The following is a 223,155-nucleotide window of genomic DNA, read 5'->3' as shown; positions in this document are numbered from 1 at the left end:
TCAGTGAAGTGAAAGTAAAGTTCCCAGTTCCCTCTTTATGTAACACTCAAAAATTCAAGTTTATCTTAAGAAAAAATTAAACTGATTCAAAACATAAAACTCTAGTGAAGGCAGTTGCCATGACATTGTATGTTTACTTAAGGTTTTTTTTGTTTTTTTGCAGTGACTGGTATTGACACTTGTGATATAAGAAGAAATTAAGAAAATACATTGCTATCAACCAAAAATAAGAGAAAAGTTTAAGCCAACTCTGATTTAAAAAACTGAAAGCCCAATAAACAGCACACTACTGTGTCACATATAGCAAACACAGGAAGACTTTATACGACTACATTTATCATTAAAAAAGTCTAACCTCATGCAATTAAGTTTTTCCCGGCTCTGCTTCAAGTGAAATCATCCACAATGACACAACGTGCCTTGAGGCTTTTGTACATCATTAGTCCTCCATTCATTGTTAATCCTACAGAGGTCTCACAATATATCTGCAAAGAAAATGATTGTATCGCTTAGTTTACTATTTTGTATTAACTCCTTCTTAAATGACAAACAACCTCTTGGTTTGCAGAGTTTGCCTGGCGTTAGCATTACTAGGACCAGCAGCCTGATCTCCTTACAGGTTAACGTCCACATTCCTGTGCTGAACTCATTGCTCAGGTTTAGTGATCGTGCCACAGTTTATTAGCCAAATGTAGCTAATTCTCGACAAACAAATATCTTCAAATAACTTCAAAAATATTTGTCACATGTAGTCCATTCTGATATGTCAGCTGTAGAAGTACATAATAAGCTGGTACATATATTTATCTTAGCACAAGTTACCTCATACTGGTTGCTTCCATTTACTGGTTGTAATTCCCACACTGACCAGTTCTACGAGAAACCAGTGCTTGCAAAAGGTTCCTAGGCACGTATCGAATATGCATGTACTAGCATTGAAGGAATACATACACTATCTTGGCTGCATTCTGAATGGAAGCAGTTTGAGGCAAATTCGTGACAATAGGCATCAAGGGGTTAAAAACATCTGGGCTAATCGGTTGTTGTCAACCATCTGCAGCCCCAGCTAGTGGCGGACAGCCATGTAACATCTTAAAAGCAACAGTGAACTTGCATAGTATATTAATACAAAATTAATAATTTATCAAACTCATTAATTCATTTGCAAGTGTTAATTATTTATCAATGCATGTTTGTATTCATATTTAGTGTTCATTATGTGAGATATAATGCACAATGATCCGGTCATTATTGTGAAATAAACTCCAACAGGGTGCTGCTGGAGCAAATATGGTTATTTCACCATAATGACCCACTCATCATACATTATTGAGCTTATTTCCTGGCTACTCACTAAACAATCCATAATTTGAGACAAAATATGCATTTTAAAAGGATTAACTGGCTCCTCTGGAATCTATTATCACAACTGCGTCCATAGCATGACAGTTATTTCTGATTTTCAGAAATAACAGACCTTAGAATTCCAAAATTGATCAATTCATTACATTTTATTATTCATATCTAGCTGTGTAATTAAATATAATGAATTTTGATATCTCTAGGGGGCTACAAAAGCTAATTTGGACAGGCATCGTCCCCAAAGGTCCTCCCATGACGCCGGCACCATATCAGATCCCTGCCAGATGAATTAAACTCTTTTTCCTTTTGCTCTGCTCCCACCTCCGCCACCTCCAACCTCACAGTCCCCACACCCCGTCCAATCAGTCAACCCAGTTTTCTCGACCACCAGCTTCCTCCAGGACAATCCACTTTGTTGACACTGATGAGCGAACAGGCCATTTGTCCCGTGAAACACGGCTCGTCTGCTGCTCCGAGCCCCCGTCTACAGTATTTATGACTTCTTTTCCCATTTATAAACCCCTCTGTCTGTGCCGCTTTCTCTCTCTCAGTGTGTATTAACAGTCAAAAATCTTTTTTTTTTCTTAAATAAGCAGAGGGAAAACAAAAGCCTGTGGTGTTTGCTCTGTTTGTCTGATCACAGCTGGAAACAGGTCACTCCAACCTGAATCATTAAGTTCACTTCTTTTATTTTAAAACAAAATTCCTTCACTATTTAATTAGCTTTGCTTTTTTTCCCTCATCATTTTGGAAAATAAATGTGTTTGGAGGATTTTGATGAGAAACACAAATCTAATCGTAGAATTAGCATTTTCTAAAAATAGCATTCATTTCACAGTGGATTTGTACAAACTGGCAAACTGCTAGAGTATGTTGGACCCAGTCTTCTTTTGCTTTCATTAACTAGGGATTAGGCAAACCCTGTCTGTGTACTGTGCTGGGTTCTAAGCTTGTTCATTTACTATTGTGCGTGTGCGTGTGTGCATGCGTGCGTGCGAGCGTGTGTGTGCGTGCGCTTTGAAGGCATTTTCTAAACTTACAGAGTCTAGCTGGTCTATGATTTAATGAGGACGTGTGACAGAAATATCTTCCCCATGGAGAGACAGAAAGCGAGGGGGGAAAGGAGCGAGGGAGAGATATCAAGGACAGTTGGAGAAATTACTGTAAAGTCAGCTGGGACGTCTTAGTGGTAAATCCATCAGCGTCCCCACTGTCTTCACAAATGTCTAAAAGCAGCAGCTTTGCCAGCTTTGTAATCTGCCGCCTGACTTGAGTCCATTTTAATTTGCAATCAAGGCCCATTACTGAGCTGTGTGTGTTTTGATGTAGCAAATACTGTCTTTTCTGTGTGGGATTTGCGGATATCTATCCGCACACAAGTGAACCTTGGTAATATCATTGCCTCTTGTAGTTCTCATTGTAATGATGATCACATAGCAAAAGCAAACAACCACAACTAATGCACAGTCACAAATGTTCTCCTAACAGTACAAAAGGATTATTAGAGCAAGACTATGTAACTTTTAAAAGACAGAACAATTTATTTAATTGTTAATTAATTAAAAACACACATCCTGACCTTAGATATTCCTTTCGGGCTGCATACAGCTCCGACAACCTTCACCAGTAAGTAAGGGCGGCCTGTACGTAGCCTTAGTGTCAGCTCGCTGTTGCTCGTTAAGCTTGCTGCTCTAAGTGCACATTAACTAGAGGACAAGTCGGATGAGCGTGTCAACATTTTATCAACTCAGATTTACCCCTCTCAGGATTTTGGCAGGGGGACAGTAAGAGGACGGTGTTCAGAGAAGTTTCACTTTAAAAATAAACCCGAAACTGTTTAAAAAAAAAAAAATGAGGGGGACAAAAATAGGGTTTTGAAAAGTTAGGGCCGTGTCCCAGACATCACCGGTTGAAAATATGCCCATGCAGCTAATCGTGGCAAACTTTTCGATAGATACTCTGATGTAATGGCAATTACTGAGGTGGTTTTCTGACTGAAACTTGTTGTGCTTTCTGCTAAACTTTGTGTTAGCCTTTCCAACTCTCCAACGATTGTCATTTGTGGTTACAGTTTCTCTTCAAAGGTCCAGTGTGTAGGATTTAGGGGGATTAATTGGTATAATTTGGCAGAAATGGAATATATAGTAAAATATTTTTTAGTTAGATAATTACCATAAAATAAGAATTGTTGTGTTTTGTTACATTAGAGTGAGCTCTTTATATCTACAGAAGGTGTGGGTCTTCTTTCATGGAGGCCACAGTGTTGTTTCACCCTGTTCCGTCAGTAGCCAAAATGTACAAACCAAAAGCTGTCTTTAGATAGTGCCTTTCATGTTTTTTGTGATTCTCACAGCCCCCACTGGTTGTCCTACACATTTTGGAAGGGGAGGGTGAGGCGAAGCATATTCAGTTGGTTGCAATCTAATACCTCACAACTAGACACCACTAAATCCTACACACTTAAAAGTCTACTTGAAATTACATTGCATGTTTTCCTTTATTGGGGCTTCTCCTTTTTCTTATTTGCTGCACCAAGTCAAACCCTGCTGTGCTGATTTGCATTTCCGTTACCCCTGATGATGCGCAGAGCAGTGCCAAAGCATGCCCGACCTCCCACCAAATATTTCACAGTGATGTCTCAACCAACTGTGGCCAACCTGTGATGACATCTCTTCTCCACCTCAAACAAGCATGTGTTCTGAGACTTAGCTCATGTCTGTGCAGGAGAGCAAAGAGAAATCATTTTTTTAAAGTCAGTACTTTTGTAGCTTCTAACTGAATCTCTGTGTTGTGAAGTTTAGTTTCTCTCCTACGTCGCTGTTTGCACTTTCAGGTATCTGCTTTATTTTACTGTTTCGTGTCTGCTTCCAGCTGTATAGGAGTCATATTATGTTACTGCTGATGAAAACCCAGCATTTCCTCATTTTGCTACTTCATGACAATCTTTTAAATAACAAAATAATAGAGGACTTTTATTGTGTAGTAATTTTTGTAAATGAAAAGTTTATTTACTGCAGGACAATTGCCCACTTCTATTATATTGAAATAGTATGTTTCACAGCTTTTTACTACACAGATCATGCTTCTGTATTTAAAACCAGGGCACTCTCAGCTGTCCTTGGCTAGCTATGTATTCAGTCAGTCAAGTTACACTCAATTGAGTTACAACAATAAGGACAGCACAAAGAATGAGTGTCCAGATTTGTTATTAGATCAAAATGCATGTCTCTGTCTCTTTGTGGAAGAAGGGTTGAAGTGGTGTCAGACAGTCACATGTGCTGTCTCTTGGTTTCACAGAAGGGTGTGAAGATCTCCAGGCACACCTTAGAATTCTGTAATAAAACTGACCGATATCTTTGCAAGGTGTCTGGTGTCTGTGTGTCCAGCTTGGATGCTAGGATGATGGTCTTTTGACCTGTTGTAAAAGGCGTTTGTTTGTTGTGAGTCCTGCATACCTTCTATATGCCCTGCAGGGAGTCTCAGGTCCCAGTAAAGATTCTTTGACTTGGCAGATGTTCATCACTGAACAATCCGACATCAATGTTTTACATCCGCTGGACTCGAGCTAAGGACACAACTTAAAGCCAGTAGGCCTGCTGTAATAGAGATCCAAATCCCTCCCATGCTGCCCTGACATGTCAAACCATGCCAAGCCAAAGAGGCTTTTACCTTGTCTTATAGTGTTTGCTGAATAAGCTAAAGAAAAAAAATGCCCTGTTAACGTCAGTTTGCAAGCTTGTTTCCACCACCAGATTGTTTTTGCTGCTCTCTCAGCTGTCAATCAAACTCAGACAGCAGCACACCCACTCAGAAGCTTGCAAGCTTTTTGTTAACATCACTATGGCATGCTTTGTGACAGCAAAAAATGTTTGACTAATTGTGATTTTGGATGGACTTTAAAGTTCATAACTACATGACACCCTCACTCCTAGAAGTGACAAATGGCTTGGAAGTGGATTCCACCATGCAATCAGGCAGATAGCTGGTTAACACAGTGCAACTCCAGTTTAGTTTCATTTTCACTTCAAACAAATGATAAAGTCTGCTGTGTGCGATTCCAAAGTGTGCAGATTAAATGAATGCGAGGCAAACAACAGTGATGCCTACATGAGCGGTACACTCTCAGAAACTCATTTGGTTTCTTCCTGTTAAAGGTGAGATAAACATTCATGAATACAGTAAAAACAAACACGAGGGGAATTACATGATTATAGAAGCTAAGTTTGAAGTGTTTACTATCAGCTGCCAGGTGAGGCTTTCTTTACACAAAACCTTAAAACTGAGATCTTAGCTTGAGCAGTGTAACAAGCTAAAGAAATAACCCACTGCTGTAGATAGAGCAGTGTGAAATTTCTTTGCATTATTTTATAGGCTTCACATAAGTGTCTGCTGAGGGAAGCACATCAGAGAATAAGGCTTTGATATTTATATTAACAGCTGGATAGAAATTCATGTGATTATCTATTATTGAACATGACTTGGCAGAGAACCTTGCAAGAGTTTACCCTGCAGAAATAGAAATGTCTCATCACAACAACCAGCGTAATTTATTGATTCCAAGTTGCCATTTAATGTAAAAGCATATGTCTGCATGGTGCTGTCGACCGCTTGGAGATATTTGCATGTAGCATGAAGCAGAGGTTAATTAGCTTTAGCATTCAGTGTTTTTTTTTCTACTCTTGTCACACAGTGTGTACTGCAAGAGGAACTTGACCCACTGTTCAACACATTCCTCACTTTATGCTTTAAACCCGGCAGCGATTAAACAGAAGACCTCACATACACAGCGAAATGCAGACAAATTGGCAACTGGAATTAATTAAACGGTGTTCCACGTTCTGCATGTATATGTCAGAGGCACTGCTTGGCAGAGAGGTTCCTGAGAGAAAAGTGCTTCGGTAAGGTTTGAATCCTGTGGATTGAGTGTGCGTAAACATGGCTGTCAGAGGGTGTTTGAACAAGGTGGTTAACCAGTGGAGCTACTTAGTGCCCTTTAGAGCGGCACAGTGTATACAACAACATGCTAAATGCCCTTTGGTGGTAAAGTGCCCTTCCAGTGGAGAAAACATGGTGAAGTACTGTCTACTGTGGCCCAATGTCCAAGACAACATGGTAAAGTGCCCTCTAGGGTGCTCTTAAAATGTGGCAACATGCCCTTTCAGTGGAGAAAACGTGGTAAAGTGCTCCCTAGGGTGCCCTTCCAGTAGACAAACGTAATGAAGTGTCATCTGGAGTGACCAAGTATCCAAGACAACAATCTGAAAATTACAGTAGCCAATACGGGAAGTGTGTCGTGCAGTGGCCCAGTGTTTAAGAGAACATCCTAAAGTGCTCTCTATAGGGTGCTCTTAAAATTTGGTATGCTCTTCAAGAAGAAAATCGTGATAAAGAGCCCTCTATAGTGGCTTCATGTCCAAGACAGTCTGAAGTGCCCCCCTACGAGAACAAAATGTGATAAAGTGCCCTCTTGGGTGGCATTCTAGTAGACAAAACATGATAATGTGTCTAGTATGGCCCAATGTCCAAGGAAACGTGATAAAGTGCCCTCTAGAGTGGTCTAATGTCCAAGACAACTTGATTAAGCACTCCCTTGGGTGCCTTTCCAGTAGACAAAATGTGATAAAATACCCTCGTGTGGCCCAGTGTCCAAGATAACATGATTATGTTCCATCTATGGTTCCCTGCTAGTAGAGAAAATGTGTTAAAGTGCCCTTACAGTAGGAAAAACATAAAAGTTCCTGTAGAGGCCCAGTTTCCAAGACAACATGATAAAAGGCTCTTTTGGGTGCCCTTTGGCAGTGGACAAAACATGATAAAGTGTCCTCTAAAGTGGCCTGATGTTGAAGACAACATTCTAAAGTGTCTTCTAGGGTCCTGTGAACATGTGGTTAAGTGCCCTATGAGGGGACAAAACATGATAAAGTCCATCATGACTTTCAGCATGCTGGTGCTCCAGAGTCCACCGCTGGTCTTATATAAACTAAATTCAGAAAATACCACTAATACAATTAGAGAAATTCATTCTTGTGAACTATTGCATAAACAGTCTTTTAGGCTGATTCATCAACTGCCGCTCTTTAAATGTATTACAACATCATTTCACAGGCTTTTCAATCCATTTTGCATAATATAATAAGATTTTTGCAGCCCTTTTTCATAATCAGCATACTTGTTGTGTGTCAGAGTTTAAAATATTGCCAAGTAAGGACTCTGAGCACCCCGTGTTCCTGCCATCCAGCACATCTAGTCAGGCCCTGCGCTTAAGCTCCAATCTGTCATCTTATTTCTTTTTTTTTTTTTTAAGCACAGTTGAAAAATGAAGTTCTTCAGTCCCAGCCTTTAGTCAGAGCTACTCTCTGCAGTTGATCATTTTGAGAGGCTTTTTAAGGTCGGCATCAGAGGTAGTGCCAGCATTGGACCTCAAGTCAGATCAAAGCACCGGTCAAGTGTTTGTCAGTTTGAGTGTGTGAAAATGATGACAAAATCAAATATCTGTTTTCTATGCCAATAAGCTTCTTTGAATTGAATTCTTTTCAAGCACAGTTAAGCCTTTCAGATGACAAGAGTAACAAGGAAATTATATAAACAGAGTTTTATTTAAATTCTGCCGGGTTTGCAGGGGTTCATGGGTTCTGAGGGTCATTTTTGTGTGAAAAATACTCTCTGAAAACAGATGGAGACGTGTAGGTATAATAAAGGAAAGCCGTAGTTGGGAGGAGAAAATTTAATTAGTTTGTTTTCAGTTGAAACATAATTGCTGTAGAGGTGGTGTGCCGAACAAGCTGAAAACAAAAGGTGTACATAGTGCTGGCTGTGTGGTCATTAAACCTGAGCATGAACTTAGTTTGTTTACTGAGCCCCTAATGAGCAATCTTTTCATTTGCATTTTTGCATTTCATTTTTAATCACTTTTACATGTAAGCCCAAAGCAGTGAGTTTAAACACTGCTTTCCTCTGTAAATATTTCCAAATGTTCTTTTGCTATTTATTAGCTGTGCTACAGGCATGGCTAGATGGAAGGTAACAGTCTGTGTGTCGGTCCACCAGAGTGAAATACAGCAGTACAACAAATACTGGATGGAAATTTGCTTAATACATTGTTGCAAGGCTGAATTCTAATAATTTATTGCCTGAATTTTGATTGGTTGATTGGGGTTCATGAAAAAATATGGTGACACTTTATTTAAAGGGGTGTGCATAAGACTGACATTACACCATCATAATGCTGACATGGCACCTGTCATAAGGTCAGGAGTCATATGACGATGTCCAAATTGTACCACTTTAGTTGAGATGAAAAGAATGATTCATGATTCCATTAAGAAAAAATCACTACTTGACAGTGTAATAAACACTTAATGACATCTTTATGACACATGCAAAATGTGCCACTGTAGTTTAGAGCAAAAAAAAAATATATATTCATATACAAATATAACACAAAACCAGCCTCATCTGAGAAAAAGCTAAATTGTTTCTTTATAATTAGACATATCATCTTGATGATTGTGAAGTTGTCATAACAAAGACACTGACATGTTATGTTGTCTTGATGAATGTTAAGTTGCCATAACAAAGACATTCTTGTCTTTATTAATGTCAAGTTGTCATAACAAAGACATTGTCTTTATTAATGTCAAGTTGTCATAACAAAGACATTATTGTCCTGATTAATATCAAGTTGTCCTGATAAATAATCTCAAACAGTGTCAAATTATAGAAATTATATATTTGACTTAATGTCTATAACAGCAGTCATAAACCTTTATAAAGACTCCTTTGTCTTCATTACAGGTGCCATGTTATTGTTATAACAGTGTCATGACAGTCTTATGCACATCCCTTCAAATAAGGTGTTACCAAAAATATTTACATCCACATCAACTTATGCTAAATTCTAATTTCCATATCAGCAAATGTTTTCATGTGAACTAAACTAAAATGGTAATCATAGTAAACAAAAGCATGTTAATATTGTTAACTGAGCATCATACAACTGCTTCATCAAAAGCAGGAAAGCTCAAGAACAAACTTTGATCCTCAGATTTTCCTCATTGAACACTTTTTTTTTCTTTCCAAAAACCAGTCAAGCCCAGAGCTGCTAGCAAGGCCGCAAACTCTTGTTTCAGCCACACATTTTGATTTGTGATGTTAGAAAAATGCTTCCACCGAGCTGCTTTGTGACAGAACGTGCCAGTCACATGCTCTCAGTTGCAGAATGTGTAATTACATGTTGCCTTGGTGAACCAGATGTTAATCACAGGTGCACAGATTGACTAAAATACACGTGCGTGTAAATCTGGCCCTGGATCTGCATAATAACAACCTTCACTCATGACAGAAACACATCTGCACTGTGAAGACTAAGAATCAACAGCTTTCTAATTTACACAATCATACACCGTACACTGCACTGACCTCATCTTAAAGAGATTAGTTCAATGCAGAGATCTAATTTACATTCACTTTTCTCATGTTTATGTATTAGTTGTTTACTTTTTTGTTCAAGGAGAATCAGACAGCTGTACATTGTAAACATTAATTTGATCAACTTAAACTAACTCAACTTTATTGTAAATAATTTACACAATACTTTAAATGTGCAAAGTAAATCATTTTGAGCTTAAAATATAAATTAAACTGAATTTAGGTTGAGTAATTAGTTTAAAGTCTTATTTGCGACAAACAGATTTTTATTTCTTTTATGTTGTCTCGGTTTGAAAGTTTAAGTTCTTCATTTCACACAAAGAACTTCGATCCTGTCGGAGCTCCTTTGTTCCTCCAGCAAGACAATGGCAGAATCCCAGTGTCCACCCTCAGAGACTGACAGACTTTGAAGTCCGTTCCCGGTAAGACGGTGAGGGCTCAGGGCTGTCCCACTGTTAAGTCCATCAGGGCTCTCATGTGGACGTTTCTGAGCCCTTCATACACACTTTCTCCAAGTCCTCATTTCTGCAGACTTTTCCTGAGGGAATAACCCACAGTTCATAGTGTTGTGACATTAAACATAGGATTACCGGGGAACCATAGAAGTGTTTAAAAAAAATTAGCATTTTCTTAAATTCACAAATGTACTGTGTACTGTGTATGAAATCACTACCCAGGACCTCACCTTTTCTTCTTGAACTGAATTATTAACCACTCAGTTTATTAAACTGCTACAGAAATACTCGGCTTTTAAAACATTGTAGAACATTTTTCCCAGAAACCTGTGACTGAATTTATTACTGACTGAATATGTATGTATGTATATATGTAGTGACTAGGGCTGAACGATTTTAGGAAAAGATTTAATTGCGATTTTTCTGGCAGATATTGCGATTTCAATTCGATTCACGATTTTTTCTTCAAATCAAGCTTCAGTGCAACATTCACAATGTATAGTTACATTTACAATCATTATTAATTATTCAAACTAGGTATTTGTGAGGGCTTCAAAGAAAAATAACATTAAGAGAAAAACTACTGACTATACTGAAGACAATTCGCACACATCATCACATTAAATCCGTATAAATAAATAAATTAATAAACAAACACACACACACACACACACACACACACACACACACAGGTCTGGTCCATTCATTAAGTTCCATATGACGTTTGCTGCATTGTCGGTTGTGATGCACGTCAGAGGAGTGTAACTACGAAGCGAGATTAATGTGTTAGCGAGCTATGTTGAGTCTAAATCCAGGGTTTTCAGTGTCATGAAGGTGGCTCTCTTTTAACCTGCTAGATCACCGCGGTAATTTATGCTAAACTCATGACCTGGTCGGCAGCAGGTTATGTTAAGAGTTTCAGATTAAATCGTCAGTAAAACGCGCTGTTCTTTAATTATTGTTCTAACAAGGTTGTTTATGAGCGATATAGCTTTTAAACTGAGGGAAGACATTAAAAATGAAAAGCTGCTGAGCTGTATGTTTGTAATATCACAGAACGAATCCATATAATGTAAAAATGAAACAGCGGCACAAACTGTATGCATCACGCTGTCATGGTAACCTCTGTTTGGTGATGCAGAGTCATTTTTCCCGTTTGCTCCAGATCATATTAACACTTTAAATTTACATGGTGTATAATCCACACACTAAAATAATGATGAAGCAACTACAGACACTTTGAATACTTTTTACTGTTATCTGTTTTGTCTCGGTGATTTTGCAGCTCAGATCACTGATTAGAAAATTCATCATTTATTTTACTGATTTTAAATCAGTAACACTCATTTTACGTTGGTTTAGCCAAAAACTTCAGTGATCTCCACGTCTCTGTCATCATAGGACAGTGTCAGACAGACTTCATCATGTTTAAATCTGCTGTGTGGAGTTTTATTGTTTAATGTGCAGTTTTCATGTTAGAATAAACGGCAGCATTTAGACCGCATTTAGTCCATCAGTCATTTTCTGAAAGCATTATTCTTCTCCTGCTTTATTTGCAGCAACAATGTTGTTTTTGCCGTAATTTAGTATACTTTCCACAGCTCATAATTATAACAACTTGATCATTTTGACTTAAGTGGCTCGCGATTGCTTCACTTCATGCGGAAGAAGAGTGAAATGACGCAACAAACACCCCGTTTTATGTGAGCGCGCACAGAGTCTGAAGACGAAAGCCTGGATTAAGAAAGTGAGTTTATAACCACCGTCGTGATACCCGTTATCTCTGATTGCGGTTTTAGGCTTTGTCGATCCAGATCATACAAAGAAAGCCTGGCTGGGTTGAGCTTGCTTCGTAGTACAGCCCTCAGGAGCACTGCAAAAAACCACAGCTTTGGCGATAACGTGATTGCGTTGTCTGAAATCGCAATTTAGATCAGAAAACGAGAAATCGTTCAGGCCTAGTAGTGACACTTTGTTATGCACAAATTTTAGTAGATTAGTAGATTAGTTTTAGTAGTTTAGTAGAAACACAAAGGAAGTTTCCCTGTGTTTTCTTCAAACTATAAAAGAAAAGGCTCACAGGACAGTTGCGACTCTCACACAATGCATGCTGGGTAGTCTGCAAGTATGCTGGGCCTGCACTTTAATATGAAACGTCACTTTGACTGTACCTCTTGTTGTAATAATGTGTTTTTGTTAAGTCAGTGGATTCCAACCTTTTATCCTTGGAGCCCCCCCCCCCCCCCCCTACTTCCATAGTAATATACGTTTTTAAATAGTTTTGCCTACAGAGTTTTGTATAAATGTTCATTGGAAAGGTGCTTTGATTTCGGACAAAGTGCATGAAATTGTAATCACATTACTTTTATAATAATTCGCAGCCTGTTTTAATTAGTTAACTTTTTAGACAAAGAAATAAAATAAGTCAGATATTTGTTGAGACAGATTGTATAAGAAGTTAATGATTAATCAATCATTGATTAACTGTCAAATAAAAGAAGAAATGGCATTAATTGCACCTAATTTGACCTCATTTGTGAAATAATCATTTTGTATATAATAAATACATATATATATATGTCATTTACCAGAGCTGTATGGTGGTGGAAAAGCTTGAAAATGCACCTTTAAAAACTGCTTTAAAAGAGCTCTAATTTAACAGCGGGAAAGGTGTACGAACCCTGATATTGCGATTTTAGTTGACATGTGCAAATCTGATTTAGAGGACTTCAGAACAGTCAAAGTCTTGGGGACCACCTTAGGGGGGCTGGGAACCAATGTGTTAAGTGAACACAAATTATTCACTTTATTGAACAAGAAATTGACTACATGTCATTTGAACATTAAAACATTGAGTAAATATTTTTACAACATTTTTTTTAGATCATTCAACTTTCAAAATATATGCTAAGTGCACAGTGTTTATGTTGTTAATTGCTCTTAAACTAATTAGGTATAGCTACGTGGGCTTCATAATTTTTAGTAAATTTAACTCCAAAATCAAAACTTGTTGATTTAACCTACAAAAATGTCAATCTTATGAGGGGTTAATGTTGTTTTGTGGATACTAAATTTTTGTGTCATGAATGAAAAGAGGTTAGTTGCCACAACATCCGAATTTTAAGGTTTTAGAATGCTACTTTTAAAACAAAAGATATGGATCCATCTTTCAGTATCATGGCAAAAAGAAAAAAATCATAAAAAGTGTATATTTTTATTATTATTTTATTTATTTTTTTATTTATTTATTTATTTATTTATCTACCGTTTTCAATAAACAACAGTGCCGACACAGAAAAAGTCACTCAACACTGTTTGGTTTTGCTGAAAGCCAAGTTTAAGTCTTGAATGAGTACTTACGTGGTACTTTTGATACTATGGAACGTCAGTATTGTGTAGTTTTTAAAGACGTGGTATTGAAAGGCTTTGATACTTTGATAATTTTGCCTACCGTCAGTTGAAGAAATACACTGTTATCCATACATTCACCCAGTTTCACTCATTGCTGCTGCTGGTCAACTTTTTTTCCATTCCGACTGATATTTAAGAGACTCTCGACAGCAGATGAAAAGATTCAAAACTCGTGTTGAACTGTCAAAACTTTTCCTTTTGTTCCAGCAGGCCCGCTAATCAAACTGAGAGCGAGCCCTTTCTGCCCACATATTAAGTAAGTTTGGGAGTGCAGATCGGCTCTTTAAGTATTTTAATTACCGCTCATGTGGCGAAGGCTTCACGCTCCGGTGGCGTTTTTGTTGCTGAAGATTGAGACGGTCACGGAAGAAAAATTGCTGAAGTTATAGAACAGAGTATAATGGATGAGACACATGGAAATACGATGAGATAGTAGATTATGTTGATGTGCAGCTGTGTGTGTGTGTGTGTGTGTGTGTGTGTGTGTGTGTGTGTGTGTGTGTGTTTGCGCGTGCAGTGGTACATTAAGCTGCTTCTGGTGATCCACAGAGTAAATGAAGAGTGATGACAATGCTGCTCGGGAGGTTTAGCAGTGTGTGTGTGTGTGTGTGTATGCATGTGTGGTTGCTTTAGGCCTTTCTCCCTCATTGCTCTTTACTCATAGGTCTCTCCTCTCTCATGAAGGAAAGACGTTGTTGTTGTCTATTTAAAGGGACAGTTCACCCCAAAGTCAAATATACACATTTTCCCCCTGCAGAGTTTTGGAGATATCAGCCGTAGAGATGTCTGCTTTCTCTCCAATATGATGGTGCTAGATGACTTTCGGTGTTCAAATCACCAAAATAATACATATGAAAAATTCTAGACCAGTGTCTCTTTCCAAAAATCATGACTCAAATCAAATAATCAATAATCAAATAATCCACAGACCTTGTTGTGAGCAGTCTCATGTGGGAACTTGAAATTACCTAGCATTTAGAGAGTAACAGAGTAAACATCATTGTCCTCAAAGGGAAATTTGTCTTGACCACTGTGCTACAGTCCATTTCCTCACATAAAATGAGTTAAAACATATCACAGAAACAGAAACATTTGCTTCACATGAAACATCCTACACTGTAAAAGTAAGAAGTAAAAAGTAAAAAGTAAAAATTCAGAAAACTCAAATTTCACAGCAACTGATTACAATAGATTTTTGTTTTGAGCCCAACTCAAATTTTTAAGTTTTGAAAAAGTTTTACCGACTAGTAGTCTTTTGTCAAAATATTTTACTTTTCTTCTTTAAACTTAAAGTTTTGAACTTTAAGAAATTCAAAACGTATTTTGAAAAAATATTGAGTAAATTCATTGGAGTGAAAGTAAATGTTAATATTTTTAATTAAAACGTTTTTAATTTAAAAAAGTGTGACAATTTTGAGATTTTCTTTTTAGTTTCTAAAACTCAAACATTAGAATTTATCTAAAGAAGAAAAGTTAATTATCTCAATTTAAGATTATAGGTCAGCAAAGCATTTTAAAGTGTATTTCAAAACTCAAAAATCTATTGCAATGCATTACCTTGGAAATTTAAGTCATCTCAAACCCTTTTTTATTTTTTTTTTTACAGTGTAAAGCCCCTATGTATTTGCATGTTGCTCTTGCACTAAGTTAATGTTTAGCGTTAGAGTGCTGCAGCTTCAAGCAGTTTAGGCTCCCTTTGGTAACTAATCAGTAGGATTATTTCACAGTGAGCAGTAACTGCATCCTGCCAAATAGTTTAGAATTGTTTATTAATGATTTATGAAGGATTTCAACCTATTTAAAGCTAATTATAAGCCATTATAAATGATCGGAACTGTCGTATTGTGAAGTGGTATCAAACTTTCTTTGAACTTGTCTTGAGTCTAATTGTTCTGTCCCTTTCTGCCACTGCTGCAAGTCAATAGTTTCCTGTTTCAACAAAATCAGGGGCAGAATCTCCCTCCTCCTCCTGCATTATTGAATAAAATGGGGGAATTAGCTTTCTGCCCTGGGGACTGGGTGTGTGCGGTGGTGTGGTGTAAGTGTGTGTGTGTGTGTGTGTGTGTGTGTGTGTGTGTGTGTGTGTGTGTGTGTGTGTGTGCGGCACAGAAAAGAAGCCTCAAAGTGACGAGCTCGCCATACGCCTAAACGCATACGTGTCTGCATGACTGTGACGGCTGTGAGACTTCACATATTTCACAGGACACAAACATGCCCAGTTTTTATCCCATCCCATGCTGGGTTGTAAGATAAGGAGGAGGAGGAGGGTGTCAGGTGTGTGCTTATGTGGCAGATGGAACTGAGGAGGTACCTTTTCATGTTGAACACACACACTCTGCAAATATATTTAAATATATTCATAACGTAAAGCCGTGTTTCACTGCAATTTTATGCGTGTAGGGTAAATCTAAAGTCTATCCATGTGTAAAGCACATAAAGACGTGGAGCATATGGTTGCTTTGTGTTTGCCTTGGCATTTTCACCATCATCCCTGTGGTGGATGAAGGTAAGAATTTTGGGGAGTTTGTCATCATATACTAATAATAGATCTGAGGCTGCGGAGGAAGAACAGCTAAGATGACTCATAACTGTGTCGGCTCCACGTCCTGTGACAGTCAAATCAGATCTGGTTGGATCTTTGCCTGTTTTTTGGGGTTTTTTTTAATATTTTGCCTCACCAGAAATTGGAGACTGGCTGTTTCTGTGAACAGTTTTAATGAGGGAGACACTTAAATTTTGTCTCGATCCATGTGAAGTTTCAGCGAGTTAGCGACAGCTGCATGTTAGTTTGGTTTAATGGAGGAGACAGGTTGGTGATTTTGGATGATGAAAGACATTTTTGTGATCATTCAGAGAAAAATAACACAGATGTGCACGGTTTCTTCACTTTCTTCATCTTTCCTTGAAGCTGATAAATAATGTTATTTTACTTTTCAAGTCCCGGAAGGAAAAAAGTTTTTATATTTATATATATATATATATATATATATATATATATATATATATTATAATTTAAGTAATTAAGATGTAAGAAACATATCACTTCTTCAAAAGAAGCACATTAAAAGACATCAGTTGCTCTGCATCTCTATTCTATTTTCCTCATTTGATGGATATTGGGAATAAATCTAAAACAAATTGCATCATTTGTCATTTTTAACAATAAAGTTTGATCAAAACTCTGCTAAGTGAGTAAATCTCTCAAAACACACATCATAACATGTTTGCATGTCAAGAATGCAACGTTATGAAGCAGTGCTTGATCTCTAAGACACATGTTGCACTTTACTCGCACTGTAAACTAGGGATGTTCATGATGACTAATTTCCCTGTCGATTAAACGCAAAACGCAGCAGCAGCTCCGCTTGCAGGTTTATGTCTGTGTATGTGCTTAATGTGTTCATGTTTCTCTAGTCAAGTGAATATATATCAGCTTATTCTGTCACAGTCTATATTCATCTGTCCGACTTTGCTGATATAAACATCTGGGGTTGCCACGGCGATCGGGGCATATGTGCTGGGCAAGAGGGGCTGCCGTCTGACAGAGTCACAGCCCCAACTAGTGGCAGGCAGCTGCATCAAATCTTAGAGGCAACAGATAACTGGCATTGTGCATGAATGAAATATTGATAAATATTTTAAACAACTAGTATTTCTGGTGCCAACTGGTGTGGGTGTGGACGTTTAATCGTATAATCGACTAATTGCACCCATCCCTCCTGTAAACCTAAATAAGTTAGCAATGCTTAAAAAAAACTGGCAATCAGTTGCCACAATTTTTTTGAGTTGATTAGCTTAAAAGTTGGTGGTTATCAGAGCTTAAATATAGTTAGTGGTACATGTTCTCGACTTACATGTACTTTGATCAAGCCAACTCAAATATTTTCTGTAAATGCAACAAGAATGTTTATAAGTTAACACACTGTAAAAAAAAAAAAAAAAGCTGAGAAAACTTAAGATTTCAATGCAACTTAATTCAATAAATCCAAAAGTTTTGGTAAGAAAATTCTTTAATTTAATATTCAAGCATCCAAATAAGACAAATCAGGTTCATAGTTTGTTGTGAACAGTTTTTAAAATTCTCTCTAAAGAAGAAAAGTAAATTATCTCAAAAAAAAGATTGTAGGTCGGCAAAACCGTTTAACATTTTTCAAGACTTTTGAAGTTTCAGAAGGAGTTTTCACTACTTATTACAATTAATTAATGTACACCTTTGGTTTTACAGTGAACTTCACAAACATTTCCCCACTGCGTCCATGCCTCCTGCATCATGTTTGAATCAAGCGCATACTGCGACCTGTCGTTTGCAGGTCTCCCAGTCCCCTGGTGGTCTGACTTGCGCTGGATCCAGCTGTTCGTGGCAGCCAGATTAAAGAAATGAAGGATGGTGCAGAAGGCCCGTTTATTCCTGTGACCTGACGTTAGATAAAGGCTGACCATGTGGTCACACAGATCAAAAACTCTCTCTGCCTCACTTTGTAGTCTGGATGGCAAATGCTTGAAAATGAGAAGAAGCAAGTCCTGCTGTGCCCTACGAAGGACATGGGTTAAATTGTGTAAGGCTTTGAAAAGCTTAAAATGAACAGAATCTTATAAAGTCTAAAATAAGACTCCAATATATAAAAAAGAACAACCTTATGAGTACAATAAATGTGATCATTTAACTCCCTTACTGCCAAAAACTATAAAGCCCAGGAAGTGCTTTTTAGAGGGCATGAGATGTTTTGGCATAATTTGAATGTGTGGCATATTGTGCAGGCAAACAGAGGGAATGTCATTTATCTCACCAGTGTTGAGAGTCAGGAAGCCCTTCTGTACTTCTTGTTCTTCTGTGGTACTCGTTCATAGTCTAGGAGGCAGATTATCTTTCACTATTTGCAAGATGTAACTTGACAGACCCGATTAGCAGTTTTATTGCTACTAGCAACCATTTCTCACTGGAATAGACTCTTTTCATGGCAGAAATTTTGAGGAAAAGCACATTTTGAAAAGCACAGGTAGAATTATTAACAATAATGACAATGGAAACCCATTTCGGCAAGCCAGTTCCAGGGCTCTGGTACTGTGCTTAAGGGACGGGGGGTCTGAGGAAACGAGTCCCCTCCAGCTTCTGAAGCTTTTTATGTCCCCCAATGTATCCGTCTTAGTGGTTTGATATATACTAAACTAAATCAGGAAATGAAGAATGATTTACTTCATCTTGATACCTTACTATTGGGCTACATTTCCCAGATTGCATCTCTGTACCATGTGAGTTGGATCTTTAGTGAGGGAGTTTTGTGGCTGCTGACTGCAAGGACCATGGGCTTATCCTGTGACAAATACCTTCATTTTGTTCAAAGGTAACAGAATAAAAGCCTCAAATTAATCAGCTTATCCCCTCCATATTTAGAAGTAGCTAGCCAGCTAGCTACGTAAATCAATGATCACGAAAACAAAAAGAATCATCTCTATTTGAAGTTACAATCAGGCATGAGGCATCCTGGGTTTAATGTTGAGGTTAAGGCAAAGATTGGGTTAATGAGCACCTTTTTTTAAGTTGTGTTTTTGCTAGTTTATCAAGAAAGTGATGAGACGACCAGCAAGCTCAGGCACACAACGCTTGTGTGTGACGTAAGACATAAGGCGCTGCCCCCAGGTGAAATACCAAGTTCTTTGTAGGGATTGCCTCTCCTGTGAAGCTAACGCTAGCCAACATGATGCACGTTGCTCTTTCACCAGTCAACTCAGTGCAAGCACCAGTGATGGGTTGGGTGTGAGGCCAGATCCAAAATTTCTTAACTTTTGATGTGAGAACAAGGTTTCTGGTGGGGAACTTTAAATTTTGCCTATGTTATTGTGGTGGTAGACCAGTGGTTTCCAACCTTTTTTCCCTTGGAGCCCCAGAAAAGCATTGTCATCCTTCAGAGAGCTTGAGAGGTCACAGAGGTGTGGCTGCCAAAGTAGCCTACTATTTCTGAGTTTTGACAAAGACTTTTGATTCTAGTTGACATGTGAAAATCACATTTGACAATCTCAGAGCAGACAAAGCTACCGGGTTTTTCTGCAGCCACCTCTGCGGGGAGCCTTCACCCCAGGTTGGGAACCAATGTGTTAAACGAATCATTTAGTAAATATTGCTTCATAGAAAAGCCGAGAGCGATTTTACAGTCTGGGTGTTGTTACAGTTTCATCTCTGTGTTTGTTGTTGTCAAGTCGTGACAAATCACTCATCGCCATGTGAGTGGCGCAGTTTGCCTCTTCATAACTCGTCGAGTGATGGAAGCTGTGAGATTCGTGAAAAGGAGTGGGAAATTACCTGAGTTTGTTGAGTGCTTTACATAATCGCAGGCCAAAGGTAACGATAAGAAAAAAAAAGACTGCTGCTCAAAACAGTAAAAAATCATTTCTCCCTACTCTCACTTATCAGCGCTGTGTGCAGAGAGGGGAGCTAATTCAGCCAGCGTGTGGATCTTGATTAACATATCTTTGCAAACTCCGGGTCCTGCACTGAGGGCTTGTTTTCTAGGTAAAGCGTATACATAATTCTGTCAGTTCATCTTTACCACACATGAGCATGTGAGAAATATAAGCCCCAAAGCTCCCCGGTGGGATACAGCCAGCGTGATGATAAAATCTGTTTGACTACAGTTAGATTTCATCATTGCTTCTTTGTTCCTGCAGCTGCGCCAGCATCGCCATCGAGCCGTTTGCACCCCGGCGTACGACTCCCGCCGCCCATATTTCTTTTTCATCAAAGCAAACGCGTCACTAACCGAGCCCTGAATTCTGTTTCATGGGGGTTAAGTGTGTGTGATTAGGATATCGAGCACTTAGTTTTGCACGGGCCTTTCAATTAAAACACTAAATAAAACCAGCAGCACTAATCCCCACCATGTGGCAGCACTGAAAAGGAGAACACACACACACACACACACACACACACTCACACTCACACACACACACACACGCACGGGGTTAAATTAACTTTCACTTCCACATGTAAATTGAGGCTGCAATTAATTTGTTGATGAAAAACTATTCATCTTTAATTATTTCTTGTTGGTTTGGATGTGTCAACCTCCTCCTGCAGAATGCTGCTCAGTATCTTCTCACAGGAAACCGACCTAAACTGAATTGATTCTGAACAGAGCACAGAAGCTCCCACCCTCTCACACACACACACTCGCACGGCCGTCGCCATAGCACACACACACATTAAAGTATGCCCATTTAGTACAAGTGGTGTCATGCTACTAAATTGCCCCCTACAGGCCAAAAGCGCCACAGCACCTTTGGTAAAAGACACAGTCCCGTGCAGCAGTGTGACTGAACGTACTGTAACAGAGCCTGGGGGGCCGCAGCCAAATCCGTTTCAGAGGAATTATGAATATTAAATACTGTAGCAGCCTGAGACCTCGCCATATACCCTACACCCCCCCCCCACCCCCACCGCCCCCCACACTTCCTCCCTCTTTTTGTTTGCTAACTGAGCTGTATCAGTCCTCCTAGTTTATTCTCGCGTCTAATTATCCCTGCAGAATGCAATAAGAGCGCGAGCCTCTCCATTCTATTCTTTTGTTTAATTATGTCTGAAGACGAGGGAGGAGAGGGGAGGGCACACACTCGTCTAAAGAAGAGGCCATTTGACTTCTAAGGGCTTTCCATTTTGCATGCGGCACACACTCTCAGTCTGAATCAAGCACATGCTGCTTCTTTTTTCCCCCTCTGAGTTCATTTTATTGGATAATGAATATTGTCAGTGTCCTGCAGAAAGCTTGTATGTCTTAAACGGTACTTGTGGCTTTTAAGGATATGAGCTATGAACTAAATGGTCTAACTAAACAGGAATGTATAGGAAATTAAACCCATTCAGAGTGAATTTACACACCTTTTTATTTATAGAATAGGGTGATTTTATCAAGCTGGACAAGCATAAAAATTTAACATTGATTCACATTATATAATATTGTATATATTATCATATGACAATAGGGCATTTTTTCCTTTATTCAAAAAGGACAAATTAGCAAAAAGGGATCACGTACAATAGACATGGGCAGTATCTATTTTCTACCTTTGTGACATTTCATCAGTGTTTACAATATTATGGCGGTATTTGTGTGAAACGGCTCAACTTTGTTCACTTAACAAAGGAGGAGCTGATCATCATAGCAGTGCTTTTCCCACAGCTAGGAGACAACACTCACGCAGGAGCTTTGCTTCAGTCTTGAGAAGCTGCAGCTTTTATTCACTGACAAACTCAAACCTTCAGACCGACAACGTCACTGCTCACTTTTTCCTCCGCCCAGCGCACATTCGCTGTCACTGTCTGCCACTTCAGTCAGTCAGACAGTAATCAGTCTGACACTTGCCTTTTCTCATGCCAGCCAAACTTTCACACTCTGACCAATCAGTTGCCTGCAGTGTTTGGATTTAATCCTGATGATAAAGGTAAACTAACAAAATACTCCCAAACAGAAGTGTTTTGCTTCTTTTTTTTGGCTAGTTAGTTCTGTAACTTTATCCCTCAGACATCATGTTTCTTAGCTCAGCTCATGACTGATCCATGCTAGTGTGTGCTGAGTGGTATTGAAAATCACACATACAGGATGTTTTAATAACTTTGTATACTGTAATACCTTTAAGGTCTTAAGCTAGACTTGAACCATGCCTAAGTTGCAATTGGTCAATTAGGTCTTTTAGTGGAAAAATTATTTTTTTTGATGATTGATTGATGGTGATATTTTTTCAGGCTTTTGTGCCTTTATTAGGATAGGATAGCTGTAGAGAGGATAGGAAAGGGAGGAGAGAGTGAGGGAATGACAGGTGGGAATCGAATGCAATGCCAGCTGTAGAAGACTAACAGTCTCAGTACATGGGGTGCATGCTCTACCACCTAAGCTATAGAGGCACCCCATGGCAACAAACTTTATTGACGATCCATATGTTTTGTATATTTTTGTAATACAGCTCATATTCTACAGGTGTGCAAAAGCATGCATTTCACCCTTTAAATCTGAATAATAAATGCCAAGCACAATTTGTTTCTTCTTTGGCGCACAGACTCCATGCTCCATGCGCACCATCTATTTTGGCTCATGTGCTGCAGTGCAACGTGCCAAAGGGCCAGCTGAAAGTGAATATAGATCAGCTGTTGTGCTGATTACCAAATACTCTCTCAGCCAATCACCTCACTGGTGTCATAGCTCTGAAACAGCTGTACCAATCACAATTAAACACGAAAATTTCTATAACATTATTGTCCCAGTTCGTCGACTACCAGCACTGCTTTGTAGTGCAGGTACCATTTAGTGGCTGTATGGGATGCTGCCAGAAAGCCTTTTTAACATGTGGTTGATGTTCTAGCAAAATGACCACAATGCTTTCCCCTTGTTAACCTGTAACCTCCACTCCCCATCCTAGAAAAAACACAGGGACAGAGGGGTTGTTTAGTTGAGTATGTTAGTTTAATCTGTCTGACTCATCTGACTGACATTTGGGCAAGGCCCCGACCATATTATGAAAATATTATTATCAAATATACAGAACCAAGAGTCATTCATGAGTCCGTTTGCTAGTCGAGGGTGACCAAAACAAACCAATACCGATATATTGGATATTAGTAATTACACAATTTATTCATTTATTTAACTTCTATGCAATGTCTCTATATTTCAGTTTTTCTTAATTTATGTGCTGACATATACTGTATGCTGACAGTGAAGTTTGTGGAAAGATGTAATACTGGCAGATTTACCGGCCTGACCAACTTATCAGGTGGGCTCCACCAGTAATGTCTGGAGTTTAAGGCTCGCTTGATCCAGATGTGCTGAATCTGTATGAAATCACATTACTGGGACAGTACAGCCATCCATATATGTAATAGATGTGTGAGTGTGGTACATGTTTATTTTGTATGTGTCAAATAAACTCAGAAAGAGGTAAAATACATTTGTTTTACTGAAAGGAAATTTCATATTGTGAGGAATGAATGTGCTTGCTTTCTTTTTCCTTATTTATACTCCTACATATAAAACCGAAGTGTCCTTGAATTGGCTCAGAGGCTTCACATTATGTCAGGAGTTTATTGACAGGTGCTGAGCAGCTTAAACTACAGATAATTGTGGAGGGAAGTTAGACAAACAAGTGCCTTTGAGTAGAGAGGTGGTCTAGTGGTTCTGGGTCGTGCCCTGACAGCAAGGCTATGCTTTCAATTCCTTTAACAGGCGGTGTAAATCCATCTCAACATAAAAGACAGTCATCTGTTAGCACATAAATCAATAACGCTGAAATCTGCCCTCTCTGGTATGGAATGGTGTTTTTTTTCACCCGCTGTCTGAAAGAAGTAAGTTCCCCGATACATTTTTGGTATTCAGTGGCCCAAACAATCTCGGGAGATTGTTTCATTCTGCCGCTTTATGAGTGTGCTGCTGACAGATTCAGAATGGATCTCCACCACATGCTGTGCAGCTAAGAGCAGCCGCTTGAAAACAGGATCTGATGCAATGGTTTCCTCACGGAGCAAATACAGATAGGTACTGTATGAAACACTCACTCAAACACAGCTGTTTTTTTTTTAATGAAATCCACTTTGAACATCAGAGCTCATGTCACAGTCCACCAATTACATGTTTTATATTTGTGTTTCAAAAAAAATCCTGCCTCTCGGACATTTAAAATGTAATTTAACTGTGCAAAATGTACAACAATATATGTATGATAATGCCTCTATAGCTGGCAAATACATTCAGTGTTTCTTAATGTATGAATGCATGAGTTAGTTTAATTTTAGGGGTGAATGTTCCCCCTCTTAATGGCTGCTTTTATGTTTGTGTTGGGCCCTTAAGTGCTTCTCTGATGATGACCAATTTTCATACCTTGCATATCTGTAACTGAATAAAAACTTAATTTAAATAAAAAGGAATGCTCCTAAATATCCAAAAACTATTTATTTTTCATAGTTCTTTGATTCAAAATGTTCAAAAACAATTTATTTTGAAAAGTTACTAAAGAGCAGAGGTGGAGGTAACTAATTAGAAATACTTAAATTACTGTAATTACAATAGGTAGTGTTTTTAAGTACTTGTGGTTTTATGAGTACATTCGTTCTCCTGTCTGTACTTTTACTTGTACTTAAGTATGTATTACAATATGTAAGTTACTTTTAAAATTATACTTGAGTACTGAGTACAATTGGAATCAATATCTAAACCTTTCATCTATATTTTTCAACCCATAAGGCGCCTCAATGAGAGCCATGACGTACAGAAGAAGAAAATCCAAACCCTGCAGCACACAGGTTTAGAGAGATATTAACTATTGCAGCATATTAGTTAAGTTAAGAACTTGTCATGTCTTTTTCAAAAGTTATTAAATTATTTTAATATCTAATCATTTTAATTTTAATTTGATTGATTGTTGGCCTTTGCTCCATTAGTTCTTTGATTGTTTCACCTGCTGGACTTTTTTAATGCATTATGTGGCTGTTCAGCAGACGGCAGATCATCTGTGAATATACCTTGTGTTCAGGTCTTCACCATGTCCTTATCTAATGTCCTCAATCTAAACTTTAAAACTAACAATATCATTTAGTTTTCTTCACAGAACTGAATGAATGAAATATAGACGTGTTTTTTGAAAAAGTTTTCCGCTGTGAGGCTTTGGAGACCCCTAGTGGGGTCAAGACCCCCTAATGGAGAACCAGTGATAAAATGTAAAATAGTCATGCATAGTCAGGCCTATCGCCTGTATAGATACTGCACATTCTCTCATTTGACACACATTATAGTATATTGACCAAGATTAATTAATAAACCTGAGTAGTGCAAGAGTTGACAGAAATTTAGACTGAAGATTTAGAGAAACAGAGAGAGTTTTTGTGAAGAATACTTTGTACTGCGATTATTTTGACTGATTGCGATATGATTGGCAAAATTAGAGATAATGATAATTTTTGCAGTCTGCACCAAATGAAGACGTTTGTAGAATCTGATTTGTTGGACAGTAAGGACGTTTTTGACACACACTTTGCCTTTAACAAATATTGCACCTGCGATTTGAAAGCCAGATTCTGATTTTGATAACATCTCGATTAATTGTATAGCCCTAATTTTCAGTACTCTCAACCTTTGGCCATTCTTTAAAGAACTTGCTAAAGATTCTTTGTGAACCTAAAAAGGGTTTTTCTATGGTCTCACTCCAAATAACCAGTTTTGGTTCCAGTTAGCACCTTTATTTGTCTGGATACAGTAAGAAAGCTATAGTGTCAACAGCTGTGTGTAATTGTAATTCTTGCTGCATGGGATAAACCTCAGATAAAATACTTTTCCTAAAGTGTGACAGAGCTGCAGCAACATCTTGAGGCTGTTTGGGTCACATAATCCTGTGAACCAAAATCTTCAAGAATTACATCAACTCATAACCCCTGATGTGTACAAGTATACAATATATATGTGTGCATTCTGTCAGATGTTTTTTAATCTTACTTGATAGAAAATTACATTAAAGTTGGAAATGGTTTGATTTCATCACAGAATTCCTAAAGTCCCTGCATAAAAAGAAATTGTATTTACTTTATTATGCTAGGTAAACATTAAAAAAAATAGTTTCTATGTTCTGTGGCAGCTGGTGTGTAGCTGGCCCCATGACTTATGACAATCTAAAATGTTTTCTACCTTAGCCAAGGTGTCTATCAGCATGCTTTCAATCTCTTTTAGATAAGAGTCCCCCTACCGAATCCCAACAAGCTGTCTGGCCTTGGACAGAATACTCAAACTTTGAGCACAGAGATGGCAGCTGAGATGTTCTCTGCGCGTGTCTGTGTGCGTGTATGGGTGTGTGTTAGTGAGTGTGAGATGTGTTTTGATTAAGTTTGAAGTTTGTCATTGACTCAAGCTTGTGGGGTGGTACTTCCACTCTGCGGCGGTGATCGGCATAATCAAAAGAAAACGAGAGAGAAAGCCTCTGCCGGCAGCTGTTTGAACACAGAGCTGGATCTGGTCAGAACCAAACTCCTGTACAAAAGAACCTTGTTTTCCCAAAGGAGCAGGAGAGGAAAATTGGAGGGAACAAGCCAAAGTCAGAAACAAGAAAGGAGATTTTGTTCTGAATCGCGCTGTGGTGCATCATGTTGTTGTTTTTTTACATGCACACAAACCTTCAGTGTGCAAACTGCTGCCACAGATCGCTCTGCGATTGTACTGTGATTAAAGAAGCGTCCGCATAGACAAAATCAAATTCCTCTTGTCAACATGATTGTGTCTGTCCTTGTTAGAAACTGCACATTCATCAAAGGCTTTTATGCATTGATTTTTGTATTTCTCTCAAACTTCTTTTATCCACATTCTGAGGAGTATTTTTATAAATGAAGCAAAAAAAAAAAAATGTAGTTCTGTCCTTTCATTAAATGTTAGACGCTGCATAGACTACAGACTTAAAATATATTTCTAGTGGGATATGATAAGATTGTTTGGTAACATTTCGTTTGAAGGGGTGTGCATAAGACTGTTATTACACTGTCATAACCATGTCATGACCCCTGTCATGAACATGAATGAGTCTTTAAGAATTAAAATGTAATTTGGTTAATTATGTCACTTTCAGTGGACATTTGACATTGTTTGAGATGTTAATGACAAGATCATTTTAGTTGAAATCCAGGAAATTATTATGTCACCATTATAAAAGCATTTTACAATGTACTAAAACTTGACTATGGCATATTTATGACGAGTCCAAGTCCACTGACTGGTTATGTTGTTTTGGTCAATGTCAAGTTGTCATATCAAAAACATTTTTGTCTTGGTTATTTTTAAGTTGTCATAGCAGGCATCTCAAACAATATCAGCTTTGCATTATAAATGGTATATTAACTGGATAACACATAATGACAACAGCCATAAAAATTCATTAAGACTCCTTCATGTTCATGACATAGTTATGATGACAGCCTTATGCACACCCAACTTCAAATGAAGTGTTACATTTTTCATTTTATTTGACTTAAAATTCAAAAGATATGGTTATACAAATAACAAAACCAACTATTTTCTCAGACATATTTTAAAGGTGTTGTTATAAACAGGTATTAGAGGTTTCATAGACAAGTCAACTAGTCAATGAACAAAACCACTAGTCCACATGTACATCATTGTAGACTAATCGCTCATCTGTGGTTTGGCAATAAAACAGTGGCAATGCATCTACAGCAGACAGGCAGCTCGACATGCTGTAGGCAGTTGTTGAAAAGTAATGTATCATTTTTATATGAAAATTACTGCAAGTATGCAAGTTTTTAAATGCAGCTAAACCTGCTTAATAAAGGCAACTCATTGTTTTCCCACTGTCAGCTGTTTGCCTTTAAGGTTTTTTCTATTAGTCAGTTTATACGTGTGATGGGGGCGAGAGAGAAAGAGGTTTCACAGAGGTCTGTGTGTGATCAACTCTCAGTACTGTCATACTTGTGTAGCTTCTAACTGAATCTCTGTGGTCTGAAGTTTTGTTTGTGTCCTGCATTGCTGTTTGTACTTTCAGGTATCTGCTTTGTTTTACCGCTTCATGTTCACTTTCAGCAGGATAGAATTCATGTCAAGTTAATGCAGATGAAAATGGGACATTTCTTGATTTGGTGCTTCACAATAAACACTTTTAGGTAACAAAATAACAGGGGACTTTAACTGAGATCCCCCTTTCAGCCAGTTGATCACCAGTTAAATATGCACCCAGTTAAGTTCGCTGTGGTGGGCTGATGCACCCAAGTCAAGCCAAGCAGCGCATGTACAAAAGGAAAAGGGGCCAGAGATTCACAGGTGTTACCAGCAAGCCTTCAGTAGCGACCTGGATGTCATGTTTACATCACTGCTGGAGATGGAGCTGATAAATACCTGTGACTTCTGCAGAGTCATTTGACCCAGCATTGAATGCCAGTTGGACCCTTTCCCAGTGAAGACAAAAGCCGATTAGTGGGGGTTTTGTCCACTGGAAAACATCAGTAAACTTTATGTAACCTCTGATCATTTATGTTTATTGGTGAGATCCCTACAGAAGTTTCAGTTAATCAGTTTCACTTGATCTTTTATTTCAAAAAGTTTGACCATGTAATCAGTGCATCACAGTGGCTGGATTTTGCCTGTGGGCCTGAAGTTTGACACCTACACCCTAATAGCTAGTGTGCTGTCTAAAGCTTTTGAAGTCACAGGAACCAGAAAATACCAGCTAAAAGAGGTTATTTTGGAAAATAAGATATTTATATCTATTTAAAACTTTTAAAATCATACACATTACATAAGAATGTAACACAAGGAGCAGAGAGTGAATGATTTAGGTAGTATTATATAGAGATATAATAGTAGTAAAAGTAGTATAAAAGATGCATTGAGTGCAGACAACCGTGCACATGCACACAACTGCACACTGACAGACCCATAATACACTGAATGTTAAACACACAACTGCTACGTCTAACAGCGGGTACTCATGTGACAAGATTCTAGCGTTTGATACAAGCCATCTCAAGATACAGTCACAACCTCAGGTATAAGCAATGCCACAAACCAACCAACTCACCTTTTTTCTCTCATTTTACTCCACTGAGAGATAAAACTCTTGACAAGAACGGTCTTATTTAGTTCAAAGCACATTATCACACTGCTAGATACTGTTTTAACTCGAGTTAGCATGTAGGTATTAGTGTTGTCTTGCTATCAAAATGATACTGATGGTCCACAGGTTACAATATCCAATGACAGTCCATGTTGAAATTAAGTGCCTGCCTCTCTTCTCTCTTGTAAAGACCAAGCCAAGTGGAACAGACATGCACTTTTTGTGTGTAATATGCAGACAGAACAGAGAAATTATGTAAATTTAACCAGTTTTCTGTGATTTCCACTTTATATAAATTGCTCTTCCACCATAGCACTTGTTTGACTCTTTTATATGCACAAAGTTTAGTTTCAAGAAGGGAAAAAGCACTTTAATGTGTTCATGCTTCAGTTACTTTGAATCAAGGTTTTCGGAGGGGTCTCTAAAGGGCCCTTTTTTGGTAAAACATCTAGACATACCCTGACAAAAATGTATAAATATGAATTTTCTGTGGTATTGTTATTGAATTTGGGACTAGGTAAAGGTAAAGGCTGTAGGTCCACTGTGTTTTCTAGCTAATAAGACCGAGCCATAGGTCATCTGCAGACATCTCATTGGTGCAATTAAAAAGCCACTTCAGTGTGTTCAAACTTCTATTACTCTATGCCAGCAGCACTTACTGAATCTGACTGTTTTGGGGAAAAAAAACTTTAGCATTACCTTTCAAAAGAGACCAAAAGCATCCATGTATTCAAAATATTTCAAAAACAACTTTCAGTTTGCTTTAGGTATGCCAGAGATAGGCATTTTAGTCTAATTTTACATGAATTTTAAGGACAGGGAAAAGGTTTTTAACACTCAGCACTCACGGTGGCACATATGCAGCCATGAGTACATCTATCTCCAGAGGCATCACCGTACTGATTTGCTCAACAGTAGGGTTCTGGCTGTTTGATATTTCTGAGGGTTTCTGTGCAACATCAACAACTGCAGCATACATATTTCATGCTTATCCTGCCCACCACCTGAATGGTGATGAGCGCTGGAGGTCCACTGGGTTCAGTTACATTTAAAGATCAAACCTCTGCATGTCTGCGCAGTTTGAGAAGTACTTAAACACGTGGACCACACTCAAAATCGTCATTGCCAGCTTCTCTGCCAGATGCCACATGTGTGTGTGTGTTGGTGAAGTGTGTCAGCGTGATGGGGATGTAAGACTAGTGATGGGACGAGATTAGAATTGATGATTAGTTTGTGTCTTCCTTCATGTGTTCCTTACTTTCCTTTTTGCAATTAACGGTGTCATGATAACTGCAACGCAACAAAGACGTCAGTGCTCAGTACCCATCGACACGAAAAGGGCAGCATCCGCAGGTGGTGTGTGACGCACATGAAAACACCTGCGCCTTTTTGTTTTCTGTGCAAACCCACACACACACGTGGTGGCATCAAAATTCACGACAACATGTTAAGGAACCACACTCTTCTATTTTCAGCACTGACGCATGTTACTGTTCAGTGTGATAAAGTTGCTGAATAGATATGTGGGATTCTGGAAACTTGAGGGATTTTGATGCTCTAAGTTTTAGAACCAAAGCTCAAATAATGCTTTGAAGGATGTATACAGGAAGTATAATGTTGCCATGGATTGAGTGACTCATGCTGTGGGATACAACTTGAGGCCTGACATTTTTCAACCTATATTTGTTTACATTTTGGCGAATTGGCACCATTAAAAGTATGATGAGTTAACTATTAGCAGTTCTTGTTTGCAATGTACCCTTGGATGTACAGACATCCACTGTTGGGACCAAGGCATTGTTTTGCAAGTCACAAGTCTCAAGTTTTTGCACTAAAGTCCCAAGTCAAGTCAAAGCCAAGAGGTCAAGACAAGCAAGTCCCAAGTCTGAGATTTTGAGTCTTGAGTCCAAAAAGTCAAATTACACTCATCACTAAATGTAAAGCCACTTTAACAACAGAGCCTCTACTTGTTGTTCATTGTGCAACTCCAAATGGATTGGTTCAAACAAAGTGGATCTGGCAATTATTGGAAATTAAGTGATGACTTGCTAGGAATGAATAGCATTAACATTAGTTGATTCAGGAAATCAAGGGAAATGAATTGATTCATGGAACACTTTTTAAATCTTTGGGCTTTGCCCCAGGCCCAAAGATCAACTATCATCAGTCAAAAGTTAAAGTCCAAGTGAAGTCAAGAGTCAGTGGCGTTAAAGTCCAGGTTTTTTTATTTTTTATTTTTATTTTGTCAAGTCTAAAGTCATCAAATTTGTGACTTGCGTCTGATTCAAGTCCAAGTCATGTGACACGAATCCACACATCTGAAGACAACTATCACTGGATTACTTTGACGTGAAAGAAAAGTTAAAAATGTGGTGATTCTCACTCTGAAGTCACAAGCAGCATCCTTTTTTCTATGATTTCTTTAACTTTTTGAAAATTATTCGCAATAGAGAATTCATGGACATGAAGTCCATGGAAAGCGTGAGTCCACTGAATATAAAAATGTCACAGCTGTGTGTTCAGAGTTGACTGAGTCATTACTTTGTGAAGGAGTCTGATTAGTGACTCAGATTGCAGTAATCTGGCAGCAAGTGTTTTAAAGCACCTTAATTGCCACCACGCGCCGTGTGTTGCAACCGTTGCTGTGGCGACTCCTGACCGTGTTGTTAAAAGGGCCAAATCAGTGGCCAAACTACAATAACTTCCTGTTGTTTTTAGAATGCTGGCATGCGCCCGTCCCTTTCACCTCACACAGTATCCCTCCCTCCACACGCTACGCCATCCTGTGGAGGCACGCCTCACAGTTTGAAAATCTCTACATTCACTAGTTTTTCTCACCATGTAGCACATCTGGTGTGTACTACAGAATGATGTGGTGGTACTTTGTGCTGTTGGAATGAGTTTTTGACACAAGCCCATTACCGTCTTGTGTGCCACAATACTAGAGGAGTCAGAGATGGGAAGTAACTAAATATGAATACTTTGTTATTGGACTTTGGACTTTTATTTGGTTTTTGAGGTGTTTATACTTTACTTGTGTATTTCTTTTTCTGAGAACTTGCAAGACTTGCAAGACTTACAGGACGAAAATGACTCAGATGGACATAACAGATGAAAAAATGTAACAAGACAAAAACAACGCAAAAAGACAAGTGAAAACAACATAACAAAATGAAAGCAACACAAAAAGACATAACAAGATAAAAAATAACATAACAAGACCAATCAACTAAAAGATGTTACAAGATGAACATGGCGTAACAAGATGAAAACAACTAAAAGATGTAACATGATGAAAACAACACAAAAAGATGTAACAAGACGAAAACAACTAAAGGACAAGAACAACAAGACAAAAATTATGTAAAAGACATACCAATGTGAAAACAGTGTAACAAGATGAAAACAACTGAAAGACGAAACCAGACCAAGATGGCAAGAAAGATATAACATGACAAGAACAATGTAAAAGATATAAAAAGATAATAAAATAAAGCTATAATAAAACGACATAACAATGTGAAAGAAAGAGTGAAGTGTCCTTCAGCAGTCTACTTTTTACTTTTATACCTTGAGTACATTTCAGTGCCTGTACTTTTTCACTTTTACTTTAATAAAGAAGCTGAATTAGTACTTTCTTCTTTTTATAAACAAGTATCTGTACTTCTTCTTGAGTGCAGAATGTGTTTACCTTCACCACCTCTGCAGAGGAGCACCTTCGGAAAGGAAATAAAAATCTTGCATTATTGAATTTCACTGTATGGGGGTGTATTTTTTTCCAATTCTGTGTACATTAACCAAATGAAAGATGAAATTGCCTTAGATCATAGCATCCAGGTGGCATACGTGCTTGTCTGAATGCTTAAAAAGGAGCAGACGGACTAGAACTGCCAGTCACAGTCTTGCATGACAGTGGACTGTGGCAGCCAGCACTGCTGAGTCACACCAGTTGGTCACAACAACACAAAACATGACAACTGTCACTAACAGTTGACCATGCCTCGATCTGAGTCCGAGGGAGTCTGGGTGACCAAGCATGTGGCAAGAGCTAAATATAAACATGGAAGCATTTCCCATCCCACCAAAAATGGACACAAACATCAAAATATTGTGGAAAATATCTGTTTTCCAGCCCTCTGAATAGTTGCCCACGACTGAATTTCCTTCAGTGATTCAAATAGGCCGATGACATGCTCACTGATGAGTTGGAAACAAAACCAAGCCAATCAGAGCTTTGTAGGTGGAATTAAGAATGTCAGTGTCATCTTCTCTTGCCAGAGCCACAAAAATGGTGACAGAACAATTGTGGCAAAAATGACGACAAGCATAGATGAGATTAAGTCGATTTACGGAAATAACTCTTGAATTTGCATATTTCTTCAATGAAATGACAACTGCTTCGAGCATCTGTGTTGACTGAAAATTACATTGACAGAACAGCACAGATACATCAGTCACTACTGATTGGTGACGGAAAAATGAACCCCCACCCAAAACAGAAATTAGCTACTGTGAACACAGTTTCAGGCTGAATAATGAGGTGAAACCAAATGGAAAATTTTGTCTTAATTGTCAAGCTACTGTAAAAAAAAATCTTTCAGAACGTGCTGGAACATAAGTAAATTAGTCCTGGTTGGTATCCATAGAAAAGCTTAGAGAGCTTAGAGCTTTATCAGAGGTGGAGAAGTTAAACAGTTAGTCCTCATCCTACACTCTTAGAGACAAAGGTACTAACTAGAACCATTAAGCATTCTTCAGTTTGTCCTCATTGGAGAACCCTTGTAAGTTCCTGGTACGTCCTTTTATAAAGTTTCCATCTGAAGCCCTACCTGGAACCCAACATAAAGGGTACTTGGAACCATCAGTGAGAGGTTCAAACCCAAAACCGTCGATGAGAGGTGTAATGGTTCCACCTAGAACCTTCTCTTGAGGTTCGATCCAGAACCTTTCCAACAATCCTTGAAGAACTCTTTCTTCCAGAACAAGGTTCTTTGGATGAAGAGTTTTCTTACTGGAACCTTTAGTCGCACAAAGAATCCTCGAGGAATATTTCGTCCAAAAAACTGGTTCTACAGAGGCAAATTATACCAGGTAGAACCTCAGCCCCTCAGGGAAAACCTTTTTGAAACCCTTATTTCTGAGAGTCTTTTTCTCTTGTAAAACCAAAACATACTGTTTGCAAACACTTCTGGTAAAGCATAAATCTGACCTTTAGCTTTGTGCCTCTTCCTCCTGTTCATGATCAGTTACACCTCAGTAGTAGGTACTGCTGAGCTGTTGCTGTACCATGTCAGGTGGTTAGAGACAGTATCCCTGCTCTTTATTTATTATTCATGAAGTTATTTATTTATTTACACCACCAAGTTTGATAGTGCATCTCTGACTTCTTCCCTGTTTTTTCCAACAGGCTGTGGATGTGGTTTACAGTGGTGAGTGGGCTGTTCAGTGTGTGCCTGCTGGTAGCATACATACATGATATGATCATTTTTAATGTCAGGAGACCTTAGGGTACATTCAGACTGCTGGTGCAAGAGGCCCAAATCAGATTTTCTTTTGCTCATATGTGAGATAGAACAGCAGAAATAGTATGAACAGCACAAATCATAATTTGAACTGCTTTCATATGTGATCCTAAATCAGATACAGGTCAGTTTTTTTTGCAATACAATGCAATACAGTCATACTGGAACTCTGTGACTGCTACATCACGTGTGTTTGGCTTTGTGCATCTTGTGGAGAGACGCGGACAGATGCAGTTCCGTTGTGACTTTTGGCCATGTTAGGTCAAACCATTCCACGTTGATTTGCATTTCCAGTAGAAGTGCAACACGTTCAGCTGAGTTGAGTACCACCCAAGATTAGAGATGCACCGATTCCAATTTTGTTGGCCAATTCCGATTTCCAATTTTTTTTTAAAGGGTCTGACCTGCCGATTCAAATTTTGTCCGATTCTGATTTTCAGTCTTTCTAAGACCTTCAGCCAGAACAGGAGGAGAGATTTTATCTGTCAGTCTGTGAACAGCAGTCTGCTGCTGGCTAACATTAGCCTGAAGAGCTAGAAAGTTTACCGCTGTTTGGTGAAACCGTCAGCTGCTCTGTCTCATTGTAGACTGTCTGTCTCTTTATCCTGTTCTGTAGTCTGTCACTAACACTGAGTTCATGTGGGCATGTGTCTGAGTGTGTGTAGCTGTGATCAGCGCTGTGGTGGGTGTGACAGTACGGTCAGTGTCTGCTGCACGCATGACGTGACCATCGTGCAGAGCATGTGTGCAAATATGCGCGGCACAGAATCGGTTATGTGATGCTAACCGGCCGGTTGATGGTCATTTGCTCTATTTTACTGTTTCATATTTGCTTTTAGTTGTATGCGTGTTGTGTTAAGTTACTGCAGATGAAAACCCAACATTTCCTGATTTTACTGCTTCACAATAAAATCTTTTAAATGGCAAAGAATCAGGAGACTTTTAACTGCTCGATTCAAGACAGTCATGTCATCAGTTAAACACAAATGGGTAGCACTGCTGTAATGGAGATTCAAATCCTTGCCATGCTGGACCGACACACTGAGTCAAACCCAGTCAAGCCAAGCCAGCACACGAGTACAGAAAAGGAGCTCTTGACATTCTGAAATTTTGGATGAAATTCGCTTCTCTGAAGCCATTCATGTCATAATCCCACCACTTCTGACTCTCCATCCACACACACTTCTCTTGTTCCACAAAAACCCATCATTAAAAATCTGTCTCCTTCTCCTCATCCTCGGCCTCGTTATCATCTTCTCATGAAGCGGCTTGCTTGGCTGATGTTCTTTGCACATGCGGGTCAGTTCAGGACCAGACAACCAAACAAAACAAAAATCAGATACAAGCAGTAAATCCAAATTAAGGCTTCCAGTCTGAACATAGAAACATATATATACACAGATGTATTTGCACAGCCCTCCAAGCCACAGGTCACCTTATTCTTAAGCTGCAGTGCAAATTGTATTATGTGATTATGATGTACTAATATTTAAAGTGCTTATATATGTCAACAATTTACTGTCTTACTTCTTTTAGTTTATTTAATATTCTTTAATCTAAACCCATTTTCCACTTAGACATGTCAGTTCCAATTTGCAATATACTGTATCTCAGTGTGCTTTAATTACATGTAGGGGATTAAATAAATATACTAATACTGGTTTATCCACACTTGAGTCTCAGAGAATCCTTTTTTGGTGTAAAGGCAATGCAACTTGTTGCTTTATTGTAAGTTTTTTGTACAGATGTATTAATCTTTTTGCTTTTCTTCTGTTATTTAATCATTTTTAATTCAAAATGAATTGAATTAATTAATGGTATGTGAAGTTGATTTCATATATTTTGGGGTATGGTTGGTATATCTTTTCAATTTCAATAGAATATTGTTGTTTATTAGTATTTGTCGGGTTTTCTTAGAATTTTTTCCGTTCTTGGAAGCATGTTTGTTTATGGGACTTAAGGCATCAGTCTAGCACCCTCTATAGGTTATGTACTAGAAGGCCACCCATGGCTGTCATTTAAATTAATTTAATTAATGTTTGTTTGCCTTTGCTTGAAGAATATATTTCTAGGATTATTTCACCAGAAAATGCCTTAGTTTTTTCCATGGTTTACTGCATAACTTTATATCAAGCAAGACCTCCTGGATCGTGCTGTCTTTTTCTCCCGTGGGTCATTCTATATGATTTATTATGCATGTAGAGTGAATACATGGAAGAAAAGGTTATAGAGTACAACTTTCTCTAACTATTGTCATGACAATGCTGAAGGCTGAGGTCAAGCCAGCGAGAATACACAGCTAGAACACACAGAATAATGTATAATCCTAAAAAGAGACAAAATGAGCCCCTGTTAACATGGTTGAATGTAAAATATTCTGATATTTCTGTGGTAATACTGTATAGGACTCTGTTTCATTAAAAGAGGTTGTGTTTGACAAATACCTCATGAATCTGGAGTAGGCGTGTGGTGGACTTTGAAGCTGCGGTTGCTGTCAGCCCCTTCACCCAGAGTCGGCCTCTGAAAAGTACCTCGCTCCTTTTTTTATAGGGAAGCTGTCTGAAAAACTTAGCAGCGTGTTCGATGCTCAGGCGAAGTTGTCACTGTTTATTACAGCAAAAATAAACTTTGCAGAGAACACCTGTTCCTAGGCGAACGGGAGCAGGGATGATTTTTTCAGTCTTCGCTGTGATATTTCCTCTTTTTTTTTTTTAAGTTGAGAGCAAACTCATCATCTTGGAGAAACCGAGGTACAAGTTAATGAAGAATGTCTCCGTTCAGGACTGAGTGTTCTTTGGAGAATAAAGTCAGGAACAAGGCTTCATACATGCAAATCTCTTCCGAGCACACGGCTCTACATCAAACTTTTAAATTATCTAATAGTCTGTCGGTGTAACACGGAGACCCACACCTTGTGTTCATCCGCCGCATCTCGCCTATTAACTAGTGTGATTAATTGCCTTCGCACGCCACTGTGCCAGCTTCTGAATCAGATCACAGCTACAGGGCCACAGATTGGACAAATGCTGGAAGAGGATAGATGGGAATGTTAACGAGCAGAGCGCCAGCCGGCCTCGCTGCCGACCTACAATCCTGATGAGGGGAATGAAAATGAGATGGAGAGGAGTAGAAATAAAGAAAACATCATCTGAGCAGAATCATACAAATTGCTTTTGTAAGTAATATGCCTGAGTGTGGATTGCCTGGTAGTTTGGCGCATGGAGGCGAGATCATGCTTAATTCTTTTTTGTTTAAACTCACAAGCCGAGGATCGTATTTTAAGATTCAGCCCCAGACTTCCATATTAACCTTCGTTTCTGCCTTTGTTCTTGGCCGCCACTGTGTGATATTAAACTATGTGCATTGTGATAGAATTTGCATGAATAAACAGAGCTCGGAGCTGGTGCGTAATGACCTATGAAAAGGCTGTAGGCGACACAGTCGGCGGTGAGATACGCAGGAAGTCAGAGGGCATTCATTGTTGAATAATTGAGCTGCATCGTCAGGTATGTAAATATGCAGGGATTAATATTTAATGTAACTCCATATGATGCATGAAATAAGGCTAATGACTGCAACTATGGACTTGTAAGGATCTTTGCAAGGTCAGTGCTTACAAATAGCCTCCTGATCCACTGTGTACCTTTAAATACTGCAGTAAAAAGTGCCATGAACTGTTAACTTTGATAATAATGTTATTAGCCTATATGTAAAACCACCCTGATAACCCCCCTTGTGTGGCTTTCTGGTTTTGGATTAAGCCTCTGTGAAGCTAAGAAATACTTAAAATAAAATAAAGCAGTCTAGTCTACTGATTTGAATTCATTGTGACATTAAAATAATACTATTATGGTGGTAAAACAATGTGAATACAAAATAAATAAATAAGTTCAGTTGTTTCACCTAAAAGCCCTTGAAAACTTAGATATGAAATATTCATGACTAAGTAAACAACAATCAAAGTTAAAGTTACATAGAGTCCAGTCCATAGTTAATATTTATTAAAAGTTTAACTTTCAAAAACTTTTTTGCTTCATTGTTACTGTGTGGGTGTGGATTCATCCAATTTGATCAACAGGTCATGTAACACTGGCAAACAACAAAACAATTTCTTTCAGATATGTTGCTTAATCCTGATTGGTACATGCAATAGTATGACATCTTTAAATCAGTGTAAAGAGACAGGCAGACAACAAAACAAAAAATTGTTGAGGTTCCAGAGTGAAAATTATTAGCTATAATATCATAACAATCCATGGTAGACTTACCACCAGCTATGAGGTTGTGAAACAATAGTATATGGTGCCATAGAAACCACAAGTCTGTATGATATCAACCTGGTTTTAAGAAAAACACTCATTGTAACAGGAATCTTTCTGATTGGTGGAACGGGTACTTCCACCAACAGGTTGGCTAGCTCGGTAGCTAACATGAGTTGTATTAATAATGTTGTTACGCTGCAGAGAATATAATTCATATATACACAACACAACATATTATAGCACCTAACAATATAAACACACAATGGTGACATAAATTATACTTAATGTACACAGTCTTTGCCTTTTTCCAGTCTTTTTTGCCCTAAAACAAATGTTTTATGGTCATGATTCAGATTGTCATTGGTTCACTTGGTTCCAGACTTTTCCAGACCATAATTTTTGGAAACGTCATTGGTGTCAGTGAATGGGAAATTCACTTCTGGAACTGGAGCCATTGAAAAAGTGGGCAGTCACTGTTGAGCTCTGTTTGTAACCATAGGTTGATCTGGTTTGCAGTACGGGATGGTGAGCGGCTTAGCAAAGCCTTGTCACTGTAATGAGAATCGCGTTCCTTGTCCACACCGTGAATATCAGTTCACTTTAAGTGAGCTTGTGTTGGCAACTTTGGGGCTAAAGGCTTATTTATGTCCCCTTTGCATACAGAAAATAGACACTTCTGTTTCAGATGATGTAACCGTCACTGGCCAAACATTTCCATGCTCCGTTATGTTGCCATGGATGTTAAGCAACACATCCACTAGAGCAGTGGTTCCCAAACTTTCTCTGCTGGGCCCCCCTTTGGTTGATAAGAAAATTTTCGCGCCCCCCTAAACCTGACACACATACACATATTTTGTTTTCAGACTCCATTGCAGTTTATTTCACACATTGTAATTAATACAAACCTAATAAACTCTAATACAACCCTCATAAACTACAGGTTGCAATAAACTACAACCTCTTTTGGAATAAGAAATAAATAACGAAATAACAAACCACCTTAACAGTGTAATTATGTTCAGTGTAACAGGTTTCTTTTTTTTTTTTACTGTGTAACAATACTCAACATTGCTATCAATGCATTTTTCAAAAATTGCATCTATGTGCAAAAATGTTTTTTTAAAACATGACAACACAAATATGAACTCCCTGAAAGGAAAAAAAACAACAACAAAAACCTAAAGGTTTGTTGTGCAAAAATGAAACCTTTAATCCTCACATCTTTTCAGTGACTGTTGTGGGCCTGCTTCATGCTGCAGATCTTCTCAAATCTGGGTTGCAGTTGCGAGACTGCCACTCTGAGTGGCTTGTGTGTCTGACTTCCTGCCCACTCGACTAGCTATGTGTCAATTGACGCGCCATCCGTTGGAAATAGACTCGCTGAGTATTCTCTGCGGAGCAGAGCGCCGAGCCGCTTCTGGTATAAATTACAGCTCCGCGGAGAATACTCAGCGAGTCTATTTCCGACGGATGGTGCGTCAATTGGCACATAGCTAGTTGAGCGGGCAGGAAGTCAGGCACGGAAAACAGGGGAGAATCTGGTTGATTTTCAAAATAAAAGACCCCGTGCAGACTCGCGATCATAAAGACAGACAGAAAATAAACAATTTAACTATGTAGCCTGTTTATCCATGGTAGAAGCGGGCAACACGCTCCGCTGCTGAGACGCTTCTGAAACGCTGCTGATCTTATTTGAAGTCGTCGCGTGCATGACGGAGCAAAACCGCAGCGCAGCCGCGCCTGGTGTCAATACCGGGTAAGCCTTACCGCGCCCCCCCTGCAATGGCGGCGCGCCCCCCACTTTGGGAACCACTGCACTAGAGGGCGCCTCTCAGAATCAAAAGTTACCTAGAAGAAGAAAAAGAATTCAGAAGTTTCTGACAACAACAAATATGGTGACACAGGAGGAAGTAATAATAATGAACCTCTTGAGAAAGAGGATATTAAATCTTCTCAGTAACTAATTGGCACCATTGACATAATTTCCAGTCCTTAAGGATCTGAAGACTTGTTTGCTGTCGTGTCTCGCTTGAACTATTAGCTATACTGCTACACTGTCCCCGGCGACTACTGGAGGTACTGTTCTGTTATGTCCATGTCCAATAACTTTCAGAATCATGCACAAACACAGACTAAATAAATGTGCGGGCAGAGGGCTCCATCCATACCCATATGTGTATCCAGTGTTTACCATAAATTGACTCAACTGTGAAGATCAGTCATCTAGGTCATGTAATTCAGTAAGAGTTATTGTAGACAACTGGACTTTCTTAGGTTCTTGCGTCTCTTAATGGAGTCTTAACTCCCTTGGGTCTCGAAGAGTTGTAATATTTATGTATCACTGAACTTGTCAGGAACTTCAGAGCTACCCTCAGAGCAAGACATGATATCTTGGCTTGGATCCTGAAGAATTATGCCATTTATCCACTGGGAAATAAACTGTACTGCTATATTAACAGCTACATCACCATGCGCTGTCAACTGCACACTTCCTTACAAACAAAGCAATGCACTGAGTTATTACTTTAAAAAGTTTGCTACATGCATAACTGTTTAATTTATAAAAATTCTTGAAAATACATACAAAAAGCAAGAAGTTTTCTAAGTTCGAATGCACCGGTGGATCTTTACATGTGGAGGTTGCACATTCATTCCATTTCTCTCAGGTGCGTCAGTTTTCTACCCTTCTAAGACATGCAGGTTAGGTTATTTGGTGTCTCTAAAATAACCATACAGTAGGTGTTTACTCTCTAGTCAGCACTGTGATTGATTAGAAAAGTAGTAAGTAGAAATCTATCCAGAGTGTACCCCTCTTCCTTCCGAAGGTGAGCATGGATAGGGAGGACCAGGGTAATTACTGTAGGTATACAGTAGATGATCAATGGATGCACTTCCATAGAAAGACTTATGAGTCTTGTATTCAGACTAATGCAGTATAAATCCATGACTTGTGTTGTCTCCAGAGGACATTACAGTCCTCTCCTCTAAATGTGTCCTACTTCTGAACCCTGAAAGAAACCCTTTAACATTTGAACATTCCTCCAAGCAGCCACTTTGGTACCCAGTGAAAACCCAGACAGTAATTCTGACAGTAATGCTAATATAATGGTGCTAACAAGCCTTAATAACTTTCTTTTCACCACTATGATCCAGCTTCTGTACCATCCTTTTCTACTTTTCTCCACTTTTCTCCACCGCTTTTCTTATTGTCCATGTAATTCACATCACTTGCAGCCATTTAAGTTTAAGTCTTCCACAGCGCAACTTAGAATAAGTGAGCTTCCAAGAATTGTATCTTGTCCAAGGGTCTGCTCTGCCAAACAGATGCTCTCTCAGTGCTTTCAGAATCTTAAAGACATAAGCTGACATTCTGAAATTTGTATGTAACTTTCTTATTAGTATTCTGGGCACAATGGTAATACTTGATATGAATGGGGGTGTGCACAAAAATGACCTGACATCTGTCATGAACATGACATCAGTCAATGTCTTTTTTTTTATGATGATTTGACATGAACCAAGACAGCAAAGCCTGTCAATGTCATTGTTATGACAGCGTGACATTAACCAAAATAACAATGTCATTGATATAACCACTTGATATTAACCAAGACAATATAATCTTTCAATGTCTTTGGTATGACAACTTGACATGAACCAAGAAAGCATAACCAATCAATGTCCTTGTTATGACCATTTGACATGAACCAACACAGCATAACTTGTCAATGTCTTTGTTATGACCACTTGACATTAACAAAGACAACATAACCTGCCACTGTCTTTGTTATGACAGCTTGACATGAATCAAGGTAGCATAACCTGTCAGTGTCTTTGTCATGACAACTAAGACAACATAACCTGTCATAAACATGCCACAGCAGGCCTAATTATTATTAATTACTATTATATGAAGTTGGTGTTGACATTTGTTGTCATAAGACCATTATGACTATGTCACAAATGTTTTCCTTGACCTCACCTACAGTGGTACAATTTGGACTTTTCACGGGGATGTCAACTTTGCATTAAAATGACATAATTTACTGAATTGCACAATAGTCAAAACATTCAAAATTTTCATGAAAAGTGCAAGTTATGGTAATGATGGTGACATGTCAATCTTATACGTAACATTTAAAAAAAAGTGTTACCAAAAATACACTACAGTCACCTGAAAAATGGCTGGCAGCCATCATTAAAGAAGCCAGTTGGCACTGCCTCACTGCGAGCTTATTAGGACCCTTCCACAGGTTAGGCCATTGAATTTCCTCATTAATCCCTTCCTGCTCATTTCCTTAAATTCCCTTCCTTCCTTTTTTCCCCTCAACCCATCAGTCCTCCCCTCTAACCATCTTTACCATCTCCATACATTTGCATATCCTTTACTCTCGTTGACCCTCTATAGTGCCGTAAGAATCAGTTTCGACTGTGGGGCTCCCACAGAGCTCTTTTCTCACTACACACAACCCGGTGCCGTTGAATCCCTCCAAGGCTTTAATCTCTTATTCCCCTTCTTTTCTCCAACCTGCATTCTTCTTTCACTCGTTCATCCCCATCCCTCCCTCCCTTCCTCTTTTTTCTGTCCACATTTGCATATCCCAGGTGTCTTAGCTCTGCTCTTTTTTCCTGATTTTATACTGTATGTCCACTTCTTCCCCTGCCATGTTTAATTGTTAATGTTTCACAAAAGCACCCATCCTGCAAACCCCTTCCTTCCTTCCTTCCTTCTGTCCTCTGGAGTTTTTTTTTAACCTCCCTCTCATCCTCTTTTTCTATTTTCCTTGTTCCTGAATTCCTTCCCTTCTCTCCTTCCCTCCTTCCTCTCCTCTTCTACCTTTTCCTCCATATGGTGGCATTTCCCAAGCGACTGTATCTCTGGAGGCTCGTAGAGGTGATGAGACGCTCAGCAGTTCCTATTCACACTGGGAAGGAAAACTATCCCACACCATTGATTCACACCAAAAAGGCATTACTCCTCTATATCCTCTCACCTTCCCTCCTTTCTTCATTCCACCTTAAGCTCCCGTCGAAGTGTTCGGAGTTGCTCTAACCTCTCTACGCACTCGCCGTACTCCCACCTGCTCCTGTCCGCTGAGTGATTACATCTGTATGCCACGGGCATGAGGGAGAGTGTGTGAGAAAGGTAGGGGATTATGTCTTCGCTCGAGTTTGTGTGCATGCAAGTTCACCCTGGTTCACCCAAGACTGTGGGAGAAGAGAGGAGAGGAGAGGAAACGGAAGAAGAGAGGGAGAGGAGAGATGAGGTGAAAATATGGAGGAAAAAACAGGCATGATCAAGGGAAGGAGAGAAAAGAGAAAAGTAAAAAAAAATAAATAAAAGGACAAGGTGAGAATCAACAGAGGAATTGAGGTAACGAGGAACTTAAAAAAGACAGTAGAGAGACACAGCACAGAGAAAGGGGGGAAAGAGGAAAATAGAAGAAAATGGGAAGAGATAAAGAGGATGGAAACAGGATGAAAAGTGAAGAGAAGCAGGGAAAGGAAAGGAGAGAAAAGAATAGGAAATAAAAGGAAAGGAGAGGATAGAAAACATAAGGAAGGGGGGTGGCGTTTGAGAACAGGAAATGAGATGAGAGAAAAGGAAAGTAATCAAAACATAGGAAGGGAAGGAAAGTGGATTAAAGATAGGGAAAGGAAAGCAGAGGAAGGAAAAAGAAACAGGGAAAAGGGGAAATTAAAGGAAATGAGAGAAAAGGAAATTAAATTAAATATACAGAAATTAATGGAAAAAAGTGGAGGGAAAAAGGACATGAAAGGAAAGGAAAGGAAAAGAAAGAGGAAGTAGAGAAGAAATTAAATGACAGAAAAGGAAAGGAAAGAAGAAGAGAAGGAGGCCATTGGATGAGGAAAGGACAGTGGGAGAAAAGATAGGGAAGGATAGGAGAGGAAAGAAAATGAAAGGAAATGAAAGAAAAATGGATGGGGGATAACAAAAGGAAAAGAAAAGAAAGTAAGGAGAAGGTAAGGACAGGGAAAGTAAGAAGAGGAAACAGGAAAGAAGAAAAGAGAAAATGAAGGAGAGGTAATGAAAGCAAAGGAAATATAGAGAAGAAAGATAAGGAAAGGGAAGGAGAGAAAAGGAAAGATGAGGAGAGGAAAGGAAAGGAGTATACAAGGAGGCGAGTGGAGGAGTTTAGAGGAGGGAGCAGTGGCTCTGAAACCATAAGTAGGCCAGTGGAAATTTCAGAGAAATTGATTAGCATTCAAACAGACACAGTGGGCTGCGGGGGGTGGTGGGGGGGGCTGTGGTGGTTGGGGGTGAATGAATATTTATCAGAAAACGTCTTCCAATGGCTGGCACATCGACACACCCAAAGGCTGTGGGAAGGGAGAGGAGAAGAGACGGAGACAGAAACAGCAGGATCAGGCTCCAGAAGCACAAAGAGACGGAGGCCGAGAGAGGAAAAAACAAGTGTTAGAGACAGACGGGGAGGACGGGCGAGAGAGTGACTGACGCGGAGTGAAGGCTATAGAGCTGAGGGCTGGGCTCAGTTAACACGTCCACAGGCTGTGCCTCGCCGCTATCACACTGCTAGGTGAACAGATACAGGCTCTATAACTGGCTTGACTGCACAGAATGTCTCATAGCGCTGCTCATTCGTGTGTGTGTGTGTGTGTGTGTGTTTATTGCTTTCACCTTGCCCAGGGATGTTTTGTTGTATTTTTCCTCAGCGGTATCCCTGGGGTGTGTCCTTGCATTAATTAGCGGGATTCAGCTGCACATGGCTTCATGGCAAGAACCAGATCACAGCAGCGCACAAACCGGTTCCCCCGTCTCTACTGTAGCTCTGACATTCTCTGCTTTATTTATTTATATCTGCTGTATATTTGATCAATGAAACTTATTATATTGTACTTACAATATATGTTTTTTTTCCTGGGCCAGATAAACAACAGAAATGCTGCAGCTGGAGGTCAAAATGAGCCATTTATCTTATGTTAGCCTGCTGTTTGTGTTCAGCGTGACAGGCAGTAGCCAGTGGTGTTTGCCTGTTTTGATATTGTTTCCTCAGTCACAGTAAAATGCTTCATTTTCCTTTTATTAGCTGCGACCAGCAGCTCCAAAGCTTGCTTTTTTGTTTGGTTTAGTCCACAAACAATCCCTCACCCTATGGCGCCACATTTGTTTAGTTTTTTTTGCCCCAGGAGGCTGAAATTTGGCATGGACGTCAGTGTGTGTGAAGGTGTGTGTTTGTGTTCTTGCTAACTGACCCCTCGTAAGTCCCGCCCCTTTTCACAGAACCCTAGTTTTCTCCTTTCGTCTATGTTGAAAAGAAAACTTTTGAATGTTAGCAAAATGCTGGCTAACTAGGTCGCAAATATATATCAGTCATTAGCTAGCTAGTCACATCTAATAGCTAATGTTAGGAAAACTCTAGATAACTCTTCCTAATATACATCAACCATTAGCTTGCTAGTTATCTGTCTAGCTATCTGATTACTAATGTCAACAAAACACTAGCCAACTCTTGCTAATCTACATAAATTTGCATGATGAAAAAGGGGTGGGGTTTAAGACAGGGCCAGTAGGAAATAGGGGTATGGCAGTGGGAGTGACCTATAACAAAAAGGCACATATATAACTTCTAAACAGGTTCATATATGACCAAAGATAGAGATTGATGACATACAAATTCCACACCCGCAGCGTTTTGTCTATGAAAATAAAATGGAGGTGGAGTGTTGCGTACGTGGTTGCAGCTATTGTGAATTTGTGCTACATTTGTGTGATCTTTTGCAATGACGTTGTTTCATTGTGGCTTGTAATCTCCTACAGACTTGTTTGCTCCATCAGTTAAGAAAAAGTTGTAGTTCATAGTTTTCAAACTCTTTGAAAAGCAACTTACAGCTTGTCACCACAGCAAGATCATCCTGGACAACAATTTGTCCTGCATGTTATAAATGTAAAAAATATATATACTGTATATATTTTCACGTCTGAGAGTTAATACAACATAAGCAACGATCTGGTCAGGAAAGAACAACATAAGTAAGTGCCATGAAGCAAAGTTTGAGTCTGATAGGATGTAGATGCATACAGTTAGAGCAAGAGTGCATGCATCAGATTTCTTTTTTTTTTTTTTTTTTACCAAATGATGACGAAAAACTTGTCCAATGCACGTGATTGTAATGACTCATACTTGAGTATCATATTTCTTGGTACAGTAGAATGTGTGTCACTGTAATCCAGTAATTTTCTGACCCTGCATCTCTGTTATGCATATCATGTAAATGTCAGTGTATATAATATTAAAGCTGCAAATTAATGTAAAAATTTAGTTTCATAATGACACTTAAAATAATGGATTAAAAGTGGGCCATTTTCTGTACATTCCTTTGTGTAAATACTAGATTAGGTATGCATGTTTGTAATGCAGTTGCTGGGTTATTCATACCAGTGAACTTTGGTATAAAACGTACAGTACTGTGGTGATTCAGGAGAAGACATTAGATACTAATCTTTGCTACACCAATGTTATGAACGTTATGTGGCAATTGATAATTGTTCAGCAGGCACAGCTGATATGCAGTCGTCCATTTATTCATTCTGATCACCTCACATTTCATCAGTTGAAGGAGACAGTCCAAGACTGTTGATGATACAGTATAGATGTAGGTGAGATCATTCATATCTCTGAAAAGCTCTCTACAGACATTTTTCTGTGCTCTATAATTTAGACATTTTTTCTCTTTTTCTTTCTTTCTCTGCCTTTTAGGCCTGGAATAAAATTCTCATTCAAGCGCTCACAGACGATGTCAAAACTTATGTAACATTCCCCTTTTTTTCTCCTTTGTGGTGATTTGCTGCTGCAGTGTTTTTACTCCCCAAGGGCAATTGTTAGAAAAATGCTATTTGATTTCACATCAGAGGAAATGACCTGCAGACCTGTTGATAGTGATGGTTGGGTTTTGTGAAACATTATGCCAGTTAATTTCCACTTGACCCAAAGTACGCGATTGTAACTGGATGAATGGAGGATGGATGCTGCAGAGATGCAGGATGGCGACCACTGAATCTTAATGCTGAGTGTGCTAAAGTGAACACAAAAGCCTGTCAGAGGTAGGGATAGAGACTTATGAAAACGGATGCTACTTAGCCAGAGCTGGAGTCTGCTGGGACCAGACAGATGTCAAAATTACCATTTCTGAACTCGTTGTCTATACTTACCCCTCTGACTTTGCGAGTTTCTGCTATTGTCCAGCGTGGTGCCATGGTTTGAGGAGCCAGTGTTACCATCTGTCGGAAGCTCCTGTCAGCATATTTAGTTTCGGCCTGGCAGTGGATGTGTGTGTGCTGCCCATGTGGATGACGGCACTGGCCAAAGACCGATCTCTCACTACACCATGTCTCTCCATGTTTCACCATCTTGTATGCCCTCATGTTCCAAGGGCCAGTATCCATGACTCCTGTTCATTTCACCTTTTTGTCTCAAGGCCTTTTGCATACTCTGCTGTACTGGTGGAGCCTGCATGTTCAATTCAGCACCGTATATGTGGGAATAACTATATTAGATGATTGTGCAGTGTCACCGTAATGCAGATCAGCATGTAGCATGCATGACTTCGATGCAGGAGACGCCCTGTATTGCATCCTGGCTCAGACCCAACAGAACAAACAATTGTTTCATGAGAAGCATGATCTGTCCCTAACCTTAGACTCATAAGTCTGTTTTAAAATGCCCTGCTCAAGAGAGACTTAGGACAGTCTTACAGCTTTTGATGCTGAAACTGGGTAGAAATAATTAGAGAGTTAAAAAAAAACACCATTGTTGAACCAATCCAAAGTCTTGAGGGCAGAACCTGCTTCTGTGGTGGTGAGAAAAGCATCATTTCTGATAAGGTGGGTCCTAAAAATGTAAAAGGGGTAGGTTTTTTAGTGGCTGTACTCAAAGCCAATCTAGGGCTGATTTGGACTGAAAGAGGCGTTTGTAACCGACTGGTTTGGAGGATTTCGTGACCAAGCCATATTTCAGGTCCACCCACAAAATCCTGAACACAGAATTCCTGAACAGTTTAACAGTCTAACTCCACAACTCTGTCTTTTTACATGTTTTTCAGCTAACATTTTTTTTAACATGTCTGGTGTGTTTAGTAAAAAAAAAAAAAACACTCCTGTACACAGACTTTAACATCATCAGAATCATGCAGCATTCTGTCAGGCTTTTTAAAGCCAGTTTAAAGCAGTTTTTTACATGACATGACAGCCCTTAGTTTATCCAGGGAACGCTGACTGAGCATACAAGCTATTTCCTACATATGCATTCATCTCTACGCAAGGCATCAAAGACCTTGTGACTTCAGTGCAGGCTACAGTCACTCACTTTTCCCTCCACAGGTTTAGGGGTTCATTCTTCCCATCAAAATCCCCGCTCTCTAATCCCCATGGCTGCGGCTGCGTTGCTTAGCTTGTCGATCCTAAAAGCTATTCAAAAGCTGAAATAAACGATCATGTCCTGGCTTTTACTGCTCGGGGACTCTGTACTTTAGCAGTCGTAACAGTCCATCCTCACATGAAGTGACAATATCATATATTCTATACATTGAAATGGGCTTTTAACATCCTGTATTATCAGACTAGATGGTTTTGTCCTTTCAAATCATTATCATTGAGAGGAGGAAACATTGGTTCCCTCATCATATGGAATTGGCTCTCTGATTAAATGAGCTTTCATCATTTCCCCCACTTCCCTCCCCCTTGTCTTTGTCAGTGTGTGTGTGTGTGTGTGCGTCTGCAGTCAGATCATCTTACTTATGAAGTCATCCGGTAATGAGGCGAATCACATTAGATGAATGGATAGGCTGACTAATCGCATAAAGCCTGTTAATTGGATGCATATTGTCATGGCTAACTGTTATGGCATCATAAAGGCGCAGAGCTGCCGAGGGTGGCGCTGCTCCGAGGTCGCATAAGCAGCACTTACATGGGAGCAAATAGGCATGACAAATAAGTGAGGGAGGAACCTACAGGCCTTGTGTCGCACTCTCTCTCTCTCACTATCTCTGCGTCACCCCTCTCCCCGTCTCTCCTCTCGCTCGTCAGCCCCCAATAATCATTTTTAATTCCAGACTCGAAAGCGCTTCCTGCTCCCTCCCTTCCCCACCTGAGGGAATTTCATCAGCCTTTTCTGCTTAATTACCTCAAAGACGCTGTCAATCTCACCTAATTATAACTCAATTCTCGGCGTTCTGTCTCAGAAGGGCGGGCTCCGAATTGAACCGTTCAAATCCAGTTTACTTCCATGACCTCTGGAACTCCCACGCATAATAAGAACAGATGTTACAGTTGTCCTAAGAGGGAAAGCCTTCCCCAAACGTGCTCTCGCCGCGACCCTGAACGCCTCATTTAGTGTCTATTAACATGGATAAATAGGCCATGCTTAAGGACCCATAACGACTCTAAAACTGCTTCTCTAACACCAAAATTCAAATTATTTTATCCTCAGTAGGACTAGTCATCACACATTTGAAAGACTGTCATTACCTTAGCAAAACTGTTATTCTATTCTACTCAAAAATTTGCATTTTCAGGAAGTAAATATTAGCTTAGGAGCTGGGTTTGTAAAGAATGACGTAAAGATTATGAGGTAAATAATAAAGTTAAGCAACAAGTTTGCACAAGAATTTTATTCCTGTCTGCATACATTTATGTTACAGTGTCTATTTGCACCCGGGTGACAATAATCACAGGTTATTTACACCTGCCTATTTTATCTGTAAAGAGCAACAAAGTCTCTGTAGAGAATGGGTGATGGATGAATAGGTTTGAATCCCTTGCTAAACTAAAAGGCAGGGTTGACTTTTAATTTTTTGACTTGACTAGACGGCAACAAAATTACTTAGCTAAGTTGAAGAAAAGATAATATTTTGTCTCTGCAATGTGGATGTAAATAGCCTCACTGGCATTGTTGGCTATGAACACCTGAGTGCTTCTCTCTGCCACATGCGTAAATAGCTACATGGGCTATTCCACCCAGAATGCAAGTAGTATACCTGGCTGCTGAAATCGGTATGCTAATGGAATCTGCCTTTATGTTACAACTGAATAAACATTTTAAAGATAAAACTTAAACTATTCCTTATTTTTTTCTTCTTGTCAACAACTCCTGTGAAATGACTGACACCAGCAATTTGTTATTTTATTTTTCTTTTCTTCTTTTTTTGATGTAAAATGTTTCAATACCGTCCTGCTAACACAGATATACCACCACAGGCACCAGATTTAAAAACTCAAGTATACTGCGAAGTACTGAGAGATTTCCGTGGCTGTGATAGGCTTAAACAGCCTTGTGTTTGATCAGGGCTTGAATGTAATGAACTTTTAATTTACATGTGGAAGTCCCACAATCCAGCTTTAACCATAATGTTAATCTGACAAGAAAAAACTAATATGTGCCTTTCTAAAGGACGTATTTTGTCATTTAATTAGAAGAACTTGTTAAAAAAGCTGAAAAATATATAACTCTTTTTAACAAAAGTTCAGTAATTTCATAAAGCAGCTGGACACTGTAGTTTTAAACACACACAGATGTCTTTCAAACAGGAGGAAGACTGGTATTATTATACCATTTGTTGGGGCTTAATTTCAGCAGCAGATTAATACACCCTAGTGGGTTTTTTTGTAAAGCAGCGGGGCAGTGTATGTGGTATTGACTAAAAATAAATTGGAGTGCAACAATGTGACTCATCGATGTGTTTTTTATTGGTTTTTGGACAACAATGGAGCTCTATGGCACAGAGGAATAAGATATATCAGGCTTTGGAAACACACACAACGCATTCATTGTTGGTTTTGGTCTTTTCATGGGATTTGTTGCAAAGAGAAAAAAAAATAGAATATCACCAGCTTTTTCTTTTCAGCTCATTTAGAATGAAGAATCGAACTCTGATGCTAATCCTCGCTGCAGAATGACTTTATCAGAAAAACACTGAACTTAAATCCGTCCATCGTTTCACGTTTCGACAAGAAGTTTGGATTTTATAGAATTGTGCAGCCTGTGTCAGCTGGTCTACAGTATAGAGGTTATGACCACAGGCTGCACAGATACATAAGTTCAAAAAGAAAATCCTCCTGGATCATATCCATATCCGCATACCGACAGCTTCTGCCAGTTTTAAGCATAAAATCAGGAAACCTCTGTGACCTCTTCTGTTTCCTTCTGCTAAGGGTAACAAAAAAAACCTCTGGCCTGATCTCATGTTCAATTCATAGTTTTAGTTTCTAATAGAGATAATGTAATGACCAGTATTATTACATGACTTAAACATGCAGTAGTTTGCATAAAAATTGAACACGGGGGTTGGTGTAGGGAATTGATTTGCCTTCAGCTGCCTGCTGTCGGTAAGATGCTCATTTGCAGCAATATTTTTAAATGTATCTTACAAATTTAAAGGGCCAATTTTGATTATTTGATGTGGGGTTATGAGGATGTGGAATCTTGAAACAGTGTCTCCAAGTTCAAAACTGTACGATCGTTCCATCAATGATGAACAAGAAAACACTTAATGTAAGTAAGAAAAAAATATTTTAAAAAATGCAAATATAGTTTGGTGAATCCGAACCATCCTTTTAAAACGCCATAATCACACAATAACACAAGTGAACAAACTGATCGAGGCAGTGGTAGAACAGCAACTCCCATGTTCTGCAAGGTAAAATCACTGATTTCTTAGATGGAGTTTGGTTGGTCTAGACAGAGCGATATTTGTCTTATTTCCCATTTTAACACTGGAAAAGGCTACATGATGCCAAAGTAAAGCAGATAAATATATTTTAAATATAGCATATACTTAAACTGATATTGATTTTTTTAGGTTGATCTTCTGTTGCTGACCCGGTCCACAGCAGTGCTTTGTTTAGATTCGATGCAGGCTGCTGTAGGTAATATCAACACATACTCATACTCACATCAAATAATCCAAACTATCCCTTTAAAGCATACTGCTTTAATTAGATGAGATTAGATTTTATTGTCTCCCTCAGGAGAAATTGTCTTGGACATTTGAGAGAACAGCACAGTATCATTCCCAGATCCACGCACCCAAAAATGCATAAATCCAAGTGTTGCACAGATGCCTCTGCTAAAGTAATTACATAAAAGTCCTATACAAAATTATTGCACAGATGCTCCACACACTGTAAAGCCAAATGCTCAAATTAATTATTTGTATTAAGTAGTGAAAACTTCAACTTTGTTTAGAGGTTCTAGTTGAGTCCAGTAGGATTTTTCTGTCTTTTGTATTCATTAAATAATAATTTTCTGTTAATAAGGGAAATAAGGTCTGTAAAACAAAAATATTTAAGAAATTAGAAAGACAATTACTATATGACTATAAATACTATACTATATATACCATAATGCTATATACCAATATAATATATACTCTACTATACTAATTTATTAAGTTCTGTTAACTTAATGAGAGGGGTGAATAAAAATTCTGAGTTGCATTTGCTGAAAATAATCAAGTTGGCTGTGATCAAAAAGCATGTGACACTAACTCCTAATATTTAAGCTCTGATAACCTCTAACTTTTAAATCTATGAAATCAGGGAAATGTATTTTTTTTAGTTCTGCCGACTTATATGGGTTCACAGAGCACAAGTTTATTGAACAAATTCTCTACACGAGGTACAAATATTTACATTTTTTATCTAATACTCTGAATATATGAGATCTGCTGTTTTTTCTTATTCACATACGTGTGTCTCGGCCACATCAGTGGAAGGATGGTATATATTTTAACCTTGGAGACACTGCTCACTTGAAAAAAAAACCCAACAACATCAGAATGACATCAGAATGAACGTTTTCCAGAAGTGTCACTGAAGAGCTCTGGATGGCTAAGACGTTGACTTTCATCTTTACAGTGGCTTTACAGTACACTTTCATAACTCAAGGTAAAAAATATGTGTACAGTACACATGTATGTATTATTCCTCAGCCTCCTACAGAGTATCTGAAAGCAGCCTGTCATGTATATGTGTTTGACCTGCAATTCAGAGGCTGTGACTTAGACACATATTAAGTGCATGAGCACATGTATACACTGGACAGTAAATCTCTCTGTTATGAGGCATCTGCAGATATACACTGACTAAAGTTCTCATTATGGTAACTAAATTTTACAGACTGTATCTGCAGGAAAGTGCAGAAGAACTGAACTGACATGCTATCATAAAAACTCAGTCCCTCTAATAACTGTTGGAGTTGCCAGAATATGCGCCAGCACCCACAGACTCCAAAAATAAATGAGATCAGATGGTTTTGAGCAGCTGATATTTATTGCTGTATAAGAGGATGCTCATGATAATCTGTGTACCACAAGCAGCATGTTTTGAAGCAGTGTATGGAGGCTCAGTGGGGACTTAATGTCCTCCAGACAATCAAAATCAAGTCAATTGTGTTAGAAAATTATTAAACTTGATTTATTCTCACTTTCTTTAAAGTTCAAGTAAAGCCATTTTCTCAGTTTGTCACACCACGGAAAGGTGTTAATAACCAACAGGTCACATCTGACTGATTAAAAAAATTGCTAAGTACATAAAATTAGGTCTCAAAAAGAGCAGTTTTCTCTGCTCTGAAACACTGGAGATGCTCCACTGTCTCAGTGTCAAACACCACTACAATCTGTAAACGTCCTGAAACATGGATGCTCTGTCTCGCAGCTTTATTGGACACGTCCAGACATGTTTTTAGCCACCCGACCTGTGTCAGGTCGTTTTAACTGAAGTGAACTGCTGGGCTAATTTGGACTGAGAGAGTCGCTGAAGGTACATTCATAACTGATCATTAGGGAGGTTGAGGGGAGTGGTGGGCGGTGTCATTCATATGTCCCTTCGTAGGGCTTACATAGCATTGGGGACTATTGCTCCAGCATGTCACCAAGTCTGAGTCATGTTTCAGGTCCTTCCAAAAAAATCCTGAACACAGAAATCATGAACAACAGTTTGATGGTCTAAGCCCATAATACAATACCACAAACTTTTCAGTGTTTTCACATTTTCAGCAACTATTTTCCAACATGTATAATGTGTAGAAATAAAGTACAGGTTTAAAAATACTGGATTTACCTTTTATTACAATCTAAATCTGCTGTTCCCTTACAATTTGGCCTTTTGGAGAACTCACAAAGCTGTGTTTGTATTCCACTTGTGTGGATGTGGTGATGAGAATGTCCATTAACAGGCAGCTCTGTCACTTCAGCTCTCTGTACATTACTGTGCGATTTGAATCACTTGCATGGTGTAACATTACTCCCCCAGCTGTGTGTTTGCGGGAAATGAAGTTATATAACACAATATTTTTCAGGCCCACCCACACAGATTTTGCACCAATTAAATTGGAGCTCTGACAGAGTCAGTCAGCCCCCCTGTAGAGGTCTAATATGGGGGCACTGCCACTGCAGGCCATACAATGATTTCTTATTTCTTTTTTTTGCTCTGTAATCGAATTTGAGGAAGTGACAAAAAACTATATTGATTTCTTAGCAAAAGTGCTTTTTAATTTCAGTACGGCTTTATAAACTACACACTGACATGGATAAGGGTGAGAGCTGTGTGGCATGTTCTATCATATGTAAACACACAGGTGATATATAAAAGGGACGCTGTAAGGGTCTTGGTTGCAATTAATCTTGCTATGAAAGAATCAAGAATAAAGTGTTTATATTCAGAGCCTGTGGACTGGAAAAAATATCATTAATCAGTGAAAGAAAATAGAATTAAAGCCCCATTCTACCAGTGTTAACTTTTTTTTCTCAAACAGAGTTTTGGTATGTGTTTAATTAATAGTTAGATGTAATCCATTACCATGGCAACCGAATTGGCCAGCATCATTCAGCATGGAGACCAGTAGCATGGATGTTAGCATGGATAGGGACAGCTATGGTGGAGGATTTTTCTCCATGTCCATGTGTTGCCAGTGTGGAAGTCACCGTCCATTTCCACTAACATCACACCGAGGTGGATGCTTAGCTGCTAACAAGCTACATCCCCAGATAACTAGCTGATGCTTCACCTCTTAAAGGATGCTCAGAGATAACTCCGCCCTGGCCAACGGTGGCAAGACACCATTATCACTGAAGCATGGTGCACGTCAGACTTTATTTATGCAACATTATCTTAAATCGCCAGGTGCTTTACTCTCCAGTCTGTGTAATGTCATCACACACAGTGAGTGGCTAAAAGGTCAAGGCAGTGACAGTGCACCTGTGCAAGCCTGGGGGAATGGCATTTGACTTTGAGCTTCCACTATGATTATACATCATAAATAATAACTTTATTTATATCCTGAGTTTACAAAGAGACAATGGCATCACATAAAAGCAAGTCTATAAAAATGGGCTTTAAGAAGTGATTTAAAAGATCTCCTTGGGCAGGTCGTTCCAAAGTCGAGGGGCCCTGATGGAGAAACCACAGTCACCTTTAGATTTAAGCTTTGACTTTGGAACAGCCAGGAGGGCCACGCCTGAGGATCTAGGGCTGCTCATAAGGGGTTAAAATTTCAGCTATGTAACTAGGGGCCAGACCGAGGCGGGCTTAAAAAGTGTTCATAAAATCTTAAAATTGGTTCTAAAATGCACAGGAGCCCAGTGGAGGGAAGTCAGGATTGGGGTGATGTGATGTCGTCTGATAAAACCAGTAAGAAGTAGCCAAAGTTCCACTTTAGCCACAACTTAAATGTTGAGCAAAACATCAACAAAAAACATTTCACAAAAATTTACATTTTTGGTCAAAAGACATCATCAGAACATAACCCAGAAAAATATAAAATAGCATAAAAATAAACTGGAGTGTGACTTATAGATAATTAAAGATCATATTAGATGTTCACAACTATCAGACTGCATTAGAATAAATATCAGGGCCAGCATGTTTTATTTCATGTTTTCCAGGGATGGAAGTACTCAAATAGCTGTAATTAAGTCTTTTTTAATTACTTGTATTCATTGCACTATGCAAACTATAACAAACCTTTCATTTGCATCTTTGTATTCTCAAGTTTATTTATATCAGGGAGCGTGTCGCAGCCAATGAGGCTGTCTGATCACAAATGGGCCAATGAAAACGGTGACATACGGACGAAAAAATTGCTGCATCAAGCACAGATTTGGAGAGGTGGCTGTGACCGCCGAGCGGAACAGAGCAGTAGCTGGGAGTAATTTAGACTGCAGATGTGGAGAGACAGAAACCTCTTTTGATAGAATTCCTGCAACTAATGATGCATGAAACATCAATGGTTAAAATGTAACTGATCGTCTAAAGTCATTTTTGAGAGGAATTCTTTGTGCTTTTACTCAAGAAAAGTTGTTAAACGTGTAAATGAGTGATATTTCAGTAACAGTACTTGTTTTCTGATGCAGGCACAGTTTTTTATCCTCTGCAAACTGTATATGTTACATGCAGGAGCTCTACGGTTAAGCAATATCTCGTATGTCTGTATGTTGGCACCTTTGGTTGCCAGGCAACATTTATGACTTCTTGACATCGCCAGAATACATTCAATATCTAATCAAAACACACACCAGATTACAGCGATGTAGGATTAGCATTTGTTGTTCTGTTGGACAGATAACAGATGCCTCTCATTGAAAAGAGACGCCTCTATCAGTTTCTCTTGTCTGTCGCCGCGTACCACAGAGACCCGGAGAACAACGTGCGAGGGAGACGAAGTTTGAAAGAAATCAAAAGGCGGTGATGAAGAGAGCTGTGTTTGTGTGCCTTTCTATTAGTAATCATTAGCAAAATACTGGCATATTTTCTCATTTCAAAAGCAAGCGGAGAAATCACACAGAGCAACACCTTGCAAAACATCGACCATTTGGTTTATTTCCACACACACACACACACACACACACACACACACACACACCCCGTTGGGGGGATTAATTTGTTAGAAACAGCATGTTTCTCAGAGGGAGACACAAACAAACACAAACAGACCTGATTAGCACATCATGATTAATGATTTTGACAGCTAATTCTGAAACTCACATAGAAACTGTCAGTCTGTGTGTGTGTGTGTGTGTGGCGATGTATGTCCTCATGTATACATTGATCAAAACTTTGTCGTGGCTCACAGCTGTAAGATAACAAGAGTACGTTTTTGCGAGTGATCATCTTAATCAAAGTGTGTCTGGAGAGACGCAGAAGACATGATGTCTGATGAATTATGAGTGTGTGTGTTTGTATACTTTACATAGATGGTGTAATATATTACACTCTTAGAAAAAACAGTTCCAAATGGGTTCTTCCTGAAGGGATGAGGGTCTACTCAAAACCATTTGTTTCTGAAGAACCTTTTTTTTTGAGGAAAAGGTAGGTCAAGGGTTCTTTGTAAAATGAATGTTTCAATTAAGAACCTCTTTCATCCAAAGAACCCAATACTTGAGGAATAAATGGCTCAAAGTTTGTTGAACTCTTTTGTCATGGGTTGTTTGTAAGAATATAAGCCTTGGAATGTTGAAGAGTAGAACAGTAGAACAGCCTCGGTGGATTCTGGGTAAGATCCTTGGAAAACCCTGGGTGGGCTCTAGATAAAACCCTTGAAATATAAATGGGTTCTCAGTAGTACCTCCTGGGTCGGTTCTAGATAAAACTCTCAGAATATAAAAGGGTTCTCCATAGAATCCCCTGGGTGGGTTCTAGCTAAAACCCTCACAATATAAAAGAGTTCTCAATAGAACCCCCAGGGTGGGTTCTAGATAAAAACCTTGGAATATAAAAGGATTGTAAAAACCATGGAGTATAAAACGGGTTCTTGGTACAACCCCTAGGGTGAGTTCTAGATAAAACCCTTGGGATTTTAAAGGGTTCTCAGTAGAACCTCATGGCTGGTTTCTTGTTAGCACCCCTAGAAGGTGGAAGGAGTCTGGATAGAACCCCTAGAGAGGGTTCTGACCCATCAGAACAGTGGAATCAGTAGACAATAGAGGGGTACTCCTTTAGAACCTCTCAGAGGGAGTTGTGTGTGTGAAACCTTTCCCAGATGGTTCTAAGTATAACCCTTTATGCTGGGTTATAATGAGAACTTTCTTGAAGGGTTTGAAGTGGAACCTTTATAACACACACATACAGGAATGTTAGATCAATTTGTCTGCCTGAAATTGAATTTAAAAAAGATTTAGCAACATAAGTAGCATACCAGCAACAACAGCAGTAGTATCAATAGCCACAAAAGCAAACAACTTGTAACTGAACTTCTACCTCGTTCACATTTTCTTTTCTTTGGCCAAATTGCCATTTTTCTGCCTTAAGATAAATGGAGAGCTGCCATGGGGAGCACAGAGTGTGATCACTTTCAAAAAGAGCTGCACCTGGCGATTTTGGGGCAGAGCGGAGCACTTTCAAAAGTTCAGAGAATGGTTTAACTTTTCAGAAAAGTTCAGAGTGACAAGCTCAACTTTTTTTGTCAGCCAGCTGACTGGTCATGATGAAAGAGAAGCTGTGTTTCATGCTCCCTAATAGGCTGACCAGTTATACCACCGGCAGCAGAGAGGACTCGCCAGAGCAGAAATTTGTGGTGCTTATGAGTGAATATCTTGGGCTAGATTTGCTCGCCACGGTCAGTAATTGTTAAATAGTGTGTTTTCTACAAGCTGTAGTGTATTTAAAGGGATCAAACACCGCAGAGCAACAGGAGAACTGAGCGGCCGGTTTTCCTGGAAACAAGAAATGCATCACAGTCCTATTTCACACAAAAATGCTGAGGTATTCCATCAAATTAATTTTGCCATGCTGATGAGGCTCCTGTAGAAGCCACACGTCGTTTATCAACCTTGTTTTAAGAAATAATGTGTTTTATGGAGAAGTACTACACTGGCTAGTTAGGTCACTAATATGAATTATACTTATATTGTCATTATGAATCAGTTAATATAATTTATATACACACAACACAAACTGAGACATATCACAACACTGTTCTTAACAATATAAATACTATAATAATGAAATATTGTTACAATGAATGAATAAAGTTTATTTAGGAAGAAGCAATGTCATTTGCAATGGTTTATGGGATGAGCAGTTCCTACGCTCTTAAAGTAATTATGTACACAGTCCCGTACCTTTGATTTTTTTTAATGTGTTTTCTAATCTTTTTTGCTCTGAATCAAATGTTTTATTGTCACGATTAGTGACTTAGTGGCTTGGCTCCAGGCTTAAAACTCTTTTTCTGGAGTATTTTCTGAAACCTCAGTGGAGAGAATGAATGGGAAATTTACGTGAGGAACCAGGGACGTTTAATTTAAGCTACACAGAAAAAGTAGTTCAAACCACACTGGAAAAAAAAGATCAAATTCACAAAGTACATGTGACAAGAAATTATGGAAAAGCATAGCACAAAAAGTCACATGGCAGCTAAAAATGCCACTAAATTCAGTTCACTGAGAAAAAGTGCACATGTTCATAAACAAAAACAATAAAATAATCCACTGTTAAAGGGGAAAGTGAAAAGAATGTCAGCTTTGGTTTTGTATGTGGCAGTGAATTACGCAGAAATTGCAAAAAAGTTAGTTAGCTACTTGAATCACTATGCAAATTATTATATAGAATTATACTGCAAAATGCAAACTACTATTTTAATTGCATGTAATTCACCACTCCCAAATACTGTGCACATATTGATTATAGCTTTTTTAGTATACACATAGCATTAGTTGTAGACCCCCCTCAAAGGAACATTTTAAAATGGAATATTTGCTTCACTTAGCATGAAAACGGCAGCTGCTGCGTCCCTTTTTGAAATTATTCCTATTCAAGACCAGAATAATTGTTTTGTGTGTCTGTTTCACATTAATCAGTTCAAATTAATGCCAATTTTTTGCTGAATGAATAAGTGTCTGTTCATGATTTGTTAGAAATCATTAATGATCTAATAGAAGGCGTAGATGTTTATAATGGCTAAATTGAGCAAAATGTTAATGGAGTTTGGCAGGCAGTGGGACGGGCAGCCACTTAAATCTCCATCCACGGAGTGTTATTTCAGAGCAGTGGGCTTTTGTTTTCAGGATAACGGGCTTGAATTTACATTTACAGACAATTAACAGTTATAAACAGCTGATCAACTGCTGCGTCTGGAGAGGAGGGGGTGCGGGGAAACAACTCGTCTCAACCATAGATCGTATATTCCAAACTATTTAATACACAGCCTAAGGCTCCGACTCGCTATTTTGGACTGCTGTGCTCATTTTTGCACACAGAATGGCTACATATCACTTTAAAACAAGACAAAAAGATCTGCGAGGGAGAACTTCCTCAGATACAGTGCAGTGCTAGAATATAACAAAGTATATTTACTCAAATTCTGTACTCTACTGTAAATTTGAGGTACTTGTACTATACCTGGGCACTTTCATTTCATTCTGCTGTGTACTTAAACTCAACAGTTCACAAATGAATATTATACTTTTTCCATTTATGTTACAGCTTAAGTCAAGACTACAGATGAGGATTTTATACGCAAAACATAAGATGAGATAATAAAATATGATTAAATTACCCAACAGTGTATAAAATAGTTCATATCGGCTCCAGCCAACCAAATTACCCACTACAATAGTAAAATGCCACATTGTGCATGAATGCATCAGTAAGAATATCTAATATAATATACTATAATATACTAAACGTTAATTTTTCTGAAAGAGAAAAGAAAGAGAGCTTTTACTTTAGATTCTTTTGGTACTTTTTGCTCATTATACATTTTCCATAGCAGGACTTTCACACCTCTACATAACAGTATTGCTAATTTAACATCCACCGCTCAGGCAGTGTGAAAAGACAGTGGTTGTGTAATAGGAGCTGTAGGTGGCATATAGCAATTTTTGTGTTGATAGATTCACAACAATGAGCTTGTAATGAAGCCAATACCAGCTCTTCACACCATTTCAGCACCGAGGGGGGCTTGTTAACATCAAATTCTCCCTAGGTGTTTACCTAAACAAAATAGAATTTAAATGCAAAGTTATTTCAAAGCATGATTATGCCACAGCGTCTTCGCATTGTGTTGAAACAGAGAAGCACAAAGGAACGTTTCTTCATGACAATGGAGTAGATGAACAAACACAATATGGCGGGAGCTGTTATATTAAGGGATAATATACCATCTACTAGCACACTGTGTCAGGATTGTATCATAGCTTGAAAATGATATCTGGAGCTTGTGGCTCAGGAGAATAGGCGTCATTGTGCTGTGGTGAAGCCACAGATATGAACACGGCTCAAAATTAATATTGCATGCAGCTCTATATTTCATTTTTTGGTGTGTCTCTTTCTGTGTACAAACTAATGTGAGCTGATAAAAACAAAATAAAAATTCTAGTCTTATTGGAATAAATAAATAAGAAACTGCACCGAACAGATACTCGCACTGTCTGAAACCCTGCAGAGCCACGATACAGTCTTCCTCACCAGCTGTGCAGGGCTCTCCAGAGGTATTAAATATTGATAATGGTGATGTGTGCATGAATAGAGTATGCGTATCACCACGAGGGATGCTTGGAGATTTTGGGAGCAGGAGATGTGAATCTGGGCTAATAAATGGTGGGATTTAAAAAAAATAAATTATTATTAATTTATTTGCCTTCAAAACATGCCCTCTATAGAGACCAGAGATGGGAAGTAACTAAGTACAGATACATATTTAGTCTTCTTGTCTTGTTTTACTTAAGGATTTACTTTTCTTTTACTCCCTACATTTGAATACAAATATCTGTGCTTTCTGTGCCTTTCATTTGCAAAACAGGCATGTTACTTTAGTTTTAATGCATTTTAGAGGAATTATTTTTCTTATTTTGCTTCTTTGTGTGCCATATTCCCAACATCTAAATCGATTTCAACCTAAATGGATGAAAAAAACTAACATAGAAACCACAGTTCCTTGGTGTATCCTTCAGTGCACAGCACAGATGACTGACGTAACAAGATGAAAATGATATAATATATAACAAGACCGAAACAAAGTTACAAGACAAAACAAGTGTAACAAGACAAAAATGATGTGAAAAATTTGACAACAAAAAAAGGAAAAAGATGCAACAAAACAAAAATCACATAAAAGATGTGACAAGACCAAAATGATGTAACAAGATGAAAATGACTCAACAAGACAAAGCTACATAGAAGACATCACAAGATGAAAACGACGTACCAAGTGTTCATGTCAGATGTGACAAGATCCAAACAACGTAACAAGACGTAACGAGATGAAAACAATGTACAAAGAAAAAATATTAAGTAAAAGACATAATAAAACAAAAATGATGTAAGAAGACAAAACTGTGAAAGATGTGACAAGACGCAAAGATGTAACGAGAAAACACCACGTAAAAGATGTAACAAGATGAAAACAACGTAACAAGACAAACCCATGTAAAAGACGTAACAAGACGAAAACGATGTAATACGAAAAAAATTAGGTGGAAAGGTGACAATGAAAAATGAAAGAAAAATGAAAATGATGTAAAAGGTATGACCAAAACAATGTAACAAGACATAACAAGATGAAAACGACATACCAAGACAAAACTCTGTAAAAGACGTAACAAGACAAAAATTACATGAAACAAAAGTTCATAAAAGACATAACAAGATGTAAAAGATGTAACCAGATTCTTTTTTAAAAAAAATATAAATCTCTACTTCAGCTTTCGTAAACAATGTGTGTACTTTTGCCACATTAGATCGAAACATCCAAGCAATTGTGGACTTATAGTTTTAGTTGAAAATGGTCCTTATATAAAACTTAATGGTCACTGTGTTCAATCAAGTGCTTCACTCAGCACAACCACATGCTCTTTCAAGAGTCTGTCTGAAAGAATCATCTCAAGGTGAAAGCTTTGTTTCCCTCCTCAGCACTTCAGTCTTGAAGGAGAGATATAGTTGAGCAGGAGGGCAAAGGTTAATTAAGACATTATGTTCAGCTATGACACACCAAGACGGATTGTGTGAATACAAAGGAACTCAGTTGGGGAAAGCTTATCTCAACATTTTCCTTTTAGACTCATTGTAGAATGTATGGAACAATTTTTAATAAATCAAATTGTATCGATTTATGTACAAGTCACTTTATGTTATAGGCTTAGTTTCCAGTATATTAGGTCCACTGAGGTAAAACTAATGCAGTCTAATGTAACAGTCCAGCAATAAATCCTGATTTAACTCTGTGGTCATGTTGGAGGCTGCAGTTTGTTGTGCTATTAAATTGTAGTGTACTGCACTGGCAGGTGTTTCTATGATTTAAAATACAGTTCAACAGCACCACAAACTACATCCAACCCAAAATAACCACCAAGATAAATCAACACCTCTCTGAAATAATTAAAAGAAAAAAAATCCTATCACATTTTATTTGGTGACACTTTATTTGAAGTTGTGTGCATAAGACTGTGATTACACTGTCATAACCCTGTCATGACACCGCTCCTGAACGTGGAGGAGCCCTTATGAATGTTTATGACTGTCATTAAATATCATGCAGTCAATTATGTCATTTTTAATTCAAAGTTGACATTGTTTGAAATGTCTTTCATATGACAACTTTACATTACTTAAGGAGACTGTTTAGCTTGATGTTTTAATAATGTATTACACTGTCATGTGTTGTTGGTTTTGACACTGGCAGTCATGAGACCACTGTAAGTGTGACATAAGTATTTTCCTTGTCTTCAAGTAAAGTGGCATTTTTTGGACATTCGTTACTCTGTATTGGTATTGTATTGTTTTTGTAGTAGTCATGAATAATGCCCTGGACTTCAGCTAAGGTGGCACCATCTGAACTTGTCATAAAGATGTCATTAAATGTTATATAGCCAATTAGATGACAGAGTACAGTACCAAGCTTATTTAAGTTAGCTGATGGACAGATAGCGGTCAGCTAGTTTACTCATTGCTAAAGTAGGCTAACCACTGTTGTCAAATGTAGCTTGTGTTAGCTAGTTAGCTCGGTTAGCCATGGAGCGAGCTGCCTAATTAGATCACTCAGCCCCGGGGTACCAGGAGCCAAACCCAGCAAGCAAACCTTCACACATGCTGTAGTTTAAAATGATGACACTTTAATTGGTTTATGGTATATTTTGCATGAACATAACAATATATAGCATGTAAGTAATAGTCAAATATATATATATATATATATATATATATATATATATATATATATATATATATATATATATATATATATATCTCCATACAGACCTTAACATAAATTGTATATATACAGATCTGCACATTAATACACAAACTCTAAATCTTTGTGTTTAAATAAACTACATGCACACACATGCATGTACACTGTGCATGCACACACATAGACACACATCTAAATGTCAACAATTAGTGGTTTTATAGCTGGATTCAACCCCCTCATTTCTCTCCCTAGTGAGTTGGATCTGAGGATTGTCATTCAGCAAGCATAATTAGGGGCGACATGGAATCTGGTTGTCGAGAATTTCTGATATAACCTTCATGAAGGCAGGATTTGCTGTGGGATTGTTGTATTAGACTGCATTAATTTTGGCCTGGTGTACAATAATTTGTAACCGTGCGTGAGTGTATGCTGCCAGCATAGTCGATATGGCATTTAACGAATGCCCTAGCAAGAGATTTTAATGTTGCACAGTCTAAGAGGGATTTCAGTCTTGACATTTTTGTCTGAGTGCTTTAAAGGGTCACTTGACCCTTTTCAGCTTGCAGTGGAAGATGGGGAGTGACTCTGCTGTCCTGCCTTCAGTGGGGAGTTAATTCCTCCACTGTTCGACCGGAGCAGAGAAAAGTTCTCTCAAGCTGAGTAGTACCCTGCATGACAAGTAAAATGATCCTTATGTATATAACTGGTGGAAAACCCCTTTAGGTTACCTATACCCTTGAAAATTTATATGAGGTAAAGTCTTTGTGACCATCTATGCACCATTTCATCTGTTCACAGTCACTGATGAATATTAACTGCCTCACTCTCATGCACAATTTGCACTGTGGAAAAAGAGTTCACTTCAGTTTGCATCCATTTGAAACGGACTGTGGGCTACACATATCTTAAAAGCATGACATTCACAGAGATTAAACAATGAAACCACAATTTATTACATATTTCTATAGTGAAGCTGTGCCGGTTGAGAGGCAGATAAAGAAATATCAAGGCAGTATTTGCTGGGCAACAGAATATTGTTCTGTTGTTCTGTGACCACCTGCAGATTAGAACTGTTGGCCACGTAGACCAAGAACCAATCATCAGCAAGGAGCTGTGCACAATCAGTGCATCAAAGGACCATGATGTTTTCAAGTCCAACTCAAATTAAATTGCTTTTTTTTCTGCTACTGTAAGCATGCCTGCTCTGCAAGTTACTTGTCCTGTTTTCTCCTTTGAGAATATATCAGAAACCAAAATGCAGCCAATCAAATCTTACACAAAGCAGTGATGTCAGCGTTTTATCAAAGAACAGGTTTACCCGGCCCGCCCGATCCATGGATAAACCACAGTGGCTGCGGTTGTAACTGTGGTCCCCACATCAGCATCCTCCACCCTTAGCTTGTTGAACAAGTGAACAAGCAAAAGTGCACCACTAGTATCAGTTTGCAGGTTGGATAGCTGATTAGCTGCTTAACTGCTGCACATTACTAGCGTGTAAACCTACCTGCAAATGTTAAATCGAACCAGTCAGTTATGTTGACAGGTAAGGATGAGGACTCCAGCATCTGTCTGCCCTTGACCTGTAGTCTAGACTCTAGAGCACAAGTTAGATTATTTTGTCTCTTTAGTCCCCTACAGTGTAATGCTGCAATCCTATACAAGCTGTAAGCCAGTCGTTTCCCAGCTTCAAATCTAAACGTGTCCCTGTGTGATTCTTTTATTAGCAGTTTTTGACTTGGAATTCCAACTTAATCTTACCATTCCATTGCTCTTTTCTGTGTTGGAGGTTGTTTTTTTTTCCTGATACAATCGATTGTAGCGTAACATCAAAATTCTGATGCTGTCAATCAAGCACAGACGTACAGTGATGTACCAGATTAAAAAAAAGGTATGGCTTAACACCAAATGGGTTGAGTACATGTGATTTCAGGTGGACTTTATATTTTGGGAGGCACATGCTGACAATGGCTGATAATCACAGGACTAAGCCCAGTGCAAAAGCACGTAGTGTCCCTAAGGAAAGAAATCCATCACATCCTTACACATTTCATGACATGACTGCATTTGTGCAGCGCACTTCTCTTAATGTAGGCCAGTCGAGTACTGTATGTGCAAGCATCAGTAACAGGAAGAATACCTTGCAGGATTGTGCTAGCTCCACCTCACAGGCACCTCGCTTTAAAAGAGAACAAACCACTGTTCAAACTCGACTGTCTCTTTCTGTTTCATCTTACATGTACCTGTAGCAACATGCCCACAGCTTCTTGTCTTTTTAGAGTTTTCTTTTTCTATTGTCCACCTACTGCTGTGTTCAGGCTTAAACTGAAGCTCAGCGGTTACGGCACACTTGTCCTTTCTCTCCTTTTGATATAACAGTCAGTGACCATTATGTAGTGGACATTTTATATCTCTTCTTTGTAAGTACTTCAAACAGGCAGAAATGCGCACGAAGCAGCCCTGTCATGTCTTTTGATTTTGGGGGGTGTTGTATGCTAAGTAAGTATTCTCAGGTTGAGTCAGGTATGATGGGATTCAGCAACTCAGTAGGATACTGAGAGTGTGTATCTTGGTGTGTGTGTGTGTGTGTGTGCTTGTCATTCTCTCTTTCTTTTATGTTTCTTTGATGTTTGAATAAAACCGGGTCCCAGCCTTGAGCTTTCCCGGTCCCAGCGCTGCATTCATGTGCGCTTCCTCAGCATGATGACATTTATTCTAGGAGTGTTTTCTTTTTTCTCTAAGTTTTTGGGGGAAGCAGGTTTGTCTTGTTTGGACTTGTGTTGTTGTGTTTGTTTGAGAGCAGGAAGATAAGCAGCATATGGGCCATTTGGTGGATGCCAGGGCTATAATTGTGATTGTGTCTTTGCTGACTGTCCTCCTCCTCCTCTTACACTCCAGATCCTAATGTTCAATAGGGACTGAGGTAACATTAACTTTAAATTAATGAATTACATCATGAACATGGAGTTGACCCTGTTTTTACAAGAAAATATGCAAGTCCTATGATGTTGGTGTAGTACGACAAAACAGGGAGTAGGTCATGCCAAGATGGATCGTCAGGTGTACCTCTATCTCATATCTGACAAATGTCTCCTATAAATAAGAATGAAAATGAATAATGCTGACTTTAACAAATCATAATCATATCGGTGGATATATTAATTATTTTTGTAACACTTAGGTGGGTAGTTGTGGAAGGCAAACAACCTATTTTGTTGTTAAAGTACAAGGGCTTGTTGGTTTGGTGGTTTAGCCAATGTGTTAATGTTATACACTGTAGTAAAAAAAATGAGAGACTGCAAGTGTGTAGACCATTGGTTCCCAACCTGGGGTCTGGGCCCCTCTCAAGGGTGCGCATCAGAAATCACAGGGGGTCCCCAAGACTCTTGTCTGCTCTGAGGTCCTCAAAATCAGAATTTCAGGGTTCGTACACTTTTTCCAAAATCAAATTTCAAGCTCTTTTCAAGCATTTTCAAGGTGCATTTCCGAGCCTCTGAAAAGCCATGTGAAAAAGACACGCACATCCCTGGAGCCCAGTGGGCTGGGTGCTGGATCACAAAATGTCATTAGCATAGATTAGCATAAATTAGCATTTTCAAGCTTCACCAGCACCTTACGGCAGTGATAAATGACATATTTATATACAAAATGATTATTTCAGATATAAAACATGTTTTTTTCTTATTTCCCTTTTTTTCTTGTTTTAACTGTAATTTTAGTTTCCACCATGTCTAGACTATTGATTAATTATCAATTACTATGTGTTTAATTGGTTTGCTTCTTATTGGCAATTAATGAGTAATCATTAACTTCCTATACAGTCTAGCTCAGCACTTTATCATGCACTTTATCCAAAATCCAAGCATTTTTCGGGCTGGGGGGGCTCAACTTTCCTTAGATACAAGTAGGGGAGGCTCCAAGGAAAAAGGTTGGGAACCACTGGTGTAAATCATTGTAAAACAAAAATGCTAACCAGCAAAGGAGTACTGGTTATCCCATTGACATACTGCATCGTGAATACTATTACCAGACAAAAATCCTGGAACAATTGCTTTTTCAAGGCATGGACTCAACAAGATCTCTGAATGTGTTCTGTGGTATCTGGCACCAAAAACGTTAGCAACACATCCTTTAGGTCTTGTTGCGAAGCGGGGGCTCAGTGGAATGGACTTGTTTCCATCTCATCCTGCAGATGCTCGATCAGATTGAGATCTACACTTGACCACTTTATGCTGTTGCTTCATGGTCCAGTTCTGATGCTCACATGCCCGTTGTAGGTGCTTTCAGAGGTGGACAGGGGTTAGCATCGGCTGCGCCAGCCCACACATAGCAAACTGTGATGTACTGTGTCTGCTGACAGCTTTGTATCGTACCTAGCATTATGTTTTTCAGAGGTTTGTGTGGCAGTACCTCTTCAGAGGGATCAGACCTGGTGGGCGCAACAATGAGCCTTCACCAGTTGTCCTTCCTTGGACCACTTTTGGTATGTACTAATCACTGCATACCAAGGACACCCCACACGAACCGCCATTTTGGAGACACTCTAACCCAATCATCTAGCCATCACAACCTGGAACCTTGTCAAAGTTGATCAGATTCTTATGCTTGCCCATTTTTTCTGCTTCCCACACATCGACTTGAAGAACTGACTCTTTACTTGCTGCATAGTATCTCCCAGCTCTTAACAGGTGCCATTGTGACAAAATGATCAATGTTATTCCCTTTGCAAAATCAAATCGGACATGCTACAAATCATCCACCACTCTAACCTCCACACCCTTACTTTTCCACCTTCCTACACTGATGGCATACCAGTTCTTATGTAAGCACTGAATGTTTGCCACTTGATGTAAATCATAAGTATGTATGTGATTCCTAGGGACACTGGACTATATAATCCTTGGTTTTATATGGTCCCAGGGTGAGGAAACAGCACCAAGGCATAAATATATCAGTTGCCAGAGGGAAAGAATATATTCCCTCTTCATTTTGAGTAGTTAATTGGTGGCACTGTAATTAGTAATGATTATTATTCCTGCTAAAATCATCCAACAAGCACTTCTCCTCCCATATAATCAACACCAAGACGAGACCAGATGTCCTGTACAGTATCTGTCAGCAGGTAGCTAGCAGCCATGTTCACACTCACTCACACACACACAAACACAAACATATAAATTTGCATGGAGCGATAAGCCAGGCAGTAAAAATGGCATTTACTGGAGGCAGATTTTGATTCTGCTCCGTTCCATCCCGAGGAAACAAACCAGCACACACATTAACACATGGAGAGAAACACACGCTGAGTGGTGGCCAACAGGAGGATAGCAACCTGCTGAGAACACACATAATTTATTAGCAGGGATCTAATCACAGCCTCAAATGAGCTCCAATGGAACTCATTAAAATGGCTGATGAAGATCAGCCCAGACAATAAGACAGCATGAGGGGAGGGAGGTCGATTACTAGATAGATAGGTAGGTAGATTGTGAGGTAGGTACAGAGCAGAGATGGGAAGTCACTGTGTGCAAATACATAGTACTTAAGTAGAATTTTAGGTATTTGTACTTGACTATTTTTTGACAGTTTTTTACATTTACTCCCTACATTTGAACACAAATAACTTTACTTTCTACACCGTAAATTTTCAAAACAGGATCGTAACTTTAGTTTTATTGCAATGGAGAAGAGAGGGGTTACTGATTATTTTTCTTTTATATAATTGCATGACATTGATTGACAAGCTTGATTTCAATGTAAATGGATGGAACAATAACACATAGAAAAGAAAATTCCTTGGTGTATCCATCAGTGCACAGCACAGACGACGGACATAACAAGATGAAGATGATGTAAAAGACAAGACAAAAACAACATAAAAGATGTAACAAGATCAAAATAACACGACAAGATGTAACAAGATGAAAAGAAGACCAAAATGACACAAAAACGACATAAAAGACGAACCCAGACCAAAAAGACGTAAAAGATGGAACAAGACAAAAATGATATGAGAGACATACCAAGACAAAAATTATGTCATAAGACAAAACCAAGGTAAAGGAAGCAACAAGATGAAAATAACATAAAAGAAGCAACCAGACAAAATTATGTAAAAGATGTGACACAGAAAACAACTTCAAAGAAATAACATGATGACATTTACATAAAAGATGTGACATGATTAAAACAACGTACCAAGATGTAACAAGACAGAAACAATGTAAAACATGTAACAAGACAGAAATTGCATAATAAGACAAAAACAACGTAAAAGACGTAACAAGATGAAAACTACGTAATAAGACAAAACTGCGCCAAAGACACAACAATGCCAAAATTACGTAAAATTAAACAAAAACAATGTAAAAGATGTAACAGGACAAAAGTGATGGAAAAGACATAACAAGACAAAAAACGTCATATACAATGCAAGAACAAAAAACGACGAGAGGTAGACTCAACCCTTTTTACTTTTATCCTTGCAGAACTTTTCCCACTTTTTCTTGAGCAAAGAAGTTAAATCAGTACTTCTACTTTACACAAGTTTTTGTACTTGTACTTGGGTAAAGATGTTTGTACTTCTGCCACCTCTGGTAGAGAGATGGGTACTTCGATAAAGAGGTGGGTAGGTAGCTAAAGAGATTGAAAGATAGAAAACCTATTTGATTCAAAAGTGAACAACAGCTCTTGGCTTGTCTGTTGTCATTTGTGTAGAACATCACACAGGACTGTGTGCAAGTGAGACAGATATGAAACACTCTCATTTTAATGTCTTTTCTCCCCACTTGTGTTTTTCATGTTTTCACAGAGGCATGTCAGGCGGTGCACAGAACGAGTTGCTTTGTGTTTTGCTTCGTTGAAGTTCTGGCACCCTCCCCGCTCTGTAATCCAACATGAGAACTGTCAGGAAATGGCTCCCTTTTGTCTCTAAAACTTTCCTGCCTTCCTCCTTTTAATGTGGAATCAGAGGAAACATGTTGAATGATCCTCGGCGAAATTCAGTTTGAATTTTTTTTTTCTTCAAATGGCTCTTTTGTGCAGCAGGTAATGGGCCGTGTGTGACCTGGAGCAGCTGCAGGAAGTCTTCTTTTCAGACGTGATAAAACTTTGCTTTTTTATCCTTTCATGTCGTAAAATGAATATCTGTTTTCACTTTTTGATGAGTGCTGAGTTTGGAGGCGTGAATTCATATGTGTTTGTAATTATCAGCCAGCGGGAGACTGACCGACATGCTTTCTCACATCTTAGCACCGCCTCAGCTCGCACAGTGTCAACTCATTTCCGACTGCGAAAACCTCCTGGCTTGGTTATTTTCCAAGTCATCTAAGGATAAAATTATTTTTTCAAAAACATTCATAGCAATAAAGTTGTTTCCTCGCAATCATATACACCTGGAGGCAGTGGAGTCTTATTATGAGCACACAAGTCCAGCAGGGAGTCCAGCTCATCTAGCAGTTCACCCACCCCCTTCCCTCCTTCCTCTCCTCCTCCACATCCACCAACAGCACTGTAAATTGAGGGACGCTGTAATCAGCAGTGTGACTCGGTCTGTAAGTGACGGCATCGATCGTCTGGGATTGAAGAGTCAGTCTTAATACCAGCCGGTTTCACGGAGCGGAGCGGTGCTGAGGCGCAGGACGCCGGGGAGGCGAGAGGGGTTTTTATAACGAGGATGGATGGACAAGGCGGACGGAGGGAAAACTGGTCTCCGCTCTCATTTGAAAACGACCGCTTCAATCAAAAGACGCCATGGTTTAGAGACTTGTGATTTAACTGTTCAGTCCCTAGCCGAGGCTAGAATTAAGGTTTGAAAAGTGCTGTACATTTACAATGGAATTGCGTTCAAAGGTTTCCAGAGTGTTGTGCCCTTGAGGGAGCGCGAGTGGTTTCCCAATTCTGAGGATATAAAATACAAAAAAAATAAATAGAGACAAAGTAAGAGTAGATATTAGGCGGCTGAGATCCATTTTAAAAATTGTGTTAAAAGATAAAGACAAAGAAATGTATGTAGACTACTGACCTTTCTGATGCCACTTAACAGCAGCTGAAGTAGCTGCTGTGACTTTAAAAATGAACCAATAAAGTAAGTCAGAGCAGCTGTTCTTTAATCATTCTAAATACATGCTTTAGTCTGTGGTCGTTCAGTTATGTTTATTGGATTACTTGTTTTTTATTAAGCCAGAATGGCATTAGCAGCAAATGTCGTAAGGTAATATTTCATCCCCTGTGACCATCAGGACCAAACAAGTGATATACACAATAATTGCAAAAGGATATGGATACCTAAATATTGCACAAATGTACTATTGGGATGTAGGATGTATAGGCCTGCTTACGCTCTTCTTGGAATGTCTTCTGCCAGATTTTGGGACCTAGTTGTACAGATTTGTCCCCATTCAGCCACAAGAGCATTAGCAAGGTCTGACACCGAGGCACATCTGACGATTATGGGAGAATCTTCCTTGGATTTCATCCATTTTTTTTTCCTCTTAAAATGTTTTTTTCTCCTCACCCACATTAAGTGTCTAAGGATGGAAGGTATTACACGCTGTACAGATTTTCAAGCCAGGACAAATTGCTGAGATTCTTCAAAATAGTTAATAATTAGGGATCCTACATTTTAAAAGAGAAATTTATCTCACAAAAAATAAAAGCAGCAGAAACAGCTATTTGTATTGTCCAGAAAAAGTCAATTGTCATTTTACTTGCACTAGGGAGGCCAAATCAAACCTCATGGTGGGCCAACTCTGGGGAGCCCTGTGGTGTAAAAAATAAAATTCGACTTGACTTGATGTTGGGTGAAGAGGTCTGGTGTGAAGTCTGTGTTCCACTTCATCCCAAAGGTGTTGGGTCAGGTTGAGGTTGAGGTCAAGGCTCTCTGTAGGCTAATCAGGTTTTCCCCAAACCAAGCTGGTTTCCGCAATTTATTTATTTTTAGATATCATTACACTGCAGCACTAACATTTCTCACAATTAGACCTAAGGGGCCTTATCCCAAACCAGGAAAAACTGCCTCTAACTGGAGCCAGAAAAAAACTTGCAAACTTGCAAACCTTTAGTTGAGATCATTTACTTTTCTTCTTTAGACAAAATTTAATCTTTGAGTTTGCTTACAGAGAACTGTGAACCTGATTTGTCATTATTTTGGTGCCTGATAATTAAATGGTTTTAATAAAAAATATTAGAATTTGAACCATCATTCACTGAGACTTGAATGAATTTACTCAAAATTTTTAAATGCAATATTTTGGGGTTTCTAAAACTAGTTGGTAAAACTTTTTCAAAAGTTCTAAGTTTGAGTTGGGCTCAAACCTCAAATCAAAAGTACAATGGCAATTATGAGTTGTCTCATCTTTTTCGTAGGCGTACAACATTGAAACATGAAATTTTAATTTCATTTTCTATATTTCTTTGTTTTTGCCAAAGTCATATGGAGCCACTGGAGAAAGGGGCTGAGGAGCCTCACGTGGCTCCGGAGCCTCAGTTTGCAGAACCTCTGGTTTAAGGGTGCTGCATTCCCTGTTGAACCAAACTACACTGGTCTCAGAGGTTGTGTCCCACTAGACTACTAACTGAGCTAACTTGCTAATGGCAGCTACAACATAGTTAGCTGCAGTGCACCAAGAAAAAACGTCTGCGTTGCAAGAATTCCCCTGACCTGACAACAAGATGCAAATTATTCTTCCTTCTGCAACCTACGAATAAATGATAACGTAGTGGACTAAGACTCTTTGCACACTGGAGACTGTTTTGATTTAACTGAATTGTATTGTTATACTGAAAGCAGTTTCTAATTTTTAGTCTGCTTTATTTCATATGAATGGGGTAAACACCTTTCTGTTTAAAACTAAGCAAGTCATAAAGGGAGAATTTATTGCAGCTCTGTTGTATTGACTCTTAGTGAGGTGTCCACATACTTTTGGCCACATGGTTGTTCACTAACTCAACATTTGTATCTAAACAAGCAGAAGAACATTTGAGTGTTTGTGTTATTGTGCATGCGTATCTCCATATTCATATCTGTATCAGGGATGGTGTCAGCCAAGCTGCGTTCAGCCATTTCACACTCCAGAAGTCTTCAGGGGGTGAAGGGAGGCGGGGTGACATACGTCCCACACTCAGTCAGCGCACGCACACACACAAATAAAACCCTGAGATTTTATCATAAATGCCATGACAATCTGGGATTTTGTTGTGTGAACGATGTGTCAGTCACACCATAAGATAAGATAGATCATGTTGTACCTTTGTCTTGCTTTGTATTCAACAAAAAGGAAAGTAAATATGTTCCCACCCGATACACACAAATAAAAATCACTAAATGCTGTGATAACCAAAGAAAAATAGAATAAATCAAGCTTTTTACATCTGTTCTATTCTTATTCTGTTCCCACTGGCTGCTCCCTTGTAACTAATATCCCGGACTGAGAATAACTGGTTGTCCTCACCTGCATGTTGATCCGAACGTAAAGATCTTGACTTTACAGACGAGACCCACCCTACTAAAGAAAAGCTGTAAAAATTATTAATACCAACACTTTAATTCCAATTTTGGGGTGAAAATTTACTCTTTAAGAATTGATATATGTGAAATATATGTCATTTATGAAATGTTTTTGTCTGCTTTAATTTATATAATTTCTAAACTTGCTCTGTGCCAGAAAACACCCTTGTCCCAGATGAGAATTCACAACTTCCAACGATTTAAAAATGTGTTAAAAGCCTTCAAAATCTAAAACTAATAATATTGAAATAATATTGCTCTCAGATGTGTCTCAACCATAACATATCAACTTTGTAGTCCTTCTAAATCAAAGCTAAATAAGAATTATGATTAAGAAAACTTTTAGCAACTTTAAAAAATAAAATAGCTCCTCACTACATCTATGCTATGAAATGAAAAATGTAACATTTGGTCAGATTCTGTCATTCTGTCAGATTTCCTATCTGATGGAGCTGATGTCTACATTTAATAAAAAAAAAAAAAAATCTTTAAAGAGTTTGATCTTTTAAAATATATTTTCCAGCATAACTAAGAAGTTAAAATCAAAACCCCATCAAAATACAGTTTTGTCCCAATTCTCAAGAATGACTGACCTATATTTTAAGCTTTGGCTGGCTAAGAAATCCAAAAGTAGTCAATAGCAAATTTAAGACCTTGAAATCTAACTTCTTCAGAGGATTATACGAGTGCACCCAAAACTCCTCCAGTCAAATACAATCTGCACGACTTCTTTGAGAGACGCCATCTCCCCCTTTCAGATCTGAGACAAAAATTCAACCTGAAAATAGCTACCTGTCGTGCACAGCGGGCGTGCTTTAATATAAGTTGGCTAATTTGTTTGTTTCTTCCAGCAAGGTGGGAGAGAGTTCAGGCGCCGCCTCGGAGCCTTTCATGCCTGAGCGCCTAAATTAGAAGAGATCCGTTTTATTTATAGAGCTTCGTTTAGTGTAAATGTTAGATGTGGCGGGTTTGATTGGGTTTAATTAGGATGCAGACGTTTGTTTTAGAGGAGCGCGGGGTAAAGGAGGGAGCCGCTGCCTCAGGTTGTACAGTGAAGTTGTAATCTGGGGCGGCAGCTGTGAGGTATTTGTGTCACTGTGTTGCGCGCCGCTGTATTTCCTCTCCACCGCTACCGTTTGTGAGCCAGATTCAGTTTTAGTAACAAGAAGAGGAGTATTTCGCCGTGTGTGTGCGACTTTATCAAGGTGTGGTAAAAGTCAATTTCCAGATTGTATATAAAATCATTCTCTCTGACAGCAGTCGTTGCCAGAGGCCAAAGATAAATCCAAGTGGAGAAGAAAACGCTGCCGCTCTCAGCTGAGCGCAGGCATCCTTATTAAACCAGCAGAGGCCCACCAAGTCAATTTATCCAAATCAATTCTGCATTCTGTGTAGCTGTAGGTAGCTGATAAAAAAAAGAAGTTGTGCTCGCTTGAAAAATTCACTGTTTTCATTAATCATACTGTTTTAGCTGGGATTGGATTGTCCTGTTTTTTTATGTGTAAATTAGCGTCAGTATTATTGACATTATTTGGTGCCTGTGTAAACAGGTGAGTTTTTGTTTTCAGATTATTTTGCATTCACTGTAAACCCTTCTAGATACAGTGTAACCCCCAGCAACGTCACTGTTATATTAAACAGGGCCTGAAATGATAAAGTAAGTGAACCTGTTGATGGCATTTCCCATGCAGTTGTGTTCAGAGAATATAATAGAAATATAATACTCACAAACTTCACATGAAGCCTAGCTATTATATGTTAGCTTATGTGCTTAGAAATGTAACTGAGTAAATAAACCACATAAGGAGTGTGGAGACTAATGGATGTCAGTAAAGATCTGTTAAATTCTGATGACATGTTCATGATAACTGTAGCTAATTTACTTTTATCCAGCCTCATTTCTTCCGTCGTAACCACCGGCTTTGCACATGTCCTGCCATGTTACCACCTGTACACACTGCTGAGCCGCACCGCCGTGATGCTCCAGACTTTAAGGTTCATCTACAAATGTATAATCTTTACATCAGACTGAAAAAGAAAACTGGAGTGTGTATTTGCACCTGGGTGAGACTAGTCACGCTCCAGCTATTTACACTCAACCTCCTGGACCACCTAATTTTTCAGTCTTTTGCAAGCATCTGTTTGCAAAAAAAAGTTTGTTTTTTATTATTTTGTTATTTTTATCCTTACCGAATGCAGGAAACAGAGTTATGAAGCCCCAGACTTTGGTTTCAAAGTTCTCCCTATTTTTTAAGTTTCAAATATGTATGGACTGAAGGTGCATATTCAGTATTCACAAAGCTATGTTTTCTTGCTGTTTGTACAACTCAAACTGGTCTGATGTGCAGACTTGTTCTATGATTAGCTAATTCAACTAGTTCAGCTATAAACTGCAGCAAAGTGTGTGTAATCATGGTGGATGAATGGGTCAGACACAGGACTTTCACCAAGGAGACTGGAGCTCGTGTTAACTTTATTTTTACTTATCATCTGTTTTATTTTTTGTTTTATTGTTTTGTGTTTTCAGTTGCTGTTTGGTCAGGTTTAGGCACCAACACTACCTGGTTAGTTTAAGGAATACATCAGGATTCGTCTCTGCCCCGGTACATTATATACAGGCCATAAATGGTAACACTGGCCATTCCAAGTGCAAATAGCGTCGTTGGTTATAGTCAGACACAAGGCAATTCAAACTGCTTGACAGGCGCATGCAGATACATTAAAATAAAATGTTAAAAGAACATCATAGCTATAGACTCTGGGGTACTTGACTCCACCATGCTATATACACCTGGGTGTAAATAGTCACATTGGCTATTGTACCCTGGATGCAAATAGTATCTGCCAAGCATCATTTTCTTAGAAGGATATGTATTTTACTATAGTGGTACTGTAGCTTCTCCTGGGTATTAATTCAAATCAAACTGACTTATTATTTTCTGTTTTGTTTTTTTTCCATTATTATTATTTTCAGTTTTCAGTCCGAGTTTAGTTCAGTTTACTACTTGGTTAGGTTTAGGAAAACATGCTAACTTTAACTAAGTTTAAATATCGACAGTGGCTACTCCACCTCGAGTGCAAATAGTGTTGTTGGCTATAGATACATGGGTGCTTGTCTCTGCTGTGCTATATATACTCAGTTGTAAATAGACAAATTGGCTTTTCTACCACAGGTGCAAATACAGTAGTATCTACCAAAAAAAAAAATCTCAGAACAAAATTAAACATACATTTTACTCCAGTGGTGCTGTAGCTTCTCTTGGGTATTAATTTACATTATTCAGATGCTAAAATGTTACTATAATGACAGTTATTAGAGGATTATAAGGTTACAGAATACTACATTAAATGGAAGCACTTTCTGACTCTTAGACTGCAGTTGAGTTGCAGAGGCTAAGTCTGAACTGACTGTAGGCCTATTCTTTAGAGGAGATGACAGCAGACAGTTGATCTGTGCTGCCTAATAGCTAAGATCACATTAAATAAAGTGCTAATTTATTCAGTGCGCATATCATCGCCATAAACACACCGTGGGACTATATGTGCGTTTTCTGTCCTTCTCCTTCTCCATCTCAATCTTTATCTTTATTTCTGTCAGTCTCTGTCTGCCTCACACTGTCTGTCCTTCCACCTCTCTGTCCGTCTCTCTCTCTCTCTCTCTCTCTCTGTACTGTAATGGAAAAAGTGATTAGCACACTTAAACGGCATGAGAGACACCCAGAGCCTTTGGGTGAATTGTTTCGCCATAATTTCTTTGTTAATTGCTTCTCTGGGGAGGCATGAGAGTAAAGGAAGCCCCGGGGTAACTAAGTCTGCCACATTTACACACTGGCCTGCTTTTGGGAGACACTCACTCCCTCTATTCATATCACTCCTCCTCCTCCCCCTTCCTATTAACTTGTGGCTTCCTCCTCATTTTTTGTTCCAGTGTAGAAACCTGCCTGTGTTTCCCCTTTTACCCTTTCCTCCCCTTTTCCATTCTCACCTTTCCTCTCATCTGTGCATCACTTCTGTTTCACACTTTCCATTCTAATCTCCCTTTCTTTCAAATCCTTCCTTCTTTCATTTCTATTCGTACGGCGATTCCTCACTGTCTCCCCTCTTCCTCTCTCTGTGTTCTCATCCACCTTCCTCCCTACTTTGTTATTCCAGCGGTCTTTGCCACTAGTAGTTCTTCATCCCACCTTGACAGCAAAATGTACATTAAAGCACAGCCACATCCTCGCATCGCTGATTTATGGCACTTGACAGATAAAGTATCTTTAGGCACGCAAGACAGCCATCATGAAGGGAATGAAACGCCGCGAGGTGGCAGGCTTCATTTCTGCCTTTTCCCCGTGGTGAATTATGCACGTTGTTGCCCAGACTGAAGGAAAATGGAAGTTTGAAACATAAAGAACGCTTGCTTTATCTGATCCACTTTGATGCGTCTGCTTGAACACTTTAAGGCTCTCTTTTAAGTGCACCGCTCTGACATGTAAATCAATCGCACTAAGCTCCAACACATCTAATAATTTGTCTATCTTGAGTTACAAGCGTTGTCTTTGGACCAACCCTCAACAGTTTAATATGCATGATTGGGATTTTGAGATCTGATTAATTCCCTCTTAAAGCTTCAGCTAAACATAAGAGAAGAGAAGCAGCCAGTGGGGACACATCCCTCAGATTTTATTCTGTTTCTTTTCTTATGTTGCTCTAAAGTCACAAGAGTAAGAACATAAGAATGTTCTAGCCCTGACCTTTGCCCTTGTTAATTTTGTTTGCAGATAATTTACTGTTTTTCAACTGTAACCTTGTTATGCACTCATTATGGGTCTCTCTGGTTAGCGGCATTGGGTAATTGACTTTAATGTGATCCAGTAAAATGAATTTGGTCATTAAAAAAAAAAAGAAAGAAAGGAATGAGACTCATGGCCAGTCACCCGCACATTTCTCATTATTCACACTGTTAGAGCCTTCATTTTGCTTCAGTTATTTTTTTTCCTTGTTACTTACTCTGTTTGTTTCTTTGTTTTATGTGTAATTTTTATAATTTGGAATTTGCTAATATAAAAACAGATATCACAGTGATGAGAGACTGTCCTCACCAAAAAAATCAAATTGACATTAGAAGAATGACTTGTGCATGTTTGCAGTATAGTTTAGTGAACAGCTATCAGTAAACTAAGTGTAAACCCACCACTTTGTGGAATACCATTTTGATGCCTTGAGATTTGCGTTATGGCCATCGCCATCTTGGTTTTTGGAGCCAGAAATGACCACATCTGGACAAGCACAGGCACATCTCTATCATGACTGGAGCATGTGAGAACCCTTATATATGCCTTCGTAAGTGACTTTTCAGTCACAAGGTAGTCAGATTATAAAGCATACTGTGCTTTATTGTCTATTTAACTCTGAATGAGATCAAAATGTACAAAATGAGTATCATGATATATTAAAAAAAAGACTGTCAGAGCAGAAACATCTGATCAGAAATGTGAGTTAAATGTTTGCTACATATCAACTTATTTGGAAAAAGTACAAGAAAAAAAACGCTTCAAGTGAGCATAAAAACATTTTTGTGAAATTGAAGAAGTTTTTCTATCAAACTTTCCTGATGCGATAATTCAGAATACACATAAAAAATATGTAGATGGACACATTAACACTGTTTCAACATCTGGCAAAAGTATGCTTTAAGCACTCAGATGTTTCTAAGATGCATAAAGGGGCTAAATGTAGCTGGCATCTTAGGGAGAGGGATAACACACCATGCTATTTGAAGGGGAAAATCCCACTGACAGTCAACTTTATTTTCTTTTCAGTCTGTGATTAAACTATAGTAAACTTAAAGATCTACAAAGTAGATGAGGTCTGTCTAGTTGTCATGTAAAATAATCCCAAAGTGTTTAGCGTGGACGAGTCAGTAGTGGTGGAAACAGCTCCACAGATAAATCCGTCATTCCATGAAGTCTCTTGACAGGACTGACTGGATGAGCTGAGACCTCCTGGAAGACAGGCAGGTGTCAGAAGACACTTTCCAGCTGCTAATACTGTTTGGACAGATCAGTGGGTGGCAATCGAGATGGGAGGCTGTCAGGATTTTTACCCTGTTTGATGGAAGATATTCCCACCTTTAGAGTCTACCAATTAGTTTTGACTCTGGCTGAACTGAATGGCTTCATTCTGCTTTCAAATGGTTATAAATGTACGGAGGCAAATTTGGACAGCTGTGACTGACCATGAAGAGGAAAGAGTTCTATAAATTCCATTTAGTATTTTTCTAAGGCTTTGTGAAATCTCATATCCCTGAAGTTTCATGAGTCACTTACTTGTAAGGGTACATACTGCACAACGTTTCAAGGGTTGACAAGGCAGGCTGTCGGAGAGCGCTAGAGATGTAACAGCACTTGGTCTTGGCACGGCCTCACCTTGCCTGGGTCTTGGTCTTGACTTGGTTTCAACCCTTCAGAATCTTGGTCATGATTTGCTCTCAGTTTTAAGTGGTCTTTATTCCAACACTGTCTCAAGCATTCAAAAGTTTCTCAAGTGCATAAAGGGACTTCCTGTGAATAGTGTATTAAGGAGAAGGCTGACTTAGTTTTGCTTAGTTCTCATGGGGAACAAAGTCAGAAAGTGTTTAGTTTGGGGGACTTGGCAGTATTGGTGGAAAAGGAGTTAATTTGTGTATAATAGATATAGCAATGGAAAATGAAATGGCTCCAAAGATAAATCAGTGACTTCGTGAACTCTCTTGAAGATCTGACTGGATGATAAACAGGTGTCAGAAGACACTTTGTAGCTGCTGATACTGTTTGGACAGATCAACAGGGTGACGATTAGGATAGGAGGCTGTCAGGATTTCAACCCTATTTGATGGAAGACCTTTCCATCTTTAGAGTCAACCAATCAGTTCTAACTCTGATGTTATTGAACTGCTTTAGTTTTTAAATGATTGTCAAATGGTTACAAATGTATTGAAGCAAATGGCAAATTTGGACAGATGTGACTGACTATGCAGAGAAAAGAGTTATGTAAATTTCATTTCGTCTTTTTCCATTTGAATTCCCAAATCCCTTAAGTTCCATAATTCACTTACCTGTTCATGTACGTATTGCACGTCATTTCAAAGGTTGACGTGGCAGGATGTTGGAGGAAAATTCTAATCAAATAGGCTCCACATGAAATCCACTAAATGTTACAGAAGTTAGAGAATGGCGTATAAATTGGAAATTATAGAACTGCTAAAATGACCTTCCCTTTAGAAATACTGTTGGTGCACCTTTGAGTCAGCCAATTACCCTTCAGTGGCTCTGTCCAGTGGTAAAAGATGGGGGCTGTAATGGTGAGCTCCCACCTGTGAATAAGTGTGAATAGCGGCTCTGTTGAAACACAGCAAGGGGGGCTCAGTCAAACTTCCCCGAGCAGATGAAAGGTTAAATCTGAACATTTTTCCCCGAGTATCCTGTCCTCTAAAAATCTGTTCAGCATTTAATACATGAGTGGGCAGCATGGGGATTCTTTTTGACACCGTTGGGCGTTAGTCAATTTTCACACTTGAAAAGGTCTGGAACAAAAAGCGTGAACCGTGGGGTTGAAGGAGACCGGCATCGCTCCCACTGATGGAAATGCCCAGGAATGAGTTGTCAGAACTGTTAGCTCTGGCATTTACAAAAGAAGCCATGTATGCAAAATGACAGGGTTGCTGTGGTGATAACCTTCCATGGTCGCTTCATTTCCAAAGTAAATTCTAATACGTTCAAATCAAGGACCTTTTAATTATGCAGTTATGTACACATCAAATAGGTGACCTTTGCTGAGCTTAACTGTTGTTTGGTTAGATGACAGTGACCTTTACTGGTTACAGAGGGAGAAAGCTTGTATGTAGCTGAGGGAAAAGAGTGAGCATTCACAGTCACACATGTTTAGTGTTTAATACTGAGATTTTATTAAAAACTGCCTCTGAAATGCTGAGGGAAAAACACTCACATCAAACATCTCACATCTGCCTCCCTGCACGCACACCCAAAGCAACACCATTTGCATATATTGACTCATCTTCTACTCTACTGTAAATACAGTGTCAGGCCAATAGTACACAGCACTAAAATAGTGTTGATCTTTTCCTAAATCTAACCAAGAAGTTTCAGTGCCAAACCTACCAAAACCGCTGCCATTTCACAACATTAACCCCCAACTCATTCACACACAGACTGTCACCACCCCTTAGCGTCTGATCTGACGTGGTCAGAAAGTCCTTTTTCACACGTCATTAGCGTTAAAATAATGGGTTCGATTTCAAGCACTAGAAATACTTGTTTAGGTTTAGCATAAGATGATGTTTGGGGTTGGTGACTTTCATCAAATGCCAAAGTCACATGACCTTCATAAATCATGTGCCACTGAAGGAAATCACAGAAGTCATGTGACTTTCATGTTGTGTCACGTTATGTGCTGCGCGACTTTTAATCGTGTTTTGGCTTCAAACAGGAGACAAACCCCGGTGTCCTGGGTGAAAGCCCTGTGTTTGTTTGAGCTGTCCGTCCACCCTACCTCCTCCTCATGTGTACTTTCTCCCCCTTTAAACTATGTCAACAGCCCCAGATGTCTAACCGCCATGAACTGGTTTACATTAAGTCACATGAAAAGCCTTGTGTGTCAGTTTCAGCTGCAAACGGCTGCTGTCCGCATCTGTATGAGTCCCTGAAGGGTGGTGACATTTCATCAGTATCTGATGTTGGTTAAAGTCTGATCTGATGTTTTGTCAAATAATTGATTAACAGTTTCAGCCTAAACAAATGTGGTTACTGCGGTTGTCCCTGCTCACAATTTTCCTCTGCCTGTGTTTTGGATCATCTGGTTAACCTGTTGATTTTCTAACAGATTCCAGATCTCAGCAATTTGTAGTCATTTTGAAGAATGTAAGAATGCTATCATAACCAAAGTAAGTGATCTAACCAATCAAATAAGACTCAGGTTGGACTGATCTGGAGTCATCCTCAAAGAAGATTCTTTTCTAAAGAGACAGGATGGATACATTTGTCCCTTAAACATCTACTTTGGATTTACAGACTGACTTCCACTCACTTCATTTCTCCTGATAAAACCTTACCAAAGGTAACTGCGAAACGTTTACCCTCCATTTACTTAAGTATAGCCCCAAAACATTCAGTACACCCCGATGCAGGAAAATCAATGTGCTGCTGCTCTCCTGTTTGTTTTTCTGATATAAGCACAAAATATGTTGGCGGTCAGAAAACACTGGGGGGGGGTTGGGTATAACAACCAAGTCCTGGTTGTTGCAAACAGCACATTTAGCAAGCATGCCCCATTTTGATGGAGCAATTATTTCAAACAATAAAATCAATTATTGCAAACAATAAAATCATCCCTCTCCGTTAGCAGTCTGGGACAACAACTGGTATCCATCTGCTGTTTGGACACACCCTGTAATAGCTGGTGCCATCCTCTCACCTACCGCTGCTCTGCTCTCTGTCTGACTGCACTTTGGTGGTTGGTGCCCTCCCTGCATGACCCAAATAACAAAGCTTTTATCACCCTCCTGGTTAACCTTTTGATGATCTCTCATACACCCAGAAGCTTATCTCTGAGCCCCAGAGGTACTGTCTGTCCCAGACTACCACTGAGGTGTCATTACCGTGGGCACAAACTGTAACACATACTGCCCATTTTGCTTAATCACTCAGGGCAGACTTGAATCAACGCCTGCTGTAGGTTTATTTATTAACAGGTTTGCCATTTTGAGATATGACACCGCAGCAAGCATCAAAACAGTCTGCAAAACGCTCTATATTTAGTCTCATATACTGTATCAGATTGTTTTTAAAAACTAATTACATACATGCTCAAAACCTTCTTGAGTTTCTGCAGTTGGCTGTAGCCGAACTACAGAACTGAACACATCTAGTCACCCAAAATGAGCAAATATGTCTGTCATTGGCTTTTGCTTCTAGGAGCAGTAGGGAGGAGGGTTTTATGAGAGGGTCCCTGGTTGTTGGTCTCGTTCACACATGCAAGAGCCAGCCGTACTCAGTCACACATTTAAGCTGAGGTCTGAACTGAAGCATGATGTTGTCTCGCTCACCGCTGTGAGTGAGAGGAATGTTTGATTTCCACATTTAACAGTGCAATTAAAAACGTTTTGCTTTTATCGCGGACAAGCATCACAGGTTCAAAGTGACAAAGCAGTGTTCCGCATTATTAATAGGTATACACTCTCGGCCTCCTGCTCCCTCGACCACTACAACAGGGGCCCAAGGTTGCTGGCTAGACTCTTCCATTTTGTGGCTCCCCGATGGTGGAATGAGCTACCCAACTCTGTTCGATCGGCAGAGTCCCTCTCAGTCTTTAAGAAAAGACTGAACATCCTGCTCTTTCGTGAACACCTTTGCACTCCATTGACTGCACAAGATGTCCTTTAAAAACTTTGCTTCATGGCACTTACTCAAGTTGTTCTCTCCTGACTAGGTCCTTGTTGTATTAGCTCTCAGATGTATGCCACTTTGGACAAACTTATAGAAGAATTTTGTGCAATAGTCCTACAGTGGAGCTGTGAGTTTAAAGTGTAACTTGGCCCCCATGTCTGAGTCTAACTCTACCTAATGCATAATTTTCAAAAAAGCTAAAAAGTGGCAAGGGGCTGAGGAGGAGGTTGGGGCGGGGGTGCACATGACAACCACTGTAAGGGACGTGCTAATCGTAGGTAGTTAGTATGTGAGGCAAGATAGCTGGTAGTCTGAGCTAACTAGCCATGATCAGCTGCCATGTCTGCACTGGAAATACAGTCTGCTGGAGCTTTGACAGTCATTATAAATCACGTTCATGGCACTTTGTAAAAGGATCTGTGTGGTTAATGATCTGGATTGTAGCTTAATCTTAAAACTAACTTCACCATGGTGCCCTAAGGCTCCCATTCAAAACCAGAGGTGTGGGAGGTGGACCATCCAACTACCTAGAGACGTTTGTTAATGGGTTTTTTCTTTTTCTTCCTTTTACATGGATGGGAAGGGGAAGGTATTGGTGACGAAAGCTGCCATTATATACTGTACGTCACCTGATTAACCAATAAGAAAATTCAGTTGCAATAGCTAGGTTTCAAGCAGTAGTAGTCACTATGCAAATGTATAACACAATATGTAGAATTCAAATACTTTGCACTAAAATGTCAAGATTTGGACCTTAATCAATCAACGGCACGTCGTTTTCACACCTGCAGTTCGGTTCATTTGGTTCAGATTAAAAGAAAAGAGTGAAATACTGGTGCATTCTAGTCCTGCTCCCATTCATGTTCACACTGACCTTTTTACAAATGAACCAAGAAGAGAAAACATGAAGTTTTACAGATTGACAGGTAACCCATTGATTGTACAGTTTCTCCCAAACAGTTTTCAGCAAATCAGTGACTTAGCTTTTGAAATAGACTTTCCAAAATCACATCTTCTATCATAAAATCCTGTGTTTGATTCCTGTACTTTCACACCACAAACAAACCGCACAAGAGTCTGTTTGGAATCATACTGAGACCCACATTTTCAGGCGGCCTTGGTCCGGTTGTTTGGTCCGCTCCATGGTTCGATTAACAGTTTTTATACCAGCCCAAACAAACCACACTAAACGGGCAAATGGACTACTGCTGATTTTAACCAGAGTTAGGTGTAAAAACACCATAAAATCTCATACACATTGATTTTCAGCTAAAAAATGGCTTGGGGGTTTAGTTACTTTACAAATTTGGGAGTGAGTTAATGTTATGATGTGACATGTGAATGGACGGTTACATGAGGAGCAAAAGCTAGAGTAGTAATCTAACTAGTTTAAGCTCTTCCAAAGAACATGTGTACCAAAGTCTGTGTGTTTGTGCGTGTGTGGGCGCACTTTTTTGCACGCGTGTTCGCACTCCTCGGTCCATCTCACCAACACACTACACTGTGACTCACTCTGGTCAGAAAGCAACTGCTAAAATCATGAAAATTCATTTCATCACTCCACAACCAACCTGTCTGAAAGTGAGAGAAATGGCGCTACATCTGCCTGTCATTCACAGCCCGTTTCCATGTGACGCTCACCTTTCATATGAGGTCCTTGAAAGACACGCACGCACCAATATGTATGATAAAAAATCACTGGCCTGTAGTATCATACAAAGTGCATACATGCATACAAAAGTATATTTGCACGACACGCTAACTTATTTCCACGTATATAGGATATTCTTTTCAGTCACTCACTCACACACATACGCACGCACACAGAAATCCATTTCTCATCCTCAAATATACTCATAGACACACATATGCTCAGTCCCACGGGGCCCGTGGAGTAAATCAGTGAAGGGAGTTTCGGTGAGTGATGGTGACAGGATAGACAGGATGGATAGATGATCGGATGGAGAAGAAGATGAAAACCGAAAATGGATTTTTGAAGTCCAAGCATGTACACTGCCTTCTGGTTCCTGCAGTGTGTGCGTGGGTGCGCACGCAGGTGTGTGTGTGACTCAGATCTGTATCATCTATCTACTCTGACAATGGGTGGAGAAGTGCTGACATGATAAGACAGTACGGTGCAAGAAACCGTTGTATAATGTGTCAGTCAACATACATACGTATGCATATATACATACATGTGTGTACAAATACACATGAAGGTATGCTGATTGCACATACACACATGAACGCTTTGTCTCTTCCTCTCTTTCTCTTCTCTCTGTCTCTCACTCTCCCTCACACACACACACACACTCAGACACACTCAGGCTGCAGGTGTCAGAGAGCTCAGCCATCTCCAGCAGGGCTCTGAAGAGTGTCTGTCAGCCAGCATAGCTCTTCGGCTTCCATACTGAACCAGAATGACAGCCGCATCATTACTACTATGGGAGGTGTGTGTGTGTGTGTGTGTGTGTGCTGAGGCTTCAAGATTTCTTTATTCATATGTGTGTGTTTGTCCCCCGAATCGTCAGTGTGTGTGACTGTGGACGTGTATAACTCATGTTGTGGGGACCCAAATCTGTTAACACACTCACATTATGGGGACCAGCCTTCCTTATGGGGACCAAATGAAAGTCCCTATGAAGTAAATCATTAAATTTTAGGGTGGAGACTTGTGTTAGGGTTAGGGTTAAGTTTGGTTAAAAACTTTCAAATTTTCCTTGAATTTGGTTAGAGCATTCATGGATAAAATTTAAAGAAAAGGGTAAGAAAATGAACAGGGTTAAAAAAAAAAGAGAGAGAGAGAGACAGACAGGTACCGACAGCTCAGCCAACAAAGGGGAGGGAACAGACATTAAATAAAATGTTGTTCTCCCCGTGGCTCTCCCACAGGTCAGTTCATTACAGATCAAATAGAACTGATCGAAGTTAAAATGGCAACCTGGATAAATAAAGAGAAAGGAGAGATTGTAGAAAGATGAATAACATTTTATCAATAAATAATAAATATCTCTGTTACATAAATATGCATATATATTCTCATCCAGAACAGTTACATGTGAGTGCTAACATATTAAAAATTCATCACAACACACATGGAGTAGTCAAAGTGATTCAATAAATACTGAATTATAAATAACATAAAACACCGCACTACAGATTGTAAAAATATATAAGAGTAAAAAGGGCATATTTACAAAAAAGGAAGGTTTGTCATAAAACATTCACCCAGAATTTTTTTTTTTATTAAATTAGAATTCCTTAGAATGCCCCCCACCCTCAGGAAGACAGGCTCTCTTCTAAAAGAAAAAGAAATAAAGAAAATGAGAATATTAATTATCTCAGTGCAAACTGGGGCTGCACTATATGGTCATATTGTGAATATTTTGACTTAAATTGCAATTGTGATATGCGACACTATTAGTGGGAATGATCATTTTTAGATCACAATTTTCATTTTTACTGAAAATATTGCAGTTTTGATAATACTGTGCTAAATTACGCAGCCCTAGTGCAAATGTGAAAGTGGTTGTGGTTAGGATTAGACAAGTAGTGGTTATGGGTAGGGTCAGGGTGGGAATCCAGGATGTAAGTCAATGTGAAGTGATGGAAACATGAGGGTGCGTGAGTGAGTAGGTGTGTTTAATCATTACTATGCCAGCGTCCATCTGCTCCGTCTTGACAAAGTGGAAAGTTTCTGACCAACTCCTGTAGATGTATTATAGATCTCTGTCTTCAGGGCTGTCATGTCTGCACACAAATGCATGTGTGTGTGTGAGAGAGAGAGAGAGACAATGATTATGGAGGAAGAGAAATGGAGGAGGAAGAGAGACCAGAGAGGGCATGCAATGATGGGCGAGATGGCAAAGACAGATTGGAAAACGTGAGGAAAAGGGAGGGCACGACAGAAAAGTGAAGTCAAGAAAAGAAGAGGAATTGAAAGAGTCAAACTAATGCTAGAGAGACAGCAAAAATACTGCAGTTCTAAAAAAAAATTATATATAAAAAGAAAGCAGTTGCATGACCATAGAAACATTCAGCCAGAAGAGTGGTACTTTCAAGAGGAAGGAGTCAGAATGACACACCACTTGGTGGACTTTTGAAAGGACAGTTTGGGTTTTCGGCTCTCTTGAAAATGGCAAAAAATGGTCCAATTCCATGAACAGCGGAGAGATCAGAGCACTCTGTGTCCAGAGATGCTCAGATTGACTAATACATCTGAACGTCCTCAGTCTGCAGCCATCACCAGGGAGGACGGCCTTTATGTCTGAGGGTTGTGTTGAGAGTTCTCATCATTGGCTGAATTTGGGAAGCATCGCTATATAATCAAGTCAAATCGATTTCATTTATTCAACCCAAAATTGGTTTGTCACAGAGGGCTTTTTAATTTGAGCAGCATACAATATCGGAAGTTTGGATAAATAAAGAAATTGAGAGACAAATGTTGAGAAACCTTGGAAAGAGTGACAAAGAGCAGAGATCCTTTTACCAAGACAGACAGAAGACACCTCATGAATTAGATGTTGTATAGAAGCACAATAATAATATGGAAAAGAATTACAATCACACTGTATGAAAGTCTAAATAATGTGCGTAATTGTAAAGGATGAAGTAGAAATTGTGGTCTGTAACATGGTTAATTAATGGAGAAATCTGCAGTAATGAAGTATATTTACTTGAGTACTGTACTGAAGTACATTTTTTTGAGTATCTGTATTTTACTTGAGTATTTTTTTTTTTTGTTTTGGAAACTTCTGACTTTCTCTCCACTACATTTCAAAGACCAATATTGTACTTTTGACTCCACTACATTTCTCTGAAGGTTGTCGTTAGTCGTTACTTTTATTCTAAGCAGAGTTTTGAAGTCAGCTGCTGCTGTTTTTCTTTTTTTTAAAATGTGACTGGTTGCATGCTGTGTTCCTCACAGAAGGAAACCAATCACAGTACCCGATCTCAACTGGGACTGATGTAAAAGCAGAAATATGTCATCTAGGCGTGCTGTGTAACAAGAACGAGCAAACTCTCCCTCTTTCATTCAAACACAACTCAGTAATGGTGACGGCAGGAGAAAGACAAAATTAAATCTCAAGATGTTATTATAATTATAAAAAGAGAAATAATTCCAGGTAGGCTTTTAATGTTGGACTGTTTTTATCAGGGTTGAAATTCATGTATTTACTGCCTCTGAAGAAAGAAAGAAATCTCAGTTATTTAACAGACTTGGTGAACTCCTTACAGTTGGCTTCAATCTGCTTTTATGCAGTGATTTTAATACAGTTACATCAGAAAATGACAATATCTGTTCTTTTTGTTTTTGATTGTATTTCTATGCTGAAGTTTTTATAGGTGTTTCTATAGGCTTTGTGTAGCAGAGTGGTTCTACAAGCAGGACAGTGCATCATTAGATGGTTTCAGAGAGTTACAAGGTTCTGTAAATGCATCATGAAAACAATACAGGAATGTATTTATATTTGAAAATGAACTTTGGAATACTTAAGTATTTTTAAAAGCATGTACTCTAGTACTTTAACTCAAGTAAAATTTTGACTGAGCAACTCTCACTTGTAGTTGACTAATACTTGACCAGGAGTATCTGTACTTTGATTCAAGTACTGGGGTTGAGGACTTTGTCCACCGCTGGAAACAGGTTATATATTTGCTGTACTAAATCAAAAAATGACCATGATATGTCATCATCAGAGATAAAGAAAAACCTGCTTAGTTAAAATACTACCACAACAGACATAAACACAGTAGATATTATATATGCAAAGTAAATAGAAGTACAGTTATAATATGTAAAAGAGCTGTAAGCATGTACGTTTAGTAAGTGTTAAAATGTGGAGATTGATGCTTTAGGCAACCAAAAAATCAGAACAGATCTGTCTGCAGGGCCGCCACAGAGACAAATCAGTAGTCAGTCTCTGCTTCCTCTTGTGTCGTCTCCTGTCTCACACCTCGTCCACATCAACCGTGTCAGTCTGTTGGCTTAAGCAAGGAGTTCATTCATTTGTGATGAACTGCATGTGTTTCCCATCTGCACTGACAGCTGCAGTGCATTTGAGGGCTGTGTATTAGATTTATGGAAAGCATGTTTCAGATTCTGTGCATACACCTGAGCAGATGTGGTATCTGCTGTTGTGCCGTTCTTTTTTCTTTATTTGTATCCTCATTATGGTTGTATACGTGTATGTATTTCTTTTGTTTTAAATCTTCACCCTATCTCATTCTGAATGTAATTAATTATCTATATGTACAATGGATTTTGTGTGTTGTATAACGATTAAAAATTTCCTTGAAAACTGGCCAATACTCCAACAGCATCAGTCATATCAGAAGGTGATATGCAGAACTAGAGCTGCAACAATTCATCGTCCTAATTTTGTAATTTCAGCTCCTCACTTGTGAATAGTTTCTGGTTTCTTTAGTCCTCTATGACGGTGACTCTACTCTATGACTGAATATCTTTGGGTTGTGGACAAAACAAGACATTTGAGGATGTAACCTTGGGCTTCAGGAAACGGTGATCAACATTTTTCACTGTTTCACATGTTATGGGTCAAACAATTAATAGATTGATCGGGAAAATAATCAAGCAGTTAACTGATTAGAAAACTAATCATGAAATAGCAGGTGTGATCAGTCTGGTCTGCTAGCCTTCCGATGCCTTATTGTTTTTGGTTGTGTAAGCTGTTAAATATTGTGCTTCATCTTTGTAGCTAGCATCACATAAGCTAACTTGTTAGTTAGCTACAAATGACTTGCATGCTAAATATGACAGCAGTTTGTACAGCAGCAATCTGTTTATAGCTGCGTTAATCCAGCAGTGTTTCACTTTTGCAGCCACCTGCTTGCACATCATGTTTTTTGCATGTTCTATATACATCAGCTGTGCTGTCATGCAGTGTAAACGGAGACAGGACTGATGAGATGTTCTTCCAGTTTCTTTTTTTAGTGTTGGCATATGTTGCCACATGCAAGAACACAGTCTGTCAGTCAGGACGACTTCTGTGGTATTCTGCGTTTGAAAAGCGTGAACAAAATGAAACATAATTTAATTCTTCCTGTAATTCTACACATTTTGCAGAATTGGGTAAAAGTATGTTATAATATACACTCTAAACATCTCTATGATTTTGTCTGTGAGTAGAGTTCTGAAAGTTTGATTTTCAGTAAGAGCAGAAAAAATATACCAGGTGCTATATGAATACTTCCAATGCAAATTAATTTGTTTAAAGTATAAGTGTCAGTTTGCCTGAATTTAATGCAGCAATCTGGCATTTTCTTCCTTTTCTCAATATACAAACATTTACTTCTATAAGACTTCTACTGACAAGAAAGTAAAACATTCTGAATGCACTGGCGGGTTTTCTGTTAGATTAGTTTTATAACATAGCGCTGAATCATCTCATGGCACTTTTCAATTCAAGCAGGTCTAGACTGTCTGTCTAGACTGTGGTCTTTATCTTATTATTTACAACCCAAAAATTCCCACCAAGAGCAAGCACTAGGCCGACAGTGGCAAGGAAAAACTTCCTTTTAACAGGCAGAAACCAGGTTGGGCAGCTGTCCACTGCAACCAGATGGCCACCCACTTGTTCCAAGAGAATAAAGATTTTAGAACTAAGTTGTAGAATTTATAAGATATGATAAAGATTTTTGCAGTGTACACAATGCAAAACATGTACAAATACAATATTTTTGAAACCAAAAATAAACCTAATATCTAAAAAAGAGAATCAAGATTGCCCATGACTTCTAAAAGATATATAACCATTGAACAGTACCAGCGACAGGCTTACCTGACCTTAAGTATGCTACTTAAGTCACGTGGCGTCAATCATTTTGTTAACATTGAGAAAGGGTCGCACTTTGGTTAGGTTGAGGCACCAAAAGTTACATACGTATTGAAACTTAAGTAACTTCAAACTTTAAAACTTCAAAACGCACTAAAGGCGTTTGACGCTCAAGCTCTGAAGTACGCCGATTGCTCTAAATGGCAGAACGCGCACTGAAAGCATCTTGACCCACGTCAAACTGCTTTGACGTTCGCACTCCGAACTTGTTTCAATTTTGGAGTGTCAAATGAGGACCAGAGCTTTTTTTCTGCAGCTACAGTTTGTGTTTGAGGAGAGGTAAATTGAGTAAAAAAAAAAAAAAAGGTACGGATGTGAGGAGCGAGTGCTGATGCAGCTCCACCTGAAGGTAAAAGGCAGGTAAAAGACAAAAAAAAAAAAAAAAAAAACACAGCAGAGAGGGAGGGAGCCTGTGAATATGGATAGATGTGACAACTTGATATTAAAGTTTTTTGTGATTATGAATCATAATATTACCGCACACATCTGTGGTGTGTAATTTTTTACTCCAAGTCCGATTTGTGTACTTTTAAATAACTTAATGACTTCATGCCAATTAATCATAATAGCGAGGGAGTAGAGCGAGACAGCAGAGAGGAGGGAGGGAGGGGGAGCGTGTGTGAAGTGTCGACTGAAAAACTAAAACTTTTTTGATGATAAATTCTAATGTTACTGAACAGTCCTGTGACTAAAATATCTGTCCCAGTAACAGACAGACGCTCGTCTCCTCCGTGAAACATCTATCACTCCACTGCATTATTGTAAATCACGATGAAGTGTCCAGACGCTGTCTCTCACTCTTCATTTCTCGGTGTTTGTCAGTGTTCAGTTTGCTGTCTGCTTTGGTCTATAACATCCACTGATGTAAATTGAGTGAAACTGATGTAAACGATCCTGCTTCTTTAATTAGACTGACCTGAAAACACTGTAAGGATTTTTCCCCTCAGAGGACAATATTAATACTAATGGAATAAAAAGATGCATATGAATAGGAACCTTTACCTAAAATACTGCTGGTTCTGTGGTGTTGCAATTTTAAATCTGAAGCCTGCAGTGCACCATAGAAGCTTCAACTGAAGTTTTTAGTGTATTTTGGGATGTTCCTGGCGACTAATTTCCCTGTCGATTAAACGCAAAATTTAATTTAGACTAGTCAACTAGTCTAACACTAAGAAAACACTCAGTTAAAATTTAGCAGAATCTATTAATTTATAATGTTAAACACTGTCCGAAAAAAATACTGTGTGTATCAAGAGCCATTTGAAGACATTAATCACAGTCTACAATCTTAAATCGTGCTTTAAATGCTGTTAAATTGCGGTGTGCAATACAAGCCTTACACATTAATGTACAAAACATGACAACAACTCAATAAACGCTTCACCTTTTCAGACTGAAGAGGGTCACAGTGTCTGCAGGTAAAGGACCCAGAGCTAACGTTAGCTGCCAGCCTGACACACAGTGTGGCTAACGTTAGCAGTGCTAGCAGCAGCTGCAGCAGCAGCTCCGCCTGCAGGTTTATGTCTGTATATGTGCATAATGTGGGCACATTTCTCCAGTTAAGCAAATATATATCAGCTTATTCCGTTACATTCATCTGTCCGACTTTGCTGATATAAACATCTGCGGTTGCCAGGGTGATCAGTTCATACGCACTGGGGGAGAGGGGCTGTCGTCTGACAGAGCCGCAGCCCCGACTAGTGGCAGGCGGCTACATAAAATCTTAGAGGTGACTGGCATCATGCATGAATTAAATATTGCTAAACATTTTACACGACTGGTATTTCTGGTACAGACTAGCGTGGGTGCGGACGTTTAATCGTGTAGTCGACTAAACCTTTACTGGTTGATTCAGCTAAGCATGGCACATCTGCACCATGGTTTTGATCCATCCTGCACATGGCTGCATGTCCCCCAAAAACCAACCAGATTCACTCTGCTTTTTCTTTGTCTGACTTCCTGCCTCCTCGATCTGCTCTGTGCAGATGTACATGGCATCCGTCAAAAACACTCAGTGTGTATTTGAAGCTTCTGGGACGCTGCGGGGTGCTACTGGTGCATCATAAACAGTGCATAGAATGGCCATAATGTGTTGCAGCCATGCATGTTGGAATCTCTATCTATCTAAAGGTCCGACTTAACAATAAAAGTAAATATGGGGTATGATAAGCTACTTGCACAAATGGCCTATATGATCATTTTCTTGGAAAGGACAGGCTGAAAATTCCATTTACAAATATACTTAAAATGATTTACTCAACACTGTGCAATGCCTCTTAAGAAAATGCACTCCTTCTCTCCAGTATTGTTATTTGTCACTGTCAAGTCCCTGTGGCTGTCACCTTTTTGCACAACATCTTTTGTATGTAAAGCTCCACAAATCTCTGCCAGTGGAAATTCTAAGTCTATCTTTTTAAACAACTTTATATGAGCTTGTCTCAGAAATGTACCCGTCTGCTTTACTTCAACATACTGACACCAAACCCCCAGAACAAGTGGGGAAAAATGGCAGTATTTAAGTCAAATGGCTGTTCTGTCACTGGTGTTTAGTAAATCCAGACTTGAGGACTCAGCACTCGACTGAATGACTTGTTAAGGTGGATGCTGTGACAGACAGTTTCATGGCTTGTCAGTGACCGTCGGGTCAGTGGCCAATTTCCTGACATAGAGCAGCTTAATACAGACAGGGCATCATCCCTCCGGTCCCCTCTGCCTGGTCTCTATCTGCTCCTCCATCTCCCATATCAGTCTATTTCCTTTCATTTGTCCCAGCTCTCTCCATCATAGGTCCATCTAAATGGTCCAACTCCCCCTCTCTCTCACCCCTCTCCTTTACAATTTCTCGCCCTCTGCCTTCGTTCCATCCATCTCTCCTTGCCAATGCATCTAAACCTTCTCCCTCTTTCTGTCTCTCTTCCTGCCTCCGTCTACTCTATCCATCTGTCCAGACTAGTGTGTCTAAAAGGCTTGGGGTGGTGTGCTGTGCCAAGCCGAGTGCACAGATTTGGATAACCGCTGTCTGGAGATATGTCTGAGATAACAGCTATAGTCACTCACTCCTGGCCCTGCCTGCCAACTATGTGTGTGTAAATGTGTGTGTGTGCGTGCTCTAGATAACCCCAGAGTCTCTTGCTCTTGTCCCAGCCAAAAGTGGTTTACAGCTGATAACGACAGCAAGGAAATTTCACGCATTACAAAAGTTGACACCTTGAAAATACAGCAGAGGGGAAAACATATGGAATTTGATAAAAGTTTGACAGCTATTGCAGGAAAGTGTTGAAAAGAGATGACAGTATGTGATGAAATATGAAGACATGTAGCGACGACACAAATTATTGAGTTTCATTCTGTTTTGCCAGCAGGGCAGCTTTTGTAAGTTGGGGCACGGACTCGAGCAGGTTTGAGCAGCCTTCAGCAGGGACGTTCGCCCATGTTTATTCAGTTGCTTCCCAGCCAGCCCGGCTTTTAGTGCATCTCCACTTGGAGTACCTCTTTTCTATCTCATCTCACAGATGCTCAGTTGGATTGAATGTCATGTGACTGGAGAGGCCACAAAAATAAGCTGATTTGATTGTCATGTTCATGGAACCATTCATGGGCATCCCCAGCCATGTGGAAAGGAGCACTTAAAACTTTCAAGAGGCGATTCGACTGAGTCACCACAGTGTTTGCTGGAGTTTTCTCGAGAGGCTCTAATTTGTGCCACGAAAACACAACACGCACTTCCACTATTTGGCAATGTTTACAAGTGGCTTGATGGATGCAGGTTCTCAAGTACAGTTGTAAATATCAAGTCAGGCATTGCAGAGAGTGCATGTCCAAGAGACAGTTCTTTGTTTAAAACTATGATGCTGTAGGTACCCCTGGAGGTGCCCCTCTAGTGTAATGGTTTGATTGTGTTGTCAAAGTCAGGTGACATAGTATAAAGAGCAAAAAAGCCCACACATGGAGGAGGTAAGATGGACGTATGGGTCAAACAAAGACAAGACTTTCACCCAGGAGACGAGAGTTTGAGTCCCACATGAAACCAACAGTCAACACTGCCTTTTTTTTTTTTTACTTACATAATACAAGTTATGTCATGTACATAACGTGTGTTAACTTAGTAAGGTACATTATCTATGCTAATTTACTTAAGGCTGTAGGGAGACGCAGTGTTTAGCATTTTTGTCTCGCAACAAGAAGTTCCTGGGTTCACTAACAACCAAGTAGTTCTGTTGCCTAAACCTAACCAAGACATTTTATGCCTTAACCTAACTAGTAACTAGTAGTTTTGTTGCCTGTACCTAACCAAGTGATTATGTTGCCTTCACCTAACCAAATAGTTTAGTTGCCTAAACCTAACATAGTAGTTCAGTTGCCTTAACCTAACCTAGTAGTTCTGCTGTTTTGACCTGACTAAGAAGCTGAGTCACCTAAACCCTACCAAGTAGTTCTGCTGCTTTAACCCGACCAAGTAGTTTAGTTGCCTAAACCTAACCAAGCAGCTCTCCTGCCTTACCCTAACCAAGTAGTTTTGTTGCCTTGTTTCAAAATTATTTCAAGACACTGTATATTTGTTACTGCCAACCTGCAGAGCCTTGCATGTGCAAAACTGATGCTCAAGGGGTACATGCAGCTTCATAGTTACGAGTGCAGGGCCACTGACCAAAGCTGCCATATTTGACGAGTTGGGAGTGATAACCTGTTGTCATAAATCTCTCCCAGATGCCAAGGTCCTCTCATCAAATACACACTTGGCAGTTGCCCATTACAACTACAGTGTTCCACTGATGGCCACTGAGCTGCTCCACTGAGGGCAGTTTGGATAAAAGACCATGGTAAAGAGCAGCAGGGGCCAGGTAATATTCCTGCATAGAAAAACTGTGCACATTGCACAGAAAGTGGAAGGGAGTAAGGCATTTAAGCTATTCACACAATTTCTCAAGTCCATCCTACAACAATTATCAGCTGTCCATAATTAAACTGAGACAGGTTTTGCTTGTTGTAATCATTCCCCCGTCTTACAGGCCATTAAACGATCCCTTCCTTAATGTGCTTCCAGCAGAAGTGATGGGGTACAAAATTTGGAGCTGCTGCTCTGGACAGAACTGTGCATCTGAAGTTTATCTCAAGCTAATTTCTGGCTTCATCAGTCTGAGACAAATTAAGTGGGTATCAACTAAAGTTACAGTCTTTTTGTGAAAAATAAGCCTTTTGTGTTACACTTTCCATCCACTGCTTCAGAAACACTGTCCAGGAAAAAGAAAAAGAGTGAGTGTTTTCTACTAGAAAGACTGCAGCTTTGGATGCAACTCAATTGATTTGTCTAACTCAGCTGCTGAGGTCTCATAGAAACTTCAGCTAGACTTCAGCTTTTTTTGTGCAGAGCTTTTCCCTCATTACTGTCATTGGAATGGCATTCGATCTCTGGCCAGTATATAGGGGATCATTTCAGAAACCAAATCTGTGTCAGCATTCATATGGGCTCCTTATGGACTTCAGGCATATCCTTTAACAGCAGCTCATTTTTCCCAGGGCTTGTTAATCTGGCTGTGATTGTCATCTGGCTTGTTTACCTTTTCTATTTCTGCGATGCAGCAGATAGCTGGAGGTGGAGTTCATCACAGTAGTTTGAGGCATGACTGGTCTGTGTGTGTTCACTGCACAGATGCGTCAGTTGTATGCATCAAAGCACATTGAATGACTTCTGCCAGGATAGATGTGCACTGCCCAAATTTTAAAATCTCATAGACGATTATCTCTCTATATTTGTGGAAAATTTTACACTCAGGAGAAAGCCTATCACACTTCTTCACCATCTTTTCCCGGTAAAGAAGTGCTCATTTATTTAGTTTGGAGAAAACCACGATTCTTACCTCCGCCAAGGAGTTTATGTTTTGCTGTTTTTGTCAGCCAGATTATGGAAGAGCTACCTGCCAAGGAAGAACCCACTGAATCTGAATCGAATCAGAATCCTGGGCCAGATATACAGCTTACTTGTCACTTTCATTTTATAGGGAATTTGTCATTGATGGAATCAATGCCATACATCTTAAAATCCAGTAGATGGTAGTAAATAAAAGTTCAGTAGTGACTAAACAAACGATGACTAGCATACACATCTGTTGCTCAAAATTCATACAGAAAGTAGTTGTTATATAGATTTTGGGGACACTGGTTTTATGAAAGAACTGGCACAACTGTAACACAGACACACTCGTAGCAACACCTTTTTCCCAAACTAAGATGTGGCCATATACACATATCGTGCAAGTAATTCTACTCTTACTCACATCCAAATGTAAATGGTCCTCAACGAACTGTAAGGAAAAAAGTTCTAACTGTACTTTACTAGAACAACCAATAATATTGACTGCAAAGTTTTGCACTTAAAGATTTGCATAAAAGTGGATTTCTTTGGAATTGGTGGAGTTGGTTTTGGATTCAGTTGCATCTTCCTGTTCCTCAGGTACCTACACACCTTTTTTGAGCAGTGCAGCAGGGCCCACAACAAATAAATAATGCTAATAATATACCACATGTACACATAGTTCACTGCCTCTTTATTGCATAAGGCATGCATACATGTATAATATTAACTCTATCCAAAAAAAGATCCAGATGAAATTTTCTTGTGATCGGATTTAGTCATTTCTCATGCAGGACAAAAAAAGAGTTTAAAAGGAAGGTATCTTTTCCACTGTCTCCCTCGGTATAGTTATTTTGGCTCCATACATTTATAACCATTATAAAACAGAACATAATCAACAGATTGTGTGTCTTTGCCCTTGCAACCATTAGTTTTATCTTTCTGCTGGGTTTGCTTATGTTGCCCATGCAGACGCGCTTCTAAAACTGTGACTGGTCTGTCCAATTTGTGCCCGACTCTGACAGACTGGCTCTGTTGTGGCTGGTGTCCTACTGGGCAGAAGGGTTGCAAGACTCATCTGGCTCGTGAGGGCTATTTAAAAACTCTATTCTGGAAACTACAAATTTCCAAGCATCAGCTGAAAGCTGGGCTTTGCATAATTCAACTTATTTGACTACAGTTAGTCAATTATGTTGTTTAAACTGAGAAGTAACTGAAATGGAATCACTGAGCTCAGTTAATCACTTGGCACCACACACACTGAAGTAGTATATTGGTAATAGGAGAGAGCTAACAGTGTTCAATAACAGGACTGATTAAAGCATTTGAACAGGGCTGTTGACCAAATGAGCATTTAGACTGATTGTTGTCCTGTCCTCTGGACTTGTGAAGCATCATCATTAACATGTCAAATAGACCATAAAATAGGACAGAAGTAGGACACGAACATGGTCACGTTTTTTAGTCGACTGGAGTTGTGGCACTAGTTCAGCAATGCAAACAAAGAACCATGGGACTTTGGCTCTTTCTGGTCTCATATCACTGTCCAACTTTCTCACCATGAAATACTGCAGGTTGGAGATAATGCAGCAAGAAAGGTTCATTAAAAAATAAGGAATGCATTGCAATCAGCATCCTAGACAGAACTACTGGCAGCTATGGGCATGGTTTTAGATGTGACGACAGCAAGAAGCGTCCATGGATGCAACTCATCTCAAACAATGGTGGGTCCTGAAGAGGTTAGTGTAGATACTGAGATAGCATCAGTTATATCAGATGTGGAGAGTATTTCTTCACTGACAGAGGAGCAAAGAACGGTACTGAAGGCTTTTGTCCATGGAAAAGATCGCTCTTCATCCAAATTTGATTTGATTGGTTGAAGTTAGCCTGTGTTAGATGTGAGAGACTTATGGTTCATCCAATCACCTGCCAAGTGTTTCTTTTAAGTGCCTGCCCTTTTCCAAGCAGTTTCACAGGATGACGTCCCAGATGGTTCTGTGTAACAAGCCATTTGGAGTGTCAGATTAGTGCTTCACAGCTTTGAGGCATAATTTACAAAGGCTGCATCCCTGATTTTCTTTCGCCTGTTCTTGGTAACTTTGAGAAAACAAGCCGCAGATGGGAGAAGTGTTCTTAAAAGCAAACAGTGAATAATGGAGTTAGCAGTGGTCCTTGGTCTTAGATGAACGTGAGTGGGAAGCCACAGAGGGATTATTGTTGCTGGACTAGTGACCACTACTCCTACTAGTTAGCAGGGACATGACGGGTGGAATCAAGTGGGAATAAGATGAAGCTCCATGTGTATCGAAGCCTACATTGTTAAAAAAAAACAAAACAAAAAAAACTCTCTCTTACTTCTCTTATTTTCTTCAAAACAAGTGAAAAAAAAATCTGACATTACAGCCAAACATTTATATTTATTTTTAACTTTATTTCAGAAAAACTTGAGATGTGCTCATTACCTTAGAAACAACATGACATAATCAAACCGTATTAGAAGTACTAGTGCAGTACCTGTCTGGGGCGTGGAAATTCAGCAGTGTGCTGCTTGTTTGTTCTTGAGAGCTGCTCATGTGATCAGCTACACACTCAACACTGCACTTCCTTGGGTCCTCAGCAATACAGCTGCCAAGTGTGAAGTTGATCGGATGAAGAGTTCTCAAGATATGTGAAGGACAGCCGTACAAACAAACAGGCAGTTAGATAATGTTGCTACAGCGTCACCTATCAGGCACATGGCATGAAATGTGTCGCAGTCATTCAGACATCATATCTGCACACTTGAGGGCAAGCTACACAAAACTGTATGGAATATCAAAAGTCCAAAAGAGTGACTTTTTCCGGCTTGGTCCAGAGCTGCTTTTATCGTGTTTGGTGACAACTGCTCAAAATTTGTAGGAGTATAAAAAGAACAGATTTGGAAGAGTATTGAAATGGTGCAAAATTGGCCGTGGCTTATATGGACAAATTCATCTGGACCCACAGAATCGTGGACAAATGTTGTGTTTGAGACTTACGGATCAAAAGTTACAGTCCAAAACATAAAACTCCCTGTTATAGCACCACCATCTGACCAAATCCACAGGAACACACCCACCGGATGAATGATTAGCGTAACATGCAGACAAATAGACACAGATTCCTTCCTTTATAATTAGATATATGGAAAAGTCTATGCTGGATAGAGTCTGCAAAATCAGATTAGAGGGTTGCTATCTTTATCCAGGTAGATACCTCAGTTCCACTGATGTTGCAGAACAGGGGAACACCACCTTTTAGATCTTTCTGGTGCCATAAAATCAGTTATGTCCACTGTGGGCGCAACATTTTGTTGGATAAAGGCTAATTTAATCGACTTTGAGACCAGCAACTGAATGTAAGACTCATTTTGTCTGCCAAAAGTCTAGTCAAAATGAATCATTTCAGCCTCTGGATAATTATTATTAAATAACACATTTTGACATTTGCATTTAATTACTTTCCTGGCTCTGCAAGATGGATGTATTTTTATTTCCAGTGCCAGACTTGTTGGGCATTAATCTTGGTTGAAAAGGTGTGATTAGGGACTTTTCTGTTATTATTTAAAAGCAGTGATTTGACACCTTAGTAGTTAACACCCTGTCTCTGTGAGAGCTGCTAATGACGTGCCTGCAGAGACAGAGGCTGAATTCACCAGTAAACTGGACACTGCCAAGAAGACCTGCAGAAAGATGAGAAGGAAGTCCATATTTAGACATAAATGTGACTTTTTTTTTTCTGGTAATTTTGGTGATATTTTAAAAGTCTAGGATCTATCCTCTCAATATTCACGTCTCACAATGTTTCCCAAACTGCTGTATGAAAACACAAACACTCCGAGCAGACATTTACTGTTAATTACGGCAACAGTAACAAAATGTCAAATACGTTCCCCAATAAGTGAAGTTTAAAACATTTTTCCATATATAGTATGTTTTCTATTTTAAGCGTGTTTCCCATCACTTTAAGTGCAGCTTTAACAAAAACTATTGTGTGTAATGAATCAACCAATTAAATATAACCTCATTTCCTTCCTTTACCTTGTGCAGCGCACAAGTTTCCAGAAGGCACACAACCCATTATTTTCAAGCAACCTTTGAGGCACATTTCTCCCACACATCATGCATTTTTCCAAAAACTAAACTCATGTTTCTCAACTGTAGTTTTAGAAACATTGGGAATTCTTAAAGTGTGTAGTAGTCCGCTGTGTGAGGTAAGCCAAGGTTGCACTCGACTGTGTCAGTTAAGGCTCTTTGAAAGTTTGTGGAAGACAGAAAATCAAGGTCCAATAACCTGCGGACCTCATTAAAAACCAAAGCAGCCATCATCGCTATTGATATAGCGGTGAGGGTTGAGATTATTATGTTGTTTTTGCACTTGGCAGTGAGAGCGGCTTTTAAAACATTCAGACCAGAAAGAAGAAAAACAACTCATCTGGATATCTGGACTGAAGGACAGACACCAGTCCTGAGTCATACATGTATCCTCAGTATTTGAAGTTTCAGCAACCTGGGGTTAGGACTCTACTTTTAAAAACGTATTTTCTTAAGGTGATCACGATATTTTTAGACTTATTATGTTCGAATCTGAGCCCCTTTAGACCAACTAAAAAATAAATAAATGCAGATTCAAATGCAAATTGAACTTCATCCGTTCATTATCCCATTGCATCAAAGACAGCAGCTTGGTCAGTGCCCCTTGGCTCGTTTGAAGTGTGAATACAGACTGTGAAAGCGGGGCCTCACGATCCTTCTGACTTTTTGGGTTTTAAGCAGGAGGTGTCAGAAAAGTTACCACAGGGATAACTGGCTTGTGGCAGCCAGGCGTTCAAGAGTCCTGCTGTAGCAGCGTTGCCAGGTCAGTTTAACAAAATCAGAACTAAAATCAGAACTAGCTCAAAACCAGTCCAAAGGCTGATAAAACTGCACGTCGTATTGGGTATATGTGGAAGTACGTGTGATGTGTAAGTGCTGATCTGAAGGGCAGTTTGGTAGCATGTAGGTATAAATAAATTATTTCATTTAAAATACGGGTGTATATGTATAGATATTATTAATATAATTTGCTTACAAAGTAGGTGAAGCCATCTAGCAACGCTTCAAAAGTAGTCCACTTCCACAGGAAAAACACAAACCTGGCAGCCCTGCCACATAGCGTCATATCTAGAGGCATCCCTCTGGTTTTATGTTTTAATGTGATGCCAAAGACAGGTGATGCAATGTAAAGGCTGAGAATATTTGTGTTGTGTTGCGTTGTGTTCTTATTTTTACCCAAACCATGATCATTTCCTAAACCTATCTAAGTTCTGGTGCCTTTATTTTGAAAGTCTACTTGGACGTTGCATATATATCATTGCTAACTTGACTGCAAAGCCTTGAATATGCAAAAGCGATGCTATAGGGATGCATACAGTGTCATAGTTTGCAAAGGAGCACAGATAAATCTTTATTTGTATCTGTATCTGTTCAATCAGCAAAATTATCTGTCTCTGTATTCAGATATAAGACCAGAAGAGGGCATGGTTTATACCAGAGGTCACATTAAACCAAGCAAATGTTTTATTTCCTAACCTAATATTAATTGGCAATGCAACTGCTGCGCCTATAAAGCATCAAAATGATTTAATTTTGGCATATAGTTAATTTGGAGATGTTGAAAAAATTAGATATAAAAGTATCCTACAGTTGAATAATCTTGGTGCCTTACATCAGTGACTGATTATAGTAGATGCAACCTGTTTTTAGCTATGCCAGGGTAATCATGGAATGAATTTTTTCCAAATAATAAGCAATATTTGGATAGAAGAACTCTCTTTCCATCGCATTATTTTGCCTTTCCTGAATAACATATTTGGATTCAGAGGTGTAGGGCCACCGACCAGGTTGCTTTATCAGGACTCTGTGGTTGTAGTTCGATCAGATGTGACTGACAGGGGCCTGGCAGAATAAACAAACAACCCAACAACTGCGATCGTATTTTCACTTAAATACAGCTCGATTCTGATTGGTTTGCAGAAACACGTAGCATCATGTTTTTTTTTTTTCCCAACAGAGCAGTGCCCACTTTAAATCAGTAAGAAGAGCAGAGAGCAAAACATGCAGACATCACTCCTGTACAATCACCGAAATAGTTCAACATTTGGCAGAAAATAGCGTGCTCATGTAAGACATCGTGAGTCATTACGAAGCTGTTTGAGAAAATAAAGTTTAAGGGTCTTTAAACTGTGGACCTCATTAAAGCAAAACCATCCTTCAGCCCTTCCAAATCTTGTCACGCTGGAGCCCAGGGAAAGTTTCTAATAATACAATTTCACACAACACATCTTTAAAGACTCTGCTGGTTGGTTTAAACTTCTGCATTACACCACAGCTACACAATGACAGTGTCACCGATGGTTACCCAGCGGCTCACGGATCCATTACAAACAGATGTGGTTGTGTTTGTCCGTGTATATTGATCCACTCCGGCTGGCTGGCAGGCCTCTGCCCTCTGCATATTAACTACCTGTACATTATCACAAACAAATTAGCTGCATAAGAGAGAGCAGGCAAAGAGACAGGCTCAATGTGAAAGTGTGCGCCCGTGTTATTTTCTTTGTGCATTTGTATGCGGAGCACTGCGGGAGTGTTTACTCGCAAAATATTTGAGAGGTGTCATCTGAGATTTGGAAAGTGTGTTTGCTTCTTGTTGCACTCGCTGTACATACTGTTTGACAAAATGCTGGAACACAGAGGAATCAGCAGGCTGTTCACAGTGACCGAGAGTCAAAAACTGCAGCGAGATCCGCTCATCTAAAAATAAAAAATACAACATAGTCTCGCTCCGTAACCATAAATGAAAGACAGAATTTATTAAGTTCAGTCTTTACCAGGAATTCAAGGTTGTTTTTATAAATGTCTCGCCCTGTACGCAGAGGTGGCAAATGTACACACATTCTTTACTCAAGAAGAAGTCTAGATACTTGGTTCAAAAAAAGAAGTACTGATTAAACTTTTTTATTCAAGCAAAAGTGAATAAGTACAGGCTCTGACATGTGCACAAACTATAAAAGTAAAAAGTCGTCATCTGAAGGACATTTCTACTGACTGTTTCTGTGCAAAGCTGAGTGAACCTCAGCTTTTCTCCACGGTCAAGTCTCCATCTCTTGTGATTTTCGTCGTGCTGCATCGTTCCTGACGTTTTTGCCTTTTCACGTCTTTTCCCTCGTTTTCATCTTGTTACATTTTTTATGTCATTCCGGTGCCACTTTTCCATAGTTTTGTCTTGTTACATCATTTTAGTCTTGTTACGTTGTTTTGGTCTTGTTACATCGTTTACGTCATTTTTATCTTGTACCATCTTGTTACGTTGTTATGGTCTTGTTTTGTCTTTTACATAGTTTTGTCTTGTTCCGTTGATTTCGTCTTACGTTGTTTTCGTCTTGTCATATCTTGTACGTCATTTTCATCTTGTACCATCTTGTTGTTATGGTTGTTGTTATGGTCTTGTTTTGTCTTTTACGTCATTTTGGTCTTGTTTCGTCTTGTTACGTTGTTTTGTTTGTCATATCTTGTACATCATTTTCATCTTGTAACAACTTGTTATGTTGTTTTGGTCATGTTTACATCATCATCACTTTCACATCATTTTAGTTATTATGTCTTTTACATAGTTTTGTCATGTTGTTTTTTTTTTTTTTTTACGTTATTTTCATCATTAAGGCTTTAACATCAGTTTTTTCGTGTTACATCTTTTACATCTTGTCAAGTCTGTCATCCTTGATAGACAGTGACGGATACACCAAGGAATCAATATTTCTGTGTGTTATAAATTCCATTCATTCAGGTGAAAATTGGTCTTGATGTTGGGAATATGGCATGCAGTGATGCAAAATGATCAGTAATTCTCCTCAAATGCATTAAAACTAAAGTAACAAGCCTGTTTGAGAATGTAAGGAGTAAAAAGTACAGATATTCGTGTTCAAATGAGCGTAAGCGCTACTGACTACTGTTAATATCAATCAATATCCAGTGGCCTGGTTAAAAAAAAATTATCAATATCTGCGATAAGCCCCTCCCTAGCTGCCTGTTTTTACAGAAAATATGTAAATATGCATTAGCAGGAAGCATCATGCTCGCTCTTTCATGGGAACATTAAGAACTTGAAGTGACAATTTGATGGTAAAGATAGTCAGTTCAAGCAATAAATTAACTCAGCTCACAAGATCAGTTTGAACATTAGTTACTCTGCTGCCCTTATTGTAAGTAATTACAATAACACAGCAATCTGCTTCAGTAAATGCTTTTAAAAAAGCCCTCCATTGCAGGTGTTTGGATTTCAAATTCAAATATTTTTTCAGTTTTATAGACAAGTAGATGTCTTCGAACAGTGTGTGCTTTCTGCTGCAATCAGCGAAGAGGAAGCCAGTCATTTGTCAGAGACTGGAAGATATTGTGCTGTCGTGTGCTGTACAGCCTGAGCTGACAGCTTTTATTTTTCCAAAAGCACATGTTTAATTGTTACAGAAAGAAGAGGAACTCACAATGGAATCCAAAGTAAAACTGTATTCATGTAACTTTTCAGATTATGATTATGATGCATTAGCATAATGCTGCATATATAGTAGTCATACCTGTGCAGGCTCAGAACAATTTTAAAGTTTGCTGCCTAACAAGGCATAAAATTCTTCAACTCAACTCAGTGGGAGGCTTTGTTTGCAGAGAATTAGCACAATACAAGGAAAACAACTTCATTTTTGTTCTTATCTACATGAATATTCTTAGCCATCTTTGATCCTTTGTTATTTTTTTAGCTTAGACTTATTTTTTGTAAACTGTGAAACCATAAAAATTAAGAGGAGCAGAATCAAAGCGGCGTGTCCTGTGACTATTTGCACACTGCTTGACAGAACGAAAACACAAAACAAAATGTCAGCACCTCAATTTTTGTAAACTCTTGCAGGACTTTTATTTCAGGGTCTAAGGGATGATCCTGCGTTCACTCTGTAATTGCATTTGTTTGAAACACTTTCAAAGGCTCAATCAATGAAATGACGGCCATTTAAAAGGGCATTGTTTTTTTCCTTATTCACTACCGGCTTTGTTTTTTACTGGGATTTTTTTTTTCCCTCCTGGAATACACACAGTCCTCTGCTCATGAATCTACCACTCAGCTGCATAGTAGGACTGACAGATACTGTCACTATATGACAGTAACACTTGAGCTGTGCTGCTTCTCAGCCTCTTGGAAAGCGTTGTCAACACCGGAGTAAAAATACTTTTGTGTTTGTTCATATCATATATCGTCTAATTTAATTCCTCAAGAATGTTTGCAGAAATGCAGAGCCTGAAATTAAACTGCTCAAATAAATTCCCCGTACGATAACATTTTTCTTTGGTTCAGTTCTCACAACAAACTCTTAATTGGAGCAACTAAACTGACTGAACTTTAAACACAAAATTCTGCCTTTTGCACTTATGAATGTCCAAAGTCCAACTTCAGATATCTTTATCTATTTCTGCTATGAAACATAATCCAATAACCAAATTAAAAGACTCTTTTGATGGGTTGGTTACTGAGCAGATGTATTTCATAATGCTGCATTCACATGCTCCTCAGATGGTCTCATTTCCTACGTTTGGAAGCAACAACATGGATAGAGTAGGGTAGAGTAGGGTTGTTTTTGTTGTACCTGTTGTACCATCTGGGTGATGGGTTGGTTGAGACTCGCCTCCCAGTGAAAATTCACATTTCTATCCAAGGTTGAAGCTTTATATCACTGGGTGATTTTGTCCCAGACTTGTTGCTGCAGCAGTACATTCCTTAAAGCCACTAAAACATTGCTTTACCCGACTTGTTATCAGGATTAATACTATTCAGTAACTTTCCTAACTAATCTAGGTCACTCTACGTGAACAGTTACAGTTAATTCAATATTACAAATTATATTTGAGCAAAAAAATTATATGAAATACATAAATAAATATAAAGTTATCACTTAAATGCAGGACAAGACTTCTGTGTGACTTCTGTGTAAAATGCTGTTACCAGACGTACTGTACTTGTTTTCCAAACCTGGATTTCCAGTGTGGCAACACAGACAGGTGACCATGGGTGCAATTTACATTGGTTCAGGGGACTCACTGAACCCCTACTGGAATTGGATCATTGATTCTGTTCTAATCATGTGGTATGGTGGCCTGTAGTGGTGCAGGACAACTTACCAGATAATATTACGGTTTACAAAAACAACACTCCTGCAGCTGGCATGGCCATCTACGGAGAAACGCTAAAAACTAGGATCTGTATCTGGATTATTGTAGAGTTTTGTTGTTTGTGTGAGTTCAGATTTTATGGTAATTCTTGCAATATTCCACCGCTCATGGGCATAATATTCGGGGTGTGAAAATGCTCCTGCTGGTATCCTAATTACTAAACAAAACCTCTATTGTCCACACTACTTTTCTGCTAGATTTTTCCTTTCTTTTGTTTTTCTTGTGAAACCCCAACCTTAAAGTTCAAACTTCACCCATGCCAAGTGACCCAGACCCATGTGCCCCAAAAGCTCCAGGTTTACTGTGTCTATTTGGCAATTTGACGACTTGAGACTTGATTTCAATTAAGGCGAGTTCTACATAGGTCTTTTCTGTTCTTTAAACAACTTACTCATTTTTTAAAATATATTGTATATATACAATATACCTTTTTGATTGTCTAATCCAGGGGTGGGCAACTGACAAATGATATAAGGTCCTCATAATGGCCAAATTTCTTATAATGGAATGGTTAGAAATGTTCTATATTAGGCACCTCAACTATTGGTAACCATTTCTGAATTGCCACGTGATGAATTAGGGGCTAATATTTTGTTGGTAATATCTAAAACTTGATCTTTTACAGTGTATCATGCATGTTGCGTACAGGTTGCAATGACAGTAGAAGAAGAAGAAGTTTAAATAACATGGATGTACAGCACCGAGTGAATTATCTTAGTTTAATATAAAACATGCAGTTCATTATCATGACTAATGAACAAAGCACTGATCCCTTTCAAAATAAAGGTCTAATAATGGTTTAATGGTAAGCAAAATGCTACTGACTGTCTTTGCTAGATTTTTAATTTTTTGGTATTTCCATGATGACCTCGCAGGCCACATGAAGCATTTCAGTGAGCCGCATCCGGGCCCCGGGCCACATTTTGCCCAGGGCTGGTCTAATCTGTAGCAGTAAAGTTAAAAACCAGGTAGATTTTCTTGGTTCCTGAAGGGCTTTTATTTTATAGATTCGGCCAACTAACCCTGGCTCTTTTTATATTTTTGTTGTCAAGAGGACACCAAGTGTCTCCATAGTTGATCATTTTTAGGTTTACAGGTAAGAAAATGATTACATACTAAAATCAAAGCTAAAGTATCACAAGAAGATACTAGGATTGACATTTTATCATCAGATAACAAAACAAGAAAGTAGGAAACTACATGTTTGCATGTTGTTTCAGATTTTCTCTTTCATGAAATATGAAGTTTGCACAATTCTTATTTTTAATATAATCTGAAAACAAAATAGTGTAAATCCTGGTGGTTGCTGGAGCTTTGATTTTTCTTGGTTTACTGCAGTTTACCCGACAGAAGCTGGCACCCAGGAGAGAATCACACTGCTGTGGACAGGCTATTTTCAGTTTATTTTGGCTAAAAACAAGCCTGTTTTTCTCTAATGACCAGCTGATATTTTTGGTTGTCACCGGACAATGGTATCCCACCATGCACTGCTACAGATTCCTCTGCATCCATCATCGCATGAACGAATCTTGGCATTTCCTTCCGCTGATTATATTCTCAACAAACCACTGAATTTCCCTCTAACAATTGCATTTATAATTGTTTCTGTATGAAGATTGATTCAATAACAAAGCAGGTGAGAGTAAGAGAATAAGAAGATGGGGGATGATGTGCGACAAAGGTCACCAGCATTGTGGATATAAATCAACTTTATTGCAGTTGCTACCGCTCAGTCCCGTCCTAATGAAGCTACCAGTCCCCGCTAACAAGCTTAACGAATGTCTCGGATATCAGGCAGTAATTGCAGAGAGACTCTCCTCTCTGCCTAATTACTGATATTTCCTGCTGCACCAATTGGACCTGCAGCACGCAGGGAAGGTGGAGGCGGAGGGGGGGAGGGGGGTTATTATATTCCATTTGCTGGGACAGCTCCTGCGGCAAGGCTGCACTCTCTGAAATGTCTTCCATAGGTTATTTATAATCTTTAGGAAGTGGTGGAGAGAGGCTGAGGGAGTGCGGGAGAGAGAGAGAGAGAAAGAGAATTTGTTGAACACAGAGAGAAGAGGAGCAGAAACCGAGAGAGGAGATGATAGAGCCACGGTACAGTGTGAGTGGAGTGCTGGAGGTGTGTGTGTGTGTGTGTGTGTGTGTGTGTGTGTGTGTGTGTGTGTGGGAGAGATCGAGGTCTGGAAACTTAGCCCCTGTTCCTCCTTTCAGCCTCTCAAGTGCTCCAACTTCTAATCAATTTCTCATCAATACCTCTGCACTGTATAATCCCTCCTCCCTTCCTTTTTTCTTTCATCCTTCCCTCTTAGCCTGATCATCAGTCTGATTTGCTGTTTCATTTATTTTTTTAATCTAGTCTTACAACTCAATTTACTTTTGGAGTAGAGGGGTGTTGTTTTGTTCTGTTTTGCCCTAACCAGCCAATAATGAGCGATAGATCCAACTTGCTGACATCATATTCGGTCACCATGGAGGCTATGATACTGGTTACCATTGGAAATGCTCAGTCCCAATCAGCAGCCAATATTCTCCCTTACATGTTTAAATCTGCCTTTTAATGTGCGTTCCATTCATCCCCTTCTCCTTTCACATCTGTTTTCTCCTTTAAGAATGTTGTTATACTGATATTGCTCTCTACTATATCTGCAATTGTACACACTTTCCTTAATCAATCATTGGTAACATTAATAAGCAATTAATTGATAAATTGGATATTCTATGACATCATTACATAGCCTATGAAACATATACATATACATTATATATTACACATATATAATTGAATATAAGATATGTGGGGCATGCTTATGAAATAATCTCTGCTATATTTCATAGTAGGTTGTGATTGATCAAATTTTAACAAACCAAATAACTGATCATCAATTAATCATTGTCAGTCCTACTCTCTACTGTTTTTAGTTGTTTGTTGTTGCTTTTGTGCTAATATTGGCTTTTATTATTTCTATTTTTTGTATTTTTTCTGCCATTTAAAGTGAGTACCTTTAAAAGCCCTATTCAAATCAAATGTATCATTCTTATTGATATTAATGCTTTCTAGTTATCGATAGCAAGTTCTCAGCTGAGCTGGTGTCATTATAGCATGCTAACTAACGTAAAGGAGCATTTCACCCCCAAAATGATTTGTATGTCAATTATTCCCTGTGTGTTGCCTGTGATGCCTGCTGAATTTCTTTCCTTGCATGCCAGTGACCTGTGTCAATCCAAAACACGCTATTCAGACATTGTTGGAGTTGATGGCGCTCCCATTGTGAAATAGCAAAACTGCATCAAAACATCAGTCTAAAAGCTCTCACACCACGTGTGCAGTACAGTCTAAGTCTCATTTAGCTAGTCATACTTCATGAAATCATTCCTAACAGAAAGCCCTGAAGCCAAACGAGCACTGCACTACCCCGTCAGTTTCCCTTTTCAGTTTAAGTCTGACCGGTCGATTCCACCAAGCATGGCTCAGATTTAGTTGATTAGGTCCTCTTTCTTTGCTCTTTGTGCTTCTACCACGGATAATCAGGCTGCGTGGTTAAATAGTTTCTCTTCTGTCTGTCTTTATGATCGTGAGTCTGCATGGGGTCTTTTATTTTGCAAATTAACCAGATTCTCCCCGCCTTTTCTGTGTCTGACTTCCTGCCCGTTCGCTCTGCTCTGTGCTTATTGACGCGGCCACGTCTAGTGGAATTTAGCTGTAATATGACCCTGTCCCTGATAACTGTCATGTCACTAATGCTTTTCACATCTGTTTGCTGTTAGCGTGGTAGATAGCCAGCCAAAGTTTGTCAGTATTTGTGTTTTGGTCTGCTTATGTTTGCCCTCTTGAACTTACTGCATTACGCTTTTAATACAAACTTGATACTGTCTGTATCTACTTGAAAGTAAAAGCTCTCATGTGTTTGTGGACAAATGTTGTGGGAAACTCACTGACTAGAAACTCCAGTCCAATGTATGGGCTCTTATGATAGTAATTATAATAATAATGTCAATTTTAGCCGTACAATTTAATCAGTCTCATCCAGGCTCGTCTTTATTTTGTTGGCTTTGGTACAAGAGGGTGCTGCTGTCCTGGAAATGGACTTCAGCGGTTTTCTTTTACCCTTATTCATATTTTTATTTATTTCTCTCATGCAACCTTTTTATATTTCTTCCTTTGATGACTTTGTCAATACTCATTTTTCCTCTTTCACTTGCTATTTATTTGCTTTTTTCATCCTTTGTAGCCTCCTTGCTTCCTTCCTTCCTTTCGTGCCTCCTTTTGCCTTTTTGGTCTTTCATGTCAACCTTGAAATGTATTGAAAATACAGATGGGTGAAAGGGAAGGGAAGGAAAGGAAAAATCCACATAAAGTGTATTATTAAACTCTCTGGGACTCTGCTGCGGGGATGAACACCGTTCTTCCAAAACATATTCCCTTGTTCAGTGTTTTGGTGACGGTGGAGGAGAGTGCTGTCTGCAGCAAAATCTCCCATTGGTGTTGAGTTGGGTTGGGATCAGTGAGGACTAGAGCATCATTTTCATACCTCTGCAGTGTATTTGTTATTTTTCTCCACCAGGACTTTTGGCTTTCAGGTCAGACACTCAGATATAAACAGTTCTGAATTTTATTTTTCAAATATTCCAAAGCTTCAATTCAGAATCAGCACAAAATATTTATAAATACACATGGTGGACACAAAGTGAAGGTCTTGTTTATAATGCATTATAAGCACATTCATAAGACTACATCATTTATGAGGCTATAAGACTTTAGAAATGCTCATAAACATTCATGACAACTAGAAACAAGATTTAAAAAGTATTTTTAGTGTGAAGAAGTGATGAGCATAATGTATTATAGGTTTAGCGTCCATAATACTTTAGAGTTTCACATCAGTGCTAGTAACATTATACAGTGCTCTCACTTAACTTGAAGCTCACAGAGTCATGCTGCAGTGTATTATTGATGTTTATAAAACATTATTCCATTTCAGAAACTAGTCTGTTATGATGGGTTGCAGAGGTTCTCCATGTGTCTTCAGTACTGTCTAAAGTTGTGGTAGTTTTATTGTGCTGTGTGACCCAGGACTCATTGTCTTTTCTCAAACACTGCTGACAATTTGGCATGGAACTACGAAGCATTATGTATGCTGAATTTGTAATACATTATGTCCACCACTTATAATGCTTTATAAGCCTTGTTATAAGTTGTCATGCATTAGCATAAAAAAATCTATAAGGAGTTTTATAAAGCCTCAAAAATGCATTATGATGTCTTATGAATGTGAACTTTGGCATGGAGTTATAAAGCATTATGAATACTAAATTTATAATACATTATGACCACCCTTAATATACTTAAAAAACCTTGTTATAAGCTGTCATACATGAGTATAAACATTCTTAAAGATTTTTATGCAGCCATATAAATCCATTATGATGTCTTATGAATGTGCACTTTGGCATGGAATTATAAAGCATGAATACTAAAACTTGACCACCATTTATACTACCTCAAATTACCTTGTTATAAGCTGTTATGAATGGGTATAAACATTGTTAAAGAATTTTGGAAAGCCTCAAAAATGCATTATAATGTCTTATGAATGTGCTTATTAGGCATTATAAACGTGACTTTCATACAAACTGTTGCTACAAAAGGTTTTCTCCTAACAAACTTACCATCTAAGCTCATAACACATTATATGTCTTATAAAACTGTATAAAACTTAAGACAATTTTTTTATAATCATCATACACAATGATTATAACACTTATAACAAGGGTTAAAAAGTATTATAGTGGACATAAAATAAATAAAAAATAAATAAAAATAATAAATCCGCATTCAGAATGCGTACCATTATACAGTGCTGTCACTTACCTGAAGCTCAAAAAGTCATGCATCATCAACATTTATTATTTGTTTATAAAATATTATTACATTTCAGAAACTAATCAGTTATGATACATTAGATCAGTTCTCTGTGTTTATATACCCTTTATAATACTTTATAATCCTTATTATAAGTTGTAATATGTTATGAATGTGCTCATAATGCATTGTAGACATGACCTTATGGAAAGTGTTGCCACAAAAGGTTTACTCCCATCAAATTTATAGCCAGTCTTCCAGAGAATTGGCGCTGTGCTGTAATGAGTCTGATCAATAGCTAAACCAGTATAAAAGTGACTTTTTGAGTGTACTCACACACTTGGAAAACCATTGAAAAATAACTGGATGAGCAAGTAAAATCAAACTAGAGATCATCACTACATGCAATGAAACTGTGCAAACTGAGATCAAGTTGCATACATTACAGGCGCACACACTCAAACCTACAAATTGCGTCTGACATTTAACTATAACAATTGATTTGACTCGCTGTACAGCAGCTTTGCACAAATTAACAGTGACAGACAGTGAATGCATTATTCTAAATTTATACGATATGCGAGGTGACGTGAGCTGTTGGAGGATAATTGCTGGAGAAGCGAGTTCCCCGGGGAGGCGTGTTTTCTCGTTGCTTTGATTCTACCTACACAGCGAGAGATTTTCTGTTCAACCCTATAGCTTGTCAACAGCCTTCAGCAAGCCTCTGCTTCTGAGCCTCTGTGATGAAAAGTGATTGAAACACACCCTGGATAAAAGTGATTCTCCTCTCTCACACAGGCTGCCGTGAACTTTACACAGATTTCCTCTATGTAAGCCAGGAGATGACGCACTCAATAATTCAATAATTCCAACCTCTGCACCCCCTCTTTTTTTTTTTTTTGTCTTGACTCTTTGCACACACTGCCAACTCATCTAATGCCATGCATTTTACATTTTAGGTACGAAAAGGCTTAAGCAATTCTATCTACCAGTGCAGTGAGTTATTTTCACTTGGTTTCTTAAAATACTCAACATGTCCAGTTACCAAAAGTCACAAAGGCTAATTTCAAGGAATTCTTGTTTAATGAGGTTAATTAAGTAAATTAATTACAAGTCAAATTAATAGTCACTACGAGGAGTTTAAATTACTAAAAATAAGGTTCCGCTATTAAAGCCTCCCTGAGGAGATTTGACCTTTTGTAGCACCACGGAGCTTTTTTATGAGTCTATTTTGTTTATGATCACTGGCATGATAATTAAAGGGAAATATTGCATTTTTTATGTGTGTGTCTAGTCAGTGTTGATGGTAAATGTACTGAATTGAAGCAATAAAAGTGCGCATTGACTAAGAAAGCTGAGGTCTCCTGCTCCTGGAGCCATGCAGGCAGTGCCTACATGTAGCGGGACGCATGGTGTGCAAGCTTCTGACGCCTGCACAAATTTTGCCATGTATCACCCTGTCCCTCCAAAATTTCGCAGGCTTATTTTGGAATTGTTGCAGCCTAGAATGCCTGCTTCTCCAAAAAAAAAAAAAAAAAAAAAAAAAAACTGTGATGCATGTTGCGATGTGTATAGTTTTTTGTTTGTTTGTTTTTTGCATGTAATTGCGCGAACGAGAAAATTGCAAAAAAAAAAAACAGTTGTTTTTTTATAGTGTATTTTTTCAGGATTTGAGGTACCATTGTAACGTGTGACCAAGGTAAATAACAAACAATGGAATTAACAAAATGAATAAAGAAAACACAAATAAAGGGGAAAAACACTCATAAACATACCCTCAACAAGGTTTGCTTAACTCAACGATTCACAAAAATCCAAATTTTTTAAAGAAAGTATGGGAACTTTCAAAGTTCCATTGGTTCCTCTTGACTGTATTTGAAATGTTGTCTTCTTATAGAAATGTAGTGTAAATGGTGAAATCAGTTGAAACAGTGTTCAAACAGCTGCTAAATGTTGGTAGGTAAGACGCACTTGAGTAGAACAATGCTGTGAATGACTGTCTTTGCAAGGAAAGAAACAACTTAATGTATTTTTATTTAATGCCGAATTTACAAGAAGGAACAAAGGACTGAGAATTTGTTTTAGACGTTCCATAAAGTTTATTAAGATTTTACTCGTGCAACAACTCTCAAAAATGCATGATTTTTTTAAAGGGAGTCTGGGAATATTGTGGATGCTGCTTACTGTATCTTGTTAGGCAAAAGAATGTGACATATGACTATGTTCTTTCAGCACTGCGAAAGCAATTCATGGCCTGGGCCACACTGAAAGAGTCCATCAGTTGTTTCAATGTAATGGAAATCACACATGGACTCTCTTACTTGCAGCAGATGTTTGTGAAGACGCTAGTAATCCCAGACTCCATTAAAAAATCACACTATTGAGAGTTGTTGAGTGAGGAAAAACTTGATAAATTTTGAGAAAAGCTGTCTGTGACAAATTCTTAATTATCTGGTCTTTCTTGTGAATTCGGCAAGTGTTACATTAATTTAATGTCTTTCTTTGTGGAAAAAACTATCCATTTGTTCCAGCAAGTCCAAAGCAGTCAAAAGCAACAGCACATTCATGTGTATTCGCATACAGAGTGTGGAAGTAAAACAACTATGGCGAATTCTTCATCATTTGTGCCTTCTTGTAAATTCAGCATTAAATGGATTATATTGTGTCTTTCTTTGTAAAAACACATCATGTTGCTGAGGAGAGCAGACAGGTGAGAGGGTCTGTGGTGCACTGGGACACTTTCTCTGACTCAGTCATTAAATTGATGCCTTTCTTTGTCATTTGTTAAAATAACAGATTTCCAGAAAGAGTAAAAGTGTGCATCGTCATGGTCATAGTTAAGTTATGAAATCCCTGCGTGAAGCATGAAGCGGAACTAAAAAGAAAGAACAGACAGAGTGTTTATTTGCATTTAGAGCAGGGAAATTAGATCCAATCACAAGTGGTTACTCAGGCGCATTGTAACGCTAGATGAGAACACACATACTCAGAGCTGTCCACTTGTGAGCGGATCACTGAAGACATATGTTAATACAAGGTTTGAACAGGGCCTCAGACTAACTCTGAATGTAATCTGAGCGACTGGATCTCAAATCTTGGGCGCATTCACATCTGCACTTCACATGTTAATACCAGGTGTAACCAGCCTCTCTGTGACATCACCGGATGCAGGAAGAAGAGCAGATTTTGCAGCAGAACAAATCAACTTTCTTAGTCAACGTAGCAGACACAGAGGAATTAATTGCTTCAACTGACTACATTTACCATCAACAATGTGGATTAGAAATCCACATGAAAAGTGCCAAATTCCCCTTTTAAGTCAAACAGCTGAAAAGACAAAGACTAGGTTTTAGATTTAAGAATGTCTCACTTCCTCTGAAATAAAGTTTTCCTAGTCTACCAGTTGTTTGACATTTGTGCAGACTCTGTCTGAGGTTAACAGGGGTTGATATGCGGATGATTCTGTAAAGGATGGCACCACGGTGCAGAAGTTTCAGATGCCTTTCACACGACTTTTATCCTCCGTTTTCAATTTCTCCCTCAGCTTGTTTGGATGAGTCGAGAGTTTAGTGGTTGGAGCAGTGTTAGACCCAGCTGTGAAGGTCAGCACCGTGTCCGATAAAGGTAGTGCGAAGAAAAACTTTTCCCTCCCTCGCCCTCTCTGTAATCTCTGAGTGAAGAAAATGCCAGCTGCCAGTCTCATTTGAAGAGATAAGGGCCGAGCCCCAAATGCACCTGCGTGGCCACCCACAGCAGAATAACAGCGAGAGAATAAATATGTAGATGATAAAAAAAAAAAAAGACACGGAGGGAAAGTTTCAAATAAAAATATCCCAACACACAGCTCCACAGCAGCAGATCTCAGAGAAACTAGAACCAGGTGTAAACCATTTTATTATATGGTGTGTGCGCGCGTGCGTGCTGGCTGTCGAGTCCTCACTGTAACTCCCAGTCGGCAGGGTAAAATGAATGGCCCCTGCTATAGATTTTTGGCAGACAAGTCCCCCTACAACCATCTTATATCTTATTACCAACAGCCTCAGACGCTCAAATTGATCTTTATCGGTGTGAAAAAAAGAAATCCCCCGTGGCATCGTCGACCTTTATGGTCCTCACCTTTCATTGGTGATTTTTTTTTCTTCTGCAAGTGTTGTGTGTGTGTGTGTGTGTGTGTGTGTGTGTGTGTGTGTGTGTGTGTGTGTGTCATGCAAGTGGAAACTCCAGGAGGCACACCAACAAGCCTGATGGAGAGTAATTTCTGGAGCAGTCACTGTAGTAAGCATGTCCAAGGTGATGGCCCTCGAGTTAGAGAGGGAATGTGATTTTTCTCTTTTTTAATCAAAAACTGAACCAGAACCTTTTGCTGAATTGCATCAGACTCTCCTGCCTCCTAAAAACTGCAGTTAACATAAATAAGTCATCCCCGTCGACGGCTTTTTGTCACGTAAGAGAAGAAGCCTCAGTCCTGTTGACAGTCAGATTATTTCCGTGGATTGCTGATGGGTGGTAGAGAGGTTTCTTTCACCAGCTGCAGCGCACAGTTATTCAGTGTTGACAGATCACCTCTACAAGCACTTCTAGCATTGTCTGTCACTTTCATAAAAAAGTGGAAAGATGCTCAAGTGGTGAGCACTGGACTCAAACTGCCAAGGATAAAACACTTGGGCGACATTTTTGCAAAGATTCTCATCACCTCTTGATTCAAGGTTTTCTTGTGGTAAATTTGTTAGGGAAAAATAATGACCGAACACTACCTGAAATCACCAGTTAGAGCTGTAAAAGAAAGTGTGGCCCTCCTCTGTTTAACTTAAACACTGTAGCTTCACTTTAGTTGCACAACTTATTATGATAGTGATGGTGCTGGGCAAGGTCACTGCAGAGAAAGTGTAAAGGAGAACCCAAAGCATAGAAGTAAAATGAATTGTGTTGTTAACAGCAGTCAGAGAGCTCTCCATCCAGAGAAAACTGGACTCAGAGATAATGATGCATCCTCCTGTCCACTTCAGCTACCACCACTCATGGCCCTTTGCCTCTAAATAAGCTTGGAACCTTTGTGCTATTGATCAAACCGGCTTTTTCCACCAGTTTGGAAGGAGTGGAACCGCCGTAATCAAGGAGGCATCATCAATAGAGGCCATTGCAGGATGCACTATGACCTGTATGACACCCTCACTTTGGTTCTCACAGACGGCATGCTAGTTTTTATCCCAACTTTTTGGGGTCATGAACCAATTTTCTGCTGAAATCGGGTGCACACCAAACGAGAGGTGGTTTCATGTCGGTGGCCTTCTATTAACAAAAAATATTAAAGCTGCATTAAATATTTTTGGCCACTTGGGGGCAGCAGGATAAGCTAAAACTACCACAGTCACATATTTTCACCTTATGAAGTTAATATGGCAAAAGCAAATAGTGCCTTTTTATACATTCAACATACCCAAAAAACATGTTTCCAGTTACCTACTGAGTGCTATTCTAATATTCATTTTCCTTTTTGTTCTGTTTTGATTTTCAACTCGAAAGGCAAAATATTTAACTCTAGCTGCTAGATATTCAACTCTCTTCACTAGCTTCAAAGTATTGTAGTTTTCAGGAGCTTTTTAGCCGACAACAGCTGCAGAGCAAGGTTGATGGGAGCTGAGTTTGTGGGCCATAAAACCAAAACAATTGGATAAAAGTGGCTAAAAGAATTGGGTTATTTTTTGTAGGTTGAGCAGTATGAAGGCAACAGTTCACATCATTGCTTAGTGCAGCTTTAAGTAGAGACATTTTTCCTTAATGATTCCGATACCTGAACTTTGTGCATCAGCCGAGTATCGATCAGCTGTATACAGCTAACCCTGTATGGATGGGATGTAATTGCTGTCATTGTTGCATGGCCTGGCTGAGGTCCAGCATTTTAGGCCGTATCGGAGGCATTTCTAATACTGGTATTGAAATTAGTTCAACCCGAGCTTCTGAAAGATGACACACGATCACCGTCCACTTTATTGGGAACACCTGTTCAACTGCTCATTAATGGAAATATCTAGTCAGCCAATCACATGGCAGCAACGCAATGCATTTAGGCACATAGACATGGTCAAGACGACCTGCTGAAGCATCAGAATGAAGAAGAAAGGGGAAAAATAACATTCTGCCTTGTATCAACAGTTCAGGCTGCTGGTGGTGGTGTAATAGTGTGGGGGATATTTTCTTGGCACACTTTGGGCCCCTTACTACCAACTGAGCATAGTTTAAATGCCACAGCCTACCTGAGTATTGTTGCTGACCATGACTATCCCTTTATGACCACAGTGTACCCATCCTCTGATGGCTACTTCCAGCTGTATAACGTGACATATCACAAAGCTCAAATCATCTCACACTGGTTTCTTGAACATGACAGTGAGTTCACTGTACTCCGGTGGCCTCCACAGTCACCAGATCTCAATCCAATGGAGCACCTTTGAGATGAGGTGGAACGGGAGAGTTGCATCATGGATGTGCTGAGGTGGACTGAGTGATGCTGTCATGTCAATATGGACCAAAATCTCTGAGGAATGTTTCCAGCACCTTGTTTAATCTATGCAATGAAGAATTAATGCAGTTCTGAAGGCCAGTACTACCAAGGTGTACTTAATGAACTGGCCAGTGAGTGCATGTGGGTAAGAAGGTCCTCAGACCTCCTAACTTGAAAACTCTACCATCACCCAGTGGTGGGGTACTCGAAGATCAACACTGTATCTACACCTTCTTGAATTTGCCTTCATTTTTTTTTAAATATGTTACTTCTCTTCTTCCTTGGGATTTAATCCTTTTTATGTCGCCATATCTTCCCTTCATTTATCGTATTTCTCTTATCTGTCTCTTTTCACTTGATGAGTCTTAAGACTGTACCACCCTATAACTGTTAAAGGGAAATTATCCCATCAAGAGAGTCTGCGAAGATCAGCCGCCTGTGTTAAGTGACCATCATAAATGTAGATGTTATAGAAATGACACTTTTTAAACGGCTGCACTTCTATATGTTCTGCTCCACCATTCCTGGTCGCATTTCCTCCAATTTGCTCTGTCCCCGTTTAAACTCCGAGCAGTCTGGCAGCGTGTTTGTGGAAGCGAGATGCAACATTCTGGTTGTGTTTGATGGGACAGTGTTCACAGTGATTCTGTTGGTAGACTGGAGACTTCTGAAGGTGGAGCCTTGGAAATGGGGCTCCATGAATGCAGATGACTTTTCTTTTCCTCGCGTCCTGCTGCGAAACGCTACAATGATATAATATCTAAGAAATAGATGCTTGTGTCTGAATTGTCATTGAGAAAAGGCTTTATATTTGTGATCATCAAAAGATGTCAGTGTCAACAAGCGTAGGCATCTGTGTTACAACAGAGATTTTTATTTTACCTGTCAGCTCTTCTTCTTTCTACTTTTGGCTGCTGCATTAAATCAGTCCTTCATGAGTCTGTGACATAATAGCAGTGGCTGTTTTTCTTTCATCTGAATGTTGTTACATTTATTTAGAAGCTATTTAAGTTTTCAAATGTACTCTGGCAATTTTCACACCGCCTCAAAGACTATTGGCAGCAATTTCTGCAACAATAGCTCGATGACCTTTCATGTGTTCTCAGATTGTTAATGGTAAGTGGGAGGTAATGAAAATCTATGCTCATTATTTGTTCATAATAATGTCTTTTAATGCCACATTACTTTCTTGAGGCATGGATGTGTTTTACTTTATAATTATTCCTACTCAGTATAAAGTAGGGCTTTTGGGATCAGTAAAGTAACATTGTGTAGTTTTTGTCTTCAATGACAACACAAAAATGAAATGTTATGTATGTATGTTTGAATCATTGTGTAGTTGTTATTTGTGTTTTTTTTTTTTTTTTGGTCAGCCATCTTTTCGCAGTGATACAAAACATTGCAGTCCAACATTTTCCTGGTGAAACCTGAAAGAACCTTCATCAAAACTGTGCTGTACTAAAACTGTACTAAAACTGAAGGTCAGGGACATTCACTGAACAAAGATTATGACATTGAAAGGCACATTTCTCACAAGAAATGTCATCAAAATGCATCTTAAAATATTGCATTTTCCATTGTGAATTACAAGGATGTCTCCCACTGTGTTTGCAACCACAATAGTAATGATAGAAAACGTTGCATTGCAACGTTTTCCTGGCGAAATATGAAACTAAGCATCATATACATTCTCTAAATGAGGATTCTGAACATAAAAGGCACATTTCTTGCTAGAAATCTTATCCAAATGCAATCTTAAATATTGCATTTAACATTTAGAATGTAAGGAAATGTTTGTTTGTTTTTGTTTTCATGGAAAGAAACTTGATAGTCATGTGACATTGATGCAGACCTATGGGAAAGAAGAGGGCAAAAACCTTAGTCATCTCACAATTTTAGAGCCCTCACTGTAAAACTAATACGGCTATTACACATTTTGGTGTGAGACTGACCTATATGTCTTAAATGTATATCTCTATATACATTAAAATTCAGGCCTATTTTTTCTGAAATTTCTGACATTTTATAACCATCTCCATCTACAATTAAATGTAGAAATACTTATTTGCAAGTGCAAAAAAATCCGTTGTTCATACTATACATGAAAAACAACATTTGTGATTTTACTCTGGAAACCTTTTATGAAGGAGAACTGTAATAGCTAGCTTCAACATCATTACCAATTAAAAGCCCAGAATAAATTGAGAACACAAGCACACAGTGAGATAAAGTAATGTTCTTTCTATCTAGGATATATATGAATACAGTAAAACACGATGTCAACATGCTTTACTTATTCTGTGTACTGAGATTTTTGTATTTTTAGTATTTTTAGTCTTCCATGGCCTATATGTCAGGGTAACATGGATGTTTTGCAATCCTCTCTGACCTATGTCTTAAATGTATATAGCTATATAAATTCAAATCCATATTTTTTCTGACATTTCTGGCATTCAGACTTTTTTTTTTTACCATTTCCACCTTCCACCTATGTAGAAATACTTATTTTCAAGGGCAAATGACGTGTGAAATGATCTTTTTCATGTAACACTGTTCATACTGTACATGAAAACCAATATATGCTTTAACTTCACATTGTGTTTTTACCCCTGACCTCATGACCAGTTCTAATATTATTTTAAATTAAAAGCATGGAATAAAGAACATGATCACACAGTGAGATACAGTCATGTTCTCTCTGAATGTAAACATTGCTTCCTTGATGCATGTATATGTTTTAGTTTATAATTAATTAATTATTCTTTTTCAGTATAGTAAAGTTTTTGTAGTTTTAGTCTTCCATGACCTTTATTTTAGGGTGGACATAGATGTTTTATGTGTTTTTCAGTCTTCCACAAACTATAAGTCTTTAATGTATACAGCTATATATTCATATTTTTTTCTGACATTTTATGTAATCATTTCCACCTACCATTAAATGTAGAAATGCTTTTTTGCAAGTGCAACTGACAAGGGAAATGTCTTTTTTCATATAAAGCAAAATGTACTGTTCATACAATACACAAAAACCAATACATGTTTAAATTTCACATTGTGTTTTTACTTCTGACCTCTTTGTGAGGGAGTAATGTAAATTTAATGGCCAGCTCTAATGACATTTCAAATTAAAATCCCGGAATAAAAGACGAACATGATCACACAGCCAGATAAAATCATGTTCCCTCTGTATGGAATGTAAAATATATATGAATGCAGTAAAACAGAATGTAAAATAATAGTTCTTGAATTAAACATCCAGACATAAAGTCTGAAGTTGCTGATGCTGTGTAATAAAAGCAGGCACAGAGAAAAGGTCATCAGTCAAAGAGGAGTTCTTTTGTAGTCAGTGACAGATATTCAGGCTTGTAAGGTCTCAGGCAGCGCTGTTTCACTGATGCAAACCTGGCCTTTTCTAGTCATGCTTCATGTTATTTCTCAACCACCAGCAGTTTCTAACTCCATTACACCTTATTCAGTCGTCTCTCTCCTGGATCTCGGGTTCATTAAAGCCTCCTAGCCCTCCTCCTCTCGTACAGGGATGCAACAGAAACAGACTGGAGACCAACATCAGATGAGAAACATTTTGCTACACTACATTACTCTGGTCTTTAGTACCAGTAGAGCTCACACCGCTCAGCGTTATAGCCTGCAACAATTCACAGATCTGTGAGAGAAAAGAACCGGTGGTGTAGCGTTTGACTGTGAGGCATATGGGAGAAAAAATTGATAAATCGTTTTTGGCTTAAAACTCTCAACAAACCCAACGTATTGCAGGTTGAACAGGAGATGAGCTGCATAGAAAAAGAGGCTCTAAAGACAAAGATCGAGATCACGTCAACGTTTAAATGCTTCTTTTGGCAATATGTAGAGTGTTACATCATTACAATAAAGCCATTTTAATGTTAAAAAAAGAATTGACACTGGAAGAAATAAGAGCCAGAAATTAAACATCCGTGACAGTGGTTACATTTACATCCCTGCAGTGTGGTGGATACTAGCATACATTCCAGTTAACACTGCAGGAAGCAGTATTATCTAATTATAATTTTGGCCATTGCATGTCACTGACAATATTTAACTCTTTCTCTGCCAAAGATGAGATATCTCATCAATTGCTGTGTTCACTGCGAGGCAGTAGGGGACGCTGTGATGCATCATCTGACAAAAAATACGTCACTCTAAGAGGAAGGGAACCACTGGAAATGAGAAGCAGAAGAAGAAGATGGTGTTATCGAGCATGAAAACATGGTTTTCATGCTGCAGACCCCGTACCTCCATAGCAGCAGGGATACAGCGAGGCTGCTCGCACCGCAGCCCCTGGGACTCACGTCACAGCTGGGGCAGACAGCACTCCAGCTCCGGGCTTCTTGGACAGTGTTTTAGGTGGGGGACGCACACACCTAATTGTTAACCATACTGGTGACACATCTGGTGATGTCACACATGTCACAAACATTCAAGTGCATATATAAGAAAAGAATGAATGAAGCTAGAGTAAAACATTTTTTAGCTCCGAAACTAGAAGATCTGTTCTTTCTTTTGATACATTCCATGTCAACATATTCATAGATCTGAAAATGCTGGCGCTGGCTGGCAACTTTACTTTTAAAAAATGCTGGCGGGGAAACAGTTAATTGAAGGGTATACTCAAAAAAAAAAAAACAGTCTTGTCTATGATTTTAAATAACAGCATGCAGTCTGGCTCAAACAACCAATCACGGTTAGCTTGAACATAACCAGCCACTAACAGCGACTCTGCAGAAAGAAATATCATCCAGATTCTACATCTTGGCATTTTTCTCACCTGTGAGCCAGACATTAATGTTTCATAGCATGGTTAAACCAGGTTGTCTCTGTGCATAAACACATAAAACACAGTTGGTTATTAATGTACAGTCCACCTTGCTAAGGAAAACTGCGAACACTCTAGAGACAATCATGCATGAGGAAGTCTGAGGAGTGAAAGGTTAATAAAGTGAAGCTGATGAACATGTAGAGGAACGCGCCGACAGACGGACGGCGTAACCGGACCCTTCAGTGTCCATAATGGAGATGTCGCTAATGGGCCTGTCAGGCGGCGGTCAGCGGCCCTAATCAGCACAGAGACAAACAGCGTCTGCTCACAGCCCGCCATGCACCGAGTACTGCTTTAAACACAAGGCTTTCATCAAGGCTTAGTGAGCCTTGTCTGCTGATGCCGCTGCAGATAACTTTCCTCTGTGTGTTTGCATGTCTGGTTATGTAGGTGGGCTGGATGACGCAGGATAGGGCAGATCGAAGGCTCAACTGTGAAAACCAGCAAAGGTAGAAAGGGCAGAGGGGAGGCAGGGTGATGCAGCAGATGTATCGATGCATTGAAGTGATGCTGAAGTTCAGCAGATCTTTAGGTTTTTGTAGTTTCCTGGCTATGATGTAAGAACAGATATTTTTCCATCATCTTGATCCGTTGATCCGTGGCTGAGTAAGCGGAATAGATTTTTTTCGGCGACCCGTTCACTCATGCATGCCAAAATGGGTCTGAAAATCTCACTGTTAACACATTTATTTGAAAATACCTTTCCATCAGCTTTTAACGCACCTTCTTTTTATCGATATGGCAACTTTTTCTTGAACTTTTGGCATTTCTTTTCAGCTTTTTGTACATAGTATTTCAATAGTCATAAAAGCAGGCGGATGAAAACATGTCATGGCCAGAGCGTGATCTAATATGCAATCTAATATTCAACTAAAAGTCAGCATCACTCAAGAGATAGGACACAACTTTTCCTTTAATGGCAGAATTGCACTGTATTTTAGCTACTGTGTATGAACAAAGCTACAGTCTGAGAGGGATTTTGAATACATGTCTAGCTCAACTTAGATGACCTTGGGCTCGAAAGTAGAAAACTGGAGTGAAAGCAACTATATTCTTACACATGAAGGTGAATTGAGGACACTTTTTTGTAATTGCCATCTCACTTGACCAGAATCATCTGGATCCCCTTTACAACATGAGGAGCCAGATAGTTCCACTCTGAAATACTGTGGCTGATGAGTTGAAAACACAAATGTATCTGTAAATCATCCTTTCTGTTCTGGTATAGATTTAAAACCCTTGAAATGGTCTCCTATCTCACTGAAAAACTTTTTCAGCTGTGTGGGTGTGGTTTGATCAGATATGTTTTATGTTCTTAGCATTTTACCTTCATTAGACAGTGACTGTGTCGATACAGACAGGAAATAAGGGGAGTGACAGGAGGGTAAGACATTTTGCAAAGGGCCACTGGTGGAGTCATACTGAGGGCACCGTATTTAGATGGCATGCCTCTCACCACTAGTCCACCGGTGCAATTTTCTCATAACTCTGGAAAATGTCCAGACCTCATTCTCTCTTTCACAAATGTAGCACACAACAGGCAATTGTCCATGTCAGGATGTTCTCTCCTACTAGAAATACTTACTTACCTTCTGAGGCAGCTGAATTCGTGAGATTGGGTCTACAAGTTCCCAGGCTTCAAGTTATCTGTTTGTGTCCGCACCAAAAGTGGTGCAGCCAATCAGCATCATCATCAGAGAATTTCTTCATCGAAAGAAGAGACACAGAAGGCTTTCCTTGATGGAAATGATCGTTTCAGTCTTCTCACGACTGGCATTGGCAAGAGTTTGATCTGATTGATTGAAGTTAGCCCGTGTTAGACGTGATAGGCCGATGGTTCATCCAGTCACCTGCCAAGTGTTTTTTGAAAGTGCTTGCCCTTTTCCGAGCAGGACATTTTCCCAGATGCTTCCGCATAACAAACCACCTGGCATGTCAGGTTATGGTGGTGCCTGGGTAGATTATGCAGGAGGAAGGACATGATGCAAAAAGGTTTCTGCTGAAATCACGAAAATCTTGCCATTCCTTGGATTTGTCAGACCATTCTGTTGTTAGCCCTTGCCAAATGCAGTTGCAGAATCTCGTTGTTGTCTTTCCAGTTAGCAGACATTTTTGTCGGCACCTTTGTGAAAATGACCCTTTTTGTTTTCTCTTGCCAGTTGCATGATAGAAACATCATCAAAACGACCACCCGCTCACTGTAAATTTTCCGGACAGTGACCAGTTTGATTAACACATGGGCTCAGTTGGATATTACACACAGACTTTGTACAAGGAAACAATCAGGGTAAAGTATGTTGAAAGGACCAGTGGGTAGGATTAAGTGGCATCTAGCAGTGAAATTTCATATTCCAACTAACGCAAAAGATCTCCTCTATATGGTTTGACCATTCTGGTCTACTGTAGAAACATGGCTGTGCAATGTAGTGGTCTCCACTGAAGGAGTACCTGGACCTTCTGTAGAGCAATAAAGGGCTCATTCTGGGAAAGAAAACACAACAATACCTTTTTTATTTATCATTATGCACCTTATTAATATTCCATTCTCCCATATTCCCACATGCAGCTACTCCAGGTAAAGTGTTGATAATTTCAGGGTTGCAGTGCAAGTGTGAAAGGGACTTAGGATGTCCTACTGTTTGATAAGATTTGATTGAAAGCAGCCTGCCAACATAGACAAACTGTTACTTCATTTTACATGATATCGCCTTTATCAAACTGAGATACGTTCACTTCAAATCAACGACAAGGACTCAGGCAGAACCACAAAGAAAGCAGGGATCAGTCTTATGTGAAATAATTAAAAATTGTTCTAATTTTGGCAGACAAGTGTACGCTCGTGTAGAATCCCATTATGCATTCTCAGAAGTCGATTGAGAAAACATGTTTTCAGGGGGCTTTAAAAATCTCAGCCAGATTTTTTTTTATTTGTGTGTGCAACATAATAAACCAGCGCCAATCGAATCAGTTCTTACTTTGAACATTGTACGGCTAGTTCAGGAGGCACAACACTGAGTTCAGGAGATCGTTTAGCATACGTAGCCCGCAGCAAACACAGTGGACCTCCTGATAGTGTGAGACGCATCAGTCAGCACCGTTCACACATAAAACTTCTACCGACTGCAGTGCATCCTTATGAGCAACACTGATGGAAACTATTGAAAACACCCGGCAGCTAAACAAGGAACATTGGACTGCATCCTGTAGCTGAATAATTCCTTTAGTTGTCTGAACGCTGAAATATGCCTGCATCTTTTTTCTCTTTTCTGATGGATTTTATTCATTCTAAAAGGGAAGTAATTGGTAATACATCCATTTACAGCCCATGATTTAAATGATCACTGTTATATGTCCTCTGAATGTATGGATTTTGAATAATAAAAGTAAAAATTGAGTGATCATAACTGCTATTTGATGCAAAGAATCAATTCTTCACCAGTAAACAGATAAGTAAGTACGAGCAAAGGATCAAGCAAATTACTGTAATCTGTTTCCTCAGCTTCATTTTTTCCCCATTACTGACTCCTTAATGTGAGGTTGGTGATAAATTCCAGGTTAATGAGCTGTTACAACAGTAAATTAAGAATTTGTAAATTGATACGACGGGGAAATGTGTTTTACCCTCAGGTTGAGGCGCAGGTCAGCCAGTTGGCAGCGGGGGTTTACTGTCTCGCTCAAGGATACCTCAACAGTTGTGGCCACATGGGGAGCAAACTCCTGATGACCCGTCTAATCACCAAATCATGCAGTTATTTTTACAACAGGGCCACAGCTAGCATCTCTTTAAAGGGATAGTTTGGATTTTTTGTTGTGTGCTTGGAGAAGCAGCAGCTAAGCGATGTGCTGCTGTGGACTGGGTCAGTAGCAAAATGTGTTTTCACCACCTGAAAAAAAATCAATATCAGTGTAAGTGTACACTATATTGGGAATATTTTCACCATTTTACCTTGCTTGTCAGTCAGCTTTTTTTTCCAACGGGAGCTGAGGCTGTTATGTTCATCCATGCTGTCTTTAAAGCAGCCAGACGTGTTTGACAAAATCAGTAAATTTGCTCCACCGATCATGGGAGTTGCAGGTCTATTGCTGCCCTGCTTAGTTATTGAGTTTGTGTTATTGTGTGACCTTGGTGTTTCACAACACTACAGCAAGACTACACATATTTTAAGCAGTGATAAATAGAGGTTTTTACTATTAGGTGGTGACTATAGTTAGAACTACATAGTAATTAGTTACTAGTTGTTTTGTATGATTGATGTAACACTCAAAACTTTTTAATTGACTTGCTCTGCATAAACTCAATGTGACTTTATTTTTCAACTAAATAGAGAGCTCAAGCAGATCAACCCTTAGAGAAAAAAAACACATGAGTTCATATGCACAAAATCACGTGAAATTCATGTGTTTCACATGTTTTTCACATTAAACATGTTTTTTGTACACAGGATCATCACAGGATTACTTGTGATCACATGTGGAAAACATGGGAAATTTATGTTTGTTTGTTTTTTTGTTTGTTTTATTTTTCTGTAAGGGAATACTGGGACAACGGTTCCGTAACCGCAATCAAATCTACCATGGTCAGCGTTAGCTAAAGTCAGTGGTTAACGTTAGCCTGTGTTCATTCAGTTATTAACTTATTTGGAGAGTGAAAGTAACGCCAGACTGAGGCGTCTGCCCAGTGAGGCAAATGCAGCACTGGCCTCTCTCACAAAAATTGTTTTCGTCAGTTTAATAAAAATTGTTGCATCAACTCATTCTTCTTTGATAAGAATAATTTATATGCACTGTAATATAGCATGATACTGAAATGGGAAATAGTAGTAAATGTGTCCTTTTTCAGTTGTAATTCAAAAGTGTTTGTGTAGAAATGAAAAGAAATTCAATGGTGATCAGAAGTGACGCACACAGGAGGAAGTATTAATTCAACAGGGATTATGACAGCATACTGCAGTAAATGTACAGGTCCTGTGTAGTAAAACCATAATAAATGTGAAAGAATGATTAGTTTTTATGGAGTAATTTACCAAAAGCTAATAGTGAGACAGAAGTAATTAAGTAATAAACATGCAGTGATTTAAATAGTCATTATTCAACAAAAACTTTCCTCACTGTTCCTGAAATTACTACACAAATCACTACTAGTTTGCAACACATCCCATAATCAAAACCCAGCTTTTGTGTGGATATTGTACAGCAGTGATGAGTAGTGATTAAATAGTTCTTTTCATGAGGGATAAACCAAATTATCCCTTTAAAGAGAGAGCTGCGGTACTGTGAGTTTGATCTCCATGTGGCAACAACATGTATTGCAGCGACTATGGATAAGTGCCTCATTAAGTCCCACTTCATAGAGTCTGATCCGTCTCTTTAAGAGGTGAATTTAAAGGGTCAGTTCTGGACGGCTGCGTGCATCTGTTCGTACATATCTATAATATATGCAGCTTGCCGGCAGTTTGGGAGTTGGAGCTGATTGTCTTGTTGAAGTGGTTGATTGTGCAGGCTGACATGGATTCACAGGGGAGTTCAAGTGTTATTACACTGCGGAGCATAAACATGCTAATGCACATCCTCCCACACTACACGCGCGTTTCTCTCACTGTCAGTCATCTCAACTTATCAGCTCCTCGCTCGCACAAAAAATACATACAAATTCACGCTGCTCCTGCGCCTTCCTCCCTCCCTCGCTTTCACACACACACACACGCACACACACACAAACAAATGTCTTCCCTCTATCTTTTTTTTTTTTTTTTGCTCACATCCTCCACGCAGGAGCAATCACGCCGAATCTCCGAATCTCAGCGTGGCTTTGCAGCCGAGGCAAAGATGCACACTTTTTTTTTTTTTTTTTCTTCTATTCACAATTTGCTTCTGCTGGATACGGGGCAGAGCGTCGGCCCCGCCGCCGTGAAATATCAGGTACAAGCTGCGTGTGGCTGCCTGGGAAGGTGTCACTTCAAACGCGCGCACGCAAAGAGGGGAAAAAAACTGCACAACACATCTAAGAAGATTTGCCTGTCACACAGATTTGTTTAAGCGCTCTGATGTATTCCATTTTGCAGGTTTTTTTTTTTTTCAGGATGCACCGCACAGACAGACACACAGCACACCCGGAGTATTGTTTATCTGCGTCTCATTCAGTTTCCTCTTTGCTGCCTCTAATTCTGTTTATCATTTCTCTCCTCTTCATACAATAGACGTGATCGCTCCCAAACTCCCCCTTTTTTTTAATGCAGTTTTCCGTCTCACTGCCTTCCCATTTGCTAAGCTACTGCCTGCTTTGATTCCCAGCATTCTCACATCAGCAGGAGCTCATGATTACGTTCCATAACCATATAATGTTCATCTCGGCCAAGCACATTTAAAAGGTTAGGTGTGATTTGCCCTGCTTTTGTCTGCTGAACAGTGGAGCATGTACAGTCATATCTCCTGCCTCCAGCGCCGCGTGGGTGATCCGCTAGCATCATCTAGTGGCCGGAAGCGGGTACTGATCGTCTCAGTTGTCAGTGGAGTCACAGTAAATGGTATTATTCCACACAGGATGGAGGAGGAATGGGTTCACGCGGGGGGGAAAAAACCCAGGGAGCACAGAGGTGTCGAGTTAGGCGTTTAGTTTAAAAGCCTGCGTTAAAAAAAAAAAAACTGAGGCTGATGGTGTCAGAGGCTAAAATCACTGCGCTTTGATCACAAAGATGAATGACGATTTAATGAGTCATCGTTTCACAAAGGGGTCTGATGAAAGGCGATATAATGGAGAGGATCCGCGGGCTGGAGGAAAAAAGACAGGAAATGAATGCTTTCACTCCAAAATGCTGTAATATATTAACACAAATAACATCTGAAGATCACATGCTCAAATAGATCCTTTCTCTCCCCGTGTCTCTCTTTCGCCTCTCCTCTCTCAGGCCCATAAACATTTATAGACTCGAGAGTGTATTTTTGTAAACAGGAGGACTGACTTGAGTCAGTCAGCGGCGGATGAGCAGGAGTTTTGTCTCGTTGGTGAGAGTGGGAGGAAGGGGTGGATGGAGGGGTATTATATGAATCTGAATAGCTCTGAGCTCCATCTGTTGTGTACTATAAAGATGATGAGTCATTCCACTTGGTACAGCATGGGTCAAAGCCGCCCCAAATCCCCAGCCTCATACCAACACACACAAACACACCAGCCCATGGATAAACACATAGACTAATACGCGCTCATGCTGCGAGTTTCCCATCATGCATCTGTTCTGTGTCTACAGTTTAGTGAAGCCTGTTAGGTCTCAGCTGGTTGCAAAGATTGGTTTTCAGGCCGTGTCCAAGCCGTCTGCTGTGACAAATAGGGCTGCAACTGATGATTATTTTCATTGACGATTAATCTGTCGATTATCTCCCCAATTTATCAGTTAGCAGTTAGGTGTAAAAAATGGTGAAAATTGTTGATTGGTGTTTCCCGAAGCTTGAAATGACATCCTCAAATGTCTTGTTTTGCCCACAACCCAAAAATATTCAGTTTTCTGTCATAAAAGGGTAAAGAAACCAGAAAACTGAAACTGAAATGTAAAAGATTTTAACTGTCTTTTCTGTAAAATTACTCAAATCGATTAACTGATTATCAAGCATTTGGCACGTAATGTAAAAATCGATTTATAATGAAATAATCAAGTGAAAAACAACCTAAAGATATTCAGTTTCTGTCATAAAGAAGTAAAGAAATCAGAATATATCCTCATTTAAAAAACTGAAATCGGTGGAATTTTTCTTGTTTTTTCTTAAAGAAACACTCAAACCAATTAACTGATTCTAATACTAGGCACTTAATTTAAGAATTGATTTATAAATAAATAATATAAAGACAAATACCCTATAATGTTCACTTTCAATACTGTTATTGTACTATGTTAAAGTGAATTAAATGTTAAATTGATGGACTTCACTTTATGAAGTCCATCAATTTAGCATTTAATTCCGATAATATAAAGGTTCAAACTCGATGCAATAGAACCAAAGCTATCTTTCTTTTTGTTTCACATTCATTGTTTTCTTTGTCAAAAATTTACGCCTGCGTTACCCACACTGCAACTTGTTGTGAGCAGCTTTATGTGGGACCAACTTTCTTTCTAGTTGTTTCTAGAAGAAAGTAGGTCTAGTAGATTCTGACTAGATTCCACTGCAGAAAGAAAGTAGTTCCTACACATACCCAGGTCATGATTTTTGGAAGGAGATGCTGCTTTTGAGTTTTTCAGATGTACTTTTTGGTGCCATTAAGTCCCATTATATTGGAGAAAAGAAAGACATCTCAACGGTCGATATCTCTGCAACTCACACCAAAAATATTTTGATGATAAATAGCACTACAGACCAGAGGGGAAAAAATGTATTTTTGATTTTGGTTTGAACTATGCCTTTAAGCAATTATTTTAAAAAGTACTGATTAGCTGAGCTTTAATCTTCACCCACATGTAAACCTTAATCTAGCTCCAATGCTAACCCCAACATCTAAGCACCAATTTATCCCTTGAAGAAGTAAGGTCTGACCTAAATCACTTTCAGCACTTCTAAAACTGAAATATGTTAACGCAAGCATAAACGTTCTCACTCACATATAGGCTCACAAAGGTACCCTGCGCTCAACCCCTTATGGTCAGAAATAAATCTAATTAGGGAGTGTCCACGAAAACATTGGCTCAAAAACTGTTTTCCTGGAAGTACGGAGCAGAGGTGGAGGATACGGAGGTTCTATTACTGTATTTTGTCTTTCCTCTGTGAGACGTCTGACTCTGTCAAACACAGATTACATTTAATGAGCTTGTGCTCGCATACTGTGTGTGCATTTTCCTTGAGATTTATTCCCTTCAAAGCAATATACTGCTAGTCATTAGGCTTCCCTGAAAGCAGGTGTGGGTTTGTGCGCGTGGGTTGAATTTGACAGCAGTTTACATGCTCGGATAAGTGCGCGAAAGCACCTTTTGGACTATAAGAGAGCTAAAGACTGTCAGAGGAAAAAAGGCGGAAATGAGAACGTGAGCAAAAGAGAGTTCTAGTAAGAATGCAGAAGCGGAGAAAATGTCAGAAAATGCGAGAGGAGAGAGATTGGTTTTCTTGTTTCGGTGGGGAGATGCAGAAAAGGAATATTATATTACAGCTTTCCTCCCTCACACCTACCACATGTATTTGCATTGTGAAAAAAGAGTGGGATCGTGCTTTTCACAGTAAGAGAGAGAGCGAAAAGAGGAATCGGAAAGAGGAGACGTGCTGGTAAAAACAGACAAAAGAAAGAAAGGCTGAGAATAACAAAAGGAGAAAGACGTTTAACAAAGTTCAAAGAGGAGCTCTTATTTTCTTTTGTGCGACAGAAAGATACAGGATGAATATTTGATACTTTTCTGACACACAACTCATTGTTCACACGGGTAAGACGAGTAACTGAAACGGAGACATCCAGACACGTGTGCACTTTGATGTACAACTAGATTTGTGCACAAACTTTTCTTAAACGTGTGCATTTAAAGTCGTCTAAATTGTAGACTGCCATCACCAAAAACCGACATCTGTGCCAGCAGCTTGGTGCAGCCCATATCTGCATTTAGAGCTCGGCCTGACCTCTAGTGGCTGCAGTGATTATGACAGGATTGAAATCTGCGTAGGGAGGAGGTTGGGTAGGATGAATGAGTCAAACACACCCAGGAGGCTGCTGTTTATGTCTTCATGTGAAACCAAATGTCAATGTTGACTCATTTTAAAGGTCCAGTCTGTAAGATTTGCATGTAAAATCAGGATTGTTGTGTTTTCATTACTATAGAATGAGGTGTTTGTTGTATATCTTGTTGTAAATTAACTTATGTAATGTAACTTAAGTTACATACATAACAAGGGCTGCACCTAACCATTATTTTGGTGATTAGGCAACTAATCTAACAAATAATTTTCCAATCATTCAAATTATTTTTTTTAATTATTCAATTAACATAATGACCAAAATAAAGTGCAAAAACTCTCGTTTATATTTCAATACTTATTGAATAATAATCCTGAAAAAAAGCAAATTAGAAGAATGATAATGGTGGAATATTTTAAAAATTATTCTAATTTCCACCCCATTTAAGAGACTCTATTTATCAAACTCCTGATATGAGAAATACTGGACCTGAAATTCAAAAGGACTGCTATGACACATATTAATTTAATTAGTGTTCCAACCCTTTCCATAAACAGAACAATTAGTATTTTTATTTAAGTACTTGACTTAACACTTAAAATGGTTATGACATGGATTTATTTCTTCACTGCAGTAATATGCAAGATGATCACTGGCAATGTATTTTTGCATTAGTGCAGGGCAAGGGACTGGTTTCCCTGAGAAAGAAAATGGTTCCTACGTGAAACCTTAAGGTGATGCCGACACCAATAGAGTGCTTCATTTGGTACCTTTTCTCGAAGGGTCAAGCGAAGACAAATTGTCAGTTTTTTTCTAGATCTGAGTGCCAAAAGGACTGAATGCAGGTACTGCATGCAAGGCAGGAATGGAGAACTTCTGATGCTACTTATTTCCAATCAAAACCTTAAGGGTATTGAGTCCCGATGCCCAGTCCTAATGGTCGGTATCTCCAAAACTCAGAAACACAGCTTTCAATGGATAAATAAAACTACAGGTAGAAAAATATGGATTTTTGATTTTGTGGTTGAACTGTTGCTTTAAAAGGCCACTTGCCACTTGATGGACATATGCTATGCTTCACTGCAGACAAGCTTTATAACTTAAATTGATATTCATAAAACAGTAGAGCGGCCTGTCAAGACATAAGTGAACACTCATTAAGCAGCTGTCCAGCCCAAGAGTTTGATTCTCCACCAGCTCTCCAACCAGAGGAGCTGGTTGGCTGAGTGTAAAGTGACTCTTGATGTGTGTCCATGACTCTCTAAGTGGTCAAGAGAGGCTTTTCACAGAATGTTCTGGAGGGCCATTTCCCCTCCATGCTGAAGGGAACAACACTTCTGTGCAAAACAACAGCAACTGTGCCCATTTATGAGAAATACAGAAACAAATGTAGTAACAGAGCAGTGTGTTATTAGTGGATAGTACTGACGAGTCACAATGGAATCATAATATCCTGTTTTTGCTCAGGTTTTCCTGCTTTCTTGAAATAAAGTAAAATAGAAAGTGGCTGTTTTCTTTTAAAGTTTCATGGTGTCCATGTTTGGATTGTTAGAAAGCCTACATAGAACCCAGTAAAAACTAGGACCACGATCCAAGACAGAAAATATTACAAACCAAGACTGACAGTACAAAAGCATGTAAAGTCACACCAAGGACCTCAGAGCGACAATGTTGCAAACCTAACGCCCCTGTATCCCTGTCTGAGATCCTCAGCTCAGAATATGAACAAAAAAAACCCCCATCAGAATAAAGAACATAGAAACAGAGTAAGTGTATAAAGCAAGCCTTGCTGAACAACACATACCGTGGCCACAACTACAGAAGAATAGTCTCTAAATGCATCCTCAGATTTATGAATGTGTACACTAATCTCTAGATGCGCCTTGGATTTGTACACCTGTAAAAGGATCTACTCAAAATGTATGTACTCCAAACACTTGAATGAGGGAACAGTATTAAGCTACAAGAGCTGGAAAAATAGACAATTTCTCTGTTTAATCTCAAGTATGCTTGACAGCCAATTAAGAGGTGGAAGATAAGGATTGTCTGTTTTTCCAGCTCTTGTAGTTAAAGATTTTTACTCATTAAAGGGATACTTTGGATTATTTGAAGTAGTGCTGTATGAGGTAATTATCCATAGTCAGTGTATTACCTCCAGTAGATGGTGGCCTCCAGTTGTTTGTAGAAACAAAGAGCAGTAACAGCATGGAAGCTAAGCACTGCAGTGTGGGCAGGATAAGCAGAAAAATGTATTTTAACCACCTAATAAAAAGGCCCAATATCAGTGTAAGTGAATGCTTTACTTATAATATTTTCACTGCTTTACCTTGCCATTAGCAATCTTTTTCTACTGGGAAACTGCAGTTATATGAGCCAAATATTACTCTCTCTCATTCAACCAGACTCCTTTGGCAAAAACAGGAATTTTTATCTTGCAGAACGCAGTAGCTGTTGGTCTACTTCTGACTTGGTGTGTTAGTCTGTTTGTGTTATTGTGCGACTTTGGTGAATACAAACTAACCTTTAAGGCTCAGAAGTCACACAATAAAACAAACAAACTGAGCAATCAAGGCAGCAGTGGACCAACAGCTGCAATGATCTGCCAGGTAAAATTACTGCTTTTGCAAATGGAGTTTGGTTAGTTTGGAGAGGGTGACATTTGGCTTATATAACAGCGTTTTCCTATTGGAAAAGGCTGTCTGATGGCAAAGTAAAGTGTTGAAAATATTTAGATATAGATTACTCTTGAACTGATATTGATTTTTTTCAGGTGGTTAGAATACTGCTGACCTTGTCTAGAGCAGCACATTGCTTAGCTTTGTCCACCGGTATTCCTGCTGTTGCTGGGGGAGTGTTGACTGCCATCTACTGTAGGTAATACACCATCAACACATGCCTCATGCAGCCTCACCTGAAATAATCCAAACTATCCCTTTAACAAAAGAGCATTTACTGTACGTAAAGATTTTTTTTAATACATAAATAAAAATGCACATTTAGATATTACTGTAATACAGTTTCACAGCTTTCTGCACACGTTTGAAAATCACTAAACTTTTTCACAGAAGCCGTTATGACATGAAATAGCAGAGTAAACACAGTTAATGCCAGTGATGCTAATTAAGGTTTCGTGTCATTCAGGTGAAACAGAGTCAGGGTGCTGCTGCTGTTCATGTTGGCTCTGCTACACTAAATGTAACAGCAGCTTAATTAGTATCATTGGTGACACCTGTGTTTATTCTACTCTTTTATATCAATATGACAAAAGGTCTGCGTTGATACAATAATACCACCATACTGTCTGTCCAAGAGTTTGATACTGATTCATGAACTTATATGCAAACAAAACACTTGCTTCACAGGTGTCCAATTATGACTATTATTACTTGAAAAAAAAAAATCAAGAATCGTTGGAGCTGTGGCATAAACGCCAATATATCTAACTTAATGCTATAATATATTACATTTCCACTTATACATTTTTATGTCATATAGTTGTTGTCTTACATTATCCTAAATATTTCCAACAATCCTGAAACAAAGAGAACTCTGCAATTCATTCAAGGTAACTGTGTGCTTCTGCCTGGCCATTGCTAGCTAGTTGCTAGTAGCTATAACTTATGGGAAAATATGGAATACGCAGGATATGTCAGAGATGGCAGAGAGCGAACGTGACAAAACTTCGCACGGATAAAACTTTAACATTACTTTCTCCATGAATTATGTCTTTTTTATTTTTTTTTAACTATATTTTACTCAATCCGTTTCAAAAAGGCAGCCATTTTAAGAGAAATTCATCATTTATTTAAAGTAACAGTGGGTTTACTAGTAGCCGTTGCTAGCCAGTTTCTAGTTGCAGGAAAACACAGGATTCTTCAGAGTGGGTGAAGGCAGTGGACAAATGTGACTAAACTTAATGACTTAATGTGAATAATGAGTTAACATGTGAATTCACATTGTCATCAAACTACGTCTTTTGTTATTGTTTTAATAACTAGCTAAGAAACTAGCTAAAAAGTTACATTGTTTGGTAGTACCTAAAAAGCTAGGTAGCCTAGTTAGCCTACTATTGACATCTCGTCAATGTGAATGTTTTAAAGTGAAAGAGAGGCCTAGTGGTAAATTTGTATACTGTGAGTTAAATTTTGCTAATATTAGTTGATTTTAGCCACTTTAAGCTAACAAGAGTGTGACTTCAGCTTTTGGTTTGTAAGTGAATTAATGTGTTCCTTTAAGGAGTGTCACAGTCATGCCAAGTGTGCATACATAATATTATCTATGCTTTATACTTTGACCTTAAATTGTGGATTTGAAGAGCACTGGAGAGTGTGATAATAAGCCGCGTATGTTTGGCCATCAGGTGTCTTCAGGCCGGGCTGCTCGTCCATTTTAATCTCCCCCCGTGGTCCCAGCTGACACTGAACGCTGCCGAACTAAACCAAGACTAAAGTGAACTAATCATTGCCAATCTTCTTTGCCCTAAAAGGCACCCGGCTGTCCTAATATAACTGCCACATTTAATTTCCATCTGCCAGGAGGTGGCAAGTGAAGATCGAATGATGAGAGCTGATTAGTGGGAAGTGAGCCAGTTTGACAAGGATGGATTAAAGTTTGGCTGGTCAGGAGTGCAAGGACGCTGACATTCTTAGCAGATGAATAAGTCTATGAATGCAGATATTTTGTGCCTATACACAATGAAAAAAATGGGTTCTAGATAGTTGTCTTTAAACTTTGAGGTTCTTTCTATTTCATGTTGCTTTACTTCCACCCATCCTCACACACACACTAGCAACAAAAGCATTATCCTCTTCGTTATTGCCTTTGATTAGTCAGGATGAATCACGGCCCGCAGAATGCCCCTACTTGGATATTTTATGCACACACACACACACACACACACACACACACACACACACACACACACACACACACACACACACACACACTAATGATGCTCAGGGGTCAAGAAGTGTGTGTGTCCACAGTGTGATTTCGTTCTCCCCTGATGTGACTCGCCCTTCGATCAGACCTCATTTACCTGCACATTCCTCCGATTGTTAAAGGGCTTATGTGTCGATTTGACTCAGTGACCCGATCACAAGGCCCCGGAGCTGCGTGCTAACATTGTCAAGGACATGAACAACATGAACACAAGTGCAATGAGACCCACAACTAGCACAGGGAGTACAAATGAAGGATATCAATAGCCCTGGAATGTTCTGATTTTGTGGGATGTAGGCTTATATACACATGTGCACAGACTTAAACACTTAGAATGAGTTGCACCAGCAAAGATTGATTTAATATAAGATTAGTTTAGCAAAACTGGGTTTAAAATGAGTAAATCCAGATTTTAAATTCTGACAACAATCAAAATCTAATATCTGCTTAGTTAGTCAAAGTTTACTGATGTTAACTGGAATTTAATAATTCAATCAAAATGGAGATGCTTGCTTATTGAAATTAACATAAATATGAATACATCTGAGTGCTGTACTTAGTCTAAAGGGTTACAATGAGTGCCACCTTGCTTAAAAGTTAACAAAACATTACATTGGTTGCTAGCTGGCTAAAATGTTACTGAAATGTTACACTGTTTGTTAGCTAGCTAAAAAGTTAAAATGTTATATTCAATGGTAGCTAGGAATAATGTTAGCAAAATGTTACCTTGTTTCCTAGCTTGCTAAAAAGTTAACAAAATGTTACAATGTTTGCTGGTTAGATAGAAATTTAACAAAATTGTACATTGTTTTCTAGCCAGCTATAGAGTTAACAAAACATGTCATTGTTTGCTAGCTTACTGTTAAGCTAACCAAACACTATTCCATACTCAGTATCGAGGGATTTCTATATAAAGCACTATTTAGTGACCTGACTATACAATATTATAAAGGGGAAAAAGCAATTAACCCTTTACATTCTTTGAGTTACTTCATATTTATGCTCAATCCATTTCAAAAAAGTAGACATTTTAAAATGTAAACCTTTTCCTCAAAGGTAACAGAATTACATTAAATACAGGTTTAGAATAAAAACTAAACTGACTAAAACTAATCAGAGAGAGGTTTAAATTGAATCATTATTCATTTTAAACTAATTTAACTGTTTGGTGCAACAAAATTTAAAGTTATCTATGATTTGATCAGGTGTAGAAACCCTGGCCTTATACAGATACATACAGTTATTTATTTGGTTTACAATCCAGTGCTGTATCTGGAGCTAGTTGTGTTATCACAGGACACCTGACTGTTGGGTGTCTTTGTTTTGCATGTTAGGTATTTGTGGTTGTGCTCCCCCAGCTCCTATCTAACATTGATTTGAATGTTGTCGTCCTTTCTTTCCCACTTGGTCTGTTGTGATTGTCAGTTTGTATAAAGGGTCCAGGTGCACCATGGTCCCTCCATCTCTGCAGCATTCTGTGTGTTTGGAGAACATGGCACTGCTAGTCGTGTTTACTTGGCTCCATTTCTGCTCTGGTTATTTCCTTTGGTTCTCTTGGTGCTTTATGGGGAGCGTTCCAGTGTGCCAGTGTGTGCTTGGCTCAGGGTCTCCTTTTCTTTTTGTTCGTTTTGGCGAGTCCATTTTTCCAATTAATATTCAGACCCTGGAGCTTTTAAGACGAATGACTAAAAGCTTGCTTTTTCTCCCTTTTCTACAAAAACAAACATTTATGCCATTGCAACTCATTACAAGATATAATTACATAAGTATTCTGCACATAGTGTCTTTAAATGCTTTTACTTCATATTTAGATGATTTAGGTTAACACAGACAAAGACAGACAGAAAAAATACATTTTCTTACTGCCTCCTGACATCATAAGGGGATTTTCAGGTAATTAGAGCCCCAAACAGCCTGTAAACACAAAAAACAATGTCTGAAGAATTAAATATACACTTAGAAATAAAGGTGCTAACTAAAACCATAAAAGGTTCTCCGGCTTGTCCCCACAGAAGAATCATTTTTGGTTCCTGTTAGATTATTTTATATGGGTTCCTTTACTGAGGACCGACTGTAAAAGGTTTTACTCAAAACCCCCTATTAAAGGGTCTACAGAGAACCCTTCTATGGTGTAATGCTTTCACCAAGAACCCTATCTGGGGGTTCTATCCAGAACTTTTCCATCCTCTAAGGCAGCCAACAAGAACCCACTCAGGGGGTTCTACTAAGAGCCTTTTATCCAGAATCCATTCCTGGGGTTCTACCAGCAAACTTTTTTATATACCAAAGGTTTTATCTAGAACCCACCCACAGGATTCTACCAAGAACCTTTAAATATTCCAAGGATTTTATCTGGGACCCACCCATGGGGTTCTATGTAGAACCTTTGTACATTCCAAGGGTTTTATCTGGAACACATTCAGGGGGTTCTACAGAGAATCTTTTTTCCATTACAAGGGTTTTTATCTTGAACCCACTCAGAGGATTCTACCAAGAACCATTTTACAGTCCAGGGGTTTTATCAAGAGCACATTCTGGTGGTTCTACCTAAAAACATTTTACATTCCAAGTGTTTTATGTAGAACCTACCCAGGGGGTTCCACTGAGAACCCTTTTATATTAATGTACAAAAAACCCTTGACAAAAAGGTCTTCAAGGAATCCAACAATGCTTCAAGAATTCTTTCTTCTAAAAAGGGTTCTTTGGATGAGAAGGGTTTTTAATGGAACCCCTTACTCTTAAAAAGAACCACTGACAAGCCCTGTCTTCAAAAAGGGGTTCTTCAGAAGCAAATGCCTCTTGGTAGAACCTCAGCCCTTCAGGAAGAACCCTTATGGAACCCTTATTTCTATGAGTGTACTCTATACATAGAAATGTATTTCCTTAAGTGTTTTTCTTTCTCGACTCTGCAGAAACTTTATTACACATCATTCATTAAACTTGTCAATCATGACATGATACTTGGGAAACCAGTGAAGCGTAATGATTCAGTGGGTGTCAGACAAAATGAAGTGTGTGTGGGAGAAGAGTTTTAATCAATATGGTGTTAATTACTTACACACCAGTGCAAAAGCAAACACAGAGTGTTGTTATTGTAGCACTTAGATTCTTAATCTCTTTTTAATGACAGTCACCCACATTCAGGTTCACACATACACACAAATGTGTACATGGAGACAATGCAATCTGGCATTTGTATTTGACTGCTTTGCTGTATTGTTATCAGCCAAGTGTGGGTGTGAATATGGCTGTATGAGAATTGAGGATTTTATTGTTGAACTACAATAATTAGAATGACCTTTATCTATGTGATATATATATATGATAAGACTCCTCTCAAAGTAAATTGAAGAAAGAGCTGGATCAACTTAAAATATATATATATATATATCTTCAGTTGATAACAGAAATTAATTTGTTTTCTTTTTCCAAATCAAGTTAATAAGTTATATGGTTTAATTCAGAGAGTTTACAAAAACTTAAAAGACACTATTTAACAAAAATAAAATTGATCGACCAACTTTAAAAAATTACTTCAAGTGGTAACATGCAAATGAATAAAGTTTTTTTTTTTTTCAAATCAGGTTTACAAGTTATGTGAACACAATTGCTTTAAAGCAGATGAACTTAAAAGTCGGACTGCTTTCAAATCAAAGGTTTGCATTAATGTAACCTAAATTTAAGAATAGGCATCTTAAAAGTTTTCAGTATCCCAACTCATTTATTGTCTCTACCCAAAAGTAAAATACTACTCTTTAAGAACCTAATTGTATGGCTCTGACAAAAGTGTATTTTATAATCACACTAATGTATTATTTCAGTTTGTTAAATATAATGAATAGAATTGCTGTTATTAGCATGACACAACGTTAGCCTGACTTAACGATAGCTAATTTAATTCAGAGAGTTTATGAAAACTAGAGGACAATTTACCAAAAACAGAACTTTTGGACCAACTTAAAACAATTATTTCAATTTGTAACACACAAATTAATTAAGTTTGTTTTGTTTTGTTTTTTAATTCTGCTCTTGAAGAAAATAAAAGTGTGGTTCCAGGAAAGGAATATTTTTTATAGTAATTTAGTGTTGCTGTTTGGTAAATATGGTGAACAGAGTTGCTGTTGTTAGCATGGTACACTGTTAGCCTGAACTGATGATAGCTGTCTTTGTTCAGAGAGTTTATAAAAACTTAAATACAATTTCACAAAAAGAGAACAGCTTGACCAACTTTGAAAAATGATTCCAGTAACACACAAATGAATTAAGCTTTGCCGAATCAAGTTAACAAGTTACATGAACACAATTGTGTGAAGTCAGATGTACTTAATAATCTGACTATGAAAACAACACAACAACACAATGTAACCATTTCAGGTGGACTGTTTAATATCTTACATAACACAATAATTGATCACAAAATACAGTTTTGTTTTGCATTTAGACATAACCTTCTGTTTGAATCACTGAGACAAAAAGGAGGCTCAGCTGCAGGGGACAAAATCTGGAAAAGACGCTGATGTTATGATGTCAATACAAAGCTGCATGGGACTCATTCAAAACATTACATTACTTCAACTGCTACTGACATACACTTTTTTACAGTGTAAAGTAAAAAGAAATCCAGAGAGATACTTCAAATACACACATACATCTGTTAAATTCAATAAAAATAAAGAGCCAAAGATTATTTTATCATGAAAAAAACAAACATCAATGCACAGGAATTATTCCTGCTCTACATTCAGAACAATGGCCTTCCCTTACCTTCATTGTGTTGCACATATGTTGCTCCCTGAGCTTTGTGTTTCTGTTTTCCCATCAGCCCATGGCTCATAAACCTGAGTTGTGTTCCATCAAAGGCAGCTCGCACAAGTCTATTCCCTAATTGGTGCTTTAGCTTTTAAATTGCTTGTGTTTGCTCACAGCATATAGAAGTCTCCCAAAATGGTAATCAGAAAAATACCCTCCTTTTAAAAAAGAAAAATAGTGTCAAAGTTCTGCATGAAGCAAGGTTCCTTGTCTTGCCGCTCTCTAGTTCCCCATGCAAGTGGAAGTCCCACTCTGACTAAGACAAAATAATATTTAACGGGGAATATTCCATTCAAATATTTGTGTAATACAAAAGTTAAATCAACATACTTTTGAAAAAGTCAACTTTTCAGGAACCCGGTGTATACAAAACTCTACTAAAGAGAAAGCACGTGTAATACATTCTTTTCTTCAGTTCAAACCTTTCACAAGCAATGTCCTACAGCTGCACCACAGACACACAGCTTTTTCTTTTTCTAAAATGACATGACCAGCATAACAACCTTAGGAATGGTCCTCTGGACATCTAATGTTTAATGGAGTAATACTTTGTCCTGCTTGACAAAAGTAAAAGTACAGTTGCCTCACCAGTATTCCCATCTCCATCAGGGTGATTTTGGACTCTGCTCTTTGGTTTGACAAAAACATTTCTGCAGTTATAGTTGAATCTTTTTTCTTTTGGCGGTATTCTTTGTGAATGATGTTACTGAAAGTGGTTTCCTGGAAAGACAATGTCAGCCTTCAGCTAGCCTCTCTTCTGGTTTTCAACATGTTTTATCTAGATTTTAAGATTCCCTCAGGAGACTTTTGCACAATTGTCCCTGCTTTTGTGTCTAACCTCTAACGTACAACATGTCCTGTAGATCTGTCTGTTCTCAGGTCAGAGGTGTCCCAAACGTCTCACATTGATGTTTGAGACTGTTGATGATAACGTCTCTGTTTTGGGCTTCATTCATCAGTCTGCTCTGTCCCCTTCTACTGCGCTAAAAGCTGAATTATAGAATTACAGTACAAGCAATGAAACACAGGCAGTTTTAAAAGTGATTATTATTTAATCATTAATGTATAAACAGTGTAGCAGAGCTTTTAACTGGTCCAGATGGCAGAACGTAGTGGATCATTTACCGAAACATTGCATCTTATTTAAAGAGTAATACATATATTTTATTTAATGTGTATATTTAAATACATTTTTATCCATGCACATTTCAAAATTGCACATCAAAAAACAGAATGCTCAAAATTTGGGGTGGAAAAAATGTGTTATATCATAAAAAAATAAAAGAAAAAGAAAAAATCTTTAAGCTTGGCTGAGGTGGAGAAGTGAGTGTATCCAACAAAATGTAATATTAAAACAAAATACAACAAAGTGCGAGTGAAACAGGATTAGTAAAAAGAAATCATGACTGAGGAGACTAAAAATAATAAAATATCAAACGTGTGGAGCGATGAGAGCTCAAATGAATTTATGATACAAACATACATGTTGTATTTCCATCAAATTTTCAATTTTTTTCCAATGTTTGAGGTTTTGAGGTCTCTTTTTCTGCAGTGTAGTTCAATGACACACAACTGAAGATTCAGCACCACCAGCTGTTTATCTTGATGCACCCAAATTTTAAATATTGCATTACAGTGGAGGATGGCAGCATGCATTAATTCACATTTTCTGTAAATTCGGTTCAGATTTCTCCTAAGTTTGGATGAAAGCCTGAGTCTTGTTTTGGTCGGGTATCAGGCGCCACACAAAAGTCCTTGAGCAAAATGTTGTGTTTGGCTGGTGCTCAAAGGTGATGGTGTCCATGAAATCAAACTTCTTTCATGATTTCATTTTCCAAAGCACCTGTGTAACAGTTGTGCATTAAATGAGCCTTGAGTTTGAATAAAAATGTATCAAAAATAAATAATTGTTAAAAAAAAAAATAATAATAGTAGTATATATAGTAGTTCCATGGTTAAAACTTACCCCATTACTGGGGTAAGTTGTAAAACTAGCTTGGGACAAATGTAACAATGTAACAATTAAGATTCACACTATTGTATAAAGTTAACAATTTGAAGTACTTTGTAATAAAGTTTTGCCTGTAAAATGCACAGTGTTGCTCACTGAGACATGACACTTTTCCTGTGGGTTCAAAAGGGAAATGGAAGTGTACAACAATGATGACATCAATGTGTCACTTTCTGATTGGTCAAACACACAGTGTTCCGATTAACCTGATGGTACAGTACCCCCTGGTCTCCCCTAATTCATGTGAAAAAAGTAAAAGGAGGCAATAACCCTGTTTTCATCTGACTGGTTTATGCTGTATCTTCCTCTGCTGTTGATGTATTTGAGGAGCTGAATCGAGTTCTATAACCTGAACAGTGAATAATCATTAAAGTCTGTAACAGCCATAGACGCATTAATACACTGTCAACATGCCATTGTTCAGTACGGGTCTCCCCGTTCACCTTCTTTGCCAGAGGGAACAACTGAGCTCTCTGTAGCTGTAGCTGTGGCCCAAATATTTACACTGCTGCTCATGTATTCTGCCTGTGATGCAGAAAAGCTCAAAAGTCTCCAGAAGGGAGATCAGGGAAATGTGGGAACGCATTAATGCTTTGTAGTTTTGTCGTGTAGCTACAAAGGAAAAAGAAAAAACTCTCATTCATGCCTGTAATCCCTTATCTCATTACTAGGATTATGTGACCTCACAATCCACTTACTTTACTTATATGAGTAACAATAATATGATAAAGCTCTTAGACAGGATTTTTTAGTTTTTATGCATTTTTATTATTAACTTTTGTGATATTTGCCTGTAATCAGGGTTCAGTCAGATTACTTTGAAATGCATTCAGTTACTGACTACAAATTGCATTTCAATTTTTGTAATTGTAAACGGAATCCATTGGATTAAAAATGAATGTAATCTAATCTGAATATTTTTGGATTACTTCAAAATCAAATATTAAAAATGTTGCACCAAAAAAAATTGAGTTCTTCAAATATTATTTTTTATTTTGAAACATCTAAAAACATTTTTAATGCAAATAAAATGCATTTTTGCATTGGGCTCGTTTTTGTGAAGCATTTGTTTAATGCATCCTGATGTCAGATGAGCTTTTCATTTGTTAATAGAGCATTAGGTATCATGAAAACATTCATTAAAGTTTCTTTGTGAACAAAAATGTAATCAAGTAATCTTTGATGATGTAACTGTAATCTAATTGCACAATTTTCAAATGTAATCTTGGCTGATTATAGCTATTTTCAGTTATAACTAAGGTATGGTTGTAACTCATTGCAAATACTTTTTTTTTTGGGGGGGGGGGGGTACAGTACTTTTACTTGTACTTTAGTATGCATTATACCAAGTAATCTACTTTTAAAACTTGCTTACTTTTAAAATCATAATTGAGTGCTGAGTACAATCTGAATACTGCACTCAAGTAGATTTTCAGGACTCTTTCCACCACTGTTAATTATGTAATCCTGATTACATGTAATCCATTACCCAACCCTGCCTCCAATGCGTTGAATAAAAGGAGCTGACCAACCATTTTCCTTCTGTCTGTCCTATCAGGGAACTCACCTTCGGAGGAGTCAGAGGAGCGTGACAAGGAGCCGAGGACACTGACCTACCCTGCGTACATCGCCAGTCTTCTGGACACAGGCGCAAAGCGCATGGCGGCCGGCGTCCGCATGGACTGCACCAGCCAAGGCCAGTGCCCGCGCTCCTGCCACCTGTGCCACATGAGCCCGCGGGCGGCGCAGGGCCGACAGCAGTCCGAGCCCGTCCTGCTGCAGATCACCAAGGCAGCACCCATCTATGAACTGGTGTCCAACAACGAGACCTACCAGGTGTGTACAGCGTTCATCCTCAGAGTCTACTGTGTGAAAACACCAATTTCTCTCAGGGTTCATTGTGCCATTTGCCATGACACCCTGGAAATTGGGAGGCTGCGTCTTCTGTGATCTTCCTGAACTGGATTATCGCACTTAGCTTTCATGTGAATGATTAAAGGCAGCAGTTATTGCCTTGTCATCCCAAAATCAAAGTAGCTTCACTTTGATCTGGAGAATGTAAACCTTTCCACCATTGTCTCATCTAAGCTACTTTAACATGAGAGGACAGCAGCTAATAATACAAAACTCCAGGCATTAGTAGGGGTGTGTGATCATTACACCTCTGTCAATCTATTAATAGTTGAGGAACAAATCCCCAAAAAAGGCTTTAGTTTTTGAGATGCCCCTACCCAAGGCAGAACAAAGCACAACCATGTTTTTTCCTCTTTAAACCTCAGTCTATTAACCAGCGTCCTGCAGTGAAGCCCACCATGTGTTTGTGACTGTATCCATCAGGGCCCAAAACCTCACGGTCTCATTATTAAACTGGTTACAGAGGCACTGGACCTTACAGGGTCTTTGTCTTTTAGAGTATCATGCCTGACTCTGCTGGCGGCGTGCTGTGTTATAATCTGCCGTACTGTGCTGTGACTTATTCGGCTCCATCGATACTGTACGTCGATAGCGCTTCTACTCCTCCAGCGGGGAGAAAGGTCGATACGATGCTGTCCAGCTCCCCCCGGGGCGTCAGGCTTTCATCCTAAAGCTCAGGCAGATGGATACAGCTGCTGTTATTGACAAAGCTTGTTCAGAGGTTGCTAGTGCAGCTACTGGTATAGACACAATGGAACCACCAGGGGTGTGCATCTATCCGTCTCTGATACGTTATTGATATATAGTGAGCAATCTGATACAAAAACAACATGCATTTTGACATTTGTCAAGATATTATTCTCTGCAGTTTAATGAAGATTTCATGGAAGTGCAACTTTATATCAATTCAGCTAGTTTTGAGGGTTTTTCAAAACTTCTTTCTGGTTATAGAGTGAACTGGAGAAACAACCATACAAAAACAATTTTCAAAAGGAGAAGTCGCCCACACAGAATGCACGCTGACAAAAAGATGATGTATTAAGTAGAATTATAGTTCTATTTTGGCTGCTCAGGGTGATCTGGGTTACATTCTTGGTTCAATGAGGCGAAAATGTCAAATGATTACTATGGACTATGGAATATGTAAGAAAAAAGGGTCAATAAGAGGAAAGAAAGAGAAAGTTACTTGTTAGATTTAAGGCAAAATGGCTAAATGATATTTTGTTTAAACCACAATTACGAACATATATTTGCATCAAGCATAAATATGGTCCTGAATCTTCTGGTACAAACAAAGTTATTGAGGAGTCAGAGGTCTTTAGTTGCAAAGCTGAGAACACGAAACCTTTTAGTTGGCAGATTTAAAAACATCCAGGAGGACGACGGATTGTGTGAATTGTGTAAACTAGGAGAATTTAAGAATTAATCACATTTTGTTCTTTTTTATGATGAGTTAAGAATACCCATGTTCAATGAAATGTCCGTTCAAAATCCAGAGATGTTCTGGTGTACCAATGATGACAGATGGGACTTTAACAAAGTTAGCTTTGTTTCAAAAGCTTGGAGAAAATTGTAATTTTTGTTGCTACCCTGGTTTCTGGTCTGTTTCTCTAAATAATGCTGTCTAGTAAGCCTGTTTGACCTGGGCACATTGTTTGTGCATGTCACAATAATAAAAAGTAAATCAAAATCAATGTAACACTACTTCATCATAAAGACATATTCAGCTCAGACTTCACCCGAGTCAACTTAGGTGTGAATCCCAGTTCAAGACAGTCAATTATGTACACATCAAATTATTTGCCAGAGAAAATAAATTCCATATCAATCACTGAGATTTTACTTCCTGAAAGAGAATATGAACACATAATGATGTAATTAATACAGACACTCACTATCATTACTGAATCATAGCATACTGCTGTTTAAATGTACTAGACTTGCTAAATTTGTCTTGTATACTTTCCATTTTTACTTCTATTGTTCTTGTAGTTTGAAATACCTATTATTTATATACCTACTATTATTTTTTTTTACTTTATTGTCATAGTTTTATTTTTATTTATATATTTATATTTATATTTTTATTTTATTTTATTCACCTGCTGTAACAACTGAATTTCCCCTCTGGGGATCAGTAAAGGACCATCTGACTTAATTCTATCTTACAGGTACATCGTATGAAGACAATTTGTTTACACAAAGAGAGGACCTCCCACTGGTCTGTGAACAAGTTAACAAAAAAGAGAAGACATGAACAAACACTGATTCATATGTGTAGCCCAACATACAAGACATGATAGTTCAAACAGAAGAGGGACGACAGAATTATAAAAAAAAAAAATATATAGTCTTCACAGTGGGTGAAGAGATCAGATGGACATGCAGGGAGTCTTTGCTGCATGTCATTCCCCATCGTGGTCCCGCCTCATATTCTATTATTTCTACACTTTGACCTATTTAGTAAAAGGCATAAAATGCTCATAAACAATGAAAAACATGAGAACTTTATTAAAGGAAATGCTTTTATAATCCTCATTTGAAGTAAATACTATAATATAAAACAGTTGATGTGATAAATTTGAATATTGTGAACATGTGCTTTGAATTTAGGTTTCATGTTTGTTTTTGCTTCCCTCTTCTCTCTCTCTCTGCAGGCTCTTCAGGAGGCCATGATGAGCATGCTGTGGTGTTCAGGGAAAGGTGATGTTATCGATGACTGGTGTCGGTGTGATTCCAGCGCATTTGGCACAGACGGACTGCCCACCTGTGCCCCACTTCCTCAGCCTATGTTAGTAACAGAATAATATCACCTTTCTCCACACACATCCATCTGAAATGGGTTGTGGTAAATACCATCCATCATTTTACTGGCAGAACTCTACAGTATGTCCTGCTGCTGTGTGTGCTTGTGCCATCAGCATGCAGGAAGTTTACTGTGACTAAATATTACAGCCTGATTACTGAAGGGGCCCACTGGGTACAAGCACAGGGGCCAGAGGGCTCAAGGGGCCACTTGGCCACAGCCTCTGTTTGAAGTGACTGTTTATATTTGTTACTGGTATGTCTCAGCGCTCAGTTAAAGGACACATAACAAGCACAAAGAGATGCCAGATAACTACAGAGACACAAAATGTTTACAAATGGATGCAAAACTACCACAAAGAGGGAAAATGTGGACAAAGAGATGCAAAACAACACAGCGACACAAAATAAGCAGAAAGAGATGAAAAACAATTCAAAAAGATTCAAAATGACCACAAAAGACACAACATGGCCTTCAGGATACGTAAAACAAACACCAAGATATGCAAAAGAACCACAAAGAGGCACAAAACAACCAGAAAGACACAAGACAACAACAAAGAGATGCAGAATGACTACAAAGAGACACGAAGTGACCACAATGAGACAAAATAAACAATGACTGAGATGCAAATCAGCTACAAATTGATTTAAATCGACCACAAAAAATATGATTTCAGCACACAAAGACATGCAAAACAACTACAAAAAGACACAAAATGACTATAAAGAGATTCAAAATGACCACAAAAGAAACAAAATGATACACAAAACAAACACAAAGAGATGCAAAACAGCTACAAAGAGATGCTAAACTATACAGAATAGGGTTGCAAATTTTGTGACCACAATGAGAAACAAAACAAAGACAAAGAGGTGCAAAACCACTACATAGAGACACAAAACAACTACAAAGCAATACAAAACAACAAAACACACAAAATGACTACAAAGAGAAATAGAACAAAGACAAAGAGGTGCAAAGCCACTACAAACAGAACAAAACCACTACAAAGCGATGCAAAACAACAAAAAAAGAGAAACAAAACAACTACAAAGAGATGCAAGACAAAAAGGTGACACAAAGAGACGAAATAATAATGACTAAGATGCAAAACAATTCAAAAAGATGTAAAATGACCACCAAAGACACAACAAGACCTTGAGGATACGACACACAACAAACAAACACCAAGATATGCAAAACAACTACAAAGAGACACAAAACAAACACATAGGGATGGAAAACAACTTCAAAGAGGCACGGAATGACTACAATGAGATACAAAATGACTACAAAGTGACACAAAACCAGCACATAGAGATGCAAAACAACACAAAGCAACACAATATGAGACAAAACAACAATGACTGAGATGCAAAACAGCTACAAAAAGATGCTGAAATATAAAGAGTAAGGTTGCAAATTTTGTGCATTTTCCTTAATTGACATGAAATGACCAAAGAGAGACACAAAACAATGACAGTGACACAAGACAACTACAAAACCTGACCTTAAAAAGATGCAAAACAAATACAAAGATGCAAAAAGCCAAAAAGAAGACACAAAACAGGTACAAAGATGCACAAAACAACTAAAAAGATACACAAATAATGCAACTAAAAAGCCTGCAGGCTTTGTAGCCATAGTCTCTTTCAGTTTTGGTGTCGTGCTGCTATGTTGGAGGGGGGTATTTTATGTATCTGTGCCCAGGGGCCCATTGTCTTATAATTTGTCTATGATTACAAGAGTCATTGATTTTTTCTTCCTGTTGGGTTTGGGTGTGCTTAATCAATGAAATGAGCCACTGCATTGATTGGTTAGCATGAAAACCTTTGTGCACATGGATCTCAGTGCCATATATCTGCAGACAGCTGCTCTAAAATAAGTCAAGTCAGACATCAGGGGATAAATGACCATATTTTCTGTTGACAGAAGTGTGTGTCACATTGCAGAATGTGTTTTCATTAGGTTGCAGTTTTGCAGAACACGATGGATAATGTTTGCTGTAAATAACAGTAATGAGACCAGTTTGCTGACAACATCTTTCACTCACTGGCCCGGTTTTGCATCCCTGTCACTTTTGTTGCCAGGCTGAAACTGTCTTACACCTACGAACCCAGCAGCTCATTGGTCATCATGGAGTGGAACCACACCGAGCCGCCAATCGGGGTGCGGATTGTCGATTACCTCATCAGCCAGGAGAAGGTGACAGAGAGGACCGACCACTCCAAAGTCGAGACAGGTACGTCAGCCCAGAACCGCCCACATCAAGAGTTTGGCCGTTGATGATAAACAAGGACCAACACTTGGAAAATTGTGAAATAGGCCAGTGTTGCCAAGCAACCAGCGATGCCAGTTTCGGTAGTGGTTGATGAAAGTGATGATGGTCCAAAAGGTAAAGTCATACATATTTGCATTCTGGATTCCTTAGCTATGCTTTATAGATATTAGACTTGACCATCCACTTGCAGTGAAGTGAAGACGTCATTCTCTTGGACTCTTGTCCCCAAGTTCCTCCAGCTCACTCCCTGTTTCCAGTATTTACCAAACCAGCGAGAGGGACTGTTGATGCTTTGGGTGTGTGGAGATGGGTAATGAGTAAGACAGTTGGCCCTGGTTTGTATGGGCAGCTGTTGGCCAGTGTTCATTATTTATGCTGGCTCAAACCATAAACCCCCAATTTGTCAGCACCATGTGGCCACATAGGCCTAATTTGTTTTATCTAGTCGACCACCTGGAAGAAATCCTGCTCCAAAGGTGGTAAAAAAAAGAAGGGACTTCGTCATCCTGTAGGTCTACGGTTTGTAATAAGCAGTCACTCGCTGGTGGACTCAGAGGGGGGAAAAGGGGGCCATTGCCCCCTCTGGTGCTCTTGTGTTTGGACAAACGGCGCAAAAGTGCTCTCTTGGATGCCCCTGTGCTAGCTAAAACATGATGAATGCCCCCTAGGATGGCCCAGTGTCCAAGATAACAAGATGCAGCGCCCTTTACGGTGCCTTTCCAGTAGAAAAAAATGCAAAAGAGCCATTCTAGTGAGCCAAATGCGATAAAGTGCCCTCTAGGGTGGACAAAACATGGAAGAATGCCTTCTAGGGTGCCCTTCTAGTGGCGAAAACACAATACAGGCTGCTCGAGATGCTAGACAATTAGAGTTCGCCTCTATAGGCTTCTAATGGTTAAACAGTAAATCTGTTTTCCTGTGTGTTTTTATTACAGAGGTGTATGGTTGTTGAGCTTCAATACAGTTGATAAAACAATTTTACCAGTGATTGGAATTCATCATTCAGTTTCATCATTAATAAACCCACTGCATACAGCATACTGGTGCCTTTTTTAGTTTTTAGTTTTTGCCCCTGCCTCTCAGAAAGCCTGAGTCTGCCACTGCAGTCACTCCAGTGTGTCTGAGCCCATTATATTGCTGTTGTGGTCAGAAAAGTTTGGAGCTTTTTATCATTAGAATGTGCACTGTAGTTTGGGAAAACTTCCACTACAGAAGTAACCAAATAAATGAAGCCAGCAGTACTAGTGGTCAATTTAGAATTAATATATTTAAAGGGACAGTTCACCCCAAAATCAAAAATGTGTGCAGAGTTTCTGTGTGATATTTTTTTTTGTCCAGACATACAAGTGATGTCACAGCAGCACACCTTGTGATTCCTCCCTCTGCAGATTGGTTAAGTGCCTCTTTATTCATGACTAGCATTATTTTCTTTATTCAGTCTTGTTTCTATATGTTTGGAAGACAGTTAACTTACTTGTAACTCCCAACAACTCCGTTTTCTTCCCAAACCTCATCCTTTCTGAGGATATTCTCATAAAAATGCTGCTGTGGCTCATATAAAAGGTGCAGCTACACAACCTTGTTAGTCTCTAGTCCTCCCTGTTGACTGCTTTGATGAGGGGAAATAGAAACTTCAGCTCCATTTTGCACATTCCTAAATCAGCTTGTACAACTCCTTCCCTCATTTAAGTGGCATCATATTTGTACATATTGTTTCTGCTGTTTATACTTTCAGATTTTTTTTATGTTTGCATTTTCTAGTCTTCTTATTTTCTATTTATGCTGCTGTTTTGGACTCATAGTATGTGCCTTAATCTTGATTTATTGTATATTTTTAGTATTTTGTAAAAATCCTTGCATGTGAAAACCTACTTGGCAATCAAACTACGTAATTCTGATTCTAATTCTGAATCTGATTCAAGGACGTCAGCATCGATTTTGACCAGACAAAGTATGTTGGAGGTGATACAAGTGTGCAAAAATTCACTAAAACAGGTCCAGGGCAAGTGTGTTTTCAAATTAGCGACACGTCGCTCAGCCTGTTCACTAACACACACAGCATGTTAGAACATCCTCATCAAAAACAACCTGAAGCAATCAGTGGCTCGTTGGCATCGCTTCCAGTTTGGAAGGTCCAGAATCACAATACAGTTCATCCATTCAATCCATTATGCATGGTCTGGGGCTGGGGTGCATTCACTTTGATTTTCATTCCATTCATGTCAGGCCATGCAACAGTTCTGTTCAAGATACTCCACATACCTTGTTGTGAGCGGATTCATGTAGGAACTATTTTCTTTCTTGTCAAAACAAAGTAGTTCTGGCAGTTTCTACTATAGTAAAAAAAAAACTGTTCCTACATGAAACTGCTCACAACAAGGTCTGTGAATTATCTTGAATAACTGGGTTATGATTTATGGAAAGAGACGCCTCTGTTGAATTTTTCAAATGTATTTTTTTTTTTTTTTTGGCACTTTTAGCACCACAAGCTGATTGCCATTTATTCCTATTATCTTCAAAACTCTGCAACTCACACCAAGACTATCTAGATTAATGAATAGCACTGTAGTCCTGAGGAAAAATATACATTTTTCATTTTGTGGTGAACTGTCTTGTTAATATAGCTTCACATGTAGTGGTAATTTTAGTGTAGCGATAAAGTATCCTTCTAAACATCCTCACTTTGCCCAGGTTTACATGTCACTCCAGTCAGTATAGGCCTGTTGCAGTTGTAGTTTTTAAGGCCTCCACAAGATGGTGTACACCAGTAGTAATAATACTGGTGTGCAGAAGTATTTATTTACAGTTTTTCCTTTTTGGTTGGGCTGATGTGATAAATGATGAGTTGTATACTCTATTTACATACGCATTGTTATCTAATGTACCATTTTGATTGCTTTCATTGTTGCAAAGGAGCCAAGATGACATTCTGGTAATGACAAAGTATCCATATGACAGTATGATATTCATTTAAATCTGTGTTTCTCACTGTAGTTGACAACAAATATAAACAGAAAAGTTTGTAGTTAAAGTTATTTGCTTCCCAAGCATCTTTCCTTAATAAGTCTTTTCAAAGGGGTTTATATTTGTTCACAGTTTAATCCATATGGTTTCAGTTATTTGCTTGTTAAGGTATGTTTTCCCTCGTGTTTTCACTAAAAGGAGGAAATCATGTAAGCAGCCACAGGAGCAGCAGGAGTGTGTGCAGCTCTGTCATCCATAACCGGGAGCGCAGCTTATTTGGCCGGACCTATATGAGTGGAAGCTGGCAAAACAGGGGCAGTTTATTTTAGCGGTAATGACCCAATCCATAATGGAGACTGTTACGGTTCCCTGTGAGTACCAAAGTTTGTTGTAGCCTAATGAGAGAATAAACTGTATTAGTCACAACAGAGAGGATCATTAATCAATGCAGCACATTGAGACGGGAGAGGGAAAGCAGGTGAGCGCTTCCATTATTAGTTCTATTATAGTGAATATGAGCTCCAGGTTCAGCAGTAATGTTCATTTTAAACAACATTTACCACTCACTTATCTCTAAAAAAGAAGGATGGATGTCAGCGGTGCCGACTTAACTCTATACATTATACATAAGTGGAGGAGAAGCACTTGACATTCCCTCACCTCTCCTCTCATATTGCAAGCAGCACAGTATATATTTCATAGATTGCTGTTGCAAATGCATATAAAGGTAAACCATGATCAAATGGCATTTTCTGTGCTCACAGAATTTTAATACGCACTGGATGCTGCCATTGTGTAGCTGTATTTTGCCCATTATGCCTTATGGAAATTGCAAGTTTCTAGAATAAGGAATAAAGTGCAAAGGGAGAATTTTGCTGTGGGAGGGACAAAACAGACATTAGCAATGACAGTAATTATGATGTTTAAAGCAGCAAAGTTAGTTAGTTTTTAGTTAGTTTTTGTCATTAACTGAACATCTGACAATTGAAAATCTGAAATGAAGTATAGTGCATGTAATATGCATGATGGAATAAAACTGAATCAACCTAAATGCAGCCAGATATAACACCCGACCCCAAGCATACCACTGCATCATCAGCAGAAACTTAACACGAATCCAAATATGAAAACGGTAAAATAAAGCACATACCTGAAAGTGCAAACTGCGACAAAGGAGAGAAACTATATTTCAAAACATAAAGATTCTGTTAGAAGCTACAAGAGTACTGACAGCAGAACATAAAGAGACTTTTATAAACATCTTCCTCTCTGCTCTCCTGCCCACACAAGTCTACTGCTCCTTGACTTTTTGTTGTTGTTGTTGTTTTCAAAACTTAAAATGTCTGAAAATATACATTCACACAAATCCAACACATTATTAGCAGAGATAAATTGCCTATTTCTAAAGAAAACCTAAAACATTTCATTTTCACAACACTGACATAGGTAGTTAACCTACTGAATCCCTGTGCAGCAGCAATCCATGATGGCAAACTTGTAAGCTATTGAAACATATTGACCAATTAGCTGTATTATCATAAGTGTGGCCTCCAGACACTGTGAGCCACAATGGATCCCTTTGTAACTTAATGAGCAAGAGCCTCTGACGTAGGCCTAACTTGTACCTCAGAAACCACTGGCAAAAGTGCAGAGGGTGAGGTTAATGCAGCTAATATTAGCCATGCCTCTGACTTAAGCACAAACCAGAGACCACACAAAAGTATTTCTGCTCCGTTTTTGTATCAGCTGAGAGGTCCATGGACGAAAATCATTGAAGAGCTCTGCTGTGGCGGGTTTTATTTTGCTAATTCTGTATCAAAACATTGTCTTTTTTGTGTTCCTAGGGTGAGTTCTACAATATCACTTTTTTACAGTTTGATTCTGAGCTCGTTGGATTGAACTGAATTATGAAGCATGATGCAATGTTTCAGGATGACTTCCAGCATACACACAAAACATACAAAATTTAACAACATCGGTGTGTTGCACCAGAAAGATACAGGTCTTTTGTTCCTGCTGAACCAGTTGCTAATCTCCCACAAGCTCCTTCTAACTTCAACAGAAAAAATATCTATATGAATATAATATTCATAAGTATGTTTTCATTGCTCTATTTCTTGGAAATAAGAACAGTTACTACAGTAGGCGAAAGAGGACAAACCAAACACTGGCTCTGGATAAGGCCTTTCATGTTTTCGAGTTTCAAGTTTTTCCTGCACCTTTGGAAGGGGAGGGTGAGGCAAGCAGCATTGGGTTTGTTGCAATCTGCAACCTTACCGCTAGATGCCACTAAATCCTACACACTGGTCCTTTAATGTAAATTGCTGAATTGGACCATCAACCATCACCAGCTGGGACTTCAGTTCGGCCAGAACACAAAAAATTGACTTAAAATGTGAAATAAAACCCTGAAAGAATTGTAAATGAAAAAAAACATGCTTTGTGTTTCATACATTACTAATGATTAATCAATTGACAGCGTTTTCAACAATTTCTTCAGGAGAATGCACAAAATTTGAAGCCCTAGTTTGGTATGGTGACTGTAATGTCAACTGTTAAAAATAACTAATACTCTTGAGTTGTTTTTGAGATGAATACTTTTACTTTAGTATACTTCTAACACCACTACTTTTACTTGTAATTGTGTATTATTTTAGCAATGTAACAGTACTTGTACAGACAGTAGAGTACAGATTTTCAGATTTTCTTTCCACCATTGATTATTATGCACAATATCACAGCAAAAATTAGTTTCTGAGTCCATGTTAAATCACTCTGTCAGTGTTAATTCCTTGTTCTGGAATGTTACATATCTGCAGGTTAACTGTGTGGTTATTTGATTAAACACAAATGAATGCAGAAGCACAGTATCAGTATCATCTTGAAATTAGAGTTATACACAGAGACTCTGTTCAGGGTTTGGCCTGATCAGATTTTAAAAAAGGACCAACCTCCCAAACAAAATTACAGTTACCACAAATGCTTTGCCACATGAAACCTGGGGCTTTTGGGGCCCCTGCAGATTTGAGGCCCAGGGGCAGTTACCCACTTTGCCAGGGTGGTAATCCAGCTCTTTTTTTTCATTTTGTCAGTTCCTTTCCTCTTGTTTTTGCTCCTGCTGGAGTAAAAGAATCGGAAAGTGCACCATCAGTGGAACCTCTGTGCTAATGTATAGTGACTGCAGGAGGACGACCACAACTTTAATGCAGGGGAGCATTTTGACGAGCAACAATGAAATATCACTTTAATGGCAAATATGACCTTTCAGTTTCTGTTTTGGAATTTTGGAACATAATTTCTCCCTGTGCCCTTTGAACAAATCGTCTGTGTCAGCTCAGCATTACCGCTGTGTTCCACAGCCGAACCAAACAAATGTTTGTCCCATCCCCTAATTTGTGCTGTCAGAGCGATAAACACAGAAGATGAAAATGGTGGAAGTTAAAGTATCCAGCATGATTTTTCTGTGGTTGAGAGAACATTTTGGGCCCGCAGTGCCCTGATACAATGTTTACTTAGACTTAAGGTTCAAACAAACTTCTTATCTGCCCACAAAGTCAATCTTTCAGGCATCAGAATGGTACTTTGGTGCAACATCAAAGTTTACAGATTTTGGAAAGAGTTAATCGTGATCAGACTTATTGAAAGAAACATCATTTCTTTGTGACGCAATAGGAACTGCTGCAATCTGCGGCAGATTGAGTCATTACAGCTAGAATAACCTGCTGATGTCTCTGTTGTTATCAGCCAGTGGTTGATGCAGAGATATAAAAGAGGAATTTTCCAATCAGATACACAAATGGTCTTATATCTCACAAGATACTGTAACTACCATGGAACTTATGGCAGCGTTTTCATGGAAATCAGCATTGGTACTGGGCAAGACACACAGAAACTGCGGCACAGGAATATTCCACTCCTGACTGGATTGTTACTGTCATGCTGAGCTTTTCCAGTTTACCGACTCTGTTGCAGTGTCTAAATAAGACAATGCTTGTTTCCATGGTGTCATGCACTCTAGCCATCCTCATTAAACTAATGGAGATTACTTTCTTACACAAGGGAATGTCTTTACTGTCCATTCAGCTCCTCTCAGTCCACACGACGATAATTTCTTCAAAATTTCCAGCCGGCTCCATAGCAAGGCCTAATCACCAGCTCTCTCTAGGCCCTTAAAAGATGTCATAGATATTATGCTATGTCCTCATTGGAAAAACAGACTCCAGTTTCTTCATTAATTGCCCCAAAACGAACGCACAGACACATCGTTTGCCTGGGAGGCATAATCCATCACTGCAAAATTGAAGCATGGGATGAGTTTATCAGACTTTACTTGTTTGTTACCCAAAGCCACATTAAGTTCAGTCTCTGCCACCTGAAATGCATGGCAGTGCACTGTTCAAAAAGCTGAGCTTACAACTACTTTGGTTATTCTACTTGAGCAGTCAGTACTCTCTTACTCTGAGAGTAATTTGCTGCTATATTTTTCTTTGTAAGTTTTATACTTTGATATAAGATCAACAAGCATGTGAAATTCTCTCATTTTCAGGTATTCTGGACCTTATTTGTGATAATAAATACTGTATTTTTATCTGTTCAGTTTAGAAAGTACCCGAACTTTGGTTTATAAAAGCAAGACTAAGTATTTTTTGTCCTCAATATTTCAGTGCTGTCCAGTGTCAATTTATGGCAATTTATTGGCAGAATATGGCAGTAATATAGTAGTAACAGGAGGTACCTCATATTCATAAGTATGTTTTCTTGAAAAAGCTCTGTTCATTACCTGCCCAACACCAAATGGCAAACAGACATTAGCAACTAGCCAGAGAACATAGTGGAGCATTTAGAAGCTAAACCAGCCAGATATGTTTTTAAATCAGTTGGTGGAGAACAAAATTGAGCTAAAAGGAACATGAATGTGGACTAGGGCTGCAACTGCAATAATCATTTTCATAATAGTTTTTTTCTCAAATAATCAATTAATAGTTGTTTTAAAATGTCAGAAAATGGTGAAAAACATCAGTCAGTGTTTACCAAGCCAAAGATGACATCCTCCAATATTTTGTTCTACTCACAACCCAAAGATAGTCAGTTTACTGTCATAGAGGAGTACAGAAACCAAAACAAATTTACATTTAAGAAGCTGAAATGAGTAAATTTTGACTTTTTTTCTTCAGAAATGACTCAAACCAATTCATCAATTATCAAAATAGTTGGCGATTAATTTAATAATCGATAATCGTAGCAGCTCTAACGTGACCTTGACCTTACATTCATTCAGACAACAGAAACTTGATTCCCAATGAATGTTGCTCTGTGATTGCAACTGTATGCTAACACTTTAGCCATATCAACCGGTCCAAGATAATAACATGTCAATGTCCTGTTTATACCTTGTGGTGCTGCCTTCAAGTGACCAAAAAAAACAAAACAAAAACATCAGCTTTAAAGGTTCAGTGTGTAAGATTTAAGGGTATGTATTGGCAGAATATGGCAGAAATGGAGTATAATATTCATAAGTACCTTTTCATTCATGTATAATCACCTGAAAATGTAAATAGTTGAGTTTTTGTAATCATAGAATGAGCCGTTTATATCTACAGAGAGCAGGTCCTCTTCCATGGAGACCATAATGCACCATCATGTTTCTACAGAACTAACAAACCAGACACTGGCTCTAGATAGGGCCTTGTGCATTATTGGCACCATAGGTTCTCCTACACACTTGGAAAGGGAGAATGATGTCAGGTGTTTGCTATCCGCGAGATCACCAGCACACTTGTACTTTAAATACACAGTATGTTGACTAATCTTTGCTAGGCCTGCACGATTTGGTAAATAAGCCAGATTACGATTATTTTGACGGAAATTGTGTTTGCAATATGCAATACAGTTAGTGGAAATGATCAGTTTTGTGTTAGATTTTTCGTGTTTATGAAAGAAAACCTATTACAATCATGATGATGTGATGTTTATTGAGGTCTGTGCCAAACGAACATGCTTTATTTCATCTGGAGAACAGGTCATCAGGTCATCTATACAGCACTATAGTGCTTCATTATAAAGCTGTTTCCTCACACATTTTTCCTTTTCCAAAAAATTGCGATCTGGTTCTGCAATTTTGATTTTGCACTTGGCCATATTACAATTTTATTGTGATTGTGAGTAATTGCGCAGCCCTAATTTCAGCAACTAAGATGCTTTTTAATGACAAGTAGCATGGGATCATAGGCGTTGCCTTCATTGTCTTCATTCATGCACAGCAAAAGGCAGCAAATAATCACGCTCCATCACGGGCAATACAAATAATAGTAAACAATAAAGTGGCCACTTAGCTAATTTGCAAAGTGTCTTTCCCTGGGATAGAAATAGAGGGGGTACAGAAGATCACACCACAAATAGGAACCAAATAATAGACACCAATACCTTGCATAAAATTACAGAATGTTTAAAACTTTTGGAATTGGAAGAACATAACTTAACAAAATATATAACATGGGTCTAGTCGTTTTCAGACATTTTAATTTGGAAATGTTACATATTATGCCTTTAAAACATGTTAGTACGACATTAAATTGTTGCACACAGTCATTCTAGGCTATCTTACACTGCTGGACTGCGCCTTGAGAATTTTTTCTGATGACGTTAGAAGTAGCACACAAGAGATTAGCATCTGGTCCATTAAAGACAAAAGACCTGTACCTTTCTTGTTCAGCACATCGATGCTGGCGACAAATCAAACCCACCCTGCACTGCAAAAGACCTCCACATCAGTTTAGGACTGTTCAAAGGGCAGGGCAGCTGTTTTGACTTTGTGACCATAGAGAGATATTTGTTGTTGTGCTGGTGGTTGCAGCACAGGGAGGTTTACCAGAATCCAAGTTTCTTCACTTTGGAAGGAGCTTCTCCAATGGGAAAAAACATTTTATGTGAGGGAAAAAAAAACCTGTCTTGGAAAAATACCAAGAAAGGTTTTCTTTCCTAAAAAGTGAAAGTGTCTGTTTTTGAAATATCATAAAATACAAATTATCTGGACTGTAAAACTACCATGAAACTACTAAAAGAGGCCTTTGAAATGCTACAAAGTAGAATTGCAACACCGGTTTAAAGCTGCATGACAAAGACATGCAAAACTTACGCTGCTTCGGTCGCCTCCAAGATGATTTTTTGCGGGGTATTTTTCACCATACAAGCAGCTGTTTGGCATGTACAGTACAGGAAGTCCTGGTGCCAGAAATGAGTATGTTTGAGAGCTGTTATCACACACATGCCAGTCGAGCACAGCCTACAGGCTTGTGGTAGTTCTGAAGGAACACAACAGTAAGTATGGCAAGCTCTGAGGGAAAAACATGTCAGTCACACATTGTCACAACTCAAATGATTTTGTACTATAGTTTGAAACAGTAGCAACTGTCATGTTTTACTCCACCTGAAGAAAGTAGATCCCTTATTCACTCTCCCATTAGCTGTTTGTTTCTCCACTAACTCCTGAGGGAAAATGTCTGGCATTTTAACAGCTAAATTCTCTGCTGTATTCACCAGTTGATCACTTTTGTTTGTTCTATCTTTCTTATTAGAGTTAATAACAACTGCCTGCTACTGCCAGAAACAGGGTGATGAGAGCAATGAGACTCAATCAGCTGATTTTTCAGGTTGTAAAATAAAACAAACTAGAGCTAGAATCCACTATAGTGATCTGTAGAGCTGAGTGGAACTGTGGTTTTGTCACTACATAGTATATGCTGATATTATCCATTGCTAATAGAAAGATACCCTATTAGTGCAGCTTTACGGTTGTGATACTTCCATCATGATCACTGGCAGGTAGCTTGGTTTTATTCAGGGCAAAAGTCACCTAGGTGGGAGAAGGTGAAGGTTTTGTCAGGGTCAGACACAGACTGTGTGCCAAACTCAAAATGCTACAAATGACTAAAGTCCATACACATTTTAAGTAAATAAAAATGCTTTGTTGTTATTATTTTCTTTAACATGGTTTTCCAACATAAAAAGCATTTTAAAAACGTTCTGAAAGCAGTTGGAAGAACATCCACTCTGTCTCGGTCATTGAAAAATTCTGGATCTGACCTTGTGACCCATCAGCCACTGCTGCTGAATGCACCAGGTTTACCAGGGAAAGAGCAAGACGCATCAAGATAGCTAGCGTTAGCCTTAGAGGAAACATCAGAGAGACTCGGCCATACATTTTTGAGCCTTCATTAGACCCAGACTCAGATGGGGAGTCTGGGTCTAACTAGCATCCATTCCAACTAGAATTGGAAGTGTATTTAAAGCTATAATATATAACATTTGTCTTGCCCCTGCCACAAAACTGTCCAGACCCTCAGCCAGCTGGGGGGATTCAAACCCAGAACCTTCTTGCTGTGAGGCTAACCCCTGCGCCACTGTGCCACCCTCCACTGTCCATAACTGCTTATCCTTGAACGGTTGCAGGGGGGCTGGAGTCTATCTCAGCTGACATTGACCAAGAGGCAGAGTGCATCCTGGACAAGCTGCCAGTTCATCACAGGGCTGACACATTGAGACAGACAAAAAGAGAAAAAGGAAGATCTGCACACCAAAAGGGCTCACGTATGAAAATTTATTGGCGTGACGTTTCGAGCTATATGCTCTTCTGTATAGCTCGAAACGTCACGGATTTTGTGATCCAGCACCCAACCCACTGGGCCTCAGGAATGTGCGTGTCTTTTTCTCCTAGCGTTTTTTGTTCACATAGAGACAGACAACTATTCATGCTCACATCCACACCTATAGACAATTCAGAGTCACCATTTAACTTAATTAATGCATGTCTTTGGACTGGAGGAAGCTGGAGTACATGGAGAGAACGCAGACACAAGGAGAACATGCAGCCTCCGCACAGAAAGGCCCTGCCCCAAGCACAGACTCTCAAGCACCCCAGCCGGCTGGGGGATTCAAACTCAGGACCTTCTTGCTGTGAGGCAAAAACCACTGCGCCACCTGACACAGGTGCAAAAAGAAAAAACATACATCTCATCACTGTTCTCAGACTGTGACGGCTCAAACATGTCTGTAAATGTCTAATAAAGCTGTCCAGTAAGAGCATCCATGTTTCAGGTGGTTTTCAGGTCATAGTGTTTGACACTGACACAGTGGAGTGGACATGCCACAAGTGTTTCAGAGTAAACTGCTCATTTTTCATGATTTTAAGACCTAATTTTAGTGATTTTTCTCCCCCAAATTTGGCTGGGTGGTTAATAGTTTCTGTAGTGTGACGAACTCAGAACACATTTATTGTTGCTTTACACAATCTTTAATCTTGAAAGCTGAACACAAAACTTTCTCCTAGAGAGCAAAAATGAGCCAGCACTGCATCCAGGGAAAGCTGAACCCCCTTGACCTCCTTTACGTCAGCTAGACACTAGAAAGATAACGTATAGGTCTGACGATTACAGAGTTTTCTGCAATCACATTCCATAACTTCTGGCTGTTGAAGTTGTCAAAACTTTTTAACAGCAACCTCACAGTGCCATTTGGACTCTCCGATGTGCGAAATTGCCCGGCGCAGCTCTAATTACGCTGAGTGAAAGTCATCCAGCTCTGGTTGGTGTGGCTCAGCTGCATTAAAAGAAGATAGAAAATACACATCACGGAGGAGAGATTCCCACCTATATGCATCTCATCTTGGGTAGATGATTGATTGCTTTGGAGAACACACGCTGATGTGAACATACAGGCAAAGGTGGCTGAGCACGGATGTTGTGTTGAGTTACGAGGGAGGGGAGGGGGAGAAAAAGACCACCACGGAGAGAAAAGAAGTGGGGGGGAAAGAGAGAAGGAAACAGAAAGACAGGAGCAGGGCCGAAAAAGATGGAAAGATCTGGAAAGCGGATTGTACGGTGTGGTTTTGATTTGAGCTGTCAGTCTTCTGTCATCTCGGAGAATCAGTCTCACATGAGCTGATGTACAATTCTCCACAGATCTCCCCTTGGCTGCCTCTCTTCCCCTCTCTTTGCTTTTCCTTCACCACTCCCTCATCTTTCCTCTCATCTCCAGTTCCTCCTCTCCATCGCTTCTCTCCAAATAAAATTCTTATCTCTCCTCTTTGAATCTTTCTCTGACCACCTCCTCTTTCCTCATCCTTGCCTCCTTTGCCCTCCTATGCTCATTTCTTTAAGGTTGCCCCTCTTCTGGCCTCATCTCCCTTTCTCCTTGTTTTCGTGTTCTCCTGTCTCTTATCCTCTTCCTTCAATTCTTTTTTTCCAAAAGGCATCAAGACAGGGTAAAACACAGGTCAAACAACATTTAATTCTACATAATATAGAGTCAGCCTACAGGCATTTTCAGGCTCTGTGTACACTTAGTACACATAGTAGGGCAACCAAAGAAAATCTAGGTTGACAGAAATTCTACCAACATTTTAACCAATTGATTGGTTGATGAGAGAAAACAATCTCCACGTTATCTCTAGAATTCACTAAATAAGCCACAGTGTATTTTGAACATTTCTTTTTCACGGGTAGTTATATCGTTACCTTCAGGACATGTCTATCAAGTAAGTTTACATACAGCAGCAACACAAATGCATGCTCATATGGGCAAGAATCCAAGAACAGAACTGGCTTCCATAAAACAATGAACCTAAAATTAGCTGAGCTTATGTAGCCCTGCAGTATAAACTTGTACAAAAAGCAACATTAAAAAAAAGTTACTGGCATCCAACCAACCTCTGTCATTATTTAGTTGGCTTCAGATGAGGCTTACGTTCACACAGTTTCTCTTGACTGTCCCTTAATATTACAACATTGCCCCAACCTGTGGGAGTAAAGCCACATTAGCTTACCAACATGCAAATGCCAAGTTCAACAGCACAACCCACAATATAAACACTAAAATGACATAAAACACAGCAAAACTTACAGCTTTAAAGTTTGAAGTTGGGTCACATTCGACCAGCAAAGTTATCAATTCATCATCAAACCATTGCACCCACACAATATCATCAGAAATAAACTTTAGTCACTCAGTTCGTCTGTCCTCTGAGGCTGGGAGCAGATGTAGTGATTTGTGCTGGTACTTTGACGTGGTGTCAGTTAGTCTGGAACTGAGTTAATGTTCCATAAATCACTCACAAATAAAGTACATCAGGTCTTCACATGTCCCTCCCGCCCTTGAAAATAATGGATCAAAAAGCACTATTTTCCCTGTTGATGTAACACCAGCAACTGTCTTACCAATCACACTTTTGTCCAATTGACAAACCAACCAGAAGGCCCTCTATGTGGTATGTAGGAGGCGCTCAAAGGTCTGTAAAGTCTCTTTCAACACACTTTCCAATAACAAAGGGGTGGCGAAACCCCTGGCTCAGACTTTATTCACAACATGAATGTTTTACCGGATAATAAATTATGAGTTATGATGGATGGACTGCAGCATCTTTGCACCATCTTTAATGGTTCTTTAACAGGCACTGAAAGAACTGTGTAATGTGGTAATATAGATCAAATGGATTCCTCACTGTGGATAAGCGACAAAGGAAATCCATCAACAAGAATATATGGACCTTTTTTACAATTGTGTGTATATATCAGTGGAAGATGTTCTAATTAAAAAAAAGTCTCGTCATTTTGATACTACATAACTCAAATGAATGTTATCAGCTTTCCAGTGTGGTTTGTGAATTTTGCTGTTTTTACAATATCTTCCTTCTATCTCTCACCATATTTCAAATTTTGATATCTAACTTTTTCTCTTAAAACACAGACGGCACTTTGTTATTAAATCAGGTCCAAATGTGGGATTGTGAAAATGCGATGGATGAGGAGATAGTGGATGTACTACATCCAGAGATAATTTCTGTTTTCTTTTTTTTTTTCTGTTACATTTTTCCTCTTAAATCATTGTGTCTTTCCCAACTCCTCTACCACCCACTAAAGCCAATGTGGGTGGTAGAGGAGTAGGAAAAGTTAAATTACTACATAAGATTAATGACTGATGTAGAATCTTTGCACTAACATTTACCAGTTGTTTGAACTTTAATTTGCACGTTAACCTAGTTTAAATCATTTGTTTTCACACTTGTACCACTGCTCTCGGGAACTGTTTGATGCTACTTCAATATCTGAAATATTATTGCTTCCCCGAATTTAAAACCCAAATGGCTTGCATGATAAATTCCAGAAGGACAGTCGAAACAGAGCATCCATTTACGGGAAAAGATCTGAACAGACACTACTGATCATCTGTGGAAGAAACACACAAAAAAAAGAACAAATATCTGCCCTTTACTTTCTCTGAAGGATCATCAGAAACAGATGTCGGAATATCCCCCTGTTTTCTACAAAACATCCTTAAAGCTGCGGTGTTTATACACAGAGAGTATACTCGATGACAGCTGCACGGTTGCATTTGTGTACTTTTTTCTTCTTCTTTGTGGTTATGTAATGCCAGATAAGTCTACATACATACAGCTGGTGATTATAGTATCCAGGACTCGGCTAGATCTGGAGCTGACAACAGCTTGTTTGTGCAGTAATCTCTCCCTTAACAAGCTTCAGGCACACAAGGTGAGATCATAGTGGAAGCGCACACATACACGCACACACGCATATGCACGGTCCCCAGCAGATGTGTGGAAGTTTTCATGAATAGGAAGTCTGCTTTAAGTCAGGGCACCGCTCGGGTGGACCAGTCTCACTGTGAAAACAAACATCCCCTGGGCTGTGAGCAATCTGATGATGTAACAGCTTTGATCACCCAGCGAGGGCAAGGTTTGCTCAAGGGTCAGTGGTACAAGGATTCCAATCAATAAACACATTACTCACCTATCTGCATCGCGCACACATACGTACACACAGACACCAGGGAGTGACCGGAACATGTGTGTCTCGCCCCAAATCTAAACCAGGCTTCCTCTTAGTGCAAGCCACTTCCTCTGAGCTGCCACTGCTTGACCCTTCCCACCTGCTTTCTCTTTATTGAAGTGAGCAGTGGCATTTTGAGCAAGTCAGTCCTTTCATTTCCGTGCAGCAGCAGGGTGTTAAGTTAACACTATTATCACAAGCAACATAATTATTATTCCCATACATCTGTGAAATATTTCATCCCACCACGCATCCAGCCACTCACCGCCTGGGGAATCCCAAGGCACTCTCTGGCTGGACGATATATGCAATCTCTCACGCATGTCCTGAGTTTGCCCCCAGGTCCCCTTTTTGTTGGACGCTTCACCAGGAAGAGGTATATGATGCATCTTAATCTGAAGTCTGGATCACCTCAGATGGCTCCTTTTTAATGCAGTGGTTCTACTCTATGCTTGGCCACAATGTGGTCCTTACATTGTCCCTAAGGGCTGAATTAAACTCCCACATGGACAGCTGAGGACACCACGGATGCCTATTAGTTCTGTTTATACTATTTTGTGGCGTCCGCGTGAAAAACACATTCCACGCATCCAGGTAGATCATAATGTGTCATGGCTGTTTGGACAAGTCCCTGCTGTCACAACAGATTGGGGGTATGCGGATGTCCATACTGAGGCTACACGTACACCCTCTGATGATGAAATTCACGTCACACGGACCCTAGCAGACTGTCACACTCTTGCAGATACAGGAAATGTGATGCCAGGTTAACAATCCTCCCAGACACTCTACAAAGAAGGCACATTTCAGATCCCAGCAACTGCATGTCCCAAACTGCCCCTACAATGCGGAAAAAGTGCCTACAATGGTAGAACTTGACGATCTTCTGGACGGAGGCCATGTTCGCCCTCACCTTACATTGAAGTTTATCGAGTCTAGCAGCTTCCCCAATCATCTGATCCAACTTACCACAGGTAGCCGTCAGTTGACAGCTCTGTATTTCTCTTTACTCGAGTGTCCAAGACACACACTTCAGATCTGATGTTATGACTGCAAAGTTCATCATCGATCTTTGGCCTTGGTCTCCTCTGCCACGTACACTTGTGAAGTACCCCAGGGTTGGACATGGTGTTGGTTAGTCCATGGCTAGCGCAGTTCAATAACAAAATACCACTTGAATTTAAGATCCCAGTCACTCCAGGTTTCTCCGTCTTTGCCAACATGAGTACTGATATCTCCCTATGAAGTTTCAAGTTGGAGCCCTCTCCAGGGACCCCACCCATGGCTTCCAAGAAGGCTGGCTACTCTGAACCTGTTCAATACATAAACAGATGGGAGTCAGAGCTTTCCTCTCTGCAAGAGGCATTCCTCTCGTAGTCCAGGGCAAAAATCAGTACATAATATAGCCGGGGACTACTAGATCTCCTCACACCACCCACCGTTTCTGTACTTGGACAAAACTGGAAATGGAGACATTCCACTCTCTATCTAGTAGTCTGGGTCCAGAACCAGTGCTGTGCATGCAGGTGTGCCCACCAAAGCAAGACCAAAACTGAACATGCGCCTTCCCCAAAAGAGAGGTGTTTCAATAGTCGTTTCCATAGCAAGGTTTCAGTTCACCAAAGCATACGCTTTTGCCCATTCCCACCTTCAAGCACCTTTCACTGGCCTGCATCAGGATCTGTCACCATGGGAGACTCCAGAGGTTCACTGATAACACAGTATTGCAGGGGTCTTTTAAGTCCCTCTAATGATCAAATTTTGGAACATTTTACAGCTGGGTTCTTCATCTACTCAGGCTTAAAATATCTAGATTATGATTGACTTTAACACATTCACATAAACATATAATAAACAAATAATTAAAGTAATATGTAAATGTATGTCATAACCACCAAAACTGTTATAAATCTGATTTCTAGCATTACAGAGGGATAAAAACTGTTTCTCTGAGCCACACAATAACAGAGAGAAAAGTTTATTTGATAACTCTTTATACATTACATGTTGCTTTATGGGGCCGTGTAACCCTCATGTTAGCTCAGTGTGTCCGACACCTCATCATCGAGGAATGCTTTTCCTGCCAGTGTCTCACTTTGTCTGCTGGGATGAAGAAATGACCTAATAAATACGAAGACACGCACACACATTCCTCTTTGTATCTATTTCTTCCCCTGGTCACTGACAGTGTCAGGTTATTTGGATTCACACTTTCCTACACACACTTTCCGAGTCCTCTTCACAAGAACAGGCAGTTAATTTTGTTTTTAAAATCCTCTTATCATGAGAGGGCAGTACTAAAAGACTTTATTTAATACAACACAAATATTTATAATATTTATACAGTGGTGTTAACTGTCACCAAGCTCACAGTCTTATTCTAATTCATTTTATTTGTGCTTTATGATTTTATCACATACATCCGCTGTGTAACTGCTGACAGCTGCTTTGAACTACCATTTACAAACAGATACTTTGGCTGAGAACTCCACTGAAAAGCTGATGGGCCTCTTTGGGCATCAAAAAGATAAATCTACTAAATGTCAGAGGCTAAACTCCACTGGTAGATCAGTCTCCCTGGCATCTGGTCTTGGAATAAATGAAAAACATTTCAATAATAGCATTCCGGTACTGTCTGATTCATCTCCAGCCCTGCTTATATCATTCTCCATGTGGATTTGTTACTCTTCTTGTAAATACCACACACAACCTTACAGTGCATGCAAATGAACAGCAGAGCGCACTGTGCTTGTATGGTCTGAAAAGGAAGGCCTTGCATTTAGCTGGAGTGTTAGTTGCCACGGTTTTAGTTCGATTTGAGCAGCTGAACCCCAACTGTTGTAAAATTAGTGTCTAGCATTTTCCAGCCAAAGTCACTATGACAGCTTAACCTCCAGACCAGTTCAGACTCTTATTTATCCAGACTGAAAAGCACCTGAGTGTTACAACTGAGGCACTTTGTCTGTAGCCAGTGCTGCAATACAAACCAGGTGTGTGAGGATGGTGAGCTTCTGTGCATCCTTTTTTGTTGCTGGATTTCATTTAGTATTTTCAATGAAGATGTAAGTGAAGGGTATGAATCCAAGTCAGAGTCAAATGCACACATGAATACAAATGGTAAAGTAATATTATCTGTTGAGCTAGAATTGGATTTTTCATACAGTTTCTGGACAATGACTCAAAGAGTTTGTTTTTAGATACACCAATGTCAGGTGGATCTAGTGCTGTTAGAGTCACCAGGTGTCCCTTTTTATGTGGGACTCCACAGCATTTTTATACATTGTCCCATGTCCCACATATTGAGTTTGTGACCCACATTTTGATTACCTTTAATCTTCAAAACTATGCAGGACACTTTACCTTTATCTGGTGCCTGTGAAGGGATCTGGTCACTCTAAGTGCTGTTGGTCAGTCAACAGAGGTGGGACTAAGTCACTGTTTTGTCACGAGTAAGTCTCTAGTCTTTGCATTCAATTCCCAAGTCAAGTCCCATTCAAGTCCTAAACAAGTCATAATGCACTCTTCACCAGACATAGTGGCATGTTAACAACAGAGTTTCAACTTGCCATTCTTTTGGAGCTTTAAATATCAAACAAATTTAGAAGGTGTTCCGACCGGCACATTTTGCATACCGCAGTTTGTTTTTTTGCTGACCACCTTGTAATTTTGTACATGAACAGAATGATCTTTTATATCATTTTTTCCAATCAGAGCTCAGTAAAGTAACGTTAATTCTTCACAGTTCTCTCCTGCAATTTGGATTGGATACTGTCAGACTGGTTCAAACAAAGTGGACCTGGGGAATTAAGTGTCAACTTGGAGAGAATGAATAGTGTTAACATTGATTCAGGAAAGGCACCAGTTCAGTTCAGCCTTGAAATGATCCGAGGCATACTTTTTATGTAACAGACTTTTTAATCTCTCGACTTAGAGGAAGGTATCAAGTGTTTTCAAGTCAAAAGGCTCATGTCCAAGTGAATCACTAATAAAATGATGTTTGGTTAGGAGTGCTTCCTGGAATCTAAATGAGTTTTTTTGGGGTGCTGTTTGGATAGAGACATGTACAAAAGAAATCACAGAAACTCCAAAGAATTCTTTTTTAAAACAATTGAAATGCCTTTATTGACATGGCATGGTTATTGTAGACCTTAAAACAAACAAACTTAGACAAGCCTTGGTCATTTCAAACTTGTAGTCTCCATCCCCATCCAGCCTCATCAGATATGACGCTATCAGATTTGGCTTTCCTGTATAAAGCCCCAAAAAGCTGTCTGCCATTTTTTTCATATACACAGTTGTGCACTGGTGATCACTGGTCAAAACAAGGAAGCGATGGCTTATTGATATTCTCAGACGCTGGTCCCAGAGAATCCAGCCAAGAGTTTAGATTCCTAACTAGCTGCCAGTGAAGAAGGAAAGGAAGGGGTTGTCAAAAGAGGAATTGAGGTATAGTCACTACAGAGGCAACTCGCCATTATATCGACTCCATCTACTGTTACATTCATCACTCTCCACAAAACTAAAGCTGCTTTTGGTGCTGAAAGGACAGTGGTTGTCCAAACAGTCTTCTCTGTGGTCTTCACTGTCTAACATGAGGAGTACCATCAAAACTACTGCTCAAAGCAATGGGCAAAAGTTTTTCACAAGCAGAAAACAGGCATTGTTTTTGAAGCCTCAGTAAAACCACAAAGTTCATAGTGCTGCTGTGAACTTTTCCTCGACGGATCATTGACTTAGTTCACAAGTTCACTGAAAGGTGGAAATCTGCGTGATTTGACTCCCGATGGGGTTTGTGCTTCGCTAAGTACGCAAGGAGGGAAAAACACATTTGGATCAAGTCGGTGTGAACTGAGAAATAGGAGCGTACCGGTTGCGTGAGACAAACAACTGACGGACAGCCGGCTCAACACTCCAGAATCACTTAAAATATGTTGTCGGTGTGAATTGCCCACAAGGGAGGGGAGCTTAATTGAGACAAATTTTAAGCAGAGAGGGGAAAGATGAAAGAGAGGCAGGAATATTGATAAAAAGCCAAAGTCTTGACCTTCACCGCATATAAAGCACTGATAAGTGGACATGCAGTTTTATTGTTGACTGTACAATTGTTTACAAGGTATGACAGGCATGCAACATTTTCCCTCCTGCATCACTGCTGGTGTGTTATTGACTTTTTTGTCCAAGGTGTTTCATTCTTTTATTGACGTATTTGGCTAAATTTACAGTTGGCGTGCAAAGCGCTCCCACGGCAACTGCTATCAATTTGGTCAGACGCATTTCTATCAAATTATAAAACAATTTATCGCCCCTGTGACGATGTAATGTCCAATCAGTTGTACTGCCGTGACGCAAATGGCAGCTCGTCAGTGCACGCATCAAACACAAATTGGGAGAAAGCACACGCAGATCGGAGGGCTGTTCCTCCTTCTTCTTTCACGCGAACCTGTTTTTTAAAATGACACCTTCAGGCCATCCCATCTTCGTCATTCTCGTCTTCCTTATCTTCCTCCTTCTGTTCCTTCTATTTAACAATTACCCCGACGTCCAATGGGATGTTGTTCTGCAGATATTAAAAACAATCCTCTCTGTGTGGCCAATCATCATGGTCTGGTAGTGGTTGCGACCAGCGCTGACGTGCCAAGAAACAACAGTGAAGGGTCTGTCGGTGATCTGTTGTTGTTGTGTTGCTGCTCTCTTTGCCTTTTATTCAATGGAAAGGTAGACAACCAAGTCCAGATGTTATTTGTTAAGGCTTTCGCTGCCAGTTCTGTGTGTGTGTGTGTGTGTGTGTGTGTGTGTGTGTGTGTGTGTGTGTGTAGCTGCCAATTACAGCTAGTTACAAGGAAGCTGTCTGCTTTAACAGAAGTGGATGAATTCCCAGGCAGCCTGTAGTGAAACCTGTTAAAGGATGGATAAAGGAGAACATTTAAGCTGAAGTGTTTACCTTTACAGGCAGCGTGTGTGTGTGTGTGTGTGTGTGTGTGTGTGTGTGTGTGTGTGTGTGTGTGTGTGTGTGCACGCGCACTCTCTGCTCCAGCACTGTAAACTTCCCATTAGCTCTCTCCCACTCTTTTGCCCCCTCCTCTCGGTTCATCAGGTTCATGATATGTGCAGCTCTAAACTTGACTTCTGTTTTTGTGGACGACTGTGAAATACGGTGCTGCCATAGCAGAAGAAAAACAAAAACAATTAAAAGAAACAGGCATTTTGATGTCAGACAATTTATTGCAGCATTGTTGGATTCAACCACATTGATTTTAGCTCATGAAACAAGAAAAAGGATAACTGAGTGTACTTTAAGAGCCTTTTGAATATTTTATATTTTAGTTTGGGGTGATTGAAACTGCTCCCAGTCTGCCAGTAGTCACATACCACATTAATCATGAAACCCATTTTGACCTGTGAATAGAGTCTCCTGACTGAAAGGATAAAAATTGAAAGCACTGTTTAAGCTAGTGTCATTATGTAACTGTTACGTTATTTCCTTGAAAGAACAGCATTTTGGGAAGTAATTTTTCTTTAAAAGAGTTATTTAAGATGAGTAGTCTAATAACAATCCCATGTCTCTGCATTAAAGATGTTGAAGAAATGGCCAGAATCTAAATTTAAAGATATTGTAAAGTAAAAATAAATGTGTGTAAATGTTTGTCACACCACAGAATCATGTGTTTTCAACCACCCAGCCAAATTTAAGTGATTAAATAAATGCTAAGTCTATAAAATTAGGTCTCAAAATCAAGAAAAAATGAGTAGTTTTCTGGGAGCATTTTCACTCCGCTGTCTTAGAGTCACCACTACGATCTGAAAATGACCTGAAACATGGACACTCAGTCTAGAAGCTTTAATGGACATGTCCAGACGTTGTTTGAGCCACCAGAACCAGAGGACAGTGACAAGATGTTTTTCTTCTGTGTCGGGTTGTTGGAACTGAAGTGAGCTGAAGTGAACTGCTGGGCTGATTTGGACTGAGAGAGTCGCTGAAGGTACATTCGTAACGGATAGTCAGGGAGGGGGTCTGTGTCATTCGTGTGTCGGTTCGTGGGGTTTATATAGTGTTGGTGGACCATGTTTCAAATGGGCCCAAAAAAAATCCTGAAAACACGAATCGTGAACAACAGTTTACAGCTCCAGCTCCACAATTCAGTACTACACAGTCCTCATGTTTTTAGCAACTATGTTCTAACATGTATAATGTGTTTAGGAGAAAAACTCCCTTTTGCTTTACACAATCTTGAAAACATTCAAAAAATGAACCAACATTACCTTAAGAGGTGATAATCCGATCCCCCCCGGTTTCAGCACAGTATTCCCTGTTGTCAACCTGGTTTTCGTCAGTCTCCGGGGCTGTGTTTGCTCCCAGTCTGGCCCTGTTCACTGAAAGGCGGTTGAGCCTGGTTCTGTTGTCCGCGGTGTGAACACAAACACTCCCCCAGAGCTCCGAGCTGCAGATACTGCCAGACTCAAGTCAGCTAAGGGCCACAGGGTGGACTGAGCTAATTGCAGTTAGTAAGTCAACTACAGCCAACGACAGAACTTACAGCAGAGAACATTGTGAGCAGCAATAGTTATATACTGCTCCCTATATGTTTGGAGTTTCCTTTGACAGGTTGTCATATCTTACACATTGCTCCTTTAAGCACACAGCATAGCTTAAAGAAGACTGTTGAATCAAAATTTCAAAAATACCTACCAACACCTCTAAAACATACCATGTTGTATCTCAGCTGTTTAGCCTCTACAGAGAAGAACTGGCAATGACTTTAGATAAAGTTTAGAAAGTCTCACTTGCGGGGCTGTTTCTACATGGGGGCATTGGGGGGCCACTGGCCACCACTGAAATCTCATTGGCCATCCCAAGTGCCATCCCATTATCAAGTATGATCGGTTATCTCCCAAGTGAGCGTCAGGATCTTAGTTTGACCAAACAGTTTGATGAGCATTTTGAAATGTGCGCCGTTTTCTTTTGTATGTAACATACTTTTATTTTTTCACAAGGTTCATTTACTTTTCATTTTACAAAACAGGGTTACATAATACAGTGTTAGTTGTAGTTCCTTTTATGCTACTCACAGAAACAAAAACTGTATACAAAAACTATGTACAGCAAATGAGTAGTTAAAGATAACTTATAAAAATTAAACAAGAAACAGAAGAATGAAAGCAACTGTAAGGTAATTAAATTAGATATGAGAAATGGTAAATTAATGCTAGTCGTACATGTGCATGCACACACATACTTCACACCACCCCTGTGTAAGTTAGTGCCCCACTTGGGGCAACCCAGTCAACAAAGTCTGGACACGCCCCTGCTCAAAAATGTGGATTAATTAACTGTTTGTCAGTGGAGTGTTCGTCTCATGTGCTGGAGGTGTGGTTCCTCTGCAGATGATGTGGGTGCAGCTCCCACCTGCGGCCCTTTGCTGCATGTCATTATCCTGCTATCCCTCCCCCTTTTCTGTAATATCTTCAGTTGTCCTGTAAAATTAAAGGCATAAAAGCCCATAAAATATTACTATATTAAATATGCTGGAAATATTTATTGCACAGACATGAAATTAACACCAATCCTCTTAGCTCATTCTTTGAAGGTGTATTTTCTGAAATGTTCAACATTCTGTTCCAATTTTGGAGAAAAACACACTGGTTCAGGGGAAGAACATGTTCCAATTGTTGCAATGGATGTGTGTTTCGAGTTAAGCATTGAAAGTCAAAATCATAAAGAGGGTTTTGTTGTTTTATTTTTGAAGAGATGTAGCCTGTTCGCAGACCATGAATCTGCCTGGCATGATAAAACAACACTCAAGAATTAAAAAATACATGTAAAGTGAGTTCACTGATGCTATTTTTTTTAAAGTGTGGCCTGTTTTATTTCGATATAGGACTATCTGATGCCTGATAGACATTAAGATTCCACAGTAAAAACATTATCATCTTTAAAGCACCTGTCCTTTCCATTAAGAAGCAGAGAAAAACAGCAGTGGATTGGCTGGAAGGGGTCTACACACACACACACACACACACACACACACACACACACGCACACACACACATGCACATTAAGGGTCTGGGCCTGCACAACTGAACTGACGACAGCAGGCAGGACTTCAAAAGGTGAGACATCCCATAACTCACATCAGTCTCCTGGCAATCCTTGATTTTTCCAACCAATCATACTTTAAGAATGCTGAGGGTAAACAACTCCAGCTGAATGACAAGTTCCTCAGAGTTGTGGCTCTCCCCCTCTGAAACTGGGTCTCCACAATCTGTGTGTGGTGTGTGTCATCTTATTGCTCTGCATAGAACATGATGTTCCACTGCTGATGAGACTTGGTTGTACTCAACCTGATATAAATCCATTATCTGTTTTAATTTGGAGTTAGCTTCGGTCATGTTTGGTATTTTGTGCTCAGTGTAGGTCAGTAAGTGTGTTTCCATCTGCCTTTTTTTTATACACGTTTAAAATTTTTATTACAGCTTTAAAAAAAAAGCAGTGAAAACACCTCAAATTTATAAAACCCTCAAAATATTAGCAAAAAAGTTTTTATACTCGGCTGTGGTAGAAATGTTGGTGTATAAGCAAAATGTGACAGTGCAATGGAAACAGAGGTAGAGAAAAAAGCATGTGACTAAAACGCCCGCTGAAGTCCCAGGCAGAATTCAAGACATTAGGTAACAAATATCTGGAAAATCTTAAATATCATGTAAGGCAAGAATACATGTTTGTTCTGAGTTTGTCACACCACAGAAACGTGTTATTAACCACACAGACACATCTGAATGATTAAAAAAAAAATGTATATAAAAATTATAGCAGTTTTCTCTGCTCTGAAACACTGGGGGAGTGTCCACTTCGCTGTCTCATTGTCAAACACCACCACGATCTGAAAACCACCTGAAACATGGACACCGTCTAGCTGCTTCATTAGACATGTCCAGACATGTTTGAGCCATGAGATCCATATACTGTTGAGTTTTTGGAACTGAAGTGAGCTGAAGTGAACTGCTGGGCTGATTTGGACTGAGAAAAGTCGCTGAAGGCATGTTTATAACTGACCACCGGTGGGGGGGGGCAGTGTCAATTCGTGGGGTTTACATCTTGTTGGGAGACCATGGCTCCAGCGCGTCACCACACAATGTTTCAGGTCTGCCCAAAACATCCTGAACACAGAAATTGTGAACAACAGTTTGACGTGTTTAGGAGAAAATCTTTTTCCTTGATGCAATCTTTAAGTAAATTTTGAAACTATTACAAACATAGTCTCATCTTTTCTAGCTCATAACTGTGAACTTTATCAACTGATATGACAAATACTTCCCTTATGTGTACCACATCTTCATGCATATGCAGATATATGCAGTTACACGCCCACAACAGACTTTCTGAGGGGCAGGGGCGATAAAAATAAAACAGATACCAGCTGTATGTGTTTGGGTAGCAGTGTACCAAAAGTTGTGATGCACATTTTGTCCACTGGAAGGGCACTATATCATGTTTGGTCTGCTCGAAGGGCACTCAAGAGGGCACTTTATCACATTTTATGTACAAGTAGGACAGTTTATCATGATTTGTCTTCCATAAGGGCATCCAAGAGGACACTTTTGCTGTATTTTTTCAAACATGGGGGCACCAGGGGGCAATTGTGGTGAAATCAAAAGCTTGATAGATCTGCCAGGCCTAATTGCAGTAAGCTATGATTGGACAATGCTGTGCAAGTACTGGGTTTAGTGTGTGCTATTAGTATATCAGAGCCAAACCAATCCTCAGCTGTCAACTGCTGCTGTGCATGAAAAACACTGTGAAATTCTAGTTTGTCAGATGCATGGAAGTGGAATTTCATAAAGGTTTTTCTTAGTTCCAATAGGTTGGTGAATTCCTAAGCCTTTGCAAAAACAAGCAGATCTGTGCCTACAGCTGTAAATTCTAAATAATCAATATTTTATTTCTACATCATACTCACATCATTTAGTACCACATTCACAGTGTCTCCTAAAGTGGCTGCTTAAAATCTTTGATGCCCACCCAGGAAAGGCTAGAATTTCCTGTCTCAGGCAGATTTACTGATTTCACTAAAAAGACAGATTTACAGCACTTCCCAACTGAACCTTTAACAGTCTACGAATGTCATCTTAGGATAAGCAGGCTGGCCTGCGCTGTAGAAATGAAATGCAGGATCATGTTCCTCAGATGGTGGGAAGTACAGCCTGTTACACCGACGGAGAGAGAATACATTTCAATATGTTTTGAAAAACCTGAGCTGCTCAGTTTTTCTCTTGCCAACAGTTTGGTTGTCACTTCCAAGATGGGATAAATCATCAGACCTCCATTTTCCTTTTTTGATTCAAAATGTCGTTCAGCTGCCGTTTTGCCACAATCCATAATCTGCTTACTATATAAAAGACATATTTTACTTTCATCTCATTTTTTATCTCACCAAACGTTGAGCGCTGGAGACTATAAGGATTTTGATAGATAATTGCGTTGGAAACCGCACTACAATGAAAAACGGCTTTTCTTTATGTACTGTGGCCCACAGTAAATCAAGGATATCCTTGCTCTGGTAAAGTTGTAACATTCTTGGGGAAGCTCATGCCTCTATTCAGAGGATGTGCAGCCACAATAACCCTGAAGCGGACCTGTTTGTAACCTGGGCAGAGATTCATTATGATAACATGACTATTGCCTATTGATTAACTAATCAGGTGATAACAATATGTAGCAGTGCAAAAAGTCAGAATTCTTCACATACTGTTTTCTTAGGAACATTCAAGTTCACAGTACCTGTCACAAGCTGGCCAAGTCAGCAGCCGTCAAAGGTGAAGTGCTGCTCTGATTCACTTCCAGAATCAGTTTCTTTTGCTGTCTGTCAGCAATCAACGCCCTGGAGAAACATTTTGTTTCTATGTATTTTTGTATTCCCCTGGTGTTGAGTCATGTCCATAAATGCCATGGCAGCACACTGTGTTCGCAGTGCTACACATCTCCTTTGACTAAGATATTTGTTATAGTCGAATTAGGTACACTTTCTGTTCTTCTGGCCAGCAGGCCACCCACATAAAGCATTCCTCTCGTCATGACAGTGCACAACGGGGTTCCTCAAACTGTTTTTAATGGGCTCTGCACTGCAGTTCTGCTGCTTCAGGTGCTTTACAGAGAAGACTGACAGGAAAGATTGGACAGATAAAGAGTGGATGGCAGCTCTCGAACCCACAGGGTAATAATGTTATGTGTCTTACTCCACCACAGTCTAAGGTGATCCAAAGGCTCGAAGGTATTTTCATATTTTCAGACACCCATATCTGCACCAATGCTGCTTTTTAATGAGCTTATGACTTTGTGTTTAAGGGTTTTGGTTTTGGGCCAGCCTCCTCCTCCCGGCTCATGTGAGGCAGGAGGTTTGGGAGTGAGAGCAGTGTGTATGTGAGAATGGATCACCCATCTGTACTTGGCTAACAGTCTTCTAATCAGTCCAGTGGACACTGCCAAAGGCAAAATACATGCCTTGACATCAGTGACTGAGGTGAGGCCAAACGTGCCGTATGGTTCAGGACAGCAATAGAACAGATTTTCTGGACAGATTTTCTCAAGGAGAAAAAAATGATGGCCAGATTTTCTCAAGGAGAAAATCTGGCCATCGTTTTTGGTTAACTTTGTACTCAGCAAATTGTTCAGATTTGGAAACGCCAACATTGCTGCAATGAAGTCCAAAAGAGCAAGAAACATGAGCAGTCAGATGATCAGACAGCATGTAAACAAGCCAACAGCTTAGTCAGAATATCTCAACCACCGTATCTTGAGGCAAAAAAAGGAAACCTGAAATGTCTAATAATCCCTCTTTGCACAGACAACTGTGTGTGCACACAACTGAGGCTAACTGGATGTTAACTGTGATTCATGCTTACAGACAGTTTGGGTTGTAATTTGACTGTTCTGCTTTGTTTTCCTCATCCAAATAAATTTGGCTGACCTCTGGGTCTATTTACAACCTGTCTTATAGCCTCACTGCTTGTGCTGTCCAATCAGACTGGCAACATTGCCTTGTTCGGAGATTTCTCACCAACTGGAAAGGTGGCTAAGAGTGCAAAATGATTACTTATTACTTTTTAATTAGGCCCCTTTGACAGCTGTTCTTTGATGTGCCATAGTAGGCTATAAAGGGCGAGAAAGTCCACACATGGAGGAAGTGAGGTGGATGGATGGGTCAAACAAATACAGAGCTTTAACCGAGGAGACCGGGGTTGGTGTCCTATGTGAAACAAAAAGTCAGCGTTGTAGTTGCTTAATATACATTACCTTACCTTACCTTGCACACATAATATGTACGTACCAAGTAAGTTACATACATAAAGTTACACAACTAACATACTTATTTAAACCCAAACTACATCCTTTTCCTAAAACCTAACCATGTGGTTGTGCCTTTATGTAGAAAATCTAGTCATACATTCCATATTTATTGTTGACTTAACCGCGGAGGCCTGCACGTGCAAAACTGACCCTAGACAGGTACATACAGCATCATAGTTGGAAATGTAATGCTACTGTCCAAGCTGCCATATTTGATGATTTGGGAGTGAGAATGTGTTAAAATGCCTCTGGACAGAGATACAGGCTCAGTTTTCCTAACTCAGACTGTTGAAGGCTCAAATTTGCTTTGGCTAAGCTACAAAGCGATTTCTTCATAGTCAACTCCATTAACACACACAAACTCAGATACCTTAAGCGCAACACGCTGCCATCCACTGTGAATGAAATTTCATTCTAGTGTCAGCCCAGCGAAGTTGCCCAGCAGCGCAACCTGGAGAAGCTGAGGAAAATTTGGCTTTATGCAAATGTCTTGTGAAGTGCTGGAGTAACAACCCAGAGACATTAAACCGTAATAGTTCTCCTCTCCATCTTAATTATGTAAAGAAAGATACACTTGACCAATCAAAAATGGCCAATGTTGCAAGCCCAGCCAACCACAAAAGATCCTGTACTTTTGAAAAGTACTACTCCCCCCAGGCAAGGACTTTTTGAGAAGGTAAAATAACATCTAAACTTAATTTAGACCTCAAAGGTTCCTAGTCCCTGGGGAAAGTTCCTGGCTGCTTTTGTGATGGCCATATGCATTTTGGAAGCTACTGAAAAAACAATGTCATACTAACAACACAGGCACTAGGTCATGCTACATGGGTCATTTTGAAAGACAATTACAAACAACCAGCTTTGTCGTCTAAGTTCGAACACTTGCTGAGTCAACATATAGAAGCAATGCAGTACGTCAAGCTCAAAAGGCATGTTTAAATGCTGAGTCCCTCATTAAAGCCCTATTCATTCTATTAATGTGTCCTGCCCTTATAGAATCAGCGCTCATACAGTGAGATGTGACAGAAAAGCAAACACAGGAAATTGTTTAACCCTCTCTGTCCTGTGTTTTTCTTGCTCTCAACCGTAGCTGAGAGGAAAAATAAAAAGCTCCCATGCTGTTTTCTCCTATTTTTCCAGCCACAAAAAATTGAATTTGTGCCAATTTGTTCGTAAAAATGAGAGAACATCCAGTAGACTGTTTTTATTAGAGCTGTGCAGTGTGTTTTAGTTAGTCTCATAAAGGCCTGCAGTTTGAGACAGGCCAGTACGTAATACAGTAGTTACTATATCCACAAATCCTAACTGAATAGCTAATGTTGCGATGCTTAGACAGGCCGTAACTGTATATGAAGATTGATGTTGGTTCCAATTTCCCATTTAGAGCTCAACATGCTCAGATATTGAGAGAATTACTCAACATATTTCCAAACTGCGTTCTCCAGCGAGGGTTCAAACACTGTTTCCTTTTTATACGCCTCCTTACACGCGAGACAGATATTCCAACCGGCAATTAATATGCTAAGTGGTGCAAAGCCTCACAATGTCACTTTTCATTTACATCTCCAGCACTGTTTATATCTTTCACTCGTGTGTCAGTCTCGGCGCTGGGTAAACACCTCTCTCTGACAGCTGCTGCACACCTTTTTTCATCCTCTTTGACTCCATGGCACTTGGCCTTCTGTTTACCAGCTGGTGGTGACACAGGCCAGGGTTGACAGGGAAGACATAGGTGACCACCTCAGAGCAGCCATCACTCACACATACAGTACACATATTTACACACACGTGCAGGCACACACACACACATACGAGGGAAAGCTCCTGTGGAAGAAAGGCGCAGGTGACCACCTCGGGGCGTCCATCACTTCACACACACATGTTGTATAAATACACACAGACAGGAGCTGCTTGTGTAGCGGAGGGTCACAGATGACCACCTCAGAGCAACCCATCACTTCACACACCTTTGTACACATGCACACACACACACACACATACCCGGAGACCTGGCTTTTCCAAGCAGAGGGTTTTTCCCCTTACAGTGAAAGGCACACCATGGTGGCCAAATGCCCTTTTGACGTACACGGTGCCAGCTGGGAAAACATAGTGAGGTGCGTGTGTCACCACCAGCCTGAACAGCAGGAAAGAAGCCCTGAAGAGGAGGTGATGGAAGTGGAGGTGGAGGAGGTCAGCGCTTTGCTTCCCTATCATGTGAGAGGCTCAGGTTAATACAGGTGATATCTGATTCAGTGGTCTAGTGTAGTATACATATGATAAAAATATTCCATTACATGTAAAAGTCCTGCATTCAAAATTTTATTAAAGAGTATGGAAGTAAAAATAGCTAACTGGAGCTTTTAACTACTTTATATACGGTTGGAAGTATACTCCACTACTACTTGAGTCAATGCAGGGGTAGGTGCTAATACTTCTAAGCACTGGCCTTATGGGCAACCAAACTAAATTTGGTGGCCAAAGTAAATTTTTGGTGGCCACACAGAAAAGGCAATTTAACACAACTTACCATTTGAGTTGTCTGACATTCTTGTTGTCCACTTTTCCCATCTGTTGTGATGGTAATGTCTTCTGAAGGCATTGTTTGTGATGAAAAACGACCTAGACCTCTCGGCTACTTGAGGAAACCGGCACCACTAACCACAGCACATTACATCTTTAGATGTGTCATAATCTAGCCACTTAAACTCCTGCTTCCATTCACTTGTTTTTTCATTGTCCAGCTTTCATGTTCCTGGTTCCTCTGTGAACAGTGTGTTAGCAGTATGAGTAGGCTTAGTAAGCCCACACTTAAGTAGCCCCAACATATCAGCAGCTAACTGGCAATGAGTACTGTTCACTATTTTCATAGAATGTTGAACTAAAATCCACGAAGGAAGTGGTGTGTTTGTGGAGCTGTAACATTGTGTTGGCGGAGGCTCGCAGTATGTGAATAAAACTACATTTAATATTTTGTGGCCACAGAGTAACTTTTTGCAAAACTTCCATGGAACACCTGTTACATTGTAACATTTCAACAACATAGCAGCAATGTAACTGTAACGTTGCAGTAATGCATTATAAATGCTACAACACAACTGTGCAGGGACATACTATGTTTGTAGGGAGGGCGAGAGTCCGGGAACTTAAGTCTATCATGTGTAGTTAATGCCATAGATGACGTGAAAGATTATAACATGACGGGCTGCAGCCTGCATCTGCAACATACGATACGATACGATACGATACGATATGATACGGTGTGGTACAATACAATATGATACAGTTTGGTACGTTACAGTATGATACAGTGCAGTACAATGTGATACCATTCAGTTTGGTATGACATGACGGACTGCTGAACTCATGCACACATGCACAACATATAAACAAGCAGCACAAAGCAGCACATACTGTGGCAAATCACAACCCCAGTTTAAACATATTGCACATATTATGCACATTGCACATATTACACAAGCAGAGATAAGAGCACCATAAAGCTATTGCACAATCCCTGAAGCCTCAAGCAACATCACTTAAAATTCCAGCTGAGGCATTAAAATGGTTATTCAGTGTGCTTGTCTCGGAACAGACTGCTGGAGGGACGGCTGTTCATTCTTACCCATAACCTTCATGGACAATGATTGGTATATCTGGCTCTACACCTTTTGCCTTGACCAAAACAACCACACTTTTTCAAATATTGCATTATAACTCAACATATTAATTTTATTGCATTTTATTTCTTTTACAAGCTTTTGTTTTGTTAGATACTTCTGGAAAAAAACAGTTAATATTTGCCCAAAATTCCCTTTATAATCATGTTGCACAAACTAAAAATAGTGTATTGTAAATTTGTGTTATGCAAGAGTTTCACTTCACCTTTATTTTATTGAGTTTTCTTTTTTAGGTTTTGACGCCTTGTTTTTCATAACCTAGTTGATGACGTTGGGACTTTTTTTTTACTTGTAGACATGGATTATGCAAAAGGTGGGGAGGTAGACCTAGAGGTTAGAGAAAGGTTTTAGCTGAAAAAAGGTGTTTTGAATCTGCTGGGAAAATGTGGGTGGACAGTGAATGAGTAACACTCTGTATCCCACAGCATCTACTGTTTAAGGTGACCTTGAACACCCATCTGCAACAGTAAAAATGACTGAGTGGACTGTATGTGTAGAACGGCAGAACATGGTAGTCTTTTTACCTGTCTGTGGTGTGATCCATACCCTGATTACCAGGCTTTGGGAGTAACAGATTACATGTAACAGGACTATGTAATTAGGATACAAAAAACAAAGGTAACTGTATTCCATTGCAGTTACAGAAAAAAGACATAATCAGATTAGACTTAGTAAAAATGGTGATTTTTAAAATACATTTTAATGAAAAGGGTCCTATCTTACGCTGACCTAAAGCCCAGATTGAAAGCGCAAGGCACAATGGATTTAATTTATTCAAGGTGTGTCCAAATCCACCTTTGCCATCTTGCACCATTGGTGCAGGGGTATCCCGCCCTGTCCTGCTCCTTGTGCCAGCAGCGCACAACGGGATGCACCTATCAGCTGTGCCCAAGTACCTTGATTAATTCATGGGTGAGTTTAGGCTGTATAAGTAATTCACCAATCAGAAAGTCAGCTCTCATCACCTTGGAGAAGCAGGAGCACAAGCAGTGGCAGTGTGACGGTCGGGATGATCTTGTGTCATCTATAATGTCTTGTTGATTTTGTATGTTATGGATCATAATCCTTCTGGATTGTAATAAACATACAGACACAAACACTACAGTTGCTCCAGCTGTCATGCCAAAAGTAAGAAGTAGTAGTAGGCTTTATATTTTTTAATAATAATTCCTTGTTCCTGGTCACACACACATATGCAGTTCAACATAAATGTAAGGTGTTTTGTCATTGTGGAGATGTGTGTGCACGCTTCAGCCAAGTGCGAGACACACATGCTGTTAACTTTAATATTTACACTTGATCGAAAATATGTTCAAAGGACCCCTTACTAATCCACACTCCTGTTTGGTGGAAAAGTCTTAACATAAATGAAGGTGTTTTGTGATTGTGGACATGTTTGCGTGTTCTGCAGCCAAACGTGCCAGGTGCCATCTTGTGCAGACAGAGTTGTTGTGCCACAGACTTCGCGCTTCGACAAGGTTTTAGCCGGTCTAAGGCGCAAGTGGTTTTGACTCTAATGCGCCGTGCACAAGATAGCAAATGCACCTGGTCACGCCTCCATTTTGCCTTAATTCACCTCTTGCCCATGGGCGCACACCCAGGCGCAAGTTCATTTGCTACTAGGCAGATGTGGCAGAAATGGCAACTGTGCCAGTTTAAGATAGCAATGACACCTGTGCCACTGGCTTAACCGCCAGGTGTAAGCTAGGGCCTGAAGAACGAGTCTCACACTACCACTCTAGTCCCTCTGGTCAGCTAATTTCAGTCAGTATATGCCGCTAGTGAAAAAATGATTCTCTGGGTGGAAATTTGAACATTATTTTGTCTTTTGTCGTCAAGTTACTGATTACATTTGACAGAAAATCATTAATTGTGTTGGAATACATTTTAAAGTAATCCTCCCAACCCTGTTGATTACTTTTGTCAAATGTATCTGATCACTCTGTCAATAAAATCTCACTATCACACATCTGATGTGTTTTGATGGGAGACACTGATAGACTCTTTAAAGACATAAAATTCAGCACTTGGTCTCTGTAAAACAGCACCCAAACTTTTCACTTTCAAAGACAGGCCCTACAGGTACGTAATGTACTTGAAGTGTGTTTGTTGTGGTGGAGCAAAACATCTGTTTTACATTTTGCTAAAATGTTGTTTACAGTGCTACAGAGAGTCATGTCTAATGTCATGTTGCATTAATCTGCCTTTTCAAAAGCAGACATAGCAGACATATCCATATACTTTATACAGCCTAGGAAGGAGGTTGAGCTGAGCTGTCCTTAGCTGAGCTGTCCTTATGTTACCTCAAAAGAGTTTAAAAAAGAAATGTTGAAATTCACTAAGTCATGCTTGATGTTCTGCATTTGTTCAAGTGTCTGATTTTGTGAGCTGCAGTAAAAATGATAACGTGCACTGTTGTCAGGTCAGTTAAAGATTAGATTTTTTTCAAATAGCAAGCAAAGCAAAGCGACTCTTGATGGACTCATTAAACTCATTAAAAAGAGCATATCAAGCTGTTGTTTTTCCACAGCAAAAGGATTTACCTTAATCATTATATTTCAGTTACACTGTAAAAATCATACAGGAATACGACATGATAGAATAAAACAGAATACAATACAATACAGTATAATACAATATGATACAACACAATGTGATATGATATGATGCAATATGATACAACATAATACAATGCAACACAATACAATATGATACAACCTAACACGATACGATACGATACGATACGATACGATATTGGAGTCAGATACAGTGCACATATAGCTGCCCCCAAAAAACAAGCAGTTATAAAAACACTTGTCTGTTGTTTACAGTGCAGCAGAGATCTGTGTCTGCTGTCAAGTTAGATTAATCTGTGCTTTCAAAAATAGACATAAAAGACATATCCATATACTTTATACAGCCTGTGGGGAGGTTTCAGTAGAGCTGACCTTAGCTGATCTGTCCTTATCTTACCTCCAAGTAGTTTAAAAAGAAATGTTGAATAAAATTCTTGCACAAAGGTTCCAAGTGTTCAACTGTCTGATTTTGTAACTGCAGTAAAACTGATACATGCACTATTGTTGGGTCCAAATAACATCTAAAGACATCTGATTTAAAGTCTGTTTAAAGTTAGAGTTTTTCTTCCAAACACATTACACGTTGTTGTGTGAAACCGTGAAAAGACTGAGAAGTAGTACTGAATTGTGGAGTTATGCCATTAAACTCTAAAACTGTTTAGTTGTTTGGGTGGACCTGACGTGTGGTTCAGAGACATTCTAGAGCCACAGGTCCCCAAACACTATATAAGCCCCTTGAACCGACATGCATGAGAGTAAAAAGTTTCCTGAGAACCTTCTTTTTAATAGTTTGAAGGAAATATATATGATACAAACTTCTAATTCACTTTAAGATGAGTCATGGTTGTTTGTTGCTCTCTATACCCCCTCATACTTAAAATGTAATAAAGTCACCGGGAGCAGTTTCACACATTGTCTTTGCAAGGTTTCATGTACAAAGACGCTCCAACAGGAGCAACGGCAGTTTTAAGTTCTTTGTGTGAAATGAAGAACTGACTCTTCAAACTGGGAAAATGTAAAAGGAAATCAAATTTGTTTATTGTTGTTTTCTCAACTTAATATCTTAAGCTTACTGAACATGTTTTCTCAAGTACAGTTATTATATAATATTCTTTATTCAGAAAAGTTTGTTTTGAATCATTACAAAATTATCTCAACACTGGCTTTTCAAACTCAGTTAACTTAAATTTTAAGGCAGCCCAGAAACTAATTTTTTTGAGTGTTCATTTTTTTTTTTTTACAGTGTAGTCACTTCTCAAACTGTGTGAGAATCACTTTGGACTGAATTTCTTGGGTGACTTCAACCGTCATGTCATCATGTCCTACTGTCTCTTTACCACAGAAACCCTTTTGAGCTTTGTGGACGACATCTTGTCTGGGGCCAGGTCTCCATGCGTGATGTTAGGGGACATCCCCAACCTCCTGTCCTCCTCCATCAGCATGATCATTCGCTGCCTGGAGCCTGACACCACATACATGTAAGTGACTCTCTCTCTTTTTTTTTTTTTTCTCATGAACATGCAAACTAAACAAACTGATTTATATTAAACTGACCCAGTTACCAGATCTCATTTCTAATAGAAACTAATGCACTGTCAGATGTGTTTTGATTGACGGTGAAGCAAATCTCCACCTCGGCCTGTTTACTCAAATTTGACTGCTGGGTGGTGAGTTTAGAAAATGAAGTACGTTTTTTTTTTTTTTTTTTTTTTTTAAAGGGAAAAAAAATCCAGAATTTATGCTAAAAACACTTGATTTTTGAGTGTGCTGTTAATGCACTCTTCTCCCATAATGCATTGCACAAAGGAAATAGAGGAGCTACTCACAGCTGGAAGAGATTAAAGTAATTGTGACTGTGGTGAGACAGCTCCAGAAAGACCATAGACAACTAACAAAAAATCATCTTTGGAAAAACATTTGGTTTTCTCTTTGTGAAGTTTAACTGGCAGTGTCATTTAAAAGTCACACTTTAATTGACATCTTATGTTGTATAAATGCTGTCATTTCCTGCAGAATAAAATAATTAAGTATGCTGATTTGTTTTACGCCAACTGCAAAAATGGTATACAATAAAGACTGGCAGAAGTTTAGTGCTATTTTTAGTTAGCGGGAGCGCACCTATGATGTATGACATGCATGCAGCAGATGCTTAAATTGTGGAATGATTCAGGTAATTTAACCACTGTTCCTACGGTGGAAGTTTACTAACATTAGTCAACTATAATTGAGCACACGATCAAATGTTGGACTGACTTGATGAATAGTTTCATCGTGTTGAGAGAATATTATGCAGCAATCAGTCCACATGAGCGCTCTATCTCTGTCTCTTTCTGCTGTGACTGCGAGTCTCCATCAGTCAGACTCATTAATTAAGTGTCAATATGACAACTTTTGACTGTTCCATTCGTTTTTACTGGCTCTCTTTTCTCTTGTTTTATATGTGACATGCCCATGGTGCACTAGCAGCACACAAAACAGTTACTGCTTCTAGAAAACAGCTGGAAAAAAAGATGCCTCTCACTGCAAAAAAAACAACAAAAAAAAACTGTGGTCTGGTTTGGCTGATCAGGAACAAACTTTAGTGATGATTGGTTCTCAAGTGCATAAAAAAAAACAAAAAAAAAACTATCACATCAACAATGTGTCCAGCAAATTTGAAGCGAACTTTTGTTTCAAATTTAAATTAGGCTTGTTTCAGTCAGTTGTTTTGTAAGTAGGCTACGCAAAGTGTAGTTTCGGCAGAAGTTGGTAGTATGGCTACGTCAGTAAACAGAGTGGAAGAAGGAGACGTTTCAAACCAGAAACAAACCAGCTGTTCGCCAGCGACCAAAAAAGAAAGAAGAGCAAAAACAGCTAAGTCATGTGATCAAAATGTTTGCTTTTTCAGTACTTTTTTGGAAACTTTTCCTTTAAGCAAATTATTGATTTTCAAAGAATGCAAAAACTTTTAAGTGAAATTGAAAGTTTTTTGAATTTTGCCATTTCCATCAACACTCAATATTTCAAAATTTGCATAAAAAGGTGTTGATGGAAACAGCTATTTACAAGCAGGTGTGTTCTACAGATGTAGAAATAGAATCAGAAGGATTTGGTTTTTGTTTTGGTGTTTTTAGCTAGATTTCATAAAAAAACAACACTCTGCACTAAGCTAGGATACGCACATTATTTAGCTATCTCTGTCTTGAACTAACTGATGGAATTAAGACAGCAAATAACCAAATTTCCTCAAATAAAGTACTCTTTTTAGTACCACAACCATCAGTACTGGGAAGACTCAAGTACACATAAATGAATTGAATCAAACAGTCCCTCCAGCAAGTCGTGATGTTCTGATTGCGGCAGTTCAAACAAATTCAACCAGTCCTCATGAATTCTGTGCAACAGTGCAATGTCATCCAAACTCTGCAACATTTGCGCAAAGTTGACCAATCATTGTTGCTTCCAATGCAAACATCATACATGTACATTTCAATGTACCAACTCAATGTTTAGTTTTATTATCCATTATTTTTTTGCATTTATATTTTATTTTATCTCAGGTACTGAAAAGAACACAACATTTCTTGTTCATTTATCAACGTCTGTTCACTTTTATTTTATAATTTTGTGCCCCCCCCCAATTTCCCATATTTTGTTAGAGTTTTTTGATAATCCTGAGGCTCTCTGCTAAGGATACAGTGCAATTTTATTCTCCCTGGAACGAGCTGACTTTGATTTTAATAAATTATACAAAACAAACTGGGAACTTCCTTTTGCAATTTTCACTTACTTAGGCAATTTTATTGCAAAAAAATGGCTAAAAACGTTGCAACATGCATTGCAATTTTTTTAGACAAGCTGAAATCTGGCATTTTAGGCTGCAACAATGACAAAAACAGCCTGCAAAATCGCAGAGGGAGTGAATGTAGTGTATATCTTTCAATCTGTTATTATAGCAGCATGCATCCTACACATACTGCCTTGGATGTACCATCGCGTACTCATTTGTATCGATCTAAACAGTCTACAATCTACAGAACTGTAGTTATTTTAAGTAATTCATTCATTTCTTGCTAAGTGATTCTGCAGTGTTTACTCCTGATAAGCCAAACGAGGCCAGTAGGTCAAATGTTAGAAGTTCATGACCACAAAATCTTTCCACATGTATTTATAGTCCTGAGGGAATGAGTGAGTTTATTTCCAACTCTCCAACCACAGACTAAATGTGCTGGGTGTGACACTTTTAGTGACCAAGGTTATCAGGGTTATTTGAGAGCCAGGCAACAGAGAAAGGGTCACAGCTAAAGACAGTGTTTGGTGTACAATTAAGTGTTAGCAAGCATAATATGAATCAGGATAATTTTAGAGGTGTTTCAGGTTAACGTCAGGGCTTAAAAAAGATCTGAACACCACAATAGATTTTATTTCATGGGACATTCAGATAGTTCTGTATTCTGTCTGTGTATGTGCACGCTTGAGTGAAGCAGTAACCGAGATCTTTCTCTGAGCACACTCACAGACACACACACCGGATGCTCAGATGTTCTCATATACACGCTGACACTTATCTCACAGACAGCCTGCCAGGAGGGAAGCCACACACACACATACACACACCGCAAAGAGGGAAAGAAGCAGAGTAAGGTGGAGGGAAGCAGAGGAAAAGTTTGGGGTAGACAGAAAAAAGAGGAAAGAGTGAGAAAAAAGATCAAGAGGGAGGCAGAGCCTAGACGTGAGACTGAGCAAAACAAAGGAGAAGAGAGAAAAAAAAAAAAAAAGGGCAAGGGGCCCGAGGACGGAGCCTCTTCAAACAGTTTTGATGTATGTGGGCTGAGGGAGCAGCTACACATGCCCTTTTAATCCCGGCATCAGCGGGGCTCCTGCTCTCTCTATCCTGTCTGGCAGCTCATTCATCTCTGCGAGCCCGAGCCCTCGTCTCTCCCTTCAGGGCGCTGCTCGCTCCTTATATTTTCAGAGCCCTCACAAAGCTCGAGATCGGTGCCCTGTAGAGGGAAAATGTATTGTGCGGGGAGAGGTATGTACGCGCCATTATGTAAGCATGACACAGAAAACACACTCTGCAGCTGCGAGTCTTTGAAGACGTTGGAAAGGTTTAAATGTTTAAAGTCTGCTGCTTGAAATGCATCAGGTCTCTCTTCTCAGTGAAGTGTGCACTAGTCCTTTTATCTGTAAATGCAATTTGAATAAAATGCTGTGTATAGCTCCAGGCAGATGAGAAAAGTGTAATACAATTTTATTTTTCTACACTTCTCTACCCTCTGATACTGAATTCTTGATGCTGCAGGTGGATGCGGTTTGTGTTTTGCTCACTAGGTGGAGATATTCATCCAGTGAAATTACTTATTGTTCCAATAATTGTCAGTACGGCCCTTTTGTCACTCCTGTATTGATAATGCAGGCTCTCATCTCCAACAACAGCAGCCTTTTGATTACATTAACAGCTGCATTTAATGCAGATGTTTGCTGCTGATGATATGATGTTGGTACAACAGATTCATCAAACTCCATCGGTGGAAATGCAGATGACTAAGACAAGATTCTGTAGAACACTTTTGGCTGGGATTCAGGGGCAGTTCTAGGGGGGGCAACTGGGGCCAGTACCCCTGTAACACAGAGTTTGAGTCTACCTCCAAGAATAATAAAAATGATCACTTTCTTTGTCACTTTCTTGCAATGATATGACGCTGAGACCATGTTACTGAAACAAACGGTGGTGGAGAGAGTATTTAAAATATGTATTCAAGTACAAGTACTGTTACATTGCTAAATATTACTCAATTACAAGTAAAAGTACTGGTGTTAGAAATATACTTCAGTAAAAGTACAAAGTATTTGCCTCATTTTTTTCTCATTTTAAGTCAAAGTTTAAGTTTCCTTATTCAACAAATGGCTCCATTAGACAAAATGATATCAGGTGCAGTTACTTCCATGACCTTTGATTAAACATCAATGAATACTAAATTCTTAATGGCAGTTAATCAATTATTTATTAACATCCTTACCTTACCTTACTCCAAATGTTTGCTGCTGCACCATTTTGTTTTGTTGTTCAGTTGTACATCATTGTTTTCATTGGCTCATTTGCGATCAGATCACCTGATTGGCTACTACAATGCAGATGAAAGGTTTGCATTTGGGAGCAGTAACGTAATCCAAGTATCACAATAAGAAAGTAATGTAACTTGATTACTTTCCGTTGCTTTTGGTTGATTATGGTAGGGCTGCAACTCACGATTATTTGCATCATTGATTAATCTTTCAGTTATTTTCTCAATGAATCCATGAGTTGTTTGTTCCATGAAATGTTCAAAAATGTTCAAAAACTGTTGATCAAAGCTCAAGCTGACACCCTCAAACATCTTGTTTTGTCCACAATTCAAAACTATTAAGTTTGCATTCAGTAAGGAGTAAATAAACCAGAAAATATTCACATTTAAGAAGCTGAAATCAGAGAATTTGGAGGGGGGGTTATAAAATCACTTGAAACAATAATCAAAATAATCACTTATCAAAACATGCAGATTAATTTAATTGTTGATTAATAATAAATTAATTCTTGCAGCTCTAAGTGTTTTATGTTTGTTGTTAGGTTTATTAGTTTGTCCAGCTGTTCCTTCCTTTGTTGTGCCCAGTTTATTGATTGATTGACTGATAAAGGCAACAAATGGCAAAATTTTCACCCAGTGAAGCCTTTTTTCTCTGGAGGCCATGTTAATGCACTGTGCATGGTCGTATATTGTTCTTTATTTTACGATTGTAATCCTATATTTCATCTGTAACTGTATAACAGTTACCTTTTGTTGCATCCAGAATCATCACTGCTGTGAATTATTTATCATTCACAATCAGCAGCAGATTTTCTGAAAGTTCTGTTTGTGTGTGTGTGTGTGTGTGTGTGTGTGTGTGTGTGTGTGTGTGTGTGTGTGTGTGTGTGTGTGCGCGCGTGTGCGTGTGCTTGTTTATGTGTCCAGGTTCCGGCTGTGGGCAGTAGACAACACAGGGCGCCGCTCCAGTCCGAGTGAGGTCACCATCAAAACGCCGTGTCCAACTGTGGATGACGTCAAAGCACAAGGTGAGGAAAGAGACACAGACGAAAGTCAGAGAGGTGAATCAGGAGTGATCACAGGTGGCTCACAGACACGAGTCTCATGTTCTGACACTGTACACAGGTGACTGTGATACAGAAACATCTACATTGTGCTACATTTATGTACAGGGTTTAACTGATTTGTTTACTGGGTTAAAAGGATATAGTCAGTCACAGATACTAAATCAAAATGATAGGGGAGACCGGGGGCGATTGTAACATTTCTTTTCCCTTCACAACTCACAGAATACTTAAAATACATGCCATCTTATGTTATGAGGAATATACTGTATATATGTGCACTAATTAGTAATACAATTGATATATTTTCACCAAAACAGACAAGACTGTAATATTAATTTTCATGCAAGAAGGAGAAACCCTGAAAAATAAGTCATACTTACCCACTGTATCTCAATTACACCTCAAAGTAATCACATTACTGCTGTTTTTTGTTTTTTGAGGGGGGTATAGTTTGAAGTCTTTTAGATGTTACACATCGTCTGCATTCAAAGCAAAAGTCTCTCTCTATTTTTGCAGGAGACTAGGCTACTGTTCTAAGATTGTGATTATTTGCTTAATTAATTGAAATAAAATAAATACAAAAACATATAAAAAATGAATATTGTGCAGGATTCAGTATAACTTCATTATGTAGACTCCAGATAAAATTTAAAAAATAAATATAACAAATGAACTTAAACTGGCTCATTTTTGTGACTGTGAACTTAGTTTGAAATTTAAAAAATGTTTAGTATGAATGTGAACTAGTTCATTTTAATCTCTGTGAGCTGAACTTTGAGCTAGCTCTTTTTAAGTGTCAGCTTGAACAACATTGAATGTACAGTATGTACCTTGTGGCTGGAGTGCATGGAGTCAATAAAACCCACCTGGAAGAAGACATGAATGCATCATAGGACATTTGTGCGCTCGAGCCTCTTGTGGCTGAAGTGAGTATTACAACAACAAACTCACCAAAGCCAAATATTTTTCCCCCCACCTGTTTCACAGATGAAAAACAATGAATTTCGTAAGATTTTCCTGGAAAAACCCCTTTTCGCCTGCTCTGAATTCATAATCACAGGAAAGAAAACAATTTAGATCAGACCTAAAAAATGGCTGACCAAAAAATTTTTTTCCTCTCATTTCCCTCTCTGGGCTTCCATAAAAGACAGATAGTTTTCCTCTCTGGGGTAGGACTATTTATGTGCACTGTACCCTATAACTCTATGAGGATATTGACTATAAAAATGTGTTATTCCATATAGTTAAAAATGAAATAAGATTCAGAGTTGAACTCTTTTGCCACTCCAGTGAGAGATTTATAGGAAGGATATTATTGCGGATCCCACTGCTGATTTGAATCAGCCATTACAAAATATCCTCCAGCCAGTGAAGTGTGATACTACTGGCTTACGCTGTTGATTTTAATACCTGGAAATACATGAATGGTGTGAAACACAATACTTCCACTCTGTGGCTCTATTTTGAACTATTTTTTTATTGGCATTATTAACTAGGACAGGTGGATAAGTTACTAATCTGGTGAACCATAAAAAAAAAAAAAACGATTTCCCATTTGAAGAAAATCACTTTAGAGAACTTTGGAGGGATATGTTAATGATTTATTCACTTTAAAATGTTAGAATGAGATCAAGATATGCGCATAAAAATGGCATCTGTCTTAATAATCTAAACAGCAAAGTGAGGCTGCAGTCGAAAAAATAAAAAAGGAGAGGACATAGCATTTCCACTAATGGAGTCCACATAAATTAGCCCAACAGAGGTTCTGGTGGGGAATATTTACTGGAAGGAAAGTTCTCTGTCACTAAAGAAGCACATCTAACCTTAACTGGTGTCTCTGGAGCTGCAACATTTAGTCAAATAACTGATGAGTCAAAGGACAGAGACATAATCTGCAGCTATTTTAACATTAATTTGTCTTTTAAAGGTGCAATATGCAACATTCAGCCTCACTAGATGTGAGCAAGAAACTAGTAACTATGTAAAGATACAGTGGAATAATGGCGTCCTGGACAGACAATGAAGTCACACTCCCTCTGAGTGAGTTGTAACCTGAGCTTCTCTGTTTATCCGGTGGCCTGGTGAGTAACTTTCTAATATTACAGCTAAAATTGGTTTCTGAAAGACAAGAAATGAAAAATCAAGAACAGAATCTTGATCCATCTTTGATCAACACAGCTGAGTTTGATCTGATCTGATCTTGGGAGCTTTTGTTGGAAACCAGATCCAAAATGGTGGCAATATTTCTCGTATTACAGCTAAACATCACACTACGAATGTTGCATATAGCAACTTTAACTTAATATCTTTGGGTTTTAGACTGTGGGACAGACTCAGTGAGACTTTTGAAGACATGGTATTGGGCTTTATGAAATTTCGATCAATATATTTTGCTTTTCTGGGTTGGAAATTAGCCACCCAGCATCGGCCAAATGGAGGTGAATTTGTGAAGTGGTGGGTGAATTTGATCAACCTACCAGCCACCGTGGCAGGTAAACAAAAGGGGCATTTAGCAAACTGCTGACTTGTTCCGTGAAACAGTCCAATATCTGTATCTGTATCTGTTCAACCAACAATATCTCTGTATCTGTATTTGGATAGAAGACCAGATTGGGTGTCAAATCCAATTTTATAAACTCTCTGAACCCTTTAATAAGGGACACTGAGCAGTTGCTTACAACTAGGAACATCAAATCAGTCCCTTTAACATTTTCTCACTGAGCACTTTTTGTACAGGTTCTAGGCTTTATTTTGAGGTGGGACAGGCTGGAGGGCTTTGAAAGAAATCAAGGCTGCTTAGACACAGGGATTTTGTCTCACTAACTCCACCTGCTCCTCCCTGATGCGAGAGTTTCACTGAGTCAGAGCGGTCAGCTTTCAGCCCCGCTGCCTGCAGTGCACAGACCCTTGGGGATGACCAGAGAATACAGCCATCACTTTCCAATAAAGTGTAGTTCATGAAATTATTAGTTAGTGAAATCAAAGTCCTAAGTTGCAAACATTTATGTGAAGAAACTGACGCACAAAAATGATAAATAACATATTCAGATTCAGGTGCACTGAATAGTAGGAGTTGACCGATTACTGCCCTGGCAATAATATTTGCCCTTATCAGATACGATATTCAGCATTTTTACAATTAAGAAGATATTCAGTAGAATAATCGAGAATGAAAATTGAAAATGAATGAATGAAAATGATCAGTTGCAGCCCTTAGTGTGTCGAAAACAGCAGCATTGTCGAGCTCTGTCCAGAGAAAGCTGAGTCATCAACATTAGTCAACAGTCTTTTGTCTTTGCTTAAGGATTGTTTGGTATCGATTGCTGATTACTAATATTCCTAATGATGTGTATGTTAAACTCAAGGCCCACGGGCCAAATCTGGCCCAGCGCTTCATTTTATGGAGCCGGCTAGAGCTTATGAAGGTTAGAATTTGTGAAATATGAGTCTGTGCTGCATTATGAAAGTATGGTGTCCATAAACTACTAATGGCAGAATCTATGCTAATTTTTGTTAGTAATTTAATAGCAGCAGCCAAGCAAAATATCCAAGAAAAGAAAAGCTGATGTAGAGGAAAGTCAATTTAATAAGAGAGAAGCTAAGCTAAGCTAAGCTAAGCTAACACTCATCTGATATGTCATCTTTGTCTTTTCTGAATTTGTGTATTTCATTTTGTAAAATTGCATATTTGATATTAACTTGAATGTCTGCTTGCCATTATTTTTCACTAGACTTCTGCTTTCAGAGTTAGTCATTAATTATTAAGTTATTACTAAAACCAATCAAATACAGAGGCAGTTACATAATATGATAACAAGTAGGTAGATTTATATAGTCTGTCATTTACAACCAGCCCTTTGAAGGTAGCCATAATTTTCTTGTGGCCCAGGATGAAATTGGGTTTGATGCTCCTCCCCTGTGACTTTGGTACTGAGGTTAATTTATCTAGCTGCCATGATACAACCATATGTGAATTTCTATGGTGTTGCTTAAAGTTGTTGACCTATATCATTGTGTTTGCCGTTCCAGAAATAGCCGATAAGATCTACAACCTGTTCAACGGTTACACCAGTGGGAAGGAGCAGCAGACGGCCTACAACACTCTGATGGACCTGGGTGCTCCCACGCTCCACCGCGTGCTCTACCACTACAACCAGCGCTACGAGAGCTTCGGAGAATTCACCTGGAGGTGCGAGGACGAGCTGGGACCCAGGTACAGACATCCTTTAAACACTTGTATCTGGTCTATTTTTCTTTCACAACACAAAAAACAAAAGATGTCTCATTTTTAGAAGGTGGAAATTGATTGGACACCTTGTTCACATTTCGTTTCAATACTGCAGTAGATGAGGAAGGAAAACGACATAAACGAGTGAGACTGTCAAAGGTTTGGAATTCAGTTTGTATTAATGCCCACGTCTCGGATATGTAACCTCAGATCAGAAATATGCATTCCTTCCAGCAAATTGATCATCAACTTTAGCTTGATGGCAAATTTATCATAAGGAATCAACAATAAGACCTACCTAGAAGAAGTCTACGAGTCAGACTTTGACAGAATACCAGGAGACCGAGCCATTTTAATAATGTGTTGACTGTGTTCGCAGTAATCAGGCCCTGAAATTGTAGAGAGACGTGTGTATGAGTGTGCCTCCATTCATGAGTTGCCCTCCCACCAGGAAAATGCAATCTGTCGTGCTGAACTTGTGCAATTGACATTGACGTCTGTGAACAATAACAGCTCAGCCTGGCTGCAAGATTGAAGAGAAGTGGCAACTAGACAAGAGTCTGTGTTGGTTTGCTGTGAACACCACTTTAAAGTGCAATTTGAGCAGACGGTCCTTTTACCAGCAATTTCAAATATGTATGAAAACCCAGACACTGATTTAGCTGTTTGCACTACATAAAAATTAAACATATGGTGGGTTTGGACTGGACTGAAATTACAAATATGCGTCATTAGTGATTACCCATCACTGCTCATGTGAAACTCCTCACGTCCTAAGAGTGATGATTCATAGACCTCTTTCCAATCCCAACTACTTGCTGCATACCATTAAGTGTGCTGATTAAATCAGTACTCAAAATACTCATGTAAGGCACCAAATGTGTGTAAATCTGCTGCTGAAAATAGTTCCCAACATATACATTTGTTCTGTATGAACACAGGCCTAGATTTTTGGAGCATGCAGGGGACATGCCCCCCTCAATATTTAAAACATGTATGTTTGTCCCTAACAACTGACCCTTCACTGAGCCCCACCTCCAACAGCAACTGTCCAATCGTAGTTTAGCAACCGTAATTAGAGCTGACAAGCTTTTCATTTCTCCACATGTTGATGTGGTGTGCAGGAGGCTCGAAGAAGAGTGATACGTGGCATTTCATGAGTCTGAACGGTGACGTCTTTTCTCTAGTCTCTCAAAAACAGGAAACACAGGAGCACACACGTGGTAAATGGACTAAACTCTGTCTTCATCTGTTCTAACATAAGCTGCAAACATTGTCCGGCTAACTAACATTAGCTTACTAGCTGCAGTAATTTTACCTCCAGCCAAACTTGTTAGATACCACTGCATCTGCATTTGTTATGTGGGGCTTTGAGTAGGAGGATGTGGGCTGGTGCAGAATCAGAGTGGGTCGACGACGATGCATCTCACTCTGGCTTGCCGAGTTAGCTTAGCTCTTATCCCGGCTGTCTTCCGCGATCGTGGTCCAGCTTGTCTGTCTGTGTGACCTGTCTCTAAGTCCGCTGCACTAACCGACTCCCTGTCCTTCCTTTCCCCACATTAATGAGTGTGTTTCTGTCATCTATCAGGTAGATACGCCTGCCATATTTCACCATCCAACCCTAGTTTGCTGAGATGTAAACTAGCTCTAGCCTCAGTCTTTTAGCATTTACATCATACCATGTGCGCAGCTGTCAGGTAACTTTACATTTCCACTTTCACAGGTTTCTGGTTTTAAAATGTTTTGGATGGAAACATTAAAACGGACTTTTCGGGTGAGACAAGGAGTTAGCAGTAGCTTACATCAGCCAGCTAGTTATAAAATCTGCTTGTGAGTCAGGCAACAAAATCCAACATTGTCAGCTAGAAATGAGAAGTTGCTTATAGAGTTTGAATTTCATCATTTACATATAGTTTATGAATTCATATGGCAGAGTTAGACATTGATCTGTGGGAGAATACATATAAATATAAATACTGTATAATATTCCATTATATTTTCACCCATTGCCTTTACATTAATAAAGACATTTCTGCCATATATTGAAGCAGAAATGGCTTATTGGTTCATAAATATTTGCCAGATTCGGTAAATGAAGTGTTTTAAGCTCAACATTTCCTGAGGGAGTCCCCCAAAACCCTCAGTCTGAATGCCTGAATGAAGTGCAACCACCACCTTTATGTTTGAGCAATTTTTGCAGATAATTTCAAAATAAAAGTATGTCTATAGATCGTAGATTGCTGCGTGAAGCAGGTGTGAATGTTGGATCACTGTTTCAGAAAGTTAGAGAAGTAGTCGGATACAGCCCCTCTAATCCAAACATCCAAACAGTGTGATTTGACCATCAGTGTGCTTGTTTCAGTTCCTGTTATTTAAATGTCGCTTTTCAACTAAGCTTAATTAACTTTGTCTAACTTTTGCTTTGTTTGTTTATTTTATAATTTCGCTCACGAATCGACACATCTCTGCTACTGCACCTGGATACAGAATAGAAAGGCGAGGAACAAGATTTTGGTACGGAAGTATTCTGTTTTTTTGTTTGTATTCCTTTTTAGTCTGAGTGGTCTCGACCAGTAACATCTGACTGGACAGGCAGGTAAACAGTTCATTTGGAGAAAAAAACAGGTGGAATGAAATCTCGAAATCCACTGGCAACTGTTAATAGAAATTATCCCTCAACTCTGTTCCCATGTCTCAAATTTGCCCTTGCCCCCCCCAGAGGCTAAATCATCGTCACGTGGTAGCCGATGGGTTCCCATATTGACTTTACCCTGACCCTGCTTTGCATCTGTGTGTTCTACAAATGTTAAATTAGACAACTCTCTTTTTCGTGTGCAGAGGGAAGGAGAGAAGTGGCTCAGCAGCAACAGCGATCGACACTTTTGCAGCTGTCACCTTTTTCATCGGCCTTTAGTTTGCAGGACTAAGCAACAGTGTGCACCCCGATGCAGCCCCATGTGCCTTTTCAGCAGTGCCACTTTCAGTTTGAATAGCCTCTCAGTCAGGGGTCTTCAACATTTTTCAGGCCATGCACTCCTTAGCAAACAGAGAGACACAGCAGGAACCCCCTTCTACATATATTCCACTGAATATCTGCAGGTTTGCTCTCTAGGAGCAGTTTTAGCATGGCTAATGTTAGCTGTGTTAGCTTCGCCCTCTGCTCTTTGCAGATGAAGGGTATGTCTGAGTCTGCTGCTCATGAAGTTACCATTTGGCCCATGTTTCAATAATACGGAGCAAGTGCACCATTAATAATTTACTGATTTAGTTTAGCTAGCTCACTTGATTGCACAAGCATTTTGATGTGATAACTAAAATTTTTGGGATTGATTTATCCTTGCTAATAATATGTTATGTGTATTTTCAAACATTTTTAACTTTTGAAAAATCCTGAAGAGGGAGCAGCCCTTCTTCTTAAAACCCAAACACTGAACAAAACCAGAGGTAATCCTATCTCGCCAAAGCATTTCCTTCACACAGGTTTTACAAAGCGAGCTGTAATTTGTTCCAAATCACCTTTTTTTTTTTTTTTTTCCCCCAGCACAATTACAAACACATCCTACAGTGGCTCACACAGCCAGATCTCCATGGCATCAGCCCATTCAGAGCTCAGCGGTGTCCCTCTCTTGTTTTGATTCTCAAAGGTGGGCAGATGTTCCGCTCCCAGCTTCCAAAGCGCCGCCTTTGATTCGAGGAGCTTGTTTGTGTGAATTAGAGTAACGGGGGAGGTTCATTCAAACTGACTGGGAAGGCGAGTGAGCTTAACCCCTGTGACATCACCGGGGCCATTTAGCAACGCACAACCAGGGAGGGCCCCAAATTTCCCCCCAAACTACGGATAAGTACCCGTAATGTAAAATTGTAGCTTAATGTTTTATAAACAGAGCCATGTGTCGGACATAAAACCTACGTATAAATGGCAGTCTGTGGTCCGTGCTTTCACTTTGGCAGGTGAAACTGATTAGCCCAGGCTCCCCTTAATTCTCTGTGTTTCTCCCTCTGTCTGTGGCTTCCCCCGCCCTTAATGAAAGGTTGTTTTTAATAGGGACCATGCTGGAAAGAGTTGATGTAATTGAGGGAGTTGCTTCTGAAGTGTTCCATTAAAATACACTTAGATTAACAGCCCCCCAATTTAGTTAAAGGGAGGGGTGATTAATGTTAATAAAGGCACCTCAGAGCTGGAAAAGCAGAGGAGAAGTGCATTCAAGGTGAGGCCTGGCAACAGGGGAAGGAAGTATAAACATGTTTTGTTTAGCCAAGTCATCAAATGAACATTAGACTTTCCTATGTATCTGGTTCGGTGTGAGGAAAAGTGTCTGCACCGAGCTGTGTGCCGTGTATTGTTACCCAGCGAGCAGGCGGAGAGGTTAATGGCCTCACAGCTCACAGCTCACAGCTCCACTGCTGTGTGTCTAAGTGCGCTGACAACCCCCCTCCCGGCGTCAGACACTTTGTTTCTCTGACGTTATCCAGCCCTTTGGGAAAAACAAATGCGGCAGATAAACGGTTGCTCCGACGCCGGGACAGAAATACTACTGATATCATTTTTAGCAAACCAAAATAAGGGTTGTGCAAAGTTTCCGACTTTTCAGGAATCCGGTATTGACGTTGGCCCAGATCTGCAAGATCATTTTGATCATTGTCATTCAGCCGAACACAGGCCGACTCTTAACAGTGGAGTCTGATCTAGATTTGTATTCGTGCCTTCGCATGAATAAACATTATGGTCATATTAGGATAAAGATTATATCCTTAGACATTTTCCTCAGCCAATGGTTTGTTGGTAGAAAGTATTAGAGCAAAGCCAGGCTGGTAAACATCAAGGATGTGCAGAGATAAAGCTGTTTATTCAACTTACCAAATCATTAGGGGCCCGACTGCATTCAGTGCTGGATTTTTGTTGTTCTTCTTGCTATTGTGAGAGGTCTTCATCTTTGTCTTATTGCTCTAATTTCTCCATTTCCTGTGTCTGGATCTTAGAAACTATGAAATATAAATCACCAAACAGTTCAGATAGCACTCAATCTGGAGAATTTTTATTATTTGTACCCTGTATTATTTATTTGTATCCGCAGGTAGATTTGGTTTGCAGAAGTAAAAAGAGAGACAGGTCATCCATGTTAACACATTTACAATTAATTGAAATTTTATTGAAATCACAGTATGGCTTTCTGCAATTTTCAAATTGCAGGAGGTGCAATATTTGTTAAAGGCAACGTGTGTCAGAAAACTTTAAATTAATGAATGTCTTGAGGCAGATGTTCTGTCCTACAAATCAGTTTCTACAGACCTTGAGAAAACATCTTCATTTGGTGCAGATTCCTCCAAAAAACACATCATAATCATTTTAACATCCACTTTAAAATCCACTCTAATAAATAATAAACCCCTAAAATTAATGAATGCAGGCTAAAATCAATCAATAATCAATCAATAAAATATGCTGGAAAATATATATTTTAAAAGATCAAACTCTTGGCGATTAAACCCTGTAACAGACAAACCTCTGAGTGATTCATGTTTTTATTAAATGTAGATGTTAACCCTGCCAGAGGGAAAACCTAACGGCGTTGACGTCATATGGAGTTGACACGTTACATTTTTTCATTTCACAGCACAGTCGTAGTGAGAACACACAAATACGGTGGAAGTTAAACAGAAGCTAACAAGCTGCTGTTGCTGCGGTGGCGCCTCCCCAGTTTGATCGCAAATTAATGTGAGCTGAGCTGTTGTAAGCAATTTACAATTTTCTACTTTTACTTTTTGTGGAACATGACTTTTGACAACAATGTCTAGGAAGTTCAGCTGCTTCAGCTGTACTTCGGAAGAAACGGAATGTAAAATACACAAACCTTTACTTCATGAAGAGTGGCGCTGTCTGAGACCACACACTCTAACCTACACTGATTAACTGACTGTACAGAGTGTTAAATGTGTCACAGTGGATCCTGAAAAACTTTGCAACCAACGTCTAACTACTATGTAAAATTTGAAGAATGCTAATATCACCGGCATAAAAGGTAACTTCAAAACTTCTTGACAGCTGCTGTTTAACATCATCTATCCAGTTATCCAGACACAGTGTCTGGAAGGGAACCGCAGACCTGCGAGATCTCGCGAGAGTGAATATTTTAACCGAAATCATGAAAAATCTCATGAGAGTCTAGCAAATTTTGGGTTCCCTTGTAGACACAACCAGCAGACACAGAGAGTGACGGACATGACCTGCCACTGCATTAACAGTGGCGCCACTAAGCAGTCAAATTAAATGCTTAGAAATATTTTGTCAAATCCAATATTATTATAGGCGATTTTCATTGGCTAATATATGGCGATACCAACATAGACTAATAAAGCTGTGTAATTTTTGTCAGTACTGATTCATTAGTAGTACTGTGTATCACATCAACTGCATACACATGCATCTTTATGCATTTTCGTGCCCTTTCACAGGGTCACAGGAGATTTTATTTGGGTTCCCAAATACATAAAACACTACAGAGGAAATTCTGCAAATTTAAGATTTATATTCGCTGCACCTTTTATAAAGCATTGAACATGTGTCTGTTGTTTTACTGATGAGAGACAAAAAAAAGAGCCTGTTAATTCCAGCTCAGTGCACTTATTTTGTCTCATTTATGAAGCAGACTGTGTTGGTTTTCCGGTAAGAAACAATGAGATGGCCTGTTAACTCAGCCTAAATTAATTTATCTCTCATTTCTAAAGTTTTGACATGTGTTTAACAGGTTTTCAATGAAGCGTCACAATAACATTAGGTGATTCAAAAATAAAAGTGCTCAGGAATGTTCATTTATGCACCAGAATAATTTACTGATGAGGCTTTTTGTGAATTGGCTTGTGATTTTTTTGTAATTTTCCAAAAGTGGGTCCGCAGAAAAAAAAAGTTTGGGGATCACTGCACAGCAGGGAACCTTTGAATGACGTCCACAGCAGCAAAAAGTCCAGACACTAGACGGTCCCTTTTCTCTTTAACAGTCTCCATTAAGTCCTTCTTGTTTGTGGTTTGTTCTTAAATCAATCATTTCTTTCGCCACTTGAGAGAGAATATACCTCTGTCACCCAAACAGCACATCTGTGGTACTGCCGACAGTAAACAAGAGAGCAGACAGACTCCTCTCTGACACACACACACACACACACACACACCACATACTGTACATGCACAGACCACAGACACACACACACTGGTTCATCCATGTTTCCTGAGAAGAATTCCCCAGTTCCTCTGTCACAAACAATGAGGACTGAATAAACTCAATTTTCATTAGTTAGTCATAATACAGATAAGAAGAACTCTGCTCAGGCTCAGACTCAATGTAAACTCACATCAGCCAAGTAAGCAATATCTGGAAGCAAATGAATGAACAAATGTGACTTTATCTTTCTTGTGGCAGCAGATATTCAGATCTGCTGTTTTTAGAAACGTATCAAATCTCACTGACGCGACCGTTTGGCATCCCACGAAGGACATTTTTGCTGCCTCTTTCATGCAACATTGCGTGACGTCTTAACTCTAACCATAAACTCACCGAAAGGCTGTCTCTCCAAAGCCTGACACGTCTCCTCCCGAGGGCCAGATCTTGTCATCACCAGGGGAGTACCCATCACTTAAGGCACGCCGCCTGACTGTTGACTTGTACATGCTGGATGTTTTGGCTTGGCTGAGAGAAAATCCTCCGTCCTGGCCCCGTTTCAGTCCTGACCATGTCCTTGGTTGGACTCAGTGCCCTTTGATGAACTGAAAAATATTTGATTTTTCCTTATTTTCTTTGTTTTTACATGACAGTCTCTCTAATCAGAGGAGTGCTTGTGATAATAACTATTGTTATGGTTGGAATTTCTCTCAGGAAATCATAATCATAATCACAGCAGACTGTTTACTTTGCTCTCTGACTTTTTATAGTTGAGAGGAGGACAAAAATACACACAGTTAAAGTAAAAGTGCCTGTCAGCTACTCGTCCAGCAGAGATTTATTGCTTTCTGTCATTCTGACTAGTAGACAGAGACATATAAATATTTATATACTCAAATTCCAGTCGAAATATCCCATTATCAATATAAGTATACATTGTTAGGAGTTCAGTTAACAATTAAATGTACCTCATGTGCCCCTCGCTAGGAGGGATGCTGCTTTGTCTGGTTCCACTCAAATGTGACATACAGTAATTTTGGAATTAACTGAGTATTTTTAGCAATTAATAATGGCATTTTAATTATGCAGTTTATCAAATATGAATAGAATATTCTGGGGCTTTCTTAGAAACTGTTTACAAAAAGATACTTTTAGCGCAGATCTGTGGGGACAGAGGGAGGTCTCTCACGGTACGTCTATGGCAAGTATATTTGTGCTCAGTTCTTGATATGATAAACAGTGTGGAATGTATTAGAGATGTGTGGATACCGAGCAATACCGAGCACCGATCTCATACCAGAACATATATATGTCTACATATATATGTATATATGTACACACACATGGTTATGTACCAATAAGACATTAATTTTTAATTTGACACAAAATATTATTTTTTTTAACTATTTTAGTGATTTAACGATGATTTTATGGTTCCAGTCTATGATCAGAACTGTCCATAGCAACCAACTGTCCTTCATAACAACTGTCTGCTTTACAGAAATAACAGACCTTAGAATGATGTAGTTGACCAATTAGAATCAAATATTTAATAAAGCCATGAAATCATATCATATCATATCATATCATCATTATCTGTCATCTGTTTATCATCTATAAGCATCTCTCTGGTGTTTTATTTCTCTATTTTACATGTAGGATATTCCAGCCCTGTTTCCTAGAAAACACATTAATATCCTACTAATTTGCAGCAGCAAACCAGGTTATGTTTTTATAAAATAAGAAAAGATTTTTAATTTTTTAAATGATTCATTCTTGGAAAGGTGTCATATATTCACATTAAACTGCAAAACATTTTATTTACAAGTCAAACTACATGTTTTAATTAGTCTTTGTGTACGGCCAGAACCTGTGACTGTGATGCTCGCACAGTTTATGCTTATAGGGTTTGAGGGCTGCAAATTTTATACATTTTCCTGAATAGGTAGTTGGACGTGTTAACAGCAAATAATCACTTAATCATCAATAATTCATAAGGTACAAAATGCATGTCTTTTTTCAAACAATTCTATCAGAACATAAGTACTGTTGAACATTAATTCATGAAGCACAAACAATTTAAACAAACAGAATGATTGAAGTGGCTCCACCAAACAAAACATTGTCAAATGGGCCACAATTACTGCCATGTCCAGACTAACAAGGCCGATCAAACCAAACCGTGAGAAAATCTGTGAGCTCCAGAGAAACGGTACACAAAATATAAATTGTAGGTTTAAATAAGTTTTGTGAAGGCAACTAATTGATTTAAGATTAATCATTAATATCCCGAGTTCCGATGGCCCATTTTACCAACCACCAATAGTCTGAAAAATGTCCCATTTGACCGAAAGCTTGTTTGTCCAACAGCCTGTTATCCTGAAAACACACGCCCATTGCTCCAAAGGCTCATTGCTCTGAAAATACAGGCTGTCCGTGCAGTTGCTATCCCTTCCCAATCTAATGACGGGGGCAGCACCAACTGAGGTTAAACTCCCATGATTTTGTTCTGACATTCGAAATTTGTCCTGGAGAGTAAAATTATTTGAAAAGTTTGCTGTAAGGCCAGAAGGATCACCTACTAGGGGCAAAATCCCTGCCGATTCAGCACCACGGACAGAGCCAGCAGTCAATAGACTGAGAACTGCAGGGAAAGTGTGTCTTTTTGGAGCAATGGGTGTTTGTTTTCGGGATAACAGGCTATCAGACAAATGGATTTTTTGGGCTATTGGGGTTTTGGAATAATGGGCCGTTTAAACAATAGGTACCCTTAAATATTAGATTAATCCACTGAAGAAAAAATAAGTGATTTTACGTGAATATAGGTGTTTTTATTATTTTTCAAATTTTCTTGCATGTGCACAGTCAAAACCACACAAAGGTTTGGGGTGAGGGGCTCTCACGTTGTATCTTGGAGACCAGTTTCCACTCCTATATATGCACAAGGATTTATGGTGACAACCGTTGCTATTTGGAACCTGTGAAATGTTCCCCTGCTATCCTAAAAAAAATGAAAGCATAACAAACCACATTTTTTTCTTTATTTAAAGCAAATAAATATCCCGATTTCCTCAAACCACTGAAATCTGTGGCAAAATATTGGGAACATAAAGAGGTTTCAGAAAAATGATATGAATGACAGCACAGCACCAGGACCAACACAAGAGTTCTTGTCTGCAGACAGGCTGACATCATTAAAATGATTTCTTTCTCTGCACTTTCCAGAGCAGAAAACATAACTGAGCTGCTGTTGTGGTTCATATGCATTTACAATAGGGATGTTGTCCTGCTGAGTATCCTTACACTCCAATTCCAAAAACAATTCAATAACATATGCAAAGTATTTCTATTAGCCAGGTGACTGCGAAAAGGATGTTGCTTCTCGTGTATCTCTATATATAAAATGGTTTGCAAATTAGAGAGGAATGCCAAAAATAACGCAGGAATATGTGTTTTGCCTATTTGAAAGGAATTGTGGCCTATTGTGGCGCACAGAATACATTCATTCTCCAGAAATAACATGGACACCTACCAGGAAATATGTTGATGTGCTATATGTTTGGAGATGAAATACTGCAGGAGCCGCAGGCCACACAGTGTCTGTATTATTACAGACTGTCAGTCAGTGCCAACTTTAAGTTCAAAACACTAAAGAATTTCAGCTTATCAACAAAATCAGAAATCAGAAAAAGACTTGTGGCTCATCGTTTGAATGGGTGTTTGACAAGAGGATATTAGTTTGCCACAGAGACTGGAACACACAAGTTAAAAACACATTTTCTTACTTACGTTTAATGGTTGCTTTTATCCAGGACCAAGGTCCAGATCCGGGGCAAGCTGCGAGTCAGTCCAGACCGGACCATGAGCCACTTATTACATTATGTAGAGATATATTTTCCTTGTGTTTGCATGTAAAAATTGAACGTGCCAATATGCTGCAGACTGTGTGTGCGTCTGCAGGCCTGTCATCAGTTTGTCTGTGTGTGTTCGTTTGGGCTCAAACCCGAGAGGCACAGTCAGCGACGCACAGATGTTATCGCCGATGCTTTAGAAAAATATTGTTCTCCAATTTTGTCAAGTTGAAAGTTGTAAACAGTGAAGTTTATGAAAATAAATTGTGAAAATGATACATTTATTCTCCTGCAGTCCAGCTAGAGTTGAACTATATGACTTGGACCATTAGTTAAACTATAGAACTGGTCTTTCTAGGCCTGGGCATGAATTATGATGTGAGTCTAGATATTGTCTTATATTTTGAATATCGTTGTATTATGACATGGCGTTAGTGTTTTAAAGGCTTTCTACAGTAAAGTGATGTCAATTTCTGAAGTGTTGTGAATTTCTGAAAAAACTTTTGTCCATATCACCCAGCAATGCATCACATTTTATATGATCATCATATGTTTCCATTATTTGAGAAATTACAGTAAGTTCTTCTAGAGAAAATGTGTATATCGAAATATATGTTGGATATCGTGGCATTGCTTAAAAATGATATTATATTTAAGCCATATTGCGCACCCCTAAGTCAAACTGTTTATTTTTTGTTCCATAATGGACAACTGGTGACTTTTCTTGATTTTGGTGTATTGTGCTGACGTTGTTTCAGACCTGTAACCTTATATAAAATTCACATTTTTTCCTTTAAAGTGCAACTAACAGATAGAATGGAAAAAGCACTCTTCTTCTAACAAATGAAAACTTAAATTCATAGGCATAAAACGCATCATTAATCTAAACAATACACTCTGTAGTTTTGCTGCGACAGCCTTAGTTAATCTTGTGTGACCAGTAGGTTATGGTGTCGGTTGTTAGCAAACTGAGATCTGTAAAGTTGTGTAACTGATATTATTTAGTATGGGCTCCAGCCTACTTTGAGCAGAGACCTGCTCAGTCTCCTCCTCCACCTCCTCTGATGGTGTGTGTGTGCACATACTCACACCAGCTGAACTTTGACAATGCAGAAGTTAGTTGCCATTGATCTCCACCACTGTATCGGCTGCTGTAGACCGATCTACAGGCGCTGTAGAGGCCGGTCAATATGTGTACAACAATTATTTCATCACAGCGTAGTCAGTGATGTTAGAGAGTGATAGACGTGTGCCTGTGGATTGAAATGAATCAGAGAAGACTCTTAGTGATGGTGTGAGTACAGGTTTTACTGTGGAAAAATGTGACCCAACCATAAAACACCTGACTTTAGAATGGACTTTGGTTTAACAGTTTGTCCACTTGAAAGACCACAGGAGCAAAGCTCATAGTAGAAGGTTGCGTATTGACCGTGGCTTTAAAATAGAGATAATGGCTCCACTTCACCACTGTGATCATATCACATGATCCCCATCAACAGATAGGATTTATGTCTATGGCAGGAAAATGTAGATTTTCAAATTTCCCTTTTTAAAGCTCTTTAAGGGCTCAGACCTTAGTTCCAAAATTTTCAAGATCAAAATGACTTTGACCTTGAAAACAGCAGTTGAGAAGATGGAAGACATGACATACATTTTTTTTTAACTAAACTTGCTTTGTGCCAGAAAACATCTTTGTATCAGACAAGAATTTTAAACTTCAAACAGTTTAAAAATCATCTTTGTTTAAAATAATTTTTTAATGAAAATGTTGGCCCTTTAAAGTTGTCTCCCATATTTCTGTCAACTTTTTTTTCTGTCAGCTTTTTACTAAGACATGATTTCAGGCTTAAAAATGGTTAGCGGTACCCTACGGACCCCTGTTTCACTTCCTTCTTTAAAAAAGCCAAAAATACTGCTCAAGCACTGGTAAACCATAACATGTCAACTATGTAGCCCTTCTAAATCAAAGCTAAATAATAACCATAATAATTATGGTTTAAAAATGTGTATTTTGATTAGCATTCAAGAGAACTCTGAGCAACTACTACTTGCTACGTCTTTGCTGTGAAATGAAACATTTTGTCGACTCCATAAGACATCAGTTCCATCAGTCTATATTAAATAAAAGAATAAGAATTAATCAATAGAAAGTTTAGTGATTAGAAACTTAAATAGCCAAGAGTTTGATCTTTTAAAATATTTTTTCCACCATAACTGAAGAGTAGAACTCTAAACCCCTTCAATATACAGCTTTGTCCCAGTTCTCAAGAATGAGTGACACTCAAATCACCAGTGAGACTCATCAACTCCATTACTTTCCCTACGTCTCCCTTTTCATCTTTGTTTTCGTCATTTTCAACTCCGTCTCCATCATCATTTGCATGTCAGTCATCATCATCATCATCATCATCATCACATCATCGTCAGATCTGCCTCCTGACCACCAGGTGAGTGCCCGCGATGATTAGCGGAGCATTACATGTTTGTGAATTCACTGTGGTTTGCTTTCACCTGCACATTCAGCTGCATTTTAAATTGAATTAAAGCGATGCTCACAGGAGGGAAACCACACAGCTGCAGGCGGCCTGTGTGAAGTCATCTGTTGAAACTGGTCGGCTCTGCATGTGAAAAGGAAACCTAGAGAATTAGAGCTGCGGAGAGGTAAAAACACTCAGAAAGAGACAGATGCTCTTTGTTCATTCTATCAGTACGGCCATTAATTCCCTTTAACTGGTGTGTATTGAGTGTGTATTCTGGGTGCTCTGATGTGTCATCAGTTCATCAGTATAATGTGCTGTGGCTCTGGTGACTCTGGTGCGTCCAGCAGACTTGTGGCTTGGCAGAGCGGCGACACTGTGCTGTAGAAGTGCTGGTTTGGCTGAAGAATGAGGAGAAAGTGTGTGTGGAATGAATGAAATCTTCCCCCCGCTGCCATTTTCTGACTTTAGACAAACACTTGAAAGGGTTTCACGACAAGGGCCAAACAGGCTGCATCAGGCTTAATGGTTATTTATTGCACTCAGTGTCCTTGTGAGACGTATTTATGTGAACTCTGTGCATCATGTTACTAATGGAGATGATTTTTCAGCTGGCCTGGTTTGGCCAAAGGACAAGTTCAAGCTTTTCATAGTCTCTCCTCGATATTACAGCCGTCCATTAGCCTGCTCTCCTCCATGGGACCGGCTCTTTACCTGCCACTGCCATTCACTTTTTCATCCATTCATTCATTTTTCCACTGTTTTACTTTCATCGTTCCGACCCAGACCTTCAGCAGCCGCTGTGTGCTTTGGGTCAAAGCTGGAATGTGTCAGTAACAGTGCACCTTACCCTGTGTGCTCCTTCAGACAGGAGGCAGGGGTAGATGGGTAGGTTTTAGGTTCTGTCACACAGTGATGTCATTCTGAAACAAGAGCAGAGCCACATTGTGCTTTATGGACTCTAGACAGTCAGTGGATCTGACTGATGTGCAGAAACACTGAGATGCAACCTTCCCGCAACAAGTCTTTCCCATAGTTCATTGCATATCTGGGTTGCTGACTGGCTGCTTGACATTTGTGAGATCAACTACTTTCTAAAACAGTGTAGAGGACTGTGTGGTGTTGAGATATGATTTTTTAGTTTGAATGGTACAATTACGCACAACACTATAAGCACAAGTAAATGAGACATTTTCCTGAAGTGTAGTAGCATTTTTTTTTTTCTTGCTTTGTCCTGTTTGGTTTTTGGATGACTTCCCATAAGACAAATTGAGACAAGGAGGTGCAGTACAGTTTGGTGTCTGAGAAGACTACAGTTCATACCATCTACTGGCTGCCTGGTCAGATCAGGGCCCTGGTTCCTGAAAGGATCTTAATGTTAGGATGGTCTTTGCCCACAGGACTTCAATCATCTTAAAGGGTAACTTCATCATTTTCAGCCTGGACCCTATTATCCTATGTTTTTGTGCATTTTCACACCTATCTCATTCGGTCTGGTTAAACAGAACTGTGGTCCATTTGCCTGTTTGGTCTGGTTTGTTTGGGCTGTCAGTCAAACCTGGTGTGGACCGCCTGGAAAAGTGGGCACTGGTGTGGTTCCAAACAGCGGTTCATTTGTGGTGTGAAAGCAAATGAACCAAACACAGGATTTTATGATAGAAGCTGTGATTTTAGTATGATGTCAAACTGCTTTTTTACATTTTTAAACTGCTAATTATTCCTTCTGCTGACCATTAAATCTGTTTAGGATGTGACAGTACAATTTATTAGACATATATAGCCTATATTTAGGTCAGCAAGGTGGCCGGCACACTCAGGTGTGCAACAGTGTTTCTTTTTTGTTTTGGTCCGGACCAAATGAACTGAACTACAGGTGTGAAGACGCCCTAAGTGACTTCTGGGGACAACAACCTTTGAAAACGCTCCAGTACTGAGGGAGACGGTTGCTGCTGGCAGAAGAGAAACTAAGTTTTTCCTCTGACAGGCTGACTGTTCTGTTTCATGAGTGTCTGATGTTATAGGTGTGCCATCAGAGAAATACCCGTTTCCAGTGAAGAAGTCATTTTTCATTTAGCCAGAAGCAGCAGTTTTATTGTTCTCGGCAAACTCACCAGACTCCGTTTTCATTGTAAATCACTTCATTCAAACTCAACAAAAATCAATAAAACACACCAAAAATGTCTTTTTTTCCAAAAATCACCAACTCTGGTTGTTTGGTAGAAACAAAACCATAATTCACCACGGTATCCATGAAAATATTCTGGCTGTACACTTTATATCTCACTGCTGCTTATCTAATTTCTGGTTTCTCTCTTGTCTTTTGAAGCCAGGACATTTTTGGTGAGATTTATTTTGTTTCTAAATGTTCCTGTTTTTTGAATGAATAAAATGATACAAACGCTAAAATTACCGTTTCTGTGAAGCCAGTCCGGTGAGTTCGGCCATAGCAATAAAACAGATGTAACTGGTTAAAAAAACATATCTAATTCTTTTTTTTTTTTTTTTAATGTACGAACACTTTTAGTGGACCTTCTTTCACTTGCATGGTTGCCCATAAGGATTACATTGTGGTTTAGTTTTGCTTCTGCTGGCTGCACCAGTTTCAGAAGTGGCCATTAGTCACTTGAACAAACAAAAAAGAAAAATTAGGGTCCAGGTTGAAAAATAAATGTTACCCTTGGCCATTTATTGCAAAGTCTCTGCTGTTTTTTGGAGGCTCTCAAAGAACCTGAGCAGTGGTGATGCAGAATGAACCCCCCTTAATAAACATACATGCATGAACTCACTCAAATCAACAATTCCACAGGGAGGTGGAGGTCAGAGAGGTGGAGGTCAGGGTGGTGGCGGCTGCACTGTTCACCTGCAATAATATGACTGGACTTCACTAGTCACACAGCACAATGAGCCAATGATTGTGAAGCATGAATGATGGATTGTCGATCAGCCCCTGCAGTGTAAAATGTGTCATTTATATTTTTTATGTTCTGTTTGACAATGGATCGCTCTTACTCTCCACCTTCTAACAGGTTTTGGATGTTATCAAAGCCTTGAAAGCAAACAAACACACTTTAACTCTTTCTTCTCTCTGCACCAACAGGAAGGCTGGCCTCATCCTCTCCCAGTTAGACGAACTCTCCCCGTGGTGCAAGGGTTTGCTTCAGGAGCCCAAGATCGGCCTCCGCAGGATGTCCCTCAAGTTCCTGTCCTGCCGTTACACCGACACCAAGGCCTTCGGGCTGAACTGGTCTGACATGGGCCAGGATGTTCACAAGGCTTGTGATGAGCAGACGCTCACTGTCATGTACAACGACTACGGCGAGCCTAAGGAGCTGTAAAATGATTTCAGAGCTTTTGGTTTGGATGTGCACAGGGGTGTGGGAGATTTGTCAAACCCAACAAAGAAACAAATAAATGCTGGTTCTGCATTTGTTTTCATAAACTAAATGCATTCATAGTGTCATGACAGCTGATGCTAAACATTTGAAATGCTGTTTACTCTATTTAGCTTCACCACATGATTGGTAATTGTATCCAAAAGTCAAATCAAAACTTCCAGGTAGGATATGATCTCTAAAGCTCGATGATCATCTAATATCCTTGAGCTTTGTTGATCCATTCCTTCTTAATGTGCTTTGTTTGAGCTCAGCTGAACTCCATTCTTGCATGACTTGCAATGACTTAACATGAAAATTAATGCAAACTTGACACATTCTGCAGATGCCTCACAGTAAAAGCATCTTGCCTTTAATCGGTTCTCATTGGTCCTTCACCGCTGTATGTTTACATCAAAATATTATGGCCTGAAACACCATAGGGAGTCTGGGGAAAACCATTAAGTAAGTAGTGAAAAGTAGTTGTAAGTTCAAATCACAGGGCTGGCAGTTCAAGTGAGGGATCCATGGGCAAGACACTGAAGCCCATCCTGCTCCAGATGATCAGGCCAACACCTTGTTTGGTAGCTTGCTGCCATCGTCGTGTGAGAGTGCGTAAATGGATGAATGGTACTCTTTTCTACCAGATAAGCTCTGGTTCCTTAACCAGTTCTGTTCAAGGGTTCTTGGAACCTTGGTGCTATTTAGCCAAACAGCCCACGTTTCCACTCGATTTGAGCGTGACCATTGTACTGAAGGATTCAAAATCAATGGAGGGCGCTGCACAACGAACTACGACCTGTAAAATATGACACACTCATTTTGATTCAGGTCAAGGGAAACCTGCTATTTTTTGGTTCCAGCTGGCAACCAACTTTTCAGGTTACAAATGGTTCAAAATTCAAATTTTGCATCAAACTGAATCGGTCTCAAGGGGCCTAGTGAAAAAAAAAATAGTGCAAACCATTTACTGATTACTGTGAAGCAGCTGCAGACACAGACAAAATAGAGATTAAATTTCCACTTAAGACTAACTTTCATTTTTATTACATTTTGGTATATGTCTTAATTTGCTTATTGTGAAATGTTGTAAGGCAAAAACAGACCAAAAAAGCGTGGAAAATCCAGATGGATCAGAGATCATTGTTGTTCCATTATATTTGCAGGAGCTATTTGAAAAGTCAAAGCGTGTTTTGCAGCAGGCCTCCAGCCCAAAGGTTGAGGTTCTCCAGTTTTTTATATTTTTATCATTTAAATGAAAATTGGCATGAAAAAATCCATCCAGCAATGCAAATTAATAAAATGGGAAGAAGCTAAAGATATGTTGTTTTTTTTTGACATGACAATGAATGCATTTATCTTAGAAAAACAAATATATTAGAGGAACTAAAAATCCAATACTCAGAACTACTTCTTTGTTGGACCCAGGAATCTTCATTTAAAATGTTAATACAAAAAGAGAACATTTTTTACCCTTTGTTGCAAACATATGACATCTTAATAGTGCAGTCTAAATGGGAAAGCGTATTTTTGTCATTTGGCTGTTTCATACTCAGTCAGATATTAAAAGGGCAGATTGGGACATGAAGGGAAAGGTCCTTTGTGCCTCTTTCAATCCAGACTTAGTCATATCTCTAGACATTTTGGTGAAAATTTAAAAAAGGCAACTCTTGATGTCAAACAAGTGCCCAAAAACCTGATAGTGATTGTGACATTTTAGGAAGCCCAGACCCATCTGACAGCCTGGATACGGTTAGCTGCTTCTTAGATCTGACTTCTGAAGTTTGGTTCTTGTAAAGTTTACATGAAAAATGGATCCGGGAAGATTCTGGGTCTTGTAAAGATTTAGCTGTTAAAAGTTTATTGTAGCTTCAGTTTCACTGGTACATTCCAGCCATCAGTTAATATTCTACAGCTTCTGATGCTTGTCGTACGCATTTATTATGAATAACTGCAACACGCCCAGCAGGTGAACACACCATGGGCTAAAACATCATGTATCTCCTCAGCTGTGATATTGATATTGGCTGCTGTATTGTGTGGAGTTGCTTATACATTCAATCTTATCAAGACTTTCAGTTTTTAACCATCACGTCTTTTTTTTTTAGTATTTCAAATTATTTAGCCTATATTACTTACAAATCTGCCTTTCTTTCAAACATGTTGAAAAGTTAATGCAGTGCAACACATTTAAGTCAATTTAATGTAACGTCAATGGGAAAAAAGCCAGTATTTTTTAAAGTTATCCATGTTTTTATGAGAAAGCATCCGCCTGTCTTTGCCAGAAAAGTAGCTGTTAGGTGGTCTGTGCAAACAGTGTATTACGCTCCATATTGCATTTATTGTTAGGCAGCGATCTCTAGCGGCTGTAGTAATTGTGACAGGAAGAGCATAAAGAGAGATTAAGTCTACACATGGAGGTGGTGGACTTTCACCCAGGCAGACTGGGGTTCGTGTCCCATATGAAATCAAAAGTTAATGCTGAATTATTTAAAGTTACATAACGTTATGCACTTGACTTAACTCACATCACCTGACAAACTTAACATAACGTTCTTATTTTAACCCACACCACAATCTTTTCCTAAACCTAACCAAGAGGTTTTGTTGTTTAAACCTAACCAAACCAAGACGTATCTCAACATTAACTGTTCATCGTTAATTGAATTCTGTTACGTAACGTACTTATTTTAACCCAACAATGATTTTTTCCTAAATGTAACCAAGTAGATTTGTTCCCTAACCCCAACCAAACAGAGACCGTCTGATAATGTTAACCACATGTTCATGTAGTCACGTGATTTATGAAATGTAACATAACTTTGCTATTTTAATCCAAACCAAGATCATTTCCGAAAACCTAACCAAGTAGTTTTGGTGCCAAAATCTAAACAAACTGCAACAATTTGCAAAATTAATCACATTAACATCAGGTGACTTATGTAACGTGACATACCCATTCTTAATGCAAACCTTTTCCCAAACCAGACCAGGTTTTTTACATGTAACTAGAGCAACATAATTAAGTCTCGGTACGCCTGCCGCTGCCAGTACTCTCCACTGGTCATATATATAATTTTGGGAGTCACTGGTAATTGACCTATTCTGTTGTTTAGGTATGATGACGAGTTAGGCAGCACATAAGCAGGTGAAGGTTTTAGAAAGGCAGAAGAAATTAAGAGACAGTGGTGTGCTAGGAGTTATTTTAGTAGAATAGACTTTCAAAATAAACCTTGTACATAGCATTATCATAAAGTTTTAGCGATATAACCTGCTGAATGTAGTATTAATAGTTTAGTTTTATGCATTTATAACTGAAGTTGCTATAAAGGAGTTTTACTAAATAACAGGCATCACAGAGGACGTACACAGACCGGTTCATTTTCTCCACATGTTCAATAAGACCTGCCAAACCATTTGAAAGTGTTTTCATTTTTTCAATTTTCACATCCTCCACAATCCAACCATGAACACTTTTAAAAGTGATCGTTCTGTGTTGAGACAGCAAATTAACAGTGTCTTAATGCTCCCAACTGCTTCTCTGTATGTTCAAACGTATGTCTTTAGAATGATTTTTCAGATGTTTCCACCAACGCTGCGTGTTTATCGTGAGTACGTTTTAACTTTTCTTGACCTCTGTTTGTTTATTATTTTATCACTGTGCAGTGGCCATGTTGGAGATTGATGTCAAAGAAATGCAAATGTATATTAGTTGTTGATTTTTAACAAATCTCATATGTGAATACTAAAATCAAACACTTGTAGATTTTTGTATAGGCAGCAAAGTATTTCATAAAAGCATCACATTATAGCACAGTACAGTGTTTTTCCTCTGTATATAAATGTACAAC

The 223,155-nt window shown here is 39.1% G+C and overlaps 1 protein-coding gene across 1 annotated transcript; it reads left to right on the top strand.

Annotated features, from left to right (window-relative positions):
* The first annotated feature begins 45,307 nt into the window (after positions 1-45,307).
* LOC146318275 (astrotactin-1-like) lies at positions 45,308-219,510 on the top strand. Its single transcript, XM_084732513.1, has 8 exons — positions 45,308-45,491; positions 150,269-150,546; positions 153,282-153,415; positions 155,524-155,675; positions 192,455-192,590; positions 198,084-198,184; positions 202,253-202,436; positions 219,031-219,510. The coding sequence occupies exons 1-8, from the start codon at positions 45,308-45,310 to the stop codon at positions 219,266-219,268; spliced, it is 1,407 nt and encodes a 468-aa protein (XP_084588639.1). The 3' UTR covers positions 219,269-219,510.
* The last annotated feature ends 3,645 nt before the right edge of the window (positions 219,511-223,155 follow it).

Source organism: Lutjanus erythropterus, chromosome 12, assembly GCF_056507025.1.
Source record: "Lutjanus erythropterus isolate fLutEry1 chromosome 12, fLutEry1.hap2, whole genome shotgun sequence".
Lineage (NCBI taxonomy): Eukaryota > Metazoa > Chordata > Actinopteri > Lutjaniformes > Lutjanidae > Lutjanus > Lutjanus erythropterus.
The sequence above is the reverse complement of the archived record's forward strand: the minus strand, read 5'-3'. Positions and strand labels throughout refer to the sequence as shown.

Coding starts and splice junctions, on each gene's coding strand:
- LOC146318275 (XM_084732513.1), top strand. CDS start 45,308: ATGAATATTTATCAGAAAACGTCTTCCAATGGCTGGCACATCGACACA. Junction 155,676..192,454: donor CCACTCCAAAGTCGAGACAG/GTACGTCAGCCC, acceptor TCTTTACCACAG/AAACCCTTTTGAGCTTTGTG. Junction 192,591..198,083: donor GAGCCTGACACCACATACAT/GTAAGTGACTCT, acceptor TTATGTGTCCAG/GTTCCGGCTGTGGGCAGTAG.